The sequence below is a fragment of the Nuphar pumila genome, chromosome 16 (genome assembly GCF_984573655.1).
Source record: "Nuphar pumila chromosome 16, dmNupPumi1.hap1.1, whole genome shotgun sequence".
Lineage (NCBI taxonomy): Eukaryota > Viridiplantae > Streptophyta > Magnoliopsida > Nymphaeales > Nymphaeaceae > Nuphar > Nuphar pumila.
In genome coordinates, this window is record NC_143264.1 from 16,691,193 (window position 1) to 16,957,377 (window position 266,185).

The 266,185-nt window shown below is 37.2% G+C and overlaps 3 protein-coding genes and 1 pseudogene across 5 annotated transcripts; 2 read left to right on the forward strand and 2 right to left on the reverse strand.

Moving 5' to 3' along the window:
* Nucleotides 1–27,288: 27,288 nt before the first annotated feature.
* LOC149813029 (uncharacterized) lies at nt 27,289–99,128 on the reverse strand. 2 transcript variants are annotated; one of them, XM_089990763.1, is made up of 8 exons: nt 98,800–99,092; nt 98,510–98,603; nt 80,956–81,075; nt 80,817–80,865; nt 37,056–37,155; nt 36,860–36,921; nt 36,624–36,682; nt 27,289–27,493 (listed from the first exon to the last, which is right to left on the reverse strand). In XM_089990763.1, exons 1-8 carry the CDS (start codon nt 98,949–98,951, stop codon nt 27,434–27,436), a joined length of 696 nt encoding a protein of 231 aa, XP_089846889.1. In that variant the 5' UTR covers nt 98,952–99,092; the 3' UTR covers nt 27,289–27,433. The 2 variants fall into 2 exon arrangements, with proteins under 2 accessions (XP_089846889.1, XP_089846888.1); XM_089990762.1 differs by lacking the exon at nt 27,289–27,493 and adding an exon at nt 30,226–30,580 and having other exon boundaries at nt 98,800–99,128.
* A 7,908-nt stretch (nt 99,129–107,036) lies between these two features.
* LOC149813030 (rho GDP-dissociation inhibitor 1-like) lies at nt 107,037–127,401 on the forward strand (annotated as a pseudogene).
* A 14,804-nt stretch (nt 127,402–142,205) lies between these two features.
* LOC149813031 (uncharacterized) lies at nt 142,206–183,335 on the reverse strand. Of its 2 annotated transcripts, none has more exons than XM_089991501.1 (6): nt 182,749–183,335; nt 152,964–153,096; nt 152,710–152,881; nt 152,434–152,627; nt 142,672–142,808; nt 142,206–142,578 (listed from the first exon to the last, which is right to left on the reverse strand). In XM_089991501.1, exons 1-5 carry the CDS (start codon nt 183,156–183,158, stop codon nt 142,692–142,694), a joined length of 1,026 nt encoding a protein of 341 aa, XP_089847627.1. In that variant the 5' UTR covers nt 183,159–183,335; the 3' UTR covers nt 142,206–142,578; nt 142,672–142,691. The 2 variants fall into 2 exon arrangements, with proteins under 2 accessions (XP_089847627.1, XP_089847628.1); XM_089991502.1 differs by having other exon boundaries at nt 142,206–142,581.
* Nucleotides 183,336–217,983: 34,648 nt separating this feature from the next.
* LOC149813032 (uncharacterized) lies at nt 217,984–218,370 on the forward strand. The gene has a single exon (XM_089991054.1). It carries the CDS (start codon nt 217,984–217,986, stop codon nt 218,368–218,370), a length of 387 nt encoding a protein of 128 aa, XP_089847180.1.
* Nucleotides 218,371–266,185: the final 47,815 nt, after the last annotated feature.

The following is a 266,185-nucleotide window of genomic DNA, read 5'->3' on the forward strand; positions in this document are numbered from 1 at the left end:
TTACTAAACGCTGCCCAAACCCAAATTGAACTTGTTTTAACCTACCTGACCTAACCTAGACCTAGGTTCAAACTCATACCTACCTCTGGGCCCAGGAACATAGTATCTACATAGTACTACTTGGACGACATATGTGGGAAACATCAACTCAAGGGCCTTCAGGATCTCGTTGATGTTCCTCTAGGCCTTCACGATCATCCTTAGGCCTATGCCACACTAAGAAACATGGTTCTTAGTGGTCACACTCGCGACCTAAATTTCTTCTTTAATAAGAAGAAAGGAAGAAAAAAATTGGCACTCATCAATAACATTCACAAGAAAATCTATGAGAAAACTATTTGAGACATGATTTAATGAGGTCTTGCTTTGCATTTCATTATCTCATAATTTTATTGCTTCTTTTGGAACCATTTTCTGAAATTTATCGAGAAAAGCTTTATGTACATTGGGGTTATATTCCAAATATTTACAAACTTATCTCTTATTTTTAGGTCTTCTCTTTATATAATTTATGGTTTTTATTCCCTTTTAAACTTTTTCCTCTTTTTTCTTGAAAATTTATGACTTTTAGGGATTTTGCTTTCTTCATTTGTTTCCTTTTCAATAGCTATTTACAGGAAAGGGCCTCTATCCTGAATAGGACAATGAGAAAAGGTACTCCTTGGGGAGTACAAGCAGCAAGAATGCTTAGAGATGAGTAGCATAATCTCTCGCATGAAGTGGCAAGATCTTAGAAGACTTGGACACAAATGGACATAGGAAAGCATCCGAGCTTTCAACATAAAAGAACATGCTAAAGAACCTGAAGTAGTCAAGGTCATGGTTTAGCTTGGTGGGAAAATTATTTCCAAAGATATAAAACTTTGAGTGGACCCCATTGGGAAAATTAGAGACTTTTTGAAAGCCTTGTTCTTTAAAGAGAAATTTGTAAAGAAAAGATGTAATATATAGGATTTTTGTAGTTTTCAAAATTTTAGGCTTTTGGCAAAGAAATCAGTCTGACTTTTGAATCTTGAAACATTTCCAAAGCATCTTTTAATTCTTTTGGGGATCATTTGCAAGAATCATTGATCGAATGCCTTTCAGTTGAGGGCTTGATCAAAATAATTATTCAAAATTAGATCGCCTCAAACTTGTCCTTAGATTTCTTGAAAATTTCTTTCAAAATAGCAGAGTATATGCTTGGAGTGTATCTCTTTGCTTTATTCAAGATGGAATATCCTATCTTTTCTTTAGCATTGATTTCAAATTTAGACAAATTTTCTTTTTATTCTCTTTTTCAAGAATTATTTTGGATTAAAAATTTGCTCAATATCCTAAAATTTTAGTCTTTAATTTCCAATTTGAAGCTAAATATAATAAATTAATGATGCCCTAGTTAAAACCTTTAGAATCTTTAGTTGACTCAAGATTCCTTGAGATGAATAATTCTTTATATTCAAGAAATAAAAACATTTTTTCTTGTCGGCTTAAATTTGAAAGACTTTATTCTTACTTTTTCTATTACCTAAAATGCAAGAGCATTGTCATTCACTAACCAACCTTCCCTACATGCGAATACATAAACAGAGCTTAACCAACCACACTATATACCTGAAATATCAGAGTTGGTTTTCTCTTAGCACACAATATTCTAATCTAACCCTACCCTCATAGTGGCTTATCTAGGCTGAGACTTGGATTTTAAATCCAACCTTTACCCCATGATAGAACCTACTCGGGTTGGGTCTTGGCTGAAAGTGCTATAGGATCGATGCAACGAGCACTAGAGGGGGGGGGGGGGGGAGGGAATAGTGCTTTTAGTCTTCGTCTTTGAAATTTGAAGGAATTTGAATACTGCAAAGCAATTACACACAAAGAACACAAGAGATTTATCCTGATTCGGTCTTCCAGACCTACATCCAATCCCCAAGCAAAGCCCGCTCGAGATTTTCACTATCACACTTGTGTCACCACAAGATCAAACAGACCAAAACCAGTCCCACTTTCAGCTATAACCCTGCTGAAAGCAAACTTCTTCTTTAAACCAAGGAGACTGTCATTTACAGAAAAATTAAAATAACCAACTTATAATGAACCTATGAGCCTTTCTTATAAATGCAAATGGAGTAGAATGGGATTCTAAGGTTGTTGAAATACTCAACTCACAATTTTACTAACTCACAGAAAGAATTGGAATGAAAAACTAGAATAAAAATACTCAATCAGTGATAAAATGAATACTTGAATGAATAAGAGTGAAAAACAAAGAATTTGATGTTTCTCTCTATGATTTTGAGTGTAGATCTCATTCTTATTTATAGCTAAAGAATTTAAGATGTTGGTGGTACGAAGGGGTGTCAAACAAAGGTTTTTGAACAGTAAAAAATGTTTAAAAAATGAAAGAACGCAACTTTTGAAAGTTTCAGAAAATGGTTATATTTGTCGACTGAAATAGTTATTAGTTGACTAAAATCAAATATTAGAAGCCTGACTATTACCATCAGTCGACTACTATATCTAGCAAACAGTTTTAAATTCTGGATTTTGAAACTTAGTCGACTAAAGAAAAATTAGTCGACTTATGAAAATTATCAGTAGACTGAAAAAACTTTCAGTCGACTCTGCTAAATTTTTCAGAAATTGAACATTTTGTCCGGTCGACTAAGAAAACCTTCAGTCGATTGCTGTTAAACTTTCCAGAAATTAAACTCACGGGTCGGTCGACTAAGAGTCTATTGGTTGACTGATAAACCTGAAAATGTAGGTAAAAAACTTGCTAAAATGATTTTCGCCAAGGGTTCTTTTAGAAAAGTTTTTCTTAAGTATTTTTAGGTGAAATGCAAGTAAGATATGCAATCAAAGTAAGACTCTTACAAGAATCTAAGACTTTTAAAGAAATTTACATTTGCACACTTGTCTTCACAGATTCTTCAATGAATTCTTCAATTATTTTTATCTTTCTTCATTGACTTAGCTGAAACTCAGTTATTTCAGTTGTTCATCATCAAAATCTTGTACTTGAATTGTCGTGTACAACTTCCTTGTCTTAACATTGGCCTAACTGCACATTTCATGCCTTTTCATCCTTTTCAGTGCTTTGTTCACTTTGTGTGCTAATTCAATCCCTACCCTCATGACACCCATTTTTTTTAACCTACCTGAGTTGGGCCTTGGCCTATGTGCACCTCTCATGCCTCACCTTTTTGTACTTGGTGCATTAGTGTGCTCTCTAAGCTTAACCATGCATGATTTTTCTTTTTTTCCCCTCTTATTCTTCTCTTTATTTATTTATTTTTTATTTTTTCTGCACATTTCTTTCTTTTTCTTTTTCTTTTCTTCTCCAGTCTCTCTCTCTCTCTCTTTTTCTCTTTTTTTTATCCTCACATCCGATGCTTTCTTGGTTAAGCGTTCTTTAATCATTGTTTTATTCCTTCAATATATAGAATTATTCACTTGTGGGTTCCTTTGTGATTTAGTTTTCTAAGGTTTTACTCAAACTCCACTAACTTTGTTATTTGGAGTTTCTAAACCAGTCCGGTTAGGCTAAAACTCTTTGCCTCCTCAGTCCAGAATAATGCTGTTCATTCTAACTTCAAGAAAGATTGGCTAAATTTAAAAGCCATTGCTTTTTAGAACATGGTAGGATAGAACATCTTTGTAAAACTTGAGATCCATTTCAAAAGATTTTTTAAAAGAAGTATTCATGCCCCTAGTTTGGGAATGGATTTTTATGAAATTGATTGAGTCAGGGACCTCAAGACTTGTTTGATATCTATTTAAAGACCAAATCCAAAATTTTGAATGATCATTTAATCACGATTGACAAGCTTTTCAAGTCAATAACAATCTTTTAGCAAACCTTGCAAATGATTATTTTTTAAAATTTCAGGAGATTCTTTGGAAATTTGAAACAAAAGCCTTTTTGGAACTATAAATTTTTTAAGAATTAGACTTAGAAGTTTTTAGATGATTGATTACTTCAAAATTTCCCATTTTTTAGAACTTTTTTGGATAATTCTTTATTTTTGAGGAATTTTTGTCCTTTTTAATTTTTTTGGAATTTGCTGATGATATTGTTTTTATTGATGAGTCTAGAGCTGGGGTTAATGCTAAGTTAGAATTATGGAGACAGACATTGGAAGCAAGAGGTTTTAAGTTGAGTAAGAGTAAGACAGAATATATGGAATGTCGATTTAGTAAGCAACGAAGTAGTGATGGGAGTGTAGTGAAGCTTGGTGAGCAAGAAATACCGATGGATGATTGTTTCAAATATTTGAGATCTATCATTCAAAAGTATGGAGAAATTGATGGAGATGTAAATCATAGGATAAAGGTTGGGTGGATGAAATGGAAAAGTGCAACTGGAGTGTTGTGTGATCGTAGAATGACATTGCGGTTGAAGGGAAAGTTTTATAGGACGACTATTAGGCCCGCTTTACTATATGGTACAGAATGTTGGGATGCCAAGAGACATCATATTCAAAAAATGAGTGTAGCTGAGATGCGTATGCTTAGATGGATGTGTGGAAATACAATAAAAGATAAGATTCGGAACGAGGAGATACGTAAGAAGGTAGGCGTTGCACCCATTAAAAATAAGATGAGAGAGAATCGTTTACGGTGGTTTGGACATATTCGGCGAAGGCCTAATGATGCTCTAGTTAGAAGGATGGAGAAATTGGAAAATATATTAGTTAAAAGAGGTCGGGGTAGGCCTAGGAAGACATGGATGGAGATGATAGGAAAGGATATGAATGCTTTGAACCTCACCGAGGACATGGCATTGGATAGAAATGATTGGAGGAGAAGGATTCATGTGGAAGACCCAGAATGATTTTCTTTTTTGGTTCATATCGCCGACCCTAATTGTTTTGGAATGAAGGCGTAGTTGTTGTTGTTGTTGTTTCTAGATTTTTAAGTTTTTATTGAATCCCGGGTCAAAGGAGAAAGTGGAATCAATCGCACACCATGGTCTTTCATGACATTGGGTTTCCCATTCTAGGTGGAGACAATTTATTTGTTGTTCTTGTGTGCTTGGGTCTCTACACTCAAGGGCCCCAAGTCTGAATCCTGAAGGATCCATAGTTCCTCTTTTGGCAGAAGGATTTGCTTAATAGAGTTTGTTGTTTCTTTTTGTTTTGAGTTCTTCAACGAATTTTGTCAGTTTTTCTTCTCCCATGGGATTCTGAATACAATTCTCTTTCCGTCTTGTCCCAATAATTTTCCTAAGCATTAGCCTTCTTGTCCTGATAATTTTCTTAACCACTGAGTCTGTCATAGCACAAAGCCATTGTTTCTACGTTCATGCCTTTAATACTAAGCTCCAAAAATGGCAGGTGCCCCATTCTGACTGATAACATACACCCTTCTTCTTATGTACCTCTGATTTGGATTATAGTATTAGGAAATTTAGGCACTTTCCCCATGAAGCAGGATAAAGGACAATGGTTTAAGGCTTGAAAGACTACATTGGTAAAGCTCTCTAGCTCAGAAGTTCACAAGACATTTTAAAGCATTTCCCAAGGTTCAGGTGAGAATTTTATGAATTCCATGATAGACATGCTGCCCATGGTTCGAGTCTTTTGACAAGTATAATTTGGAGGGTCATTTGGTGGCAATACCTTGGATATGATATTAACACTTGGCTCAAACTCATTTTTCATGTTTTGGTCTTGTTTGGACCAACTATGTTTTTGGGATTTGGGTCCATCTGAGAATTATTTTGGCTTGAAATTCTGGATCTGCCTCAACTCCTGGGATGACCAGAATATTAGAGGAACAGACAATTAGATGAGCAGTAACTTCTATGGGAACCCATGACTTTTTCCTACATAGATTTCCCTCTTGATCAGAAATTTGGTTGGTAACATTGGACGTCCCTGACGAAGAAACATACATCCCTTAGGCCACACCAGCTTTGGATTTCTCTTGGAGACGACAATGGTGTTATTGAAGGGTAATCCTCAAGACAAGGTTTGTTCTCTGGGAAGAGGCTTTCTAGGAAAAATGATTCTTTTCTTATCAAAATAAAATTCTTGTGGCATTGGGCTTGAAATTTATTGGGAAAGATTATTGGCGCTTTAATTTGGAGAAGTTTCTAGAGAAATCTTATCTTGAATCATTCCTGAAAGGTCAATTGGGTATGTGGGAAAACTCACTAGGGAAGACTGGATGACTATATAGTTCTGAAAGTTTGAAGGTCTAAATGGCCAGGCCTCTTCAATTGTGACTACTATTGTTTTGGTTACTCTAATGATTGGGAAATGGATTCTGGTATATTCCAGGTGTTGATTTGAAGATGAGGGTTTATCAACACTTTTCAATACAATTTTCCCTTTCTCCAGATTATCTTGAACAATGCTACGAAATTTGCAGTATTTGCTTGGATCTCCACTTCACAATGGGTGGATCAAGCAGTGCAGACAATATCAAAATTCTGACTTCAATCATAATGTTCATGACAACTTCATAGGATTGAGCAATCTCTGTTTACTTCCTATCTCTTGGCCATGTGGAGTCATACTACTGTCTTGCCTGTGATCTTGTTTTCTTTGCTCAAGAGTTCTCTGAATTGTTGGCTTTTAATAGGGTTGATTTTGCCCTTGGTTTTTGGATTTTCAGTCTGTTGTTTTTGTTAATTCTCATCTCTACCAAACCCTTCTTTGATAAGTATTCCTTTGTATAGGCTCTTTTTAATGCCTATCTCAATCCATGCAGCTCTATGAATTAATTCTTCAAAATTGTTGGTTTGTACAATGCTAATTAATCTTTTCAATGATTGTGAGAAGTTATCTAAAATGATGGTTAACACATGAAAAGACGGCTCTGCCATTTGGGAACAATTGATCCAATGCGGTTGTAAGAAGTTATCTAAATTTCAAAGGATCCATATTTTGAATAAAGCTGACGTGAGATCTCTGCCTACAAGTTGAGTGTCTTTTCTTCTCCACCGAGAAAGGATAAATCTCACAAAGAACTTTGGCTCCCTTCAATCTAAGCTTCAGTGTGCAACACTTCATACCTTGTACGCGACTCCAATAAAACAATGACCTTGATTAGGGGTGGCAATCTTGTCGGGTTGGCGGGTCGACCCGACGGGTTGGCGGGTCAGCATACCTCAACCCGAACCCGACCCGTTTATTAAACGGGTCGGCTGTGGCAAACACGAACCCGACCCGTTTAATAAACGGGTAACCCGACACGACCCGCCAACCCATTTAATAAATGGGTTGGGTCGGGTAAACGGGTTCTCAGGTTCGCGGGTCAGGTTGACGGGTCGGGTTAATGGGTTGACGGGTCGGGTTGGCGGGTTGGCAGACGGGTTGGCGGGTTAGCTCTTAGGGTACCCAATTTTCCTTTCTTTCTTATATGATACTACCGTCAATTTAACTGATAAAGAATAATAGTTGGAGGAGCCCATTGGGCATTTTACAGTTGGAGAAGAAGACACAGCCCAGTGGGTATCCAAACACATCTTTTTGGATTAAGCATGATCCAGAATGAGACCAAGGGCTTCTACCTTCTGTTCAGTAACATGTCATCGTTGGAACTGCTAATAGTTTTCTCAAGGTCAGCCCCAGCATGGATGATGGTTGAGCTGTATGAATCCATTTTGTGTCATGGGCAAAACGTATTGCCTCTCATCTGTGTTGAACGTAGTTAATGCTAATGAATTGTTTTTTAGGAAAAAAATATGATAGAATTTACTATGAAATGCTCATGTTCAGGCAACCTAACCTTACCTGACCTGGTGACAATAGAGTAGTAGCACGGCGAAAAAGGTCATTAAACAATTTCTTCTTTGTACTCGCCAGGGATCAAAGTTGTAAAATCCTAAACTCCCAAGGAAATTTTTTTAATGGAACTTATTCATCCGGTTTATGGCAAACGAGGTCTATGCCCTTGTTTTTGGTTGGTTGGTTGGTTGGTGGAGAAGAGCTCTGTACTGCATTTTGAAATTGTTCCAAGGATTGAATGGCTAGAAAATCCTACACATGTAGATTCTGGTTATTCAACAGATGTTCACCAAATGGACCATCTATCTGAAAAACTAGTAAAACCTGATGTTCACCAAGTGGAAGAATGAACTAGTTCACGTAGTTTAAGGGTGGTGTATGTGTGCAAATATAAAAATAATCAACTTTAAAAATCTGTAAATTTATTATTAGAAAAATAATTAAATACAGCCTGTAGGCAGCATGCTATTAAAATACCTTGTTGTAGGATCTTTGCTATTAAATTTACTCATCAGCCTTCAAATCTCATTAAGCAATTTATCATCTAGCTAACTAATAAAACTCATTAGACTCATTCTATCTTTTCTCTTGGTTTTTGGTTTGTTTATTTCATTCAGCACTGCTTCTCTTGCATGCCAAGTCCATAGGATTGAACTAGATAACTATATAGTTATTTTTATTGGATCATTTTGTTCACATTTCTTCTATTCCTTTTGGTTTGAATCTCATAATTGCATCCATATGACTACTTGAAGCACAATTAGTTCTGAGCTGCTGTTTATTTAATGACACGTTCATCTGATGGTAAAAAGTTGTCGATTCACAAAAGGTTTTTTAAGAAACAGATTTTGACCACATTGCTTGTAAGTGGCCTAGGCTCTTTTTATATTTTTTTGTATTTTATTTTTTGTGTTTGTGTATTTTTTTTATATATTGTGGCTAGTCCAACTAGCCATTGGACCAGCTGTTGGCCCTTTTGTTATTTTGTGGTGAACTGGTGCATGTTAGTGGTGTAATTTTCTATTTTCTGGTTTGTTTGACAACACATTTTCGTATAATATCAAATCAATATCTCATTCAAATTCTGAAAATGATATTGTACAGGTTGAAATTGAAAGATTGCTGTGTTTGCTGGTCACGATCTTCAAGGTTGGTCATCGTGATACTTCTGCTGGCCAAAAGGTTGGTCTTATTGCTGCAAGGATTGGTCGTCTCAGGGGTTGCATCTGTAATGGTCTTTTTAAACATTATTAAGCCATTCAAATTATGGTAGGACGGCTGGCCTACACTTCTATTTGTAGCTTATAGAAAAGGACGACTATGAATGTCCCTATCAAGGCTTCCTATGACCAATCTTGTACCAAATTACTAAGCCATTCAAATTCAGATTGGTACTCCATCACACTGTCCATTTAGCAGATTTTTGAAAGAAAGACATTATGGTTAACATAGGTTGATGGCCTAAACTGCAACACTAGGGCATGTGAAAATGCATCCCAACTGGACCCTTTTAGGTTCGTTTCAAACCAATGGTACCAATCTTCCTCCAAATAGATGAAAACAATTGATACTTTCTTTGTTTTTGGGGTTTATATTACCTGAAAGTAATGTTCTACCTTGATAATCTAGCTAGTAGAATCCTTGTCATTGAATAAGGAAAATTTTAACCAGGGATGCTGCATATGATTGTTCTCTATTGAGTTTCCCGAGTGGGGGTCATGTTTTTTCGGCCCACGATAGTTGAACCCTCCAAAATTTTCAGAGGTTTGATTGTTCATGAACTCACACATCATGGCAATTAGATCAATCTTGCTATTAAGTTCATTCATTTTTTGTTGGGTTTCAGTCCTCAAGGAGTCCATAAGTTCCTAGGCTCCACAGGTCACCATTGCTTCATATTAAGCTGGTCAATCATAGGATAGGGTGTTGCTGTCAAGGATAAGTTGTCGATTCTGGGTAGGTGAGGTTTTATGTCAGGTAAAAGGATTGGTCTTGATGTGTGAGGTCTGAGGTAAGGTGCAGGTTTTTTGTTGGGATTTTTGAATGATTTTAGTGGTTGGAAATTAACTATACTATAAACGGAGGTTCGGTGACAGATTCATGATTCGTCAGTCAGAGTCAGGTAGGGTCTGGCATTTTGACTATATCTCAGGATTGGGATACTATTTGGGTTTGATTCATAATAGTAAGGTTATTTTCTCCTAAAATTTTAGATTTTTCAATGGAAGGATCGTTGGATGGCAGTGATCGGAAGTCGGGTTTGGAATCACAAGTATGTTATGATTTTTTACTGAATCTTTATCAAACATGGATCTAAATGCGTGGGACATTATAGACAAAGTGGTAAAATAATCTCTCAATTATAACTGAAATTATAATTGGTTTGATTTTTTGTTGTGTTGTTAAATGAGTTAAATGAGATTTGTCATATGCTTCAACTCGTGGGGGTAAAAATTGATTTGAAAAGATTTATAATAGATTTTTATATCTATCATGTTTGAAATTCAAAAGAGATCTTAATACTCATATTTTCTTTAAAAGGATAAATCTTTTTAAAAAAATCATTTTATGAGTTGTTAAAACCAATAATTATATAGTGATGAATTTGAGAATGATTTATATTAGGAAATTATATATCATTAAAAAAATGAGTTTTATATCTAAATTAGACAAACTTTAGGAATTATTGATTTCATGATATTTTCATGTTTGAGTGATGTGTTGATCATGAGTAACAACATGGATTACAATGTTTCTTCTCACCAAATTTTCTTGTTATGAGATTGATTTAAAATTTTAATGTATGGTGTTATAATTGTTTTATCATGCAGACCACAATCCATTCATATTGAAACGCTTTAAAGAAAAGTCTAATCTTTGATGTATGGTTTGATCCTAGTGTTGTCTTACACTAGAAGATATTGGTCACAACTAAAGTGTGTGGATATCGTTGAAAACTTTTATTTATTCTATGAGTTGAAACTAGACCAATCATATCTTAAGTTAGATAGACCTCATGATTAATAATCCAGGAAAATAAGTAGCATAAATGTTATTCTTGTTATGCCTTGAAGAATCTTAAAAATTTGAGATTATGAGACAAATTGTACTTAAAAGTATAATAATAAGAATGACAATTTTAATTCAATTTTATTGGATAAATGAGTGAATAAATTTTACTCTTGGATATCTAGATGTTCATCTTGAACATCTAAAGACATAGTGACAACCCACTCGATTGTATGAATTAAATTGGGGATACTAGTCTTTTCTAATATTAAAGTCACCTTTTATATGGTTCAATATAAAGGTGAAGAAAATAAACTTGAAAAATCTAGACTTATAAAGTCTTAAGCACATTTATGTGAATCATTACTTGAGCAAGAAGTAATTTGATTGATTATAGAAAGATCATGTAAAAAACTAGGGAGATCTATAAACGAAAGGCTTTTCACGAAAAATTATTAAAAATACATCTGAGTAAATAGGATTAAAACCCATTAAAGAAATTACTCATGATGGAAACCCAATTGAGTGAATCGAGTCGCCTGAGTTCTTGATTCAATGAGAAAAACAAGTCACATGAGTAATCGGGTGAGCACTACAATATAAATAAAGATAGAGAATATCTTCAAGTCACATTCTGATGTAAGTGCTCGAAAAATCTATGATATGTGAATGAGTCTTTTGGCTCTTAATGAGATTTATAGGCCAGATTGGCTAAAATGGTTTAAATAGATTTTCATTTTTGTCAAACTGAAGCGGTCTTAATTTCTGCAGACTTAACTCCCTATCCAAACGATGCAGACTTAGTTTCAGGTGAGCCCGATCCAGCTCCTAGGGTCCACAAGAAGCAAATGGATCTCCTGATTACCAATTCATATTCGTTATCTGAACTTCAAATAAAGTCATGCCACATCTTTCATGCAGCAGCATGTGGGATCCACCCTTGGTTGCCCCCCTCTAAGGAGTATTGATTGTAAGTGAGACTCACATGGGATGCCCTTTCTAGAAAGCTCTAAAGAAGGAATATGGGCCCCACCCTCTAGGCACCCCTAGGCTATTAAGCCTCTTCAATAAAATGTCGTGTATCCCTTTGAGGTCTCCTCTTTAGAAGCCCAAGTGGGTCTTGTAAGTTGAGCCCTCTTTATGTTGATTGGGTAGGTTTTACCTAAGTTGGAAATTAAGTTTATTTATGTAGATTTTAATATGCTTTGTTAGTTGTGAATTATTTTTATTAGCTTTGTTATTTGTAATTGTTTTTATTAGAGTTTTCTTGGCCTATATAAGGGACTCATTTTTATATTTTGAGGATATGAAAAATTAAATTAAAATTTGGCTTCCTCACTCTCTCCCTCTCAAGAACTCGCCCCCCTTGGGACGTTTTCTCTTTCTCTCTCTTCTACCCCTTGGACCATAGGCCCTCTTTCCTCCTTTCTTACTCCTTGTGAATCCATGCCCCCTGATTTATTTACCTTATCTTAGGGCTCCTCTCTATATTACTAAGGTGGTCCCAGCATCCAAAGGTCTGAAACTTACCTAAGTTCTAAGTAGAATCACACTCTACTTAGTACTCGTGTTGCACCAACCTTCATGAAGGACTCCATCTGCTCATGCCATGTATGTGGTTCCTAAGCATTCTTGACTCATCCCCAACCTTAGGACACTCTACCCAAAAATGTGTAAGTCTTTAGGACTTATTTTCCTAACCCAAAGCAAAAACAATATTCTGTTGTTGTGATTTCTTGAAAATCACCTAACTTAAAAATAACATATCTCCTAATACTTATTTAGTTTACACTTAAAAAATTAACCCCAAACACCCCTATGTGTCTTTAACCAACCCAAAAAAAAATCGGTTCTTAATTCTTCCCTGTTAAGGAGAATTAAATCCAACATCTAAGCATGTTATGCCCAAAACCCAGTCCTGAAACAAATCTGACCCAAACCTATGTCCTGACTTTGCCAAATTTTAGTTTTCAAATCAGACCGAATCATACTCTCAAATTTTACTTAAACCTTTTAAAATTTGTGCTTAACCTAACCTCATTTTATGTGATTTTTCTATTTTTATTTTGGGAAAATTTATTCATTCTCTTATGGTCTATCGAAACTGAATAGAATCTAGTTCCTAAACAAACCCAAAACTTTCTAGAATTTTATCTTTGCAACCTTAATTCTCCTAAATCTAAAATTTTAACACAATCTTTCTTGACTTGTCCTAAGTCACCTATTAATTTCTCAACATTTATTGTATTGTATTTTAGGATAACCCAATTTTTCTTTGAACCCTGCTTAAACCATACTTGAATCCGTTTAATAAACTTGACCTTGACTTGACCAAACCTAACCCAAGCCCACCTAAATCCTAAAAACTGAACCTAGGCTAATTGGAATGCATCAGAGACTCACCTATATGAGTGTGAAGGTGTGGGTCTCCTTCTATGAGATTGAGGTTGTCTCTATAACACTCATGAAGTAAGATACCACATAAGACCTTTAATAAATGCAACATTTATGATACATATAGTTACCTAAAATGAGTATGTGTGTGAAGAAACCTAAGAAGTCTACGTTAGGGACTAATATAAAGTTGCTAGCTATTTAGTTTTTGAAATTGTTTGAATCTTGTTCACACTAAGTATATGTTAAAACTGAAAGGTACCTTCATTTTTGCATATAACTTTCACGAACAGAACTAACTATATTTTGACCCACATGAGATATTGTTGTTATTTGACTCAAAATATACTTCTTTGGAACCAAGGGCTTTGACAAAATAACCATTTCTTTTGCCTGATTATTTGAGAAAGCTTTTTGAAAGGAAAAAACCTACTTTATGAAAATTGTTTAGTCTCGTATTGATCATCTTTGAAAAACTTCATAAGTTTAAAAGCGAAGTTGTGAATAACCCTACTACACCCGGGTTAAAACCTGGTGGAGCAACTGTCGCTTTTAAGAAAGTGCTTTGTTCCGCGTGCTTCCAAGCATTGGTCCCACAACAAGACAGAAAGTATCAAATTTTCAATAAGTATTCCCCACAACTTCTGACTATGATCATTGAGTTCTCGAAGAGTTTCTCGACGAAGGATCTCTTGCATTAGGGTGGCCACCCGATAGGCCATTCCTTCTCACGAACGTCTCCCCTTCCTCCAATTACCCCGAAAGCCTCAATGTATCAGTGTCGTCAAATGTTTAGTTTTATATGAATATTGGATAAAAATGTTTTTCTCTGAGGGACGAACTATGAGAGAGTAGGGGGTATAAGATGAACTTATTTGGCTGAGGCATGGCAGTACCAGAGTGATGAATATTGCCAATATTTTAAAAAAAAATTTGAAAATATCATGAGAAATTACTTGGCCACTTTCTCAGTAAATATCACCAGAAATTATTTTTCTGTTTTTTAAATGTTTTAAATTATTTATTATATGTTGTAAAAGTTAATTAAAAACTGGTGCTTTACATTTTTAATTCAAATTTTGCCATTTTTTGATAAAAACACAAGATATAAAAAAAAATCTCATGAGATTTTGGCATCTAATATTTACCTAAAAAACGGTTTCACTCTTGGACAGTATAACGTTAATTTACTTTTATAGTTGTTATTTGGTCATGCTACTATGCCCATCTTAACCTAGCTGAAAGGGATGGGTTAGAGATGCAACGGACAGGATCCAGTATACCACTTTTATGATTTTTTTACAATCTGGATCCGACTTCCTATGTATACATTTAATTGTTCCGGATCCAATCCGTTTGCATTCCTATGATGGATGTAACCGTGTAAGTCACATTGATTCAATCCAAACACACGGTTTTGGTTAAGCATAATGTACTCGTTGGGTATTAAACTATGGGTTCCTGTTTTTCTATGCAGAGAGATGACTCGTTTGAGCTGCAAAGCTTTCAAACAATGGGGCAATCTAAAACTGATGACATCATGCCTAGAAATCGATTTCTTTGGGCCGAAGGACCCGATTCGTTCTGCCCCGTTTTCTCTTTCTGCCCCGTTAGGCTTCTTCAAAAATCATAGTTTTTGGTATTTTTTCTCACATCTAACACCATAGATAGATTTTGTTTAATGGGAACTGGCTTTTGGAATCTGACCTGAATACACGTTTTTCAGTAATCCAAAAATCGTTGGTTATGAAGGCATCAATTTTTCTCGGCTCATAAAAATATATTTAGGTCCTAGGAATTAGGGGTGGCAATCGGGTAGGGTTGGCGGGTCAGCATACCTCAACCCGAACCCGACCCGTTTATTAAATGGGTCAGCTGTGGCAAACATGAACCCAACCCGTTTATTAAACGGGTAACCCGACACGACCCGCCAACCAGTTTATAAACGGGTTGGGTCGGGTAAACGGGTTAGCGGGCGGGTTGGCAATCTGTATGTGGACCCAAATCTGTATATATTAAGGTGGGATTACATTCTTTTTTATATGCTGATGAATAGGCATGCTTTATAAACAGCTAATTAAGCCCCCATGAGTTGGGGTGTCAAAGGGTAGGGTTTGGTTCGGACTCAGATGAAATCAGACTTGGATCAGATTTTCAGGTACGGTATCCGGTCCAACCTGGGTCTAATTAATTGGGTTCACTATAAGAAAAATCATACTCATAATAACAAAATGAACCAAACCCGGACCATACTTGGTAAAATCATATTTTTTTTTATCATTTTTACATTGAAAATTTGTGAGTCTTAATCACAAAATGCATGCCTTTGTAAGTCTTAAGTTTAGTGTTTAACCCCCCCCCCCCCCCCCCCATTTCCATCTTATATATTTAATGTCTTTTTTTTTTTACATGAGCTGGCTCGGACTCAGACTCCTCTGGCTTGGGCTCGGCTCGAGTAAACATGAGTCCAACAGTTTTCCGTCCCTTCAGCTCGTTTACCAAGAGAAAACTCTCACCGAGGTCGGGTCAGGTCAGGTCAGGCCAGGTCAGGTCAGGTCGCTTAATGAGGTAAAACCCCGAATGAAGACACAACCACCCTGCTTTATGTGCTTCATCCATGATAAAGTTAGGGATGGTAATGGATGGGGGGAAACTAGCCCCACCTCACCCAGTTTGGACTGGAGATGGAGGATATGAAACAGTGATGGAGGCGGGCATGGAGGTTAAAATCAAAACCCGGGCGGAGATGAACTTACGCTTTTTCCCGTCCCCGTCTTCAATCTCCGCCTTGCCCTGCCCCGCCCCGTCCTATATCCTTCTTTAGGGATGGCAGTGGATCTGAAAGCCAAAAAAACATAAGACAAATTAAAAAGAAGAAAACTCATGGGACCAAAAGTCGAATTATCCATGACACCTCTTTCCCTATCCATATACGATTGATCCGCACAATCAAATGGGCTCCTAGAAAACGTGTGAAGCAAGAAGCATGCAAGTGATAGAAAGGTAAATAAATTCTGTGATTTTTATTTAAAAGCCTAGTCACAAATGTGGTTCTTGGCATTGGAATATCTCAGGAGATTTTCAAAACTCTTGTTTTTATCTGAAAAATCTCTGGAAATTATTGGTCTTTTAAAAAAAATATTATAAATAAATATGTAATAAAAATATTATGAAAAACTGTGAACAAATACAAATATAAGTAGGTTATGGTACCTTAGCATAAAATCATAATATCAGGGAGAATGGTTTATATGATATTAATCTTAAAAGATAGAGGAAATGCTTTATATGGTATTAATGCTAAGAGTGAAAACAAAGGGACAAAAAGGAGGAGGGGAAACAACTGCCTCTCCCGCTTCTATTTAAGAGGCCCGTTCCCCGTCATGTTCAAATTTAAAATGGCTGTTCATGTCGAGACCTTTGTGATAAATATCGGGAAAATTTATAAAAAATCTCGTCATAATATCCTGAGAAATTGTTTGAAAGTTTAAAACGGTCATTTCTTGAGAGATTTTCAAACCGTGACAAATATCGCGATATTGATGTTTTTAGCAGATATTTATAGTGAAAACCCTGAGTTTTTTATTTTTAAATGTGTTTTATTTTATATTTTCTTAAAACAATTATTTTTTATATGTTTTAATTTGTTTTTTATTGCCAAGATTTTGCCAAAAAATGTAAGATTTATGAAATTTTTTAAAATCTCTCAAGTTTTTGACTGCCGATATTTTGCCGTTTTTAACTTTTGTCATTATGGTCGAGACGTGAAATGCAACCTTTGTTGAGGGCCTGTTTGGAATCTGTTAGCTGGGATGGGCGTTTATGCATTTGGTGATTCCGAGGTAAAATCTTGGTCAAACTACCTTGATGGACCCGTTTGGAATCTAGTAACTGGGATGGCGGTTATGCACTTGAGATAGGAAGTGAGGCCCTTTTTCTATTGTATTTGCACTAAAGAATGGATTTGGCAGCTGCCACTTCTTCAAATGCATACACACATGATTCCATCCCAGCTGCCAGATTCCAAACAGGCCGTTAGGCTCTGTTTGGAAATCAGTAGATGGCGATGTTGAAGTTGGTTCACATAGTTGCCATCACCACAAAGCATTTGGGTCCTCCCATCTCCCAAATCCAGCTAAGTTCGAGGAAGAATGTAGCTTTCAAATCCGTTGGCTGAGGCAGTCATGTCTTTTTACAATTAGGGTCTGATTAGCGTTGGGATGGGCATTTATGCATTTGGTGTTCCCAAGGCAAAATCTTGGTCAAATGCCCATGGTGGTACTGTTTGGAATCTCGTCGTTGGGATGGGCATTTATTCTTTTGGTGTTCCTGAGGTAAAATCTTGGTCGAACCTGTAAACACCCCAAATTTTTCTCATACATTTTCAGACACCCTCTTTCAGCAGATGCCAACCCCTGCAAGTCAGTGTAGGAGTCCAGTCCTAGGTCGATTCCAGTTTAAGTATCATTTTACCCCTTTTTACTTGAAAATTTACCATTTTACCCCTAAGTCACCTTAAATTCCGATCAGTCAGAGTCGATCAAGCTCATTCTTAAGTTCAGAATAGTTAGAATGTCAGTCATTTCTAGCTCACTTGAGCTCACGACGAGTCAATTTTGTTCATTTCTGACCATTTTGGCTAAAATTGGTTTATTTTCTCAGAAATGAGCTCAATTCCAGCTCGAATTGTAGTCAATTGTCTCTGAGTCAGTCAATTCCAGTCGACCCTATTCCTTTAAGTCTAGCTTGAGCTCAATAGGAGTTCAAGTGCTCCAGTTTCAGTTCAATTCTATTTTCCGCAGTCTAAAAGTCCATTTTAGTTGAAATTGAGCTAAATTCGGTCAGTTGAGTTAGTGTTTGAGCTCCAAAATTAGTTCAACTCAGTATTACTGACCTTTATTTTAGCTTAAACACAATGCAGTCTCATTACCCATTTCATTCCAGTGTTCATTTCTCACCATTTCTCTGAGAATTGTACCATTTCTCAGTCATTCAGTCTAGGAGTTTGTTTCAGTCACTGTCATCCTAGTTCACCTGAGTTCGAAAACCTTAGGATTCAGTTCAAACCTCGTTTCTAGTGTCACTCCTCACCCTGTAGGAGCAAAATTATTTCTCGGTCATTTTGTCCAAAATTTTATTTTTATCATTCCCCTAGTTGGTACAATCAATAATCCGAGCTTAGATTAGTTTCTTTCCTAAAAATTTTAGTTATATCCGAGACTCAATTCACATTTGGATCGGATCTAATGTCTAATCTAAATCCAATTCTCAATTTTCATCCTCAAACAGAAATGTTCAATTCTTTGTTTCTGTCAGGGGTTCAAAACTTCAAATCCCTCGCTTAGGGTTTATATTTCGTAATCATTTCATATCATTTTTTGTCATTTCACATCGTTTTATATTATTTCATCACATTGCATGTCATTTTCGAGATCCAACACTCTTGTTTTTCAAAATCTTCAATCCAGATTCGATGTTAAAACCTTTCTTTCGAAATCAATTTCAAAAACCTGGGTTTTAGATCGATATTTGCCATTTATCAACCACTAGGATCTTATATTCTAATATTTCAAAACATTTTCTTCAGAAAAGCGATCTTGATTCATTTTAAACTCAATTTTTAACTGATCTCAATTCTCGAATGGGACCCATCTAGGTGGTTTCGCTTCTGGATCACTACATTTATTTCTCAAATTTTAGTTATTTTAGAGTTTTAGTTGATTTAAGACTGTCTTTTCGCTTTTTTAAACCCTTTTCAAAATTTTATTTTGGTTTTAAATCAGAGGTAGCCTTACCCCTTGTCTATTTCTTACATTTTGATCAAAAATTTAGAGTTTCAATCGGACTAGGACTCTATCCTGGAGTTTCAATCAGATTAGGACTCTATCTTTCATTTTTATTTTTACTTGTTTTCAAGAAAATTCTTTAAAATTTTTCAAAAGAAACCAAAATTTTAGAGTTCCAGTGGGACTAGAATTCTATCCCAGAGTTTCAGTGGGATTAGGACTCTATCTTTCACTTCTATTTTTATCTATTTTCAAAAAAATCTTTCGAAAGAAGTCAAAATTTTAGAGTTTCAGTCGGACTAGGACTCTGTTCCAGAGTTTTAGTTGGATTAGGACTCTAATCATGACTTCATTTTTGAGAAAATCTTTCAAAAACTTCTTTATTTATCTTTCAAAAAATCAAATTTTAAAATTCTAGGACTTTATTTTAGAGTTTCAAAATTTTAGGACTCTACCCCAGAGTTTCAGTCGGTTCAGAACTCTACCCTGATTTCATTTTTTTACCTCTATTTTACTTATTTTTCGAAAACATACCCAATTCTTAGAGTTTGAGTTGATTCAAGACTTTATTCTAGAGTTTCAGTTGATTAGGACTCTAACCTTGATTTCGTCTTTTTATTTATTTTCACTAATCTCTAAGAGGATCTTTCAAAACCTCCTCGCTTATCTTTCAAAAACCCAAATTTCAAAGTTTCAAAATTTTAGGACTCTAGTTAGGAGTTTTAGTTAGTTCAGGACTCTAATTTTCTCAAATTTATTCTTCGCTTTTATTTTCATCTATTTTAAAAAATTCTTTTTTACCTTCATTCTAACATTTTTTAAAACTCAAATGTGGGCCCTACACACCTGGCTCCACATTATAGAGATTTTCAATTCATCTAAGACTCTAGTTGATTTAGAACTTTGATTTTTATCTTTTGTTTCAAAACCCTTTTGAAAACCTTGTTTTTAACCCCTTTATTTTCAAACTTTAAAACTTGTTTTCTGAAAAATCAAATGGGGTCCACAGTAGGTAACGTCACATTTGAAAGTGTTTAGGTTAGTTTAGATTTAGTCAGTGTTTTACTCAGGTTAAAATTTTGAAACAGTCAAAATTGATTTTTAAAAGTTCATTTTCACTTTAGTGTTTTAAACCTTATTTTTAACTTCTAAATTAAAAGTTTTAAAAATCAAATATGGGCCCACAGTAGGTGGCGCCACATTTGAGATTGTTTTAATTCAACTAGGACTCAATTAGGGTTAGTAGTTAGTGTTGTGTTAGGTTAGAATACCTCAAGAAAAATCCCCCCCCCCCCCCGTCATTATAATTAAAAAATTACAACTCTTAATTAAGAGTTTCAAAATTTCTATAAAAGAGGGTCATAGGAGGTCAACCCCCTCATTGTTTTCTCTCCTCCTTCTTGCTCCTTCTCTCTCCTCCAGCAATCTCTCTCTCTCCCAGCAGAACCTTCATTGGAGCAACCCTCAAGGTAAGACTTCTTCCATTATTTTATTAATTTTTATTGCATTATTTGATATTTTAGCCATTGTCGCCCCTCTTGATGAAGAATTTTAGCTTTATTTGTGTTCAAGAACCATGAAACAAATTCAAGAACATGATCTAGGGCTGTGTTAAAGTGATTTACACATTTTTAATCCGTTGAAATAACCTAGATCATTATTTTTTTATGTTTATGCCAAAGAAAAGACGAGATTTGATCCCTCTATACATCAAATCCTTATTTCAAAGGCCAAATCAAGTTTCCAATCGTGTTTTCCTTGATTTTTTTTATATATTTTATCATGCACATGTTTGTTTTACTTATTCAAGCATGAAATCGTGTTTCGTTATATTATTTATATGTTTTTTTTATGATTTTGCATGCCTAGATTAGGGTCATTCATGTGTTTTATCGGTAATACATGTACCTTGATTCTGGTCACACAAAAACAATATTATTTCATGTGTGTTTTTTTGTCAATAAAAACTGATTTTTTTAAGTTTGAATCATGAGTGTGTAAGTGACTTTAAATAAAAGATTCAGATTATTTTGATTTCTGTAACCTTGCTAAAAAAATCAGAAACCAAACTTTGATTTCTGCATCGTGAAAATGCATTATGGAATCAGGGACTGTTTGTCGATGTGATATCTCTCTTATCAAAGATTCGATTGATGATCCGTAAAAAGAAGTAGGTTTGTAAGCATGTCTAGTATATTATGTGAAATTTTTAGATTTTTATACAGTCATTTGCTATTTTTACTTTATCAAAAATTAGAATCTATTTCTCAGAGACCGTCATGCATAGTCTAAGCCCTCGGTGAACTTGGGCGGATTGTATCTCCCTAACCAGAGATCATTTTTATGTTTATGCCAAAGAAAAGACGAGATTTGATCCCTCTATGCATCAAATCCTTATTTCAAAGGCCAAATCAAGTTTCCAATCGTGTTTTCCTTGATTTTTTTTATATATTTTATCATGCACATGTTTGTTTTACTTATTCAAGCATGAAATCGTGTTTCGTTATATTATTTATATGTTTTTTTTATGATTTTGCATGCCTAGATTAGGGTCATTCATGTGTTTTATCGGTAATACATGTACCTTGATTCTGGTCACACAAAAACAATATTATTTCATGTGTGTTTTTTTGTCAATAAAAACTGATTTTTTTAAGTTTGAATCATGAGTGTGTAAGTGACTTTAAATAAAAGATTCAGATTATTTTGATTTCTGTAACCTTGCTAAAAAAATCAGAAACCAAACTTTGATTTCTGCATCGTGAAAATGCAATATGGAATCAAGGACTGTTTGTCGATGTGATATCTCTCTTATCAAAGATTCGATTGATGATCCGTAAAAAGAAGTAGGTTTGTAAGCATGTCTAGTATATTATGTGAAATTTTTAGATTTTTATACAGTCATTTGCTATTTTTACTTTATCAGAAATTAGAATCTATTTCTCAGAGACCGTCATGCATAGTCTAAGCCCTCGGTGAACTTGGGCGGATTGTATCTCCCTAACCAGAGATCATTTTTCTAATCCGTAAGATGTCATGGACTTATAAGCATGTCTAGTTTTAGTAGTGTAATTTTAATAATTTTTGAACTCTATCTGCTATTCATATTTAAACCTAAATTAGAACTGCCTTTTCTGAAACCGTTATGCATTCGCCGTAATCAAGCGCATATTGCCGGAATGATATCTTCCTAACCGTAGATTCTTTTTCCAATCTGTAAAAAAGATTATTTTTGTTTATATGTCTAGTTTATCCATGTAAAATGTTACACTTTTTAATTATTGTTTGCTACCCGATTCGGGTCTGACAGTGTGATAGCTACATGCCAATGGGCGAAAATTGCATATTTTTATGTTTTTATCCAATTTTTATATCAAAATAATGCCAAAAATTCTAATTTTGATTTAATTTTAAGGTCATTATAAGTGTCTATGTAAATTTTCATGAATTTTAGAATTCGTTTGATGCATTATTTGGTTAAATTGTGAAAATAGAAGGCCCACGAAGTTCTGATTTGATTAAAACATGGGCAAAAGTTGATATTTTCTTAATATTTCAAGTTTTTTATAAAACATTTCATATTTTTAGGGTTTGATCATTTTTATAATCATATTAGGGTGACCTTCACCTGATTTTGCATTCTTTTGAATTTGTTTGATCCCCAATTTAAGCTTTTTACAAAAATATTTTATGGGAAACCCTATTTTAAACCCTGTTTCACAATAAAGACCAATTTTTAAGGGTATTTTAGTTATTTTCTTAAAATTCTTAATTTCAAAGTTGTTTATTTTCATTATTTATTCAATTTTGTATTATCTTTTGTTATGTTTATTTTAGAGAAGCATGGAAAAATGCTTATATCCGGATAAATCCCTCAATTTTAGATATTGTTGAATAAATTCTAAAAAGTCGATATTTTTCCACTAACAAGTTTGCTAATTTTGCAGGGACACTCATGATTGTATTTTATTTATTTTCTTTTCTTTATTTCAATTCAATTATTGATGTAAAATATAATTAAACATTGAAATAAGAATTTACTTTTTCTGCTTAGAATAGGGTTGCATTGCATGTAGTTTTTTTTTTTAATAATGTTAATGAGTGATGATTCATGCATATTCAAATTCACAATAGTCTACACGAATGACACATGCACTCGCTTCTAAGAGGTTAACAAACTCGATTGAGTTTGTATTTGTGGTCATAGTTAGAATACGAACAATATCCAGATTTATCATCTTCTTTTAAGCCACAAACGGCCTACACTCTTAGGCCATTTTAAGAAATTATTGCATAATCTCAAATTTTTTTAAGTATTTTCTCATTTTAGAATCAAATGAACTATATTCAATATGTATTCGTGGCTATAGTCAAGAATATGTGGGGAATCTATTTCATCTAAATTCTATAAGGTACAAAAATCTCTTTTTCAAATGATTTTCTCTCAAATCCTTCAAAAAGTATTTTCTCAAAACTGCATTCATGCAAGTTAGTGTGTATCATAAAAAGAATTTCATAGGGCCACACGCCCATCCCTTTTTTCAATTCCATTTAAAAAAAAATTGATTTTCTCAGAGTTTCTAAAGAGCTTCTTCCTCAAAGTCAATTTTCTCAAAAATCCCTTTGTTTTTAGGCATTTTTCAAATATTTTTCTAAGTCTAGAACCACAATTTTTTAAGCTTCAATACTTTTCAATTTCAGAGAAATCAATTCTCTCAAAGTTATTTGAATTTTCTTAAAACATCAAAATTTCTTAAAAAACAATTCTCCTTTTCTTTAGAAATATTTTTCAAATGCAATTCATGATTTTCAAGGTGTCCTTTTCCAAGTATTTCTAATATTCGAAGCATACATCATGTTTTCAATAAAAAAAATTCAAAAATTCATAGCACATGCCCGATTCTTTATGCATTTAAGAATAAAACATTGATTTAGACAGTTGAGTAAAGCAAAGCACATGATTGATCATTGGTTCGATTACCCCAGGTTATGCCGCCAGGAACAGTTGAACCTCGTATCGACAGACAAGTCTCATTTCTTAGAATTTTTCTGCATTTTAAAACGATGTGAGTTATTTTCAAAATGTTTTTCAAATGTCAGTTTGACTTGCAAAAGTAAAATTTTGCAATGATAACAAAACCCCATGGTGGTACCTTTTGGAATCTTGGTGCTGGGGCAGGCGTGTATGCATTTCGTGTTCCCGAGGCAAAATCTTGGTCAAACGCCCATGCTGGTACCGTTTAGAATCTCGGTGCTAGAATGGGCGTTATGCATTTGGGATGGGAGGTGAGGCCCTTTCTCCTTTCCATTTACTCTAAAGGATGGATTTGGCAGCTGCCACTTCCTCAAATGCAAAAACTCCATGAACACCCATCCCATCTACCGATCCCAAACAAGCTCTTAAAAATATTTGTTTCTTTCTTCATGGTGCTCTTATGTGGAAGTTGGACAATTGAAATTAGAAAGAATATGTTTAATGAGTCAAAATCCTAAAAATTGTCGCCCAAACAGATGAAAGATTTGATAAATCCTGTAGCTTACCATTCTTAGACTTGAAAAATCCAGTATTTGGCATCTCAACACTAAATACAGGATTCCAAACAGAGCCTTATTAGCTTTTTCTATAAAGTAGGTTTTGTATTTCCTGACAAAAAACAGTGGGCCTTTTAATGCTCTTGCTTTTAATATTTTGTTTTGGTGCGTTGGAGCATTTTTGTTTGTCTAAATAAAAGTGTAATAAAATCGTAAGGTATTCAAGATAAGCGAGATTTTGAAAATATAAAAATTATTGGGATTATCAGGATTGTGATTATGTCGCCATGATATCGCAAGATTTTCAAAATCTTAGCTATATTTATGACTGTTTAGAAGCATTCTTTTAACTTTTAACTAAAGAAAGGTCATGTATATAGTTATTGCAATTCTTTTATTATTAAAGTAATAATTGTTTTATTTTTTATAAAAGAACTCATAAATTTTGAGAAGCCCCCAAAAAACGCCATTCTAAGTATTCTTAAAAGCTTTTGAAAGGTCGCTAATAGGTATTGCCATATGTGAGGGTCATTTGCAAGTAGGGGGGGGGGGGCAGGTCTCAAAATTCTGCCCTTCATCTTCTTCATCTCCATACGGGTTTTGATTTTAACCTTCATTCTCAATCCAAACAAGGTGAGGTAGGGTGGTGCCCCATTTTCTCTTTGGTCCAGTCATCCCTAAAGATATTTTAGTTATTTTATTAACGGAGATCGAAAGCGGAGTGGGCGAAGGAAAAGCATAAGTCCATCCCTACCTCATTCTCCGCATGAGTTTTGATTTTAACCTTGATCACCGCCTTTATCCCCATTTCATGTCCTCCATTCCCGACCCCATTTCATGTCCTCCATTCCCGATCCAAACGGGACGAAGCCCGTGTTCCCCTTGTCCACTGGCATCTCTGTTTGCAAGGAAACAAAATCAAACCTCATATGCTTTTGTTCTATTGTTTTTTAAGTTATGCCATTGGAACCGTACCCTTCAAACCCTGATGAGGAGATATGACCCAACACTTTGTATGTACCGAGTGACATAACATTTATGGACTATATTTTATTACTTGTGAATAATTTTAATTATTATTTTAAATATTTTAATAATAATATATTTTACATATTAAATTATAAAATAAAAATCGAATTAGAAAATTAAAAAGAGAGCAACTTTGTATCCTTCTCAACAAATTTAAATTTTTTTTATCTATCATCATTCTTCTCTCACAAGACAAACATCTCATTTTGCAAAGTCAACATTTATTTTTTTGCCAACCATGGCAAAACCTTCCTAAGGTAGTAGTCACATGTTGAAAGAGTGCATTTTATTCTAACATTTTGAAGTGTATTGTCTTTAAAAATCAAATAAAATAGAATGTTTCCGAGTATCATAATTCTGAAAAAAAAAAGTCTTACAAAACTCAGAGTGTCTTACTCGTGTCAAAGGCACAGTGTCTCTGTGACTTACATCACAATCGCGGGACATCAATGAATTGGATTTTATCTGATATCGGACCGAATTTGATTCCATTTAGTTTCATTTGGTAAGCCAAAACAATATTGGATTGTAATCAGAGGCAGATATCCCAATTGGTTTACATGTATATGATATGAGATTTTTTACCATCCAAATCTGAATCCGTTTAGCCAACATCTCATTAGTCGAATATGGATTTTATTGAGAAAAGTGTTTGTAATGCTTTGATTGGAGGGCTCGGCGCAGGCAAACAAAAAATTCTGCCACTCTTAACATAAGGATGGGAACCACATCAGGCCGCGGTCATGGCACCAAACCTATCCAATGTCCTAATCCCACACAAATATTTGTGCATTAAGCAGCTGATCACCCTTGATCTTGAGGACAGAGCCTGTCAGGTGTGGGATCCAAAATCTGATGGAGGGTGATGGGTGCCTAATGCACAATTTTTTGTGCAATCATATTGCACCCGATCACCCGTATCTCTCGAATTATGTTCTCCTTTATAGTGACCAGAGGTGAGGGGCAGAGGGTCAGTGGGGAGAGTTCCCTTCTCTCTTTCTTTTTTTAGTTTTTGGATCCTCCTGCTTCTCTAACCTTTTTTCTTCTTTCTTTTTTTCTTCTCTTTAATTTGTTTCAAAGGTGCATACTGCAACAAACGAGGTCGTGTAGTAAAGCTTGTGAGTTTTTTGGGTTTGGTTCTTGTTCTAGAATTTTTTGGGGGGTTGTAAATTTGATGGTGTTTTTGGTTGATGGGAGAATTGAATGTAAATATGAGAATAGTTGGTTTTAAGTTGAGCATGATAGTAATAATGAAATAGAGTTGTTTTTTTGCTTGATCATTTTTGCTCAGTTTTGATGAATTTTAAACATTCACGAATTTTCTTTTGTTGAATTGTTAAAAGATTTCAAAAGATTGAATTTTTTTTTAGTGGAGGGTTCATGCCAAGAAATTTTTTTTTTCTGTTATCAACTTGATTTCTTTTAGAAATTTGTTGCACCCCTAAAGAAATTGTATAATAGCATATTGTTTTTACAGTTTGATGAATTTAGAAACTTGTTGCATCACAAACTTTTTTTTTTTTTAATTTCCAAGATTTTGTTGGTAAATTATTTATTTTTTATTTTTCTAAAAAATTGCCAATAAAAAACTAAGAAAAATAAAAAAAGTTAAAAATCTTACCAGAAGTCATTTTATGTTTTTGAACATAAAATGTGATTTTGAATATATTTTTTTAAAACATTTTTAATCATTTTAAACATTTTTTAGTTTTTAGATCCATTCCAAGATTTTTTATTTTATTTTTTATGTAAAATGGTGGTTGAATCGGGAACTGTTCAAATTGTTCGTACATCAAACAACTGACATTTAGAACATAACATTTGACTATGATCCAAAGAAATGTTGAACTTGATACAACTGTTACTTAACAGAATCAATGTGTTATTAGTTTTTTTTGTTCATTTTGTCCAATTCTGAACAAATCATCAAACATACCTTAGAGACAAATTCTGTTCAGAAAAGGATTACCTCAGCAACCGGAGTCTTGTCAAAAATTGTTGTAACCACCTGACAACTTTCCTCACCTGTATCCATTGAAAATTCATAGATGAACCGCCTACAACCCAGTCACAAATATGGGCGAGATTTTGAATATCCCGCGAAAAGAACACGATATAAACATAAAACGAGATCATGACGACATTTTAAACGCGAGATATTCAAATTATCGCTGAAAATGAATATCTCACGTTTTTTTTCCAAGGTTGAAAGAAAAACAAAAACAAAAACAAAAAAAAACTGCCTAATGCAACGTAGCTTAGCTGCCATGCAAGTAGTAACTGTTGCAAGGCAGGTAGCAAATGGCATGCCGCATTGCTGACCACAGCGCATTTTACAAAAACTGTACAGCTCAACCACGTTTGATCCCCTGTCCAGCTGGATTTTGGACAGAAATCCTACTGGGAACAGTGGATCACCATCACGTGGATCCGGTGGTGATGCTGCCGGCGAGGTCCCGCTCTTCCCCCTTCTTCTTGGTCCTTTTTCTTCTTCGTTCTTTCCACTTCTTTTTCTTCTTTCCCCTTCTTCGTTCTTCTCCTTCGTCGTTCTTTCTCCCTTCTGCTAAGCAGATCGAGAATGAAAAGTCGTTTTATTATTTTGGCGAGTGTAAGGCAGGCCATTCCAGATGAGATTCAAGAGAGGCAGCAACGGTTCTCAAGATAGTAGAAGTCCGAGAGGCATCTTTCATTTTCTTTTCTTCATCTTTTTGTCTTTTTTTTTTCTAGATTGCAATGTGTACAAGTGGGGACTTACTAGCTTGCTTGCCCAACTTTAAATCTTGATTTTTATTTAAAATGTGGGTGCATGATATTGCACTTACTCGTTTTGTTAGTTTATAGTTTTGTTAGTTTAAATTTGGCTCTATCTTGCTGATGAAATTGTTTTTGACATGAAGATGAGCATATCCCCCCGCAAGTTAAATGTGAAATGAGCATATCCCTTGATTTTTTTTTTCTGTTTAAAAATTGGAATGCTCAAAGAATAATTTTGTATTTTTAGGATAATTTTAGAGTTTTGGATTTTTAGGAAAAATATAAAATGAGAAGCAGTTTGGATGAGGTGTATGTTGACCAAGATAATTGTGTTTTACTACTGGTTTTCCAATAAAAAATCAAGGCTGGAGGATGAAAGAATTGTAGTTAGCACCTATTTATCCCAAATATGTCCAATAACAAACTCTTAGATGAAGGAAAAGACCAAACTCTTTAACAAGTATGTTTTTTTATGTTTTGGTATTTGGATACAATTCAAGATTTTCATTTTGAGGTAAAAATTCATATTTGGGATAAAAAAAACCATGATTTTAGACATACCTTCATAATTAGATCCATATCCGAGTTAAAAATTCATAATAAATTTGTTAAAATATGTAAAATAGTGGGCGGATAAGGTCATACTATCCAAAACAAAGTAATCCAACCCATCATTCATGTCTGTCCAAGTTGTTTGCATATCGTCATCAAACAACAGATATTTTGAACACATCATCCAAGTATGGTCCAAACAAACATTAAACTTTGTACAATTGTTACAAAACTAAGAGAACCAATATTATATCACATTTTTTTGTTCATTTCATTCAATCTTCGACAAGCCATCAAAACAAGCCCTAGGAGGAGGCTATCCCCCTCCTCAACTCCCATCAATATGGGACTATTCCAAGTCCCTTTAAACGCAATATGCATGTATTGCTCGTGTATATTTGTAATTTCACCCGTTAAGCTTTTCTCTTTGATTGGATTTCATGTTGCCAAAAATATCACAACGAGATCTGTGACTATGGTAAATAACCTCCATAGCTGACGCCAAAACCTTCTTATGAACAAATTTACGTGTTGTAGAATTTTAAAAATCACCCTAAATATTCCATTGCTGAGAAATTCCTAAGAACAATATTTCAAATTTACATATTGTAGAATTTTAAAAATCATCCTAAATATTCCATTGCTGAGAAATTCCTAAGAACAATATTTGTGACAATGTTTGATGTTCTTTTTTTTTGTTTTATTAAAAATGTTCCCAAATTTTTAGTTAACTCACCAAATGCACAGGGATCCCTAAGTTGTCTATCAAAAGTTCTCAAATATCGATCTGTTTTCTCTTTCTAACCAGAAAGATTTCTATTTTTTTACATTAGCTAACATCGTTTGAAATTCAGTCAAAACTAATGAAATAAAGTTCAACTAACTAATTGTCATCATTTAATAGGTTAACCACTCAAGAAGAAAGATGATTAGGTTTCTTGGATTTAGAGGTGAATTTTATGTCAACTTAATTTGTAAATATAAACTTATGGTTATTTAAGAAAAGGTTATTATGTAACTGAAAAATGCATAGAAAGAACAAAAGAAAGGAACAACACTTGTTCTCCAAGTAGTTAGACTCTCTCTATCTCTATCTCTCCATAGTTAAAAACATGAAAATAACCTTAAGTCAAAATAATAGTAATATAGAACAGTAAAGTTTGAAACAGACTACCCCCACTTCAAGTGTGACATGAACAATACCAATGGATCATAAAGACCAAAGAACCCAAACCAGCCTCACAACCTCATTAGCCATCATCGTCATTTGAGTTCGATCTGCAAAGCCCGCATTATCATCATTCTAACGGTTTATGTGCAAATTATACAATGAAAGAGTAAAAATCACTATTCTGGGGCTTTTGCAGATCATAGTTCCATGGATAATAGATACAGAAGTTTTTAGCAAGAAATCAGGCCGCACTCGAACGTGGATTTCAATCAGCACATTCTGAATGATGATAAATCTCATGGGCCTCATCTGCCCAGATGGTTCAATCAGTTATTAGCTTTGTGGTACAAACACATCCAAGCAATATACAATACCATGATCCATTTAGCCACTCGAAAATGGTTTTGCAAAAACAGCTTGAATGTTTTCACGCATATATGTGAGTGTACATGTCTGGACATGTAAGTAGCAAAAAATAACATTACATCAAACTCCTAATAAGAACGTCATTAACAATGGCACCATATCAGCTATCCGACTATTTTTCGTAAAACAGCTTCAGCACGTTGCTCCATCTGGGGTAACACCCACTCATGCTGAACTATGTCGAGACTATCCTTTTCAGCACTCAAACTCTGGCACATAAGAGATCACAAAATATTACCCACCATTGGGAAGCAACAGAAACACTTCTATTGTTCACCTAACTTCCTCATGAAGTAAAAAGATCAGATTCTGAACTCCGGAATATTTGTATCATCTTAACGAATTACAGGGAATGGTGTGGTGTGTGGTAACATAAGATGCAGGTGAAGAACAATTGATGATTGATGGAAATCGTAACAAAACAAAAACTAAAACAAAGCAGTTCTAAGATTTTTGCAATGCCATCATACCTGTCAGCATCATGTCTGAAATTGAGAGTTTTAAGGCAATTATTTACATTGAGAGAGAGAGAGGAGCATGTAGCTCCTAAACAGTTTTATCTCCTAAAAGTCCTAAAGACTTCCAAAGAAATATTGTTACAGGTTTTTTCTTTCTTTCTCTTTTTGCTTAATCTAAACTAGTAGATGCAATTATCATTGTTTATTTACTAAAACCCATGACTTAGATCGAACTAATCTAATCAGAAAAATCAATTTTTCATTATCAAGCTCTAGTTCAATACAATCCATTGATTTTCTGATCAATCTAAAAACACTTCTAAACATGAAAAGTAGATCATATAAAGCATGTCATCTACTGTTATTGTCCATATGCCTTAAGTACATTATATGAGATACGTCTGCAAGTTCAAATTAAGCAACACTTGTGCATATGCCATAAGCCATTTAGGACAGTTTAGGGGATAAAACTATTTAGAATCTAACATGCTACTTTATATGTTTTTGAGAAGAGGTAAAACATTTTTTATGAAAGTAACCAAAGGAAGGCAATAATAAGTCGCTAAACAATTGAGCAAGAAGAAAGAAAACTATAATTGGCTGGTTCTAATAACCCCAATGTAACATAGGTCACTATTCGCCATTTTATCCCAGTACAAGCAAGTACCTCCCTTCAAACAGATTTATTAACGTTATTGACATGAAAACATGCTTCCTTAATAATCCAATTGTTCCTTTCAAGCCACAAGGACCACCACATTGAGAGCAGCCCCAGGGTTACCGGAAGCGCCCATGGGCTTGGGGAAGCACAAAATGTGGAGCTTCCAAAATGCATGGGGAAGCACCCATTTTGCTCGCTTCCCAATATTAGGATGCAAATGTTTTCCTTTTTTTGGGGTTTGGAGCCTTTAACAATTTTTTTTGCCCAATATTAGGAAAATTTGATTCTTATTCGCTTCCCACAAGAATCCTAGGTCGCTTCTCTCTTCGCTTACTAGGTCGCTTCTAATTCACTTCCGAGACGATTCTCGGTTCACTTCTAAGCCGTCTCGCACTTCCTGCTTCCTAAAATTTTAGAAGTGCTTCGGTTCCTGCTTATGCTTCCGCTTCCCAAATCGCTTCCCGCTTCCTCGACTGGCAACTCTGAGCAACTCCCATCTCCAAGTATATATATCCATTTTTCCCTTTTGCATAGTTGTCAAAGGCGCTAATCGGGCCTAGGCAGAAGATCCCCCAAGAGGACTAGTGAGGGCCTTAGACGGCACCGGTCAAGCCTAGGTGGGCCCAAAAAAATAAAAATAAAGAAAAGCATAAATATTACGATAAATAGTTAAATCTAATAACAATCATATGATTGTAACTATAAATGAAATGCGTAACAGTGTAACACATTGAATATAAAACACATATATATACATACATGTATATGTGTGTGTGGGTGAAAAATACAGGCATACATGTAAGGAACATAAATAAAACAGAAGGAAAAAAGGAAAAAGAGACAGAAAAACAAGAGGAAGAAGAAGAAAAGGACAAGAAAATAAGATGAAAATTAAGAAGAAAAAAGAAAAGGCGAAAGAGGAAGAAAAAGAAAAAGAAGAGGAAGAGGTAAAAAAAAAGTGAAGAAGGTGGAGGAGAAAAAGGAGGAAAAAAAAGAAAGAAAAAGAAAATGACAGAAGAAAAAAGAAAAGGCTAGCAGCAAGAGGAAGAAAAAAAAAAAGGGCAACCATGTCCCCGCAGCCTAGCCTGCCTAGGCGAGTACCACCGAAACCCATAAGCCTAGGTGATGGCCCTACCTACGCCTAGGCACTACTTTTGATAACTAAGCCCTTTTGCACTTCTTTTGTGCCAATTAAAAGATGTCGAGTACAACTTTCAATTAGACAAATTTCCACTTAAAACTTGGCCATGAGAATATGAGTGATTGTGCCCGCTGGTTTGTCGAGGTTCGTGTTAGATGAACCCGTGTTGGAACTAGAAGACGAACCAATCAGAAGATCCGAATCCACAACTGATGGGTACTCCAAACGTAGTAAGGCAGACGCAAAAGGATCGAACTTATTCCTCAATCTTAGAACTTGTGGGTGACATGTCCTAGGGTTTGAACCCTGGTTGACACGATGGGGAACAGACCAGAGGTTCCTTGTGACAAGTGAGGCAATCCTGGCAAGGAAAGGTCAAAATCGCAAAAACGAATAATCGAGTAATGCGGTTCGGGTTGAGTTGGGGGATCTTATATGGTTCTAGGTCCAAAACGTGTAAGACCTGGTATAAGGTCTCTAGGGAGATCTAGGGATATACAAGAGGTCCTGATACAATTATTAGGCAGAGAAGAAGGCTGAGTAGGTCAAGGGAACTCGATTTAGGCAAATCAGACAAATTGGGTATCTGGTAAGGTCGATTTTGGTTTTTAGGTTCCAAAAATTAAGGAGAAGTTGATCTAATGCTATGGAAGGATCCTAAGGATACCTTGGAGTTTTGTAGCAGGTTGGAATGATGTCTCCCACGTTCTGCAACTCTGATACACGATCTGCAATGCAGCAATGCCGACGGGATCGGCTGGAAGCAAGTCTACACGATCAAGATGCCAGGAAAACTTGGGCCTTCCTACATGGATGAACGACTAGCCCTTGGGGACATGGCCTTCACATAAATCAGAGGTAAGAGAGGGAGAAGAGAAAGAAAAGAGAGACAGAGAGAGAGGTAAGACAATGCATAAATTTCATTCCTCCATTCATTTCAAAATAGAACCCCAAGCCTTTATTTATAGAATTTGGCTTGGGTTTGAGTCCAGCTCCAATCCAAAATAGAAAATCTAACCTAAATTCCAAAACACCCTCTAACTGCCAAAACTATATCTTAACTGACAATCATAACTAGACTAGGAAGGAAGTCAATTAGCTTGACTGGGGGTCTCATTCTAAGCAAATCTTAATTACATAAATTAAATATCTAAAAGCAATAAATATAAAATAAAAACATGCCTGAGGCTGGACCTATGTGCCAAAATTTAGTAGGTAGGAGAGAGGGAAGGAATCATCTCATAATTAGGAAACTAGAGGAGAAGGGGGGATGCCCCCCCTATTTTGAAAAGTTGGGGGTATCCTCCATCTTTCTTTTACTTTATTTCCTTTCTCCTTCACATGGGGTGACCCCCACCATATTGACTTTGGCCTCCTCCTATGTAGCCACCTTTCTCCCTTTTTTCTCCTTCTCCTTGATGCCAAGTGTACTCACTCATAAGGAAAGTTACTCCCCTTGTACGAAGCTCTCCTTGGGTGCCATGTGTCCTTATTGTGGGACACATATCCTTCTCCCTTGCTTGAATAGCAAGAGGATATATGTCCTTTCACTTTTTTACCCCACTCAGCCCCGTAGGCTTCCACATCATCATACTGGACCCCATATAAACAGGAATGGCCCTCCATGGGGCATGAGGTGGAGTCTTGGATTTGGATCACGATTCTTGGAGCGTCTTTCACAATATGAATTGAATAATAAGTGCTGAGGACGACTCCTGGATTTTGACTCGTATAGACCTGACTCACTACTCCATAAATAAATGGATCACAAACTAATATCAAAACTCAATGTCATGTTACACTCGCTCCATGGAAGCAAAAACTCAAGACATCAAATCCTACTAAAATCAAAAGAACATCAAAATAAATTAGGGTTGATTTTGGACCGTAACAAATTGAAAGCTTGAACAAGACCACAAAATGTGCAAAGTGCTATCTTTCCATAGAACTAAGACTTGTTTCCAGCAAGTCGATGTTGTCCAAATCCACATAATAGAATTTATCTTCTATTTATTGAAAAAGCAATCTCCATGAAATAGAATTTATCTTTTATTTGTTAAAAAGCAATCAAGACAAAGGTTGTATGTATCGTACCGTATCACGTATCGTTACTATGAAGAAAATTGATACGATATGCACTAGTATCGCGATATGAATGTGTATTGTATTTGTATCATATATACAGTAAGATACAAACATGTATCATACTCTATTGTATGATACGGGGTGTATCATACAATATAGGGTCGGTGTAATTAAAAAGAGTAGAATTGTAATTTATTTATCTTTTTGTTTTAAAGACCTCTCGAGGGTCAACTCCCTCATTTGTGTAGAGGCCATTAGAGGGGTATCCACACACCCTACGAGTTGTGAGAGTGATTTGGGGGTTGATTTGTGTACAAGGGAGCTTTTTGTGGTTTTCTCTAGTAAAAGTGCATTTTCACCATTTTTTTACTCAAGACAGTAGATTAAGATAAAAAAAATCTCTATTATGAATAAAATTATAAACCCACCTTCCAAAAAAATTCTGCCCTGGGGGCACCTACCGCGAAGTTTGATCCGCGAAAATTAGGGATTTATATCAAGGTAAAAATCAAGCTCCACACACCAGCAAAGATAACATCAGATGATTTGGCATGACAATGAGGCACTCAAGTAATTAGTGAAAACCGATTGAAAATTGAGTGCAACTATTGTCATAATATTTTTATTTATGTAAATATGAAAGTATGAGTCTTGTGATATTTTATATTGTTCTTGTGAGATAGATGATGTTTGATTATGTCTTATGCAGCCTGTCACATGGGTGCGGGTGCGGCACTTTCAAAAAACTTGGGTGCGGGGGTGCGGCAAATATATATATATATATATATATATATATATATATATATATATATATATATATATATATATATATATATATATATATATATAAAGTCCAAAAGTTGGACATAAATGACCCTGGGTGCATTGACCACACCCAGGGTCAGGTTGATTGCATCGGGTGCCGCACCCGCACACGTGTCGCGTCGACGCGGTGCGGCACCTAGTTGGCAGAGTCGCTCTGACATAGTATACAGCTCATAGAGACATAAATGTTTCATATGTGATTTTATGGTTGTATTTTGTGCAATTCATCATTGTGATTTTTTTAAAAAATTTGCTATTTTTTTTATTTTTCATGATTTTTTTGAAATTTCTGGAATTTTTTTATTAAAATGTTATGATTTTTTACAATACAATACGCATCTTATTTTGGGCCAGACTGATACGGAAAACGATACAACGATACGATACAACCTTGGTTAAAACCATGCCTTGTCCACTGTAAAATTCCCCACCACCATTTGCCCATCAAAGCTTACTTCAGCTGAGAAACCCTATCGTTACCAGTCCACCAAATTCACTAGGTAGGGTACAAATTTAAGGGGAAGAGACCGAGGTAGACCCATTCCAAATAAATACTCATCAGCCTTGTGAAGTGACATCCTATATCCACATTGAGAGCAGCCCCCATGTCTAGGTATATATCCATTTTTCCCTTTTGCACTTCTTTGGGGCCAATTAAAAGATGTCAAATACAATTTTCAATTGGAAAAATCCCACTTAAAGTTTGAGCATGCATAATCTGAGTGATTGGAAGGCTGAGCAGGACACTGTGCAAAGTGCCAATTTTTTGGCAGCTTAAGAATGGAAAGCAAGTCGAGCATTTGACTACACAAGTAATCAGTATCAAAGAATTTAGGAGTACCAAACATATTTGTCTTGTTTAGGTAACATCAGTTCACTACATGGTCATAAAAGGCTCTCACTCACTAATAATCCCCATTCCGCACCACACCCTCCACACACACACCCAATTAGCAAATTGTCTCCTCTTCAAGGCGCCTAAACATATATTAGTAATAAATAACCTGAAAGAAGTTTGCTTGCACAAAAATAGTTTGTTGGATAAGGCAAAAAAGCAACAGAAAAGGGGAAAACAGAAATACCTTTGTTGGATCAAAACCAAACCCACTCATCTGCATCATCCGCTGTGTGTCATCGGTGGCTGAAATTCCAACAAAACAATTTTATTAGTAAAGAGAATCAATGACATAAATAATTTCTTGTTCATATTTCATACAAATCAAGAGAACATAAGATCCTTAGATATAATAAATTGGAGCTTCACTAATAGAAAACATAAAGAAATTATGTGGAAAGAAAATGATGGAACAATACTGACCATTTTCCTCTCCAAGAATGAGACTGAATAGACCTCGCAAACCAAAGAGGTTTAGAAAATACCTGAAAAAAAAGTGTAAAAGTAATGCATAAAAGATTATTGTTTCATGAGGCTGACCACTGAATGAAAATAGAGATATCTCCAATGATATTAATCCATTGGGGAAAAAAACCTGGGAAAACAGCAAACGCTTTACCATGAACGACTGCTGACATAGCTGACATCAACAGTGCTTAAGTCAATTCCATTCTGCAACATGGATCTGAACCTTTGAGTGAGTGGGAAGGGTATCTTGGCTGAAAAGAAATAGAACAGTGATCACTACAGTTGGAATCCCAATAGAAAGATATAATTCAACATGCTTAAGACCTAGCAAAAGGACTTTTTTTTTATCTTCCTAACAAAGCTTTCATTAAGGCAGCCACTGGAAAAAGCTTATAAGCTTCGTAGTCAAACAAGCAACTTATGAGTCTACCTAAGCACTGGACTGTGACTAGGCTGCAAGCCTCCTAGGCAACCTGACACCTATGTCACATGGGTGCGGGTGCGGGAGCGGGTGCGGGTGCGGGTGCGGGGATTCGGCACTTCCAAAAAACCCGGGTGCGGGAGTGCGGCAGGGGAAAAAATGTAAAAAAAATAAATTATATATATATATAATTTTGAAGTTTTAACAGTTTAACATTTAACAGTAAACATTGTCATAAACTCATAATATGATTCATCATGCATGCAGTATATCAACCTAAATATCAAATTATCAATCAAATAAGTAAAGCAATTACATAAATCGACCTAAATATCAATCAAATAAGTATTGCATAAAAGAACTAAATTACATACCAAAGTATATCCTGATGAAGTAATGGATGCTAATAATTTTCTGGGTAATAAACACCTTTTGTGGGTTTCAAGCCATTGTGGTCCTCGTGATCGCCTCTAGCCAAGAAGGTGGAGCCCTCGTGGGTTTAAATGAGCTATCGTAACATCACAATTGTGTGATTGAAAGCATTCACTATCCAGTTTAGTGATTGATATGTTTCAAATAATAGCTGCTGGATACAACTGGGCACCGCAGTCTGCTCCAACCCGAGCTGTTTACAGAGGAGGCTCAATTAAAATTATTTATGTTTTGGTGAATTTATAGTGCAATGTTGCATTATTTATGTGTGCTGCATTCATTCTTGGAGGCCTTCATTTACAGCTGACGATTGGTCCTGGTTGCCTGTGCCCAGCACATAAGGGCTGGATTTGGGATCACAATTTGGATCCCGAACCAGCAACATGCTTACAGGCCTACGCGTCGGCTCGTCGATGGTTGGAAGTCCAGTTTGGCCTTGACCAGTCCATAACTCTCTTCAACCGGCCTGTCAGGTCCTAGTCAAAGGTGGAGCCGTGCCATTCCAGATGCCCACCCATTTCCTGGGTCAGGCATTTCCACCGGCAATGGGCTTGGTCCAGATTTTAGGCTCAGCCCCTCCCCTGCCGACCCAACAAGAGACCGAGAGAGGGGGGGGGGGGGGGGTGCTCGGCCCCTCCCCAGCCGACCCAAGAAGAGAGTGAGAGACATACCTGCGAGCCGAGAGGAGTCTGGGAGGCGGAGCTGGGGGCGGCGATGCTGGGGGCGGCGACGCTGGGGGCGGCGATGGGAGAGCTCGAGCTCAGGGGGAGAGAGAGGAGAGATTAGGGCAAAAAAAAAAAATTGCCCTAATCCTCCTCCTTTTCATCGGGGGGAATTTTTTTTTTCGCCCAAAAATGTGGACAAAAATGACCCTGGGTGCGTTGACGGCACCCAGGGTCGTGTTGACCGCACCCGGTGCCGCACCCGCACGCGATCCCGCGTCGCGTCGACGCGGGTGCGGCATCTGTTTTGCCGAGTCCCTGTGACATAGTCTGACACTAGTCGACTGACACACCCTGATAGTCAACAACTAGGCAAGCTCTTTCCTTGTCATCAATTAGGGCTTTAAGATTGTTAAAGATAACCATAACAAGTTTGAACCCAAAGGCAATAAGAAGAAAGTTTAGGAGTAGATGACGTTATTCAAAAGCTACTATACTATTGCATACTACAAGCATTACAAATGTTCTAGAATGTCACAAAATTTACCAAAAACGAGCAAAAATATTCTAGGCTATTTAATAAACAAAACCAAATGGTTTTTACATGAAAATATGATGTATTTAAAAGGGGCGGCTACATTGAATCCTATATTTCGGTGCTGCTCTGCATCAACAGAAAATACATTTAGATCAACACCAAATTATAGATTTGACAGTATTTTATCATTTAAAATCATAACTTACCAAATGTGAATAGGATGAAAAGCAAATCTTGATGCAACAAGATGGATCTGCACCGTTTTAGTTTATACTGACCCACATGCATGCAAATCCCAAAAAATAAGTTGAAAACTTGAAATATATTAGAACTTTGTATCTGAAATAAAACACAATAATCAAAAGCTCAAGATGTAATTAAATAGTTATCTTTTTGTAAACAAAGCTTTGAAAAGTTTTTCCTAACTTTTGAAATTAATTTACATTCTTCCAACAAATCGTGACCATGAATAACTCGATCTTGACTCATGCCCACAATGTTCTACAGAAAGAATGTCATCATTTTTGTACCAATTTATTATTATAACAAGTTTTCTCTACCCAGCATCATAGGTGGCCAGCCAAATGAAGCCAAACTCACACCTATGAATCGAACAAGCTCTATGCATATCTATCAGTACAAGAGTTGAGCACAAACCATTGAACCACTAATTTCTGTATAGTATTTCAGACAGCATGGGTCAATAATGGGTCTGAATGTGCACTTAAGTCAAAAGTATGAAACAGATAATAATGGTCTGGTTGCCTTTCCCACACCCTGCTAATGAAACAGTTGGTTAATGGTTTCAAGTCAACAAGATCCCATGTGACGGCTACCACCAACCTGACCATGACCCATTTTAATGCAATAACCATTCGCCTACCTTACAAGATTGACTGATTTTAATTTCTTAGAGAAAGATTGTGATTTCAATAATTCTTCAAAATACGTCTCTAAGATCACACAGCCAGTGCAACGTCCCATACTGTGTCACAATAAGCTTCACCTATAAAAACAAGTGGGTGAAGTGTGTGTGTGAGTGTGTGTGTGTGTGTGTGTGTGTGTGTGTGTGTGTGTGTGGGGGGGGGGGGGGGGGGGGGGGGGGAAATAAACCACTAATGATCAGCGATATAAATCATGGAGTAATTAGCAGTATCTGCACTTGTTGTAGAGTGACAGAGGTGGAGGTCATTCATAAATGACACAGGAGTTGGAAAAAGTTAACAGCGCTGCCTTTCCATTAAAAGGTGAAGGTCACCTTTCTTTGAAAGCAAATCTAGTTCACCCTAGCATACAGCCCCTTATAAGAGTGGACCATCAAACTCTGTAGAGCCAGTGCTCAAACTCAGGATCAAGGTTGCTAAACTAGGAAGCGGGAGCGAGAAGGGAGGCATTTGAAAATGTATAGGAAGCTGAAAGTGAAGTATCAATTTAAAAGCAAAATAGGAATAACAAATTAAGCAATATGGTAACTGAATAGGAATCGCACAAAAAGCAAATAAAAATAAAATAAAATTGACTATTCTTATATTTCATGATTTTTTAGTAAAAGAATTAAATTTTTGTTAAAAGCTAACAATGATTGTTACCAATTTAGAGAAAGTACATGGGCGTGAGAGGAAATACATGAAAAACATGAGAAAAACATATAGGAAGCATAGACCATGTGTGTGAAGCATAGAAGAAAAGTGGGGGAATCAAGATTCCCATGAAGTTTTGGAAGCAAGGAGTATCGCGCTTTCGAATCGAGTTTCTGGGAAGCGCGCTTTTGAATCGAGTTTCTGGGAAGCGTGCTTCCCACCTACTTAAGAAGCTTCCATTACTCTGCTCAGGGTCAAATGCTTTCACTAACTGAAGGCAAAGAACTCAGAATATCATAAGGAAGTCCATCACTTTATGGAAGAATGGGAAGAGGGAGGTGCACAAGAGAAATAATCCTGCACGTTCTCGGCCTATCAAGCCACCAGCGGTGATAGACGAACTAATACATGGCTGGCAAGCAAAACCAAAAGGAAACAAGCAAAGGAAAACATAGGCAACACAAAGCAAGTGTAGATACGTAGTGTACACATAAACACATTGAAATAACGTGTACATGCATACTCCAGTAACTCAAATGAACATGCACAAGAATAAGTGATTAACATCAATTTCATTGACTTAATTAAATAAAAAAGGCATGAAAGACCACACCATTTTTTCTGGCTTGTTTGTGCATGGCAGGAACTTGTTTAAGCCTTATTTGCTTGTGTCCACTTCATCCATTCAGCAATAATCATACTAAAAATTTGATCGTTACATCAACTAAAATGTATACTACATCCAATGTATCTAAACTTATCACATTGGTCCACAACAAGGTCTTTTATCTTAAACATAACTTCACTAGCTTTCATACTAAACATGCACTCCATACACTCATTTTTGTTCCATCAACTCTTAAATCTTTATTCTCCAAAGTTCCCTCCCATAGATGTTCTTTGGTTGCATCTTGTTTATTCAAAATGGAAAATGCTATTTCATATGTGAAAATATAGACTATAGTACTTCTATAATATCACTTCATCTAGAACTTCCACAACAAGCATGCACTTAATGGAAATCCTTGACTTTAAGGGGCATGTTTTCCCTGTGACACTTGGATTTTTTTAAAATACTATGAATGTAAATCACAACACCATTCTCAAGGTTAGTGAAACATGAGAAAAGCACAAGTTGTGATTTGGATTGCCAGCTGTGATTGTTTTTGCCTTGAATCTTGTGAAAGTTGGTCACAAGATTCACCTTGTGACCAACAATCACAGCTTCCACTTTCTCAATCGTGGTTATTTTTCCGCATACTTCATTACATGGTATCATACCCATTCGGTTCCTAGAGGAAGAAGCGTGGTATTCTTTTTCACATATATTGTCTCTATCCTTCACTTTCTTTGGAGACATCATGAAATCCAAAATCGACGTATCTTTCAAGCTCAATGAAAAGAACTACATGATGTGGGCATCGGCAATAGAGAACCTCAAAGGTAAAAAACTTTGGGGTTATGTTATGGGTTCTATTCCGGAACCCAAATTGGAGCTCACCAAGATGAAAGGAGTTCATGAAAAAGCTCTTGAGGGAGAGGCTCGCCTCAAAGCCATTAAAGATCACCAAAAGTAAGTTGAAGATTGGGAAAGCAATCACGCCAAAATCCTTGCTTGGTTCATAAACAATGTTGAACTTAAGGTATGTGCTAATATAGCTAAATTTCGTCGACCCAATGAGGCTTGGTTCTTTATGAAGGGTATGTATACCCAAAAAGACCTTGCAAGAGCATATTTCTTGCAAGAAAAAATTAGAACCACCAAACAAGGTGATTCAAGTATACAAGATTATTATAATGCTTTAAATCCACTATGGGATGAGTTGGCTCTTTTAGAGCCAAATTGGTAGCTATGGAGAATATTGAACTAAGGCAAAAACAAATGGAACAAAATCGATTGTTTCAAATTTTTTTTGGGTTACGTCCCGAATTTGAGCAAGTGAGGTCATCACTCCTCCATAGATCTACTTTTCCACCAATAGAAGACGTCATTGCCAAAATCACACAAGAGGAAACTAGGCTTGGCATGAGTAAGAACATTGATGAAGTGCTTGCCGTATCCAAACTCGGCAATAATGTTAAAACCTATAAACCACCCTATCTTGGAAAACATGAAAACAATAGTGGAGGAAGAAAGATGATTATATGTCATCATTGCTATGAGTCGGGTCACATTAAACCTGCTTGTCCAAAGCTAAATAGAGCATTCAAGGCTAAGGTGGCATTACCAAAGAAGATGAGGGCAAGAGTGGCGACCTTAAAGAAACACTTAATATCTATGGCTCTACAACAAATTCTCAAAGCTACTTCTTCTGCATCGGGTGCGGCCATTGCGTCTACATCGTCACCCGGTACATATTCTTGGATTTTAGACTCTTGAGCATCCTTTCATATGACCCCACATGAAAATGCATTGACCGATTTATGCACCAATTCAAAAAGCTCGTGTGTTTTTATGGCCGATGGAACCTTTTTAAAAATCACAAGTATTGGAACACTTAATTCTAAAAATTCTCAAAACCTTTTTGTTCCAAAAGTAAGAGTTGTTCCAAAGTTAAATTTGAACCTTTTCTCAGTTTCCCAAATTGTCGACCAGGGATGTGAAATATCTTTCTCATCTGATGGTTGCTTTGTGCAGGATCTCCAGTCCAAGAAGCGGATTGGGTAAGGCCATAGGAAGGGGGACCTCTATTATATGGATCATCTAAACATTCCTACAAACTTTTTTTGTACTTATGTGTAAGATAAAAGCATGAAAAAAAATAAATTTTGTAAAGAAAAGGACAGTAATTGCAAAGATTGCATTTTTGGAAAAATGAAGTCTATTTCATTTCCAACTAGAACATTTCTTTCTACAAGACCTTTTGAATTGGTGCATTCGGATGTTTGAGGTGCATGTCCGATCATGTCTAAAGGTGGTTACTTATATTATGTCACTTTTATTGATGACTTTACTCGTTATGTTTGGATTTATTTCATCAATTATAAATCGGAAGTATTTTCCTTTTTTAAAGACTTTCATATGAAAATTCAAAATAAATTTCAAAGTAATATATCCATTCTTAGATCCGATTCCAGTGGAGAATATTTGTCTAATGAATTTCAAAATTATTTAAAACAAAATGGAATTTGTTATCAAAGATCATACCCTAGAACTCCACAACAAAATAGACTAGCGGAAAGAAAACATAGACATATTATAAAAACCGCTAGAACATTGTTTATTTCTATAAATATTCCAAAAAAAAAAATTGGGTCGAAGCCGTCTTAACTTCAACATACTTAATCAATCGAATGCCTTCTTCTAAATTAAAGAATGTTTCTCCTTATGAAAAGCTTTTTAAATTTTCTCCTGCCTTCGCATCTTTAGTTGTAAATGCTTTGTTATCTCACATAAGAGAGATAAGTTGTCTTCAAAGGCAATTGAATGTATTTTTTTAGGTTATGGGGAAAATAAAAAAGGCTATAGGTGTTTTGATTTCAAGAATAACAAACTATATGTTTCAAAAGATGTGACCTTTTTGGAAGATGAAAATGGATTTGAAAAGCTAGATAAACCAAATGAAATTGACTATATGTTCTTACATGATCTTATAGATGATATATGTGATGATTCTATGAATCGTCTTAAAAGTATAGATGATACTTGTGAAGTATTCAATATTGAGATATCATCACATAATGATGATACTAAGAATGAAATTATTCATATTTATACTCGAATAGAACAACGGCCTATTGCCTTGAAAATTTTTTCTCAACTTACTGAATCTTTAGAAGAAACCCCCCCGTTAGGCGATCTTTTAGAGAATTCGTTCCACCCAATAGGTTTGTGTCATATGAGTCTCTTGCGCCAAATTATCGGGCATGCCTAATAGCCTTACACTCATATTATGAACTCACTCATTATAATCAAGTCAAAACTCAAGCCCACTAGATTGAAGCAATGAAAGTAGAATTGGATGCTCTAAAAAAGGCTAATACTTGGGAAATAGTCAAGCTTCCTCCACATAAAAAACCTATTGGATGTCGCTGGGTCTTTAAGGTTAAAACCAAAAGCGATGGTCCTTAGAAAGATAAAAAGCCAGATTAGTAGCTAAAGGATATTCGCAAGAATATGGAATTGACTACGAGGAAACATTTGCTCATGTAGCTAGAATGACAAGTGTTAGAACGTTAATAGTTGTCGCATCAATAAAAAAAATGGTCAATATATCAATCGATGTGAAAAATGCATTCCTAAATGGAAATCTAAATGAAGAAGTATACCTGAACCCACCACCCGGAGTTATTGGACAAGGTCAAACTCTTAAACTTTTAAAAGCCTTATATGGTCTTAAACAAACTCCCAAGGGTTGGTATAATTGTATTAGTGATATCATGATTTAATTAAGATTTCGTTCATGTTATACTGACACTGCTTTGTTTGTCAAAAATGCAGGTGATAGTATTGTTATCTTATTACTTTATGTTGATGACATGATTATCATAGGAAATAATCAAATTAGTATTATTAATGTTAAAAATATGTTAAAAGATTGCTTTGACATGTCTGATTTAGGTTTCCTTAGATATTTTCTCGGCATTGAAGTTGCATATCCTCCCTAAGGATATATACAGTCACAGATGAAGCTTGCTGCAAATATATGTAATAAATGTGGAATTTCATATGATAAAAAGGTGGAAACTCCAGAAGTAATTAACGCAAAATTAAGGTTGGAGGATGGGGTTCTTCTAGAAGATCCTACACCCTACAGACAACTGATTGGATCTCTCACATATCTGACTATCACCAGACCAGATATCGCTCATGTTGTTCACTCTGCTAGCCAATTTCAGCATGCTCCTACAACTGTGCACATGAGTGTCGTGCTCGAGGTCGTTCGATACATCAAAAACACCATAACTAAAGGGCTATTTTTATCCTCATCTTCTTCTTTGGATTTACTTGCTTATACTAATGCAGATTTGGGAGCCTAATGATAGAATCTCAACTACCAGCTTCTCTGTTTTTCTAGAAGATTCCTTAATTGCTTAGAGATGTAATAAGCAACAAAAAGTCTCGCTATCCTCTACTGAAGCTGAATATCGGGCTATGACAACTACCACAATGAAACTTGGTTGACTTCGAACTCTTCTCAAAGACATGGGAGTTGACATTACAGAGGCTTCAAAGCTATGTTGTGACAACAAAAGTGCCATTTACATTGCCCATAATCAAACCTTCCATGAGCGCACCAAACATATGGAGATGGATTGCCACTATGTTCGTGATGAGTACCTACGAGGAATAATTACTATGCCATATGTTACATCAGAGTATCAGTTAGCGGATTTTTTCACTAAATCTCTTCTTGCTCCCCGCTTCACGTTTCTACTTGGCAAACTTTTGATCATCTCCCCGTAAAGTTTGAGGGAGGGTGTTAAAATATATATATATATATATATATATATATAACAGGGACTCGGCTAACTGAGTGCCGCACCCGCGTCAATGCGACGCAACGCGGGTGAGCGTGCGGGTGCGTTCAACGGGACCCTGGGTGCGCCACGCACCCAGGGTCATTTGTGTACAGTTTTTGAACAAAAAAAAACAAGGGTCGAGGGAGGGGAGGTGCTCAACACCACCCTCCCTGGCAGACCCAGATCCACAACGATGGCGGCTCTGGTCCACCGACCTGAGAACAGGAGGGTCGAGGGAGAAAGAGAAGAGAGAAGAAGACTCAGGGGAAGGGGGTTTACCTAAGAAGGCCTTGAAGGGCGCTGAAGTCGCCGACGGACAGGGTGCACGAGGGAGGGGGGTCGACTGTCGAAAAAATGTTGTGAGAGAGAGGGAGAAACGAGCGGTGGGGCTCGTCGGGGTTCCAGTGATTGAGGGAGCTCGAGAGGGAGGAGAGGGTAACAGAGAGAGGGAGAGGGACGAGCACAGGGAGGCGGGGGGTGGCTATCAGTCGGTGCTCCGGCGAGCCGTCGGCTGGAGGTCGGACGAAGACCAGGGCAGGCGGCGGAGGTGGGGAGGGTTTTCTCGAATGAGAAAACCCTAACCCCTCTGTTGCTTTATAAAAGCACGGGTGGGATATCCAGTTTGGTTCTGGGTCGGGTCGAGACCCAACCCTGGTTCAGACCCAACTCGGGTCCAACCCAAATTTTGTTTTTTAAATACTGGGTTTTTTTAAATCCTATATATATATATAATTTTTTATATTTTTGCCGCACCCCCACACCTAAGTTTTTTGAAAGTGTCGCACCCTCACCCATGTGACATATATATATATATATATATATATATATAAAATACCCGATAGGGGTATTATCATCTTTTCACATAGTTGTTTTAGCAAACAACTATTTCTTTTTCTTTTTTAATTTTCTTTTCTTTTTTATTTTTTTTTATTTTCTTGTCTCAAAAGCCGACCCCAATTGTTTTGGGATGAAGGCGTAGTTGTTGTTGTTGTTGTATTTTCTTGTCTCAAAATTCAACCCAATAGGGGCCCCACGTACAGCCGTTGGGGCCCCCCAACAGTCACATTCCCAACAACTCTGGGAGCCCCCTTTGGCTCTCCTTTTGAGATCCCTTTTGGGGTGTATAAATAGGGGTGAGACCCTTTGTATTCTTCATTCTTGAGAGCTCTCTCTCTTTCAACAAAGACTGTTTATTTTAGTTTGTGCCTTTCTCAAGGCTTGTTTATGTTGTCCCATAGTGGACTTGGCTATTATCTCTCTTGTGTATTGGACCATTGTTGGTCATTGTGAATGCTTTTTAGCATTCTTTATTTTTCTGCATACTTCATTACAATCTTAACCAAAAATGATTGTTTCTCATTATCATGAGCTTTCTTCTTATTGATGAGAATCATATATGATTTTACCCTAAGAACATGTTTGGTTGAGTCTCATGAGATTTGGACTCTCATGTAAATGAGAGAATGAATCTCATTAGCATTGGCCAAACAAACATCATGATACAGATAATTTCTAGACCTAGATCCACCAACCCAATCAAGGACCAGCTAGCCTGTGTGGGGCCCACCTAGGGGGCAACATCCCCTATTTTTGGTGCTTTGAAAATTCATGAAAATTGGTTAAAGCTATGCCTAAGAATAGTAGAAGGCTAGTCTAAGTGGATCAGCTATTTTTGGATGACAAAGTTCTATAATTAGACAAGCCAAAATTAGCCTATACAAGAGTAGCTTTGTCTAAGTAGGTTTATTCATTTTTAGCCTAAGTCTAAGTAGGTTTTATCTTGATTTATATTCTCATTTACTTATGTAAGAGGTGTAAATAGCTCTCTTGAGCCTATATATAGTAGGGGTGTCAACCGATCAGGTTTGGTTTGGACCCAAGTGGAACCAGACTTGGACCAGATTTTTTAGTATGGTATCAGGTCCAGACTTGGGTTCACTATAAGAAAAACCATTTCGGACCTGATAAGAACTGCATGAACCAAACCCGGACCATACCCAGTAAAACCATATTTTTTAGCGTTTTTATATTGAAAAATTGTAAGTCTTAATCGAAATTTGTGTAGGGTCCAGGTCTGATATAGAATTTCACAAACTATAATTGGGTCCATATATTAATCGGACCTTCGGGTATAGACCCGGGTCTTAATCAAGTCTCTTATTTGACACCATACCCAGACCCTATAGGGTTTGGTTCAGGTCGGGTTCAGGTAAATCAGGCCCGTTGACACGTCTAATATATAAGCTATGTAACCTCATTTTGAAAGGCAATGGAATGAATTGAAGTACTGACTCTCTCACACAAAGTCATCTCTCTCTAAGGGTGTCACTCTCTTTCTCTCTTCTTCTATCTCCTAGCTCATGCCTCTCTCTCTTCAATACTTCTATTCTTCTATACCTCTCTAAGTTCTTGATTATTATACCTCTGGTAGTTTGTGTGAAGCTAAATTGGAGCTTAGGTTGTTGCCCAACAAATGGCTAAAGTGGATCTAAAAGGAGCCCCAAGCTAGCAACATATGGGTATTCTAGTATGAGCCCGGCAAAAGTGAGAGGATCGAACCTAAGGTTCTTGACCTTATGAGGCTGGGATGGACGTATCAAGGAGTAATGACCCCTGTTGGACAAGATGGGGTAGAGGCCTAAGGATGACCGTGGTGTAGGATTTAGGTAGTTCTAGAAAAAAACTAAGAAAACAGAGAAATCGAGTAGGCAAAAAACGGTTCCGGGGGCTAATCGGGAAAGGGTTTCAATTCATATATGATATGAACTTAACCAAGGGCTTGTTAGACACCTAGGGACGTGTATCAGGGTTAGCATAGGTTGTTAGAGGTCAGGGATCACTAAAATAGGTCGTTGGGTGGTTGTGATGATCCAACAGTAAAAACTACACATTTTGTCGAATCGACAGGGTGCAGTTTTGGTATTTCGAATCCCGAACGTGGGTATGGTCTTACTAAGGCTGAGATCAGTTCTACGGGTTTTGTAACATGTCTAGGGAGGTCCTAAAGGGGTCAACATGTTCGTGTATGATCAAGGTATGTGCAAGAGATCAGAAGAGGCAAAATAGCCCACAGAACGGGACTGCACTGCTCTTTCGGATGCGGTTTTGGTATGGACGGCTTAGGCGGCCTTAGAAAAGGTTAGGGACCAGTCCTAGGTATGATAGAAATCTAGGGACTGGTATGAATACTTGAGACATGTATCCCTTGGGAAGATAGTAGACGCACTATCCTTTGGCTATAAAAGAAAGGCAACCTTATTTTGACTTGTGTAATATAAAGTACTCTTTCTCCTTCCCGTCCCACAAGGGAGCCGTGAAATCTTATCCTTCTTTTTTTTCTTCCCGTCCCGCAAGAGAGGCGTGAAATCTTATCCTTCTTTTTTTGTTATGACTATAGAGAAAGACAAAAAAGTGAGTGTGAAGTGAGTAGGCATGCTCTGAGGTCAGTCATTCATTCACATCAACCCTACACGCTATCCCGCAATGAATGAGTAGGGTATTGGGCTTAGGAGAAGTAGTAACTATCACCCTGACGGACAGATAGGTAGCGGGTTACTTGTTCTCAAGGTATGATGTTTGTGAAGGCGGTAGATGCTACATTAGAAGTGAAGGATGCAATTCAATTCTTCTAACTGGCGTTGATGATTGTCTTTTTTTGTCATCGAGGTTGGACAGGTGTAGTGCAGGTTCTCGCCGATAATGTTGAGAAAGGTTGATCAATAGAACTACGGTTGGCAGGGCTCTTACGTCGAATTCCAAAGTAGGGGTCACTCCACAACGAAGATACGAGTACGAAAAGGGCTTGGGCTTTTGAAAAAATTGAAAGACCACCCTAAGGAGGCCTGGTCTCACGTGTATCACAGAGAGAAAAGCGAGAAACATGAGGAAGGGGAGAGAGAGTCGTCTCGGGAGAGAGAGAAACTCGTCCAAAGAGAGGAGGACGACTAGAGAGAGGGAGAGAGAGAGAGAGAGCTTGAGAAACTTCAATATCTTATTCAACTCATAAAAGGAGAATCCCCAGATCTCTATTTATAGATGGAAGGCCTGAGATCTGTCACATGGGTACAGGTGCGGGGTGCGGCACTTTCAAAAAACTTGGGTGCGGCATATATATATAAAGTCCAAAAGTTGGACATAAATGACCTTGGGTGCGTTGACCACACCCAGGGTCAGACTGACCACATCGAGTGTTGCACCCGCATCGCGTCGACATGAGTGCGACACCTAGTTGGCTGAGTCATTGAGACATAGACTGAGATAGTATTTATTCAATCACCTAATCCATAAAGAACCATACTGAAAAATAAAGACTCAAAAAGGATTTCAGAGTCCTTCCTTTGATAGGACTCCTTCATTAATTGAAATTCCTAATTAATTAATTAGAGACTCTCATAGTTGTTATAGGCGCTAGGCGGAGCCTAAGAAGCGGACTAGGTGGTACCCCAAATAAAAAAATATAAAATGTGTAAACAAACTATAAAATTAATAAGAAATATGTATACAACATGAAATCAATCAACAATAAGCAATAGTCAAATAATAACATGTCGTCGAACACAAATAATATGTTGCACCTAAAAAATTACTATATCTAAAACTATAGATATGAATATATATTGTGTTGATACTTGCAAGAAACTACATAAAAAGGATTACAATGGTCACAACAATCACCAAGTTGATGTTAAAATATAGTGTATATATTTTTATATCTCACTGATATACGTATATTTATATATGTATATCAAGGGTATTTTGATCATTTTATAGCATGTAATATAATACAGTCCAATAGGGACTCTAGTGTCCTTTCTAGTTTTTTAGTTTTTATGTCAGTCATTGACTGTTGGAGAGGCAGTTCAACGACTGTTGGACTGCCTCCCTTTCATTGTATGTGAGGTTCACCACTCTATGTATCATATGCTTTTCTAAGAATATTGGTTGTTATAATAAAATCAGTTTTTTTACATTGTGCTCTTGTGGAATTTGTGTTTTTGTATATCTCTTTTATGAGATTGTTATCGGTCCATTGGAGACCATATTGTATTTGTGTATTTGTGTAGCCCTTCGTTGGCATTGTGATTGTGCACATCTTGTTTCATTTCATGGTATCAGAGCTTAGGGCTCTTGAAGTGTTGAAAGTTATCTTGGGATTGCTCTCTTTGTTGTGGTGCTCTTCAATCTTTAGTCTTCAAACGCAAGCCTTCCTCATTATGGGAGAAAGAGATTATGCCACCATCATCTCCTACAAGCTCAACGAAAACAACCATTTAATGTGGGCTACTGCAATGAAAAATCACATCAAAGGTAAAAAACTTTGGGGGTTTGTTAGTGAAATTGTTAATGAACCTCAACTTAAATTAACAAGAAGAAAAGAAGATCAAGTCAAAGCTCTATTCGAAGAAGAAAAAGAGAAAGCTTTGCAAGAAAACCAAAACAAGTTGGAGGATTGAAAAGTTAGCAACGCCCAAGTACTCTCATGGTTCATGAATAGCATGGAGTTCAAGATTGCCACCAACATCATCAAATTTAATTTTCATAAAGAGCACATTCATTCAAAAAGATATGGCCAAGATATATTATCTTCAAGACAAGGTCTGTAATACCAAACAAGTAGATAAAAGTGTAAGACTTTTATGGTATCTTATCTCCTATTTGAGATGAACTAGCTATGTTAGAACAAAAAATGAGAAGGCTTGGCTATTGAGATTAGAAAATTACAAGTTGAAAGAGAAAACCTTTTTTCTTTTCTATATGGTCTTCAACCGAAATTGGAGCAAGTTAGGTTCTTGTTTCATAGAACTTCGGCTCCTTCTATAAGGCTCTTGATCAAATTTGTCAAGAAGAAACAAGACTTGGAATGCACAAGTCTAATGACGAGGTTCTTGTCATATCAAGACCCCAAAATTTTGTAAAAACTTATAAACCACCTCACTTTGAAAGAAAATTCAATGAAGAAGGTCATAATGGGAAAGGATACAAGGGTAAAATTACTTGTTACCCATTGTAAAAAACCGGAGCATGTAAGACTGGATTGTCCCATGCTCGAAAAAGTGTCCGCCGTAAGTGAAGAACCTCAAGAATCAAAAAAATGAGGCAAGTTCAATGATTTAACAATTACCCAAATAGTGGAGGCCGTATCACAAATTCCAAAAGTCACTCCTTCTACATCTAGTGCCGCCATCTCCTCTTCTTCTCCTCCGGGTAAGTCTTCATGGATTTTGGATTCGAGAGCCTTTTTTCACATAATTCATAGTAAGCCATTATTATCTGATTGCAGTAATTCATATTTTTCATGTGTCAATTGTCGATGGTACTTCTTTGAAAGTTAAAAGTATAGGAAATCTCAACAATATTTAAAAAATATTTTGTTCCAAATGTGAGGGTTATTCCCAAATTAGATTTAAACATGTTTTTGGTATCTCAAGTTTTCGATTATGGGTGTAAAGTATTCTTCTCATCTAAGGCTTGTTGGGTGCAAGATCTTCAGTCGAGGAAGTTGATTGGGCAAGGCCATAGACAAATAGATTTTTACTATATGGATTCCTTATGTTTACCTAAAAACCCTTTTTGTAATCATATCAAAGAAATTAATTTAGATCTTTGGCATAAAAGATTAAGACACCCAAGTATATCCAAATTATCTTATTTTTCAATTTTGAAAAAAATTTATAAGGATAAAGAATTTGTATGTGAAGATTGTATACTTGAAAAAATGAATATGATGCCTTTTGGATCTAGAACTTCCTTGACTAATGAAATCTTTGAATTAGTTCATTCGGATGTATGGGGTGTAAAACCCGAGATTTTTATTAGAAAATATTTCAAATTATTCAAGTTGGGCCTAGATCCATATTTCGGATCTAGGACCCATAAAGGGGGTAATTAGGGTTATTTGGTTTAAATCTTGAATTAATAATAATAATAACACTAAATAAATAAAAAATTTAAGTTTTAAAATTTATCCGAGGATCCACAGTGGATCCATTTGGATCCACTTGTGGATCCATATTATTTTGGGGGTCGGGTTACGGGTCCCGGGTTCGGACCCGAGCCCCCCCCCCCATGTCAACCCTTTTAAGAGAAAAGGGCAACCCGATAAGGGTTGCCCGAAACTCCCGTAACAAAAGAGGAAAGGGGGGAAGGTGGGGTTACGCTGGGCGTAACCGACCTCCCCCCATCTCGGCGTGAACGGGGGGAGGGGTCTTGCCCGATAAGAGGGAGTGGAGAGGGGACCCTCTTCACTCAGCCTCGTCTCTCCCCCATCTCTCCCCGTCTCTCTCGCTCGCTCGGTGTGCACACGCCGGAGGAAAGAAGGTCGCCGGAGAGCTGCGACAGCCAGCAGCCATCAAAAGCCCTCCAGCGAGCTCCCTGTCACGACTGCAGCAAGGTGCAACCCCCAGCCGACCCTTCTCTTGCAGCCGATAGCCTCCGATCGCCGGAAATCTTCATTAAGGTACGGTTCTTCTTCGAACCTGGGTGAGGAATCGAACAGGGATTCGATTCCATACGTTGATTTGGGGGTTTTCCTGATAAACCCTAAATACCCAAATCAAATTGATTTGGGGGTTTTCTTAATATGCCCTAAATCTTGAAATCGGAACAGTTTGGGGGTCTTTCCTTCCCTTAATTAAGTCATTATCTGGAGAACAGTAATCGTATATGCTTATGAAAAAAAAAGGAATGTTGTTTCATGTTGTTGGCCACCAGTGCATTGGTAGGAGGCGACAGGCGCAGCCGACCCAGTCGGCTGGGTGCTGTTTTAGCAAGGTCCCAGCCGAACCAGTTGGCTGGGTGCTCTACTTCTTTTGGACCGGGCCATAGCAGGCCCAGCCGACCCAGTCGGCTGGGTGCTGGCCTGTGACTCGTATGATTAAAAAAAAAAAATATGTATGTTGTGTACGTTAAATCCATAGGGGCTGAGTTTATTTTTAATTTAGGTTGAAGGCTTAGATTAAGTTGCTGCATAAAAATTTGGGCATCACGAGCTCTTATGCAAGATTTGTTAGGGGTGCATTGTGCATGTTGTTCTATGAACATGAGGGAGTTTCAACAGTAGTACATGGTTTATGCATCCTATTGATTAGATCAAAGTGTGTTTTCTGTATTTCACAAGCTTATTCTTTTTCTTATATTGCGTAGTTTAAGTAACTGTTCCCTAGTGGTGTCCTGGAACAATTGCTTTTTGGCTATTACATTCATTTTAAAGGCTGAATCTACTATGCAAATGAAGTTTGCGTTTGACAGTATGAAGTCGATGTGTTTTAAATAGTTCTCTGTGCTTTTTAAAACTTAGCAGGATTAACTTTATTGTAATAATTTACTTATTATGGTAGATTGTCCTGAAGAAGTCCAACTTAGGTTGCCTTCTTGGGTTTTGACACTAGTATATCCTGAACCAGATATCCTTTAGTATAACTGGAACTCTGACCGGGAAAAATACCTGTTAGGTGCCCACCTTCCATGGGCTATTCTAGTGCTGAACAGAAAATAAAATCCCTGTTATAAAACTGAATGTGTGTGCGTGGGTTGTTTTGACGCAGAATTGGTGAGGGTAATCAGCTTGAATACGTGTTGGTATGCAGGCATTAAGCTAAATAAGGTGGTTAAAGTTAGCGTTATCCATAATACTGATTTCATTCATGCATAATAGCTGAAGACATTGCTTATGCTTGAGATTTTCTTTCTTATGTTCCTGCAGCATATGTACATAGCTGGTTTGGTTAATCAGATTTATCATTTAAATTATGAGTGAGTCCCTATGAATGTACCTGTAATCATGGATTCTGAAAAATCAAATTTGCTCATGATAGTCGGTTCTTATGTGTTTCCCACATGTTTTCCTTTTTGGTATAGATCCTCAGCGGTATGCGAACAAAATTTTGATGAAAGCTTATGTTGTGTCAGCATAATCAGTGGATTTGGTTGGACGACCCACTCCAGCTGATCCAGTCGGCTGGGATGGTTGACAGGCTCAGTCGATTGGACTGAATTGACTATTTAGTTAGGAGGATAGGGGTCCGAGATTAGTAAGCCCGACCACCTTCCCTAGCCTGTGCAGAAATTTACATTTTGCCCGGCGAATATGTAAAATGTTATATTAGCATCTCATTGTATTGTTTGTGCAATCATGAATGTGATGATAGATCGGTTATTGATATTTTTGTGAGCACGTATGCTTGATGAGAATGTGTAATGTATGACACACTCAAAAGAGGTGTGCATTGGTGAACACCCATATGTGATGTATGTAACACACACATATTGAAATTGCATATGAATGAATTATGACATGCATATGTTTGGGTTTATCATTTCATATGTGCATATGTTTTTAGCACTTTTTTTTGGCACTTTGGCTTAGTGTTATAAATAAAACACTACTTTTGTTTTGTGATGTGATGCATTGATGGCCTGGTTGAACCATTATCGGCCTGGAGAGCCGTGGGTTTGGTTTGCTTTCACATAGGTTTTAAATACATCACTTGAACCACATAAGATGGTTTGGCACTTTACTACACTGTTCTAGTGATTTGTACGGGCTGGAGTCCCGAATGGGTCCCTGCAAGGGAGGATGCGGGGTTTTCACTTTACTTTTGCATATGTGTTGCAAACTTAAAGAAATTAACTTAATAATAAATATAATAAATAAGAACAGTGTAATATACATTCTGGGACATCTCATCTGAAGTATGAGAATCCTAGTTATCCGGTTTTGGGGAGACTGTGAGGATACAAAAACTTTGTGTGCGTTGTTGCCCCTGAACCCGATATTGAGGTTCTTCTCCTGGCCACGGTTTTAGGGAGAGCCGCCACTTTACCCGAGAGTGGTGTGTTAGTCACAGCTGTAAGTTTATGGTACCAAGGAAGTGACACTTGTGGGCGTGAGGTGTCCCTTGTGTCCCGGACATTAGATGTGAAGGTCTAATGTTCCGATGGATGGTGCTGTTTCCTGATATCGGTCGAGGGCTAAGTTGGAACCCAGTAATAAAATACAAATTGTGTGTTAAGCTACCCTGGGAACCTACTTGACCTCGGGGTTTGTACCCGTTTGGTGTATCCGCGGGCCACGGTAATTAAAAAGAGGAACTTAAAGATGTGTGCATTTAATAGGGCATGCATATGGAAAGATGGAACTTAAATTGAAAGATAACAGAAGAAATCATGCATTGCACATAATCATGCATTTTTCTGTTATGCATTAGATCATGCATGTTTGGATCATTCTTGATATCATGACATCATTTGGTGGTAGCATACGCTTTACTTTGTGAAATCATGCTGAAAGGTTTGGTTATTTAGTTATTGATATGTGACATTGCTTTACTGTTCTTGACTGATAAGTATATGCAACTGTTGGTAGTTATAGATATTTGAATGCTGCAAAATTTATATATGTACTCAATCAAATCACTGCATGAAATCTTATTCATGTTCTTTCTCTCACCTGGTTTCTTTAGAAGTAGTTGTGCTCAGAATTTCGGTTCTGACACCCTACTTTGTTGGTTTTTCACAGGAAATGGTGAACAGTGAAGTTGGACATGCATCTGGGGATGGATGAGTTATACTTGGGCTTGTCAGCTTCAGTAGAGGACATAATGACTCTTTCTTTTGTCTTTTAGTTCTTTTAATTTCTGCAATTGTTACTTTACTTTCAATTGAAGAGAACCTTGTCTTTGAAATTTTCTTACTCATTAATAAAAGAGTTTTAGTTGGTTGATATGGATGATAATTGCAACGTCGTTTGTGGTGGATGGGCTATCCAATGGAAAGTGGAACTGTGAGGACCTCAGATCTCTGGGAAGTTTTCCGCAACTCTTAGAAAAAAAAAATATTCTGCATTTTTAAAAGGGTCTGGATTGGGGTCGTTACATGGGGTCCCGCTCTCGTTATGTCAAAAGGTGGTTATTCATATTATGTTACATTCAGAGATGATTTTAGTAAACATACTTGAATCTACTTTCTTAAATTCAAATCCGAAGTTTTTTCGTGCTTTAAAATTTTTCATAATCTTGTTAAAAAACAATTTAAAACAAATATTAAAATCTTCTGCTCCGACTCAAGGAAAGAGTTTCTTTTAAATGAATTTCAAACCTATCTAAAAACTCATGGTATTTTACACCAAAGATCTTGTCTTAGGAGCCCCCAACAAATGGTATTTCCAAAACAAAGCATTGTCATATTATTGAAACTATTGGGAACTTACTCATTTCAAAAGAAATTCCAAAAAAAAATTGGACCAAAGTCGCTCTCACTGCAGTATATTTAATAAATAGAATGCTTTCTCAAAATTTGGAATACAAATCTCCAATTGAAATTGTCTTTAAAATCTCTCCCGATTTGAAAAGATTAAGGGTCTTCAAATGTAAATGCTTTGTACCTTCTTAAAAAAGATAACAAACTCTCTCCTAAACCTATAAAATGTATTTTTCTTGGATATGCCAAAAAATCAAAAGGGCTATCGATGTTATGATAAAAAAATGATAAACTTTATGTCTCGAGAAATGTAACATTTCTTGAAAATGAAAATGTATTTGATCTTGAAAAACCTAAAGAAGAATCTGAGTATGCCTTCTTGTTTGATATGTTACCCAAGTCAAATAATGAAATTATTAATAATGATGATATTGATAATTTTGAGTCAAATAATGGACCAAGTGAAGAAAGAGAACCAACTCATAACCTTTTACAATATTTTGGAAGAGATAATGGGGAGCATCCATGTGCTTTTGAGAAGGATAGTCAACCAACAAATGTTGAAGAGACTAGTGTTAGAAGATCTGAACGAATACATGGGCCTCCAAATAGGTTTGCCTCCTATGAATCCTTCTCTCCAAACTATAGAACATGCATTCTAGCAATTCATTCATATGATGAATCATTTAACTATAAAAAAGCTAAAAACATAAAAGAATTGGTAGAAAATATGAAAATAGAATTAGATGCATTATACAAGGCTCATAATTAGGAAGTCCAACATCTTCCTAAGGGAAAGAAGACAATAGAATGTAGATGGATATTTAAAATCAAAACAAAGAGTGACGGGTTCCTAGAAAGATATAAAGGAAGATTAGTTGCAAAAGGATATTCACAGAAATATGGAATACATTATGAGGAAACAGTTGCCCCAGTAGCTCGCATGACTATAATTAGGACTCTAGTTGCACTAGCATCCATTAAAAAATTATTTATATATCAATTAGATGTTAACAATGCTTTCTTAAATGAAGAATTTTACATGGATCCTCCCCATGGTCTGACCATTGAAAATGGAATGATTCTTCATCTTCACAAAAAGCTTTATATGGGCTTAAATAAGCTCCTAAAGCATGATATGATCTGTTTAGTAGAACTGTGTTGAATCTTGGATTTAAATCCTTTTATACTGACACTGCTCTTTTTGTAAGATTTATGATATGATCATCACTGGGAATGATCAGAAAGAAATTAAAAAAATTAAGATTATGCTTAAGAAAGCTTTAGATACGACTGACCATGGTTTTTTGAAAAAAAAAATAGCAATTGAAGTAGCATACTCGCCAAGAGGGTACATTTTGTCTCAAATAAAGTTTACAGCTGATATTGTTGCACGTTCAAGAATCACAAACAAAAAATGTTGATACTCTTGAAGTGATAAATGCTAAAATGAGAGTTGAAGACGGAGTTTTATTGGATGATCCAACTCCTTATATGCAACTTTTCAGATCATTAATGTACTTATCTATCTATTACTAGGCCAGACATTTGCACAAGCAGTACATACTGCAAGTCAGTTTCAACATGCGCCTACACTAGTTCACATGAGTGTTGTGTTAAGAATAGTTCGATACTTCAAAAAAACTATATCTAAAGGGCTATTCTTATCATCTTCATCATCTTTAAATCTTATTGTACTGATTTTGACTGAAAATAGTCATCACTAACTGCAGGTTTTTGTGTTTGTAGGTGATTCGCCCATTTCATGGAGATGCAAAAAATAACAAAAAGTGTCTTTATCTTCCACGAAAGTTGAATATAAGGCAATGGCTACAACAACAACCAAGGATGCGTGGATGAGATCATTACTTTCAAATATGAGTGTTAATGCTTCAAAACCTTCAAAATTATGCTACGATAACAAAAGTGTCATATATATATAGCCAACAATCACACATTTCGTGAATAAACGAAACATATTGAGATGGATTGCCACTATGTTCGAAAAGAATACTTGAAAGAGACGATTACTTTACCATATATTCAGTCTGAGTTTCAAATTGCGGACTTCACCAAAGCTCCTCCTCTACAAAGATTTTTGTATCTTCTTAGCAAACTTTCAGTGATCTCACCGTAAGTTTGACGAGGAGTGTTAAAATATAGTGTATATATTTTTATATCTAACTAATATATGTATATTTATATAATATATGTATATCAAGGGTATTTTGGTCATTTTATGGCATATAATATAATACAGTCCAACAGGGACGCTAGTGTATTTTTTAGTTTTTTAGTTTTTTGTTTTTTATGTCAGTCAATATGACTTTCATTGTGTGTGAGGCTCTATAAATAGAGTAGAGTCTAACAACTCTATGTATAATATTGGTCGTTATAATAAAATCAGTTTTTCACATTGTGCTCTTGTGGAATTTGTGTTTTTGTATATCTATTTTATGAGATTGTTTTCGGTCCATTAGAGACCATATTGTATTTGTGCACTCGTGTAGCCCTTCATTGGCATTGTGATTGTGCACATCTTGTTTCATTTCAGTTGGCAGATCCAAGAGTGAATCAACTGCTCTATGCAACAGTTTTGCAGTAACGCAGAAAAGCTACTTTATAAAGGTGCCTATTGCATTGTACAAGAGATATCACTTGCAGATTTTGCTGTGGCCAAAATATGCCCAAGCAATGGCCTACATAGCACTTTCTCATAGATGCCGATGATAAGAGCGTAATTACACAGCTTCTACGATACATACAGCTAAATTTGAAGTGAACACTAGCACTAGCACCGCAAGCCGGTGAAAGTAAGCATTCTTGTCATCCAAAAAGACAGTACCAATTCTCATGTAATATATGCAGCAATATAAAATTAATTATCTAACTCACGAGTTACAACAGGAACATCAATATAAAATTCATAAAAATATCAAACTGGATTAATATGAAAATCATCACCAAATACAGAAACAAAAATGAAAGTGAAGAAATTAATAAATATTACGTTCTACAACGCATGGTACCTCATGGAGGTAAGATGAAGAAAGGAACAAAGAACACCGATCACTTAAAACCCAGATTAGAGCTATTGAAAAGCATGACATCAAATACTAAAAAGACTTAATCCAAAGTATTATATACAGATAGATAAGGTACGGTCAGAGTCAGAGAACTGCCCATGAGGAATCCCCATGGAATTCCTTGAAATCTTTTGGGGTTTTTTCAGAGAACCCGGGACAGAGAGAGAGAGAGGTACATGTACCTGTAGAGGCCTTCTTTCTTATTTCCCTAGCCTGCAAGAGAGGAGAGAGGAGACAGAAACTGACAACAATAAAAGGGGAAAAGGGGCCCCTTTTCCCCTTTTTATAAACGTTGACATTAGTCAACACAAAAAAAAATTACCGACCTAGGAGAAAATATAAGGCCCCACCGCCCAAACCGTATCGCCCAAGTGGTAGAGCTATGCCTAGGTGCCCGCTTTCACAACTAAGGAGACTCTTTAATTAATCATGAGGGACTTCTAGAGAGGAAGGGGCATCCCACCCTGCTCCTCCAATTAGAAACCCATTCAAGTGGGCCCTTCCGGGTGGCTCTCCTTAGTTCCGGTGAAGACAAGTATCAAGACTCTCCTCCTTCTGGTATGGACACGTGTTCCTTGATTTTTCCACGTGAGGAGGACACATCAGCTATCACATCGTCATAATAGACCCCACACACAAGCTGGAATTGCCACCTATAAGCATGAGGTAGCGTTTGGGATTTGGAGCGTGGATCCTAGGGGGTCTCTTGGAAAATCAAGTCGTATCAGTATCTCCACTGATCATGTGTGGAATGCTTTTTTAATTCTCTTGGCAAGGAAATCCATTTTCAAAGTGATTTGGTATCACTACCTAAAAGGCGAAGTAAAGCTAAGGTATTCATATGCATTCCTGGACTCTTGTCTAGTAGACTAGGCAAAATTCAAAGGGGAGGGGATGATACTTACTCAATGAATGACTTCTACTGGAGGTTAGAAGGGTGGTTCCACCAAGGATTGGTTCGGGTACGATAGAGGTTTAGGGAGTGGTATAAATACCTAAGACATGTTTGTAAGAAAGGTTGATCAGGAGAACCACGGTTGGCATGGTTCCTACGTCGAATTCCAAGGTAGGGTTCACTGTAATGAAGTATGTGAAAAGATAAAGAATGCTAAAAAGGCATTCATAATGTCCAACAATGGACAAATACACAAAGAGGATAATAGCCAAGTCCACCATGGGACAATACACAAGCTTTAAGAAAAGCACAAGCTAAAATATAAAATCTCTTTATTGAGAGAAAGAGAGCACTAAGGCTTAAAGAATACAAAGGGGTTCACCCCTATTTATACAAAAGGGACCCCCTCAAAAGAAGGGCCAAAAGAAAGACCAAAAGGGGGCTCCCATAGAGTCGTTGGGAGCCCCCAACAGTCACATTTGTGACCGTTGGGGGCCCCAACGTCTCTATGGAGGGGCCCCTTTTGGCGTGAAATGAAAAAAAATAAAAAATAAAAATAAAAATAACTAATCTATTTACATAGTTGTTTATTAAAACAACTATGTGAAAAGACTGAAATACCCCTATAGGGTATATATATATATATTTTATAGATATATATAGGTATATGTATGTATTTTAACACCCCCCCCCCTCAAACTTTATGGGAAGATGACCGAAAGTTTGCCAAGGAGAAACATGAAGCGTGAAGCAGGAAGGACTTTAGCGAAAAAATTCGCTACCTGATATTCTGATGTGACATATGACAATGTAACTGTTCCACGTAGATACTCATCACGAATATAGTGACAGTCCTTAAAAGAAGTCAAGTCATCATTCACGATTGGGTTTGGATCTTATCCAAACCCAATACGAGTTTCTTTAGATTCATATTTAAGCACATGCTCATTAATGGCATGTTGTAAATTTCACTTATTTTGTAATGGGTATTTTTGTACCCTAGTAATTGTAACAGGATATAGCTAATGAAAGGCAATACCGCAGCCCTATTAGGAATTTTGCAGCTCTCTCGTCTCTTTCCCATTCAGTGCTTGCTCTTGTGTATGAAACAAGGAACCACGATTTCTATCATGGTATCAGAGCCTCAGATCCAAACTTAAGGATCGTGATCTTCTTCCTTCATCCGGTAAAGCTTCTTCATTCTTCTTGTCTTCAAATCGTTTCTCTTGTCTTCAAATCAAAACCTTCAAAATAATGTGTTCCCTTCTTCTTATATAGTCCAACGTATTTTTCTTCCAAAAACTTGGATTTCTTCACGTTACCATATTTTTGTTTCTCTGTTTGCCCAATATCCTTCTTTTCATAGCTTAACTGTTCACGTTTCCTGTTTCTCTATTTTTCTTCATGTTACCATATTTCTGTTTCTCTGTTTCCCCAATATCCTTCTTTTCACTAATTTCACGTTTCTGTTTTTTTGTTTCTCTGTTTCCATATTTCACGTTTCCCTGTTGTCTTATTGTTGCACATGATCTTATATATTAACAGCACAAATAACCACGCAAGATCGGATTTACATCATTTGATCTTTGCGTGATTCCAAAGCTTGAATAGAATCACGTCAAATGCTTTTACAAGTTGACGGCACATTAGATTCAGATCTGGAAGTGATCCCAGAGGTCTGTCCTGATTAACTAATATCACATTAGTTAATCATTCTCTATATTCTTCTCTGTTTGCACTGCTTATTTATATTCCCTCATATCTTGAAATAAAACACGTTAATTTCAAAGTAACGTGCCTCTTTGATTAATTTTAATTTAGAACAGATTCCTACTGCATAGTTCTGGTTTTTTGCCTCGGTTTCACCATCCCAATAGTAAAAAAAAAGTGGGAGATGGCAGCAAAATTCTCTGATATTAAGTTTGTGTTTTGAATTTCATTAGAATTAAACCGCAATTGGGTCTTTGTCGTAAAGCCATTTTCTTCTTTCTTATCCCTTCTTATTTTTGGTTTTGATAGAATATGGACTCATTTCCTCACTCTCAGTCTTTCCTCAAACTTTCTTAGTCAACTCGTGTCTGAGAAACTAAACAATTTCAATTTTTGAACTTGGAAGCGACAAATCATACCCTTCATAAGAAGTCAGGATCTTTCTGGACGTCAGGATGGTTCTGTTCCTGTTCCTCCAGAGTTCATACCACAAGAAGAAAAGAATGGTGAGGGAGATCTTTCTATTACCTATGTCAAAAATCCAGAATACGTATCCTGGATGAAGCGAGATCAGGTGTTGGTTGCCTATATCACTTCTACATTATCACACGAAGTACTTGTGGCAATTCCAGATGACTGCTCCGCAGTGCAATTATGGCATCGATTGGTTCAGACATATTCTCAAGTTTCTCAGGCCAGAGCATTACTTTTGAAGAAAGAGTTTCAAATGTTGAGAAAGGACTCCATGACTATCATGGAGTACTTGAACAAAATGAAGACCATTACAGATCAGTTGGCCATCGTGGGATGCGCAGTTAGTGACAAAGATATGGTGCAGCAAACTTTGAGTGGGCTGGGATCGGATTATCATATGATGGTTACTTATTGTGTTTGTCAGATTTACCTACCTTTGAAGATCTTCGTGCCAAGCTTTTGCAGTATGAGATGACCTTAAAGGGATTTTTCTGAAAATACTCATCCTCAAGTTGGAAAACACAATGTTCTTGCCACAAGAGTTGCCTATGGGCAAGGACGTGGTAGATATGATTTTCGGGATAGAGGGAGTCAAGAAAGAAATGGACAAGGAAGTCGTGGGATATTACCTACACCTAATATTCCTCCTAATGGGCAAAGGCGAAGATCAATACCCACCTATTTTCTATGCAAGAAAAGGGGGCATATCAAAGCAAATTGTTGGTTTAATCCTCAAAATAGAGGCAAACAGCCAGAGACAAGCAAGGAGTCAGATAAATTAAAGAATAGTGACGAAGTCAAAGAGTTGTTACTATCTGCTCTAGCTGAATTGAACTTAAAACAAAATGATCAGGGCACTTGGTATGTCGATTCTAGTGCAGCCACTCATGTCACTGGTGATACTTGTAAGCTCCTAACTCGTTTTTCTTATGCTGGTAAAAATAGTAGTCACTGGAGATGGGTCTCACCATCGTATTTCTCACATTGGAAACTTTGTCATTCCTATGTTTACTTCTTCCCTTGCTCTTTTAAATGTCATTTATACTCCAAATATCAAGAAAAATAGTGTTCATGTCTCTAAGCTTATAGATGACATCAATGCTTTAATGGAGTTTACTCTTTTTTCTGTTTGTGTCAAAGACCGTCACACGAGGGAAACATTCGCTGAAGGAAAACGACAAAGAAATATGTACGTGTTCCAAGAGAATCCTTCCACCTTAAAGCTCACATCATCATCTTCTTTAGTTCCCTCTAAAAATGTTTTTAGTCTTTCTGAGTGTAATAAGCCAAATCTTTGGCATGGTTGTTTGGGTCATTGTAGTAGTCGTTTTATTGAAAAGATTGTTTCTAACAGTCTTATTCCCAAGTCAAGTCTAAGTTTAAATGTCGATGATAAGAAATATTCTAGTTGTCTTCAATATAAGAGTCATGTTCTTCTATTTCATTCTATTAATAAAAGAGCTTCAAAGCCATTTGAAATTATTATTTTTGATGTCTGGGGTCCGACTCTAGTTCCCTCCATGTCTGGCATCAGATATTATCTCATTTTTTATAGCTATTCTCGGTATACATGGATTTTCTTTATAAAATGTAAATCAGAAACATTCAAGTTATTTCAGAATTTTTATTCCTTTGTTCAAAATCAATTCTCTAATAATATCATTTGTTTCCAATGTGATGGAGGGGGAGAACTCTCCTCAAATGACTTTATTAAATTTCTCCAGACAAATGGAATACGTAGGCAGGTGTCTTGCCCTCATACACCTCAACAGAATGGGATTGCTGAACGAAAGCATCGTCATGTTATCGAGAGTGCCATGAGCATGATGCATAATAGTAACATTTCAGTTATCTTCTGGGCAGAGGCCTTTCATTCAGCCGCTCATATCATAAACTGATTGCCCATGAATATCTTGGAAAACAAATCACCCTACCTTTCCTTACATGGTGTTCATCCAAATTATCATGATTTGCGAGTATTCGGGTGTGTATGTTATGTTCATGTTGACAGTTCAATGCGACACAAGTTTCAGGATAAGGCCTTGAAGTGCAAATTTGTGGGGTATGCTGATGATTATAAATGGTACAGATGCTATGATCCCGTGAGCAAGTGTATCAAAATATCCAGGAATGTTGTATTTGATGAATTAAACTTTGATCACAAGGTTAACACCCTTCCTGAAATTGAAGTTTATCACCCCTAGTTGAACTTTGATATCTTCTCTAGTGTCGATGATGTTTGTCCTTCAAAATGTAATCAAAGAGATGAGGGAAACATGTCTGATGTTGTACAGAGGACTCAGGAAAGTGTCATTTCAGATCCACTCTTGCCTCTCGAAAGGTACAAAGGCATTGTTTACTCTCGACGTGAGAAGGGGATTCTTCCCAATTCTAATCAAGAGATGAATTCTTCTTCTGCTTTTGTTCCATCCTATGCTCCCAGAAGATCTACTGGACCCCGACATCCTATTGATAGATAGGTAAGTTACGAGAATTTCACTATGGATTTTTTACTCTTCTTAACCTCTTTAGGTAAGAAAGATCAGCCCACGACTTTATATCAAGCAGCAAATTCTAAGCGATGGATTGAAGCTATGAATGAAGAAATGGAGGCTTTTCATGAATGTGGCACTTGGGAGATTGTTCCCAGACCACATGATCGAAATGTAGTTGGGTCCAAGTGGGTGTATAAAATAAAGTATAAGTCGGATGGTAGTATTGAGTGATATAAGGCTAGGTTGGTTGTCAAGGGATTCACCCAAGAGCAAGGACAAGATTATGATGAGACCTTCAGTCCGGTTGTGAAAATGGGCATTATTAGAATCATACTATCCTTGGCTATTGAACATCAGTGTATTATCAGTCAACTGGATGTAAAAAATGCATTTCTACATGGAACTCTGAAGGAGGAAGTGTATATGGAACAGCCCACTGGGTATGCAGAAGGGAACTCCAAAGACTATGTGTGTCGATTAAAGAGAGTTATATATGGTTTGAAGCAAGCCTCTCGATCTTGGTTTGACAGTTTTTCTCTTGAAATAGAGAAATATAGTTTTAGTCGTTCTCTTCTTGATCATTCTCTTTTCATATTCAAATGTAAAGACACAGTTACCTTATTATTAATATATGTAGATGACATAATCATTACAGCTAACTCTAATGAACACATTGAGCAGGTCAAAGAACTCCTGAACCACAGGTTCAAGATGAAGGACCTTGGTAAACTACAATATTTTCTTGGAGTAGAAGTTGACAGAACTATTGAAGGCATGACACTTACCCAACATAAGTATACTATTGATGTTCTCAGCAAAGCAGGTATGAAAGATTGCAAGCCTCTAAGCACACAGTGTACTTCATCAGAAACTCAGTTCCCAAGATGGAGATTTATATGAGGATCCTACAGGATATCGCAGGATAGTGGGGATGCTTCAATATCTCACTTTTACTCACCCTGATATTGTCTATTCAGTCAATCAGGTGTCTCAGTTCATGCATGAACCGCATATTGGACATGTGAAAGTTGTTAAACGCATTCTCCGATATTTGAAGGAAACTATTGGGGATGGTCTTTTGTACAGGAAGAGTATGAATGAACATAACATGCATGAACTTCTTGTTTACACAGATGCAGACTGGGCAAGAGCTCTAGATGAGCGTAGGTCAGTCTCAGGATATTATGTTTTCGTTGGCCTAAATCTTGTCTCTTGGAGCAATAGAAAACAAAGGGTTATTGCCAGATTGAGCACAGAAGCTGAATATAGATCAATGGCAGCAGTAGCAGCTGAAGTAACATGGATTAAACATTTGTTGACAGTAGGAGAATCAATATATAAATGTATTCTCTTATGTGACAATCAAAGTGCCATCAACATGTCATTTAATCCTATCTACCACAGTCGTGCCAAGCATATTGAAATTGATCAACATTTTGTCAGACAGAAAGTTAAAGAAAAGGAAATTGAACTAGAATTTGTTCGGACTGTTGATCAAGTTGCTAACTTGTTTACCAAAGGACTTATTAAGGACAGATTTTGGATGTTGAAAGGCAAGTTGTTCATGGTTCAAAACCCTATACAACTTGAGGGAGGACGAAAAGAAGTCAAGTCATCATTCACGACTGGGTTTGGATCTTATCCAAACCCAATCCGAGTTTCTTTAGATTCATATTTAAGCACATGCTCATTAATGGCATGTTGTAAATTTCACTTATTGTGTAATGGGCATTTTTGTACCCTAGTAATTGTAACAAGATATAGCTAATGGAAAGGCAATACCGCAACCTTATTAGGAATTATGCAGCCCTCTCGTCTCTCTCCCATTCGGTGTTTGCTCTTGTGTATGAAACAAGGAACCACGATTTCTATCAAGTCCATCTCTATATGTTTGGTCCGCTCGTGGAATGTGTGATTGCTGGCAATATAAATGGCACTTTTGTTGTCACAACAAAGTTTTGAAGCACCAGAAATATCAACACCTATATCTTTAAGAAGACTTCGAAGCCAAACAAGTTCCATTGTAGTAGTTGTCATAGTCTGGTATTCAGCTTCAATAGAGGATAGTGAAACTTTTTGTTGTTTCTTGCATCTCCAAGCAATTAAGGAATCTCCTAAAAAAACACAGAAATCAGTAGTTGAGATTTTATCATTAGGGTTACCTCTCCAATCTGCATCAGTGTAAACAAGTAAATTTAATGAGGAAGACAAAAATAAGAATAACCCTTTAGTTATGGTGTTTTTGATATATCGGATGAGCCGGAGCACAACACCCATATGCACAGTTATACGAGCATGCTGAAATTGGCTAACAGAGTAAACAACATGAGCGATGTCAGGCCTGGTGATAGTTAGATATGTGAGAGATCCAATGAATTGTTTGTAGGGTATGGTATCTTCTAGAAGAACCCCATCATCCAACCTTAATTTAGCATTTATTACTTCTGGAGTCTCCACCTTTTTATCATCTGAAATGCCAGACTTAGTACATATTTATGCAGCAAGCTTTATCTGTGATAGAATATATCCTCGGGAAAAATATGCAACTTCAATGCCAAGGAAATATCTAAGATAACCTAAATCAGACATGTCAAAGCTATCTTTTAGCATATTTTTAACATTAACAATATTATCTTGATCATTTCCTGTGATAATCATGTCATCAACATAAAGTAATAAGATAACAATCTTAATACCTACACTTTTCACAAAAAGAGCAATGTCAGTATAACAGGAACGAAATCCCAATTTAATCATGATATCCCTAAATCGATCATACCAAGCATTTGGGGCTTGCTTAAGACCATATAAAGCTTTTAAAAGTTTAAGAGTTTGACCTTGTCCAATGTTAACTCCAGGTGGCGGATCCATATATACTTTTTCATTAAGATTTCCATTTAGAAATGCATTTTTGACATCGAGTTGATATATAGGCTATTTTTTTATTGATGCGACAACTATTAAGGTTTTAACACTTGTCATTCTGGCTACAAGAGCGAATGTTTCCTTGTAGTCAATTTCATATTCTTGCGAATATCCCTTAGTCACTAATCTGGCCTTATATCTTTCTAAGGATCCATCGCTTTTAGTTTTAACCTTAAAGACCCAACAACATCCAATAGATTTTTTATATGAAGATAATTTGACTATTTTCCAAGTATTGGCCTTTTATAAGGCATCTAGTTCTACTTTCATCACTTCAACCCAATGTGATATAGTTTTGGCTTGATTATAATGAGTGTGTTCATAATATGAATGTAGTGTTATCAGACAAGCCCGATAATTAGGTGTTAGTGACTCATACGACATAAACCTATTAGGTGGAATTGATTCTCTAGAAGATCTCCTAACAGAGGGTTCCTCTAAAGATTCAGTAAGTTGAAAAAAATTCTCCAAGACACTAATAGGCCTTTCTTGGTCTCATCGGGTATAAAATTAATATTGTCATTATTGATATCACCATTATATGGTGATATATCAATATTCGATACATCACAAGTATCCTTTATATTTTCCGGATGATTCATAGAATCATCACATATATCATCCATAAGATCATGTAAAAATATGTAGTCAATTTTATTTTGTTTCCTAAGTTTTCAAATCCATTCTCTTCTTCCAAAAAGGTTACATCTTTTGAAACTAATAGTTTGTCATTTTTGAAGTCAAAACATCTATAGCCTTTGTTTATTTTTCCCGTAGCCCAAAAAGATGCATTCAATCGCCTTTGGAGATAACTTATCTCTCTTATATAAGAGGACAAAGCATTTACAACTAAAGAGGCGAAGGAGATTGTAGTCGGGTGAGAATTTGAAAAGTTTTTCATATGGAGAGACATTCTTTAGTTTAGAAGAAGGTATTCTATTGATTAAATATGTGGTGGTCAAAACGGCTTCGGCCCAAAATCTTTTTAGAATAATTTTAGAGACAAGCAACGTTCTAGCGGTTTCGATAATATGCGTATGTTTTCTTTCCGCTAGTCTATTTTGTTGTGGAGTTCTAGGGCACGACTTTTGATGACAAATCCCATTTTGTTTTAAATAGTTTTGAAATTCGGTAGATAAATATTCTCCACTGAAATCGAATCTAATAATGGATATATTACTCTGAAATTGATTTTGTATTTTCATATGAAACTCTTTAAAGAAGGAAAACACTTCGGATTTATAACTAAGAAAATAAATCTAAACATATCTAGTAAAGTCATCGATGAAAGTGACATAGTAAGAGTAACCACCTTTAGACATGACCGGAGATGGACCCTAAACATTCGAGTGCACCAATTCAAAAGGTCTTGCAGAAAGAAATGTTCTAATTGAAAATGGAATAGACTTCATTTTTCCAAAAATGCAATCTTTGCAATTAATGTCTTTTTTTCTTACAAAATTTGGTTCCAAATGGAAAAAGATACATTTTAGAATAACTTAGATGTCCAAGTCTTTTATGTCAAGTTTCAATGCTTTTATCTTGGACATAAGTACAAAAAGAGTTTGTAGGAAGGTTTAGATGATCCACATAATAGAGGTCCTCCTTCCTATGGCCTTGCCCAATCCGCTTCCCGGACTGAAGATCTTGCACAAAGCAATCATTAGATAAGAAAGATATTTCACATCCATGGTCGGCAATTTGAAAAACCGAAAAAAGATTCAAATTAAGCTTTGGAACAACTCTCACTTTAGGAACAAAGAGATTTTGAGAATTTTGAGAGTTAAGTGTTTCAATACTTGTGGTTTTTAAAAAAATCCCATTGGCCGTAGAAACACATAAACTTTTTGAATTGGTGCATACATCGGTTAAAGCATTTTCATGAGGGATCATGTGAAAGGATGTTCCGGAATCTAGGATCCAAGAATACGTACCGGCTCATGATGTAGACGCAATGGTCGCACCCGATGTAGAGGAAGTGGCTTTGAGAATTTGTTGTAAAGCCATAGATATTTGACCAAGTGTTTCTTTGAGGTCTCCACTCTTGCCTTCATCTTCTTTGTTGGTAGTAGATTCTTCAAGCGAAGCTACCGTAGGCTGGAATGTTCCATTAAGCTTTGGGCAAGCGGGTTTGATGGAACTTGCTCATAACAATGATGACATATAATCATCTTTCTTCCTCCACTATTGTTTTCATGTTTTCCAAAATAGGGTGGTTTATAGGCTTTGACATTGTTGCCGGGTTTGGATACGGCAAGAACTTTATCAATGTTTTTACTCATTCCAAACCTAGTTTCCTCTTATGTGATTTCGGCTATGGCATCTTCTATTGGAGCAAAAATAGATGTATGGAGAAGTGATGACCTCACTTGCTCAAATTCGGGATGTAGTCCAAACAAAAATTGGAACAATCGGACTTGTTCCATTTGTTTTTGTCTTAGTTCGACATCCTCCATGGCCACACATTTTTGCTCTAAAAGAGCCAACTAATCCCATAGTGGGTTTAACGCACTATAATAATCTTGAATACTTAATCACCTTCGCCGACCCCAATTGTTTGGGATGAAGGCGTTGTTGTTGTTGTTGTATACTTGAATCACCTTGTTTGGTGGTTCTAATTTTTTCTTGCAAAAAGTATGATCTTGCAAGGTCTTTTTGGGTATACATACCCTTCATAAAGAACCAAGCCTCATTGGCTCGGTAAAATTTAGCTATATTTGCACATACCATGAGTTCAACATTGTTCATGAACCAAGCAAGGATCTTGGCGTGGTTGCTCTCCCAATCTTCAATTTTCTTTTGGTGATCTTCAATGACTTTGAGACGAGCATCCCCCTCAAGAGCTTTTTCATGACCTCCTTCCATCTTGGTGAGCTTCAATTGGGGTTCCGGAATAAAACCCATAACATAACCCCAAAGTCTCTTACCTTTGAGATTGGTCTCCATTGTCGACGTCCACATCATGTAGTTCTTTCCATTGAGCTTGAAGGATAGGTCGACTTTGGATTCCATGACGTCACCAAAAAAAAAGTGAAGGATAGAGACTATATGTGAAAATAAATATCACGCTTCTTCCTCTAAGAACCAAATGGCTCTGATACCATGTAATGAAGTATGCGGAAAGATAAAGAATGATAAAAAGGCATTCACAATGGACAAATACACAAAGTGGACAATACACACACAAGCTTTAAGAAAAGCACAAGCTAAAATATAAAATCTCTTTATTGAGAGAGAGAGCACTAAGGCTTAAAGAATACAAAGGGATTCACCCCTATTTATACAAAAGGATCCCCCTCAAAAGGAGGGCCAAAAGGGGGCTCCCATAGAGTCATTGGGAGCCCCCAACGTCTCTATGGAGAGGCCCCTTTTGGCGTGAAATGAAAAGAAATAAAAAAGAAAAAAAACTAATCTATTTACAAAGTTGTTTATTAAAACAACTATGTGAAAAGACTGAAATACCCCTATATGGTATTTTATATATATATATAGGTACATGTATGTATTTTAACATTCACTTCCCAGTGAAGATAGGAGTACAAAAAGAGCTTAGAACATTGGAAAATTGAAGGACCAGCCTAGGGAGGCATGGTCTCACCTAATCACAGAGAGGAGAGAGAGAAACATGAGGGAGGAGAGAAAGAAGAATGGGAGAGAGAAACTCATCCAAAAAGAGGAGAACGATGAGAGGGAGAGGGAAAGAGAGAGAAAGAGCTTGAGAAACTTCAATATTTTATTCAATTCATAAAAGGAGAACCCCCAGACCTCTATTTATAGATGGGAGGTCTGAGATAGAGTCTTTATTCAATCACCTAATCCATAAAGATAAAAACTAAAAAATGATTTCAGAGTCCTTCCTTTGATAGGAATCATTCACTAATTAGGATTCCTAATTAATTTAGAGAGTAATTAATTAAAGACTCATTAATTAATCATGAGAGACTTCTAGAGAGGGGGGACACCCACCCTGCTCCTCCAATTAGACAACCCCTCAAGTAGGCCCCGCCGGGTGGCTCTCCTTGGTTCTGGTGCAAACAAGTATCAAGACTCTCCTTCCTTCTAGTATGGACATGTGTTCCTTGAGTTTTTCACATGTGAGGAGGATACATCAGCTACCACATCATCATAATAGACCCTACACGCAAGCTGGAATTGCCCCCTATAAGCATGAGGTGATGTTTGGGGTTTAGAGCGTGGATCCTAGGGGGTCTTTTGGAAAATCAAGTCGTAACAGTATCTCCACTGATCATGTGTGGACCGAATGCTTTTTTAATTCTCTTGGCAAAGAAATCCATTTCCAAGTGATTTGGTATCACTGCCTAAAAGGCGAAGTGGAGCTAAGGTATTCATATGTGTTCCTACACTCTTGCCTAGTGAACTAGGCAAAATTCAAGGGAGAGGGGATGATATTGACTCAATGAACGACCTCTACTTAAGGTTAGAAGGGCTGGTTGAGGTCGGTTCCACCAAGGATTGATTTGGTAAGGTAGGGATCGTTGGTTCGTCTAACTGAGCCACACATGCACTAGGCTGGATCTTGGGCAACAATCTAAGCTCCACTTTAGCTTCATGCAACCTACTAGAAGTCTGATAATTAGGGACTTTGAGAGGTATAGAAGAGAGAGAGGGACATGAACTAGGAGAAAGAAGAAGAGAGAAAGAGAGAGACACCCTTAGAGAGAAGGGGTGAGATTTAGAGAGAGAGAGAGAGAGTCAAGACTTCAATTCATTTCATTGCCTTTCAAAATGAGGTTACATAGCCTATATATAGGCTCAAGCTATGTCACAGGGACTCGGCAAAACAGATGTCGCACCTGCGTCGACGCGACGCAACGCGGGTTCGCGTGCGAGTGCGGCACCAGGTGCGGTCAACACGACCCTGGGTGCGGTCAACGCACCCAGGGTCATTTTTGTCCATAATTTGGGCGTAAAAAAAATTCCCCCGATGAAAAGGAGGAGGATTAGGGCAAAAAAAAAATTTGCCCTAATCTCTCCTCTCTCTCCCCCGGAGCTCGAGCTCTCCCATCGCCGCCACAGCTCCGCCACCCCCAACGCCGCCGCCCCAGCTCCGCCTCCCAGACTCCTCTCGGCTCCTCCTTTCCTTTCGCAGGTATGTCTCTCACTCTCTTCTTGGGTCGGCTGGGGAGGGGCCGAGCACCCCCCCCCCCTCTCTCGGTCTCTTGTTGGGTCGGCAGGGGAGGGGCTGAGCCTCCCCTGCTGCCTCATTTTTCGGCACAGAAGGGGCCGAGCCCCTCCCCCATCTAGCTCTTTTTTTGGGTCGACAGGGGAGGGGCCGAGCCCCTCCCCTTTATGTTTTTCGTTTTTGGGTCGACAGGGGAGGGGCCGAGCCCCTCCCCTTTATGTTTTTCTTTTTTGGGTCAACAGGGGAGGGGTCGAGCCCCTCCCCTTTATGTTTTTCTTTTTTGGGTCGACAGGGGAGGGGCCGAGCCCCTCCCCCATCTTTTTTTTTTTGGGGGGGGGGGGGGTCGACAAGGGAGGGGTCGAGCCCCTCCCCCATCTTTTTTTTTTGGGTCGACAGGGGAGGGGCCGAGCCCCTCCCCCATCTGTTTTTTTTTTTTTCTTTGGGTCGACAGGGGAGGGGCCGAGCCCCTCCCCCATCTGTTTTTTTCTTTGGGTCGACAGGGGAGGGGTCGAGCCCCTCCCCCATCTGTTTGTTTTTTTCTTTGGGTCGACAGGGGAGGGGCCGAACCCCTCCCCCATCTATTTTTTTTTTTTGGGGGTCGACAGGGGAGGGGCCGAGCCCCTCCCCATCTGTTTTTTTCTTTGGGTCGACAGGGGAGGGGCCGAGCCCCATCTGTTTTTTTTCTTTGGGTCGACAGGGGAGGGACCAAGCCCCTCCCCAATCTGTTTTTTTTTTTGGGGGGGGGGGGGGTCGACAGGGGAGGGGCCGAGCCCCCCTCGCTCTCGCTCTCTTGTTGGGTTGGCAGGGGAGGGGTTGAGCCCCCCTTCTCCTTGTGTTTTCGAATTGATTTGAAAATTGTAATGTATTTTTTTTTGTGTTTTCAGGATGAAAATGATGGATAAAGGGAAAGGACTTGCGTCATCCTCAACCCAACATGTAAGTTCTGCTGCTAGTTTTGCTGATAGTTGCAGTGGGATTGATGATGTGGGGCCACTATGGATACATGTAGATAAACTTGCAAAAACTGGAGAAGGAGGTGGTGGAAACAAAAGATTTTGATGCAAGCTCTGCGAAAGAGATTTTGTTGGGTCTTACACAAGAGTGAAGGCTCATTTGTTGAAGATACCAGGACATGGCATTTCAGCTTGCAGAAAAGTTGATGAGGCAATGCGAAGGCAATACAAGAAAATACAAGAAGAATATGAGAAGAAAAAGGCAATGGCCGATTCTTCTGCAGTCAGTTTGCCATTTGCAAGCTACCAAGAAGATGCTGAAAAAAAAAAGAAGTCAATCTAAGAGGTAGAGGAACGATACAAGCAGCATTCAATACATATGGAAGAGAAGAATTGGATAGAAAAGTTGGGAGGTATTTTTATTCTGGTTCACTCTCATTTAATGAGGCTAGAAATCCTTATTGGAATGATTTACTAACAACCTTGGCAAATTGTAATTTGAGTGGTTATGTGCCTCCAAGTTCAGAAAAAATACAAACCACACTTCTTGCAGAAGAGAGGGCAAACGTGGAGAGGTTGCTAGAAATTAAAAAATATTCATGGGAGCAAAATGGAGTTTTCATTGTGTCTGATGGATGGACAGATATTCAAAGGCGTTCATTAATCAATTTCATTGCTTGTTCGCTTAGTGGCCCAATATTCTTGAAAGCAGTTGATGCATCTGGGGAATATAAAAATGCAGAGTATTTAAAGGGATTGTTTATAGAAGTGATAAAAGAAGTGGGTGATCAGAAAGTGGTACAAATCATTACAGACAACGCTCCGGTTTGTAAAAGTGCAACGTTGAGTTTGGAGAGTGAGTACCCTCATATTTTTTGGACTCCCTGTGTAGCACACAGCTTAAATCTAGCCCTAAAGAGCATATGCAGCCCCAAAGAAAAAGAAAATTCACAAGCATATGCTTTATGTTCATGGATTGAAGATTTAGAAAGAAATGTCAAAAGCATTAGGAATTTTGTTGTTAACCACCATCGTGCTAATGCTATATTTAATGGGCATTCTGATTTGAACATACTTAGGGTTAGACTCCTATACTGACCTACAGGGGTTGGCATCTGTGAGAGGGGGGGCGGGGTGTCTAAGAATAGATGAGAAAAAAATGGGGTGTTTACAGATGACCCTCTTTGCTACTAAGTCGATTGAAAGCCAAACTTAGTGGCAAAAGTACACCAAATTTGGGCTATAAAAATACCCCAGTTAGAAGAATGGGTATGAAAGAATTAATTCAGGTGAAAATGGTAGCTGTGGAATAGAGGATGAAGAAGATGATTCACCTCATCGGAATGAGGCTCAAGCTTGACCCTTATTTGAATGGGAAGAAGATACCTCGCGGAGGAGGCTCAGGTTTAACCCTTACCTGAATGGGGGGCTTAAATGGAGTCCTCGAGAGAAAATATTGAGGAAACCATGCTCAGGTTTGACCCTTACCTGAATGGGAGGCTAGAGTGGAGTTCTCGTGAGAAAAGATTGAGAAAACCATGAAAAATACCTCATAGGAAAAATGAGGGGCTGCAAAGAAGGCAATAAAGATATAGTTCTCTAAAAGTTTTGGAAACGGGAGTGATCTTGGACGCCTCATGACTGAGACTAAATGACTTTTAAAAAATGGCCTTTTTGCGAAAGATGATTCAGATTTAACCCTTATTCTGAAAGAGAAAAAATAACTCATGGAAGAACGAGGTTCAGGCTTGACCCTTACCTGAACAATTATGGACAAAATACCTCACAGAGTGAGGCTCAGATGTAACCCTTAACCTGAACGGGTATGGATAAAATACCTCACGAAGTGAGGCTCAGGTGTAACCCTTAACCTGAACGGGCATGGATAGAATACTTCACGAAGTGAATCTCAAGTGTAACCCTTAACCTGAATGGGTATGGATAACGAAATCCTTGAATGAAGAAACCTTGATGGAACCTTTGGATTTTGCACAATAAATCTGAGAGGGGTTTGCAAAAGGAAGAAAATGGGGTTCCCTAGATCTTGGTCATCTCATTGCTAGGACTAAATAGCTTTTAAGAGATGACCTTTTGCTGGAAAATATAAATGTTAGCTCGACCTCAAACCGAAAACAAAAAAATGAATTGTCTATGGTGATACAGTGGGGAACACAAGGAAGTGTGCGAATCTGAGAGCCCAGGCACTCAAATTAAAAAGAAGGGAAGGATCTTAAAAACTTCTGTTATCAAATCCTAAAGAGGAATAACAACGCTAGAATGTGTCAAAATGGACAACGAGCTCTTCGCTTCATGTCAGGATAGCCAAAAAATATTGCCAAAATGATGAAAATTGTAGTTGATTCAAAATAATTGAAATGTGAGCACATAAACACGTTTTGCGTCCATCATTGTGATGATGAAGAGGATTAAAAGAGTGAAGAATGCTTTGATTAACATGGTGACTGATGAAAATTGGACATTCTATCGTGTTGATGATGATATGAAGGCTCAAGAAATTAAGAAATTCATTTTTGATGATGAGTTTTGGGACAGAGTGGTATACTTCCTTCAATTTACGCAACCTATTTGGGAAATGTTAAGATAAGTTGATAAGGATGAGCCCATGCTTCACAGAGTTTATGAAATGTGGGACAATATGATTGAAAAAATACAAGCTATAGTTTTCATGCATGAAGAAAAAAATCCTGCATTGGATGATTCAGATTTTTTTAATCATATTCATTCAATTTTAGTCAAAAGATGAGATAAGAGCAACACTCCTTTGCATTGATGGCACATTCTCTTAATCCAAAATATTATGCAAATAAGTGGCGGGCTGGTGGTATTGGTCGTGTCCCTCCAAATTTAGACCCAGAGCTATCAAGACATAGAAATATGTGTATGACAAGACTTTTTCTAGAAGCATATCTTCTACATCAAGTCACACAAGAGTTTGGAAAATTTTCATCTTCGAGATTATATACACCGACATTATTCGCGAGAGAAGAAGATAATATAGATCCTATCACATGGTGGTCAACATTTGGATCAGAAACACCTCTTCTGCAACGTCTTGCATTAAGATTGCTATCGCAGCCTGTTAGTTCATCTTGTTGTGAAAGAAATTGGAGCATATATTCTCAAATCCACAACATGAAGAGAAACAAACTCACCAGCAAGCGTGCAGAGGATTTAGTATATGTTCATTCAAATCTTCGATTACTTTCGCGAAGCAATGATGAATACAGGTACTAATTTGCTCTCTTAGTTATTTGATTATTTCTTAGTTTTCATTTAAATATACTTGTATTGTATTTATTATTTTCAAATTGGGTTTATAATGCAGACAAGGAACATCCAAATTTGGGATGTAAACCCAGAAGAGTGTGACTTCGAGGGAGAACATGAATTTAGTTGAGCCCAGTATTCCTTCTAATGATGCATTTGATGATGAAGAAGAAAATTATTAGCATCCATTACTTCATCAAGATATACTTTGGTATGTAATTTAGTTCTTTTATGCAATACTTATTTGATTGATATTTAGGTCGATTTATGTAATTGCTTTACTTATTTGATTGATAATTTGATATTTAGGTTGATATACTGCATGCATGATGAATCATATTATGAGTTTATGACAATGTTTACTGTTAAATGTTAAACTGTTAAAACTTCAAAATTATATATATATATATATATATATAAAAATTTTTTTACATTTTTGCCCCTGCCGCACCCCCGCACCCGGGTTTTTTGGAAGTGCCGAATCCCCGCACCCGCACCCGCACCCATGTGACATAGGGCTCAAGAGGGCTATTTACACCTCTTCACAAGTTACAAAGACATAAGTAAATGAGAATCTAAATCAAGATAAAACCTACTTAGACTTAGGCTAAAAATGGATAAACCTACTTGAACTAAGCTATTCTTGGATAAGCTAATTTTGGCTTGTCTAATTCTAAAACTTTGATATCCAAAAATAGCCGATCCACTTGAACTAGCCTTCTAGTATTCTTAGGCATAGCTTTAATCCATTTCCATAAATTTTCAAAGCTCCAAAAATAGGGGATATCGCTTCCTAGGTGTGGCCCACCTAGGCCAGCTGGTCCTTGACTGAGTTGGTCGATCTGGGTCCAGAAATGATTCAGCCCAACCATTTTCCTTAGCCCAAGCAAAGAATGAACCTACCTAAGCTCAAGTGAGTTCATCCTAAATTCTGTAGAACACCAAAACCCGTCAGACTTCTAAAAATTGCCTAGCCCAAATCGTGAGGAATCTAGGTATGAAATTTGGACCCTAGGTTCTTCGGTGTGTCCTTAACCAGCCCTCCGAATTTCACTTTTTATTGAGCACCCAATATCGAGAACTGGATTTTTTAGTCCAGTCTGTCTGGACCTAAACCCAGCCTGTCTATGCACAGTCCCAATATTTCCCACGACTTCAAAAATCTGTAGCTTCATGTTCCTGAAGTCTTTGACCCTCAAATTTTGTCAGAACCTACCTTACGGTGTCTAGAATTAACTCCTGAAATTTCATAATTTTCTGCTGCACCGTTTGGGAGATCTGATTTTTCTCTCAAAACCTAATTGTCTTGTCTCCCACTTGTGTCTTTGACTCGAGCTATGTCTGAACCCAAGGCCCAAGCACGCATCACATCAGAAAATGGGTGGTGAGAAAGGCACTCTCATTTGCCTTTACAAATGAGAATTGCCTTCTTATTTAAATGAGAACCAGAATCATAAGGAGCCTCATGTTATCCTGATTCATATGATTCCAAATCAAATTTGATTTGAAATCACACGTAGTCTAGCAAACCAAACTTACCCTAAATTCTTTAATAAGTTGCCACAAACAAGGAAAAAGTTTTTGTCATTCATTTTCCCTGCAAGAAGGCAAATTTGTTCTTTTTCTTCACATGAAAACAACTACGTTCTTAGGTATTTTATTTACTTCTACAATGTTACCCACAAATCTCTTCCAAAGCTTCATAAATTTAGCATCACAAAAAGTTAAACCAAACATATTGGCCTCATCTTACCTAACAAAGTCTATGCCTCTATAAGGATATAATTGTCCACAATCATCTGTTTCTTCTCAACTATTTTATTGCAATTTTAGTTTTAGAAAATACTCACTCAGTCTATTATTCTTTGATTTGGTTCACTTGCTTAGTTTGCCTCGATAGCCTTGTTAACCTTCATCCTTAATAAAATTGGCATGGTTAAGCTCATTATTTTTTTCTCTCATGATTATGGCATGTTTGCAGGTTTTCTTTGATGCTTCTTTCAATTGATCAGATATAAAGTTTCTTATACATTGGTAGTAGTCTCATAACCGTTTTAGCTTCCTTTTTGTTATTTATCTATTGACATCAGATATGCTTCTTGTTCTCCCTTTTGAATATCTCTTGTTGATACATTTCCAAACTTTTTTGTTCCACCACCACCTGTTCTTGAATCTCAAATACAGCATCAACAATCTATTTATGTCACTCAAGTCTGCTCCCTCCCTCTAGCATATCTTGTACATCTAATAAGGGATTCACTTTCTTCCAAACAAATGGATAAGTCTTCTATAGGTTTCTCTTCTTCCTGATCTATTTTTTTGCATTTGAAGTTGTTTTTGTTTCTCTATCTTCTTTGAGCTTTCTTCCTTATATTCGTTAATTGAACTTCCCAAATGAGCCATTGAATATGCCCTGTATATACAATCAAATGGTGCTTATTTTTATTGATTTGACAATCCTATAGGATGCAATCAACTAGAATTAACTATTGGGGTTATACAGATGTTTTTAATCTGATCTCAATCGAAACGGCAAATGTAATAGGGTGTGTCTGTGTGTGTGAGTTTAAAGGCAAGGAACATCATTTGTCAATACATAAATGGAGAGACAAATCCGCTGCAAAAAAGCATAATCAGACTGAAAACATTACCTGCTACAAAACCAGAAAAAAAGAAGTTCACCCATGCAAAAGTAAGTGTCTGAAAGGGCAAAATGAAATATAAAGGTTAGAAATTTTTGAATGAAAAAGTCAAAAAGGTTACTTCTCTGTTAAAAGAAGATATAGATACCTGTGGTATGATCATTGAGAGGTTCTTCTTCATCATATCCATCGCCATGTTTGGATCTGAAAACATTTGAGCCTGTGGATTCTGTGCCTGCCCTTTGGGAACATAAAGCAACCCATTCTCCTGACAAATCTCATAATATATTAGCACAAGCGCATGCGCACACAGACACACATTACATCAATAAATAAGGCTAAAAGGACTCCAGGTATGCAGTTTTTGGATATATTTTCACTAATAGTATATAGGGAGATATGACACAAGAGTAAGTTGGAGTATCCTTGTGACATACCGTGTGTGTGTGTGTGTGTTGTGTGTGTGTGTGTGTGTGTTGTGTGTGTGTGTGTGTGTCATAGTTTCTTGAGATGCAAAGATTATTGCACTATTTAACAACAAACCAATAGTTGCAATTATTTTTCATACAGTTACTAGTTATCACAGGTTAAAAGCAAAGGCCCCCGTGACGTGCCCTGGTGTACCCCAACACCGGAACGGCCTTTCAAGCGCACAGTGAAAATCGAGTTAAACGTCGCTCATCAAGCATGCGGGCGCAATAGCACAAGCATGCACGCACACAATCACATAAAAAAATCGGAGAGGCAAAAGACCATAGAAGAAGGCAAGAAAGCAAAGACTTCTATTAGCAAGTTAACGAGTACATAGAGACCCCTAATTCACCTTGTACCCAGGGGTTATTAGGCCAAAGGCCATTACATCCACTTAAAGAAAGCAAAAGCGGTAACTACATCAAGCAACAAAAGTCAAAAGCTTGGCGGTCTGGAACACTCTCCACAAGTTGATGGTGCTTCCATATGTTGACTGCTTTCTCCCAAGTAGCTTCACCCTCTGGTAGACCTTCCCACTGCACCTGGTACTTCATCTCGCCAAGATAATTGTTGAAGTGGTTGAGGATGATTTCTGATTCTCTGTCTGAAATGATGGTTGTTGAAAGTGTGCATTGCAAGATCAGAGCACACTGAGACGTGCTACACTGTGGATCTCCATTTTTATGGAACAACTTCAGGTTGGACACATGGAAGAATGGATGCACCTGAAAGTTTGCTCGCAAATCCAACTTGTATGCCAAGTTCTCAACATGTTTCGTGATGGTGAAGGGGCCATCATATTTGCGAATGAGGCATCGGTTATGACCCCGAAAGATGACAATGCCCTCCGGGTAGAGCTTCACCAACACCTCATCTCCAACGCTAAACTCTGCAAGTCAAGGCTTCTCATCTGCCCATTCCTTCATGCACTTCGCTACTTTGTTCAAATATACCTTTGCCAACTCTGCCTAGTCCTGCCAATTTCTGACAAACCGGTATGCGTATGGCGCTTACCAACGTCCACATGCAGCAAAAGAGTGAGGAGTTTGCGGCTGCTGCCCTATTGAAACTTCAAACGGACGATAGTTGGAAGACTCACTCTTTTAGATATTGTAACAGAATTGGTCGACATCAAGCAAGTCCATCCAATCTCTCTAGTTGGCACTCACAAAGTGTCGAAGATACTCCTCCAATATGCCATTGATTCGCTTCGTCTATCCATCAGTCTGAGGATGAGAGTTGGTGCTAAAATGCAAATATTGAAAAGTGTTTTCTTTGGTTACGAGTCATGGATCTGAAGATCCAGACCCGTGACATTCACTTCTTCATTAATGGCATTATGTAATATTAGTTATTGTAATGAGGGTATTTTAGTACCCTAATTTTGTAATCACATGTTAATATAAAGGAATATACACAGCAACCGACCCTAACACATGAGGGCATCGGTTTCTCCCAACTTCTCTCTCCCTTTCTCTATCTCTCTCTCTGTTTTTCAGCTCTCACGCGTGGAAGGACCTGGAGATTCAAAATCTGACATGGTATCAAAGTCACGCTTCAGTTGAAACTGGAATCGATCTCAAAGGTACGTCTGATAGATCTATCCCTTCTCGATTTCCTCTTCTAAGTCAAGAAAATATTCTTCAGTCCCCTTATTTCATCTGATTTTTTGGTTCACGACTGACCCACCTTTGGTTTCCCCACATTCTTTTCTTCTCAATCAGACCTGATATCAATCAGATCTAACGATAATCAGATCTAACTTCTTCTTCCCACAGTTTTCTTTCTATCCCTTTTTATTTTTCTTTTACTTCAGTGGTGGCTGAACCTTGGTTTCCCCACAGTTTTCTTTCTGTCTCTTGAGTGACTCAACCCAAATCCCTAGTTGAAAATACCTTTTCTTCATCCCTACACTTTCCTCATTCTGTCACTAACATACCCAGTTTATCGCTCTTGATAGCAGCGTGATCTAATCACGCAGGGCTCTATTTTGATTCAGCTGCATCCTTGACCAAATCTGATCAAGTCGATACATTCTCATTGTGTCAATACATAGTAAGAATTCATATTCACATTGATTTTTTTGGGATTTTCATATCCGATATTCCATTTCATATACAAATCAGAAATCTGATTGACATTCAATTTCTGTTTCATATCAGTAATCTGAATTAGTTTCTGTAATCTGATAGCCATCGATCTGAATTAATTCCTGCAAAAAAAAAAAAAGGTTACAGAAACTGCAGGCGTAGGCAGATTGTGCTGAACACATTCTTAATTCTGTGAAACATGGATTTACTTCCTAGCCAGTCAGTTCTTTCTTCAAGTTTCCTCAGCCAACTCGTGTCTGAAAAATTAAATAATGGTAACTTCTTGACTTGGAAGAGGCAAATCATACCTTTCATTAGGAGTCAGGATCTTTCTGGACATCTGGATGGATCTATTTCAGTTCCTCCTGAGTTCATATCACGAGAAGAAAGGGACAGCAAAGGGGAATCTACTACCGTATATGTTAGAAATCCTGAATTTGTGGTTTGGATGAAAAGAGACCAAGCGCTTGTTGCTTATATTACATCAACATTGTCACAAGAGGTTCTTGTAGCCATTCCAGATGACTACACTGCCATGCAACTTTGGAACAGACTTGTTCAGACATACTCAGAGGTTTCTCAGGCCAGGATTATGTTTCTTAAAAGAGAATTTCAAATGTTAAGAAAGGAATATTTGAACAAAATGAAGGTTATCACAGATCAGTTAGCAGTTGTTGGAAGTACAGTTTCTGATAAAGATTTGGTACAGCAAACTCTCAGTGGATTGGGACACGACTATCATATGATTGTCACTTCCCTGTTATGTTTACCTGAGCTGCCCAACTTTGAAGATCTGCGCGCAAAATTGTTACAATATGAGATGAATCTAAAGGGATTTTCTGAAGAATCATCTATGCATACTGGGGCACAAGAAGTTCTTGCTACAGGGGTTACTTATGCACGAGGACGAGGAAGCTATGATATCAAGGGAAAGGGAGCACAAGGGAGAAGTGGTCATGGAGGTCGTGGATTATTGCCTACACCCAACTCATATACCAACCCACAAAGACAGAGGCCAATTCCTACCTGCTTTCTGTGTAATAAAAAGGGGCATATCAAAGCTAATTGCTGGTTCAATCCCCTAAATAAAGGAAAATCAACACAAACTGAAGCAAAAAGAGGCACAGACAGTACAAGGACCAACGGAGAAGTAAAAGAGTTGTTGTTGTCAGCCTTAGCAGAATTGAATCTGAAACAAAATGAGCAAGGGACTTGGTATGTGGACTCTGGCGCAGCGACTCACGTTACTGGTGATGCAGGTAAGCTCCTAAAACTTGTTCCTTACATTGGTAGAAGTAGTATAGTTACTGGAGATGGATCACACCACTCTGTCTCGCATATTGAAAACTCCATTATACCCTTGCCCGAATCTTCCATCAATCTTTCAAAGGTTCTTTATGCTCCTAATATCAAGAAAAACATCATTTTTAGTTTCTAAACTTGTTGATGATATCAAAGCCTCAGTTGAATTTACTCCCTTTTCTGTTCTTGTTAAGGATCTCTGCACGAAGGAGACGTTCGCTAGAGGGAAACGGCAAGGCAATATGTATGTTTTTCAAGATCCTTCAGCACATATTCGCTCTGCAGACCCAAACTTGAAGCTCCAATCATCGTTGTCTTTTGAAAATCCTACCTACGTTTTTAGTGTCTCTGAAATCAATAAGCCAAACCTTTGGCATGGTCGTCTAGGTCATTGGAGTAGTAGTTTCATTGAAAAGCTTGTTTCAAATAACCTCATTCCCAAGTCAAGTTTAGGAATAAATGTCAATGACAACAAATGTTCTAGTTATCTTTTATGTAAGAGTCATGTTTTACCATTTCATTCTATCAATAAAAGAGCTTCAAGACCTTTTGAGACTATCTGTTCTGATGTTTGGGGGCTTGCTCCAGTTGCTTCCATGTCTGGAACTAGATATTATCTTTTATTTGTTGACAGTTATTCTCGCTATTCTTGGATATTTTTCATGAAACATAAATCTGAGACTTTCAAGTTGTTCCGTAACTTCCATTCCTTTGTCAAAAACCAATTTTCTGAAAACATCCTAAGTTTTCAATGTGACGGAGGAGGTGAATTCTCTTTCATTGACTTTACTAACTTTTTTCAAAGTAACAGGATAAGGAAAAAGGTGTCTTGCCCACACACACCTCAGCAGAAAGGGATTGCTGAAAGGAAGCATCGCCATATTGTTGAGAGTGTGATGAGCATGATACATGACAGTAATCTTCTGATCACTTTATGGACAGAGACTTTTCATTCTGCAGTTCATGTGATAAATCGATTGCCCATGACTATTTTGGAAAACAAGTCTCCTTACTTGTCTCTTTTTGGTATACACCCCAACTACTATGATTTGCATGTGTTTGGTTGTTTATGCTATGTTCATGTTGACAGTTCAAGGAGACATTAGTTTCAGGACAAGGCTTTGAAGTGCAGGTTTGTGGGTTATGCTGATGACTATAAAGGGTACAGGTGCTATGATCCGGTGAGCAAGCGCATCAAAATATCAAGAAATGTCATCTTCGATGAATTGAATTTTGATTATCGATGTACTAGTTCTTCAGAATCAAAACCTAAAGTTGAGGCTTATTATCTTTGGTTGAATTATGAACTTCTCTCAGGAGCTAGTGATGCTTGCTCAAATTGCACTCAAAAGGATAAGAAACCTGTGTCTACTGATGGAATGATTGATCATGAAAATACAGACCCAACTTTGAATCCAGGAAGGTATAAAGGCCTTGTCTACACTCGACGAGAAAGAGAGTCACCCACCATAGTTGATTCAGACATGGACACATCCTCAACATCCAACATCGTTGATACTAGAAGATTCACACGTTCTCGCCATTCAATTGAAAGGTGGGTCAGTTATGAAAATTTCTCATTAGATTTTCAACTCTTTCTAATAGCCTTGAATAAAAAAGATGAACCCACAACGTTCTCTCAAGCATCAAATTCCAGAAGATGGATTGAAGCAATGAATGAGGAGATGGAAGCTCTACATGAATGTGGTACGTGGGATGTCGTATCAAGACCACCTGACAGAAACATTGTTGGTTCAAAATGGGTGTACAAAATAAAGTATAAACCAGATGGGATTATAGAGCGATACAAGGTGAGACTTGTAGCCAAAGGTTTTACACAGGAGCAAGGACAGGATTATGATGAAACTTTTAGTCCAGTGGTGAGGATGGGGACAATCAGAGTCATACTTTCTTTAGCTATTGAACACCAATGGACCATTAGCCAACTTGATGTGAATAATGTTTTTCTTCATGGAGATTTGAGAGAAGAAGTTTACATGGAACAACCCACTGGTTATGCAGAAGGTAATCCTACAAAATATGTCTGCAGACTAAAAAGGGCGATATATGGATTGAAGCAGGCATCTCGATCTTGGTTTGACAGCTTTTCTCTTGAAATACAAAAATATGGTTTTAAGAAATCTCTTCTTGACCACTCCTTATTTATATTTAAGAACCAAGACACAATTACTCTGTTGTTGATATATGTGGATGATATCATCATCACTGGCAATTCCAATGAGCACATTGAAGAAGTCAAACATCTCTTGAATCAGAGGTTCAAAATGAAGGACCTTGGCAAACTACGGTACTTTCTTGGAGTTGAAGTCGACAGTACCTCTGAAGAAATGACTCTCACTCAACATAAGTATACCATTGATGTTCTCAATAAAGCGGGTATGAAAGACTGCAAGCCCTTGAGCACTCCTAGCGTTCTTCATCAAAGGCTTAGCTCTCAAGACGGAGATCCATTTGATAATCCCACACAGTACCGTAGCATAATGGGTATGTTACAATACCTCACTTTTACTCGCCCTGATATAGTCTACTCGGTGAATCAAGTTTCTCAGTTTATGCATGCACCATGTGAAGGGCATATGGAAGCAGTTAAACGGATACTACGATATCTGAAGGGAACGGTTGGGGATGGTCTCATATATAAGCGAAAGACAAATGGGCAAAATGCACATGAGATCACTATTTATTCTGATGCGGACTGGGCGGGAGATCCAGATGAACGCAGATCAGTATCCGGCTATTGTGTATTTGTTGGGATGAATTTGGTTTCTTGGGGTAGTAAGAAACAAAAGGTTGTTGCCAGATCCAGTGCAGAGGCTGAATACAGGTCAATGGCAGCCGCCACTGCTGAGGCTACTTGGGTTAGACATCTACTGACAGAAGTCGGAGAATCGATATCTCGATCACTTCTTTTGTGTGACAACCAGAGTGCCATTAGTATGTCCTTTAATCCAATCCATCACAGTCGTGCCAAACATATTGAAATAGACCAGCATTTTGTGAGACAAAAGGTAAAAGAGAAAGAGATTGAGCCTGAATTTGTTCGAACTACAAATCAAGTGACGAATATATTTACAAAAGGATTGACAAAAGACAGATTTTGGACGTTAAAAGGCAAGTTGTTCATGATTCAAGATCATGCACAACTTGAGGGAGGGTGAAAAGAAGTGTTTTCTCTGGTTACGGGTCATGGATCTGAAGATCCAGACCCGTGACATCCACTTCTTTATTAATGGCATTATGTAATATTAGTTATTGTAATGAGGGTATTTTAGTACCCTAATTTTGTAATCACATGTTAATATAAAGGAATATACACAGCAGCCGACCCTGACACATGAGGGCATCGGTTTCTCCCAACTTCTCTCTCCCCCTTTCTCTATCTCTCTCTCAGTTTTTCAGCTCTCACGCGTGGAAGGACCTGGAGATTCAAAATCTGACAAATATATCCCCACTAATCAGAATACCTCATGCCAAAACTTCTCAGTGAAGCGAGCATCTCGATTACTGACAATGCTTTATGGGATTTTCCAATACTTCACCACATTCCGTACGAACAACTTTGTGGTGTCAGCAACTGAGCAGGTGACAAGGGCAGGCACGAAGATAACATACTTCAAGAAGTTGTCCACAACCACAAGAATTGAACTACACCCCCGTGCCTTTGTTACACTAAGAATAAAGTCTATGGTGATGCACTTCCACGGAAGGCTCAGCATAGGCAATGGCTCCAACAATCCTCTCGATCTCTGGTTTACAGTTTTGTCTTGTTGGCAGATTAAGCAAGTCCACACATACGCATCAAGTCCACACATACGCATCTACGTCATCTCACATCTGCAACCAATAATACGCACGCTCCAACAATGTCAATGTCCTCTACTCTCATGGGTGTCAAGCGTGTGTCATGGCACTCCTGCATCAGGCGTCTTCACAGAGTACCCCACTGCGGGATATACGGACGATTCTCAATGGTGCGAAGCAGATCATCTTCGAACCAAAATCTTTGGCTCTTTCCTTCCTTTGTCAACATGATAATCTATTGGGCCATAGGATCATTCTTCAATCCTTCTTGAACCTGCTTAAGAAGATCACTTGTCGGTTGGCTGGTGTTGTCTTCTCCTTCGTGCAGTGCTGCGACTTTTGCCTTCTGACTCAGGGCATCTGCAATGGCAGTGGTCCTGTCAAGCTTATACTCAAAGACCATGTCAAATTTCGCAAGGAATTCCTACCAACGAGCTTGCTTCGGACTCAACTTCTTCTGAGTCTGTAAATAACTTGTCATCACATTGTCAGTGCGCAAAATGAACTGCAACCCCAGGAGATAGTGTGTAAAACCCACGTTTTTCAAAAAAACTCAAACCCGAGTCGGATCCAGATTAGACCCGGATCCATAATACCCATTAGGGTTATACGAATGTGATGCAAGGGCAAGGGATTTTTAAACCCTCTGCGCCGCTTTTCCTCTTCCCTCTCGATTGAAAAGGGAAACCCTTTGAGGGTTTCCCGAATCTCTCCCCCCCCCCTCTGTACCCTTTTCTTCTTCCCTGTAGTGGCTCTGCCTTTGCCGTGTTTCCTCTTTAAAACCATCGCAAGGGGAGGGGAGGCCCGCACCTCGCAGCCTTTTCCTCTACCCTCGTTCTTGCTCCCTGCGTGCGGCAGCGGCAGCGACGCCAGCCGACGATGTCGGACCCCTTCCAGGTATGTCGTGTCTCTTTCTCTCTCTCTCTCTGTTTTTCTCTAGGTGTTGCCGGGAGGCCGGCGGCCATCCGCAGTGCCTCTCTTTCCTGTCTCCCTCTGTGCTCTCTTTGTATTGACAGGGGGTCGGTGGCCACCTGCCGTGTCTAGGGATGGCAGTGGACCGGGGCGGGGCGGGGGACAAGGTCTCCACCCCCGCCCCGTCTCTAAAATGTAACCTTCATCCCCGATCCACCCCCGTGACGGGGGAGACTTTGGACCTCCACCCCCGCCCCATCTCAACATTCTAATCCCCGCCCTGCCTCGTCCCCACCCCCGCCCCGCCCCGCCCCGCCCCGCCCCCGCCCCCTATAAGAAAATCATATAGTCATCACCATTCACAAGAATACCCACTTCATGCGATTACTGATAGTAGAATCATAGAAAATCCTCATAATGGGCAACCAAACAGTCACATTCCTCTAAATTTGATAGAAAAATAGACATTATTGATATATACGCAAAAATGATGACAAACACAAAGCATTATCCACTTACAATTCAAGTTTATGGAAAAAAAAAACAAGCCGATAAAATTTATATTCAGAACAGAAAATCAATAATGAAAACAGATCAATCATCTTCAATGGCAACCATAAAGGACCAAATTTGGGTTTCAAATATGACTACTGTTAGCATCAAAACAGCCCAAATGGTACTCCAATTTGAGAACCCATTAAACCATCAGAGAGAGAGAGAGAGAATACCAGAGATGGAATAACAACAATATGACAAAAAATCCAAGTCCTCCAGCAAGAAAGAGGGACTGCAATATGACAGCAAACCGAGATCAAGGCATTGAAGACGGTGAGGCGCTGTGAAAAACTCTCCTTCGTCACACGCGTGAGAGAGAGAGAGGCTTGGGGAGGCAGCGACAGAGATGGAAGGAGGGTGAGATGGCGTCGGCCAACGGTGGTCAGTGTCGACCAACGGTGGTCGGCGTCGGCCAACGGTGGTCGGCGTCGGCCAACGGTGGTCGGCGATGGCCCGGCTCCAACGATAATGCAGATGGGGAAGCCGGAAGGGAAAGAGGCGACGGCCCGACTCCAGGGTTAGGATTTAGGAACTTAGGGAGTTAGGGTTAGTAAACAAGTAAGAGAAAATATAAAGGGGATGGGGGCGGGGATGGGGTGGGGGCGGGGCGGGGATGGGGTGGGGGCGGGGCGGGGATGGGGTGGGGGCGGGGCGGGGCGGGGCCGGGATGAGGCGGGCGGGGCAGGAGAACGTGCCAGTCCATCCTCGCCTCCATCCCCGCACGGGGATGAATTTTAACCTTCATCCCCGCCTCCATCCCCGTTTCATGCCCTCCATCCCCGGTCCAAACGGGGCGAGGCGGGGCGGGGCCCCGCTTTCCCCCAATCCACTGCCATCCCTAGTCGTGTCTCCCTTTTTTCCTCTCTGTGTTCGTCGGGGGCCGGCCGGAGGCCCCTACCGTGCCTTCCCCCTTTTGCCTTTTTCCATTTGGGGCTTGTCGAGGTCGGTAGGTGGCCGGCGGCACCCCTGCCGCCCTTGCCACCTTTCCTGTGACCGTCAGGGGGGCACAGGTGGTCGATGGCCCTCCCCTGCCGACCTTTTCCCCTCTGTCCCGGCCAACAGGCAGGTGTGATACCCCTGCCTGATTTCCTTTTTTTCGGTGAAGCCAATGAGGGGGACCATGGTTTTTTATTAATCCTCGTGGCACGCAGTGCGCTACAGTTGTGACACCCCGTGTGTCGCTGCGGCACATGGTTCGCACGGTTGCGGTACTTGTGGTTGCGGTTGCGTGCACTTGATGCGCACAGCTGCGGCACAGTGCATAGCAGTGGCTGCGGCGACACATGTTGCTCTCTGTGACGGCAAATAGGGGCTCCGTTAATCCAGTAGGAGCAGTGGGTGCCCGTCACCCTGTTCTGGGGCGTTGCAAGTTCAAAACCCAATGGTGGGGTTGGATAGCAGGTCCGGGCTCACCTGGTGACCGAACCCGCACATGCAGCCTCCCTGTTCTCCTCTCTTCCTTTCTTTTAGTCTTTTTCCTGCTGTGATTTTCTCCCTATGTTCGGCAGACACCTCCGACAACCCCTGATTGAGTCATTCCTCGCCATCGGCATCCCTGTGCTTTTCCCTCCAAGCATCGAACTCTAAGGTACGAGTTCTTTCTTCTGATTCATGCGAGAAATCGAATATCGATTCGATTTCCATGCAATATTTAGTGCAAATCCATGGTTAAAGAGTGAATCTATGTGTTCACTCTAGATCACATGGATGAGGATCCATATATCCTCTTTTATATGGGTGTTTTCGGTCCTTTACATATAAAAATTTTGTGTATGGTTTTTTTTTTACAAAAACAGAGTTTTTATTTGGTGATAAAAGCATGATTTAGAGTTGCTTTCAATGATAACCGACTTCTGTGTATGTCTATTCTCAACACTAGAGACTTGGCTATGCAAACTTAGTTGTTAGCTGTTACTCTTTGTTTTGGGACTGGTAGGACCAAACTGTTTCAGGTCTGCAATGACGGGTACATTTAATTCATGTTCAAATCCTAAGGAGAATTAATAATAATATGTGGTTGGTTCTAATCATATATGGATCTGGGAATGGATAACCATTTGTCATCAGATTTGGGCAAGAATCATGAGTAACGTGATCCAATTACTTTTTCTTTTTGGGTGCAAGAAGGAAAAGAAAGTGGAGATTTGTTTGTTTTATACAGTAAAAGTTCTGATCAAATATGAGTTTAGAACTCGACGTAGCTGGATCCAGAATCAGACCCAACTTGATAAAACCAATACAATATTAGGTCACGCATGACGATAACCCATATCTGATATATTTGCAATCCTAGTAGAGACTCATATGGTAAATGAGTTTAAGTGTTGAGCAAACTCTACATCATGTGATTGTGTAACCACCATTCCTGCTGATATTTTTTCATTATTGCAAAAGTTATTCAAGGATTAGGATTTATCATTCTCCAAAGTCTTGATGTAATTATTGTTTCACACATTTGCAACCTTGTAATTAGAGATCATGACAAGCATTTCTTGATTATGCATAGATTTTCTTTGGTGGTTCAAGTACCAAGTACTAATCTAATCCGTTCCACTTGTTTGAGGGTTAGTGATTTGTTTTCTTGGGCTGAACAAAAATCAGTTTTGAGGGTTCAAGTTGGACTGAACCTCAAATAGGTTTTGAGGGTTCATGGTTGATTGAACCTAAATTTAGGTTTGGATTGATTAAGATCAAAGGGATCAGTTTGACAGGTTATCGATTGATCTTGACTGAACTAAGGGTTGGTTTGTGAACGGTTCACTTTGGATCTCAGACTATTTAAAAAAAAAATTGTTTCAGCCTATGCGATTGGGAGTCCCTTTCATAGTAAAAATTTATGAAATCTAGATTTAGATTTAAGGAAATCTAAGTTTTTAAAATCTGGTATTAGATTTGATTAAATCTAAGTTTATCTTGCTTAATTAAATCCGGTCTTAGATTTAATAAAATCAAAGTTTTTTCTTGATTAATTAAATATGGTTTTAGATTAAATAAAAATTTGAGTTTTTATTTAATTGGTTAAATATGAATTTAATTAAGTTCAAGATTTATTTAAATCTGAGATTTAAATTGAATGAATCTGGATTTTTGTCAAGCGATTTAAATATGAGATTTAAATTATAAATATGTATTTTTGTTAACACGATTTAAATATGGGATCTTGTCAAATGAATCTAAGTTTTTTCTTAAATAGGTAAAATCTAAGACCTTGAATGTAAATATGATAATTTTCTAGTTATGATTATAAAACCTGAATTACAGGTTGTGGATAAACCTCTAATTATTATTTTTAGAATGTGGTTGCATTTGGCGATGTTATGAACTTGGGTTTAGCCAGGGATGTGAATATGTGTCTTATTCATGTAAAACACATATTATGCTGAGTTAAAAATGTTAATACCTGGCTGTTTTCTTACGCATAAGTCTACATGGTATTGAAGTATGTGAATGGTTGCATGAGTGTTCACATTGTTATTTTCAGCGGGTATTAAAGGAAAGCATGCATGCAAATACTAAATGAAATCATGCATTTGACATGAATATGCAAATCAAATCAAAGACATGCTTATGAATATTTCCGTGGCATACACATGATACATGTTTGCATTTTTTAATGTGCATATAAATTTTCAAAAGATGTGGTGTGCATGTATTTTGGTTCTTGAGACGTCAAGATTTGGAATTATGTATATGCTTTGACTTGATGTGATGTGCTTAAGCATCATACTATATGAAGTTCGTTTCAAATGCATGTGCATACATGCATTGATGTGTGTTTCGCATGTACATAAATGCATGAGTTGTTCACTTGTCCCAATTGAGATGATTCATGAGTGAATGCATGTACGTGGAATGATTTCGTAAATGCACATGAATGGCGAACACATGCATATGAATGTGACATATCATGCACATGGTTAAATTGACATATATAAATATGCATTTTGAAGCATGTTGACATCATTGCATACATTGCAAGTTGTTATGGTTTTTGCGTATGATTCATCGATGGTCTAAATGAATCATCACAGGCCTGGAGAGCCTTGAGCTTTGGTTTACTCTTTCTTTAATTGTTTAAATGCATCGCAAAAATCACATTTATTTTTATTGCACTGTTTTATGTGTTTCCACGGGCGGAAGTCCCGTGATGGTTCTCGCAGGAGTAGATGCGAGCTTTTGCCTTGTTTCTGCATGCTAAATTGCAAAACTCAATAATTGGCTTTTAATGAAAAGATAATGAATAAAAACAGTATAATATACGTTCTGGGATTTCCCATCTGGAGAATAGGGATCCTAAAGATCCGGTCTTGGAGAGACTGTGAGGATACAAAAATCTGTGTGCTTTACTTTGACCCCTAAACCCGATATTGAGGTTCTTTCTCTTAACCACGATTTTAGGAAGAGTCTGTCACTTTACATGAGGATGATGTGTTCGACACAGCTGTTGTTTTTGTATACCAAGGAAGTGACACTTGTGGGCGTGAAGTGTCCCTAGTGTCCCCGATATTAGATGTGGAGGTATAATGTTCCGAAGGTGATTTGGTCGAGGGCTAAGTTTGGAACCCAGTAATAAAATACAAATTGTGTGTTAAGCTACCCTGGGAACCTAACTTGACCTCGGAGATTTTACTCGTTTTGTGTATCCGCGGGCAACGAAAATTAAAAAAAGAAACTTAAATTATATGCATTTAATAGGACATGCATATAGAAAAGGAAAACCTTAAGGAAAGATAATAAAGTGTTCATGCATTGCACATAAATCATGCATATTCTTGCTATGAATTAGAACATGTATATGTTATCTGTTCCCTTAATTGTTACATGTTGGTGGATACATGATGTTTAATCTCTAATGTTTTGCTTACTTAAATTGTGATATCTGTTATTACTTAAATAATTCTTCATGCTTAGAAATTGTTCTGTATTGCATGAATGCTTAAATTGAATTATGTAATTGTCATCATTGCATTCCTCTAAATTATTGCATAAAATCCTATCTGTATTCTTTACCTCACTTGTTTCATTAGAAGTACATGAGCTCAGGATTTCAGTTCTGACACCCTACTTCTATGATTTTTCGCAGCCGCAGGTGATCAGTGAAGCGACTGGTTTCTGTGAGGGTTACGAGTCACATTCTTGCTAGACGGTTCACAGAGAGACAGCGTGACTCAATTTTTCGTTATTTACTTTTATGTCATTTAAATAACTCTGATATGTCTCTTGCAATTATTGCTTAAACATTCTTTCTTTCAAATAAATGAATAAGCTCTATTGTGGTATTTGGCTATCCAATTGGAATTGGAACTGTGATGACCCTGGGTCTCTAGGAAGGTTTTTGCACTGAATAAAAAAAATTGTGTTTTCAAGAGGTATGAGTTGGGGTCGTTACATAGTGTCTCTACACGCGAAGGCATTGTTGTACACCATTATGTCGTCCAGGTAAACCATGATGAACTTGTCAAGATGCGGGTAAAATATCTTATTCATCAGTGTAGAGAAGGTCCCAGATGCATTCGTCAAGCCGAATGACAACAAGAAACTCAAACGACCCATAGTGTATTACACAGGTGGTCTTGGCTTCATCCCCTTCAGCAATTCTAACTTGCCAATAGTTTGATCACAGATCCAACTTCGAAAAGACACGAGCTTTATCCAACTGATCAAACAAGTCCGCGATCAAATAAAGCATATACTTGTTCTTCATAGTCAATTTGTTCAATACTCGGTAATCCACACACAAGCGCTTTGACCCGTCATGCTTCGCCTGGAATAGCATAGGCGCTATAAAGGGTGCTTTGGACTGTCAAATGATCTCGACTTCCAACATGCCATCTAATTGTTTCCGCAACTCCGCTAACTCGACAACCGCCATGCATTACGGTGCCATAGCAGGTGGCCACGCACCCAGCACCAGCTCAATCTCATGATCTATACCTCGCTTCGTGGAGGTAGCTTCCTTGGCAGCTCGACGGGCATAACATCACCGAACTCTTTCAGCCCTGGCGCTAAGGTCACTAGGACATCAGCAACACTCATGTTTTCATCAATCTCGTGAATCATCACGAGGAAGGTCTAATCCCCCCTCTCTTGAGACCCTTTTTTAACTGAAGCGCAAACATTAAGCGCTCGCAAGGCTTCACCACAAGCAGTGTGACAATCGTGCAAGGTTGTTTCTCATCCTCAAATCTGATAGCATTCAAATGAGGCATTGGCACAATCTTGTTGCTTCAAAGGAACTCCATCATTATGATGACCCTGAAATCATCCACTGACGCTACAGAAAATATGACATTTTCAGACCAGTTCAAGATTATCACTGGTGCATCGCGGATAACCCCATAAATAGGCTTGGCTTCGAAGTTGACCGCCTTCATCCGGCTCTCTTTCTTTTCTCATTGCAGCCCCAATCGCTCTGCCTCTTCAAGAGAAACGAAGTTGTGCGTGGTACACGGGTCAACCAATGCCTTGGTAAGTCACCTATTCAAAAGGACTTCTAAGTACATCAACTCTTTGCTCACGGGTGGTTCAGCAACCGGTGTCACCTTCACCACCACGTTCATCTCATTGTTTGAACAGTCGATATTCTGTGGAGACATGCCCAGCTTCAGCTTAGACAATGTTCGTAACTCTAGGCTTGTTGTTATCTTCATTCTCTTGACCATGATTCCTGTTGGGACAACAATTTTCCCAGAGATCACCGTGGTACATCTAACAATCCTGATAATGATAATTTTGCTCTCGATAGTTGTTATTTCTTTGTTCGTTGTTGTGTTGTCCCTCCTGTTGACCATGATTTTACCGGTTATCACCATGATGGTTCCCATTACCAGCATTGTTCCCTCCATCATTCGTTCGATTATCCCTTATATTATTATTACGATCATTTCTGAATTGTCTTCCTTGGAATATCGTATTGCGCCTATCAATTTCAGCGAGCTTCTCGAGAGCAACCAGTGTCGCAGCAAGAGTTTGAGGGTCTTGTCGATTGAGCTTTGTAGCTACTCACCCTACAGTCCGTGCATGAAGTGGATCAACAGGTCTGCATCACCTATGTCATCGATGTCTAGCATCAGTGAGGTGAATGCCTTGACATACTCATGAATTGACCCAGTTTGCCTCAGGACCAACATTTTATTGCAGACAATTCTACTCTTATTCATGGGCAAAAAGAAATCTTGCAGTTCTTTCTTGAGATCATCCAACGAATTTACCACAACATCAACACCTTTTCCAATACCCCCAGTCTCGAAGTACTGGTTCATCAAATAAATAAAGTTCTTGAGATCTCTCAAGTTTCAAGTGCCTTTGTACTTTGCAGGCTTAGGCAACTTAATACGCGGCCTATCCACATGTGTCGCTGCTCCACCAACTGTCGCTCTAACTGGTCATTCTTTCGTCGAACAACATCTAATTCAATAGCCAAGATGTTGAACCTTTCCGGCAAATTATCGAACTTCGTGTTAAGACTTCCCGTAGTCTTCGTATCTGGTAGCAAGATCTTCCACAGAATCCTCCAGTTCCTCTACTGTGGTCTTGATCTCTTGATCAAGCACCCCAAAAGCATTATTAGTATCATTAACCAACTTTTTCAGTTGGTCACGTTCTTTGTCAGCTCGACAACATCACGCACGAAATCTATCACACGATCATCAGACATGAAATCGTCTTTGCAAGTAACCTGGCTACCCGAAGGAATTTTCTTATGTTTCTTCGAAGGTATACTCAACGAAGAATGTTGAATCTTTGTCACAAGCTTCAACAAGGCCCGGGTACTTGTCATGGGCTAAAAGTGAAGGCCCCGTAATATGCCCCAGTCTACCCCAACACCGGAACAACCATTCAAGCGCACAGCAGAAATCAAGCTAAAGTGTGCAGGCGCAATAGCACAAACACGTGCACACACAATCACATAAAGAGAGTGGAGAGGCAAGAGAGCATAGAAGAAGGCAAGAAAGCATAGACTTCTATTATCAAGATACCGAGTACGGACGAACCTCAATTCTTAGGCCAAAGTCCATTACAGGCACTTAAAAAAAGCAAGAGAGATAACTACATCAAGCAACAAAAAGTAAAAAGCTTGGCAGTCCTAAAGACTAGCAGTCCTTCGACAAATCCACTTGTTGTTGTTGTCCTTGCTGCTATTATTGTTTGTTTGTTGTTGTTGCTACTACTACTACTGCAGCCACTACTACCACTACTAGAAACTTAGGGCACTGCAACGGTGCCAATAGTTCGGCAACTTGCATCATTAGATTAAGAGAACCATTATCGTCAACCTCTGCCCTACCAACCAAAACTAACAAAATGAGAATCAATACGTTCACCAAACACTTCTTCTCGAGCAACCAAGGAGGCAAAAATCCAAATTCAAGGGCCCAAAAATAATAGAAATACTAAATCAACACCAACTCACAAATCCCAATCCCAGTAATTCCGGATCACTTAACCACGCATCAAGGTCATGAAATCCAAAGATAAAAACATGAATACGCATCAAAATAGACAGAAAGATCCGAAATCCAAAAGGGAAAAAAAGGAATGGTTACCCACCTCGTTGGTGTAATAGGCCCTTCGAGCGCGAAATGAGCTCGCGGGGATGAAGTTCGCGGCCGCTCTCAGATTCCTCGCTCTAACAACTACCTGCCTGGAAAAACCACCCAAGCAGAGAAGGGTCGGAATTCGTATAAGAGAAAAGCAAATACGAGGAGCTTCGCTTCCGTCGTATGCAGCGTTTTTCAGACAGATGGGTTAGGAGAGGAAGATCGAAAACGAAGGAGGAAAAAACGACTGAATCAAATCGAATCGACGAAAACGAAGAAGGGTTGGAGGAGAAGGCGTACCCTTCCTTGACGATCTTGAGGTCGGGGGGCTGGGAGGAGCGAAGGAGCTTGGAGACGAAGTGGCGGAGGACGCCGATGAGGACCATGACAAGGGAGAGAGGGATGAGCACCCAATCTCTGATGGCCGTGTCCAGCACCAAGTCTTCCGCCATCACCTGCTTCGATCGATCGACCCTCTCCTTCCTCCTCTTCAACCTATTGTAAAGATTGTGCTGCTGCTTCCGCTGCTCTTGCTCCCGACCCTGCTCTTGATCCTGCTCTCCCCTCCTTTTGTTGGTTCCAAAGGAGAGCGTCTGACCGCACCGCACTTAGGTGAAACCGTGAAAGCCATCTCCTTCTTTGGTCCTCTTCATTTTTAGACCTTAGATTATAAAAAAAATCCCCTTTTATTTGAAAAAATTACATATGGCGGCCTAAGTTATATATAGATTTTGAATTTAATTGCTTGTACGGTCAAAAATTATCAATGAATTGCCAACATATTTACAAATTGCTCAAATAAGTGCTTTGATCTACTTCTAGGGCTATCAAGGGGTACCTGGCCCATCACAACTCTATTTACTTCTATCCAATGTTATCAAAATCAAACCGGAGGGTTGGTTCCTATTAGGAACCTACTTGGTGCGCCTAAGGCTAGCTAGGTGCATAGGTCTATGTTGGGCTGCTCATGCCTTAGGGTATGTGACCAAGTTTGTATGTTTGGGGGCTTTGGAGTCAAAGTTTTTTTGTGTTTTTTGTTTTTGTATGGTTGGCTCAAGTCCTTAGGTAGGAATTGTGTATACAAGAGTATATAGTCTCTTTATGGCCCTCTTTGGATTGATAGTGAAGAACCATCTTACGTTTAGCTTAGTCATCTCCCTCTCCTTCTGTCTTGCTCCTAATTGAGCCTTCATTGTTGGAGTTCACCTGGACCGAGTGTGAGTCGACACATATGTCAGCTCATAAGATCGGAGTCATGCCACACCAAGGAGCTCCCCATTAGGTTGAGCTTGCCTTTTGTGTGAACACCATTGTTGGTCAGTGCCTTAGCAGCCCCAAGGAAGGAGCTCAACTCACAAAGACGCGCACCACAACCCGAGAGGCCACCTCACAGCACCAGCCAACATCGGCCTTGGCACCAAGCGCCCCTGCTGTGCAAAGAGGCACACTGACTCCCTTGTGTGAGAATAGCCCGGCACATTAGAGTCACTAGCTGAGTGCCCCAAGCAACTCCCCTCAATGGAATTTGCATTGGTGGAGACCAGAGGCATCATATCAACCTAGGAGCGTCGAGCCAAGTGACTCGAATTGACTATAAGGGTTGGTGTCATCAGTGCACCAATTTGCCCCACCACATGCACTCGGTGCGCAGTCCAGGCCAATTGAACGACCTTTCTGCCACATCCGTGCATCTCGGGAGGGTGGTGTGTGTTCTCCCCGAAACATAAATTTGTGTGTTCCTGTGTGCACAGAGGAATATCTTGGGACCCATGATAATTCATATGCCAATGTTGCCCACGATGACTTTATAATAAAATAACATATAAAAAAGGTAGATATGCTTTTGACAGAAATGTCCTCCGATAAGATAGATATGCGTTGGATGAAAATGTCATCCCGCTCCCCGTAAATAGATTTGCATGTTTCACCTTTGTTTTTAGCTTGTGTTACAACACATGGTCGTCTTCTCGTTCCTGCCTGATGAGTTATGGAGCCTGATTCAAAGTTTTTGCCTTTGCGGGAAGGGGGGCTTGGGGCTCCCCCCGGAAGAATTGGGGGGGGGGGGGGGGGGGGCTTATGTTTGAGACTCGGTTTCTTATGGATAACTTGTTTAGGTTTAGGGTTGTCGCTCTTGCCTTGTATAAATTCTTTCTTTTCTTTCTCTCTTGTAACTGTTGAAAAGCGCAATAAGATTTCTCTCTGAGCGGCTATGGTTTTTTTAATCTCTCTCTGTTGAAAAAAGCGATTTACAGTAAAAATCAAATCAGAGAAAAGCGATTTATAGTAGAAATCAAATCAGAGAGTAGCGATTTACAGTAAAAATCAGATATAAGAGTAACGATTTATAGTAGAAATCAAATCAGAGATTAGCGATTTACAGTAAAAAACAGATATAAGAATAGCGATTTACAATAAAAACCAGATAAGAGAGTAGTGATTTACTATAGAAATCAAATCAAAGAGTAGCGATTTACAGTAGAAATCAAATCAAAGAGTAGCGATTTACAGAAGAAATCAGATCAGAGTGTAGCGATTTACAGTAGAAATCAAATCAGAGAATAGCGATTTACAGTAAAAATCTGATTTGTACTGTAAATCGCTATTCTCTGATTTGATTTCTATTGTAAATTGCTACTCTTTTATCTGATTTCTACTGCAAATTGTTACTCTCTGATTTGATTTCTACTATAAATCGTTACTCCCTGATCTGATTTCTACTATAAATCCTTGCTATCTGATTTGATTTCTACTGTAAATTGTTACTCTCTTATATGATTTATATTGTAAATTGCTACTATCTGATTTGATTTCTACTATAAATCGCTACTCTTTGATCTAATTTTTACTGTAAATCACTACTCTCTGATTTGATTTCTATTGTAAATCGTTACTCGCTTATCTGATTTCTATTATAAATTGTTACTCTCTTATCTGATTTATATTATAAATTGCTACTCTCTGATTTGATTTCTACTTTAAATCGCTACTCTCTTATCTGATTTCTACTGTAAATCGCTACTCTCTTATCTGATTTCTACTGTAAATCGCTACCCTCTGATTTGATTTCTACTGTAAATCATTACTTTCTTATCTAATTTCTATTATAAATTGTTACTCTAATCAGTTTGACGTTGCCATAATTATCTCTGTTGTAAATCGCTATTCTTTGTCTACTCAGTTCGATGTTTGCACCCTCGTATCATGATGAACAATAGACAAAATACTGATTTTTCTGATAGTTCAACTATTTCTCACGAAACAGACGATGACAAAGGGTGCTCCGGCGATAATAGACAATGACAATGGAAAAGGGTGCTTTGACGGCAGCAAACGACGACAAAGGGTACTCCAACGACAGCAGACGGCAACCAAGGGTGCTCCGACGGTAGCAGACGGCGACAAAGGGTGCTCCGACGACAACAGACGACAACAAAGGATGCTCCGGCGGCAACAGACGACGGCAAAGGGTGCATCGTCAATCGGAGCTCCTGTTACAGTAGATGGTGCATCACCAAAGGGTGATCCAGAACATTTAGGGTGACATATTGCGAGGAGCTCCTGTTAAAGCAGAGGAGTTTACTCCTTAGGGCAAAAATGATGATGATTTTAACCCTTTTTGGCAGGAGGATATTTGTGTCCTTTACTCAAAACATTGTTTTATGGCGCTAATGGCGGGAAAGGGTACTTAAGTCTTTGCAAACGCACCAGACTTCGATGCTAAGTGATGCTGACACACATGGGAAAATTAGCCCCACATACTTACATACGTGGCGCTCATTCAGACCCGAGAACACGCACCTACGTGTTCCGGAGGGGGAACATATAACCTGCTTCGGTGCATCTCCCCTCGGTGCAACCTCCTCCAAAAACTTTCAAATAATCTAAGGGAGGGATTAGAACCCCTTGTGTGCGGAAGATAAACCCTAAGATAGCATCCACCCATCGATTGCATTGTTATTGTACTCCCACACGGACAAACTTAAACCGAGCACATTCCACAGTTATTACAACCAATCTGCACATTATTAGTCTGTGGGGTCGAACTTGAATGACTCCAATACATTTTCCTAGCCGAGTGTCTGCGGTGCTGACAGATTCATTCACATTCACTCATAGGTCGATCTGCATCGAAAACAACCATGTTGTGGTACTATAGTAGGGCACCTCAGTTAGGCCAAATTTTTGCACCCTCTTCAGACTCTGTTCGAATTGGTTCAGAGCTTACACTTAAAGGGAGCCTCGAGCTAGCAACTGACAGGTACTCTAGTCTAAACTCGATGAAAGTGAGAGAATTGTGCCTCTAGTCTGAACCCGACGAAAGTGAGAGAATTGTGCCTGCAGTTCTTAGCCTTCTTAGGCTGGTTTGGATGTGTCTAGGGTGCAGGCCCTCAATAGATACAATAGCGTAGAGATCTAAAGGTAACTGTGGTGTAAGTTTTAGGTGGTTCTTGAAAAAGACCTAAAAAACATGAAAATTAGTTAGGCTAAAACAACTCCAGAAACTAATCGAGATAGGGTTTCAGTTCAGATCTGATATGGACTAAACAAAGAGCTTGCTGGACACTTAGGGATATGTGCCAAGATTAAAATAAACTGCTACAGGCCAAAGAACAGTAAAATAGGTGGTTAGGTGGCTGAAAAGGTCAACCAATAAAAACAAATTTTTTCGAGTTAATCAGGAAGATTCATTTTTAGTTTTAAGACTATGAAAAAGTAAGATAATGAAACCTAGGGTCTACTTATAGGTCTAGAAAATTAATATCAGAGGTTTAGAGGGCTGAGTATCTGAGTTAGGCTTCAAAGAGGGCGATACAGTAAAACCACAATTGCATAAGCTTCTAAATAGCTTTTTCAGGCAGTATAGTCTTTTTGGATCTCTGAAAGGAAATATGTGAAGGGCTTAGGCCCTTTGCACAACTGGATACACCACTACATTGTAGTGTTAGGTGAGATCAGAGAGAGAGAAGAGAGGAAGACATCAAGGAGATAGGGACGTCAGGGGGGGGGGGGGGGAGGGGGGGGGGGGGGAGGGGGGGGGGGGGAAGAGAGCGTTAGAGAAAAAAAGAGAGAAAGAAGAAGGGATGACTAGGGCTTAGAGAAAATTTCAATATTATTAATCAATGATCATATGGCTCCCCAAGACCTCCTTACATAGATGAAGATTAGGTTGAGTCTTACTTGCATAAAAAACCCAACTAAACTAAGACTCTTTCTTAGCCAATGACTCCTTACAAAAATAGACCAACTAAAAGACTAACTCATATTAAATTAACTAACTAATTATCACTAATTAACTTCTAAAACTAGAGGACATCACATTTCACTATCTAGTATGGTACGCCCCTTAGGTGGACCCCACTATACTGGTTGACCCCCATTAACCTCTGGAGGTGGCACTTGGATCTTGAATACTAGATTTGGATCTATTGCCATATTTTGAATCAAAACAGATTTGCCATGCTTCGATGTACCTTGTTCCCAAGGTCCAAATAGAAATCTCTTCTTTATATCCAACTCACATTCTCATGTACAATGTCTTTGCCCCCGCTGTCCCACTCTACAAGATGTTTCTGCATCATATGATGATACTTGAGAAGTCTTTTGGTCTTCAAAATACCAATGGGTTGGGGCTCTCGGTCCTCATCATGGGGAGCTTCCACTATTGCATGTGGCTCACTATAGAGCGACTTAAAGCATGACACATAGAACAGAGGGTGTATCCACACCTCACTAGGCAGGGCTAGGAAGTAGGCTACTTTCTATTGCAGCCGCTATCTGCAATCTCAAGATCTATGTCGTGGTACATCTTTATGGTTTGAGAGATACATAAAAAAACATGACAAAATGACTAAATCGAGTAGGAGCCGTTTGGACCTGGTAAGCGTTTTGGGTGTAGTTTTATTCCAGAACTGAAAGACTATGGTCCAGGGGTTCTAAGGATACCTAAGAAGATGTGTGAGGGTCTAAGATATAATCTAATCACAGGGAGAGGTTGTTGATGGTCAGGGTTTATCAGTTTAGGAAATTAAAGCATTTCAGGCACCTAGCAGGGCTATGATCTAATATTCATTTTTATGACCAGTCCAATTGTTGTCTTTTCTGCAACTATTTCAAACAATTAGTTGATTCTCCATACAGTTGTTCTTGAATAGCTAACATTGATTATGCTTTTAAGAATGATTAATCCTAACATCTTTACCATCATACCCCATCTTCTGAATTTTTCTTATTCCTTTTAAGAATGCTTAATCATAACATCTTCATAAGAATACTTAAAAATGATTCAATTGAATTTGTATCATTGGCAAGCAAGGACTTAGAGATGGTTGAGGTGATTCCCTGACTGCTAGATCAATAATTGAAATACTTTCAGCGTGAAGATGTCCAGATCATGCATGAGGCAGTGAGTTTGTGCATCCAACCCAAGCTAGCAATCGTCCACTCTCTATGTGCCCCATGGTTGAAAAAGGTATCGATGTCACCTATTTTTTTAAAGGCAAGCTGGGGTTAGGCAGACCCCTACCAATTATTATGCCACTGGGTTTTGAATCTGTAACATCCCACGATAAGGAGATGCGCACTGACAACTCCTACCAACAACGCAGCACCCCCGTTGGCATCAATGTCACCTATTGTTAATCTAAAGAAGACTCCTTAATTTGGGCAGGGCTGACCATGTCCTTGTATTGAATGAGACTCTTGAGGGTTTGTAACATCCCATTTCACATGTGAATGGTGATGAATTGTATATATAGGCACATTTTTTGTCTTCATAATTGTAATTTTTGTTCATTTTAACAGCATGGTATATAAATCAATGTTGACTCTATGTAACAAGAAGGCTTTTTTGACATGGATTAACACTTTTTTAAAATGAAATCAATTGTTGAAGTTTCTTGTTTATTAGTACTTGTGATTTCATTGCTTCTTGTTCTAAAATGATTGATTGGTAAAGGTTGTTGATAAAAAAAATTGAAGTTGAGAAAGAAATAATTTACCTGGATTCGTTGAAATCCTTTTTAGAAGTGTGGGGGATGTCGTATATGAGTCTCAATCCTTCACCTAACAGGAAAGATGGATCCAGACAAGTTTTTTGATCTCTGTAGCCCGAATTGCACCGTTAGGATGCTTGAATATGCAATAAAGATCAAAAGTGTATAAGTATATGTTCTAAAACAATAAAAATTGGAATGAAAGAACGAATTTAAGTGAACCATTTGGAAAATTACCTTTTTCAGACTTGAGGGTCCATTCAACTTTTAGGTTCTTCCTTGATTCTGACAACGCTCTTGAGTAGGGATAATAGTGATCGTAGCTCTGACAACACCTTGGTGCAAGTAGGAAAGCTCGAGAGAAGAGACTAGGGCTCGTTCTCTCTAGTGTTAGGGCTCAGACCGAGAAATTCTAGGTAATCAGGTCCTAGGAGCAAGCCTTTATTTATAGAGTTTTTATATGAGATATGGATCACTAGATTCTTGGATCTGGGTCTGGCCCAAATGGGTTCAAGCCCATCCCTAAATGGGGATAAGGTCTATCAGAAACAATCCTCATTTTTTAAAAACATGCCAAAGAGGGTGGGGCAATTAGGGATAAGATAGGGATAAGTCAAATAGCTTATCCACACATTCGGAGTAGTGGATGGCAAAAGGGTTTTGTCGTCCTGTGTGTGAAGTAGTGAATAACAAAAGGGTTTTGTCATTCGAAGACCAAACGACAAAGTCTTTTGTCATCCCCAAAGCTAGATGGGTGAAACAAGGATGGGATGACACTATGTTGTGTCATCCCTAGAATGTCATCCCTAGGGACATAAAGGGACATGACGAGTTGGACAAGACTAGACAGCAAAGACACTTTGTCGTCTCTAATATCGGATGACAAAACCTACTGGACAACAAACCTACCAAACGAAAAAATATATATGATGATAAACCCTAAAAATTAGGGATTTTGTTATATTTTAGGTATTTTTCACAATTTCGTGAGATTTTCCTAAAATTCTAAGGGTTATACTTGACTTTTTGGATTTTTCTTAAACTATGATAGGAAATGACTCAGTTTGTGGATTTTTGCTTTAGGACCTGAGAAAACACTTTTCAACAATGTTATCATTTAGGCATCTTGGAAAAATTGAGTGTCTACAAATGTCTCTCTTTATCATCAATCGATGTGATTCATTTTATGACAAAGAAATAGACACACCTAATTTTTGAAATATATGAGATTGTGCTAAATCTCGCCAAATAAGGTCAGGCCAGTTTAAAATTCACTGGGTTATGAGGACCATTTAGGTCTCGTTGAATGAGGTCAGACCAGTGTTTTTAGAGAAAAAAACTAAGTTGCTGAGACCGTGATTGGTCCCTTCGAACGAGGTTGGGCATGTTTAAAAACCACAAGGTTGTGAAGACCATTTTGGTCACAACAAACAAGGTCAGACCAGTATTTTTTTAGAGAAAACTGGGTTGTCGAGACCGTGCTTGATCGCCTCGAACAAGGCCAGGCCAGCATCCAAAAGAGGGAGTTGGACTGTCGAGACCGTTATGGGTCTCATCGAGCGAGGTCAGATCAGTTCGAGGACAACTGGATTGTCAAGACTGTTTAATATTCTTGATGAGCGAGGTTTATGCCAGTGCAGGGCCAACTAGATTGACAAGACCATTTGATGGTCTTACCGAGTGAGGTCAGTGCTAGTGCAGGGACAATTGGATTGCCAAGACCATTTGGTGGTCCCCCAGTCACACATTCCCTTTTTTAAGTATAGACATCAAAGAAAGCAAGCAAAAGAGTTAGAGAGCAAAGCGACCGAGCAACAAAAGAAAGCAAGCAAGCTAATCGTTGTTTTCTTCTTTCATTCTAGAGGTGCCAGTGTCAAAAGGAGAAAAAACTGAAATATGAAAATTGTTATGGGTATTGCCGAATGAGGTTGGGCCATTTTAGAAATTACTTTATTTGTAGTAGAGAGAGAAAATGTTGGGCTTTAGGCACGGATATCACAAGAGGAATGTGGCTCCCTTTCATGCCTTTTATGCACATTTTGGTTTTTGATATGTGAATGATTTTCTTTTTGAGAATTTGTGGGCGCAAGCACCAGAAGTCGTACACCTCTTGTGGGTTCATGGATAGGGTAGAGTTGCCCCCCTAAGGTCTTAGGGAGGAGATACCCTTCCTAAAATAATCAATTTAGATGTGAGACTTTCTGCCCCACTAAGAAGAGTCAGGCATACTTCGGTCATGTAGCATCGAAAAGATGACAAATCTTTCTATGTACTTCTTAGACTCAAGATCCCTATGACTAAACTCTTTGATGCATGTAATGAGCTTTTATGATATGCAGTGAGACTCATGTAATTATAATAGAGTGTGTAGCCTATGATAGCTATGAATGATTAATCATATAAGGTCACAAGTTTTTGTTCTTTCTTAAAAAAATAGAACCTTTCTAACAAATTGATTCCTACACTTAAGATTCCTATACTTTAGACTTTCATTTTTTCAGGCTGGTATCAAATAGCGACACTCAACTTCACTGGTATTTTTGTTCTCTAATTTAGCCTTAGTTTTTTTTTAAGTGACTAGGGATACGAGATTAAGTCTCAAAGCATTCCTGCTAGGTCTTATGGTCCCCACTAAGACTTGGACTTTGAACGATTAGGGCTTGACGATAACGCATTCAAGTGCACCTTTTGTCCCTAGGTAAGTTTTCTAGAGTCTTTGTTTTTAGCTTAGAAGGAGTTTATTCTTCACTTTTGTTATCCTTTGACCTGAGACATGGCAACCATGGGTCTCATGACTTCTCAGTAAAGGAGGGATGCCTCTAATTATCAAACCTATGTCTTCAAAGGCCATATAACCAGCACTTGCCACATTGCTATATGTCTAGAGGTAAGTATTGACTTTCTCTTAGCACATGCCTTTCTATCCTAACCTCTACCTCTAAGGCAGTCTCATGATCAGAGCTTGACACCTTGCCATATACTCGAAGTAGGCGTTAGCCTAAATGCACTACTTTTTTGTGCTTTGATTTTTTTTCATGTTTTTTCAATAATTTTCCTACTAAGATAAAAGAAAAAGACTCTTCATGGGGCCAACTTATGAAGCAGATTAGCATAAAAGGTATTCAACACTCAACCATTTTCTTGGAGAGTTGGTTGCCTAGGTGGGTTTCCAAGGGATCTACATTTATGCATAGATACTAATCATGTGCCCCTATAATTCATTCTTATATACTTATGGGCTAGAATTATTGGATTAAAATACCTTTGCTTTATTGTATCACTTTCTTATCTTTCTCTAAGACTTGGATGTTTTATGTGGTAGCCTCTTGGGTGCAGGGACATACTTGGGGGAAGAACCATTTTAAAGAGAGTTGGATCTATTTTGAGACAAGATACTCAACCTTTAATGATCTTTCAATGATATGCCTTACTTCATGGTGAAGCTCTATACTCCTCCTATGATTGTTGGAGTCAAGGTGAACTAGATTGTCATAACTATTTTGGGTCTTGTCGAATGAGGTCTAACCAGTTCAACAATAACTAAGATGTGAATACCATTTTGTGGTTTCGCCGAACAAGGTCAGGACAGTGTCTAGGACAAATGGGATATGAAGACCATTATGAGTCCCACCAAATGAGGTTGAGCCAGTGTCCAGAGCTAAATTGGGCTTTCAAGACTATTTGGGTCTTGTCGAAGAAGGTCAAGCTGATTTGGGATTTGTATGCTTGGTTGCTAGAGGTTCTTTGTTACTTAAGAGATTGGGACTTTGGATGGCTTTGCGATGCTCTATCCTTGGGTTTTAAATAGGTTCAGACTCTTTTAACATGCCCCCACATGATTTCGACAGAAAGACATTATTGAGAATGATCTGAAAACAAAATAAGAGTTTGACAAGAGCTTCCTTAACCTTATCAATAGGAATAGTATAATCCTCCAATAAAGAGGATAACTTATATCCTAAAAAGAGAGATCGTTTTGAATTTTCTTGGCTTTTCTTATTTTTTTTTAGATTTTAGAATATTTTAAATTTTTTGGATTTTCAAAATTGTCTCATTTTTTTGGGATTATTTACTTTTTGGATTTTTTATTTTTATTTTTTTAAAAAAGTATTTTACAGAATCCAAGATTTGAAAGCTTACCTGGGGTCATGGGATGATGACACATGTAGGAGGTATTTCCTCCTCCATACTATTGTGGTCATGCTCTGATTTGTTGTCGCCTTGTTTTGAGCATGCTGATTTTTTTCAGAATGAGATAGGAAAAGGACCAAATTGTTGTTTGTCCTTTGTGAGCCCAGACTGCGTTAATGCAAAGGAAGTGCTAATCTTGTATCCTCTGTTGTGATAAAACCCCATACTGAGCTAATGATGGTTGACCTCTTTCTGAAGTGATCCTTCAGGACCCATGAGAGTTTTTCTCTTTTGCTCATTTTTTGTTCAAGTCCTTTATGGCCTAGACCTTGGGTCCCTGTTTTTGTTACTGCTGGGAGAGGTTCTCTCATCTCCTGCTGGTTTTTTCTTAATCCCTCGAAAGGTTGGTAGCCCATGTGCAAAGCGATTCTCTATCCATTACCACATTTTTACACATGTTGATACATGGTGTGATTCTTGAGGTGAGAGTTATTCATCCTGCCTTTGTTCTTAAAAGCCTTGGGCCTTTTGGAGAGGCCTTTGACTGTCACTTGGCCCAAACTAGATGATACATATTCATGATTGAGATAGATGATTGGATTATTTCTTCCTTCAGCCGAATTGTTGGTACGTCAGTCTGCTCCTTAGATTTGGATAATAGAGACTGTACATGGAGGTCATCCTTCTCTGTGATGGATGTTAGGAGAGGGACCTTGATGTGATTGTTGTCTAGTAGGTTTAGATGAATCACACTTATCTAAAATGAGTCTCTTGAAATTTCTTGGTTCTTCCACAGAACATGTCTTATTTGTATTCTCGCCCCTCTTTGGTAGTAGACTTGGCGACCGGCAGATGGCTGATAAGTACTGACATTACTCAAGAAGGCTCGAAGAATGCATGCCATTGAGTTGGCGGGCGGTCCTTGCTCTATAGCCTTTTCTGAAAACCAATTCTCTTTCGTTTCACAAGCTTGGACCTCTTCTTCTATATTATAAATTAGGAAGGGCTCTTGAAAAATGCTTAGGTTATTGTTAACCTGGTTTTGTGGTTTTTCATCAATCAATAACTCTTCACTCTCGATGTAGTCCTATATGATGTGCTCGAGGACAACACATTCTTCAGTGTTATGGATTACCACCCTATGATATCGACAATATTCAGGCGGATATTTACCATTCATTTGTGGCGAATCCGACACTTCAGGTAACTTTATGAGGCCATCTTGCAATAGAAGATCAAGGACATATAATCAAGCTTGCTTAAACTTTGTGAATCTCTAGTCTCTGGTCTACTTGGGATTGCCCCCATATCCATTCTCATTTGAGTTTGCCTTCTTTGAGGTGGTTTTTTGCCCTCAGTTTCCTTTCTTGGGTCTGTCCTGAGGCTCTAACAACATTGACTTGACCATTGGACGAGTTCGACTTCCTGTATATGTTGTTGTCTTTGTTTTTCTTCAGGAACTCATCATATACTTCTATTTTAATGCCTACCTTAAAGGCGGTAGCCTTTTGATGAGTTCAACATAGATTTCGACCTAAGCCACACTAATCAGACTCCTCAGAGATTATGAAAAGTTGTTCATGACACTCATTAGAGCATGGGAGTTTGAGATCAGTTCTTTTATATGATTGGCCATGGACTGCCATTTGTTGATGAATTCGTGGGCACCTTCCTCTTTCTTCTACTTTAGGTCATAAAGCTGACTTATGGTGGGGAGGGCCTCCAAGTTAGTAAAAATAGTCTATGAACAGGTTCATGATCTATTTGAACTCCCTGGCCTGTTGGAGGTTCAGGGTGGCAAACCATTCTAGAGTCTCTCCCTCTAGACTCCTGAGGAACTAGTTGATCAGCCTCGTTGTATCAATATTTAGTTATGCTACCCATGAACAAGGCCATGTGAGTTCTTGGATCCCCCTTCTTATAGAACTTTAGAAACTTGGGGGGAGTATCATCATCATCATACCCCTCAGGCAAAAAATCCTCTACAAAGTACTTTTTTCTATCCAGATCCATGTATTTCATTTTGGCACTAAGGTTTCAGACCATGTCCTCTAGAGACTTGATTTTCTTGTCCAATTCTGAGGATATGGTATGAACCAGGTGACTCAACCAGGGTCTATGAATTTTTCTTTCCCTATCAGACACCTGAGACTCATTGTACTGGTTGTAGCCTTTATCAAAATTTGACTCTTGGTCTCTCTTATCTTTCTTATAGGCACATGCTCCTTCACATTTTGACTCATGGGATCTTCTAATCTTTCTATGGGCTCGAGTTTGCTCTTATTGTAGCCTCTTTTGAATATCTCTCATTTTCTCATCTATTCGCTCCATGTTCCGGCAGGCTTATGCTAGCATATCCCTTTCTTTGGATCGAGCTATGAAATGTGAGGTCCCAGGGGTTCATCTCCTAGTGGACTCGCCTGTACTAGAGCTATCTGTCTCGTAATCTGCATAGAGACTTTTATGAGACTGGTAAGAGTGTCTTTCTTCATACCAATCTTTGAAATGCGAGGTCCTTAGGATTCACCTTTTGGTAGATTCATCTGTGTTAGAATTACCCATCTCGTAACTTGCATGAGAGACTTTACGAGATCAATGAGGGTACCGATGTGAGTTGAACTCAGGAAACATTAGGGCATTTCTCCTTTTTTGGCCATTCATAGACTCATCAAGATTGTTAGTATGGATCCTCTCTTTTGAATCCTCGTCGAATATGATGTTTTGCATCGTATGGGCTGACATCTTGTATGTGGGATTATCCAGAGGTGGTTCCTCAGTGAAGGATTGAACTTGAAGTTTTCAGGTTTTTGATTGGGCATTCATTATACCCCAAGCAATTGTTCAGACAAGTCCAAACAAATAGTGATAGATTTTTAAAATCACTGGGTACCCTAATTGTCCTTGAAATCTGTAAGGTCTCTTCAGGTTCTACAAATCAGGGTTACCTTCTGGGTCTACATCGATATACCCAACCAAACAACTTAAAGGTACTAATATAGAGTATCCGGCTCTAATGATATCACCACCGATATACCCAAGCTAAAAACTTAAGAGTAATGGTGGGGGATCCGAAGATCCAAATAATAGGATAAGAGATTTTTCAAAAACCCCAAATAAATGAGAGGCTCTAACTTAAAAGATGAGGGGATAAAAAATAGAGAGAGTACAAAATGAATCAAGCAATGTCTCAATCAAGACCCTAACTTGTTGGAGGTGATATTTTCCTATTTTCTAAGTAACATGAATTTTCTCCACCAAAAGTATGTAAAATGTGAGAAACCCCAAGCCTAACATTTATGCATGCATCTAATGCAAAAAAACCTATACTTGAGATAAAACAACTAAAGAAAAGAAAAGAAAAGAAAAGAAACTAAACAAATTATCTATCAGAAGGAAGCAAAAGAAGACACCAGTGAGATCTACACCTTATTAGTATGAATGGTAGAGTCATCCAGACAACGAAAGCTACTGGACGACCATTGTGTCAGTCAAAAGAATTCTGGTTGTTGCTGCTGCAGACAAAGTGGATGACACTACTTACTAGACGATTGACCTTCTAAACTACAGAAGTCTGGCAGTGTAAACACCCCAAATTTTTCAGGTTCACTTCTGGACACCTCAAAAACTTTTTAAAAACTTTTTGAATTCTGATTTTAAAAACTTTTATTCATTGCACAAGGATTCACCTCAAACTACCTCTTGTATTCTCTTTCTAAAAGGGTGAAACTTCTGTGAGATAAGAAGAACAATTCAAGCTTTTTTCTGTTGGTCAACTAAAAGGAATAAAGGAAAGATCCTCGGTATGGCCGGCAGAGGAGAATTCAATGATGTTGAAAAGTCAGAAATAAATTGATATTGACTATAGCAATGAAACATTTTTAAAAGACAGTTCTTCTGGCAATAAGGCAGTGGAAATATCCTGTATGGTATAGAACCCACTCCATTTCTCCTAACATTCAAGCATAGTGAATTACCTGCAAAAGGGATCTCTCAAGTATCTCTAAGTTGAAGGATGATATGAGAGTTTTAGATCTTTATAGATAAAGAAGATTCAGATCATCACCAAGTTGAAGGCTGATGTGATGAACTTCCATTACAAAATGCTTGTTTTATGCTACAAGGAATAGATTTTTAACCAAGAAAGACACAACCTGTTTGTAAGAGGGGAATTCTCAATTGTCACCAAGTTGAAGGCCGACATGAGAGTCTAATCCTCGGAGACAATGAAGGCTTTGATCATCTTCAAGTTGAAGAAGGATGTGACGTGCTCTTCTAGGGAAGATTTGAAATATCTCCAAGTTGAAGGCTGATAGGCCGAACTTCCCGCCAAACCCCAAAAAGAGCTCAAATTTCGATTTTATGTGTCAAAAGAATGCAAAGGGATATGATGGATAAACCCCGTATATCAAACTGCCAAATTGCCAAGAATCGTCTTCACTTATATAAAATTCCTTGTTAATATCTTTTCATTGAGAACGATTCCTCTCTTTTTATACCAAGAAAATGGATAGATTCCTTGAAGAAATCCCATAGCAACAATTTGAATTTGATTTTTGATTTTTGATTCTATGAGTTAGTCTGATTGGAGGTAATACTCCAGGTAGACGAGGGAATATCTTTTGCACATACGTGCACATTTCCAACATTTTTTAATCAATTATAATTTTTGTGATATTGGAAAAATTTTCTGGCTATCCTGACATGAAGCGAGAGTTTGACTTCTTTTTGATGAATCCTTGTGCCTTTTTATCATCCCTCTTCAGGATTTAAAAACATGAGTTTTCAAAGTCCTTCCCTTCTTTTGGGTTTGAGCGCTCAAACTCTCAAATCTTACATATTCCCTATTTTCCTTCACTATCTTGCCGTAGACAGTTCCAACTCAGGTTTAAGGTTGAACCTGAATCTTCACAAAAGCTTATTTCAAAAGCTTATTTTGTCTAAGTCATGAGCCCCCCCTTACAAACTTCCCTTTTCAAAGCTTTAGGGACTCCATTTTTTCTTACCTTTTGCAACCTCTTTCAGATTTGGGGCAAAACCCAAAAGTACCATCACGGTTTCCTCACCCATTGTTATCAAAAGTTCTTTATTTTCAAGGATTTTGTTCTTTTCAAAGCCATTCAGGATAAGGGATTAAACCTGAACCTCATTAAATGAGGGATTTTCAAAATCAATTCTTCCATACTTAGTTCAAAATTTTTAACTGAGGCATTTTTGTCTTCAAAATTTGGCATGTTTTTCTTTGACACTAAGCCCGACTTTCAACCTGCTTAGTAGCAAAGAGGGGCATCTGTAAACACCCCAAAATTTTCAGGTTCACTTCTGGACACCCCCTTTCACAGATGTCAACTCTTTAGTATAGTGTAGGAGTCTAACCCCTGGTCTATTCCAGTTCAGGTGTCATTTTACCCCAATTTTGTTAGTAAAATTACCATTTTACCCCTAAGTCACCTTAGACCCTTGTCAGTTAGGCTTAGCGAAGTCCTGTTGTTTCTTCATTTAGGACCATTAATTTTTAGTATTTTTTTTGAAATTCTGATCTTACAGATGTGTTCAGCATGATTGATTTACTAGAAATTGACACTTGGATAATTTGATTTTGATGCATGAGTAGATTTTTATAAGGTTCAAAAATCAACTGTATATATTTTTTATAAAATTTTGAGGCTTTGATCAATTTCTTTTTTTCGTCCAAAATACTTGATCCAGGTGTCAATTCTTAGTAAATCAATCATGATAAATTAAAAAAATATATATACTAAAAAAAATCTTGGCATGTAGGGTTGTAAGTTTTGAATATGGTAGGTTTTTCTTTCTCTTGTTTGGGGAAGGTAATTAATCTTTTACCAAAGGGCAAGGAGAAAGAGTCAAAACATTCTCTTAAAATAGGTGGCTAACGTGGCGCATACTGGTTATTCAAACATGGGATAGTGACTCTCACGTCGCTCCTCCTCATCAACCTCTCTCTCTCTCTCTCGGGAAAACTAATTAACAAGAGGGTTGTAACCAAAACAGGATGGCATGTTATTTCTTCCATCAGGTGTTTTTTAAGGGAACAATCATTCTGGTATAGCTTGGTGGGTGTTGACAAAGGAGGATGTCCATGGTGGTAGGTGACGACTCACATTAGAACGAAATGGGTTTCAATGAGGAGAGAGAGAGAGTCATGAGAAGGAAAAAGGAGAACTTGGTGAGCACAGTGAGAAGCCGAAGAGGCAGGCGAGTGAGGCCTCATTCTGCGAGACAGAGGATGAAGAAAAGGAAGAAGGCAAAGATACCAATCAACTGGACTTAGGTCCTCAGTGTTCTCTCAAGGAACAGCTTGAGAAAGACAAGGTCTCTCTCTCTCTCTCTCTGCGTGGTTACTTTTGTTTAATGGTGTATATTGGTTAGGATGATGAGAGCTTAAGGAGATGGAAAGAACAACTCTTGGGAAGCGTAGATTTGGAGTTTGTTGGAGGTCTCTCTCTCTTGGTGCAGGTTGGCAAACTGCATGAGCCCAAATCATCTTTTCAAGCTTTCAAAATCGGATTTATTTGGGTTTCAATCCGCCAGTCGTCTGCACTGCCCATGTTGTTCACCGAGAAAGCCTTCACGCAGTCAGCAACGACACCATCTTCTGTTTTTGGTGGCCGCTCAAGCTTGTTCAGTGCTTCAATCGTTTTCCACTCCTCTCTGTCGCCATCATCGTCTTTAGTAGGTGCTCTCGTAGACAGTGGAAATCCTACCTCTGATGACTGCTCTTCTGGCGCTCCTTCCAGAGGTGCTTTGACTATGCATGGTGATGTTGGTGCTCCTCTCAGGAACCCATTTTTTTGGAATCCACTGTCCTTCATGTTCTCACGCAGGTGGTTTCTCGGTTCTCGATCTTTTCAGCCGCCAAGAGCCTCTTTGTTTGGCGCTATCGAGGCTTTTGGGAATTTGACCTATGATGATGACACTCATGACCAACAATCTGCCACCATCCCGTTTCCACATGCTCACACTTCCAATATCTCTACTGTCAAGGTCGTTGTGCCAGTATCAGCCGATGCCTCAGCCTGTGCTCCCGTTTTGCACGATTTTGCGACGGCTTCTAGAGACATGTGTGGTGCTTGTAAGCATCAATTTTTTGAGAACTCACAGTTCATCATTTTCCCATGTAGGCGTTTTGATGGCCTGGCAGTTCACGTTATGAGTTTCAATGCCTTATCCTATCGCGCTATCAACTGCATGGTGATCCGCTTGCAGGCTCCTTTCCTTCTACCTCCTGCGGAGTTCGTGTTTCGTCACCCTTCACATCTAGCAGTCAGTCAAGGTTTGTCTGCGGAGATGGTTACTTTTACCTCTGGAGACTCATCTCCTGGGGGTGCTGATCCTACAGTAGGGCAAAGCCATCTCTTTTTTACGCTGGGTATCGAAGTTAATGAAGCTGCTCGACTTCTCGATGCTTCTCTTTCCTCGCAACAACTGCTTTATATCTCGGGCGTCATGCTCGCATCTGTTGCTGCGGTCTCCAACCTTCTCCCTTCTTCTATGGCAACCCAATCTGGGGTCGTTCTTCATATGTTGACTCCTAGCTCGTTCCATCAATCAGGTGCTGGGGCCTGTTATGCCCGCCGAGGGCGTCGTTGCAACCCGCACCCCTCGGCCTCCCATGCTGGTGGTTCTCATCGGCGTTTAGGCAAAGCTCGCACCCCTCAGAGTTTTGCTGACTTTCAACTATGAAGGCTCTATGCTAGAATATCATAGGACTGAATTCTCCCGACAAGCGTCTGTTCCTGGCAAACTGGATTCGCCAGAAAAATCCAGATCTCATTGACATTGCGAAAGAAAAATGAAAAATGCCTGAAATTTGGAGAGGGTCAAACTTCTTCTTTAAGCTCGCAGTCTACTGCGCTGGTGGTATTCTTATTCTCGGAAAGCCTTCTATGGGTATCTCCCAAGTCAACAATGGTCTGTTCTCTCTTTCGATTGCTCTTTCCTTGAAAGCGGGAACCCATACAACGATGGTCACTATTGTTTATGGCCCCATCCATCCTCCCCTTCGACTAACGTTATGGTCTGATTTGAGTAGGATTATCGGTTCTTTTGGGAGTTGCACCTTTTTATGGGAGACTTTAACTGCTTGTTGTCTATTAATGACTCAAATCCTCCTATTTCTTCGACTGCCTCTATACGGGGTTTCCATGATTTTGTCGAACAACATCAGCTTTACTCTGTTCCTCCTACTGGCAAGTCTTTCTCGTGGTCGAATAGAAGGTTTTGCCTATGCTACAAGCTGCTCGACCGAGTGCTCATCTCCCCCGATTTGCTGAAGATCCTTCCCGACATCACTTGCTTCCTGCTTTCTCCTTTTGACTCGGACCGTAGCCAGGTTGTCACTCGTTGAGGGAAAGGTTTTACCTCTGCAAGGACTTTCATCTTTGAAAAGTGGTGGGTGGAGGAGCCAAACTTCGAATCTGTGGTCTATCGTTCGTGGAGCAAGCCTTCTACTGCGGTCAGGGCCACCGTCTGGTGCCATGAGAAGCTTTTCTGCCTCAATCGCGACATCAAAGCTTGACTTCTGAATCATAATATCAGTAAATTCTAGCGAATGGATGTCTGGGAGCAAGAGCTGTCAACCATTCATCATTCTATGTCTTTCCCGAACTCTCTTTCTGATTCGACTATTCAAAGCTTAAAGGCCAGATCCACTGAGCTTTCTTTGCTTCTGCAAACATGGCAGATCAAGGATGAAATTCGATGGAAACAACAGGCAAGGGTGTATTGGTGTGCGGCTGGTGACAACAATACTAGCTTCTTCCACTCCTACGCTTGGCACTGCCACAAGAGGAACGCTATTTTCTCTATCTCCATTGGGGGAGTTAGCTACTCCACTGACAATGTCTTTCTAGCGGTTTCTCACTATTTCAAGACCCTTTATATTACTCAGACCTTTGTCGATGACACTATTGACCCTCTTCTCGTATGAGCTATCGATCAATCTCAAGCCAGAGCTATGCAATCTAAGTTTGCTGACGCTGAAATCATTTCGGCTATCAATGGTCTTTCAGGATGGAAAGCTCCTAGCTATGATGGCTTTCTCATGGATTTCTTCTGTATCTTTTGGTCTTGCATTCAGCATGTCGTTATCAATGTCTTCGCTGAGTTCCATCGCAACTGTCGGCTGCCGGTGCACACACACTTAGCCATTGTCTCTCTCATCCCAAAGGACGTGGCGACCTCTGATATCTCGAGGTTCCTTTCGATTTCAGTTATAAGTGCGCTCTACCGCATTATTGCTAAGGTTTTGGCCAATAGGCTTAAAGTCGTCGTTGCTCAAATCTTCTCGGACTCCTAGTTCACTTTTATCCCCCACAGGCAGATTCGACACTAATTCATCTTGGCATCAGAAGTTCTTCACTCTTTGCATATCAGCGGCCAACCTTTCTTCTCTCTCATGTTTGACTTCCATAAAGCCTTTGACTCAGTTCATTGGCCTTTCTTATTCCACATGCTTACCAACTTCGGTATCGGTCGCCATTTCTCTCGATGGGTGCGCGAGCTGGTATCAAATGCTCACTCTTTGATTAAGCTCAACGGAGCAAGAGGTAGGCAGTTCAAGCTTGGGTGCGGTATTTGGCAAGGCTGCCCTCTCTCCCTTTTGTTATTTAACGCCATCTCCGAGGGTCTCATGGTGTTGTTCAAGAGGACAATGGAAAAGGCATAATCGATCACATCGGCATCCAAGAATTCCTTCATCATATTCTCACCTATGCTGACGACATGATCATTTTCGGCCACACTTCCGTGCAATAAATGCTGAGATTCAAGCTCATCCTTTAATTTTCCCTCTCTTTCGGGTTTATCCTTTAATGACAGTAAATGTTGCCTGTCCATGTTCAATGTCTCATCTTCTTTGCTGGCCGCCAAAAAATAGATTTTTAGCTGCGCAACTTCGGATTTACCTATTTTCTATCTGGGTCTCCCTTTACAAATAAAGCGCATCCTCTCAACCACTTAAACTGACACTATCCAAAAAGTCCAGACCAAAATTTCTTCCTGGCAGACTTCCTACCTTTTCATCGTCGGTCGACTTACCCTTATTAGGCACGTCTTGTCTTCTATCCCAAAAATTTTTATGTCCATATTTTTGATGCCAAAGGGTGTGGAGAAAAAGTTCTTCAGTTTGATGGCGGATTTTCTTTGGTCTGGTTGCCACATTCGAACTAAGCGTCACCTGGTTGGATGGAACTCGTTGGTGTTACCAAGGTGTATGGCTGGTCTGGAGATCTTTGCTCCCAGACTAAGGAGTATTGCTCTCATTATGAAGCAATGCTGGATGGCTCACCATCCAGGCAATCCGTGTGCTCCTCTGCTCCATGCTAAGTACGATTTTCTTGAGTCGGTCCATTATATCCGTTGTCTCTGTAGGTTTCATATCTCGCACTTGCGTCGCATGTGACTTAAGGCCATGTCTTTTGTCCTCATGCAAGATGGTGGTCCCGGTCCTGACGCACAGTTTTTGTAATGGGCAATTACGCCTAGCGGCGTTTTGTGCACCAAAACTCTGTATCAGTCTCTTCTTTCTCCTGGGGTTGATTGGCTTCCTAAGCGTCTTTATGGACGAATGGGCCAACTCTCCTCTCTCGGTTCTTAGCCTGGTTAATTTTACACGATAGAGTACATACGAACAACTTTCTTAAGAAGATGGGTTTTCAGTATCCGAGTAGGTGCGTCCTTTGCCAAGCGGCGGAAGAATCCACCTTCCATCTATTTTGGGCATGCTCAAACTTTGTAGATCTCTTTAAAAGTACGTAGAATCAGCCTGAAGTAATCGTGAGACAAGAATCCTTTGTGCTCGACCTTTTGTGGGGTCCACCGCAGGTTCGCAATTGCAAGCAATGGCAGTTGATATGGAGAACTTGGCTTCTTACTTCTTGGTGAGCTGTGTGGATGACTCGTAACAATGCGATCTTTCGTCAAATTTTGGTTGCTTTCAATAAGATCGTTCATTGCATCTTGGTTGATGTGTATGCAATTTTGCGCTTCTTATCCACCCCCTTCAGCCGCTTTCTCTTCCTCAAGACCCTGACTGATCTTTGTGTTCTCCTATTTTTTATGTTTTGCCTTCGTGCTTTTGGCCCTTTGTTTTGATTCTGTTGTTTTATCGTTTTCGCGGGCTCAACTTTTTGTTGATCCCCAACCGTAGTAATGTTGATGTTTCTTTCGGCTCTATCTCTCTCTGATTAGGTGATAGAACATGCTCGAGCCGATCACCGGTTGTTTTCATTTCTTTTCATTTTTTTTTCATTTCTGTTTTTTCAAAAAGAAATTTGTTACCTGTTTTCAAGAGCTTATGCTCATAGTGGCATGATATTTTAGTCTCGGCAAAATTTTCGAGAGGGAAATTCTTTCGAGATTCGAAAAATCTGTTTTACTTGGGAGCATTTTGGAAAAAATCACCTTGTATAACAATATATTAGAATATAACTAATGTAAAAATATAGCAAACATTCTTTATTGTGTTAATATCGCTACAGATAAATATATGATAGTTTCCAAATGTCACGAGACGTTCTCAAGTCAGGAGATATTTTGAAAATATCCTATTTTTTGGTACTACGTTAGCCTTTAAAAATAACATAATAACATCTCAATATTTCCGAAGTATAGACAATTTTGCGACATAGTGTGCGTGCTATGCACTAAAAATACAAAATTATGATTGCAATTAGAAAGGATATATATATATATATAGTGATTGGTAGCTGCACAATCTATAGGTGTGCAACTGCCAGTGGAGTTTTGCTGAGCGTCTGGCAAAAAACGCTGAAAACCGTAAAAAACATTCCAAAAAACTTTAGGGCTTGAAACTGCCACTAAAAATCTTTTTTTAAAATAGTGGGCCCATCCCCTAGCGGGCATTAGCGATACTTTAAAGTGTTGCTAAAGGTCTCAGTTAACCCCAATGGAACTAGGCCCTTTAGCGGCGCTTCAAAAGTGCACTAATGCTAAAAAATGCACAAAACCACATTTTTGTGCTGTTTTCACTAGCGTGCTGACCGTCCATCACACATGCAATTGACGGCCAGCATGATTCCACTGTAGCTGCACACCTAAGATAGTGCAGCTACCACTTTTTCTATATATATATATAGGGTTTATATTTGTTACAGTCGAGTTGGAATCTCATCATGCCTGTTGTGTTGACTAAATGCAACCTTATAGATATGTTTAACATGCTTGATTTAATAGAAATCAACTCATTGATCATGCTTTTTAAACGAAATAACATGTTTTTATGAGTAAAAAAATTTGGTACCTTAGTGGCTATTGATTTTTGGATAGACAGAAACACTTGTAAACCGATCAGATTCTAGCAATCCAAAAGCCAGTTCCCACTAAATAAAACATGTAGACCATATCTATAGTGTTATATGTGAGAAAAAACAAACAAACAAGGGGGTTTGGCCCATTTGCTAAGTCAATTGTACCTACAATCGACTGCAACAAATATTAACTCATATATATACAAATTAGGGATTATACTGCCCCTTTTTTTGTCAGGTCAAATTAGGACCCTCAAAAAATCATAGTTTTAGGTGATTTATACTATATCTGAACCATTAGATGTGTTTTTTATTATTTATTCAATAAAAAACATGTTTTTGATTAAGCATCTTTATGCTCAAATGTGTAATTTAAAGGGGCAAAAAACAATTCAGATTCTCTATAGTTGCACACCTAAGGATTGTGCACCTCTCTCTCTCTCTCTCTATATATATATATATATATATTAAGAAACAAAAACCACCTTTGGTGTGTAGCTAGAGTGGAATCATGCTGGCCATCTTCAGAGCTTGTGATGGATGGCCAACACGCAAAAACAATGCTAAAATGCTAAAAAAATGTGTGTTTTTATGTTTTTTATCATTAGAGATGCTTTTGAAACACGGCTAACGCCCCTAGGGGACACACGTGACATTTTAAAAAAGATTGTTAGCGGCATTTCAGAAACGGCCTTTTTGCATGGTTTTTTACGATTTTAAGCATTTTTTGAGGGGAAAAATGATGAGCGACCATCACACATGTGATGGACGCTCAGGGAAAATCCGCAGCTACCACTCACTATATATATATATATATATATATATATATAGAGAGAGAGAGAGAGAGAGAGAGAGAGACGCTAACTGTCCATCATGTGTGATGGACGGTCATTGTGAAAAAACATAAAAAATGCAGAACAAACATGAAAAGCGCAAAGACATCTTTTAAAGGTCCCAGTTCCGCTGAGACCTTTAGCAGCACTTTAAAACGCCGCTAAAATCTCATTTTAGAAATCCTGTGCATGCCTCGTAAGCCTTTATCGGCGCTTTGAGAGCACGCTTAAGTTTTTTTTTTAAGTAAAAAAGACATGTTTTTGCATGCTAACCATCGATCATGCACGCACGATGGACAGTCAATGCGATTGAACACCTATGAATTGAGAAGCTACCAATATATATATATATATATATATATATATATATATATATATATATATATATATATATATATATATATATATATCTCGAGAGAGAGAGAGAGAGACTCTGCCATACAAAATGCCACCGAAAGTGTGGACATGTACAGGTGAATTGGTTTGGGTACAAATCCAAGTACTTTATAAATGGGTTAGATTCCAAGTAGGTCCATTATTTGACTGGGTCTACTTGCTCAAGTTTTAAGTTGACCCAATTTAATTTTAGATCAAATTAGGGTCTGGGTATAGGTGAAAATATATACTGATATGGGTTAATGGAGTTGGGTATGTTCTCTAGCAATATAGTGTAACTGGATCTGGTTCTTGCACCCAGCCTTCAGGGGTTTCGAAAATTGCAACCAAACCAGATCCACTGTGATATAGGATAGCTTAAGGGTCTGGGTAACAATGAAAATATAGAACCTTACGGGTTAATGAGTTGGGACTCATATTGGGTCATGTACGAACAGTTTTAATTTGAGTAGCTACATTGTTTACAGGGTCTACAGTCAAACCCTTACAAATCCTAGTGCACCACCTATAAGACCCAACTTCCCCTCTCATTGGCATATTTTCTTGCAATTAAAATTCAATTTTTCAGACTATAAAAAAAGTTTCAACTTTTTCCTATAAGACACACATAAGTGAAATGTATCAGTTGAATGATATTTTTTTCATGATTTTTTTTTTCAAATAGTATTAAAAAAATGCTCTACTAACTTGGAATGGTTTCTAAATATTAGCCTTACCTTCAACAGCTAGCTGGTACCAGTAGACATTATTGTCTATGTCGATATTACCATACAAGGTTCATCATGTCTTCCACATACTGATCAAGAAAATAATGTAAAGTTTTGATCATTTTTTATAAACATGAAACTTTTTAGTATGCATGTTTATAAGTTGGAAAGGACGGGAGGAAACGATAGAGATATTATTGATAACGAGGAAGGCGTTATGTGGATAAGTTGAAATTTTTTGCATTTCATATTTGTTGAAAAACAATGGCAAAAATAATTCTATATGTATGATGTATAAAACATAAAAATAATAAAATCATAGGATAAAAATCCCTTAAGAATCTACTGATAAAAAAATATATACCATGATAGTATTGTGATATATTTATTTTATTTTTTAATTTTCAATCTTAGTTGACATCAAGGGAGATATCATAGAATATATTCAAATAAGGTATGAATATTAGGAAGTACTTGTGTAGGAGTCTCAAATGAAAACAGATCGTATTCTATGACATATGATACTTCGATCCTGTCCGTCCAATCAAATGCATGCATACCTTGTTCTCAAGTATTGCGATGCATTCAGTTGGATGGCTAAGATGGACTTATGATGTGCAATGTTGTAAGATATGATCCTTTTTTGACAAATATGCTACGAGGAGCTATCAAAAGGAACACAATAAAACATCTAAATCCTGCACCCCAAGAAAAAAAACTAAGACACCTTGCTGGGATATATAAACAGGTGGGATTCGGTTCAGACGTAAACATCAAATCCTACATAGCAGAACACTGTTTTAATCAGATTCAGATTTGGAAGTGGATTTCAAAGTAAAAGCTTCCAGGATTGTTCCAATATAAACTGGCATGCTGAAGTTTTATGGCAGACTGAAAACGGAAAAGAGCAACTCAGGTGGTCTACACTCAGTCTCTCGAGTGCATCTATTTTACATTGTGACAAATGCCAGGATGTTCTAGAAAACATTGCAAGAGAGAGAGAGAGAGAGAGAGAGAGAGAGAGAGAGAGAGAGAGAGAGAGAGAATTCCATTGGTTGGCTAGTTACAGGGAAGCATTTGTTATTGTGACATTCTATATAAAAGAGTTTTTGAGTTTTACAACAACAACAACAACTACTACAACTAAGCCTTCATCCCAAAACAATTGGGGTCGGCGATATGAACCAACAAAGAAAATCATTCTGGGCCTTCCACATGAATCCTTCTCCTCCAATCATTTCTATCAAATGCCATGTCCTCGGTGAGGTTCAAAGCATACATATCCTTTCCTATTATCTCCATCCAAGTCTTCCTAGGCCTACCCCAACCTCTTTTAACTAATATATTTTCCCATTTCTCCATCCTCCTAACTGGAGCATCATTAGGCCTTCGCAGAATATGTCCAAACCATCGTAAACGATTCTCTCTTATCTTATTTTCAATGGGTGCAACGCCTACCTTCTTACGTATCTTCTTGTTTCGAATATTATCTTTTATTGTATTTTCACACATCCATCTAAGCATACGCATATCAGCTACACTCATTTTTTGAATATGATGTCTCTTGGCAGCCCAACATTCCGTACCATATAGTAAAGCAGGCCTAATAGTCATCCTATAAAACTTTTTCTTCAACCGCAATGACATTCTACGATCGCACAACACTCCAGTTGCACTTTTCCATTTCATCCACCCAACCTTTATCCTATGATTTACATCTTCATCAATTTCTCCATACTTTTGAATGATAGATCCTAAATATTTGAAACAATTATCCACTGGTATTTCTTGCTCACCAAGCTTCACTACACTCTCATCACTACTTTGTTGCTTACTAAACCGACATTCCATATATTCTGTCTTATTCTTACTCAACTTAAAACCTCTTGCTTCCAATGTCTGTCTCTATAATTCTAACTTAGCATTAACCTCAGCTCTCGACTCATCAATCAAAATAATATCATCAGCAAACAATATACACCACGACACATTTTCTTGAATTGATCTCGTAAGCTTATCCATCACTATAGCAAATAGGAAAGGGCTTAAAGCAGTTTCTTGATGTAACCCAACCGTTATAGGAAAATTGATTGTCACCCCTCCACAAGTGCAGACATTGGTTACTACTCCTTCATACATATCCTTAATTATACTAATGTACTTGAGAGAAACACCTTTCTTCATCATTATCCATCAAAGAACATCCCTAGGTACTCTATCATATGCCTTCTCCAAATCAATAAAAACCATATGCAAATCTTTGTTCCTCTCTCTATTTCTCTCAATAAGTTGTCTAAGAAGATGTATAGCTTCCATAGTTGATCTTCCAGGCATAAAAGTTTTTGAGTTTTACCTTTGAACATTTCATACAAAAGGCTCTTTCGAAGTTTCTAGATCCGCTACGTTTTAGTGAGAGATCATGGTTATTTGAGAAATATTATATCTTGATTAGTACCTAAATGTGGTTTGGGATGCTTTTGCTGTTTCCGCTTCCTTGTAGAAAGTTTGGAACCAGAGGTGAGGATTTTGAGCCTTTCAATCTTGTTCCCTGGTAGACCTGAGATGGTTCTTCCCATTCTTTTGCCACCCAATTCAAGCGGCCCCTTGTTTGTTCTCAAAGGAGGATGCCACTAAAGCCTCAAGTTCTCATTCATGGTCAGCAATAATATTGTCTCTGGCCTCAAGTACACCAACACTGTCTGGAAAACTGGTGTTAAAGGTAACCCTATGTTTGAATTATCGTGTGTTTTTGGAGATGAAATGAAGAACCTTAATTGTGGTTTTATTTGGGGATGTAAATAGTTCAAATTCAGGTTGGGTATAGCCAATACCAGATCCTACTGATTGGATGTTGGATAAACAGATTTTCGATTCGGATTCAAATTTGGATGGTGAAAAGCTCATACTAAATCTGATTTTGTATATGTAACTGGATTCAGATATCCGTCAGTCAAATCTGTTTATCCATCGGATTTGGTAGCAAAAAATATCAAAACCATGTCTGCATCCAATTATAATCGAATATGGTTTTGACTAAACGGAATCTGATTCGATCAGATATCAGACAAAATCCAATCCATTGACATCTCTAGTATGATTCCTGCTTGCTCTTACACAAATGAGGTTTGTTCGATCCTGTTTGAAAGTTTAATGGTTAAAAATGAAATTTTAGTGGACAGTACAAAAGAGATGCTGGGAACTTTTAGTCCCCAGCAAGACCCTTACACTCACGAGATAGCAGAGGAGACGACACCGTCTGGCATGTTTGCTAGAGGAACATATTCGGCTAGATCAAAGGTGTGCAATTACTTGGCCTTCTCTTTGGTTCTTTGTTTCATTCAATTTTGCTTATATATTGCAGCACCCACATCGCCATCTAAAGATATAAAAGATTGGTTGGACAGCAGCAACATGGTCCTATGCCTTTCATCAATAACTGTATATACTAATGTTGTGATATAAAATGCCACAGATTGTAGATGATGACAACAAGTGCTATCTAGAGATCAACTACACGTTCGCTATCAAGAAAGACTGGCCAGCATACAGTTGATGATCAGGCAACTTGTGAGAATGCTTATTAACTTGTTTAGCACTATCTTATATATAAGATGTTCAGATCAACTTGCAAACTTAATCATTTTGTAACAGAAACCAGTTACACAAGTGACTCCGGCACCGCGCCTTCTACAGCAGCTTCTGATTAAATCGATCCCCAGTTCAGCAGCATAATGGACAGGAACTTTTTTTTTCAACAGAGAATGCTGGAGTTAGGCAGACCCCTACCAGTTATACAACTATATACCATTGAGATTCGAACTTGCAACATCCCAACACATGGTGACGTGCACTAACTGCTCCGCCCGGACAAGCAGAGCCCCCGTTGGTATAATGGACGGAACTTAATTATTCAATTTGGGTATTACAAGATCGTAACGGGTCAACATACACCAAGAAAACTTTGTTGGGAATTTGTGGCCTGTTCTTGTGGTTCTTATGGACGTGTGTTTATGGACGTGTGTTTATCTTGAGTCGATACATATCCTTTGCTTTCTATATGCACAAATGCACTATTTCATTTCTGATTATTGTTATGTTTCCCAGTATTCTTCATTTTGTTTCAGTGCTCTAATCCATATTGGTAATCTCTTTCTTTTAGGAAAATGATTGTGCAATTATTGGCCTTCTTTTTTAATTTATCATTTTGCGGCACTTCGTTATTGCAATCAACATGCGCTGCTCAACAGGAGATCTAATTAATACACACACTCTTTCCTTTTATATATATATATATATATATATATATATATATATATATATATATATATATATATATATATATATATATATATATATAGAGAGAGAGAGAGAGAGAGAGAGAGAGAGAGAGAGACCACCGAGGTGGTATCCCATGTGGTAAGCGTGGTCCTGGGTCAGGCTGAAGGCCGAGGATCGAATCCTTCCCCCACATGGGGTGGCTCCGCTTAACCCCAATATATATATAGTGATAAGTTGCTGCGCTACTTCGTGTGGAGTGCAGTTAAGCGTCCATCACACTGTTTTTCCTCAAAAAAAATGCTGAAAGTGTGAAAAAATTACGCAAAAGACTATTAGTGGCGGTTATCGACCACTGCTAAATTGCTTTTTTAAAATGTTTTCAGCTTTTTTCAGGAATTTTGCGTGCTGGCTGACCATCACACGTGATGATAGACAGCCAGCATCGTTCCAGCGTAACTGCACACCTAAGGGTTGTGCAGCTACCAATTTCACTCACTCTCTCTCTCTCTCTCTCTCTCTCTCTCTATATATATATATATATATATATATATATATATATATATATATATATATATATATATATAATATGTGCATTGGGTGTATCGTCGGTCAAGGGTCGGGCGCGCCCAACATGTTCGTTGCTTTTTTCTGTGATTTTGAGTTTTATCTGCTGTCACGACAGCCACCAAATCACGCATTTATGGTCATTGATCTTGCACAATCAGTAACGGAAAACTGTCAGAAAATACATGTCTGATGATACCCCTATATATATATAGGGTTAACATTGGCTACTAATAAAATTAAAGAACTAATGACTAGAAATCACTTTTTTCTTAATTTTTGTATGTGATCTACATGGTTTGTGTAATATGAAACTTGTTTTGAATCATGTGATTATGACAATTAATTAGGTTTTTAAAGGGATACAAAAATCAACGGCCCACGATGTGTCAAAATTTCATAACTCAAAAACGCACATTTTTACATCAAAAGAGCACAATCCAAGGCTTGATCCTTAGCAAACAAATCATGTTAAACATATCTATGTGGTTAGCAATATAACTTGCACATATGATTTCTAGCTCATTAGTTTGTACCTTCATTAGTAGCCAATATTAACCCACACACACACAAAAGGGGGTAATGTCGAACCTCCTTTCATCTAACGTGCCCAGAGCATGCCAAGTGTATGATAAAAAGACCTTTAGCAGTGACCATAGCTAAAGGTCTGAGTAGGAAAAAGAGATTTAGCTGCAGTCATGACCATCACTAAAACCCTTATTTCTTATGAACACACACATCGCATATCACATGCAAACAGCGATGCGCACACATCCGACGTAATGTCGAACTCTTTGTGAGTTCGACGTTACACCCTACTCTCTCTCTCTCCCTCTCTCTCTCTCTCTCTCTCTCTCTCTCTCTCTATATATATATATATATATATATATATATATATATATATATATATATATATATATATATATATATATAAAGTAGTGGGCAAGCAAATCATACATTGTTATTGGACAAACGGTCACTGCTAAACCTACACAAATCAGCTGAAGATGTTTTTTAGGACCTCAAAGTTTTTACCACTTGAGGCAGGTGGAACTGGGTTCACCTAGAAAGATGGATTGGTTGGGATACCGAGTCAGTCTGCGGATGGGTACTCTAAACGTATGCTTGTAATTTTTAATGGATCGAACCCGTTGGATGAAGGGCCTGTGACCTGTGGGTGAGGGTTTGTAGGACCTGTACCTTGTTGGATAGAGGCCTTAGGTTCTTCGTTTTGACCGTTTACGGTTTGGAAAAGGAATCGGTTAAACAACCTAATTAGGTAATCGCATAGTGGTGTGGTTTCGTGTTTTAATGTGAAACCAGATCAAACAGCTATGGGGGCTTGGTGACAAGTTTCATATGGGGTCTAGAGACATGGAGGAAGGTGTATAATAAGTCTCTGATCATAGGTTAGGCTGTAGGAAGACTTAGAAAGTCAGAACAGGCAAAACAAGCGTGTCGGGCTCACAAGGAGTGTGATTTTGATTTTTGGGGTTTCGAAAAGGCTCCAAGGCTTGAGTAAAGTCTTGGGTACGTTCAGATATCTACTTACCATTGATATCAAGGTTTGAGAAGTCATTTCCACATTCTAAAACTTAGACACAATAACTGCAATACTGCAATGTTGGATCTCATGGCAGGAAGCTAGATCGTCTGGTCTGGAAGCACCGAATGCTTGGGCTCTTCTGAGGGGGGTAAATGGCTAGTCCTTGGAGACCTGGTGGATTAGAAAAGATTAGACCGAGAGAGAGTGACTAGTAGAACCACAGTTGTATGACTCAAAGAGGAGAAGAGAGAGAGGGAGGCGCAGGAGGGCGACACAGAGTGAGAGGGAAATTAATTTTATTATTTTCATAAACCTCAAAATAGGTTTCCAAGCCACTTTATATAGTGAGTGAGCTTAGGTTGGATCCATATCCAATCCAAAATAGCAAATTCAACCCATATTCCGTGTACACCTTATAACTGCCAAAATAGAATAGGTTCTAACTGGCAGTCAGAATTAAACTAGGTAAGCAAGTCCTTAGCCAAATCTTAATTGTCATAATCTAATTACTAAAAACAACAATGCATAAAATGAAAATATCTTATGTTGGACCTATGTGACAAATTAGAAAATAAAAATTAGAAAAGAGAGGAAGATCACATCTCTCCAATTTGGAAATTAAGAGGTGCCCCCCTCTTTTCTTTTCTTTTCTTTCTTTCCTTTCTCCTTCACAAGGTAGCCCTCACTTGTTGATTTTGTGGCTCTTTTAATTTAGCCACTTTTCTTCTCTTTTTTTTCTCCTCTCTTGATATGTCAAGTGTCCTCATGTGTAGGAAAAGTTTCTCCCTTTATAGAGAATTCTCATTGTGTGCCATGTGCCCTCCCTCTTGGACCCATATCCTCTTTCCTTACTTGAATAGGAAAAGAACAAGTGTGTTTTGATTTTTCCACCATACCATCAACCTTATAGGCTTCCACATCGGCATATTGGATCCTACACAACCTGAAGTGGCTCCCTATTTGCTTGGTACTCATTCAAGCTGCCCCATTGCTTGATATTTTTGAGCTCTATATGATGACTCATCAATACTGTGGGCACAAACATCTCTATAATGTACTCAATAAACTCAACTCAAGAGGGCTTCCCGTGTACGAGCTCCAATAATTCATATCATGGAAGGGCACCACCTTTAAGGTGGGCAACCACTTTGGCAATGCGTACCTCTGAGGCACATTGTGACATGTGAATAAGTGCTTGAGTCTCAATACCCACTAATGCGCATTTTCAGCAGCAAAAGATAGTACTTCAAATCAAGGTTTTTTACCCATGCCCTGTGCATAGTTATGATACGACTCTATGAGAATCAAGTCATTCGGTCCTTCCATGCACCCACCAACAAAGACAAAGCTCTGGTTGCCTTGGTGTATTTAATGAGAGGTCCTCGATGTGATCTACCGCAATTGACTGCTCTATATGCTCCAAGTGGTTGTCTTGCTCCATGCTTGCTTGTCAATACTGAAAAAGTTCAGCTCGCATCAGTTCGTCAATCGCTCAAGCATGTTCAACAGGCTTGTGAATTTCTTCTGTCTTATCAAAGTTAGAGGGTGACAACTCTATTTGGATATGTTCGCTCTAATACCACTCTGTTAGACCCTATTAAAATTTAAGACTTGTGTTTCGAAAGAAGGCCTGAAAGGTAGGTTCAAATTTTCAATGAACAGGAATTGCAATTTAAGCTTGACAGACTCAAGAGGATTGAACCTGAGATTCTTGAATTGTGCGACTTGTGGTATACATGTCAGGGGTGAAAAACACTGCTTGACAAGGTGGGAAAGTGGTTTGAGGCTTTTTGTGGTTACTCATTAGGCAAAACAGTGAAAATATGGTGAAATAGCTAAATCGGGTAGGTGCGATTTAACTTAGCATTTTAGGTGCAATTTTAGTTTAGAAGTGAAAGGACCTAGTCCAGAGGTTCTAGGTCACCTAGGAATGGGTGTAAGGGTATGAGATATGTCCCAAACATAGGGAAAGGCCGCTGATGGTCAGATGTTATCGGTTTAGGAATCATCAATCGAAAGCTGTGAAAAAATAGGAGAGCTTATAAAAGCAAGTGGTTGGGATTGCCGACGAGAAAATAGTTGCTTCGCAGCACGACCCCTCTTTGATAAGGATGGAAACAATATAATCTCAATTTTTTTAGACCTTCACACTCTGCCTGTTTGCTCCTACAATAAATTGCCCCCTTTCGAACTGACATCTGTTATGGCATTTCTTCTTGTTGGATTGTGAGCGACATTGCTTAACTACTTCGATGGGGACTGCTACAATGTGGATAATAATATAATTCTTGGCCAGTTCAGAATCCTCCAAGTAGTACATTAGATTTGTTTGGTACTTCCCAAGGAGCGAGAACTACCATTTTAACCCTTCTCGAGGGATTCCATCCACAAACTCAAAGTTTATGGATGACCGATATTGCTCATCTTAATTATTAATTAGGCTATTGCATACTAAGTCAAGTAAACATATCATACTTTGAGAGAGACGAGCTTAAAGATCTAGAGGAAGATGTAGTGACTAGTTTACTTGGTGAGGTAACTGTTGGTTTGATGATCGGACGAACCCTAATCACCTCTCATGTGTCACGTAATGATGATTGGTTGTGAACCCGTAATTTGACTAGTATCCCAATGGCAACTCTTATTTGAAGACAAAACCCAAAGAAAAGAGAGTTTTTTACTCTAATCCAGTGTTTTCAGGTGGGGTGGTTCGCTTAAGAGCGACTCTCATTGGTTACCTTTTTCTATTTTGTTTGATAGTTGCTTATCGCTCGTACTCTCAGCAGTAGTCGACAATCATTCAGACTTGGTAAAGGTTGTCGTGGCACCTGTATTAGGGTAGAGGACTTATCACAATGCTCGCAAACTGATTTACGATGTATTCATCCCCTCCCATTTAGAAATGATAAGGAAGAATGAAAAAACAGAAGTGTTGTCATCTCAACCAGTTTCCCAAGGCACTTTAGGACAGTTCACTCAGCTACAATCTTTTTTATCTGGGCCTTCCTCAATGAGTGCTCTTCATGTCGTTGCCCAATGAAATTTGTCTGTCAAATCTTGGATAGCCTTCTTAGAGGTATCCATTCTTGCTCCCAAGCCATTACTAATCCAAAGACTCGATTTCCTCCACTCGAGCCTCTAAGCAGGTGACTGCTCCCTAACTCAGTTGTTTGCTTGCTTTTGTGTTTGCGCAACTATTGTCATAGTTATATGGGTTTTCACTTGCAGGAAAAAACTTTGAATTGGGAGGGCGATCCTCCCATCCATTCTTGTGGATAATTGTTCCCAAGGTAGAGATGCAACAGAGGTACTTTCTCTGTCTCCTGCCACAAGCCACCCAAGTGAGCTATCAAGGGATAAGAGTGCCCACCCCTTCTTGAACATGAGCACTATGGACTATCGAAGCAATGGGATTGGTGTGGTTGTCGATTTTGATGTTATTGGAATGAAGGAGTTTTTTTTCGTTGCACAAATGCCTCGATCACACCAGACTTGATTGCACTAGGCAATAATGAATACCTCTAGCGCATAACCCTCCTGGTTGCCAACTTAACCTTGTGCTTGACTTCACTATTTACTTAGGTAAACCATAAGTAGGTTGAAGAGAGCTCTAGCATGCCTTAGAGGACCGAACCCATGTATGTTGCAAAATTTCATCTTTGATTGACTTAGAGTTTCACCAACACTCTAACAAGATAATAAGCCTCATTAAAAAAACTTTCAGGTCTTTTGGGTACCCAACATGATGTGATTTTGGGTTTCAGAGCTTAGGAAATCAATGAAAGTTATTCTAGGGCTAAGAAAGGGCTATAGAGGTACTTTGTAGGTCTATAGCAGGATGATATGGAGTTATCCACATTCTAAAATTTGAACAAATGATCTGAATTGCAGATACACTACTCAGCTCACCAGGATAGCAAAAAGGCACAGCTCAGGACATTAGGGAAGCTCAAGCTCTTAAGAGGGGCTGGACATCCAGCTTTAGGCAGTCTGGTACGCTAATCATCAGAGAGGTCATGAGAGAGGAAAGAAAGTAGAGAGAGAAACCAGAAAGAGAGATGAGAGACAAGCATTAGAGAGAGAATCGTCCAGAGAGAGGGGAATGACTAGAGAGATGTTATGCAAAACTCATTTCATTAATTTATAAAAGGGAACCCTATATCATCTATTTATAGATGGGAGGCTTCAGATAGAGTCTCTATTCAATCAACCTATCCTAAGGCATAAAGAATCCCATTAAAAAATAAAAGACTGAATGATGACTCTAGAGTCCTTTCGACAAGACTCTTCATAAAAACAAATCAATTAAGGACTCTTTCATAATTAATTGACTATTTAATTAACTCTAATAAGCTTTTAGAACTGAGACACCCCTTAAGACTCTCTAGCATAGCACACCCCCAAGGTGAAACAAGTATGAATTATTTTATAGAAATTATCAAGGATTTTAATGATTTTTTATTCAGTTTTGGATTTTAATTTTGATTTGATGATTCAAAGATTTTTTTTTTGAATTTTCAAGGATTTTTTTTATGATTTATGTGCTTTTTATTTTGAAAGACATATTCTTGAATTTTTTAGATTTTTCTAAATATTTTTTATGATTTTCTCTGGATTTTTTTTTGGATTTTTTATTTTTCATTTTTATGGATTTTGTATGATAAATAAATTTTTATTGATGATTTCTAAATGTTTTTCCTTTGTATTTATGCTTTGGAACCATAAATAGAACGATGAAGTTGTTCAGAAAGAGATTTCTTAACTTTCTTGCAAATAATGAAATATTTCCAAGAGTTTTTTAAAACATTTTTGGTGGGACTTGAGGAGAGATTTCTTGAAGGCATGGGTGATTTTGAAAACCAAGGATTTTTGGAAAAACACTTTTGAATAAATCAGGGTTCTTTTGAGAATTTTAAGGCTTATGGAGAATTTTGTCAAGACAAACATTTTTCACAATTTATCTTGGCATGTACCTTTTGAGATTGCCTACGCTTGACTCGTTAGGGTGGATCCCTTTTGCCCCATGTATGCCTCCTTGCTCCATGGACAATTTTTTTTTTTCAAAACAAAAACCCTTGAAAGCAAGACAGAAAAACTTTGAAATTAATTAAATTGAAAAGATGCGTAAAGACAAAAGATTTTTTTTAATAAACTTGGTGCTTTTTCTTTGGAAATTTCCTCATCCTTATGGGAAACAATCAAGCTCATGCCCTCATTTTCATCGCACTTTCTTTTGGTCTTGATTTATGCCCTTTTTTTCATGGTTCGCTTTCATCGTATCATCAAATGCCTCAACCATCAAACAACTATCAGGCGCACACTTATGAAGTGTGTCCTCCCACTGTAAAACAAAACAAAAAACAAAAACAAAAACAAAAAAACTTTTAATGTGCATGAAAGCGCCAGTCGAGGCTTTAGTGGTGTGCAAAATCGGCTGCTAAAGCTTCCAAACCTTTAGTGGCTCTTTCAAACTTTTTATTCCAAGTAGAGGATTACTTGGATATTCAAAATGTGACACTTGAAGATCTTAGGATAAAGGTTGCAGCAACGTTATCGGATGGCGATGTTATCGCTTGGTGGAGTCAAAAGCGCAATGACATAGAGAGGGGTCAATGCGTGATAGACACCTTTGACGACTTTAAAATGAAGTTGCGCAACTATTTTATGCCAAGGAATACACAGAGGCAGGCGTATCAAATGGTTCGTGAGCTTAAACTGGTTAGTTGCAAGACTATGTCAGAACGTTCCAGATGCTCATGCTGGAAGTACCTAACATGCTAGAAGATGACAAGATCAACTGGTTCATTGTGGGACTTCAGTCATGGGCACAGTCTGAAGTGGAAATGAGCAACTCCCGCATTTTGAAAGATGCATATATGGCGGCTGAGTGCTTAGTTGATACTCAGTGCAAGCCTTTCACCCCATCAACCAAAGTCGGGAAGAAGCCTGACCACGGAGGCAAGAAGGATGAGAGACATGATGGCAAGGGTGAGGCGTCGACACGTTGTCAATCCGATAAGAAACAGAACTACCCAAAGTATAATAACAGTAACAAAAGTGCGGTTATGACATGTTGGTTCTATGGTGATAGGCATATCGTCAGGTAGTGCCCCAAGCACCTTGTGAAGGACGACAGGCAAGCCAATGCAACGCAGAAAGAATGCAATGATATTGAATGCAGTGACATTGAGGCTATGCAACCGCGGATGAGAGCCATGCGGTCGATCAACGAAGCTAGAAGTTGCGCAGTTGAGAACAAACAGGTTAGCAAAGAACTAATGTATATTGAAGTCATTACGAATGGAAAGTCTACTTCAGCTATGGTAGACTCCGAGGCTACACACAATTTTGTCTCGCGAGAAGAGGCAGAGCGGTTGGGCTTGAAGCTTAGGCCAAAGCAGAAGAACATCAAAACAGTAAACTCTGAGGCCAAGCCCATCCTTGGTGAAGCAAGAGATGTGGTCATCCAAGTGGGGAGTTGGGCCGACAAAGCCAACTTCTCTGTGGTTCCCCTGGACGATTTTAAGATGATTTTGGGTAGAAAGTTTCTGTGGAGCCAGAATGTTATGATGTTGCCAAAGTTTAACACGTTGACGATTATGAGGTCAAACATATCCCACACAGTGCAGTACCTTATGCAGAAAGGCAAGTCTTCAGTGTTATAGGTGATGCAGCTAAGAAAGGATGTCAAGCATGGAAAGCAGACATTCTTAGTTGTTGTGTGTGTAGAAGAAAGAAATTAAATGTATATATGAGCAAGTTTATTTTTTAATAAATGAATTAATGTATATATTTAAATTCCACTAGAGGGGGGTTAATAGTGTAATTTGTTGCATATCGATAATATAAAAAATAAGACAAATAGGCACAACACAATGAACATAGGATTTATACTGGTTCGGCCGAGTTATTAACCTACATCAAGTCCCCAAGTAAATCACTTGAGCCTTTCATTATAAAATTCGTGTTACGGGATAAATAGTACAACACCCTCTTCCTCAGAGGTCTACTTCTCTCAACAGAGAAGGAAAACATCTTCTTTTTCAGAGGTCTACTTCTCTCTACAGAGAAGGGAAACACCATCTTCTTCAGATGTCTACTTCTCCCAACAGAGAAGGGAAACAACAGAAAATAGAAAGTTACAACACTTTCCTATAGAACCTTCATAATGATATGCAGGATATGAATGCACGTTTGAAGATTCTCTCAGAATATTCTCTCTTTTAAAAATAGGCAGAATAATCTTTTAGGAGAACAAAATGTTCTTTTTCTCTTTTTCTTCAGACACACACTTGATTCTTTTGTCAGAGAGTTTTTCTTGTCTTTTTCTCTTTCTTTTTCTAAGCTCTTTTTCAGTGTGTCGAGTAAGAATATTTCTCTTTGAAAGCTCACATGTATATCTTTGAAATATTATTTTGTCTATATATATAGATCTTCAAGAATAGTTTTTGCTTTTTGAAATACTTTGAAATAATTATCCTTTTATGATGTGAGATGCCTAGTCATCTCAAAAACAACTTTTATGAGAAAAGATGTGTAATAGTGTGTGTACTATATTACTTTTTCAAAAATCGTCATTCCATAAATTAAATAATTCTTAAGTAATAAATGTTTGGTGTATTTAAATAATGATAGTTTCTTCAAGTCGTCATTTCTAAATTAAATGTTTTGAGGTACAATATACGATGGTGTATTTATAAATGAGATTTAATTTGTAATGTGTCATTCCTTAAATAAATGTTCTGTAGTAGATTAAACGTTGAAATATTTAGAAATGTAATTTATATTATAATTTGTCATTTCATTGTTTAAATACATCAAAATACAATAAATGCTTTGTGTAGTACTTATTTTACAAAAGGTCTTTTCTTGAGTAAATACTTTAAAGTGTCATAAATGCTTGAGTGTAGAAAGATGTCTTCAAATATAAGTCATCACTTCTTGAGTGAGTGTTTTTGAAATTGTATTTAATACTTTAAATAAAATAAATACAAATGGTCATTTCTTAAATAAATGTTTTGTTCAACAATAAATGTTTGTGTTATAAAAGTAGTATTCATTTTCTCAAATCGTTATTTCTCAAATGAAAGATTTGAAATACAAATGATTGAGTAATACTTAAATTGCAAATAGTCATTTCTCAAATAAATGCTTGTGTATTATGAACCAATACATCTTTTCACAATTTGTTATTTTTTACATAAATGCTTATGTATTATGAACCAAAATTTCTTACGCAAATGTTTGTATATTATGAACCAATGCATTTTGTCTTTTCTTACATAAATGCTTTTGAAATCATGAGCTTTTATATCTTGTCAAATTGTCTTTTTCATAAATGCTTTGAGAAATACAATGATTTGTTTCAAAAAGGTATTTTTGAAATAATATAATATACATAACGATTTTTTTATGAAAGCTTGTCTTTTTTTATATGAATGGCTTTGTATGATTTTAAAGCATATAGTCTAATATGAAATATGCATGCTTCTGAAGGTTCTGTTACATATGACTCTAAAAAAGAAAAAAGACATCTTGAAGTAGCTGATCATCTTGGATAGTCTTTAATGCATCTCTTTGGCTCATCAAGCTTTTTCTTCAATCCATGAGTATGATTGCATCAGGATGTTGTACTTGAATATAAAGCCTTCACTATCTTCAAGTGAAAGATCCTTGCATCAAATACACGTTAGATTCATAGCACATGATATCTAGTCATAATATAACATATTCAGTTTCATATATGAAAGTATATCATATTTATCATATCTCATGAAAGCATATCATTTTTATCATGTATCATATTATAGCATATCATATTTATCATGTATCATCAAAACATAGTTTCTCAACATATATAAGCATGTTCATTTTATAACCTAAGATATGTGATTTTAGACTCACAAAGAAATTGTTATGGATTTCAATCTAAGATATGTGATTTTGCGAATAAAAGGAATTTTGCGAACAAATATGTGAACAATGACGATTATGCTAATTTTATATGTTTTGCATCCCCTTTATAAACATAGAAAATTTGTATAACATTGAACTAAAATATTTAAAGAACAATGATGAAACTCATAATTTACATCCTTAAAGTTTGACAAATCATAAATTTTGACAAATCTAAACTCATTAAACAAGAAAAAATTAAACTATAAAAAATATCAAACTTTTAATTAGCTATATGTTTTGACTCAGTTAAACAATTCATAAAGTTTGACAATTCATAAATTAAAATATTAATCAATAGATAGTCCTCATAATTGCCTACAGTTCCACAACATCCGTCTTCATGGCATCTGTCTTTGTAGCCTCCATTATTTTTTGTTGCTGTCTTTTTTTTTGTTTTTTGCCTTAGAATTCTTTCTTATTTTCTTATACAATATAATTAAATGATTCATGCAGTTTGTGACATCATTTTGAAAAAAGATCATTAATAAATAACTAATATAGCTTACCTCTCATAAATATGACAAACAGTGACATATAAACACGTACCTTGATGAAGGGCAATCCCTATTTTTTCTCAAGTATCACATGTAAAAAAAGTTCAAATATATCACAATCGTAGTTGTAACATAAATATTCCAAGTCAACATGTACAGAACATTAATTGAATTATCAAATATATAAGCAAAGTAATTACTCGATTTCTTGTTCAGAAATGCCATTCACAAGTGAGACTATCCACTAGGTGTAATAGTGTAACACATCTACGCTGTAAAAAAATCAGCTTGCAACAAAACATTAAACCTACCAAATACAAGAGAGCAATAAGATCATGTTTCAATAAGTAATCTTAACTTCTTATATGCATAAGTTGTACTACGAATTAAATTATACAGCATGAACTCCTTCGCCTTTAGGTCAATCTCAAAGAACCTAGTGGTTGTTGTCTCAATTGACAGAAAATAAGACCTATAACATAGGTCAAATTTAAGGTTACTTTGAAAAATCAAACTTAAGTTTGTTACATAAGCAACATTGTCCAACCAATACCTTGTCAGTTTCAAACCAAACATAGGGCATGTTGTCATCAACATCAAAGCATACAACCTCATCTTCCTGCCTTTTAGTTGTGAGTATTTTTTTTAACCAGCCAATGTTTACAATTTAATTTTTGTTAGTCAATAATAAAATAGTAAAAACTTCAGTTTTCAAACTCATAATGAAATAAAGGGTAAGGTAAACGGTGAAATAAAGGGTAAGGTAAACGGTCCTTGACAGATTATCTACGCTTTTCATGCCTTCATTGCAGGCTTTTTTATATATGAAACATTCATATTACATTCATTTGTATACATACAAACATAACACAAGATGAAACGATCGTGCAAACCTAATACTTAGGTCACTTGCCATCAACGAATTTTCATAAAATTCATACCCTTTCAACTCATTTTGACATTCCTCGCCAACTTTTATAAATATCTCAGGCAACACAGTTGCTTCCTTGCTTGAGGCTGAGGATGGAGATTTGAATGACTTTTTGATATAATATTCTTTGTATGGTTTATAAGTATTCATTGCGAACTACCTAAGATATGCATAGAAGATATAAGACATCATTAATTGTCTTTGCAAAAACAAATACGCATTACACCAACACAGTCAACCATAACTTCATTACACCAACACAGTCAACCATAACATAAAAATACTAAAAATTAAATAAAATATAAGACAAGCAAACAACCACACACGAATATGCATGGGCCTAAATAAGCTCATTTATGCAAAAAAAAGAAAAAAGTTAAGAATGAAAATAAAAAATATATATATATATATATATATTGTTTGTATAAAACTCAACTTTCGACCTAATCGGGGTCGCATCCTCGTCAGAATGCAATGATGAAGTGCCACTAATAAATCACCAAAAAAACTGGCCAAAAATAGTTGCCAAAAAAGTTACCAATTTTTTTTGCAAAAAAATCAAGGAAGTTGGGAACCATAAATGAAACCCTAAAAAATACAAAAATAGCCTTATGGTGTAGAAAATCATTTTTTTATACCACAAAAAACTACAAACCTGAAGATCACATTCTATTTGCGATTTTACTAAGGTATTTGAGAAGTCATGATCATAAGGTTCGCAAAATTTGTTTTTGCAAGATTCGTGAAGACCACAAAAAAAAAATGTACAAACATACATTAAGGGTTAAAGAAAAGAGAAAAAAGGTTCACATTATTTTCCACTTTACTATAAAATATATGATTTTACCATGTTATGTGATTTTACAATCCACAAAGAAAACCGCATAAATAACATAATTTTTTGTGTTTCATGAAGTCCTAAAAAAATGTGCAGACCTCCTTTTATGTGAAAGTTTGTGATAGTTTCACACATGCAAAAGCTTAAAAGGTCCTAAAGAAGCTGGCTCTGTGATTTTGGTCATCGAGTGAATTTAGCAAATTGCAGTTTTTTAAAAAAACACATTTTTACCATATATAGTACAGTTAGAAGGATGGAAAAATGGGGAAATATATTAGTTAAAAGAGGTCGGGGTAGGTCTAGGAAGACTTGGATGGAGATGATAGGAAAGGATATGAACGCTTTGAACCTCACCGAGGACATGGCATTGGATAGAAATGATTGGAGGAGAAGGATTCATGTGGAAGACCCAGAATGATTTTCTTTTTTGGTTCATATCGCCGACCCCAATTGTTTTGGGATGAAGGCGTAGTTGCTATTGTTTGTTGTTGTTACAGTACAGTTATTTTCCATTTTTTTTCCTGTTTGCTAAAGCTTACTACCTTCACAACGTCATGCTTTGTTTAGAGAAGTAAAAACTCATACATCATGTCTAACCCAAATGAAAACAAAGTCCCTTATGTTAAAGATCCTACAGCGCTTACCTTTTAACCCTGAGCTTCAAAACCATGTTCACTTAGGGTTCACACGTGTGCACGAATGCACACACACACACACACAGAGGTTTGGGTTAGACGCAATCAAATAATGGCAAAATCAGAGGCTTGTATTAAGGTTAACAAAGAGTCAATGTTCTTACAATGATTAAAACCCGTCATGTCATTCCAATCTACCGAATTGTGCTGCTAGCACAGTTTGAGAAACACTCCTCTTAATGCCACATGTTAATCATACTATTGCATATAAATCAAACGCTTAAATTAATGGAGACTTAGCTGCTCACAAACTAAGTCCTTAGCTTAGAAATTCTTTGCAGGGGATTAGTCAAATGCCTGATTTGTGCAGATAAATAGGGCTAATTGACAAAAACAGAAAAGCACGAGCCTGCACATCAGTTAGGTGGTGAAACAAGGATCATCATTGAATTGCAACATGCAGCAAATCTGATGATATAGACCACCCTACTACATGGCAAAAGAAACTTATCAGATTTGATAAATGAAAAGGTTATGATAAAATCAAAAAAGAAAATTAAATCACTAAAGTTAACTAACCAGTTTGCGATCTGATCACATTATCGCTTCAAGAAATGGTGTGAAAGCAACTCTGGCAAGCTCCCAGCAGTAAATTTTTCACAAATAAAAAGTTCTCGAAGCCTATAATCACATATTATCACCGAGTTCAATGGATCCTGCAAATATAGATCACGAAACAGACTTACAAATAAAATGACAACACATTTTGCAACCACCACAGGCCAAAAGTAACTGCAATGAACTCCAGGCAGAGTAGCCCCTATATCACACGGACAATCCATTTTGGCTCAGTATCGTGTCCCTTTATATACTAGTCATATTGAAAACTTCATAAAAATGGTTGTATCCCCGTATCTGCAGCCGTGTCCATGTGAGATAGCTAATGGAATATTCAAAACTCATAAAAAAGGAAGTATGAAACACTAATCTAAGATGAAAGAAATACCATAACAGAGAAAACAGCTAAAACTTGAAAGATTTATAATTGATAAGCAAGTCAATGATGTAGACAAGATTGGAAACATAAGAATGGAGCAAAAAAACTCTAGGAATATTCATCCCATGCAAAGTCTCAAGCCAGAAAAGACATGCAGAAAAGGTTCTCATATAGGAATAAGCCTAGACATTCCATGTCGGATAATTGATGGCCTAGTTTAAACCCTCCCTTTGGCTACCATAGAATCAGTCGTAGTCATCCCTCAATTGATATAATAAAAGGTTGGATTGTATTTCTCACTTTTAAGGTAGAAGATGGTATTAAGATGCCAATACAAGAGATGGTAATTTTTAAAAAATAACAGAGCTTTTCTCTATGATAAGTCTTATTAGAGCAATAATCTTTTAGCAGCAAGATGTTCCACCTCTGTTTAGGCATCATCCACAAATAATGGGTAGCTTAAACCACTGCTCTTAAATTCATGAGTTTCCTCTATTTCTGAAGCTGAATCTACAAGTTCATTGCTGGCCTCTGGTTGGCTCCACAAAGCCTTTCTAAAATATGGATGCAGCCGCATTCTTCTCTCACAAAACGTTAAAAAAGGTAGCCACTACACTGCATGAAAATTTATGTAGCCAAAGAAAGTCCCAGTTTTAAGGCATAAGCAACTTTAGGACTACTCGTATTAATGGTGGATATCTTGCTAAGGAGCTATTGTTGACGTGGAATTTGATGGATTTACAGTCTTCAGTTACTACCTGCTATATTTCTCTTTAATCAATATAGCATCATTGTGTGCATCAATATAGCATCATTGTGTGCAAAAGGTATTCAAAAATGATTTTTTCTTCTAATACTGAATAAGTACGCATTTGCCTATCCAATTAAAAATATACAGAAGAGTAAGATACATATAATCAGCATCCTAAAAAAACTACGTCCATGGTTTTGTGATCAATTTTCAAAATCAGGCATCTAGGGCACGAATGAGAAGGGCATTATGATTAGCAGATCCTTTTTCTTGTGTGTGTACATATGTTTCATCATACATCATTTGCTTCATAACTGCAATTATTGAGTCTCCACTACATTTTTCCGTTTAGGAATGCCTACTGTGTACACCACATGCTATGATAACTTAAGAGTCTCCATTACATTTTTCATGAGAAATGTGGCCTTTCCATTTAGGAATCCTACTGTGTACACCACATGTTATGAGAAATTAAAGAGTATGACAATGTTTTCATACAGCTGTCACATGGACTCATCAAATAGGTCACCGCACCTGCATCCACGCAACGTGAATATGGGTGCAGCACCCAGTGCAGTCAATCAACCCTGGGTACGGGTTCCTCTTGGGATCTCATCGGTGAGGGGTTATGCATGGGTTGAATTAGGCACAGGTTAAGCCAACCCAAAACAGTTATAATCACTGCATTTTTTTTGAGAGGCGGGGGGGTTAACTTCTTGATGAATGCCCTCAACACTCTGGCTGAGACATTTAATACTCACATCCAGGCATAGATTGCTCACCCTGCACCATGTGCGAACCTAGCATTAGTCGAGACCCGACCCCTCACACTGGTGTAGACGTATGAGAAATTCTTAAAGTTGGATTCGCCAACTTTTTCTTAGAAGGCCGACCCTGAAGCCGCTGAGAGTTGCGTCGAGGAGATCGAAGGCGTCTTTCATGCTCTGCACATACCAGAAGACAAACAGATGGATTTTGGCACCTACCGTCTAAAGGATGATGCCAAGAAGTGGTGGGACATTGTGCGGAAGGTGAAGTACGCCACGATGGAGTCCATTCCCTCAGCTCGAGGAACTGCTACTGCATCGAGGAACATGTGTAAAACTCAATAATTTAAAATACAAATTGTGTGTTAAGCTACCACTGAGAACTACCTTGAACCTCAAGAATTTGGCCTGTTTTTTAGTATCTACGGCTTTTAAGAAAGTGAAAATTAAATTATGTGCATTAAATAGGAACATATAGGAAAAAATAATATTTATAATTGAACTTAAAAAGTTAGTCATGCATGTTGCATTGATTCATGCATCCCTAAATGCTTAATTTAGCATAAATGTGTTGATTGTTTTGTATGAACTGTTAATATATATATATATATATATATATATCTAATGTATTGCCCGATAGGGGCATTTTAGTATTTTTACATGTATTAATAGTTGTTTATTATAAACAACTTTTTTATTTTATTTTATTTTTTTCCTTTTTTTCTTTTCTTTTTTTTTTAACTTTGGGGCCCCACTTCTTGGAGTCATTGGGAGATCCCCAATGACTCTAAGAGTAGGGAGCTCCCAAGGGTCCCTCTCTCTCCCTTTTGTATATAAATAGGGGTGTTCCCCTTTTACATGTATCATTCCCAGAGTTGCCAGCGAGAAAGCAAGGCACTTTCAAAATTTTAGGAAGCGGAAAGCGTGGGATGACTTAAAAGCTCGGAATCGACCTAGGAAGCGACCCAAGAAGCGAGGGGGAAGCAAAAAAAGAGAAAAATAAAAATAAAAATAAAAATGAAAAAAAAAGAAACGAGGGGAAAGCGAGCTTCCCCAAAATGGAAAGTGTGATTCCCCTAAATTGGGAAGCATGCTTCCCATTTTTTTGGTGAGCTTCCCAGCACATTTCGGAAGCGTGACATTTTGTGCTTCCAAAATGCGCTTCAAAGAAGCACACTTCCCCACTCTCAAGGGCGCTTTCGATAACTCTGATCATTCTTTTTCTCACTTTTTCAATAATACTTATTTTTGTTAGCCTTTTGGCATTGTCCCTTAGTGGATTTGTGTGTGCACTTAAAGTGCTTGTCTATTCTCTATGTATTTGTCCATTATTGAACTTGTAAGTGTTTTGCACTATGTTATTCGTAATTTCGCTTACTTCATTACATGGTATCAGAGCCATTTGGGTTCTCTTGATCTTGGAAGCATTTCTTGTGGTGTTTGAAGATCGTGACAAATGTGCTATCACTTTCTTCGTCCCAATCTTTTTCTTATCGTCATGGAACATGAATCAAGAGTGGAGCTCTTCTTCAAACTTAATGGATCCAACTACTTGATGTGGGCATCGGCTACGAAAAATTGTCTTAGACGAAAGAAACTTTGGGGTTTTGCGACGGAAATCTCTCTTAAACCATCGTTGAAGCTCACCAAAGTTGAAGGAGGTGTTGAAAAAGCTCTCATTGAGGATGATTGTCTTAAAGTCATCAATGATCATCAAATAAAGGTAAAGGATTAGGAAAGTAACCATGCCAAAATTTTGTCATGGTTTATAAACAATGTTGACATAAAAATATGTGTCAACATTGCTAAATTTAGAAGAGTCAATGAAACTTGATTCTTTCTTAAGGATATGTATACCCGAAAAGATCTTGCTAGACAATATTTTTGTCAAGATAAAATTAGATCGACTAAGAAAGTGGACATGTGTGTTCGGGATTACTTTAGCATTTTGTCCCCTCTTTGGGATGAATTAACTCTTCATGAGCCTAAATGGGTGGCTCCCAAAGATATTGAAATAAGAATAGAGCAAATTGAGAATGAACACTTTTTTAATTCCATCATGGTCTAAGACCGGAATTTGAATAAGTGAGAGTGTCTCTCTTTTATAGGACAAAAGTTATGCCTATTGAATATGCTATTTTTGAGGTATGTCAAGAAGAAACCCGTCTTGGCATGACCCATAAGAATGATGATGTTTTGGCCGTTACTAGGTTGGGTTCTAATGTAAAAACCTATAAGCCACCCCACTTTGTAAAACCAAATAACTATGATAATGGGCCCAACTATAATAGTGGATATAGGAAGAGAGTCACTTGCCATCATTGTAATGAACCGTGATACATTAGACCGGTATGTCCTAAGCTTCTGTTGGAGAATTCACACCTAAAAAAGAAGAAGCACGCAAAAATGGAAGAGATATTAAAAACACGCTTAATCAAATATCAAAAGTACTTCAACAACTTCTCAAATCATCCTCCACTTCGGGTGCGGCCATTGCATCTTCCTCATCTCCTCCAGGTATGTGGATTCTTGATTTGGGTGCTTCCTTTCATATGACACCTCATAAGAATGTTCCTTCCAAAGTTTATACTAATCCGACTTCATCTTATCTTTCAACGACCAATGGAACTTCTTTAAAAATAGAAACTATTGGAACACTTGATTCAAAACATTCTCAAAAAAAAATTTGTTTCAAAAATAAAGGTGGTTCCAAAATTAAATTTAAATCTTTTTTCCGTCTCTCAAATTTTCGATCATAGTTGCAAAGTTTTTTTCTCACCTAAAGATTGCACCGTGCAGGATCTCTAGTCAGGGAAGTTGATTGGGCAAAGCCATAGGAGAGGCGATCTTTATTTTATGAATTTTTTGTCCCTTCCACCCAAGTCATTTTGTAATTTTGTACATGTCAAAAGTATTGATATTTGGCATAAGAGACTTGGTCACCCTAGCTTTTCGAAAATGTCTCTTTTCTTTTTTAAGAAATACATATAATGAAAAAGACATCTTGTAAAGATTGCATTTTTTAGAAAAATGAAAGCAATTCCCTTTCCTCAAAGAACTTTTGTTTCTACACGACCTTTTGAATTAGTACATTCGGATCTATGGGGTCCCTCACCTAACATATCAAAAGGAACTTACTCATATTATGTTATTTTTGTTAATGATTTTACTAGATACACATGGATTTATTTTCTAAATCATAAATCCGATGTGTTCTTTTTTTTTAAAGAATTTTATATAATGATTAAAAATCAATTCCTAAGCAACCCTTTTATTCTTAGATCGAATTTGGGAGGAGAATACATGTCTAATGATTTTCAAAATTACTTAAAACAAAATAGAATTTGTCATCAAAGGTCTTGTTCTAGAACTCCGAAACAAAATGGGTTAGTGGAAAGAAAGCATAGATATATAATAGAAACTATTAAGACTCTTTTAATTTTCAAGGATATTCCAAAAAAAATTTGGGCTGAAGCCGTTCTAACCTCAACTTACTTAATTAATAGAACTCCTTCATCATTATTAAACAATGTTTCTCCATTTGAAAAGCTTTTTAAAATGACTCCCGATTTTAAAAGACTAAGAATCATTGGTTATAGGTGTTATGTTCTTACTCATAAAAATGATAAACTATCCCCAAAAGCCATTGAATGTGTTTTCTTATGCTATGGAAAAAATAAAAAAGGATATCGATGTTTTGATCCAATAAAAAACAAACCTTATGTTTCAAAATACGTTACTTTTCTTGAAAATGAAAATAGGTTTGATAGCAAAGAACCAAGAGAAAAAATTGATTATTCATAGGGAAATCGATTCTCACTAAGGATTCAACCAATACATATATATGATCGACATAATACATATTTATATATATTTTCGTATTTAATTCCAGATTTTCCTTTTAACTCTAATATGTATACATCAAACCCGATTTACACTCTTTTCTTCTCATAAGAGTTAAAGAGAAACCCGTACCTTAGTTTAGAAACGAAAATAGGCCGAAAAAAATTGTCGGATGATGGGCGAAAATGACGGATCTAACTATTTTTCTCTCCTTTTCCTCTTTTTTCTTCTTCCTTCCTCTCTTTTTTTCTCTTTTTTTTCCCCACGAGTTCACTCTCTCCCTCTCTCTCAAGAAACACGAGTTTCTAGAGAGGGGAAAAACCAGCCCTTTTATAACCCATCTTCTAGAATTTTTTTATTCTTTCTTATTTTCTTTTTTTTTGTTTTATCTTATCTCTAAAGATTCCTCTAGAGGGTGATGCCCCACTCTATCTCTCTAACCACTCATTATCTCTTATTTTATTGTTTTTCTTTATATTATTTTAATTAGAGGTCCATCTAGAGGGTGATGGCCCCTCTAGAGGACCTATCTAAGTAGAGTTCTACTTCACGTAGAACTCCACCTTATACAATAAATAAATTTTTGAAATTTAATTAATTAATATATTGTATTAATTATTTAATATTTAATTATTAAATAATTAATTTAACAATATTCCAAAGGATGTCAGCCCCCACTGTAAGTCCTCTCATAGTGGAATTCTTTCTTAATTTAACCTTTAAATTGATTTTAAAGTTTTAAATTGGTTGTATTTGGATTTCAGGTTTGGATCTGAATCCAAGATCCAAATCCATATCCAAAATCTATATGGATCCCAACTTGGATCAAACGGATCCAATCCGATCTGATTCAATTCAGAAAAAGGTAAAAATAAAGGCGAGTCATTTTTAAAAAAACATAATTTTCGGGCCAACCATAACCCAATTTCAAAAAAATGAAATACCAATGTTCTCAGAATCACGAGACGCATCTAACAGTATACTTACCTGATTTTCGCCTCCGAATTTTGCCTGAATTTCGCTCGATTTTTTCTCAAATTTAAAGGTTAAAAACAAAAAGTTTCTCAAATATTATTCGTCTCAACTAGGTCTTGTCAGTGGAGCCTGGAACACGCCTAGACCCAACTAACGTCACCTACTTTTAGGGTTATTTTCCATGATTTTCATCATATTCATAAAATGCTTAGCCAAAATTTCGTATTATATGAGTTATGTGTGCACCTCAAATCATCTTATCAATCTGTAATTATCAAAGTTTATGTGTCGTGTTGACACCAGTCTTGGATCTGATTGATAGTTGATTGGCCTCTGAATCCATATATGCTTTTGTTGATTCAGAGATATTTGTTGGGGTGAGTTGTGTGCTCCTCGTTTTATGTTAGGTTAGATTGTCAACTTATGGTTTGGCTCTAACTAACAGTTGTTTGATCTCTAGATCTGAGTATGGTGTTTCACTCATTTGTTGTATGGTTTTTATTATTATGGATGCTTATAACTCTGTTTATCTGTGATGGCTATTTATTATTGAAACCATAGTATGTTGAAAGATTGTTAAAATTGATATTCTTATTGATGACATTAGTGTGTTTTCATTACAAGCCTTCTTACCTCGAGTGGTTTCTCCTTTTTATGTATCTTATCTAAGTGTTATTATATGTAGACAAGATATGTTTGTTCACACCATCATGTGTGTTTTTAGCCCTTTGCTGGCATTGAAATTATACTCTTGATCTAGTCGCTGATACACTTAATTTTTTAGTGTCATTATATGTAGACAAAAGGTATTTATTCACACCTTCGTGTGTGTTTTTAGCCCTTTGTTGGCATTGAGATTATACTTTTGATCTAGTCGTTGATACACTTGATTTTTTAGTGTCATTGTATGTAGACAAAATATGTGTATTCACACTTTCGTGTATGATTTTAGCTCATTGTTGGCATTATACTATTGATCTAGTCGTTGATACACTTGATTTTTTTTACTGTCATTATATGTAGACGAGAATTTTATTCACACCTTCGTGTGTAGTATTAGTCATTCGTTAGCATTATGCACTTGTTTTAGTCGTTGATACACTTGATATTTGAGGTTTGGAGGCCAAACTAGTGTGGTAATTTGCATGATTCATTCATTGTAATGAAAGAGATTTTTTAAAATCTCTTCATAATTTTTCCTAAACTCATTTGCTATTTTATAAGAAATTGTTGTTAAAATATTTTCATTATGCTTTAGTTGCATGAGTTATTCCATGATTGATTGTCTAGAATAATTTGTATAAGTTCAGGATTTTTCGAGGATATATTCATTAAAGAATATATTTTTTACTTGTTTGTGTTGCCCATTGTTGGCCCTTTGTGTTGTCCTATAGTGAACTTGTGCTTATATTACGTCTTTGTGCCTCTGAATTGTCCACTTTTGGACTTGTATGTGCTTTTGCACTTTGTTTTTGTAATTTCGCATATTTTATTATATGTTTTTCTAAGCATTTCATTAGTAAAATCTCGCATGTGTATGCTCATAGTGGTTATTGTGTGCATTTGATTGCTCTTAAGTGCTTGGGCACTTCTATTGTATCTATGTGAATCTTTATTGGGATTCCTTTATTTTTTGCTTATTTCCAAGCATGTGTTCTTGAAATATTGTTTATTGGTTATTGGTTCATATGTGACTTCTTCATTGGTTCTAAATTATTGCATGGTTCATTCATATATGCATTAGTTATTAGTTTAAATATTTCTTCTAATTGATCCATGCTTATTTATGCTTATTTATATCTTCCGTTGTGTAAAGATGATTTGTTATTAAGTTATTTATTCATAGTATTAATAATGATGAAAATCTATGATTGTTATATATTAATGTCTTTTGTGATAAATATATATATGTGCATGATTTTTATTGTTTGCATCTCTCTATTATGGTCGAGTTTGTCAATGACTATCATGTTTGTAGTTAATGACTATTCAAAATTCTTACTTTAAATACTTTTGAAAAATATTAAATTGCCTTATTTTGTAAGTATCTTATGTTTGTGTGTTTGGCCATCCTCTCTCCATAATATATATATATATATATAGAAGTCAAGTCAAACTAGCCTTGACTTTCTCCCAACGGTTGGAACTCTAGCTTGACTAACTCGCAATGGCTAGAATTCTAGCCGTTGGGAGCTCTTTCCCACATGTGAAATCTTTCCCTCTTTTTCACTTATTCTCTCCTTCTCTTCTCTACCTTTCTCTATAAATATGGGTGGGTGTATGCCTTTGTAAAAGTGAGAGTGATGAGTAGTATTAAGGTTGTGTATTATTTTTCTTTTAGTGCATTGTAATGATGCTTAAATGTAATTTTATTTTGTATTTCTTTTAATGTCCATTATGAATAAAATTATTTATTTACATTTTGATATGTGTCTTTTAATTCTTAAGTTTGTTGTTTAAATGCATAATGTTTTGAGTCTTGGAGATCATCATGGAGTGCATTGGAATTTGCACCATTTTTGTGACAGACTTATGAGTAATTTGTGGCACTCGTTTAACTTTTTCAGTTGTTCACCTGTTAATTGGTTGTTAGTTTTTACATGTTTACTTGTTAGTTCTTAGCTGTTCTTGTTTTCCTTATTATTAGCTGAATGATATGATTATTTGTTATATTGTTACTTAGTTGTCATTTGTTAGTTTATTTACTCAGTTATCTTGACGGTTTTAAGGTTTTTTTCCTAATCAATCACATACCAAGATGCCAAGCTTAAGATGGTACAGGTCATAATAGAGATGGAGTCAATCTACAAACAAGAAGAAAAGGGATCTTAAACCTATGAATAGGACAATCTCGATGTGCATGGATATTTGAATTTGATTCTTATGGTCAAGAGAATAAAAGACGTGACAGCAAGCATCTAACAGAAATTAACAAGGATAACTATAATTTTATATTGTCATCTAGCATTTAGAAAACAAACAAAAACTTCTGTGCACTGAAAACAAACCTCTAGGTGGTTCATCTGTATATAATTGCAAATTCTTTTCATAGCTTCTGATTGATGCATTTCCCTTTCTCCATTGCCAAAAAACTTACTAAGCGCATCAGATATTATAACAGAAGATGAACCAGCTCCAGCACCTTGAGCTGGAGACGCCAAGTTAGATGATTTCAGCCTTTTAGAATCTGGACCTGAATCCTCTGAAAGAGACAAGGCACATACATTTAGCAACTCATAAAGCTGCATCCTCTCTTTATTTTAATGATCAGACCCAACACATACTCGTTGGTTCAAGTGGCAAAATGTGCTTTGCCAAAAGCTTGTTCATTTTAAACATATCAGTGCAGTCTGTCTCAAATACCAGCCGTAATGCATCATTACATATGATCTTTCTCTTATTACTTGGATCTTGAAGATTGTTTTTTCGTATGTAGGCCCATAACTGCTTCACAATCTGAAAAACACAGGTCATTAGCATCTGTACAGTTGAAATAGCAAAAACAAAAGCATAGCCGAGATTTATATAATCAAAGAACCTGAGTTCGTGGCATTGAAGGCTCGCCAACAATAACCTGAAGTTCAGGAGAAACACCACAAAGTTTATTAAGACCACCAGGCCCACCTCTTCGTTTACCTCCAGCTGGAGTATTGTTTTGAACTTGAGCAGGACTACAAGTGAATCACATCAAAGATAAAAATCAACCATTCAAAACACAAGTCAAGCAGCGCTACAAGTGGATCACATCAAAGATTAAAAATAAACCATTCAAAATACAAGTCAAGCATGACATCTACAGCCAACGTAAAAGACAGGAAAAAGGCAGCAAAAAAGAAGATTTTCATGCAAATGGTAAATAAGATCTCTTTTGAATATATCATGAAAGAAACTTTTAAGGAATGCACTCATGGTCATCCCGTAGAAGTTGTATGTATTCACAAGTGAACTGTATCTAACATCAGACCAACCGACAATCAAAAACTCTGAATATCAAGCTGATGCTCAAAGTTTCAAACAAAAAATTATTTAAAAAGGTATGACGAAGAAAAGAAATTTAAAGACGAAAGGAAAATAGATCATTTTTTCCAAGTAGAAGAATACATAACTTTGAACAAGAATTTGTTAAATTTCCCTATATATAGTTTGTGCTTTTCATCTATTCCTTTCTTGACCTAAAACAGAATCTACATAGTTCCATTTACATATTTGTTTACTGCCTTCCTATCAATTAACCAGAAAAACAAAATAATACTTAAAAAGCCTTGAAGAGAATTGAACTTCTCTGGTTTGCATGATTGAAGCATGAAGAAACACATCCAAGAACTTGTTATCAAGCTCATACATCATATTTTCACGGTTCTCTTAAATATATTTTCACTCCTAGTGCCTTCAAGTGAAAATTCTTTCTCCCTGACACCATTAGAACTCTAGCCCCTTATAAGCTAGATCACAGTAAGTGGAAGCAGCACCAACAGCATTAAGCTCCATTTTAAATTTGAAGCAAGATGGGAGAAACATTTGCACCACAAGGAGGAATACTTAACAAAGATTATATTAATAAAGTTGTGACATCTCCAACATGACTTCTACTGTTCACAGTCAATTGAATGCTATGTCGTGCGGTCAAAATTTTTGGGTGCACAGTCAACCGCACCCAAACTCAAAACTGTCTGAAACTGGATCGGTCAGCGTTGACCGAATCCAATTTCAGAATTTCAAGTTAAAAAAAAAAACAAAGAAAAGAGGGGCAGGGGTCAGCCCCTCCTCCATAACTTCATTGCACCTTCAAGTATGTAACTCTTGTTAAAACTGCTTGGGTTGGCAGTTCTATCGTGAATACCGCGAAGGAGGAGTGGAGAAGAGAGGAGAGAGGAGAGAGGAGAGGAGAGGATTTCCTTGGAATCGGCAGCCACTTCTTTTTTGTGTGCTGCACTAAACATCATTAGTATAAAATAGGTTTACAATAATATTTTACAATGGCAAGATTGCCCCTAGTTAGTAATGTATAATACATTATAATGTAGCAACCACGTGAATCTATTCTATATGGATATGGATCCAGTACTGGATCCATATCCAATCTATATTCTAATATCCTCCCTCAAGTTGTGCATGGGATTGAACCATGTGCAACTTGTTCTTCAGATACCAAAAGCGGTTACTTGTGAAACCTTTTGTGAACATATCAGCAACTTGGTCTTCTGAAGGCACATAGACCGGTTCAATCTCTTTGTCTGCTATCTTTTGTCTGATGAAATGTTGGTCAATCTCAATATGTTTGGTCCGACCGTGATGAACAGGATTGAAAGCAATTTGTACAACACTTCTATTATCACACATGAGGGTTGAACTTGAGATACTCTCTCCCATTTCTGTAAGGAGATGCCTAACCCAGGTTACTTCTGTTGTGGTAGCTGCCATAGATCTATATTCTGCCTCCGTGCTAGACCTTGCCACAACTTTTTGTTTTCTGCTACTCCATGAGATAAGATTGCTTCCAATGAAAACACAATATCCTGAAACCGACCTTCTTTCATCTGGGTCTCCTGCCCAGTCTGCATCTGTATAGGCCAATATGTCATGTTTCGGTGTTGCCCATGAAGATTGAGCATATTTGAGTCCATCACCCACCGTGCCTTTTAGATATCGGAGAATACGCTTGACGGCATCCATATGACCATTCTTTGGTTTATGCATAAACTGAGATACTTGATTTACAGAATATACAATATCTGGTCTAGTAAAAGTAAGATACTGTAACATGCCCACTAAACTGCGATACTTGGTTGCATTAGGATACAACTCGCCATCACAAATGTTGAGTTTTTGATTGACAACACTGGGTGTAGGCACAGGTTTGCAATCTGTCATTCCTGTTTTGGCCAAAAGATCAAGAGTGTATTTGTGTTGAGTTAATGACATTTCTCCATCCTGTCTGTCCACCTCTACACCAAGAAAATACCTTAGCTTTCCAAGATCTTTCATCTTAAATCGCATACTCAGCAAAACTTTAATTTGTTGAATACGCTCTGGAGCATTACCAGTGACCACTATACCATCAACATATATAAGTAAGAAAACTACAGTGGTTCTATCCCTGTATATGAATAAAGAATGGTCTAGTTGGGAACGAATAAAACTGTGGTTCTGAATCTCTGAAGAGAAGCTTTCAAACCATGACCGGGAGGCTTGCTTTAAACCATACAATGCTCTGGTTAATTTACATACATATGCTTTTGGGTCTCCCTCTGCATAACCTTGAGGTTGCTCCATATAGACCTCTTCTTTTAAGTCCTCATGAAGAAATGCATTTTTGACATCAAGCTGACTAAGGCTCCACCCATGCTCAATGGCCAAGCCGAGGATAATGCGAATGGTTCCCATTTTCACTACTGGACTGAAGGTCTCATCGTAATCTTCACCATATTCTTGGGTGAACCCTTTGGCAACAAGACGTGCCTTGTATCATTCAATGCTCCCATCCGGTTTATATTTAATCTTATACACCCATTTTGAGCCAACAACATTTTTATCTGGGAGACGACCAACTATCTCCCATGTTCGACACTCATGAAGTGCCTCTATTTCCTCATTCATCGCCTCAATCCATTTGTCAGATTGAATAGCTTGACAAAATCCAAGCGGTTCTTCATGTTTTTCAACCTTGGATAGGAAAATCTGAAAATCCATAGATAAGTTATCGTAACTTACCCATTTTTCAATTGGATGCTTTATCCTGCTTGATTTTCTTGGTGCCTCCACATTATTGGGGAATGTCATGTGTTCTCCAACAGGTGCATCTGTTTGCGCTCTGGGTCTTCTGGTGTAGACATTCCCTTTGTATCTCTGACATTCTGTTTCCGACACCTTATCTGAAACCGTCTCATCATGTATGTTTTCAGGAGCCAAAGTGGTACATTCAGCAGCATGTGAGATAAGTTCAGCACTGAGCCATGGATTATACCAATTATCAGCCATATCACCATGTTCACGATCATAGTTGGCTTTATTTTCTGAAAAGCTATTTTCATCAAAGACAACATTTCTGAAAATTCTGATCTTCTTATTGATAGGGTCATAACACATGTACCCCTTGTGTTCATCTGCATAACCTACAAATTGGCATATAGAGGCTTTGTCCTGAAATTTGTTTCTCATGGATTTGTCAACATGTACATAACATGTGCATCCAAAAACTCGTAACTCATCATAATTAGGTTGTATACCAAAGAGAACATAATAGGGAGACTGATTTTCAAGGATAGGCATAGGAAGACGATTTATCACATGAGTGACAGTATGAAAAGCTTCTGTCCAAAGGTTGATGGGCAAATTACAACCATGCATCATACTCATTGCACTCTCCAGAATATGTTTGTGTTTACGTTCAGCAATTCCATTTTGTTGTGGAGTATACGGGCAAGAAACTCTACGATGTATCCCATTATCTTGGAGGAAGTCTAAAAACTCTTTGGAGGAATACTCACCACCTCCATCACATTGGAGAATTTGAATATTTTGGGAAAATTGATTTTTAACATAGGCATGAAAGTGACGAAAAATAAGAAAAACCTCTGATTTGTGTTTCATGAAGAATATCCAGGTAAAACGAGAGAAACTGTCAATAAAAGATACATAATATTTACTTCCAGAAGAAGAAGGATTGTGAGCTGGACCCCAAGCATCAGAACATATTATCTCAAAAGGAATAGAAGATCTTTTATTTATTTGATGAAAAGGAAGTACATGACTCTTGCAAACTTGACAACTGGAACACATTTTATTCTTTAATGAAAATGAAACAGACTCTGAAAGAAAACCATTGGACACTAACTTTTCAATAAAGACTTGACTACAATGACCAAGACGAGAATGCCAGAGATCTGGCTTATTACATTTGGATAAACTTAGGACGTTTTCAGAGACATGATCAGACTTGGGCTTCAAGACACTGGAGGCTGGATCTTCATTGAAGACATACATGTTTTCACGTCGCTCTCCTTTAGCGAACATCTCCTTCGTTTGAAGATCCTTGACAAAGACAGAAGTAGGAGTAAATTCCACAGATGAATTGGTAGAGTCAACAAGTTTAGATACAGAGACTGTTTTTCTTTATATTTGGTGCATGAACGACATCAGATAAAGAAATAGATGACTCAGACAAAGGAATAAGGACATTGCCTATGTTTTAAATAGGGTGGTGAGTCCCATCTTTAGTTACAATATTAGATTTTCCAGAATAGGGAACCAAAGTAGAGAATTTACCTGCATTGCCAGTAACATGAGTCGCTGCCCCGGAGTCAACATACCATATTCCATCATCATTCTGTTTCAAGTTCAAGTTGGCCATCGCAGATAAGAGAAGATCCTTAGCATCATCACTGACCCGAAAGGTACCTGCAGTTCCTGGTGTAGCAATATTTCTATTATTTTGCGCTCTGTTTCGATTTTGTGGGTTGAACCAACAGTTGGCTTTGATGTGACCCCGTTTATTACACTGATAGCATGTGGGAGCATTCCTTGAAAAACTAGTTGTGGAATTTGGTGTGGGTAGTAATCCGCGTCCACCTTGGATGGCAGTTCCGCTGCCTCTGCCACGTCCTCCTCGTGCTCGATCAACTATCATCCCTGTGGCAAGAACCTCATGCGTAGATGATTGTCCAGCTGAAGTATCAGACATGCTCTTCAGAGTCATTTCGTATTGAAGCAGTTTGACGCGTAATTCCTCAAAACTGAGTAATGTAGGTAAGCACAATAAGGAGGTCACAAGGACATGATATTCTGATCCCAAGGCATTCAATGTTTGTTGCACCTTTTCTTTATCTGATACTGAATATCCAACCATAGCTAACTGGTCCGTAATGCTTTTAACTTGATTTAAGAATTCAATAATGCTCATTGCCCCCTTTCTTAACATCTGAAATTCGCGTTTGAGAAACAGCACTTTAGCCTCTGATATCTCAGAATATGTCTGAGCTAAAACCTCCCACAAAACTTAAGATGTGCAATCATCAGGAATGGAAATCAATATCTCTTGAGATAATGTGGAAGTGATGTATGCAACAAGAGCCTGATCGCGCTTCATCCAAGAAACAAATGCAGGATTGCAAATAGTATTCGACAATCCTTCATCTTCTTTGGTTTCGATTATGATAAATTCTGGAGGTATAGGAGTAGATCCATCCAAGTGGCCTGAAAGGTCTTGACTACGAATAAAAGGAGCAATTTGCCTTTTCCAAGTCAGGTAGTTGTTGGTAGTCAATTTTTTCTGAAACTAGTTGTCCAAGGAAGTTGAAAGAAAGACCCGAATTGCCTGAAGTATCCATTGGTAGCTGGTTGACAACGAGAAGATACGGCTGAAGAGGTGACCTGTTTGAAACTCGACTGAAGAGGAGGAACTCGGTTGTTTGAAACTCGGTTGTTCTGAATATGAGAAACTCGGTTGTTCTGAAGAGGAGGAAGAGGAGACTCGGCTTGTCTATGAACTCGACTGAAAGTTAGGCACGGTAGGTCATGAAGTAGGCCTTTTCACGATCGCTGATGAGGGAAAAGATTCGGCCGAAGGCTTGGCAAATCCTTTCACGATCCCTGACGAATGCACTTTTATGCCCAGATTAATCGTTGCTCTGATACCATGTTAAAACTGCTTGGGTTGGCAGTTCTATCGTGAATACCGAGAAGGAGGAGTGGAGAAGAGAGGAGAGAGGAGAGAGGAGAGGGGATTTCCTTGGAATCGGCAGCCACTTCTTTTCTGTGTGCTGCACTAAACATCATTAGTATAAAATAGGTTTACAATAATATTTTACAATGACAAGATTGCCCCTGGTTAGTAATGTATAATACATTATAATGTAGCAACCACGTGAACCTATTCTATATGGATATGGATCCAGTACTGGATCCATATCCAATCTATATTCTAATAACTCTCTCCTCCTGCATCTCTTTTAGAGAGCCCCACCTTCAAGTACGTACCTCTCTCTCTCCATTTTTTCTCTTTCTCTTTCTCGCCTTCCTCTTGTTCCGCCTCCTCCTCCGCCCCATTTCTTCATCCTCCCTTTTGCTTCTCCTCTTTTTCTTCCCCCTCCTCCTCTTCTTCCTCGTCTGTTGCCTACACATCGAGGCTCTCTCTCTCTTAATCTCTCCTTTCTCTCCCCTTTTCCTTTTTTTTATTTTTTTACAGTTTTACAATACATGCAGACTCAGGTCTGATTCATATCAGATTGACCTGGATCTGTTTAGACTCAAGTCTGATTCAGACTTGGGTCAAAGCAACCCAGATCTGAATCGGACCTGAACCTATTTTGACCCAAGTCAGACTCAGTCTTCTGCCAAAGCAGACCTAGGTCTGAATTGAACCTGGGTCTGTTGGGTATGATTTGACTCAGTCGGATTCAGACCTGGGTCAAAGTAAACCCAGGTTTGAATAAATCTGGGTATACAGGGTCTGTCCGAGATTATATATATATATATATATATATATATATACCCTCCCGCACCTCCACACCCAAGTTTTTTTAAAGTGCCGCATCACCGCACCCGCACCTTTGTGACATAGATTGAATGCTGCAAGCTTCACATTTCACATTTCACATTTCTCACACCAACTCTAATCCCTCATCTACTATTATGTTTACATACACAGCTCAAATTATATTTTATGTGTCCTTTGATAGATCTTAAATCAATTTCAGCTATCATTCCATCATTCACAAATCATATGGGCTCAGCCAAAGAACATGTAATATCTGTTGTATCTGTCCAGCCAACTTCATCTTGTATTTCTCCCGCAACAACAGTCAATGCCCAATGGTACGAGAATACAATCACTAGGCATGCTTAAATACCATTCAAACTTAATAGGTAAGATCTGCCTGGTTCATTTGGTGGTTTTCACACATAGGGCAATGCAAATTGATGTTTAAAACTTTAAATATGTACTGAAAATTGCAAAAAGGTAACAGCCAAAACACATATTGCAGGAGCTAAAATTTTAGTCTTTTAGCATTGGAATAACTCAATCAGAGATATGTTTCTCAATAAACTAACCATGACATACATCATTGGGGTTCGATAACTTAATAACATAAGCATCTATAACTTTTTCACCAGATGGTAGGTCTATCAATAGTCTGTATTGAGATGTGATGGTTGGATCCACGACTGGGTCCATATCAGATCCAGATCCATTTTTTGAATTTGGATCTTGGATGGGATATGTATGCATTTTGGGTTCTCATAGGTGGGTTTTTTTCTTTCTTTATTGCACCTGATTGTTATGTATTTTTCTGTGTTATGCTGGGGGTTCTTTTGTACTTTGTCATATTAAAGGTTTTAATAGGAGTTACCACATGTTCCCACATTGGGAAATGTGCCCACATTGAGAAATGTGCCCACATTGAGAAATGTGCAGCAACAGCAGCAGCCATATTCTTTCTCCTCTTCCTTGTGCAGCTGATCTGAAATACAAAAGATACCAAAGTCTTTGATGGTATCAGAGCAACAGGTCAGTCGATGGGACTTGTTTGATGTATGTTGTAATAGATCTTGTGTTTGCCTTTATCCTCTTTCCTCCTCTTTTTCTCTATTTCTTTCTGTGTCCTTTTCTTATTCTTATTTTCTTGGGTTGATGTCTTTCTCATCTTGTAAAGGTTTCCTAGTCAGTTAAACCTGTCTCTCTTCTTGTCCTTTTCAGTCAATACCTCTGTTTTTCATCTCATAAAGAGTTTTCCTGGTCTCAAATTTCCCCTGGTTTTTCTTAGTCTCGTTATATGTGAATATTGCTAGTTTGGATATTCACATATACGTCTCTCTATTTCTGTTGCTTTGGGTTTATCAGATCTGAATGTTCTATATCAGATCTGGTTGAATCTGAGATCTCTTCTCCTTTAATCAGATCTGATAAATCTGATATTTTTTTACTTTCACATGTCACTTGCATTCTTTATTAACGTGAAGGCTGTTCATCACATTAAAAGAAGGCGAACCTAAAGAGATTAAGGTCTGGTGATATTCACAAAGGACCAGGGTTACCTGAAGCGTTATAGGACCCGGGGAAGCGTGCTTCGCAAAACGTGGCACTTAAGAGCCAAAAAATGTCAACACAACATAAAAAATATATCCTTTATTGCTCATAAATGCTTAAGGAAAACATTAACAAATGGGGACTTGAAGTATAATATTTATAGGCAGCTCCCAAGGAGTCATTGGGAGCTCCCAACAGTCATATTTATGATCGTTGGGAGCTTCCAACAACTTTATGGTCTCAATGGCCATAGAGCCCCTACACAAATACATAAATACAAAAAAAGGGAAAATAAAAGAAAAGACAAAAATGTCCCCAGTGGACAACAACTATTACAATGAGTGAAAAGATAAAAACACCCCTGGTGGGTATTACTTATTACATAAATATATATCTATATATATATATATATATATTAACACAAGCTTCTCAAATTAGTACAAGAGCAAGGCCGTCTTACCACATTGGCCATGAGAGATCCTATTTCAAAGTTGACTCTGGTTTTGATGTCAGCACATCTAAAAAACAAACTACAACCAAATAGTACATTGTAGTTTATATTACCATGTTCAGCAATTAAAGCACAAATAGAGAATGCACCTATTTATTTGCCTCTCTAAAACCCTATCGATTTTCCAATCTTTAATATGGATAACATCAAGAAAAAGAATATTTTTCTTATTAGACCGACCACCTGATTTGACCAATATCCTTGCTTTTTGTTCTATTAAGCCTGTACTTAGTTGTTAATGCATCGTTGCCAAGAAGATAAACAGAAACAAGAAGTCACATAGGAAGAACAAGCAAGAAGCCAGCTATAATTGATCAACATAATGCAGGAAATAATAAGCAACTAAAACATGTCTAAGAAGCAAACTAGAAATCCTTTTATACTTCAAGTTAATAATCATCCAAATTACATAATATGTGAAACTACCATTAGGATTCAAGGTTAACTAACTAACCTATCATCTAGAGAAAAAAAGTTAGCCCTTCGTAGGATTTGAATCCAACATCATTGCAAAGATATTATGAATCTATCCAAATCCAGCTATCTTATTCAGGAAGAATCTAAAAGATAATAATAACCTACACTAAGAGTCTGTTTAGTTCTATTTATATTTATTACTTACAAATGATAAAATATAATTAGTATTGTAATTTTTTGTAAAGAAACAGAAGCAATATATTAATGTTTGGATGATAAACCATTTAAAATAAATTTTGATTGTAACTTTGTGGAAAACAAAAAAGAAACATACTTTTGTTCATAGTGACATAGCCTCGACAAGGAATATGTGCATGTGCGTGGAGGGGTCTGCATTTGGGAAGAGCTGTGCAAAAATCTTTTAACCTTTTGAGAGAGGCCACAAGAAAGTAGTGGAGCGGAGCAGCGATAGGTGGGTCGTTTAGGGAAGGAGAGTAGGGACAGGAGCGGGTTGTCGATGATAAGAAAAAACTGGGTTCTTTTAAACGTAAAAGGAAAACAGCAACCCCATTTTGTGAAATGGAGGGTGGTTTTGTTTAATAAAGAATAAGTAAATCAAAGACACCCCAGCAGCCTTCAAATGTTTAAGATAAGTATAAATAGAAACCTAGCATTTATAAATACATCCATATACTATCTAATAGTATACTCATAGAACCTACAAAATTTTATTACTTTTCCTACTATACCAGTAGAATTGGAGTATAAAGAAAGTAGCAAACAGAAGTGCAAAAGCAAAAAAGGCCAAGAAAAATCATTGGCCACTAACACCATAATAGCTATTACATACCAAGAAAAAGAGAAAAGGAACCCTAGCATAATAGCAAGAAATGATCCACATATTCTTCTTACAATAAGAAGATGTTAAAATATGGTATGCGTATGGATCTGGATCCAGATCCATACACACGTTATGTTTTAACACATGCACAATGCCATTTCATTAATGGCATTCCTGTAAATTTTATGTTATCTCAGCTATTGTATTTTTTCCCTATTTATAAAGTTTAGGGCTGGGAGGTTGGGTTAACGTGCGCCGCCCCCAGCCATTGTGAATCTCCTTCCTCTCTCTCTCTCTCTTTTCTTATTTTCTGCAGTGAATGTTGAACCCCACACAGAATCTTATATGGTATCAGAGCTGCAGGTTGCGGAACCCTACCAGACGTGTGTTCAGCGAGATCTGAAGATTTCTGAAGGAACAGTTTTGATACACCTCTTCGTCCATTCTTCTTCCTTTCTTGGTAACTTCTGCACTCGTTCATTCTGATTACTCTCCTTTTCTGATTCTTAACGTCTGCAGCACTCGTTAAATGTGAAAACACGTCTGCAGTTTTCACAGTACTCGTTATCATCACAATTTGTCTCTCCTTTTCTGATTCTTATTCATTCTGATTCTTAACGTCTGCAGCATTCGTTAAATGTGAAAACACGTCTGCAGTTTTTCACAGTACTCGTTAAATGTGAAAACACGTCTGCAGTTTTCACATTTAACGCCTCTTCGACATCAACGATTGCAGTTTCCCTCTTTGATTGCAGTCTTCTTTTTTTATTGCAATCAAATCTACTGCAGTTTTTGAGTATTTTTTGTTGATTTATTTCCTCTTTGATTACAGAAGTTTTCTTTTCTATTATTGTTTCATGTTTTCTGTGCGACGCCTATAGGCAGGTTATAACAGTGTACAATCTCGACCCTAAAACAAAAAAAAGAGAGGGTTTTATTAGTATCACGGGTGCATCCCTTATTAAAGTTCTATTGATTGATTAAGTGATCTTCAATTTTCTTTTCTTTCTCTTCATTCGTCTTGTTCGTTTATTCGTTGTTCTATTGATATGGATTACTCTTCGTCATCCACCTTGTCCTTCGGTCCCTCTGCAAATTTCTTGAGTCAGCTTGTTACAGAAAAACTTACTCTAATTTTTTGACCTGGAAGAGACAAATACTTCCTTTTATACAGAGTCAGGATCTCGATGAACATCTGGAAGGTTTGGTTCCTATACCACCACGGTTTATTTTGTAGGAAACCACCAATGAGAAGGGTGACACCATTACTATTTCCTTTAAGAATCCAAAGTATACAGACTGGAGGAAGCGGGATCAATCTTTGGTTGCTTATATTACGTCAATACTATCTCAAGAAGTGTTGGTTACTCTTTCAGATGATTGCACTGCGGAGGATCTGTGGAATAAGTTGTCTCAGACATACTCTTAGATATTAGAAGCTCGAGTTATGTACTTAAAAAATGAATTTTAAAGTTTGAAGAAAGGCTCCATGTCAGTCATGGAATACATAAGCCGCTTGAAGAGTATTACTGACCAATTGGCGGTTATTGGAAGTGCTATTTCAGATAAAGATAAAGTTCAACAACTCCTCAATGGATTGGGCCCTGATTTTGACATGTTTACCACAGCTTTGTCATGCCTTCCTCACTTGCCTACCTTTGACGATCTTCAAGCGAAACTTCTCCAGCATGAGATGATTATGAAACAAAGAGCAGAAGGAAATGAATCAATCCGTTCTCATTCAGTTTTGGCCATGGACACTTCTGTCGGTTTTGGACGAAGAAATGGAGGGCATCAAGGAGGCAGAGGCCGCGGACGTTTTGGGCAGGGAGGTCGTGGTATTTTGCTTACACCTAATATTTCTGGTGTTTTTAATACAGGGAATCAGAGGAGAGTGCCCACTTGTTTCTTATGTAACAAAAGAGGACATGTGAAAGCTGATTGTTGGTTTAATCTACAAAATAGAGGAAAAATAAACAAAATTGAAAATAAGTCAGCTACTACTGTGGACACGAAAGCGCCACCTACAGATATGCAACAACTTTTGTTATCAGCATTGTCACAGATGACGATCAAGCAAAATGAACAAGGCGAGTGGTATGTTGATTCCGACGCTGCCACTCATGTTACGGGTAACGTCGGTAAGTTATCTCACTTATTGCCTTATTCTGAAAAATGTAGTATAGTTACGGGAGATGGAACTTATCACTCCATTAGTCATACTGGCAGTGCACATATCCCTATGTCAGAGTCCTCACTTCACTTGTCCAATGTTCTCCTTGCGCCTAATATTAAAAAGAACATTGTTTTTGTAGCTAAACTTGTTGACGATATGAATTCTTCCGTCGAATTTACTCCATCTTCTGTTTATGTTAAGGATCTACGAACGAAGGATACGTTCGCTAAGAGGGAGCGACAAGGAAACATGTACGTCTTCAAGGAGATTCCCTCAGTTGAAGTTGTCCAAGCATTCTTCAGTGTCTTCACCTTCAGAGTCTTTGTTTTTCCCTTCGTTGGAAGTTTTTAATTCATTTCATTGTAATAAGCCAGATATTTGGCACAGTCATTTGGGTCATTGTAGTCGGGGCTTCGTTGAAAGTCTTGTTTCTGATGGTCTTCTTCCAGAGTCTAGTTTATGTTCATTTTTAGATAATAATAAATGTTCCTCATGCGAACTCTGCAAAAGCCATGTTCTTCCATTTCATATTATCAATAAAAGGGCTTCAAAGCCGTTTGAGATTATTCGTTCCAATGTTTGGGGACCCGCACCTATTCCTTCTCTTTCCGGTAGTCGTTACTATGTTATCTTTATTGATTCTTATTCCCGTTATACTTGAATATATTTCTTGAAACATAAGCATGAAGTTTTTCAACTATTTCGGGAATTCCATTCGATGGTCAAAACAAAGTTTTCCTGTGATATTGTGCATTTACAATGTGATGGTGGTGGCGAGTATTCATCAAACGAGTTTATTGCCTTTCTTCGAGATAAAGGAATAAGTCGACTGGTTTCTTGCCCTCATACCCCTCAACAAAATGGGGTTGCGAAAAGGAAACGCAGGCATATTGTCGAGAGTGCGATGAGCATGTTACATGATAGCAATGTGCCCGTTAGTCTCTGGACAGAAGTTTTTCATACATCTGTTCATGTCATAAATCGTCTTCCTATGGCACTTCTAGATCAGCACTCTCCATATTATACTTTATTTGGGCAGCATCCCTCTTATGATGAGTTGCGTGTTTTTGGTTGTGTATTTTATGTACATATTGATTCATCTCTGCGAAATAAGTTTCAGGACAAGGCCGTTAAGTGCAGATTTGTTGGGTATGCGGATGAATACAAAGGCTATCGATGTTATGATCCTACTACAAAACGTATTAGGACCTCTAGGAATGTTGTTTTTGATGAACAAAATTTTCAAGTAAATGACTCTGAAGCGTTGCCATCTCGAGAAGTAGAGGTATATGATCCATGGATGAGCGCAGATCTTTTTGCTAATACAGGAGAAACATGTCAGGTGAATTGTCCTTCCTTTGGCTTGAGCAGGGGGGTGGATGACTCACAGATGCATGTTGAACCATCTCCAGTAAAACCAACCCTAGTAAAACGCTTCTCTGGACAGATATACACTAGACGGGACAAAAATATAAAGCAGAGGAATGTGGAAAGCATTTCTAATGATCCGGCTCAAAGGCCGTCAAGCATTAGGCATTCTATTCAACGATGGGTGAGTTATGAGACCTTCTCTCTTGATTTCCAGTTGTTTATGTCTCAGCTCACAAAACAGGATGAACCCACTTGTTTTAATCAAACTCTTCAATCTCGTCATTGGACTGAAGCTATGAATGAAGAAATGGAAGCACTTCATGAGTGCCAGACTTGGGAAATAGTACCTCGGCCAGAAGGAAAGAATGTAGTTGGCTCAAAATGGGTTTATAAAACAAAGTACAAGCCTGACGGAAGTATTGACAGATATAAAGCGCGACTTGTTGCTCGGGGATTCACACAACAATATGGTGAAGATTACGATGAAACTTTTAGTCCAGTAGTCAAAATGGGTACAATTCGTGTCATCATATCCCTAGCAATCGACCGAGGATGGAGGCTTAGCCAGATGGATGTTAAAAATGCATTCTTGCATGGAACTTTAAAGGAAGAAGTGTATATGGAGCAACCTCCTGGTTATGCCGAAAATGATCCTACTGCCTGGGTGTGCAAACTAAGGAAATCTCTGTATGGGTTGAAACAGGCGTCCTGTTCTTGGTTTGAAAGTTTCTCTATGCAAATTCAAAGCTATGGTTTTAGAAGATGCTTTCTGGACCACTCACTCTTCATTTACCAAAAGACAGGCATCGTTATACTTCTTCTTATATATGTTGATGACATTGTGATCACTGGGAGCTCAGATAATCATGTGCAAGACGTGAAACAGTTTTTAATGAAAACTTTCAAGATGAAAGATTTAGGGGAGTTGAGGTACTTTCTTGGTGTTAAAGTTGACAGGCAACAAGACACATTGACACTCATGCAACAAAAATACACTTTTGATCTTCTAGAAAGAGCCGGGATGACGAATTGCAAACCAGTCAGCACTCCGAGTGTATTACATCAAAGGCTGAGCTCTGAAGATGGTCATCTTTGTGTCAACCCAACAACGTATAGAAGTCTTGTGGGGATGCTGCAGTACTTGACCTTTACCAGACCTGATATAGTTTATGTTGTCAATCAGGTATCTCAGTTTATGCATGATCCAACGGAAGGTCATATGGAAGCTGTGAAGCGCATTCTACGATATTTAAAAGGAACTATAGGAGATGGTCTTGTTTATCGCAAGAACGATAACCTGCATAGAGGGCATGAACTCATCACTTATACAGACGCAGATTGGGCAGGGGATCCAGATGAGAGACGATCTGTCTCTGGATATTGTGTATATATTGGACACAATTTAGTGCCTTGGAGCAGCAGAAAACAAAAGGCAGTGGCACGGTCGAGTACAGAGGCTGAATACAGGTCGATGGCTGCAGGCACGGCAGACGCTACATGGATTAGACACTTATTGAGTGATCTTGGAGAGACAATTATTCGATCATTTCTTCTATGTGACAATCAAAGTGCAATAAACATTGCATGTAATCCTATTCAGCATAGTAGAACGAAGCACATTGAGATTGATCAACATTTTATACGACAGAAAGTCGAGATGAAGGAGATAGAACTACGTCATGTTCGAACAGAAGATCAAGTGGCAGACTTTTTTACCAAGGGGTTAACAGGACATCAATTTTGGCTATTGAAGAGCAAGTTGTATATGCTCCAAGACCACGTACAACTTGAGGGAGGGTGTTAAAATATGGTATGTGTATGGATCTGGATCCAGATCCATACGCACGTTATGTTTTAACACATGCACAATGCCATTTCATTAATGGCATTCCTGTAAATTTTATGTCATCTCAGCTATTGTATTTTTTCCCTATTTATAAAGTTTAGGGCTGGGAGGTTGGGTTAACGTGCGCCGCCCCCAGCCATTGTGAATCTCCCTCCTCTCTCTCTCTCTTTTCTTATTTTCTGCAGTGAAGGCTCAACCCCACGCAGAATCTTATAGAAGATAGCATCAAAAACTTTTTGCCTGACTTATTTTTCAAAAGAAGTTACTAAAAAGAACTTTAAGGCATAAAAGTACAAATCTTTTAGAATTCAGAAGACGGCATTGAAACAAAGTTAAAATTAGAAATTGTGGTTCCCTTTCCATATGGATCATCAAACGTGGAAGTATGTCTCCTTTTCTAACATAGGTACAACTTTATGTAAATTTCAGTGTACATGTACCATGAGACGTGCTTCTTAAATCCTAGGAAGCAAGCCTTGGCATGGTTGGCAAACCCGGCAATCTGACTCGGGAATCGCCCCAGTCGAATCGTATCGTCAGCTCACTGAGACACTGATTCAACCCAAATATGGTTTAACCAGGATCGGGTGTGAATCGGTCTGGAATTGTAATATTGCGTATTTTTCCATGATTTTTAAAATCAAAAAATATTATCTTTGAATTATATATCTATTAAATTGATAAAATCGTGGGAAAATATTTAAAAGAAAGGTGATGTCATCAGGGTCTCGGCATGGCTCAGAGCCCACTGACATGACCTAAATGAGTTAATTATAAGTTGTGAAATTTTTAGTTTTTAACCTTTAAATTCATGCAAAATTCAGTTTAAATTCAAGCAAAATTCAAGTATGACCACCGTTAAACCCGCCTTGGAATGTAGATTGTGTTGGCGACCTGTTTTTCCGAAATCGGATTACAGTTGGCCCGAAAAATGCAATTTTTCAAAAATGACCAGCCTCTATTTTTGACATTTTTCTGGATTGGATCGGATCCACTCTGTTTAATCCAAGTTAATATGGATATGGACCCAGTCCAGGATCCATATTGACTAGGATCTGATCCAGGTTGTATCCATATAGATTTGGATCTTGGATCCAGATCTAGATCTGAAATCCATCCATGGCCATTTTAAAACTTTAAAATCAACTTTTAAATAAAATTAGGATGAGGTAGATTTTTACCTAACTCTATCCCATAAAGCCTTCCAGAGGGGGGGCGACACCCTCTGAAATATTCTTTAGAATATTAATTAAAAAATAATTAAAATAAAAAGATAAAAATCTAGAAGATAGAGTAGAGTTTGTTAAAATATGTATATAAATAAATAAATATATATATATACATATATATATGTATAAGTATATATATACATACATATTTTATTTCTTTTTATTTTTTTCTGTACAACCAAAAACCCGATAGGGGTGTTTTGGTAAATCACCATGTATCTTTTTTCTTTTTTGTATTTTTCTCTTTTCTTTATTTTTACTTTTTTCTTTTCCTTTTTTGTTTTTTGTTTTTCATTATGAAGGACCATAAGGGGCCCCACCCATCTAGTCGTTGGGGCCCCAACAATCATATTTATGACCGTTGAGGCTCCCAACGACTAGAAGGGAGCCCCCCTTGTGGTCCCTCTTTTTAGCTCTCCTCCTCAATAAATAGAGGAGGCTCACGCTTGTATTTGTATGGGTTTTTCACCCACCTTCTCTCTTGAATAATATCAATCTTATGCCTTATAGGCACTTCACCCCTTAGTGGGTTAAGTATGCACTCTTAGTGCTTGTGTTCTTGGCTTCTTCAAAGTGTGTTTTACATTATTAGTGTTTCCGCCGTTTTCATTACATGGTATCAAAGCAAGGAAGATGATTGGGATTCTAAACAAGGAAGGTGATCGGGATTCTCTTCTTGTTGGTGTCTTGGGACGTGTGCCTCTCAATTTTTTTGAAGAAAAGAAGGTTATTTGGTACCTATGGAGAATGAATCTAAAGTGGAGCTCTCTTTTAAGCTCAATGGGTCCAATTACCTTATGTGGGCCTCCGCTATGGAAAATCATCTAAGAGGTAAGAAACTTTGGGGTTTTGTCATGGGAACTACTCCTGAACCCTCTCTTGTTCTCACTAAAATTGAAAGTGGGATTGAAAAAGCTTTAGATGGCGATGAGCGCATCAAAGCTATCAATGATCATTAATCCAAAATTGAGGATTGGGAAAGTAATCATGCCAAAATCTTGGCATGGTTTATGAACAATGTTGACCTCAAAAATTGTGCCAACATTGCTAAGTTTAGAAGAGCCAATGAAGCATGGTTTTTTCTTAAGGGTATGTATACGCAAAAGGATTTAGCTAGACAATTTTTTTGTCAAGAAAAAATTAGATCTACTAGACAAGCGGATATAAGTGTCCGTGACTACTTTAGTACTTTAACCCCCCTTTGGGATGAGCTTGTTTTTCTTGAGTCCAAGTGGGTAGCTTCGAAAGATGTTGAGATAAAAAGAAAACAAATTGAAAAGGAACATTTCTTCCAATTCCTCCACGGTCTTCGGCCGGAATTTGAACAAGTTAGGGCATCCCTTCTTCATAGAAGTAAAGCCAAACTCGTCTTGGCATAAGTATTAAGAGTGATGAAATTTTGGTCGTTACTAGGCCCGGATCAAATGTAAAAACATATATACCTCCCCACTTTAACAAAAATAATGGATATAGAAAGGGAGTGATTTATCACTATTGCAACGAACCGGGACATATCAAGCCGGTTTGCCCAAAGCTTAAAGGAAAAGTGGCCGCGTCTGGAGAAAATTTTCCAAAGAAGGAAAAACAAAGTGTCAAAGAAGGAGATATCAAAAAAACTCTTAACCATATTTCTGAAGTTCTCCAACATCTTCTCAAGACTTCTTCTCCTTCAACATTGAGAGTCGCCATCGCCTATTCTTCATCACCTCCAGGTACGTAAATACTAGACTCCGGTGCTTCTTTTCATATGACATCTCATAAAAACTATCTTTCTAATGTTTTTTCCGAACCCATATCTTCTTATGTTTCAACGGCTGATAGGACATCTTTAAAAATTGAAAGTGTTGGAACACTTGATTTTAAAACCTCTCAAAACTTTTTTGTTCCTAAAATAAAAGTCGTTCCAAAAATCAATCTAAATCTTTTTTCCGTTTCCCAAGTCACTGATCATGGATGTCAAGTATCTTTCTCACCTAAAGATTACACCGTGCAGGATCTCCAGTCAGGGAAGTTGATTGGGAAAGGCCATAGAAGGGGCGATCTTTATTTTATGGACTTTTTGACGCTTCCATCAAAGTCTTTTTGTAATCTTGTAAACGACAAAAGTAATGAAGTTTGGCATGAGAGACTTGGTCACCCAAATTTTGTAAAGATGTCTCTTTATTCTTTTTTGAACAATACTTGTAAAGTCAAACACATGACTTGTAAAGATTACATTTTTGGGAAATCTAAAGCTATTCCATTTCCTCAAAAAAGTTATGTCACCACTCGGCCTTTTGAACTTGTTCATTCCGATGTATGGGAAACTTCTCCTATTTTATCTAAAGGAGGCTTTTCATACTACGTGGTCTTTATTGATGATTTCACTCGATTTACATGGATTTACTTCTTAAGTCGCAAATCCGAAGTTTTCTCCTATTTTAAAGAATTTCATGCAATGGTTAAAAATCAATTTTTAGGAAACCTATCCATTCTTAGATCTAATTCTGGAGGCGAATATATGTCCAATGAATTTCAAATCTACTTGAAAGAAAATGGAATTTGTCATCAACGTTCTTGTCCAAACACTCCGCAACAAAATGGTCTTGCGGAAAGAAAGCATAGACACATAATAGAAACCACAAGAACTTTACTTGTTTCCAAGAATATTCCTAAATACTTTTGGGCCGAAGCGGTTCTAACCTCAACATATTTAATCAATAGAACCCCATCTTCCACTTTGAAAAATATTTCTCCATTTGAAAAACTTTATAACATGTCTCCCGACTACAAAAGACTAAGAATTTTTTGATGTAAATATTATGTCCTAACTCACAAAAACGATAAACTTTCCTCAAGGGCAATTGAATGCATTTTCTTAGGATATGGCAAAAAACAAAAAGGCTATCGATGTTTTGATCTATCAAATAACAAACTTTATATCTCAAAAGATGTTGCACCCATTGAAAATAAGATGCGAGAGAATCGTTTACGGTGGTTTGGACATATTCGGCGAAGGCCTAATGATGCTCCAGTTAGAAGGTTGGAGAAATGGGAAAATATATTAGTTAAAAGAGGTCGGGGTAGGCCTAGGAAGACTTGGATGGAGATGATAGGAAAGGATATGAATGCTTTGAACCTCACCGAGGACATGGCGTTGGATAGAAATGATTGGAGGAAAAGGATTCATGTGGAAGACCCAAAATGAATTTCTTTTTTGGTTCATATCGCTGACCCCAATTGTTTTGGGATGAAGGCATAGTTGTTGTTGTTGTTGTTGATATCTCAAAAGATGTTACTTAGAAAAAGAAAATGGTTTTTCGCATAAACTAAATGAACATGTTCATTATTCATTTTTGTTTGACTTATTGCCTCAAGAAAAAGATATAGATAATCATGTTAATATTGAACCTTGTGGGAATATATTGAACCTACGGTAAATGAGCAACATGACCTTCAAAACTTAAATGAAAATGTACCAAGTCACACACAAGTCTATTCTAGGAGAAATGAAAGTAATCCTCCTTGTGCTTTTGAGAAATTTTCTCAAAATGAGTCAATAGAAGAATCCTCTCAAAGACGATCAAATCGTATTTCTAAAATACCTAATAGATTTGTATCTTATGATTCTTTTTCTCCAAATTTTTGAGCTTGTTTATTAGCTAATTCATTCTTTTCATGAACCATCTCATTATAATGACACTAAGCAATATGCTTATTGGAATGAAGCAATGGAACTTCAACTTAATGCACTTAAAAGAGCACAAACATGGGAAATCATTGATCCCCCAAATAGCAAGAAACACATAGGGTGTAGATGGGTTTTCAAAGTGAAAACTAAAAGTGATGGTTCGTTAGAAAGATTTAAAGCTCGTTTAGTAGCCAAAGGATATGCCCAAGAATATGAGGTGGATTATGATGAGACATTTGCCCATGTTGCTCGCATGACTATTGTACGAGCACTTATTGCAATAGCATCTATTAAAAAATGGCCTATCTTTAAACTTGACGTTAAGAATGCCTTTTTAAATGGAAATTTGAGTGAAGAAGTTTATATGGAACCACCTCTGGGTATGAATTTAAATGGTAAGATTTTAAAATTAAAAAAGGCTTTATATGGACTTAAGCAAGCTCCTGAAGCTTGGTAATGACAAGTTTAGTAATGTATTAATCAATTTGGGATTTATTTATTGTTATACTGACACTGATCTTTTTGTTAAGAAAACAGGTGACCCCATTGTTATTTTACTTTTGTATGTTGACGATATGATCATCACTGAGAGTGACAAAAAGAGAGTAAATGATGTTAAGTCCATGTTAAAGAAAACTTTTGATATGTTTGACCTTGGATTTTTGAGATATTTTTTAGGTATTGAAGTAGCATACTCTTCCCGAGGATACGTTTTATCTCAAATGAAATTAGCAGCAGACATTTGTACCAAGTCAGGAGTATCCGATGAAAAGAAAGTTGAAACTCCTGAAGTTATCAATGCAAAACTGAGACTTGAAGATGGTGTTCTACTTGAGGATCCAACCCCCTATCGTCAATTAATTGAATCTCTTACTTACTTATCCATCACCCGTCCAGAGATAGCTCATGCGGTTCATGCTGTAAGCCAGTTTCAGCATGCACCTACTTCAGTTCACATGGCGGCCGTGATGCGAATTGTGCGATACATTAAAAATACCATCTCCAAAGGGCTTTTCTTATCCTCTTCCTCATCTCTTGAATTAACTGCTTTTACTGATATTGATTGGGGAGAAAATCCCAATGATCGTATTTCAACCATTGGTTTTTGCATCTTTTTAGGTGAATCTCTCATTTCGTGGAGATGCAAGCAGCAGCAAAATGTCTCACTATCATCCACTGAAGCCGAATATCGGGCCATGGTAATGACAACTATGAAAATCGTATGGCTTAGAAGTCTCCTCTGTGATATGGGTGTCCTCGTTTCTTCTTCCATCAAGTTGTCCTGTGATAACAAAAGTGCGATCTACATCGCAAGCAATCATACTTTTCACGAGCGGACCAAGCATATCGAAATGGACTGCCACTATGTTCGAGACGAATATCTCAGAGGAACTATCACATTACCATATGTTACTTCAGAATATCAGCTAGCTGACTTCTTCACCAAAGCGCTCTCAACTCCACGATTTATGTTTCTTCTTAGCAAACTTTTGGTCTTCTCCCCGTAAAGTTTGAGGAGGCGTGTTAAAATATGTATATATATATTATTTCTTTTTATTTTTTATATATTTTGTACAACCAAAAACCCGATAGAGGTGTTTTGGTAAATTACCATGTATCTTTTTTCTTTTTTGTATTTTTCTCTTTTCTTTCTTTTTACTTTTTTCTTTTCCTTTTTTGTTTTTCATTACGAAGGACCATAAGGGGCCCCACCCATCTAGTCGTTGGGGCCCAGCACTCATATTTATGACCGTTGGGGCTCCCAACGACTAGAAGGGAGCCCCCCTTGTGGTCCCTCTTTTTAGCTCTCCTCTTCTATAAATAGAGGAGGCTCACACTTGTATTTATATGGGTTTTTCACCCACCTTCTCTCTTGAATAATATCAATCTTATGCCTTATAGGCACTTCACCCCTTAGTGGGTTACGTATGCACTCTTAGTGCTTGTGTTCTTGGCTTCTTCAAAGTGTGTTTTGCATTATTAGTGTTTCCGCCTTTTTCATTACAGAGTTCTACGTGAAGTAGAACTCTACCCATAAGATAGATCTAGAGGGAACGTCACCCCCTTCTAAACTCATTCAATTAATATAAAAAGAAATACTTAGAGCCTCTCTCTAGAACTCGAGTTCTAAAGAGAGAGAAAGAGAGGTGAGAGAAAAATCAAGAAAGGGAAAATCGTGTGAGGCTTAGAGAAGAAAAAAAAGAAAGAAAGAAAAAAAGAAGAAAAACATATTTTCATACATCCATCGATTTTTTTTCTGAGTTCTTAACACTTTGATTTAAGGTACGTGTTTCTCTCTAATTTCTCACAGGAAGGAATACATATAAATTGATTTGGGCATAAGTTTTGGGGGAAAAAGGAAATCTGATTTCAAAATTATGTATATACACGTATTGTTGATTTTACATATATATATATATATGTGTGTGTGTGTGTGTGTTTTCATGCTTGACAATTTCCCTTGATCATGCCAATGAAAAAATATTTGTCGATTTTTCTCATGTTCATGCAAATCTGAATATATATATATATATATATATATATATATATATATATATTACAGGTTTGTCGATTCTAATAAATCTGAATATGTTTTGTGATTTAGATTTATAGATCACACATATGAATATTTTTTTTATGATTTAGATGTGTCGATCATGCATCTGAGTACTTATTTCTTTGATTCAGATTTAACGAGTTGTATACACTTGCATCTGAAAATATGCATCTGAATATGTTTTACTGTTTCAGACTTAACGAGTTGCATACACGTGCATCTGAAAATATATTCTTGATTTAGGTTGTCGAGTTTCATATGCATACAGCTGATTATATTTTACTGTTTCAAACTTAACGAGTTTAGCTCATACATCTGAATCTTTTGATTCAGATTTGTCGAGTTATGTACATAACCATGCATTTAAACCTTTTTTATTCAGATTTTGTGAGTTATGCACATAACCGTGCATTTGAATAGTATTTCTTTGATTCAGATTGGCCAAGTAGCATAACCGTACATTTGAAATTATATTCTTGATTCAAATTTGTTGATTTGCATATATATGCATCTGAAAATATATTCGTGATTCAGATTTGTCGAGTTGCATGTTTATACATCAGAATATTGTGTCTTGATTCAGAATGGTCGAGTACATGTTTATTTTATTTTGGTTCAGATCTGTCGAGTATATGTTTATTTTATTTTGAATTAGATCTGCCGAGATATATGCTCATGCATCCGCATATGTTTCTATGTTCAGTTTTATCGAGTTTAGCATATATATATATATATATATATATATATATATATATGCAGACCAACATGTATAGTTGTGTACATAGATCTAACTGACCCATATACATGATTATGATCATGTACATGGATCAGCCAGCATGTTGTCAATGAGTGTACACAAGTCTGGCCGACACATGTACATGTTTGTGAACAAGTACATGGATCAGCCAGCAGGTTGTTTTATATAAATATATATATATATATATATATATATATATATATATAAATCTTTGGTCTGGCCGGCCCATGTACATGTTCGTGAACATGTACACGGATCAGCCAACAAGGTTGGTATATGTTTGATTGTGGTCTGGCAGACCCACGTACATAATTTTGATCATGTTATGCATAGAATTGATCATGAATAGTGTGGCCTGCAAGCATCTACTCGCATGCGTATATGCTTGGCTTAATGTGCATTCATTTTGTGTGTTTTGAATGTGCATTGTGAACATGTTTAGAAACCGTATGTGTGTTGCATGTTTACTGAAATTTTATAATTTTACATAAATGACTTTTGATATGTGTTGGCGGTTAGATGTTAACCACCGCGGGCCGTGTAGGCCAAGCGCATGTGTTGCTCTAATTGTTGTTGAATTTATTTATGCATTGCAAAATTTATTTCTGAAAATTTATTGGTTTTTGAAATTTAATTATACTGTTAAATCCTGAAGGTCAGGACTCAAAATTTGTTAGTTTTGCATGTTGATTTGCAAAACGGTTCTTGTGTAAAGAACTTAAACTTTTATTTAAAAAGATAAAAGAAACCAATCAGTGTAATTAATTTCTTCCTTGATGTCCCTTCTGCAGTGTGAGAATCTTGCATGGCGGTCATGGAGGACTGTAAGGATATTAAAACTCCATGTGTGATTGTGCTCCTGAAGCCAATATGGTGGTTCACCTCATGGCCACAGTTTTAAGGAGATTCAGCCACTTTGCCTAGGAATTGTATTGTTGACTCAGTTGTAGTTATTGGTATACCAAGAAAGTGGCGTCAATGGATATTGATTTTCTTGATATCCCAGTATTATATGTCAATTTTTAATGCTTCGATGGATGGTGTTGATTTCTGATATCGGTCGAGGAACAAGCGAAGAACCCAGTAATAAAATACAAATTATGTGTTAAGCTACAACTACAAACCTAACTTGAACTTCGAGAATTTGTGCCTGTTTTGAGTATCCGCAGGTTTAAAGAAAAGTGAAAATTAAACTTGTGTGCATTTAATAGGAACATGCATGCAAAAACAACTCTGATAAATAACTTAATAAGTTATGCAGGCATGTGCATTAAATCATGCATATTTTACTGTGCAACATTAGTTTATGCATTCATGCTTATTTGGTTTCGCATGATATTTGTTTCTGCATGATAATTGATTGAATGCTTGAATGATGAAGTAGTTGTGGTAAGTTATTGTTTGTGATTCCTCTGAAATTTATGTATGAATTTGTTTATGTTATTTCCTTTACTGTTTAAATTTTTAGAAGAATTCGTAAGACTTAGGTTATTACATGTTTTCTTAAAACTGTTTTACAGGCACGGATGCTCAGTGATATCTCAGACTGGCTAACTGGAGGCTTCAAGAGTTGTGACTGGTGTTCTGGTTTCTGACATGATGGCTTGATTAGACATAGTCGATTTTTTATGTTCTTGAATCTTTTTGACTTTTTGATAAATAAATAAAGTTTGATTTATTTCTTCGGTTGATTCAATGCACGGTATAGTTTGTGGTTTGGTATGTTAAATATGTGATGCCCTGGATCCTTGGGTGAGTTTTCACAATTGTCTTAAAAAAGAAATCACTATTTTTATGAGGGTCGTTACAGAAATTGCCCGACTTGACGACGCAACGAGTCAGTCCTGAATCGTCCAACTCATAACTGAGATGGCATGTACCGATTTTGAAACAATTTTTAAACTGGTTCTATCGATAAAATTGGTTCTTAACATTATAAAAATGTTTTTTTATCGAGAAGGGTCTCTTCCTCTCCTCAAACCCTAGCACCAGCAGTGGGTGACCACCCGCGACTGCCATCCGTCGGCAGCTCTCTCTCTCTTTGAAGTGAGGCCCTCTTGTAGTCTCTTTGTTTTTCTTTACTTATTTTTACAGTTATACTTCTACCTGCGCAGCTTAATTATCCATTTCATTATTTCTCTTATGTGCATCTTGTTCTTTGATGCTTTGATTTAGTGAATTTGCTACTTGGAGTTTGATTATTTGCATTTGCATTGTAGAAAACATAGTGTTATATTCAATATTTAAAGTATTATGTAAAAAAAACACTTAAAAAATTTTAGGACCTAACCCGTCCGAGTCACCTGAGTCGACCCTCTGACCCGCGAGTCAAGGGTCGGGCAATCCTAGTTTGAGTCACAGATTTGCCAACTATGATTCTAACATCATTATTTGCAATCAAGAAAACTCTCATGTTGTACAAACAATTGTGTAATCTTGGTGCAACAAACTACACATTATACCACACCTACAAGCGCAGACAAACACACACACTAAGTCAAGATGGGTGTGTGGTTGCCATAAGAGAGAGAAAGGTACAAACAATGTGTTCTCACCGATTCATACATACATAAATATATATATATATATAGAGAGAGAGAGAGAGCTTTTCACAGGTCCATCATGTGCAACCAACTTGAAAAACCATAGTACAAACCTAGAGTAGGTGATGTATGTGTGAATACCAATAAAATAGGTTTAAACTTTTCAGCTCCACTCGTGCTAAATTCAGATTCCTTCATTTCCAATAGGATGCATACTTGTCGAATATCTCGATGGTTGCCAAATCAAAAGCACTATTCAAGGAACAAGCTTGCACATACAGCAGATTATGACCCAACAAAATTTATTTCATCTCTCCTTGATGTACTGTCATGTTCCATTGCCAAAAGACAATGTAATAGGGATCTAGCTCTTCACTTTAATCAAATAAGGTTAGGATATGCATAAGTGGTTCAAGTGTAGAACAGAACTAGACCAAGGTTTCTACAGTTGGATTTCCAATCCTTTGAGGTGAAGAAGAAAAATCGTTGACTCCTGCACAAATCACAAATATCTGAACAGATTATGCTATCATGTTGAACAAAACCATAGATATGTTTGCCTCTCAAATTCTATCTTGCGCGTCATCCAGATGTCCAGAAAGATCCTGACTTCTTATGAATGGGATGATTTGTCTCTTCCAGGTTAGAAAATTAGAATTGTTCAGTTTCTCATATATAAGTTGACTAAGGAAGTTGGAAGAAAGGCCAGATTGAGAAGAAGAAAATGAATCCATAGTCGATTGAAGGCGAAAACAAGATAGAATTAGAAACAAGAGAGAAGCAAAACAAGGAGTAAAAGACCATAAGGTTCACTTTAGATCCAATAAAATTCAGAACTGATATTTTAATTTCAGAGAACTCGACTGCCTTTTTTTTAATAAATATCTGCAAACCGAAGACAGAAACTTAGACTATGCAGTAAACTTCTCTGAATGAAGATCAACCAATAAGAAACACGTTATTTGAATGTAACGTGTTTTTCTTTTCGAAAAATGCAAAGAAGAAGAGAAGAAAAGGAATTCAAGAAGAAAGAGAATAATTTAGAGATAATATTAGCTAATCAAAAAACAAATCTGATATTTTATTCAGATTTGAATATGATCTGACGTTAATCTAAAGAAAATAGCGAAGGAACAAGATGGACGTGATATCAACTTATGAAATCACGCAAAAGATCAAATTTGATCTTGCGTGATTATAAAAAAAAATGTTGGGTGAGATCACGTCCAACAGTATGAAAAGAAGAACAAGAAAGATAAAGGGAGAGAGGAAAAATCCAAGATTCGGATTTTAGAAATAAGAAAACATGTTGGCTTAAATGAATTCAAAAAGAATAATAGAAGAATAGGTAAGATCTGATTGAGAGATACCTTAGAAGAAAATGCTAGTGAGGCTCATAAGAAGGATATGATCTTCAGAATTGGATCTTCTGCTCTGATACCATGTTAGAAAATGGTATTCTACCATTCAATCACAAGAAGAGGCATAGAAAGGAGAGAGACGCTGGTGGCTGCAGAAAAAAACCCAATTAGGGTTTGCGGTATTGGCTTCTCATTAAGTATATGTTGGTACAATTATTAGGGTGTGAAAATACCCATTACACAACAAGTTAAAATTACAATGTGTCATTAATGAACATGTGCTTAAATAAAACTAGAGTTGGGTCTGGATTTGAGATCCAAACCCAGTCGTGAATGACGAGACTTCTTTTCAGTTTCAACCTGTAGTCAAGGGAATGGAGCACCCATTGTCAGGTCAGCAAGTCACCCCACAAGAAAAGAAAAGTGCTAAAGTGCCCTGCTTCTGTGAAGTTCATTCAGACTGGACCCTGTAGAATGAATTGGATTTGCTGATATGCAATAAAGAATGCAACATAGCGCTTATCCCCAAGGAATCAGAATTTTATTCCTAATCTCACTTTTTGGCAGGATTCTCACAAAGACGCTTGTTATTTACTCCTTGGTTCAAATGTGATTCACCCCTCACATGAACTTAACCAAATAACTTGATCATTCTTTGTTTTATTATGGAAAATTAGACAGCTGATCATCATGATATCTTGAAAACACAGTTTCTCATGAATAATAATGTTGGAAGAGTTCCAAGTGGGTGCCAAGATCAACATCAGTGTCAAACATAATCTACATATTGTTTGTTATTATAGTGAGTCTTATCAATGAGATTTTCCATTTTCATGAAAACGTAATTTTTTTATGGCTATTGAAAATCTTACTAATTTATAGTAATAGCCCCTCATAGGTATCTCCTTCTGTATATGCTAACCTTTCCATCAACTCAATATCGTCCATCCTACAAGAATTCATGAATTGATATACAAGTTGCCAAGGTTACTTCAGGTCTCACAGAGTAAAAAGAAACTGCAGGGGTGGAGCACCAAGAACTTGTCCAAGCCTATGGGTTGCACAAAGAAAACAAAAGCAACGATTTTAGAACTGTTTAAATATGATTGGCGATCTCCACCTCTTACAGACCCAAATGAACCGAAGACCTAAATTGATTAAACATGATTCTGGTGGTCCAGCGCCTATTCCAATTGGATAGAAAAAAACTAAGCAACGTGTCACGGTCACAGAAGATATTAGAGCATGCCCTTCATATAGATATGCAGAATAGGGTGACTATTCAACCATGTAGGGACTCCATCCTTATTTCGTTTAGTAAGGCACATCGTGGGCCCCAAAATGTTGTCAATCCCCTGTTTCTTTGTAGAAGAATCTTGATGCAATTGAATTCCAATCCCATGAATCCTAAAACACCCCAAGGGAAACAGCCAGCAGGACCGACCTGACCTAGGTGATAATCGCATGATGAAACGCGTCCTTGTTAACAGAAGTAGCAATCATGGAATAAATTTGAGAAAAAAGTTATAAAGAATAGCAAAAAAAAGCAGGTGATGCAGGTAAGACTGTTAGGTTATTCTGAAACACAAGCACGCGCCCATACGAATACATGCAGTCCCAAAATTAAGAGCATTTCGCCAAGAAGATCCCATCTCTTCCCGACCCCTCCCAACCAATGAGGACGGGAAAACAAGTAATTCATTTCAACAGCAGTCATCCAAAAGGACGGAGGAAAAAGAGAAAAGCCAACAGCGAAAGCACTACACCCCTGCAATCCCCAAAACTCACATAGGCAATGGTTCTAAAGGATGCACATTCCTCCAATCTAACAAATCCTAAACCCTAACTGACAGCCGGTCGTGCAAAATTCGCAGATTTAACGTCCAAGAAAAAAGAGATACTAATGAAAAAGAAAAGTACAGCGAGCAACAAAGGAAGAAGAGAAAAGGGGCGAATAGACGTGAAAGGAAAGTGGCAATAGGGGGAACAGAAGATGAAGAAGAACAAGAAGAAAAAAACCTGTCTTTGGGCATCTCTGTGACGACGGAACACTGGGGGATGTCGGCCTTGACGGGACAAATGAAATTCGCCTTGAGATCGAAGGCGGGAATGTCGACAAGATCGTCGCAGTTCGGCGGGAACGGCGGGATGCCGACACCTGCGAGGGCGTGGGCATGGTGGAGGTGGTGGAACTGGTATTGGGGCTGGGGCTGGTGGGGGGTGGGGATGCACTTGGAGTGGACAATGAGGTCGATGTGGTCGCGGATGAAGGCCCGCTTGTGGGAGAGGTCGATCCCCAATTTGTGCTCGAGCTGCTGCCGGATGTCGCCGGAGGTCGTGACGGCGAAGTCAGCCTGCCGAAGCAGCGTCTCCAGCCCTGACATTATCTCCTCGTCGCTCACCATCATCGCCAATCGCTCCCACACCATGCAACGCAACAAGCCTGACCCTAATGGGATTGGAGAGAAATGGATCGCCCCCTCTCCTCCGGCCCTCCCACTGATCTCCCTTCTTTTCCCTCTCCCTCTTTTCCTCCCCTTTTCAAACCAACAAAATAAAGCCTTTTTTGTTTTTTCCTTCCCATTTTTCACACAACAAATACGTATCTTTCCTTTCGAGTCTCGACATGGTCTGCTCTTGCAAACCTAAGCCCTCCCACGCTTGCGCTTTCGTTGTGCAATGCAAAATATGTTTTGCAAGAGACCACTCTTGGGGCAAGTTTCTCTGTAAATTGATTATTGTTTCCTTCTAATTTTCTTGTTGGCGGGAGCGAAAATATGTTTTACGTCTACAAAACAACAACAAATACTCCTTCGTCCCCAAAACAACTGGGGTCGCAATGTGAACAAAAAAAAAATTTTTGGGTCTTCCACGTTAATCCTTCTCCTTCAATCATTTCTATCAAATGTCATATCCTAGATGTGATTCAAAGCATTCATATTCTTTCCTGCCATCTTCATCCAAGACTCTTTAGGCTTACTTCATCCAAGTCCCCTTAGGCTTACCTCGATCTTTTTTCACTAATATATTTTTTCATTTCTCTATCCTTCGAACTAGAGTATCATTAGGCATTTGCCGAATATGTCCAAACCACCGTAAATAATTCTCTCTCATCTTATTTTCAATGAATGCAACGCTGGCCTTCTTACGTACCTCCTCATTTCGAATCTTATCCTTTATTATATTTTCATACATCCATCTAAGCATATGCATCTCAGCTACACTCATTTTTTGAATATAATGTCTCTTGGCAGCCCAACTTTTCATACCATATAGTAAAACGGGCTTAATTGTCATCCTATAAAACTTTCCCTCCAACCGCAATGGCATTCTATGATCGCACAACACTCCAGTTACACTTTTCCATTTCATCCACCCAACATTTATCCTATGATTTACATCTCAATTAATTTCTCCATACTTTTGAATGATAGATCTCAAATATTTGAAACAGTCATCCACCGGTATTTCTTGTTCATCAAGCTTCACTACACTCCCATCACTGCTTCGTTACTTACTAAATTGACATTCCATATATTCTATCTTACTCTTACTCAACTTAAAATCTCTTGCTTCCAATGTTTGTCTTCACAATAGTGAAAATATGTTTTATGTCGCTCCCACCAATAAGAAAATATATTCATGTGTGGAATCCTTTCACAGGAGAGTGATGTAAATGGATTCTTTGTGTAAAATGCATGGTCAACCTCGAAAGAAGCCCTTGTTGACTGTGGGCTCTGCAGGAAAATAAGGTTGGCATGTTTGTTTTACTTGCACATAAAAATTGGGGTTTCAAATATAAACCCCCATTTTCATATGTAAAATGGGTGAAGCAAACAAAGCCTTAATTTTTTTTATATGCACGTTAATATGGAAAGCAGGGGATTTTACGAACATGAAAATTTTTACCATTATTTGTTAGCACAAATTTTTTGTTAGGAAAGTTTTAAAATATTAAATCTTGATGATTTTGTTTACTACCAAAAGTGTTTTGAAAAATGTTTAGTCTCATATCTAAGAGAGAAAAGTTTTTCAAGAGGTTTAAATAAAGAGTTTGTTATCTATTCTTTACTTTGGTAAGCCATGAGTCTTTAGGTGGATTGCAGACGTTATTGTGCATCGTGCAGCAACGGACGCGCCGTTCACGTCGTTCGCGCACATGCGCGTGCGCGTGTGCGCGCAAGGGCGCTTGAGACGCAATGTGGCGTTTTGATGGCGCACTTCGCACGCTCGCAGCGGTGCGAGGTGCAAATGTCCGTTTTGGATTTTCGGTTTTGAGATATTTGGTCGTTTGAAAGGTTTTAATAGCATTTATATTGCATGGTGACTGTTGAACGGTTTTGAAGGCCTTTGATTGACAGTCAAAGGTGGGTGACCGTTCAAGGACCTTTTTGTCCTATTTTCAAACCGTCTGGATTATGGCCATTAATCTCATTTATCTCAAAACGTTTTGGCCTTTCTCACAAGTCTATAAATCTCTTCCTTTTCCGTCTTTTGAAGAAAAAAAATTATGACTTTCCAGTTTTCTCCTTTCTTTCTTCTCAGTTTGGCTTGCAAAGTTCATGTGTGGAATATGTCATCTGTTCTTGCAAAGCAATGATTCTCTTGAGGTTCAAGCCTAGTTGTATCCTGGGAACTCAGTTGTAACAAAACCCTTTTTCGCATCTTCGGAATTTTCGGAGTGGGGCGATTGAAGTTCTAAAGATATCGATCTTAAGAACGTGTCTCTAGGCTTGAAATCCATTTTTCACAAGGTTGGTGTAACATTTTTCTTATGTTCATCTGGCAAAATCATACAAAAATATGTTTCTTCCTTTGGTTTTGAGAGTACATTGAAAAATTCCGACTTTTTCTCATTTCTTACACAATTTTCACAAATTTTCTTGCTTCCTAATCTTCTACAGTTAAGCTTTTTATGCGTTGTTTGTTTTACATGCCATCGAGTATCTTGTTTAATATTGAAACAGATGGAAAATGATGCTAATCGTCAGAGTTCGGATCATGTATCCAAGCAAATTCGAATCTGACATTCGTTAGAGTAAAGAACATCTGATTACTAATGATATTTGGATTAAGTTTAGAGTTTTTCATTAAAACCAAATCCAAATTCAAAGGTATCCAACTCATTATATGTAAAATATATACCCAATCGGCTATTTTGCCGTATCCTGATGTGTTTTCATCTAATTCGTGCATGTTTTTTGCTGTATCCTGATGTGTTTTCTTTGAAATATCTGCCTTAGAGTATGGACTATTGGTCATCATGCATTCCTTGTCTTTTGTATCCTTTAGTTTTGGTGGCATGTATATGTTCTCATTAGTTCATCTCATTGGTAAGAGCAATGATAGATGTTCCCTTGGCTTTGGCTGCATGTGTAGTGGTACAGGGATGTCAAAACGTCAATCCCCAAGTTTGTCAATACCTGCTCCATCTAGTTGAATGTTTCATTTTCATTTTTAACTAGACAACCTTTGTGTGCCAATGATATTCTTAGGGGTAGCTACCTAACCTGCCCCTCAGGTGTGGGTAACGAAAATGGACGTGAGTCTGAGTATATATATATATATATATATATATATATATATATATATATATATATAGAGAGAGAGAGAGAGAGAGAGAAGGGTATTATGTCTAACTGCAAAAAAATAGATTAATTCATTTATTCAAAAATGATCTTATTACATACAATCATTCATTTATTCTAAAATGAACCAACTCTTACATATATTCATTTATTTATTTAAAAATAAACATGCACATACATAGATTCATTTGTTTATTAAAAAATAAATATACTCACTCATAGCTCCTCAGGCACACTCGTTATTCCTCGATGACCTTAGCATAGTTATTGATAAGCTCAACTTGATTCCGCATAATGAAATTCTTTGCAACAAACATAGCCTTCAACGTGTGCTTTTCATCTTGCTCAAGAGTCAACTCTATAGTTGTTTCACTTGCAGTCATTCTGTGCTTTTGATTCATCGTCACACGTTCTTCCTCCTCATCAATGGCCCTCTTTTTTAAAGGACATCCTGCAAATTTTTTGGATTGAGTAGCTATATCCTCATCATCGTCGATAAGTACCATGGAGGACAAGCCGATGTCTTTGTCGCCATGGTTGCAGTCTTCAAGTTTAGAGAAGAGTAAGATGAGATAATCTTTTGTCCTATCGTTTATTGTCAATGGGACAATTTTGCTAATTACGCTAGAGTGATTGATTGTTGAACATAGCCAAATTGCCGGACCACTCAACTGGCCATTTGGCACTCAACTGGTCATTTGGCGTTCAACTTCATTCATGTTGTGCAAACAATGTCCGCCCTCGCGATGGAGTTTGCTTACACAACTATATCCTGATTTTCTTTCTCCTGCTCCACATATTAGTAGGGGTACAACTTTACCTAGGTAACGAATATTCATTCATGGTTAATCTTATATTGCATTACTTATAAAAAAATATGAAATATTATAAAAAATACCTATATTTGTTGTGGTCATTGATCACAATAAGTTTAAATAACAACCTTTGTCTATGTCAAATGCTCTTCGATTAGTCTCCTTTTCGTTGTTTGACCGACTCCATATTGCAATACGTGAAAATTCAGGGAGAGTGATATTTTAGAGGTCTTCCAATAGATATGTGCTCAAATATCCAAACCTGTAGGGATTCATACAAGGGCTAATAAATATTAATATATAGAATATTGCATAAAAAATATTAAATAATATTTTAGTTTAAATCAATAATTTAGGCACAAATGAAGGAATAACTACCTTCAATAACACCAACATATTGGTGATGTTCATTATTCCAATCATTATGTTACTCGAACTTGCAAAGAGGTGTGCAAGTGCGGTAGCTCCCCATGCAAATTGCTCAACGCAATTCAAGTCTTTCACTAATTTAATATACATACTATGGATCAACTTCTCACCAATATCATATGCCAAAGAAATAGAGAAAGAATGCTCTAAATTTCTTATCGAAGATATCACTGGTACTAAACTTTTTTTCAATACACAGTAGTTTCTCCTTTATTGTTCTCGCCCCGTTGGGGTCAAAGTGATTCCTCAACCATGATAACTTAAGTTTTTCTCCTAAGAACACATCATCTTTCTCTCCCAAATATATATCACATGTTTCTCAAATTTCTCCACTGATGTCCATTCACTGGCTCCCCATGACACTTAAATCTGGTGATTTGTGCTATTTTCTTCAACATGATAGTCATCTCAATATCTCTGAACTAGAATCTATTGGTTGCTATATTCAAGAATTGCATAATGCCTTTATGAGGGTGACTGATGTTTCATGGTGTGAATTCCAAGAACTTTTGAAAATGCATACAATCAAGCATGTCCTTCGCATCTTCTGATAAAGATAGAAACCATTGTTGTGCTTGGGACTAGTAGAATCAATGCATATGGCATGTACGATCACTCTCCTCACCTTGTGGTTCTTACAATATATATATATATATATATAATAATTTAATAAATATTTGAATATATAATAAAAAATGATTGCAAATATCTTAGAAACATTTAAATGACTAAAGTACATGTCAAGGCGCACCCGACCTTCTTCCTTGGTCCACACTAGGCTGGTTGGCTAGACCAAGTAGGCTAGGTGGGTCAGATATGCTAGGTTTAATCTAAATTTTTTGACATAGTAACAATGCTAGGAATTTAAAGTCTAGATATAAAATAGGTTGAGAAGGCTACCCCTATTTATAGGTTTAAAGCAAATATGAATGTGTTTCATTCATATCCAAGATCCAAAGAGAGATCTATGGCTAAAATCAAGAGGATTCAAACCAAGAGCTTAGATTGGATCTTAGGGAGGTGATTTAGGGGTAGGATCTTGGTTTTATGAGTGTCATTAAGTGAGGGAGACAACCTTGGCTGGCAAAAACACATAGAAATGTGTAGGGTGCAACTTTTTGAGGCTGCTGACATGAAATAACATGAGATGTTTCAAAAAGTTAAAATGACAAATGGGTCAAGATATAACGACAAATGAATTTGTCGTTATATCTTCACTAACGACAAATGACATCATGACCAAAAGGGGACATTTTGAAAAGAGATATAACAACACGTGTAACGACAATTCAAAAAGTAATAACGACAAATGAATTTATCGTTATAACTTTGAAACTAGTTTTGGCCATAACTTTTGATCTCAAAGTCGGTTTTACATGATTTTTGGCTCGTTCAAAAGCTAAAAACATCCTCTTTAACTTTTCTTTTAGTAAAAAAACATTGAAGAGGTAGTTTTAAAGGTCAAAAATTAGATTGAAACAAACTCTAATAGTGAGAATGGAGATTTTTGGTACAACAAATATCTTGGTCCAAAATTGAGTATCTACAACTCTTTTTGCTTGTTTTTTTTTGTGCTGATCATCCATCATACAAGTGCTACATGTGCACGATTGAGCAACTGCCAATATATATATTATGAAGCTTAAAATCACTTAAAATAAATTTTTAAAGAAAACAAGAGAGCTCATGATCGGCTCATCAAGCTCGGGCTCTGTTTGGTTTGTGACGAGCTCATGAGCCGAGCTCGAGCCGGGGTGTGCCCTTAACGAGCCGATTCCAAACAACCAAGCTCGGCTCTTTTACCAGCCCCACCCGTGACCCAGGAAGGGTTCTCACAAAAAAGGAAAAAGGCCAAAAAGATAGGCAGTCCCACTCCACAGTCGGTTGTGTGCCTTCTCGGTCAAGATTTGAAGGACAACAAAGAAAGGCCTTCCGGTTCTGTTGTCTGTCTTTTGTGGCATTAGAGAGTGTTTTTTACATAAAGATTTGGTCTTCTCTGTCGGTAAGGATAGCCAGATTTCTTCTTTTTCCTTTTTACATGTTATCAGAAGGCATCTTCATGCTATTCATAGTGCGGATGCAGTGGAAATTTACATTCCAGTTTCCCTGATGCTCTTGCTTTATGTTGGTGACATTTAGGGTGTGTTTGAATCAGGGGACACACCTGAGCAGGGACTGACCAGTCCCTGCACTGGTCCCATCCCATGTTTGATATGTAGGAACCAACCTGTTCGGCGGCGGCCACTTGGTTCCCCGCCCCTTTGTATTTAAGGTGGGCGGGAGAGAACCAATTAGTCGCAACCCCAGGGGTGCAACTCACAGGTCCTGGACAAACTTCACCTGGTGTGTCCAGTGAGTCAAATACCCTCTTAAATCAGAGAAGAATTACCTTGTAACTATGTTGTACTTTACAAGGTTGTTAAATGCGATGAGGCGAAGCGAGGCGTTGAGCCTGCGCTTCGCCTCTGAGGCGTACGCCTCTCACAACTGGACTGGAAGTGAAGCGGTGGGAGGGGAGGCAGTAGGAGAAGGACCACACACCCAGCTGGTACGGAAGCGAGGGGGGCGCGTCCGGTGGACGAAAAGACTGAGCAGTCAATGGCAAAGTTCGCCACCAGGGAACTGTGATGAGGGGCAATTTGTGCATCACAGCAACGCCTCAATACCTTGAGCGTGCGCCTCGCCTCTGAGGCGTACGCTTCAGGTAATGAGGCGTACACCTCTCACAACACTGGTACTTTACTACAAAATACATGTTTGTCCGTTTGAAAAGTACACATTTTTAGGTCATTTACAAGCAAGCACCAACATATCTTCGTGGCGAAATGTCCGACTCTTTTTTTTAGATTTTTCTTCTAATTTGATGCTAAGTTTCCTAAACCTCCATCAGAAACACTTGTTCATCTTCTTATACTTTTCCTTATACAAGTAAAGATCAGTGTTAATAATTGCTGAATTCTTATTCTTTTTTTTCCGCTTTCTTGAGGATGAATCTAGGGATCCCCAGCCAGTACACCAAAACCTTCTAGAGAGAGAGAGAGAGAGAGAGAGATGAACAATAATAGTCGACATATCAATGGAGAAGTTGGTCTTTTTTTTACTCTTTGGCCTGCGCAAAGTACACCAGAACCCTATAGATGGATTCAACATGGTTGTTTTAATAAAAATCGATTCTTGAATAATACTTTTTTGAATCACAAAATTTTGTATTTTGTCAACAGTTGATTTTAGAATTACCAAAAAAATCTTAAGCACAAATCAGATCCGCATCTATGAAGTCCAATTTGATAAAAAATAACCTGCATCATTGATATCCCAAAGAGTAGTAGTAAGATAGGGATGAGTGAAACCGGACTCCACTCACTTTTTATTTTTTTAAAGGCAAGCCGGGGTTGGTCTGACCCCACCAGTTATTATTCATTCGTACCACTGGAGTTTTGAACATGCAACGTTCCACTACTTGGTGCACTGACAGCTCCTACCAACTACGCTGAGCACAACAGATGGTCAAATGTTACAATAAAAGTATCTTAGAAAATAGAACTATCAGGCAAATCAGCAATACCACCCATCCCTTCGTCTTCCATCCCTTGTAGGAAATTCTCTCAAAGATGGGCAAAAGGATCCCCAGTACCTTCAACACAGGTCCAAAAACAAAGCAATTATGAGAGAGAGAGAGAGACAAACTAAGAATATCAACATTACGATGTTGAAACCGGCAAACAAAACACAAGAGAGAGAGAGACGAACTAAGAATATCAACATTACGACAGGTTCAACAAACGTTGAAACCGGCAAACAAAACAGATAGGAGAGAGAGAGAAAGAGAGAGAGAGGAACTAAGAACATCAACATTAACAGACGTTGAAACCGGCAAACAAAACACACGAGAGAGAGAGAGAAACTAAGAATATCAACATTACGACAGGTTCAACAGACGTTGAAACTGGCAAACAAAACAGATAGGAGAGAGAGAAAGAGAGAGAGAGAGGAACTAAGAACATCAACATTAACAGACGTTGAAACAGGCAAACAAAACACACAAAAGAGAGAGAGAGAGTACCAATCGGGTAAGTCCAAAACTGAAAAGAGGTTCCACGAACATTTCAACGTTCCTGCTCATTTTTAAACAAAACTCATCAAACATGAGAAACTAGAAAAGCAAAATGCACTACTCATTCTCATATAAGTGCTCACCCTGACCTGGAGGGGTTGGGATCAGGTGATACTTAAAATCTACCTCACAAGGCATGTCCATTCCACCAAAGAGCTCTGGTGATACAAAAATGCCCTCGAGAAGCCTAAAAGGACTCCCCATGTAGTGCTCCGTGCCACTATAATGAGAGTGGATATTGAAAAATTTACCATTGGTGGTGATTTTCAATATCACTTGATTCCAACTGGACCTGTAAATCCCCAATAATTAAAGAGGTTTGGGTCAGGGTGGTGACTTTCAGTATATATTAGATTTGTCCAAGATTGAAAAATCAATCCAAGATTGAAAAATCAACAGCTCACAATGTACCAAATTTTTAAAGCTCAAAAGAATAAATATTTACATTGAAAAATTATAAGTGTTGATTCATACTATTTTGGCCATGTTCAACTAGGGGTGTCAATGAGTTAGGTTTGGTTCTAACCCAGGTGAAACCAGACTTGGACCCGATTTTCGGGTATGGTATCGGGTCTAGACTCAGGTTTAATCAGGTCCACTATAAGAGAAACCATACTCTTACACGATAAGAACTACATGAACTAGAAACCGACCATACCCGATAAAATAATATTTGTTATCATTTTTATATTAAAAAATTGTGGGTCTTAATCGAAACTCGGGTCGGGCTTGGGTCTAGTATAAAATTTTGCAAACTATACTCGGATCCATGTATTAATCAGACCTTCGGGTCCAAACCCGGGTCTTAATTGGGTCCTCTTATTTATCACTATACCCGCACCCTATAGGATTTGGTCCGGGTTCAAGACATCTATGTGGTTAGATTTGGTCAAAACAAACTCCGCCCGTGAGTTCCTTACCCACGAGGGCAGCACACACACACACACACACACACACACACACACACACACACACACACACACACATATATATAAGAAAACCCGTAATGTCGGACGGGTTAAGCGTTGAATAATATTCGGTTGTTCGCCGCACGTCAAAAAAATGCATTTTTAGCGGTCATGACCGCTGCTAAAAACCCTATTCAGTGCAAAAAAAATATGCAGCTAATCACGGGTGCGATTAGTGGAGTAAAATTGTCTGATTATGCTGGACGAAAAAAGTATTCAACGATCTATCATAAAACACTCCAAAACTATAGGGCGGAATGAGAAATGGGGCCTATTATCTTCCATTCACACACACACACACACACACATATATATATATATTAGAGAGAGAGAGATTGGCAGTTGCTCACAATTTAGGTGCTAAATAGGTTTTTCTGCCCTTCCTGTGTTTTTTTTGCAGTTCTGACCCTATAAATGTGTTGGGCATGGTCAATTTACAAGGAATCCACACATGGATCATGTGTTTTCGATAAAAGAATTGATATTTGGAGCCTAAAAATTTTACAATGATTTTGGACCATTGATTTTTTGAACCTTATAAAAACTCACCTGTGTCAGAATCGAATGCTTCAAGAGCTGATCCCTATAAAATCAAGTACATAGATCACATCTGTACGGTTATAACTTATAAATAAAATAAAAAATGACTGAAAAACCCATTTAGCACCTAAAGTGTGAGCAGCTACCAATCACGCTATGCATGTAGTAATGATATAGTGCTATGCTCCCACCTAATAGAAGCTTTAGATTTTCCAATTTTTTGTTGATCAGACCCTATAAATATGATCTATAAGCATTAATTAGTAGAAAAAAAGTTTTGGATCATGTGATTATATCATACATGTAGGTTTTTTAAGACCTTTAAAAAATCAATGGCTCACAATGTATCAAAATTTTATGACTTAAAAAATCCTATTTTTATGTCCAAAAAACATGATCCAATGATTCCTATCAAATAAACTATGTTGAGTACTGATTAAGAAGATACAACCTACAACTATGATTTCTAGTAAGTGGGAGTAGGTGCTCTCCGAGCACCGTAGTATTATTCTATATACATATATGGAAGGGGACTGTCTAGCAGGAGAGTTCGGATATGTGTGCATTAAGCACCTGATTTCCCTCTATCAGGCCTTGGGCCCCACAACTGATAGGCCCTGAGACCTTTGTCACTACCTTAACAAGCAGAGGTGAGAGGGTGGTGTATGTTCCCCCCCGATGATTCACTGAATCCCACGTCTGTGTTCGGGGCTTTGAATGAGCACCACGTATACAAGCACATGGGGCTCGTATTCCCGTGTATGTTGACATAACTTTGCATCGAACTCCGGTGTTGTTGCAAAGACTTAAGTACCCTTTCTTGCTATTCTTCTCATAAAGTGATGGTTTGAGAAAATGATAAAAATGCCCTTCATTCAAAAAAGAAAAAACAAACAGTTCAAAAAAAGGACAAACATGTCCTCCATCCAGAAAGTCGAGGATGATGTTGACTCTTCAAAGTCTTCTTCTTCTTTCTCCGTAAAACACTGTAAAACCCTCTCTCTCTTTCTAGAGAAGAAATCAAGGGAGACAAAGAGTTCTCCCTGGAGAAGGCCATGAACATCAACCCTCTCACTCTCTCTCTCTTCTTTCTCTACTTCTGTGCACATCCAACAGACGATCCTACATTGCTCCATAAAACATCGACTGACCTGCACACTGATTGTAGCATCGTTCAACTTGAAGAGTTGATATGTATAGGAGAATACAAAGATGTTTCTTGGATTCATTGAAACCTGTTATTTCTTTTTCAATGTGCAGTTGGCTCTTATCATTTTCAGTTGCTTTTTAGATTGTACTTTCAATTCTGGTGTATTTTAAATCCATCGAATTGTATGTAATCGAAGCTCATTTCGATTTGAATTTTTTACTGCAACTTTATGCATATGTTTACATGCTCTCCACCAAAAATCAGATTATTCTGAGTTTGTTTGACCCACTTTAAAAATCGAGGTTCAGAACCTGTTATTTTGCACCGTCAGGATTTTAGCAGAACCAGGACCAACTTGCGGGAGTGATTTCTCCCTAACCAGAGATGATCTTTCCGATCCGTAAAAAGGGTTGTTTTCTAAATTGAATCTAGTTTGTTCATACTAAATTTCAGCGATTTATATGGTGTTTTTATATCAGTTTTGGGTAAAAAACCACAACCCTGTCACCCTGTGTCATTTTAACGGCTCAGATTTTGATCCATTTTGTCAGAATTTTATTTCCCTAATGAGAGATTATTTTTCAATTTCGTAAAACAGATTCTCTTTTTTTATGTGTCTAGTTCATCTCTGTAAATTTTCAGAATTTTTCATGATCAATTGTTTTTTTTTATTTAATACCAGAACCCTGTATCCGGATTTTGTAAATGTTCTAATTTTGCCCCCCCATATCATGACTGTTGTAGTCCTCCTTCAACAAATCGCTATTTAATTGACAATATTCTTCAGCAAATCATTGTTATGATTTTTTGGGGTCTCTAATGTGTCTCTACTACGATTTGTTGTGTTTTCGGGTCTCCAACGACCCCTACAATGATTTATAGTGTTGTCTGGTCTTTTAACAACGATTTGTAGTATTTTCAGGTATCCAACGACCCCTACAACGATTTATAGTGTTGTTCGGTCTTTTAACTACGATTTGTAGTATTTTTGGGTCTCCAACGACCCCTACAACGATTTATAGTATTGTCCAGTCTTTTAACTACGATTTATAGTATTTTCGGGTATCTAACGAGACCCACAGTGATTTATAGTGTTGTTGGACCTCGCTATAGCGATTTGTAGTGTTTTTCGCTAAACACTACAGCAATTTGCGATACAAATCGCTGTATATCGCTACCAAAATTATGACCAACTTGTCAGGGCCATATCTCCCTAACCAGAGATCGGATTTCAAATCCGTAAAATATGGTATCTTTGTTATGAAGTCTAGTTTATTCCTTTAAATTTTCAGCGTTTTCTATGGTCATTTGATGCCCTATTTGGATAAAAAACCAAACCCCAATCAGTTTGCCTTATTTGAATGACACAGTTTTTAGTTCATTTTGTAAGAGTTATATCTCCCTAACGGAAGATCATTTTCCAAATCCGTAAAAAGGGTTTTCTTCCTCTATGTGTCTAGTTTATATATGGAAAATTTCAAAACTTTCTATGCTTATTTGATATTTCAAACCTGTTAAAAACCGAGGCTGGTTACAAAATTTAAAATTCTGTAACAGGTTTATTTCCTGTTTGGAAACAGTGACTTCTCGAAGTCGCCATTTTCATACCAAAATTGATTTTTTAATTCTGTAAATTGGGTTGGTTTCTTGATTGAGTTAAGCAACTTCTCCTTCAAATTTAGAAAAAATCAGGTCTGTTTAGCCTCTGCAACATCCAGTTTACTGAAACCTATATGTTAAAATCTAATTTTTTATTTCTGAAATTAATGCTCTGATGTTTTGATTATAACTCTAGTTTTAAAAATGATTTTGATATTTTGTAAAAAAGGAGTGCTTCCTTGCTGAGCTGTGAGTCCATGAATTCATTTTAAGCTAAACTTCGATTGTTTAAGACTCCCATCTATTTAAAAATGATCTTTCAAATGTTTTCACAAAATCATGCATCATATAAGTTTATTTTGTTTAATTTTCTTTATCTCTGAGGCATGAAAGGCTAATTTTGGATGTATTCTTCAATTTTTCAATAATTGAGGAAAAATCCATAAAGGCCTACACTTATTTTTAACAAGTTTGCTCATTTTGCAGGATTTTCTATTTTTGTTATTTCTTTTTCAATTATTGTATCAATTCAAACATTGTAATAAATCAATTAATGAGACGTTTACTTTATGCTTAGATTAGAATGAATGAGCATGTAGTTTAATTTTTCAATTTTCATAATCAATATGTTGCATTTTTGTTTTCATTTTCAATAACACTATGGTGAAACACGAATGACACAAGCACCATTCTAATAAAAGGTGATTAAATCCTAAGTTGACGATACCAAATTTTGGGTCAAAAACCACAACCCTATCACCACAACAGGGTGACAAGTTGGTCTTCCGCAAATCGCTATAGCGATTTATAGTGTTTTTGAATCTCACTATAGCGATTTATAGTGTCTTCCGCAAATCGCTATAGCGATTTATAGTGTTATTCAGTAAGCAAATCGCTGTAAATCGCTCACCGAATTAGGACTAACTTGTTAAAATTTATAATTGTTTATACATATTTGATATTTTAAATTTGTTAAAATTCAGGACTGGTTACAGAATAATCTTATTTAACTATGATTAAACAAAATAGTTTCGGTTTTTTATATATTTGAAATATCAAATATATATATATATATATATATATAAAGTTATAAAAATTTCCAGTATAAACTAGACAAATAAAGCAAAAAAACACTTTTTACAGATTTGAAAAATGATCTCCCGTTAGAGAGATATGACTCTTGCAAAATTAACTAAAAACATGAGTAACTCAAACACTATAGAGTGTGATAGGGTCTTGGTTTTTGATCAAAAATAGGTATGAAATGACCATAACAATTACTGAAAATTGATAGAAATAAACTAGACTCAATAAGAAAGACACTGTTTTTTACGGATTTGAAATCCAATCTCCGGTTAGGGAGATACGCCCCCGACAAGTTGGTCTTGATTTAAATAGCGATTTACACATGACAACTATAGCGATTTGTAGTGTTAATTGCTATAGCCATCACGCGTAAATCACTATTTGAATTAAGACCAACCTGTCGGGGGCGTATCTCCCTAACCGGAGATCGGATTTCAAATCCGTAAAAAGCAGTGTCTTTCTTATTGAGTCTAGTTTATTCTTGTCAATTTTCAGCAATTTTTATGGTCATTTGTTTTCCCATTTTGATTAAAAACTAGACCCCTATTATTCTGCATTACTTAAGTTGCAAATATTTTTAGTTTATTTTGCGAGAGTCATATCTCCCCAATGAAATACCATTTTTCAAATCTGTAAAAAGGGTTTTCTTTTATTAGATGTCTAGTTTATATTTGGAAATTTGTATAATTGTTTATACATATTTGATATTTTAAATTTGTTAAAATTTAGGACTGGTTACAAATTAATCTTATTTAACCATGATTAAACAAAATAGTTTCGGTTTTTTATATAATTGAAATATCAAATAAATATACAAAGTTATAAAAATTTCCAGATCTAAACTAGACAAATGAAGCAAAAAAATCCTTTTTACAGATTTGAAAAATGATCTCCCGTTGGGAAGATATGACTCTTGCAAAATGAACTAAAAACATGAGTAACTCAAACGATATAGAGTGTGATGGGGTCTTGGTTTTTGACCAAAAATACGTATGAAATTACCATAAAAATTGCTGAAAGTTGTCAGAAATAAACTAGACTCAATAAAAAAGATACTGCTTTTTACAGATTTGAAATCCGATCTCCAGTTAGAGAGATACGCCCCCGATAAGTTGGTCTTGATTCAAATAGCGATTTACGCATGATGGCTATAACGATTAACACTACAAATCGCTATAGCCATCATGCGTAAATCGCTATTTGAATCAAGACCAACTTGTCAGGGGCGTATCTTTCTTACCGGAGATCGGATTTCAAATTCGTAAAAAACGGTGTCTTTCTTATTGAGTCTAGTTTATTACTGTCAATTTTAAGCAATTTTTATGGTCATTTCTTACTTATTTTTGATAAAAAACCAAGACCCTATCACACTTTATATCGTTTGAGTTACTCATGTTTTTAGTTCATTTTGCAAGAGTCATATCTCCCCAATGGAAGATCATTTTTCAAATCTATAAAAAGAGTTTTTTTGCTTCATTTGTCTAGTTTATATTTGGAAATTTTTATAACTTTATATTTTTATTTGATATTTCAAATATATAAAAAACCGAAACTATTTTGTTTAATCATGGTTAAATAAGATTAATTTGTAACCAGTTCTGAATTTTAACAAATTTAAAATATCAAATATGTATAAACAGTTATAAAAAAATAAAACCCTTTTTACAGATTTGGAAAATGATATTTCATTGAGGAGATATGACTCTCGCAAAATGAACTAAAAATATGTGCAATTTAAATAATGCAGAATAATAGGGGTCTGGTTTTTTAGTCAAAATGGGAAAACAAATGACCATAAAAATTGCTAAAAATTGACAAGAATAAACTAAACTCAATAAGAAAGACACCACTTTTTACGGATTTGAAATCCGATCTTCGGTTAGGGAGATACGCCCCCGACAAGTTGGTCTTGATTCAAATAGCGATTTACGCATGACGACTTAATGAATAACTCTACAAATCGCTATAGCCGTCACGCGTAAATCGCTATTTGAATCTGGACCAACTTGTCGGGAGCGTATCTCCCTAACCGGAGATCGGATTTCAAATCCGTAAAAAGCGGTGTCTTTCTTATTGAGTCTAGTTTATTCCTATGAATTTTTAGTAATTTTTATGGTAATTTTATACCTATTTTTGGTCGAAAACCAAGACCCTGACACACTCTATATCATTTGAGTTGCTCATGTTTTTAGTTCATTTTGCAAGAGTCATATCTCCCCAACGGGAGATCATTTTTCAAATCTATAAAAGGGTTTTTTTGCTTTATTTATCTAGTTTATATCTGAATTTTTTTATAACTTTATATATTTATTTGATATTTCAAATATATAAAAAACTGGAACTATTTTGTTTAATCATGGTTAAATAAGATTAATCTGTATCCAGTCCTGAATTTTAACAAATTTAAAATATCAAATATGTATAAACAGTTATAAAAAATTCCAAATATAAACTAGATACATAAAAAAAGAAAACCCTTTTTACAGATTTGTTAAATGATATTTCATTGGGGAGATATGACTCTCGCAAAATAAACTAAAAATATGTGCAACTTAAATAATGCAGAATAATAGGGGTGTACTTTTTAATTAAAATGGGAAAACAAATGACCATAAAAATTTCTAAAAATTGACAAGAATAAACTAGACTCAATAAGAAAGACACTGTTTTTTACGGATTTGAAATCCGATCTTCGGTTAGAGAGATATGCCCCCGACAAGTTGGTCCTAATTCAGGTAGCGATTTACGTCGTAAATCACACTGCGATTTACTGAAAATACTATAAGTCACAATAGCGATTTACACATAATGATTTACTAAAAAACACCACAAATCACTTTAGTGACTCATGAAATACACTACAAATGGCTATATGTAGTGTTATTCAGTAAGCCGTCACGCATAAATCGCTATTTAAATCAAGACCAACTTGTCGGGGGCGTATCTCTCTAACCAGAGATTGGATTTTCGATCCGTAAAAACCGACATCTTTGTTATTGAGTCTAGTTTATTTTTTTCAATTTTCACAAATTTTTATGGTCATTTTGTACCTGTTTTTGGTCAATAACCAGGACCCTGTCACACTCTATATCGTTTGAGTTACTCAGGTTTTTTGTTCATTTTGCAAGAGTCATATCTCCCCAACGGAAGATCATTTTTTAAATCTGAAAAAGGGTTTTTTTTCTTTACTTGGCTAGTTTATATTTGGAAATTTTTATAACTTTATAAACTCATTTGATATTTCAAATATGTTAAAAATCGAAACTGGTTACAGAATTTCAGGTTTTGTAACAGGTTCATTTCCTGAAATTGAACGGTAACTTTCAGAAGTCACCATCTTCAAACCAGAAAAAAATAGAAAAATCGTGAGAAAGGGTGTTACAAAAACCTTTACCAAGAAACAACCGAAGGAAACATGAGCACCATGATTAAACAAAACACTTTATTGCGCCGAGGGAAGCCCCCAAACCCCCCTCATGTAAGGGAAAAATCTCTGAATCAGGCTCCACAACTCATCAAGTTGAACCATGCTACAGTCAGTGTGCAGGTCAGTCGATGCTGGATGGAGCAATGTAGGATTGTCTGCTAGATGTGCACATAAGTAGAAAAAGAAGGGAGAGAGAGAGGGTTGATGTTCATGGCCTTCTCCAGGAGGGATTCCTTTCTCGGATAATCCTGCAGTGTATCAAGTTGAATGATGCTACCCATGCTAGGAAGAGCCCCCATACCCCCCTTCTGTAAGGGCAAAAACTATGCTACTCACACTGGGAGGAGCTAGCCCCCAAACCCCCCTCCTGTAAGGGAAAAAACTCCGAATCAGACTCCACATCTCATCAAATTGAATGATGCTACCCATGCTGTGAAGAGCCCCCAAACCCCCCTCTTGTAAGGGCAAAAACTATGCTACCCACGCTGGGAGGAACCCCCAAACCCCCTCCTGTAAGGGCAAATACTCTGAATCAGGTTCCACAACTCATCAAGTTGAATGATGCTACCCACGCTGGGAGGAACCCTCAGACCTCCCTTCTGTAAGGGTAAAAACTCTGAATCAGGCTCCACAACTCTTCAAGTTGAATGATGCTACCCACGCTGAGAGGAGCCCCCAAACCTCTCTTCTGTAAGGATAAAAACGATGAATCAGGATTCATAACTCATTTAGTTGAATGATGCTACCCACGCTGGGAGGAGCCCTCAAACCCTCCTCCTGTAAGGGTAAAAACTCTGAATCAGGCTCCACAACAGTCAATGTGCAGGTCAGTCGGTGCTTGATGGAGCAATGTAGGATATTCTGCTGGATGTGCACAAAAGTACAAAGAGAAGGAAGAGAGAGAGAGTGAGAGGGTTGATGTTCATGGCCTCCTCCAGGAGAGATTTCTTTCTCGGATAATCTTACAGTGCAGAGACTGGGTCTTAAATAATCATCTTCGGGGCACTTAAGTCTTTACAACCACTCCTTTTCTAGAATCGCCATTTTTTTTGGCACCAATGGAAGAAGAGGGTACTTAAGTCTTTGCAATCGCATCAAACTCCAACACTAATTAATGCTGACAAACATGGGGATACGAGACACACATGCTTACATACGTGGTGCTCTTTGGCCCCCCCGAACATGAGATGTAGCTAACTGCCCTGTTCACGGGGGGAACATATAACATGCTTCGAGCAGAGGTCCATTTTAGTTGTTAAAGGAAAAAAAGCGAGGTAACTATCGATTATTTATAAAAGAAGGCCCAATGTTTTGATTATTACATTTAGCCACATGCTTTTTTTGAATTGATTTCAAAATACCTGATAAAGTAACAAAATGATGTTTCTTATCAAATAACTCGATTATACGCTTCCTATGAAAAAAAACTCAATTATGCTCTTTTATTGAAGAAATCAATAAGGGTATTTTAACCATCTAGTCTGGAGTAAACAATGGCCAACTTACTGATTTTAGAACCAAACATGTCTTTGAAACATAAATAGAAAATGCAGTGGCTACAGGTAATACTCAAAACACCTACAAAATGCACACCTAGTTAGGTAGGTCGGCTTCATGCATTCAAGCTCAAGTGTACATCAAGGGTTTGGCATCGAGAGTGCATGTTCCTTGCGACAAGGCTAAAGTGATTTGAAGATCTTCCCGATGGCTAGAGGGGGGTACCCAGAGGTGTTGAGAAACTATATTTTTGATGACACACTGTCATATTTGATTTAATATGATATGATGATATGCCTTCTTGAAAAATGTTATATTATGACTAAATATGCTTTGCCATGTATCTAACGAGTATTTGATGCAAGGATATCTCATCATAAAGGGATGGAGACCTTCTGTTCAAGTACAACCGTGGTGCAATCATACTTCTTGAAGAAAAAGCTTGTTGAACCATGCGTTCTTAAAGATCATCTAAAGAGATCGACTTCCTCAAGATGAAGATTTTTTTCTTCTTTAAAGTCATATATAACAGAACCTTCAAAAGCATGCATATTGCATATTACATAAAAGTCACTCATTCCCAAAAGCTATATTTCATAAAAGTATACGATAGTTTCAAAAAGCACCTTTTTGAAAACCAATAATTGTACCTTCTTACAACCCTTTATGAAAAAGGTATTTTGACATGATAGATTAGCTCATGATTTCAAAAAGTAATAATTGTACCTTCTATCATGAACAAGACAACTTGAAAAGTAATGATTTTAAATAAGTAAGAAAAAGACAAAACATAGAAATCGGCTAGACAAAGAAAAACAAATATAATATGTTTTGAAAAGACTTTAGTTACCTTTTTACAAACTCAAGAATGTCAACTTACTTGAAGTCATCATTCTCTTTGTAAAACATTAAATACCTCTTCTAAAAATATTTTTAGAAATAACTAGTTTAATCCCACTCAAGAATGTCGACTTGCTTAAAGACTTCATCCTCTCTGTACACATTGAAAAGCACATCATAAAGCAATTCTTGATATGACTAGTTACAAATAAAGATCTCAAAGCATTTATTGTACTTACACTCATTTAAGTAAAGAAGTGACAATCTCTAAATAACATACTTAAGTACTACAAATCATTAATTAGAATAGAGACAAAACTACATAATGACTTACACATCCAACGTTCAATGTACTATTGTAAGAAAAAGACTTTTTACATAAACTATATAATACCTAAAATTTTACAATGACTAGTGTACCTCATATACTACTTTTATGGAAAGAAGACTTTTTCGAAAATCCATAAAGATGGTTTTCGAAATGACTTGACATCTCACATCCCAAAAAGACTATCATTTAAAAAAGGCAACGACTATTTTTTTAAAGCTATATAAACACAAACAAATTACTTATTTCACATGGACATGTGAGCTTACAACGAGAAAAAATCTTATTTGATATTTAAAAGAGAGCCTTGAAAAAGAAAAAGAAAAGAAAGAGAAAAAGTCAAGAATAGCTCTTTGACAAAGAGTATCTTCTGAGTGAAAAGAATAGAACATTCTGAGAATCCTTCATTCGTGTATTCATATCATTCTGAAGGTTCTATAAGAAGTATTGTAACTTTCTGTTATTCACTGTATTCCTTCTTTGTTGAAAGAAGTAGACCTCTCAGAAAGAGGGTGTTGTCCTTCTCTGTTGAGAGAAGAAGACCTCTGTGAAAGAGGGTGTGCCCCTTCTCTGTTGAGAGAAGAAGACCTCTGAGAAAGAGGGTGTTCCCCTTCTCTGTTGAGAGAAGAAGACCTCTGAGGAAGAGGATGTTGTACTATTTATCCGGTGACTCGGATGTTATAGTGGAAAGCTCAAGTGGTTTGCTTGGGGACTGGATGTAGGTCTGGGAATTGATCGAACCAGTATAAATTTTGTGCCTTGTGTTGTGCCTTATTGCATTCTGTTTTTATTTTATAGATCTTAATCATATTTTACTATTCACCCCCCCTCTAGTGGAATTTCAAGAGGTTTACACACAATGCGATTGGTGAAGTAGATCATCCCCAACTGACCTACATGGGTGATTAAAAAGGTTGTAATAACAAAAAATTGGGGCAGATCTTTGTAGTATTGATTACCAAAGGGCATGTTTGTTTTGGTCACAGGTGAGAAAATAGAAGATGTGATTATCTAATCAACTTTCACAAGATTCAAGGCAACAAACCTGCAAAAACAATCACACCTGGCAATCGCAATGACAACTTTTACTTTCCATGTTTCATTAACTTTGAGAAAGTATTGTGATTGTGATTTGCAATCACTGGATCCAAGAATCACAGGGCATTGCAAACATGCCATGAGAGTCATATGGTCTCAAATTAATGGATTTTAGCAAGAACAATTGAGCACAGGGTTATAGACAAAGCTATTCAGTTGGTAATATGTTGCATTTAGTCCAGTTGGTGACTTGGTTATATCGGTCCTAATGGCCTTTGGCACATAGTGCTTTCTTCGACCCAGATTGCATTAATCTTGCAACCAGTGCCGCAACGTCAGTCTAGATATTAGTTAGACAAATCATTGTACTCTAGTTACTAGAGTAAAAAGTGGGTCTAAGAACCAACGCATGAAACTTGAAGCAAGAAGCATGAGTTCAAGAAATGCTTAAAATTGTGAAGTTTGTAAAAAGCACAAAGGGAAGTGAATAAGGAACAACGTAGGGACCTGAGTTTGACATGACATAAAATTATATAAAAAAACTACGGCTTTTGCTTCAAAGAAATATTTTTTCTATTTTTATCGAAGATATTCCTTTATATGTAAATTTTTTATAATAAAAACACAAATTTTAAGAAATACGTTTCAAAAGACCACTGAAGTTCACTTTTATATCGATCCGAAGGAGGTCCTTTTATTTGTTCTTTTATTTTTTAAAGAAGCAAATTTCTTGGAACCATGAAATAAACTTGTAATTTCAATTTATTATGGTAGATTTAGCCAATTATGGGGAACCAATTAAAACTTGTAGTTTCAAGCAAGCTTTCCAAGGTTTTAACAAATGAAGAAAACTAGGAAACGAATATCAATGTAGCCAAGGGTATTCTTACTTGATGTATGCCTTCCCTTTCCAAGTTTGGCACGTATAGAATGCATACCCATTGCCAAAGGGTACGTGCTTCCCCTGCCATTCTGCAAATTAAGCACCTATTTCATAAGGAACAATATTGCTCTATACGTAACACAGCAAAACCACAGCACAAGTGTCCAAACTCAGACTAACCAAAGCGCCATTTGACTGCAACGTTCAATCCGTCGTGGAGCGTGGGCTCGATTATGAACTCTATAGGCCCCATGGAAATCATCAAAGCATTAAAGAATTCTATTACTTGCTGCAAAACCAAAACTATGCAAAATCATCAGAATATTGCTTAGCTATTACAAAGATCAACGACAATCTAATAGAGCTAACGTTTCCTATTTTTAATGCTCTAACAGTGTTATCAGTATTTATTGAATTCGTTCTTATCTAACAATGTAACATATACTGGATCAAATGACAGATGCATTTGCTGAGAAAGAGATGATCTTTTTCTGGATGAAATGAAATAGATATTTGATTCATGCACCAGAAAAAAGATATCCCAAAAAGTCATATAAAAGGCATGATTGGTTGCATTCAAATGTGATTTTGAATCTCATGAAAATGAGAGATTGAATCTCATTTTCACAGCGAACCAAACATGTGATTTGAAATCTCATGCAAATGAGAAACAAAATGTGATTTGAAACTCGTGATTCCAAATCACATGAAATATTTGATTTGAAATCATATGACTTCAAATCACATCATGTGATATTCCATCTCACATTAGATGCCACCAAACATTGTTCGAGGCTATAAAGCCAATAGGATCCTAACATTCAGCATATGAGGTCCAAGGATATAAGTTCATTATAGCCATCTAATTGATGCATCTGGAGGGCCAGGACTAGTCCACATCCAGATAATAATGTAGATTAATCCTAGCTGTTGGATGGCAGAAACCCGTGAAAAGATCAGGTGCAATATGATTGCACAAATATTTGTGCATTAAGCACCTGATCACCCTCCATCTTGAGGACAGAGTCTGTCAGTTGTGGGGCCCAAGGCCTGATGGAGGGCAATCAGGTGCTTAATGCACAAATTTTGTGCCATGTGATTGCACCCGATCCGAGCTCCAGAAACCCTCATCAGTACATGCACAAAAACATACTCTCGCACATAGAAACGTCCAACTTGATTAATTTTCATGGAGGTGTACCTTTTTCCCTTGGGAAGGGCTGGAGAAGAAGTTTGAGATGCATCTACACTCGTCTGCAATGATGTCCGACAATTCTCTAGGATTTCGATTCTTGATGGCATTGTACAGCCTAAGGACCGTTTCCATTGCCTTGTGACCTTCCACTTCATGATCTGGTTCCCCGTCCCCTGATTTTGAAGCTTTGGCTTTACGGGAAGAAGGCAACAACAGACCATCATGGTGGGCTGTAGGATGTTTGCGTCCAAAAATTAACTGTAAATGTGATGAGTGGAGGTAAGGAGAGCCAAATAAATCATGACCCAGTTGAAGCCTTTTCCTATGGAAGAATGTCTGTAGATCGAGTGGGCCACTAGCAACTCTCACTTTAGGGTAAGAGACAATGACACTCTGTCGAAGCATGCTAAAATATTGATTGTTTCCTCAACGACTCGAGGAAAGGAAGAGAGTGAACACCTTATGGAGATGATGGAAACTGCGACAGTTGATTTTCAGCAAAATTATGAAGGGAACTACTGCTAAAGTTGAAATCTGTGCCACAAGTTAGGCATCGTGTTCTTAGGAAAGCTTTTGTCCAAAGGTACGCGCTCTCAAATGTGAGCGTGCTGCAGAGGCAAGAATAGATGCGTTAAATATTGAAGATTTTACCAGGTCTTTCTGCTCCAAACTATGTGCCATGGCTATTTGACAGGCAATCACATGACAGCATTTCATGTTCTATGTAGCTGAGGGCCCCATGCAAAGATGTGTGATTAGCCAGTGTCACATAGCCATTGCACTTAGCAGATCCTTTGATCTCAATCCAAACTAGGGTTAAAATGTCACGGCAGTGCAGGGTTCGCTCGTAGAAATTCAGTCTAGGGTGCATAGTCAGTGAAATGTCACCATATCGGTGATATTTTCAAAGGCCAAGATTACCATAAAAAATGTGATATTTTCACAATATCATTTACTTATCAAATGTGATATCTTCAGCATCTTTGGTTGACAGCCGATGGAGGGTAGCCAGGTGTATCAGCACACTCAAAGTGTGCAATGTGATTGCACCTGATCTGCCATCGAGGGGCACGACGAGTTCATAAAACCTGGCAACGTTGAATGAGAAAACCCACACTTCCTAACGATGGAAAGTTGAAACATATCACAGAGCATATTTATGGGAAATTTTCAAATACCCCCAAACATTTGAGACTAATTCATGTGCATACCAAACGTCTCAGACTTTGAAAATGCCCACCAAAGTTTTTACTTAATAACCCCCAATTTAATTACTTCTAATTAATTCGATTATAATTTTTTAAAATGACCATGCCACCCATATGTCTTGCCACACGAGAATGCCTAGTTTTTAGAAAAGTTTCTTCTTTTTTTTTTCACTTATCACAAATCGTGAGTCTCTCTCCCAATGAAAGTCATACTCCTCTCTCTCCATCTTTGGTTTCTTTGCTGCTCTTATTCTTATTTCTGCTCGCATGGTAGGTTTTTTTTAATTGTATTCCTACTTTACCTATAGGGATTCTTTATTCATCTCTTCTTCTTACGAAGAATGATACTGTAAGACAAATATGATGCAATTTTTGAAATGCCCCAAAATTTATGTTATTCTCCTCATGTCCAAAATCGTAAATACGCAACTTTATTTTGACCTTTTTAACCCTCACTTATACAGAATTGGTGAAGTTCACACAATATATCGCTCTGCTCTTAGAGTAACACAAAATCCCACTTAAAAGGAGTTTCACATATTTTTTTTTGCAGACATCACGAAGGTCGCATAAAATTATGTGCGAACTTCATGTTAATCTTGAACATCAGAACCTCGCACATACCTGACAAAGTTTACACATATGTTACGAAGTTTACATAAAATTATGTGTGAACCTTGTGTTGATTTCAAACTTCGAAACATCGCACATACTTGATGAAGTTTGCATAAAATTATGTGCAAAACAATTTAGTACAAAAACTAAAACATCGCACCATAGGGCTCTTTTCGCATAATTTGTGAGGGTTCTTTGTGGTCCCCGACCAGTGTTCCCCAACTTGCTTCTCGATGGCGATTTTACATACCATATTTTTGGCAATTATTTCGGTTAGAATTCATCCTCAATTTTTTTGAATCATTCCAGCTGCAGTTCATCCTCAAAAATTTTTTGTACGTGTAAAATTTTTCAGCAACTTTAACGGTTGAACAAGTTTTTTTTGAAACACCAAATTTTTTATTTGTTTTGGAGATTCATATGCTTCTATTTTATCCTCTAGTTTTGTTGTTTATATATTGCAGACCTTGTATAATAAACATGGTATGTTGGGCACAATATTTGACTTTTTTTGTTATTTCCTTAACGATTTGATAATTTTTTTGTAGATATAATCATATAAACAACCCTATGTTGTATATATATTTGTGTTTTGTTGTTGTTATGAATCTTTTTTGTGTGTTTTCTTGTATTTTATTCAATAATTATCATTAAATTTACTGTTTAGGGTTTACTATATTTATGGTTATATATATTATGTATATGGATGTCCTTTTCTTGTATGCTAGTTTCTAAAGATAATGATATATGTTGTATGGTTGGTATAAGCAACTATCGTTGACCTCTAAAAAGGTTAAAATATACTACTATAGTATTGATCATCACCCTGCTTGGAGATCTATATTGTTCTCCAAAAACAGTAACTATAAGAAATTTATAGCTTTGATGTCTCTTTAAACCAAATATGCAAAAGAGTCAATTATCCTCCTGATGAAGTGCATTTAGATCATTCCGACACATGTGAGGAGCTGAAGAAAGATTCACCATTGAAGACCCACTACAGAAAGACATACTGTAACATACCTAAGTCCAAAATGACCCGTTCAGGCCAAAATTGGGTATAAGGGTATTTTTTATCTTTTTTATTTTTGGAGATTTTTTGTTATAAATATCTCTAAAATTTATTCAGTTAATCTATTTGCAAATGTAAGAATTTTTTGAAATACAAAAATATTTTTTTTTGTAGTAGAAACCGAATTTTACATATCATGATAGTTTTAGTACCCATTAGGATCTATTTTACATACTAGAGGGTGTATGGGCAACTTGGGTAAATTTTAATTTTTTTCATCCATGGATTTGGACTTTGATCTATTCAATCCACCCACACAAGTGAATCCTCCTCATTGTCTCCAAAATGGAGGCGACCGCTTTGAGTGTTCACATCACTAGCTTCTCAATAATTAAGAGGGAGGTGGCTTCTTAAATGAGCCACTCTCGACAACCTTACAAGCCTACCATTAGCCTAGATAGGAGGAGAAAAATACAAAAAAAATTGACTTGCCTTTAATTGGTTTTCAAGAAAGGTGGGCCTCTCATGAAAGCCAATAAGAGCAAAGGAGGGTCTTCTTCTCTCTTTAAAAGCTCTTCCAAAAATGTAAAGGGAAGTTTTTTGTGTACTTTTGAAAAAAATCTGTAAAGTGAAAATGAGACACCTTGAGGGTGAGTTTGAGTGAGGATTCTCGAGTGTGAGTGTTGTGCAACGTTGCTGCCATCAGCTTCAACGTACCCCTTCTCGGCGTCAAGCTTGAGGGTGATGTCTTGGAGTTGTTGAACGTGTTGGACGCCCTATCTTTTGTTGCCGAACCTATTGCTGAACGTGTTAGCCATCGTTGGAGCTGCGTGCTGAACTCTTTGGAGTTGCTGTGCAAAGTTGTTGAACTTCTGCTATGCAAAGTTGCTGCAAAACCTGCTGATGTGCAAAGTTGCTGCCATCACCTTCAATGTACCTCTTCTTGGCGTCAAGATTGAGGGTGACGTCTTGGAGTTGCTGAGCACACCTTGGAGTTGACCCAAAGCATGCTAATATGGACTGAACAACTGTCGGAGTTCAACGTGGCGTTGGATATGAATGCTTTGAACCTCACCGAGGACATGGCATTGGATAGAAATGAATGGAGGAGAAGGATTCATGTGGAAGACCCAGAATGATTTTCTTTGTTGGTTCATATCGCGGACCCCAATTGTTTTGGGATGAAGGCGTAGTTGTTGTTGTTGTTGTTGAATTTGCTATTTTGACGTGTATCATCTTTAGTTTTAATCATCCAAACTGAAAAATTTTGATAGCATTTTGTATAGTTGCTGCAAACTGATTTAATTTTTTATTGATAAGAGCAAATTTTTTTTATTGATTCTATCTTGTTGAATGCAAGAATTAAAATCTGGTTTAGTACTGGATTTGGTGTGTTATCGATTTTCTGGTCTTGAAGTCAAACTGATTTTTCTGTGAGATTCAGTTTGGGAGTCTTCAATTGAATACATGTCCTGTGCTAAACTGATTTCATATCAATTCGCACTAAATTGAATTTTAGTTTCACGCTAGAATGAATCCATGTCTGTCTTGCGTTAGTTGAAACTAAACTCTGTTTGATCTACTAAAATTTTCTGATAGCATTTTGTGTAGTTGCAAACTGATTTAATTTTTTATTAATAAGGACAATCTTTTTTATTGATTTTATCTTGGTGAATGCAAGAATTAAAATCTGGTTTAGGACTGGATTTGGTGTGTTATCCATTTTCTAGTGTAAAGTTCACAAAATTTCGGAAATCTTTTCTAGAAAATAATGAAGGATTATCCCAGAATATTTATGAGTAATTTATCGACACTTAATTATCGATGAGATTTTTGAATTTTTAGCAAGTTATTTAACAATTATGAGTTTTTAAACATCTTTGGATCTGAATCTCGATGGGAGATCCACGAGGACCGACCCCCATGAATCCCAGTTCTAAATATGCAATGGAGATGACTAGGATCCACTGGATCTCCTAGTTAAATAAGTTTGGATCAAGTTAGTGATCTGAATTTGTAAAACATTGTAAGAAGAACTCAGATCCATTTGCTGGACCCGGTCCAAGTTTACAATAATTTTGAGTTGGATCTCAAAAGAGATCCAAAATTCTCAAAACCTTAAAGATAAGTTTGATCTATTAGATGGATCCAACCTCAAAACAAGTTGGGTCCAAGACAAATCTGAATTGTTGTTATAAACAGGTCTAGAATCGGATCCAAATGAAGGAACCAACTTTAAAACAATTAAACTAATGTATATATATAATACATGAGATGTATATGAAAGAATGTCAAATTGGATCCAAGATTCAAATAAGACCCAAGATGGGTCTTATTTTGATATAACATAAGAATTGGATCCATTCGGACCCAACCCGATAAAACCTATTACTATAATATTTTAAAACACATTGAAATTGGATTGGATCCAAAATGGAACCAATCAAATCTCAATCCAAATCCGTATAGCTTGGATTGACATTTGTGAATGTGGTATTGGATTTAGATTGAATTTTAAATCCAAATCCGAATTACACAATATATATATAGTGGGTAATGGATTGAGTTGGGTCCGAATGGATTCAACCCAATCCAATGACCCAACACTTTTAACTGTTTTGGGTTTAGGTTGGATGCAACCCAAACACCCCAACCGACATCACGAGGGGTTATAAGAAACTGACCCCCCCCCCCCCTCTCTCTCTCTCTCTGCTCCTCCTCCGACGATCAGCCGCCGGAAGCGTCTCGGCCACCCACTTCCTTCGTCTGCTTCTCTCCGTTTAGCTGTTCACCAATGGGAGTAAGCTCCCTCCCCTTTCTTCTCCCTTTGTTTCCCTTGGACTGGCTGACGCCGCCCTTCATCGTCGCCCTCCTCTCCTCATTCTGTTCTCAAGGCTGCCCACAACAACCACGACAATAGCAACCCTGATGTTGTTGCCCGCCACTACCTCTGGCAGGGGGCAGGGCTAGAGCCCCCCTCACGGCTGTGCCTCTCCCTCCCTCTCTAGGTTTCCTGGCAGTAGTAGTAGCCTGCTGCTGCTGCCTCTCGGGCAGCTCAGCTAAAACCGAGCCCAGCCTAGTTAGGTCCAACCGAGCCCAGCCTAGTTAGGTCCAACCGAGCCCATACTACCCCCTCAGTCGAGCTGAGCTCGGCTAAAATCGATCCCAGCTCGATTTCTCCAAAACTGAGCCGGCTCGATCAACCTCCCCCCCCCCCCCTTTTGTTGCCTTTGCAGCCAAGCTGAGCTCGACTAAAACCGAGCCCAACTCGGTTCCCTCTAGCCAAGCCCAGCTCTGTTATATCCAAACCGAGACTAGACTTGGTTCACTCAAACCGAGCTCGGCTCAGTTAATGCTCCTTCTAGAACCAAAAGTATTGGCTCGGCTCGAGCTCAACTGAACCCGGTTTGGTTGAGCCATAGCCTAGCCACGCCCCTTGCTTTTCTTGGTTTAAGCCCAAGCCTAGCTCGACTTAAACTCAATTAACTCTACCAAACCACACTTTATTTTTAACCTGGCTCGAGCTCAACGAAATCAACTCGAGTTAGCCACAACATGCCTGGCTCAGTCTTGTCAACTCAAATCGGGTTCAGGTTTGACCTCGGCAATGTGATAGTTGCCTTTTCCACCAAAAAATGATTTTTAACTTCATTCTTTCTACAGTTTCGTGAAAATATTTTGAGTGCTTCAAATTCGCACAAACTACAAAATCCGTACCTCCAACAGGAATACCAAGGCAAGCAAGCTATCACTTACGCTCAGAATCGTCAAAAGAATAGACTTTCTCTGAGGTAGAGAAAAATATATGCGATGACGGTGGTTGTGTACTTCTAATTTATGTATTTATATTTACGTGATATATATATATATATATGATGCATGAAATATACATCATTTATATATATAATGCATGCGTTTATATGTATTTTCAAGGATAAAAACTCACGTTTATGTTGCTTTTGGTGTGAATGGGCTACAATTCGAATTTTGCTCGAATCAGAGTTAAAATGAAAAAAATAGAGCACTTTTAAGGTTTTAGAGCGATTCACGAGGCCATTCGGATCCAGATCCGATCCAAGAGCTTAAATCATGGATCATGGACTAGATCCATTCTTAAAATATCCACAAACTCATTTGATCCAAAGGGCAATCCATAAACTTTTGCAAAAACCCCCTCTCCATAATGCAATTAGGGAGCTAGTTGTAAATAGTGAATAGTCTAGCAATTAATTAGAAGCTAATTGCTTTAGGTAGTTTTTAGAATTATTAGATACTTAGGTAGTATAAATAGTTTTGAAAAACCCTAAGTCAACATTTTTTGGGTTTGGAAAATACGTCTCTCTCTCTGTCTCTCCCTCTTTCCCTCTTTCAACGATTCTATTTTCATTTCTTGTTCTACTTTTTCTTCTTTCATTTTTTTTTCTTTTGTGTGCTGTGTATTTTCTGATGGTGGTGTTGTTTTATTCTTACAGGTGTTGCAGCTTATGTGGGAGTCCTCCTCAGTTCGGTGTGCCGTCTACATCAACGAGGTTCGACTGTGCCTCTTTCCCGATCGGCCCTCTTCCTTCTCTTCAACCACGTCATCCTCCTCGAAACTCGGCTTCAAACACTTCCAGCAACTTGGAAGATACAACAAACCATTAAGAACGTGCTGGGCATGCTTTTCGAAACCCATAAAATACTCTTTCTCTCTCCAAATCGTCGGACGAGCCCCTTGAGTTGAGTCTTTCCACCCCTATTCTTATAGTTAAGCCAAGTCATAGTATGTCCGAATATGCATTTTCATTGGGATTTTTCGTAGGTGTTTGCTACAAAAGTTTTTCATGCTAGAATAGGGTCTGCTTTAGGGGTCTGATCAGATTCTTACACAACAAGAACCGATCGTGGTTCAAGTGGATGCATTAGATCGACCGGTTAGATCCGATTCGTCTTGGTGTAGCCGATTGAAATCGTGCATGTGAATTGGTATTTTTTTTGTTTTGTTTTAGAATATACATGGGTCATCATTCATTATGCTGCATATCATAAAGTCTGAGTTAGTAAATTAATTTAGGTCTGATCTTAGGAAGTTGATTGTTGAAAAGAGGTAATCTTGTTATTCAAAGCTTGAGAACAAAATATCTTGGCATTTCGTAAATTGCTAATTCAATTCGATTAAATTAAGGTAAAGGGGGGGGGGGAGATATTTCTTCAATGCACTAGCCTAGGGGAAGATCTCCTTTGCTAAGTTTAGTAAGTGATTTAAAATTTAAACCAACTTACTAAACTTGCATCTTATTTGGAATTAAATTGATTCTTTTCATTCTTTAATTGGATTAAGAGAAAACGTGTAGGCCTTATGGGTTGACAGTTTTCTTTTAAGACTATTTAATTGGAAGGTTAGCCCAACTTATTTAGATCACTTCCCTTTTTGGTTTAGATCTTTTGCATTTAGGAAGTTTACCAACATCTTATCATTTAGGTAATTTGAATTAATTTTCCCTTCTTTAGGAAGTAGCATTTAAATTACATTAGTTAGTTTCCTTACATATTTTAACCTATTGTTCTAGCAATTGATGACTTACTCTTCTAAACTAAGTAGTATTCTTTTCTTTCTTTAGTCATTTATTAATACCTTTTACCATTAGTACTTAGTTGGTCAATGGGGGGGATGTAATTGAGCACATGAACTACAACACTTCTCTTTCATAATTGGATGCTCACTCTTCAATCGATTCGATGGGTTTTTGTAAGTAGTTTTATTAATTCAATTCAAATTTGTTATATTAGTAATGTTGTTCAAGTAGAGTTAGATTCATGATTATTTAGTTGCAATTGCTATCATGGTTAGTTCCTTGTCTCACTTTAATTTAGTTTAGTGTCTAGTATAAGTGTTAGTTGAGTCACGATTGTGTTACTTTGCTTAATTCTAGAATTCATCTTAGTTAAGTCTTGTTCTAAAATAGAATTTAGATTGATCATTTTTTGTTAGTTGTTTCAGTCAATGAGTTGTAACTAAGAGTAATTAGATTTTTATCATTAACAAATAGTTAGAAAAGTAAATAAAGAATTTCTGCAGAAACCATGTTTTTCAGCAAACCTGAGCATAGCGTTCTATGTACTGTCTGAATGAATTTTGACTTGTGATTTTGGTATAGTGTGCATCAAGGTGTCTACTAGTCCCAACCCAAATTTCATTGAAATTGAAGTTGTTTTGGTCTGGTTTTTATTCAGATTTTCGAAACCAGTTTCTGTAGTATTCCTATTTATGACAAAGGGGCTGTTCTGTACTTCTAGTAGTGTTTCTATAGAATTCGATAGAGTTTTTGAATTTTGTAACTTGGGTCTGGTTTCAGAAGATTTCAAGAATATTTCAGCAAAATTTCAAGTTAATCCGACCCCAGTTACCCTCTCAAATCCATGGTTTTCTAAAGTCTGCTCAGGTTATCATCTCATGCTTAGTAATTAGGGTAGTTTAATTACTTTCTTGAGAATTAATTCTTGCTGAATAGTTCTGCTAATTTTCTGCATATTCTTAGTATAATGCAGGGTGTGTTTTATTAATTGGTGAGTTTGTTTTAGTTTGTTTATTGTTTAATTAATAACTGGATAGTTTAGATTATTGACAGGTCTTTCGGATGCATAGAAGAGAGCCTAAAAATGAAGATCGACAGTTTGCATTCCAAAGTGTTTCGAGATCCTGAAGCATAGTTTAGGATTGATTCTATTCTTGTCTTTGTTAGTTTTTTTTTATTACTCTTGTACCAATTGTAAATTCTATTATTGCTGAAATATTAATAAAGTGAGAAACCTTAGTTAACTATTGTTGCCTCTTCACGTTCCCTGTGGATTCGACCCATACTTGCCATGATTGTGGAAAGTCAGTTTTTAAATATTTGGTTGTCAATTTTCCAAACTTTTATTGAAAATATCTTTTTTTTTTAAATACCATTGCAAAAATACAACCAAATTTTGGCGTCGTTGTCGGGGAACGACAAAAGGCAAATAGTTCAATTTCTTGCTTTACTAATATCTGTGTAGTTAGTTTTCGACTTAGTTAGGTAGATTTAGGTTTAACATAGTAAGTACATATAGGTGCACTTTTATTTGCTTAGTGTAGTGTGATTGTTTATTTTTCTTTTTAGATTAGGTTCATGTCCATACATCTGGTCTTGGTACCAGTGTATGCAGGGGCAAAGGGCTTTAGGTAGACCATTATATCCCTTTGTCGACGACCCAGATAGAATTATTCATTCTCCTTGAAGTCCAAGAGAAATGGATGACGTGGAACCTCAGGCTCCTGAAGATCCTTTGAGAAAGTACTTCCTTCCTACAAAGTACACCCAGACGTTCTGCATTAAGAGACCTAATGTAGGGGCACCACATTATGAGATTAAGGAAAGTGTGATACAAATGCTTTCATCATTCTACGGCCTTAATCACGAGGATCCCTATAGGCATTTAGACAAGTTTCTTGAAATCTATTCTACAGTGAAGATACAGAATTTTGGGGATGATGAATTGAAGTTGACTCTATTTCCATTTTCATTTAAGGATAAATCCAAGTACTGGTTGAAATCCTTAGACACCATTGAGATAGAGTCATGGGATTAGTTGCAGAATAAGTTCTTGAAGAAATACTTCTCCATCGATAGGACCAATCAGTTTAGGTGAGCCATTACTATTTTTTCTGAACTAGATGGTGAGCAATTTCATGAAATCTGTGAAAGAATGAAGGATCTCCTTAAGGAATGTCCCCATCATCAGGTGTCGAAATGGCAACTGGTGCAAAGTTTTTACGATGGATTGTCTGACAGAAATCATCAGATGATCGATTCTTCATGCAGAGGGACATTTATGTTGAAGAGTGAGGATGAGGCATGGAGCTTATTTGATACTCTAGCAGAAAATTCTTTGCATCATGCTTCTACTTCTCATGCTCAGAAAGTCACACCCAACGGAGCAAAGCGGGGTGGTGTTTTAAAAATTGGTCCGACTGTTGAGCTGCAAAGCAAAGTGGATATGCTTTCTCAGAAGTTGGATCAACTTCTTGGGGGCCCATCCCAACCATATCAGGTGTGTGCCGGTCTGACATATGTTGTCATTGAGTGCCCTTCGGTAGCTCAATATTATGAATTTGTGCAAGAGCAAGTTCAGGCTGCTCAAGGAAATGCCAAACCCAAGAACAATCCATTTTCTTCTACATACAATCCTGGTTGGCGTAATCATCCTAACTTCTCATGAAAGAATCCTTAAGCTTCCACTCAGATCTCTCCCCCACAGCCAGCTCAGCCTCATTCTTTCACTCAAACATATCAGAGGCCAATCTACTCCCAAGATCCTTCTTATTTCTCTTTTACCCCTTAGGAGCCTGCACAACATACATCATTTGAGAAGAGGCTTCTCCAGACATTTCAGGAGGTGAAAACCTCTAATCAAAATGCCTTCGAGAAGTGCAATCAGATGCTAAACTCCCATACGCAATCCATTGCAAAATTGGAGACACAAATGGGACAATTAGCGGAGGCCTTGAATAGGAGACCAGAGGGTAGTTTGTCGAGTCAGACTGTCATAAATCCGAAGGGCAAGGAACAAATGTCGGGTGGCCTATACATGATAGATTCACAGCAACAGGCCAAAGCAGTTATGCATTCTACTTCGGCTCAATCATCTCCCCCAGATGAGGCTAAGGGTAGAGGTGAGTCTCCGTAGAAGGAGAAGGATCTACCGACATATATTCCCAAACCACCCTATCTGAAAGCCTTAGAATCTCCAGCGGACGTAGGAAAGCAATGGACCAAAATGTAGGACATGCTTGAGATCTTCAAGCATGTACAAATCAATTTACCATTGCTTGATGCCATTCAGTAGGTATTGGCTTATGCCAAATTCTTCAAGGAACTGTGTACTCAAAAGAGGAAATCTAGAAGAAAAGTTCCTACCATGGTCCTTTTGACTGAGCAGGTGAGTTCAGTGCTTCAGCATCAGACTCCACCAAAGCTCAAGGACTCTGGTGCCCCGATTATTTCCTGTGTCATAGGAAATATTCAGATAGAGCATGCATTGTTAGATCTTGGGGCAAGTGTGAATATCTTGCCAGGATATTTCTATGACTCATTTGGGCTAGGAGAAATGAAACTGACCCCGATGACACTTCAAATAGCAGATCGTTCCATCAAGGTGTCGAGAGGTATCCTTGACGATGTGCTAGTGAAAGTAGAGGACTTCTATTTTCCAGTCGATTTTATTATCCTAGATATGGAGGGTGTGGATAGTCAGCGCCAAACTCCGATCATTCTGGGCAGACCATTCTTGGCGTACATGCATTAATTGTAGAACCGGAGCTATGGACCTATCATTCGGCAACCAAAAAGTTAGGTTGAACATTTTTGATTCCTCTATGGGTCCAGCTAGAGATAAGAAGTGCTTCCACATTGATATTGTACAGGAGATAGTGGAGGCATATCCTGAGATGTATATGACAAGTGATTCCGTAGATTTGTATTATACCATAGGAGATAGTCATAGTGATAGTGTAGATGTGTCTTATGTAGCATCAGGTACCCATCCTTGGCGAGAGTATTTTGAACCTCTTCCACCACTTGCTGAGACCCCAGCCAAGCCGTCGATAGAGTCTCCCCCAAAACTTGAGTTGAAGCACCTCCTAGACTCACTCAAGTATGCTTATTTGGGAGACAAGGAGACATTACATGTGATCATCTCTGCACACCTCACTAAGGATCAGGAGTCTAGATTGATTAAGGTGTTACGAGAGCACAAGGCAACTATCGGCTGGGGAGTAGCGGATCTTAGAGGGATAGATCTTTCATTCTCCATGCACCAGATTCATTGTGATGAGGATTCCAAACTGGTGCAAGATATGCACAGAAAATTGAATCCCAACATGAAAGAAGTGGTGAAAAAGGAGGTGGTCAAGTGGTTAGATGCTGAGATAATCTACCCTATTTCAGATAGCCAGTGGGTCAGTCTGGTTCAGGTAGTGCCTAAAAAGTCTGGACTCATAGTTGTGAAGAATAAGAAAGGGGAGAATATTCCTATGAGGACCACTACAGGGACCACTACAGGGTAACAAGTGTGCATAGATTACAAGAAGTTGAATATTGCAACTCGGAAGGACCACTTTTTGTTGCCATTCATCAATCAAATTTTAGAAAGACTCGTCAGACAGAGCTACTACTGCTTCTTAGACGGATATTCTGGATATAATCAAGTAGATGTCCATCCTGATGATCAAGAGAAGACAACATTCACGTGTCCGTACGACACCTTTGCTTTCAGACGCATGCCATTCGAGTTATGTAATGCCCCAACAACATTTCAGCGGTGCGTGATGGCTATTTTCTCAGACATAGTGGATGATGTCATGGAGGTCTTTATGGACGATTTTTCTGTGTATGGCTCTTCATTTGAAGATTGTCTTCATAAACTTATGAGAGTACTCAATAGGTGTATGAAGACAAATCTCATGCTCAGTTGGGAAAAAAGTCACTTTATGGTCCAGGAGGGGATAGTTCTCAGGCACATTGTGTCTAGAAGAGGGATGGAGGTGGATAGAGCGAAGGTTGAGTCGATTTCATGATTGACTCCACCTACCACGGTGAGGCAGGTACATTCATTTTTGGGATATGCAGGATTTTATAGGCGGTTCATCGAAGATTTTAGCAAAATCTCTCGATCGCTTTGCGCTTTATTGTCCAAGGATCAACCCTTTGATTTTGATGCAGAGTGCATGAAGGCATTTGAGATTCTTAAAGATGCCTTGACTACTGCTCCGATTTTGAGATCTTTTGATTGGACGTTACCATTTGAGATTATGTGTGATGCGTTCGATTATGCCATGGGGGCCATTTTATGACGAATGATTGATAGAAAGCCCTATGTAATATACTACTCTAGCAGAACTCTGTCAGATGCTCAGATGAACTACATGACGAAAAAGAAGGAGTTGCTTGCTGTAGTATTCGCATTGGACAAGTTCAAGTCCTATCTTTTGGGGTTCAAGGTGGTTGTCTATTTTGATCATGCTGCATTGAAGTATATTCTTAGCAAGAAAGACACCAAGCCTAGACTCATGCGGTGGGTTTTGCTAATACAAGAGTTTGATTCTGAGATTCAAGACAAGAAAGGAAGCGAGAATGTAGTAGCAGACCATCTTTTCAGACTGGTCATAGATTCTACTGAGGATCAGAGACCGATCAATGACTCTTTCCCAGATGAGCAGATCATGGCAGTTGGGACATCACAGTTACCCTGGTTCGCTGATATTGTGAACTATCTGGTAACCAGGCATGTTCCTGCGTATTGGACCAAGAATGAGAGAGATTGATTTCTTGCGCAGGTAAGGCACTATTACTGGGATGAACCAGAGTTGTTCAAATATTGTGCGGATCAGATTGTTAGGAGGTGCATTCAGAGGAGGAGTATGAGTCCATTTTTCAGTTTTGTCATTCCCTAGCTTGTGGAGGTCATTTTAGTAGTAGGAAGACGACTGCAAAGGTTTCGCAGTCTGGATTTTATTGGCTGACACTCTACAAGCATGCACATGAGTAATATGGAAAATATCTTAGATGTCAGCAGACAGGAAACATGTCTAAGAGGGACATGATGCCCCTTGCTCCCGATCTTGATAGTCGAGATATTTGATGTTTGGGGCATAGATTTCATGGGTCCATTCCCGCCTTCATTAAAAAATGTCTATATTTTAGTGGCGGTTGACTATGTTTCAAAATGGGTCGAGGCTATGGCCACCAAGACCAATGATCATAGAATAGTGCTTAAGTTCATTAAGCACAATATTTTTAGTCGGTTTGGTGTGCCATGAGCTATGATTAGTGATGGTGGTAAGCATTTCAGGAATGTACAAGTTGCTTCTCTTCTAAGAAAATATTTTGTGCATCACAAGTTCACCACCCCCTATCATCCTCAGACCAGTGGACAAATAAAGGTTTCAAATAGAGAAATCAAGAGGATTTTAGAGAAGACAGTCCGGCCAGACCGCAGGGATTGGTCCCAGTGCTTGGATGATGCTTTATGGGCGTATAAGACTGCATTTAAGACCCCTATTGGCGTGTCACCATATTGATTAGTCTTTGGAAAAGCATGCCACCTCTCTATTGAGTTGGAACATAGGGCCTACTGAGCAATTAAAAAGTTCAATTTTGATATGACCCAGGTTGGCAGAGAGCATTCTTTACAACTCAATGAGCTATAAGAGCTTTGGAATGATGCATACGAGAATGCCAAGATATATAAGGCTCGCACTAAGGCATTTCATGATAAACATATTGTTAGGAAAGTGTTTGAGTCTGGGAAAAAAGTTTGGTTATTCAATTCTCGTCTACAGTTATTTCTAGGGAAATTAAAGTCACGATGGGATGGACCATACATGGTAATGGAAGTATTTTCGCATGAAGCAGTGACTTTGTTAGATTCGCATACCGGAGGCATATTCAAGGTCAATGGGCAGAGACTTAAGCCCTACATTTTTGATGTCTCACAGGATAGAGAATGCAAGGTCTGGGATCTCGCAAAGGAGTAGGATTCGAGCAGATGTTGTGTATCATATGTATATAGTAGGAATAGAATTTTATTTTATTTATTATTTGTTTTGAGTTTATTTTTACTTAGAATTTTTTTGTCATACAGGTATGCTTTACTATTTGACGTTTCAGTGTATGAGTTGCAGGTTACCCGACATAGGGAACTGCTACAAGAACATACCATTGGCCAGACCAACAGAAAACTATGCATTTGTATATGCATAGTGGTGGTGTGAAGTCAAGGCAATTTTCAGCTCAAGAGGCTCTGCACATAAACATGTATCTCTCTTTTCTCCCATATTTATTTTCTGTTCGATAGTGTGCATCTGCATTGCATGTTACATTTTTGTATGCCGCTAGGGACAATGTCATTCAATCATGGGGGAGGGCATTAGATGCATACTCAAATTTTTTTTCTGTTCAGGTAGCTAATTGATAAAAACTCATAAAATTAGGCCTTTAAGAAACAAGTTTTTTAGTAGATACGAATGTTTTTGACATAATCTGTCATTTTAAAAAATTTTAAGCCCATGTGATTTTTTTTTCTAAACTAATCTAGAAAGAGCGGTTATTTATGTGAATTTTAAAGAAAAGATCATATTTGAATGTTAAAGTATTTTGAATCACAAGTATAAGTATGTACAGTCTATTTTTAAATTACTAAGCAAATAAAAAACATAAAGAAATATGATCTTAAAAGAAAAGAACATAGATTTAGTTGTTGATGTCTTCGTAATCCCCAGTAGCTGAGCTTAGATACAAGTTGAAGTGTTTGAGTCTCATGACGAAAAAGATAACAAAGGCGATTGCTTCTATGTCTAGTCAATATCTGTGGCCTATTTGGTTCAAACGAGTAGAGCTTGAGGGGTGTTTACACTTGGTGCCCTAAAGCCATCTGATTTGGGAGCCACCGTCTTGAAACCCCGTTACATGGACTTCATAGAAAGTCTGATAGATATAGACATTGCACATGACTGGAAGAGGACTATACGTAAACTATGAAAATGAAAGGTCTAGTGACTCGAGCAATTAAGTCTGAGGGATACTCTGTATCTGGTGCCCTAAGGTCGTCTGGCCTGGGAGTCACTAACCTAAAGTTCGTTACACGGGTCATGAAAAATAGAAATTTGAAATAGTACTTAAGTGAAAATTGAAAAAAAGAAAAATATGGAAATTGAAAATCAAAAGAAAAAGAATAAGAGCTTAATGAAAAATTCATTGCTTAAAAATAATTGTGAAAAACTATGCAGAAAATATACAAGTGACGATAAATGAGCAATAACATGATAATACTTGATTTTCTGAGGAAAAAACATGGATGATTGCAAATTTTTAGAAAAGTGAAAGGAAAAAGTTTTTTACAGTGGAGTCCTGTAGATTCTAATTATGTCATGAGAATATAAATTATATGAAATACTTGCTTAAACTAATTTCTCAATTGCCTAATACTATTTGAAAAAGGATTTTCATTCATGCATGACATCAATGTTTGTGGGTAGCATCATTGCAAACCCTCACGAGACCTTACTCATCCAGTCGGGTAACCTAGGGTTTTAAGGGCTTGTTGCATAAGCTAAATGCAACCATGATTCCTACGAAAGTGAGTTAAGAGTTATATATTATTTGGTACATTGCATGCATTGTTTATTGTTAGTTCTTAGCATAATAGTTTTTCTTTAAATGATGCATGAAATGCACATCATTTTTACATATAACTCATGCATTTATATGTATTTTCAAGGATAAAAACTCATGTTTATGTTGCTTTAGTGTGAAGGGGCTACAACTCGAATCAGAGTTAAAATTAGCAAAATAGAGCACTTTAAAGGTTTTGGAGCGATTCACGAGGCCATTCGGATCCAAATTCAATCCAAGAGCTCAAATCATGGATCATGGACTAGATCTAATCTTAAAATATCCATAAACCCATTTGATCCAAAGTGCAATCCATAAACTTTTGTGAAAACCCCCATCTTCATAATGCAATTAGAGAGCTAGTTGTAAATAGTGAATAGTCTAGCAATTAATTAGAAACTAATTGATCTTTAGATATTTTTTAGAATTATTAGATACTTAGGTAGTATAAATAGTTTTGAAAAATCCTAAGTCAACATTTTTTGGGTTTGGAAAATACGTCTCTCCCTTTCTTTCTCTCTCTCTCTTTCCCTCTTTCAACGATTCTATTTTCATTTCTTCTCTTTCTTCTTCCATTTTTTTTCCTTTTGTGTGCTGTGTATTTTCTGGTGGTGTTGCTGTTTTATTCTTACAGGTGATGCAGCCTATGTGGGAGTCCTCCTCGGTTCGGTGTGCCATCTACATCAATGAGGATCAGCCATGCCTCTCCCCCGATCGACTTTCTTCCTTCTCTTCAACCACATCTTCCTCCTCGAAACTCAGCTTCAAACAGTTGCAACAACTTGAAAGATACAACAGACCATTAAGAACGTGTTGGGCGTGCTTTTCGGAACCCATAAACCACTCTTTCTCCCTCCAAATCGTCGGACGAGCCCCTTGAGGTGAGTCTTTCCACCCCCATTCTTGTAGTTAAGCCAAGTCATAGTTTGTCCGGATTTGCATTTTCATTGGGACTTTTCGTAGGTGTTTGCTACAAAAGTTTTTCATGCTAGAATAGGGTCTGCTTTAGGGGTCTGATCAGGTTCTTGCACAACAAGAACCGATCATAGTTCAAGTGGATGCATTAGATCGACCGGTTAGATCTGATTCGTCTTGGTGTAGCCGATTGAAACCGTGCATGTGAATTGATATTTTTTTTGTTTCGTTTTAGAAGGTCATCATTCATTAAGCATGCTGCATATCATAAAGTTTGAGTTAGTAAATTAATTTAGGTCTGATCTTAGGAAGTCGATTGTTGAAAAAGGGTAATCTTGTTATTCAAAGCTTGAGACCGGGCAATCTTGGCATTTCGTAAATTGCTAATTCAATTAAGGTAAGGGGGGGGGGGTGTAATTCTTCAATGCGCCAGCCTAGGGGAAGATCTCCTTTGCTAAGTTTAGTAAGTGATTTAAAATTTAAACCAACTTACTAAACTTGCATCTTATTTGGAATTAAATTGATTCTTTTCATTCTTTAATTGAATTAAGCGAAAACGTGTGGGCCTTATGGGCTGACGGTTTTCTTTTACGACCATTTAATTGGAAGGTTAGCTCAGCTTATTTAGATTACTTCCCTTTTTGGCCTAGATCTTTTGCATTTAGGAAGTTTACCAGCATCTTCTCATTTAGGTCATTTGAATTAATTTTCCCTTCTTTAATAAGTAGCATTTAAATTGCATTAGTTAGTTTCCTTACATATGCTCTTCTAAACTAAGTAGTATTCCTTTCTTTCTTTAGTCTTTTATTAATACCTTTTACCATTAGTACTTAGTTGGTCAATGGGGTTGTGTAATTGAGCACATGAACTACAACTCTTCTCTTTCATAATCGGATGCTCACTCTTCAATCGGTCCCATGGTTTTAGTAAGTAGTTTTATTAATTCAATTCAAATTTGTTATATTAGTAATATTGTTCAAGTAGAGTTAGATTCATGATCATTTAGTTGAAATTGCTGTCATGGTTAGCTCCTTGTCTCACGTTAATTTAGTTTAGTGTCTAGTATAAGTGTTAGTTGAGTCACTATTGTGTTACTTTGCTTAATTCTAGAATTCATCTTAGTTAAGTCTTGTTCTAAAATAGAATTTAGATTGATCATTTTTTGTTAGTTGTTTCAGTCAGTTTTTTGTAACTAAGAGTAATTAGATTTTTATCATTAACAAATAGTTAGAAAAGTAAATAAAGAATTTCTGTAGAAACCATGTTTTTTCAGCAAACCTAAGCATAGCGTTCTATGTACTGTCTGAACGAATTTTGACTTGTGATTTCAGTATAGTGTGCATCAGAGTGTCTATTAGTCCCAATCCAAATTTCATTGAATTTGTAGTTGGTTTGGTCTGGGTTTCATTCAGATTTCCGAAAACAGTTTCTGTAGTATTCCTGTTTTTGACAAAGGGGCAGTTTTGTACTTCCAGTAGCCTTTCTATAGAAATCAGTGGAGTTTTTGAATTTTGTAACTTGGGTCTGGTTTCAGAGGATTTCAAGAATATTTCAGCAAACTTTCAAGTTAATTCGACCCCATTGACCATCTCAAATCCATGGTTTTCTAAAGTCTGCCCCGGTTATCACCTCATGCTTGGTAATTAGGGTAGTTTAATTACTTTCTTGAGAATTAATTCTTGCTGAATAGTTCTGTTAAATTTCTGCATATTCTTAGTATAATACAGGGTGGGTTTCATTAATTGGTGAGTTTGTTTTAGTTCGATTATTGTTTAATTAATAATTGCATAGTTTAGATTATTGACAGGTCTTTTAGATGCATATAAGAGAGCCTAAAAATGAAGTTCGACAGTTAGCAGTCCGAAGTGTTTCGAGATCCTGGAGCATAGTTTAGGATTGATTCTATTCTTGTCTTTGTTAGTTTTTTTATTACTCTTGTACCAATTGTAAATTATGTTATTGTTGAAATATTAATAAGGTGAGAAATCTGAGCTAAATATTGTTGCCTCTTCACGTTCCCTGTGGATTCGACCTGTACTTGCGATGATTGTGGAAAGTCAGTTTTTAAATATTTGGTTATCGATTTTCCAAACTTTTATTGAAAACATCTTTTTTTTTAAAAATAGCATTGCAAAAATACAACCAATATATATATATATATATATATACAACTTATTTAAAGTATGTAGTTTTGTGTAATTCTGCTTTTTTATGATGACCTTTTAACAAACAATGTTTTATTATATGTGTATATATATACACAATTTAATTAGAATGCATAGTTTTGTGATACTCATGCTTTATTTAAACTATGCATGCATTTATTTAAAGTATGCAGTTTTGCATACTTTTGCTTTATTTATGATGGCCTTTTGGTAGACATTGCTTTATTATATGTCTAAATATTGACACATATATACACATAATTTAATTAGAGTACGTAGTTTTGTGGTACTAATGCTTTATTTAAATTACACATACATTTATTTAGAGTATGCAATTTGGCGTACTCCTGCTTTCTTTAAATTATGTGAGCATTTATTTAAAGTACGCAGTTTTGCATACTTCTTCTTTAATTCATTTTCAAAAGGCTTACATATGAGACTTTAAGTATGCATGCCCCCGATACTCTTGCAAAACAAACAAGAGATTTTCATCCATTCTCATGCAAGACTTTATGGTTGCATGCCTCTGATGTTTTACAAATTAAACAAGAGTTTTACGTCTATGTGAACATGATATTTGGCGACCGTATGCGCTGCTTAACCCACAAATAAAATAAGACTCTTGTGCTCGCATGCATAAAAGATCTTATGTCTACATGCATCAAACATCCTCCAATTATCAGATTTTTCTTCAAAACACTGTTTCTACGGGGTTCAAACTTTAAAAAGTTATTCGAAGGATAAGACTGTTATGATTCAAAAATATACAATTGAGTCTATTCTTTGGACAGAAAAATGTGAGACTTTGACTATGTAGATTTTAATCGCACTTATGTCAAGTCTTTTCAATTTGCATCTGGGAATAACATGGATTTGCCCCGACCAAAGGTTCAGAAAATCGTAAATTCTTGGATTCCCCTGATTGGTTTTCTTTCTAAAAACTGTGTTGATTATCATCACAATAGTACTATCAAGACATGTGAGACATGTCCGTACATCGATGAATGAGTTGAGGTTTATGACAAACCTTTTTGTGCAACAATGCACAACATTATGAAAAAAATCACATACAAATTCAGGGATCGAATTCACAGGCAAGGTGCTCAATTCGTTTTAAAAGACCAGAGAATGGAGAATGGGTTGCTTTAATAAATAAACTTGAGAGCCTACCCATAATGGGTAAATGATACCTATAAGCTACAAGTATGACATATACGAATACGTAATTTTTCTTAATAAAAGAAAACTTGATAAATCCATTCATTCTTGATTTCTATCAAGAAGGAGGATAGGAGGTACAAGCTCCGATGGAGAATGTTGTGAACAACTATGCCCCTCGAGTGAAAATGACTCGGTGTCCCTGGTCATCAGAGTTAGGGGTCAATGCTACCAATTATTATCCTAAGTGTTAGATCCCACATCTTCTGAAGAAGTTATGATGCATCCTCATTTATTTCTGCCTTTGAAAAATTCTCTCTCAGTTGCTATGTTATTTTCTTTCAATTAGACTCATCTAGTCATTCGAGTTATCAATTTACATAAAATAATACACTCTCGAATGGTCTCGGTTGTTTCTATGATTTCATCCTGTGAGTATCCACAGGTAGGTAAATATTGAAACAACGACATGATGCACACACTCTTATTCGAAAATGATATCTCACTTATACAAATTCGTGGATCATTCGGTTGTATGTGATATAATATTTCTTAACTATGATTAATACTTGTATTAGTTCTATACAATTGTGTAACCTTATTGTACCTATCTGGATTTTATGAGTCTGACCTATTTCATGGGATACTGAGTAGACTAGTACTTCAGGTGATGATGCGATAATATCAGGAATCTATTCTCTCTGTTGTTCGCTCTTGAGCATATTTTTGGCATTTTGTAAAAGAACTTTTGTATAAAACTATTTTTATCTAAATCCTTGATTTGAATGGTTGTGTGGAAATGCAGACCCAAATCCAAGACATTTGGAGACCCAATTCATTTGCTAGAAATTTTGCCTGTAACTTGCCTAGGGTTCGCTAACTTGGTCTTTTTGAACTATCATTTTAACTCTGAAAAGGGATTAACTACAATTTTTTTTTAAATTTTTCCTAAATTTCACAAGTTAGAAATTTTGGGGCGTTACATATGGTCTTGACGTCAAGTTGATTTTTCTGTGGGATTCAATTTGGACGTCTTCAATTAAATACATGTCTTGTGCTAAACTGATTTCATATCAGTTTGCACTAAATTAAAATTTTGTTTTAAGCTAGAATGAATCCATGCATGTCCTGTTTTAGTTGAAATTAAAATATGTTTGATCTTGTTTAAATGCAGAACATGTTCATCGTAATCAGATTTCAGTTAGTGACTGGTCTGCTGTGCATGAGTCCTTGCACTAAATATTTCTTGTTCTGTAGTGTGTTTGCTAAAATTCTATTTGAGTTGGAAATAATTAATGTTGTTAGAAATCTGATTGATTTTTTGTCTATTGTTTAAATTCTGTAGTTGAATCTGATTATTTTTTTGTGGTTTGAAATCTGGTGAGGATTTTGCTAAGTCAATTTAAATTTTGCTTGCTGAAATCCGTTAGCAACAGTCGATGCTTGATCCCTGTTAACGAGACTGAATCGATGTTAACAAACTCATAAACCAGAATAACATCATATACATGAACTATTGTTCTGAAATTGCATTTTTTATAGCAAATCCTTCTCTATTCTGCTAATTCGATTCTTACCTGGTTACGAATCTGGAACCAATCTGATTGTATGTTTCGAAAGATATATCTATATATATAGCTATATATATTAATATATATCTATATACATATATAGGCATTTATACATGTATTGATTTGAGGCTGAATATAATCACTTGTGACAACTTTATTAAATCAGATTGCGCTTAAAAATTGAATCGGGAATTTGATTTAGTTTGAGTCATAGTTGCTTTCACATACTAATCATACACTAGTAGAGCGTACGTGAACCGACCCCCATAGTTGGTTGCACTATCCTTTTCTCACATACTAGTTTCTAAAGATAAATTATATATTTTGTGTAAAACCGATAATTTTTAAGGATTATTAATAAATAAAGAATTCATTTTTTTTATCTCCACATTAGAAATGTGTTTGTAGCATTTCAATTTCATTTATTTATTTATTACATATTCATTTGTTCATTCAAGCCAATCAGGGTATAATTTGCATTTATAGAACTATTTTGGGCTATAAATCACAATTTATATATATTATATTTAAATATATTTTTGATGTAGTTTGTAAATTATTCGAGTGTATTTGTGTGTTATTTGGCTCTTGGTAATGATTTATAGAGTAATTTGCTATTTTTGGCTAGTCTTATTATAATTGACATTTTTTTGAGTTTTTGGTATTTGCGATCGCACACGAAGGGTTCGTTGTATTGCTTGGGTAGTGGTCTTTGCGGACTTCGAAACTCTTCAGTCTTTTGAGTTTTGATTCATTGTTCTTCACATTATTAAGGTAAGATACCTTAACTGAACTTATAGAGAGCATGCTTAGGCATTAATTGTGTAAGCATGATGTTGCACTGAAAATCTAAATGAATTGCAAGTACAAGTTATGCTCACACACTTCACTTAGTTGTGGATATCTAAGACTCTTGTGATTGTAGTTCGGAGATCATGCTTGTCATGATTGTAATTAGCAGAATAAGGAGTGTGTTTGTTGCAGGTACACCTATGTGTGGGTTTGAATGCTTGTACACTTATGAATGTATAATATGTACGTAATGTGTGTCATCATAATTTGGTTTGCGCATACTATGTTGCTTTGTGTGTTTGTATGAATTTGATACATGGTGCACATATAACTACTATGGATATGTATAAGTCGTGTTCGATGCATACTGTGAATGTTATATATAGTGTCTTGTCATATAATGGACTCATTTATTCTTGTATAGAAGAAAGCATACAAATGTTATAAATTGTTTTGAACTTATATGTCTTGTTTGCTTGAGAAATATATGCGTAGGATGTACGGTAAGATGGTTAATGAGATTTTGACCAACCCTTACATAATTATATCTAAGGTGATATATCGATTCATGTGGTGAAAAATGCATATGACTTTTATCGTGTGTGTAAATCTCAAACTACGTAGGAGTTATGTATGTTAAGGTTTAGTTGCTTCATATTATGGAATGTGCATGTTCACGTATGCATGCATAGAACTCATATTTTATTTACGCATGCTTCGAGGTTCAATTTACGAAGTGCAATATTCTTTGTGGTGATGATATGATGCATAGGATAATATGCTTATATATGATATAATTTAAATGCCACGTGAAATAAAATTATGAATGCATGCGATAAATGTTTAAGTTCAATAGTGAACTTTTGTTCATAAAGCCTTATTGGTTAAATGTGTGATTTTATAATTTTAATGCCATATGCAGGTAAAGTATGATGAGTAGTTTGAGCGAAGGGTTAGTCGAGCTGCATCCTCGAGGGTCCACTCTTACCTTGCGATCTTGGTATTCATGATCTTTTCGTTTTAAGTACTTGACCATCTAGAAACTGAAGTATTGTTTTCATACTCTGATTTGAAATAAAATTAAAACTCTTCATATTTCAGTCTTATATTGTACGTGATTTGAAATATGTATATCACGTACATTTTGATTTGATTGTTATCTTTAGTGTAACCACGCTCAAAGTCTTGACCATTTTTAAAAATCATTTCCGCATTATAAGATCTGATTTACTTATACTTATAAAAAAAATGGTCTCAAAATTTCAATATTTGAACTATAATTAAGGTTAAAATTTTTGAGGCGTTACAAATGGTATCAAAGCAGTTTGGTAACAGTGGCCACGAGATGCGAGTAAGACGACCGTCACAAGTAAGGTATTCGTTTCTAAATCCTATAGATGCACATATACGAAATGTGTCAATATTAAATGTGAAAGACCTGTATGATTTGTGATGTTTGAAATGTTATTGATGTTAACTTAAAAATATGCCTAAGACTCATATTTATTTTGTGATCTTTTCTTCGCCAGATGGTTTGGGTAAGAAGGGTCAATGACCTAATGAATACTCCCACATGTTTAAATGATTGTATAAATTTTGAAGATGATTTTTTTTAAGAGGGGTAGGATGTAAAACCCATAATTTTTAAGGATTATTAATAAATAAAGAACACTTTTTTTTTATCTCCAAATTAGAAATGTGTTTGTAGCTTTTGAATTTTATTTATTTATTTATTATATATTCATTTGTTCATTCAAGCCAATCAGGGTATAATTTGCATTTATAAAACTATTTTGGGCTATAAATCACTATTTATATATATATATTATATTTAAGTATATTTTTGATAGAGTTTGTAAATTATTCGAGTGTATTTGTGTGTTATTTGGCTCTTGGTAATGATTTATAGGGTAATTTGCTATTTTTGGCTAATCTTATTATAATTGACATTTTTTTAAGTTTTTGACATTTGCGATCGCACACGAAGGGTTCGTTGTATTGCTTGGGTAGTGGTCTTTGCGGACTTCGAAACTCTTCAGTCTTTTGAGTTTTGATTCATTGTTCTTCACATTATTAAGGTAAGATACCTTAACTGAACTTATAGAGAGCATGCTTAGGCATTAATTGTGTAAGAATGATGTTGCACTGAATATCTAAATGAATTGCAAATACAAGTTATGCTCACACACTTCACTTAGTTGTGGATATCTAAGACTCTTGTGATTGTAGTTCGGAGATCATGCTTGTCATGATTGTAGTTAGCAGAATAAGGAGTGTGTTTGTTGCAGGTACACTTATGTGTGGTTTTGAATGCTTGTACACTTATGAATGTATAATATGTACGCAATGTGTGTCATCATAATTTGGTTTGCGCATACTATATTGCTTTGTGTGTTTGTATGAATTTGATACATGGTGCACATATAACTACTATGAATATGTATAAGTCGTGTTCGATGCATACTGTGAATGTTATATATATTGTCTTGTCATATAATGGACTCATTTATTCTTGCATAGAAGAAAGCATACGAATGTTATAAATTGTTTTGAACTTGTATGTCTTGTTTGCTTGAGAAATATATGTGTATGATGTACGGTATATGCGTATGATGTACGGTAAGATGGTTAATGTGATTTTGACCACCCCTTACATAATTATATCTAAGGTGATATATCGATTCATGTGGTGAAAAATGCATATGACTTTTATCGTGTGTGTAAATCTCAAACTACATAGGAGTTATGTATGTTAAGGTTTAGTTGCTTCATATTATGGAATGTGCATATTCACGTATGCATGCATATAACTCATATTTTATTTATGCATGCTTCGAGGTTCAATTTACGAAGTGCAATGTTTTTTGTGGCGATAATATAATGCATAAGATAATATGCTTATATATGATATGATTTAAATGCCATGTGAAATGAAATTATGAATGCATGCGATAAATGTTTAAGTTCAATAGTGAATTTTGGTTCATGAAGTCTTATTGGTTAAATGTGTGATTTTATAATTTTAATGCCATATGAAGTGATCTATGATGTTATGCTTTGATTGTATACATGCTTATGCCCGTTTTGATGGCTATCGACCCTGAGAGTGGTCAATTATATTGATGCATGTATCACAATAGTTTTCACTGGATATGGTACTCGTTGAGGAACTGTTCCCAAAGGATTCTCTGTGAGGGTGTGCATGACCAGATCAGGTAATCCGGCTAGAGCGGTAAGTCTCTGTGAGGAAGTGCATTATCCAAGAGCGGGTAGCCCGCGAAGATGGTATATTCTTGTGAGGAAGTGCTTTGTCCAAGACCAGGCAGACCATTCATCTAGGGCGGTAACTCCTTGTGAGGTTTCCTATCTCTTATCGTTTTTATGAAAATTTTGGTAAAGACTCAAGCATGAAACCAAAACTCTTTTTGCATTCGAGGTACACAAGAGTTTTGGTGGATTAGTGTGTGTGTGTGCATTGCTTTGGTTGGTTTCTCCACAATTTTTGAACACCCGCACACCTCACCGTTGACACAAATGCATTTCCTTTTCGTTTCTTTGTTTTTGCTTTTTCTCATTTCGGTTTGCTCCTTGGAAGGGGTTGTGGTTGAAAAAGCTTTCATGGCTAGACTGGGTTCTCTCGCAACCCAACCCAACCATCTTTTTCTTCCTCTCCTTTCGGCTATCACAGTCTGTTAGAAGGGGCTGGGTTGCATGTGTTGCAGCAGTGACCCAGGCCGACCAAGTGATGGTCAGCCTGGGCCCACCTTCCCCCTTCTCCTTCTAGCCGCCTCGCTCATGGTCGAGCTACAGCAACACCCAGCCTGGGGCCTGCTGTAGCCCCTGTTGTCCTCAGCTCTATCAGGGTTGCCCTGGACCGAGCAGAGTTCGGTCATAAGACTCTCTGCCTTGCAGCCCTGCAAGAGCTAGCAACCGGGTGCTGGCTGCACCCGAAATGTTGGGCACCGGCTACAGACCCTCCAGCGCAGGCCTGTACCACCCCTCTCCTTCTTCCTTTGGTATGGCAGCCCATACCAGGGTCTGGACACCCCGGTCCAGACCACGACTCAAGGCCCGAGCACCCAGGCCACTCGTGTCTGCTACAACTGAACCGAGTTCAGTTCTGTTGAAGCAGCCGGGTATGTCAGCACCATACCCAGTCTGGACAACTAGTCCAGACCGTGCACATGGTTTGCGCACACCCTGTGCTGTCAGCACAGACCTGGACCAATTGTCCAGACCTGGGCTGTTGGCCCCGGTCGTGGATTATACCTGGATGGGTCACATCTAGGTTGCAGCACACTGACCTCAAACCAGCCCTGCAGTACTGGCCTTGCTGGCCATTCCAGCGCCTTCTGCTGCAATATCGCTGCAGCAGGGAGGTGGGCAGCGGTGGCAGCTTACTGCCCCACCTAGTCCACCCTCGTCGTAGCGGTCTTCGTGACCATTGCGAACCTTGTTGGCATTTTCCGACGTTCCTGCTGCATTGTCGCGGCAGTAGGGAGGCAGACAACAAGTGGCAGCTTGCTACCCACCTAGTTCACCCTTGTCGCAGTGGGTTTCGTGACCAATGTCGACCGTTGTTGTTGGTTGTACCACTCTTAGACCGCTGCAACCGTGCCTCATGGATTCACCTAGCTATTTTTTGCAAGCGCGACAATGTCGTTTTGGAAATGCTAACATATTTCTCATACATATGCAAATGTTCCAATTTGCATACATTGGCACTTGTGTACGTTGTGGACGCGATTTTGCAAGCAAATGGTCGTGCTACGCAATTTACCTATGTATGGTGTTTTGAATGCGATACGTTGGTGTTTTTACATGACATGTGTAAACGAAATAAATCCATATTGGTGTATGCACGTTGTGGCATGCTAGTTCGCTAAGTAAGAGCATGGCAAAGGCAAAGGATTTTCGAATGTCACATATATGCTAAATATGAAATTTTGCGATTCGAATGCGTAATTATCGCACATTGAGCACGTGCATAGATATTATTCGTTATTATGTGTTTAGTGTCAAAATCGCAAGAAAGTTGATAAAATTGCATGTCTAAGTCATGTATCGCATATTCAGCAACTCTCACATGCACATATTGGCATGTTGCAATATGGTTTGATATGATTTGCGAAATAATTACTGTTTCACATGCGAGACTTGTGCAAAAAAATATAAGATTGAATATGTGCATGCTTCGCACTCGCACTTGCACTTGGCACATCTTGACACTAAACTAGCTTTGTTTATTGTTTACATCAAGTGTCGTGTTTGGAATTGTGCACTACGATAGATCATGTTACCCTGGGCACTACACTGATGCATTATCGCACACTACGCACTTGATGTATCCTGACAAAGGGTTGGGAGGTTAACACCACGTAGGGTATTGGCGTGATTGCCAGTTGTGGTTGTGCGACTCCACCGGAGTCATGTTGGGCGAAGGTCCCATGTCCATGAGAGATCTCATGTACTGTGATACCCTAAAAATGAAAATGGTGTTAAAGATCGCCTTCACCGGCGATGTGCTCTCCTTTGACCATGTGAGGACGAGCACGTGAATGGGCAGACTAAGACCTTGTTTGCGTACCCCGCGGGGACCATGAGGCAAGTATATCTAAACATTTCGGAAGGAGGTGTGATTCACAAAATGGTTTACCTTAGAGAGGGTGGATGGTACAACCCTGAGTGACAAGTCGTTACTACGACATGTTTATAGGAGTTGAGGCGTCCTTTGACCTACAGACACTCAGAGTTAGGGAGATCGAGGTTACCTATTGAAGTACCTCCACTACTGCAGTAGTGAGGATTGCAATTCATTACCTATGCGTGGTTTCTCTCGGCTGCGAGCCACCCGCATGAGGTTTACTCAGTTTGTAGCATCTTCGGTTACCACATTAGAGATTGAATAACAGACGTCGGGTGCACGTCTCACAGAATGCAAGGTTCCTTCGCGTACCCGAATAAGTAATCAGAAGAACATAATTACTAACCAATCACAGATTGACTTGCCTTGCTAGTTATATTGTTTGGTTGTTTAGAGTAGTTTTACATACTTCTGTACTCGTGCTTTCTCGTAGTAGAAATGCAATAGATGTTGTACTTTGATTGCATGTTTCTAACTGTCTCATCTTGATGCACCTAGTTTGTATTGATACTTTTGCTAGCCTCGTACTTGTTACACGTTGCACATATATTTATGCTCACTCGCACATGTACTTTGGTTAAATATTTCTAATAGTGTCATCATGATAGTTATAGCTTGTTATTCGTAGTTTCTGAGCTATGTCATATATGTTTCTGGTTTCATGCTTTATGCTTCATGTCTTTACTTTAAAATGGTATTATATGGATGATTTATCTCACCAACTCGCAAGAGTACTGACCCCATTTTATGGGGATACAGGTGATGACTGCAGTTTGGTTTTTGGGAGACCCTTTTTATAAATGAGTTGATGTATCTTTGGGTCTCATTTTGTAATCAACTGTGGAATAAAATATTTCTTTTTGTTGTTCATTCTGTAACTCGCCCAAACTTTCCAACTGATTTTCTCCTTATGTTTTTTCGCTTGCCTAGTGTTTAAAAAAAAATCCTCTAAAAATCTAAGGATTTTACAAGTTGAGATTTTGGGGCGTTACATTTTGAGATCCAATTTTCACGATAAACCAATACTCATCAAAATTAAACATCCATTCTCATGCAAAAGATCATATTTATTAAATAACGCAATAATACAGGATTTAAAAATTGGGGGTGTTCCAACCACCCTACTTAGGGGCTACAAAAGCCAAAACTAACTAGGTTCAATGAATGTGTATGAGGCTTATCCTTAAAAGGAAGAGCCTCTTTAGCTAGACAATAGATAGTTCTTCTAGAGGTTTCTTAATGAGGAATTGGTGCATGAAATGTGCATAGGATGTTGGGATATAAAACCTAGGGCCTATCCCAACATTCAAGGTAGCATATGACAAAAACATTTTGCCATTTAATAGTAGACGACAAAAAGTTTTTGTCGTTCAGACTAAAAGGGTGCAAGACCAAAAGGATACAGCAAAAAGTTTTTGTCTTGGCAAAGAAAATTAGGGAAATGCTATTATTTTGGATATTGGTGGGCTCTTCTTAAAATGTTATTGGTTAAGCTGGACTCCTGAGATTTTTCCTAAGCTAAAGTGTGAAATGACCTAAGTTTTTTAGACTCTTGCCTCAAAACCTGATAAAACACTTTTTAAGACATTAGCACTTGGGCATCGTAAAACATTGGGTGTCTACATCAACATTACATAATATTTCTTTTATATTCTTTTGTATGAAAAAAGGCTGAAAATTGTTGGCCATCATTTTTGTTTTTGAGATTTGAAAACCCAAATTAATCTTAAGTTTTGAGGTTTTTGTCATCCAAACACCATTAAAAACAGGTTTGCCAAAAACCAAGTTGCAAAGCAAAACCAGGTTTTTAAGAAACCTGGTTTCACCTGTTGTCATCCAAACGCAACCTTAAGTGATACTTGTATCCCTTTTCTCATTTGTTTTAACCTTTTGACAGTTTTGTGAAAGAATTTGTGCTTTAAATGGAACTTTGTGAAAGAAGACGCGGTCATCTCGAAATTCATGAACAACTTTACCAGGAGGAATTTCCCATGTCATTCCATATATCTCAACAAAAACATGAAAATTGCATTAAAATTGTGCTAACTTCTGTATTTGATGGTTTTGTTTTTCTTTTTTTTGGGGTGTATATGCAAATCTTAAAAGATTATTAAGTTGTTGGTTCTTATAGTAGCACTTGACTACTATAATTCCATTGTTTTGGAAACTGAACAATGACCCATCTCCTTTAAAGAGAATAAAATTAAATATCATAAATTAGGAATATAAAAAAATACTAATTAAACCTGATAATGAAGTATAACATGTTTGTCCAGTGATAGGTAGGAGCGCAATCCATAGTGGAATGCTGGACACTCAGTGTTTGTCCCACAAAAAACGCTGAAACAACATCGAAATCGTGCAACAAGAGCCTTTCGGCCGTTCTGGACCGTCGCTAAAACATCTTGTTAAAAATGCTGGGTAAATCCCATGGAGCATTAGCGGCGGTCCAGAACCATCACTAAAGCCCAAAAATGCGTTTTTGAGGCGTTTTTGTGCTGGTTCACGGTGATGGCCATCCATTACGCGTGATGATGGATGACCAGCGTCATTGCTTTGTAGCTGCGCACCTAAGGATTGTACAACTACCAATTTATGCATGTTTGTCATTTAAAATTGCTACATAATTAAGAAAAATTCATGTGATTTATTATTGTTATTTTTTTTTATAACTAGGAAGCTCACAAGGATTGTGGGATAATTTGCCTCACCCTATAATAGTGAACTTTGAGAGAATAGACCAGCTCCTCAATGTTGCTCCATAATTAGTGTAGGTTTTCTTATTTTATTTTGGATAGTTCAAGAGAAAAAATCTCCCATCATCAACGTCATATTGGCTGCCTCTGGTTGGTAAAACCTTTGAGGTGCCTTTTGCCCTTGCGACCAGGGATGCCACTCATGGATTTCGAACTTGTAACGTCCCATCAACTTGGTAACATTTACAAGTGACCCATATCAGATGAGTGGAGCCCTTGTGGGCGCCTAGTGTTGGTTAGAGCGAGACTTCTAACATCCCCATGCTCGCCCCCTCACTAAGTAGGCAACCCACTGAGGGGTTGGCATATATTATTTTAATCAATACTACAAACGGTAAACCATATTATTATTATTATTATTGTTGTTGTTATTGCTACCAAAAATAGTAATAATACTTGAAAAATGTTTGCCCACTTATCAAGTCTTTACCAGTGCCCACGTACGTTACAGGGACACACCATGTGGGTGGGTGTCCCTAGTGACACGTTAGGACACGCTGACTTGGAGAGTGACATGTATGACCATTATTTTAATATTTTTCCAAATAAAATTATTTTCAGGTGATCTGCCACATCTTCACCGTCCATTGCTTCATCCCACAGGACCTCATGGGTCCTTGTGTTACATTGTGGACAGTGAGGATGCCAAATCACTTTTCTAAATGTGATTTGGCAGATCACTTGAGAGTGCATGCCTGAGTTAAGATGTGTTATTTTAGTTAAACGCCTTGATCACGGCAGGTGACGGATAGCGTCAAGTCTAGGTCGAAACTGTTCTGTATTCTCCTGGCGTTAGGATAATGACGAGGTCAAGAAAGAGTTGGAAATGGCCGAAATGATGGAGGAGTTGGGCATCGCAGGTAAGAGATTATTGGGGATCAGTGAGGAGGATAGAGGAAAAACATGGTGGTGTCGATCTCTTTAAAGAAAAGAGAAGAAAAAAAAGACACTAGCACACCCACACACACAGAGAGAGAGAGAGAGAGAGAGAGCTTCGAAGTGCAACAACTAAATAAGCAACAACTTTTTCGATCCATGCACCACAATTCCATCATTTTTTTTGGTTGCCTTTTGACACCCATCTTTACAGATAAATGACAAATCACACGATGATATAACGCATGCCGTCACGCACCATCAATTGGTTGATCTCGGAGGCTGTGATCCTGGCCGCCGCCTCGCCTCGCTCCGGCCAATGCTCATCGGCGAGTCCTCCTCCGCAAGAGATGAGCGACAGTGGCAGCCGGACGATCTCGTACAGGAGAGACTGCAACCTGCCGTTCCTCCCCTGCTGCTGCTGCCCCTCCAATTCCAGCAAGACGAGCGCCTCCTCGTCAGCGACGCGCCCGCCCCTCTTGAAGCGGCGGATGGCTCTCTTCAGCGACGTCACAAGGCTCCACATCTTGGCCCGACCGCGTTGTATATATATATCGTCGGAAGAACAGCTCGGTTGGTAGGGAGACCACAGGGGCCTTTACTCCATTTTGTTGTTGATGGATGGCCTTTTTGGTGTTTCAGACTCTTATCGCTCTCATTGATGGGAATGAGACAAAAGGAGAGAACATATATATGATAAAAGGTTTGTTGCACCCTGATGGAAAGTGTTTGATTGCAGCGACGGCCGTAATAGCCTACAATATTGGGTACATGCATGAGGGCAAAGAAATCACAAAGATATCTGAGCTTTGCTGCCGTTTATGGTATGCTACATGTAACTGACAACTAAATTTTATTTTTTGGATAATCCAAGGGAATACCCCAAACACGGACTGCACCGCGGTTGGTAAAGCCCTTTAAGGTACCTACCCACCGGGGGAATACACTCAGCTTCGACGTTGCAGCAAGACGCCCTTGGGTTTTGAACTTGTGACGTCTTGTCCACTTAGTAACATTCACAAGTCGCTCTACCAGATGAACGGAGCCCTTGTGGGCAATTGACATCTAAACTTAGTATATGCAACTTGACTTTGTCACAACGGATGGATGTGTTGGGATCGCACAGGGGTTAAAGGTTCCACTCGCTGCGCTTTCGCTTCCCGGTACGGGGTGTCAGCTTGAAACCTGATATGCTTCAGAAACAAGAACTGGTTCAACAAGTTGTCTGCCAAACCTACCTCAACTCGAAGCAGGTTATATGTTCTCCCTTGGAACACGCAGGTGCGTGTTCTCGGGTCTGAATGAGCGTTACGTATGTAAGCACGTGGGGCTCAATTCCCCGTGTGTGTTGGCATCACTTAGCATGTGCGTTTGCAAAGACTTAAGTACCCTTTCCGCCATTAGCACTATAAAATGATGTTTCGAGTAAAGAACAAAAATGTTCTCCTACCAAAAAGTGTTATGACAACAAAATCGTATATGACATTTTTAGAACTAGATTTTGATAATCAACAAGTGAATCAACTGCATTCAGCTAAGGCAATGAAGAAAGATGATAAGACTTGAAGAATTTAATGAAGAATCTTTGAAGACAAATGTGCAAATATAAATTTCATTAAATGTCTTAGATTCTTGTAAGAGCGTTACATAGAGTACATATTTCAATTGCATTTCATCTAAAAAATTTTAGAAAAACTTTTCTAAAAGAACCCTTCATGAAAATCGTTTTAGAAAACTCGTTACTTAATTTTTCATGTTTATTAGTCGACCAATAGACTTACCAGTCAACCAACTTTTTCATGCCAATTTTGAAAGCAAAATGTCAACTTTCTGATTAGTCAACTAATCGACCGAACAGAATGTTTGATTTCTGAAAAATTTAGCAGGAGTCGATTGAAGGTTTTCTTAGTCGACCAGACAAAATATTTGTTTTAAAAAAAATTTAGCAGGAGTCGACTGAAAGGTTTTTCAGTCCACTAATGATTTCATTAGTCGACCAACTTTTCTTTAGTCGACTAAGTTTCAAACTCTAGATTTTAAAACGGTTCTGTTAAACACAGTAGTCGACTGACGATAACTGTCAGTCTGCTAATATTTGATTTCAGTCGACTAACTACTGTTCCAGTCGACTAATATAGTTATTTTCCTGTAACTTTTAAAAGGTGTGTCTTTTCATTTTTCAAACAAATTGATCATTCAAAAGTAATTGTTTTGACACCCTTTCATTCTACCAACGTATGTAATCTTTCAACTATAAATAAAAAGGAATTCTACACTCAAAGACAAGAAATCTTTTTGAATTACAAAGATTGAATTCTTTGCTTTTCACTCCTATTCATTCAAGTATTCATTTTCTCACTCACTTGATATTTTCACTCCAGTTTTTCACTAAAATTCTTTTGTGAGATAGTGAATTCGTTAGCTAAGTATTTCAACAACCATAGAAGCCTATTTCACTCCATTTGCATTCATAAGAAAGGCCTATAGGTTGATTGTAAGTTACTTATATTTTTTTCTGTAAAAGAAAAAGACTCCTTGGTTTAAAGGAGTTGTTTGCTTTCAGTAGGGTTGTTACTGAAAGTGAGATCGGATTTGGTCTGTATGTTATTGTAGTGGCACAAGGTTGATAGTGGAAATCTCAAGCGAGTTTTGCTTGGGGACTAGATGTAGGTCAGGAAGACCGAACCAAGATAAATCTTGTGTTCTTTGTGTGATTGCTATGTGAATTTTAAAATCCTTCAAAATTCCAAAGATGATATTTAAAAGTACTATTCACCCCCTCTCTAGTGCTCGTTGCCTCGATTCTGCATCACTTTCATTTGGTATCAAAGCAGGTTTGCTATATCGTGATTTTATCATCATCTAGTATTACAATAACATCGTCTTCTCAGCACAAAGAAGGATGCTCTTCAGTTCGTCCTCCTCTCTTTGACAGAATGAATTATGACTATTGAAAAGTAAGAATGGCAATATTCTTACAATCTATGGATCTCAAAATTTGGAGAGTTGTTTCAGAAAAGTACCAAGCACCATCAACTGATTTCAACCTATGAACCGATGAAGCAAAGAAGACTAGTTCACTAAATGCCAAAGCTATGAATGCTCTATATTGTGTCATTGACAGGTAGAGTTCAATCGCATCTCTTAATGTTCTACAGCAAATGAAATTTGGCATACTCTTCTCGTTACTCATGAAGGTACGTCAAAGGTAAAGAAATCTAAGATTGCTTCTTTAGTTCACAAATTCACTACAAGAAAAATGCTAATTAGCGACGGAAATTTGCGACGGATTTTTTTTTATCGCAAATTTGCGACGGATCAGCGAGCGAAAACTATTTGTCGCTAACATTTGAAATATTTGCAAAATTAGCGATGAAAATATTTTCGTTGCTAAATCCGTCGCTAATTAGCGATAGATTAGCGACAAAATTTTTTCGTCACCAAAACACTAAAAAAATCGAAAATTAGGGACGAAATTAGCGAAGGAATTTTTACGTCCCTAATCCATCGCTAATTAGCGATAGATTAGGGACAAAAAATTCCCTCGATAATTCCGTCGCTAATTTTCGATTTAAACCATCCCGCCTGAGGCCGAAATTTTCCCTCCCCCCCCCCCATTCAAATTTTTTCCTCCCTCTGTTCCCCCCCCGTTCGATTTAAACAATCCCCACCTTCCTCTGATGACGCGCACCGACCTCTCGCACCACGGAGGTCGACCTTCTCAGGCACCTCTCGCACCACGCGCAGCTTCTGCAGCGATCCCTCCGTCCTCGTCTTGTCGTCCAGCCCGACGGCACCTCCATCCTCCATTCTCAAACACCTCTCAGTGGAGACTGCTCGGGCACCAACTGCACCTCCATCCTCTGCATCGTCGTCCAACCCGATGCCTCCTGCAAGTTCTCCCCCGTCAACCCTGGCTACGCCGCCTGCCTTGACTGCTCCTCCCGGCGGTGCCCCTTGGTAGTCTCCACCGCCTGTCCCGCCTCTCCCTCGCCGGATCCTGTCTCAACTACGACCCCTTATCCCGCCGTGACTGGCTCGCTGCGGAAGAGCGTCCCGACGCTGGAACGCGTTGGTTCTGTGCAAAAACAATTGCTCCCTGTCAGAGAACGCGCCTGCAGCGAGCAATTTTTTTTTAAATTTTTTTTTTAAAATTTAACGACGGATTAGCGATAGATATTATTCATCGCTAATTCAAAATAGCGAAGGACTCGCGATGGATCATATCCGTCGCTAATCCGTCGCAAATTAGCGACAGACATAGCGGTGGATAAGTTTTGGCACTACTTAGGATAGAAAAATTCACGATGAAAGTTATCTGTCGCTAATCCGACGCTAATCCATCACTAAACAGTTTAGCGACGGATTTAGGTCATCGCTAATCCACAAGTTTCTTGTAGTGATTTGAATATTTTAAAATAAAGCAAAATGAGTCTATATTGGACATGGTAACAAGAATGAACGATATTACTAACACTCTAAAATTCCTTAAAAAAGAATATTTACAAGTGGATTTAGTTAGAAAAATCTTAAGGTGTTTAACTCCTGAATGAGAAAAAAATACAATAATAGAGGAAGCAAATGATTTAAACACCCTTTCTCTTGAAGATTTGGTTGACAACTTAATGGCATATGAAGTCCAACTTTATGATAGACAAGAAGAAGAACCCATGAAAAATCTCTTGCTTTCAAGGGCACTTCTGACTCTGAAGATTCAAAAGAAGATGAAGATATTGCCCTCATCACTAGGCAATTCAAAAGGTTCATCAAAAAGAAAAAAATTCAAAGAAAGGTAAAGAAAACTGATTTTTCCAATCCTAATGAAGTCAATTGCTTTAACTGCAAAAAGGAGGACACATCAAGAAAGATTGTCATCTTCTCAAAATCAAGACTAAAAACCAATTCAAGAAGAAAAAGGCATTTCAATCAAGTTGGGATGAAAGTGATTCGTCCTCTGACGAAGAATCAAATGAAGAAGTTGCCAACATGTGCTTTGTAGCACAAGAAGACTCGGTAAGTCAATTTGATTATGATGACTTATTAGAAGCTTTTAATGATTTATATACTAGATTTAAGAGTCTAAGTTCTAAAAACAAAGAGTTAAAAACTGAAAATTTAACTCTTGACTCTAAAAACAAAGTGTTACTTCAAGAGATAGAAGATCTCAAGAAGGAAAACTCCTGTCAAGCATCTGAGATAAAAGAAATTGAAATTAGAACCAATGTTTTACAAGAAGAAATATCAAGTCTGAAAGAAAAATCAAATGATCTTCTTTCTATAGTGACTAAGTTCACTAATGACCAAGAAAATCTAGAAAGACTTATTAGTTCTCAAAGATGCTCGGTTAATAAAACCAGATTGGGATATAGTTTCTTTGATACTCAAAATAGACCAAATTATGTGGTAAAGAATCAAAGTCAAAATTCTCAATCATTAGTTCAAAGAACTCAATTTTCTAGTCATAATAAAAATGCATCTAATCATGGTACTTATAAAGCTTATAAGCCTAGATATGATTATTCTAGAAATGCTAAATCTTTTTATGACAAGAATATTTATTCTCAAAGGAAACCAAAATCCAAATAGATATAGGTTTGTAAGACTAACACTCATAGACCCAAAAATAAAAAAGGGTCAAATGCTTTATCTTCCAATTTTGTTGTAGGTACGTAAAATAAGGAGCAAGTGGATCTTGGACAACGGTTGTTTCAAACATATGTCTGGAAGGCCGAAGTTATTTTCCACCCTCCAAAGTAAGGATGGAGGAACCATCACCTTTAGTGACAATAACAAGGAAAAAGTAATCGGTATTTGTAACATTGATAATCTAAAATTTCCCTTGATAGAAAATGTTTTTTTAGTAGATGGTTTAATACATAATTTATTATCTATTAGTCAATTATGTGATAAAGGTTTTCTCGTTTCTTTTGAATATGATTTATGCTTAATTTCTAATTTTTGTTCTAAAAATATCATTTTTAAAGGTAAAAGAAGGAATAATGTATATGAACCTTATTTAGATGAGTTAGCCACTTTTAATGAAAAATGTCTTATCGCTTCAAATGAAATTCAATGGTTATGACACAAGAGACTTGAACATGTTAACTTTAAATTAATTTTTAAGTTATCCAAGAATGATCTTGTTAGAGGCCTACCTAGAATACCATATAAGAAGGATCACTTATGTGATGTTTGCCAAATGGGTAAACAAATCAAGACTATTTCAAAGCAAAAGATATAATTTCAACAAAGCGTCCTCTTGAACTTTTACATTTAGATCTATTTGGACCATCTAAAATTCAAACAATGGCATGATGACATGGAAAGGTATTCACCATGATTTAATGACACTTGTTGGAATGTTTGTGCATCATTGCTTTTTTTCATACTGACTAATGAAAACGAAGAAGAAGAGAAGTCTGTAAAAAGCGATGGCCGACAAATCCCCCTATGACGCCCACCAATGATCGAACCAGTCGTTTGATTTATAGTTATCTCCATGAAGTAGGAACGAACCCGGAAAAGTTTTCTATCTAACATAAGGCAGGAACAAGAAGGCGACCATGTGTTGTAACACAAGTTCAAAACAAAGGCGAAACGTGCAAATCTATTTACGGGGAACGGGAGGACATTTTCATCCAACACATATCTATCTTATGGGAGGACATTTTAGTCAAAAGCATATCTACCTTTTTATATGTTATTTTATTATAAAGTCATCATGGGCAACATTGGCATATGAATTATCACAAGTCCCAAGATATTCCTCTATACACACCAGAACACGCAAATTTGTGTTCCGGCGAGAACACACAACACCCTCTCACCGCAACTACCCTCGAAATCCCTTCATTCTTTTAATCATCACCGTCCATTAAACGAATGAGCCAACATGACATCATCATCAGTAGGCCAGCTACCAATCATTGATCGATTGAATGGACGATTAAAATAAAAAAAGCACCAAATTAATAACACCTTATGCTCTCTTAAAACCAAGGATGTCAAGGAAGGGCATTTTTTTTATTGATTTATGACCCAGAGAAAGTTTACCCGGGCATGGAGACATGAACATTGTCCCAGTATCCTAAAACTCTGAGGCAAGGACCCTCACCCCCAAGGCCTATGCTATGCAGCAACTTATACAAGGGGTAGCACCCACGGGAATTGAACCCTGACTGGTCGTATGACAGTTGAGGCCTACTCCATGCAACAACTTTTTCAAATCAGTTATAATGTGAACCCCTTTGGGGTTTTAGGAAGGGCATTTAATCGGTGCCAACTGCTGGTGATTTGCAAATCAGTTGCAATCATCCTCTATGTCATCCCTATCTTCATATCCCTTGAAGATCGACACTTAAATTAGTGAAATCTGACTTGTGTCTAGGGTTTTTTGACAATTCAAAAATCAATGGTTGACAAAACACAAGAAAAGTTGTTACGAAGCAAAATAAGAGTATTTTGTTGGTCAAGGTCAGATGATAGCATCATGACCTAGAAGAGTGCATCTGAGATCTTGAGAGCGATGTGTGAGAACATTATATTCGATTGTTTGGGCTTTTATGGGTATTTAGATCATGTTTAGATTTAAATGTGAATCCGTATAGGGGGGCATTGGTGTGGCTTGGACTGATGAGGAGGGTAGTTTGAGAATGAAAAGTGTGTAGGGTTTTTTCTTTGAAGGGTAGAATGGGTAGTTTGCATGAAAAGAAAACAAGGGCTACCACATGACAAACCACCCCTCTCCTTTCCTTGCCACCTCACCCCTTGCAATGATAGCCCACCATTTTCCCTCCTTTCCCCTTTTTCTCCTTTTTCACATCATCTAAACCCTCCCATCTTCTCTCATTTCACTTTTTCTCTCTCTCCTCACATGCCACTCACTCTCACTTTTCCCCTCTTCCCTCTTATCTCTCTACCACTCTCTTCTTACCTACTTCACTCCAACCGACCACTATTATGGTATCTTATATTTTTTGTGGGGCCATGCTTTTAGAGTGGTCTTTTTAGTTATTTTTTGAGAATTTTAGCTATCATAAAGTATGCAACCTATGATTTAGCTTTGATCTTAGCATGAGCATGTGCAGGGAAAATGATTTTGGTATGTATGTATGTATGCATGCATATGATTTTGGTATGTATGTATATATGCATTTTATTTATGGGATTTATATGATTAAATCATGAAAAAAAATTTTGTATGCATGCAAGTGATTTTGGTATGCATGCATGTCATTATGAGATTTATATGATTAAATCATGAAAAAAATAAATTTTATATGTATGTATGCATGCATGTGATTTTAGTATGTATGTATGCATGCATGTGATTTCAATATATATGTATGCATCCATGTCATTATGGGATTTGAATGATTAAATCATGATAAAATGATTTTTGTATATTGTATGCATACATGTCATTATGAGATTTGTATGATTAAATAATGATAAATAATTTTTGTATGCATGTGATTTTGGTATGTATGTACATGCTATTATGGGATTTGTATGATTAAATTATGATAAAATGATTTTTGTATGCATGTGTGCATGCCTGTGTTTTCTGTATCTATAGTATGCATACATATCATTTATGAGATTTATGTGATCAACTCATGATAAAATGTTTTTTTATGTATGTATGCATGCATGTGATTCAAGTATATATGTATGTATGCACATTATTATGAGATTTGGATGATTAAATCATGAAAAAATATTTTTTGTATGTATGTATGTATGCATGCATGTGATTTTCGTATGTATATATGCATGTGATTATGAGATTTGTATGATTAAATCATGAAAAAATAATTTTCTTATGAATGTGTGCATGCATGTGATTTCAGTATGTATACATGCATGCATGTCATTTATAAGATTTATATGATTAACTCATGATAAAATAAATTTTGCATGTATGTAGGCATGCATGTGTTTTTAGTATGTATGTATGCATGCCATTATGTTATTTATATGATTAAGTCATAAAAAACAATTTTTTTTATGTATGTATCCATGCATATGATTTTAGTATGTATGTATGCATGCATGTCATTATGAGATTTGTATGATTAAAATCACAATAAATAAATAAATTTTGTATGTATGTATTCATGCATATATGTGATTTCGGTATGTATGTATGCATGCATATCAATTATGGGATTCATATGATTAATTCATAATAAAATAATTTTTTTATGTATGTATGCATGTTATTATGGAATTTATATGATTAAATAATAAAAAAATGATTTTTTGTATGTACGTATGCATGCATGTGATTTTAGTATGTATGTATGCATGCATGTCATTATGGGGTTTATATGTTAAATCATGATAAAATAGTTTTTATATGTATGTATGTGTACATGCACATGATTTTGGTATATATGTATGCATGCATGTCATTTATGAGATTTGTATGATTAACTCATGATAAAATAATTTTTGTATGTATGTATGAATGCATGTCATAAGATTTATATGATTAAATCATGAAAAATAAATAAATTTTGTATGTATGTATTCATGCATATGATTTTGGTATGTATGTATGCATGCATAAATGTCATTATGGGATTTATATGATTAAATTGTGAAAGAATGATTTTTGTATGTATGTATGCATACATGTGATTATGATATTTGTATTATTAAACCATGATAAAATGATTTTTGTATGTATGCATGCATGCATGTAATTTTGGTTGAGCATGTAAGCATGTTTAATCTCAAATTTAAATTGGGCATATACATGTATTTTGTTTGATTCAAAAGTAGTCAAATATAAATTGAACCAGCTCTCTCTCTCTCTCTCTCTCTCTCTCTCTCTCTCTCTCTATATATATATATATATATATATATATATATATATATATATATATATATATATATATATATATATATGAACTAGTTTTGAATCGAGTTTACCTAGACCAAACCCTATATGGTCTGAGTATGGTGATAAATAAGAAGACCCGTTTAAGACCTGGTCAAAACCCGAAGGTCTGATTAATACATGGATCTAAGTATAGTTTATGAAATTTTATACCAGACTTAGGCCCAACCCGAGTTCCGACTAAGACTCACAAATTTTCAATGTAAAAATGATAAAAGAAAATATTATTTTACTGTGTATGATCCCGGTCTAGTTCATGTAATTCTTATCGGGTCCGAGTATGGTTTCTCTTATAGTAGACCCGGGTCTGGACAAAAAACCATACCCCAAAAATTTGGTTCAAGTGTGGTTCTACTTGGGTCCAAACCAAACCTGGTCCATTGAACCAGTTTTGTTGTATGAACCAGTTTTCTGCGTATGAATCAGTTTCTGTGTATGAACAAGTTTATGTGTGAACTGGTTTATGTAATAGAACTAGTTTTCTATTTTGCATAAACTGGTTTACTAATTTTATGATATTAATTTCATATTAAAAAAAATGGTTTGGTGTAAATCTTAGTGCGCACGCACGTACACACACACACACACACACACACACACATATATATATATATATATAGGTATTTAAATTTTTGTTTTGGTTAAATTTATTTATAAAAATAAAAATAAGATTTGAAACATGTATGTGTGATGTTTCTATGGTTCATAAAAATTCAGATTTTAAAAATGTGTATGCATGGGATTTTTATGGTTTATCTTAAATCAGATTTTATTTTGAGTTGTAAGTATGTATGAAATCATAGTATACAAGTTTGATGTTTTGTAGTTCATCTTTGAATTTTTTTTGTATGTATCCACTCATATTATTAAATCTGATATTTTAAGATCAGTTTTGAAATTTTTGATATATATATATATAGTATCACAGTATATAAATGAGACCTTTGGAATTTGAAATGCACGTCATAACATGTAATGTGATAGAGTTATGATCTGAATTCTTAAAGTACATGGAACTATATCATGTTAAATTGTGTTTCTCTATGATTCATAAAGAAGACCAATTTTATAGCATGTATCTCAACTGCATTATTACATGTTGATATTGAAAATTAGATTTTAGAATTATGATAATCTGCTTTAATGTTGTGGAACATGATGTAGTATCATATGGAACCTATAAATGAAATTTTGGTTATGACTCAATTAATTAAGGGTGAAGTCATAACACGATATTGTTCATGCTTACAACCAACTTTGAGAACCATGAATGGTAGATGTTATATAATATTTGGTGGCCGTGAGATTTGGCATATATATATATATATATATATATATATATATATATATATATATATATATATATATATATATTATGGAGGATGTTATATTATATATTTGGTGGCTTTGAGATCTTTTGGCATGGGAACAATGGTCTCATTTGTGCAAAGTAGCACATGTGATTTTATATGGTTTCATGCCTTATTTCATAATATAGGTGCATGGTATTATGCTTCTAAGCAATATTTGCCTATGGAATTTAATGCATTATATGAATTTTATTATGTAGGAAAAGCATTGTTGATAGGGTAATGTATCCTAAGTGCTTGACCTTGTTTTCGGGTGTGGACTTGAAGATACATGTAAGGTACGATGGCAATGCATATGAAAATGAAATAATAATAATGATAAGATCACACTTAATTAATTGCCATGCTATGAAAGATGAGGTAATTGCACTAATCTCGAGGATCTATTTGAAACAATTAACTAGCAGTTGGAGTGTCTCGTCGCTTTGTGTTTGAGGCCATCCACGACCCTTATGACTTAGGGGACATCTCATGAATCTGTGTTTCTTTAAGGTTCAAATGTGAACCATGTCCCTAGCCACGGGCATTAGGGGCAACTTTGTGGGATCTGCAGACGATTGACTTGCAAGTGAAAGCAGTCTCGTCGTTCTCATTCAGTTGTGAACTTGTTCTCTACCATGGAGGAGAGGGGACCATCCTATGGATCTGTTGGTTACTTTTGGATTGAGGACCCCATCCTTGACCATAGATATCAGGGGATCACCATGTGGATTTATGTTTTCTCCTCAGGTTTGAAAAACCCTGGTCTCCGACCACAGTGGCTTAGGAGACCACAACTTTGGCCAGTAGCTCAAATACTACACTACAATCTTTTAGGGAGAGGAAATCCTTTATGAAGGGTCACAAATTCTAGTGTCAGCTCTAGATGTCCAACCTGGGGTAAAATGAACAAGTGTGTCTGAATGAACACCTTGTGTGGCCCGAGGTACTCATAGTTAGCCATGAGGTTAGTGCCCGTTATGGTGAGTAATTGTAAGAGAAATCAAAGTTGTATAAACGCATTTCATTTAAAGCAACAATAATTCAATGAAAAGATTTAATAAAACACTCATGCATAAGGTAGATCATGTATAGAGTTGTGTCTTTCTTTGGAGAGTAATGTGATGGGTCGATTTTCTCCTCTGTTGATATACTTTTTTTGGAAGACTTTTGTGTGAGGAGGGTCGACCTTTGCAATGTGTATCAAGGATACACGTGATGGCAATGAGCCTATTCTTGAACAATTTGGTCCTTTTTCTTCTTGTGTCCCTAGCCTATGAGGCTTTCAAGTTTGACTTATGTGATTTTTGGCCTTGTGGGCCCAACTTACAGATAGTAATTGAGTTCGGTCTTTGGGGGACATTTTGAGACATGTTGTAGTCTCATCCTCTAAATTTTTTATGTTTTTCAGATGAGGCCTAGGCGGATTGACGAGGTGCACTAAGCTCATTAGATTTTGGATGATGGGTCTGGAGTTGCTTTAAGGTTTTTGGTTTTTGTGTATTGATTCATATCATAGCAAACTCTTTTGAGAATGATATTGAATGAATGAATCATGTTTTGTTAAAGTGATCCTAGAAATTCTTGTCTCTTAATTTTTATTATAAAAGACTTCTTCTATGTTTTACAAAAGAAACTGTAAATGTTTTTTGTTAAAGATTTATTAAGATATACAAAAAAAGGAAAGCAAATTTTGAGTTTTTGATCGCGACAACCCTTACTCAATCTTTATTTTTCAGTGGGAGTCTTTATGCTTTAGGATGGAGTGATTGGATACCGACTCTATCCCAAACCTTCCACATATAAATAGAGGTATGGGGTTCCCTCTTTATGCAGAATTGAATAAAGTAAAGTTCTCAAAAACTCTCTCTCTACTCTCTCAAACCTCTCTCACGACTTATTTGGTCCTCCCTGAATATCAGCATACCAGACCTCCAAGGGTTCGATGTCATCTCCTTTCATGAGCCTGAGCTCCCCAATGTCCCAGACCATGCATTTTTTGCTATCACAGTGAAGTGAGTGGCGTCTTTGCATTGCAAGTCATGTATTTGAGTTCTAGGACGTGAAGAACTACATCTCAGCCTGCTATAGACCTCCAAGGTACCCCTACTACACTTCTTTAACCTTAGAATAACTTTCATTGCTTTTCTAGACCCTGATACCCAAAAACTTTGTCTTGTCGGGTACCTAAAACACCTGAATTTTCTAAACCGATAATCCTTGACCATTAACAATCCTCTCCTTTGTTTAGATCATATCCCAAACCCTCACACACAACCTTAGATGACCCTAGAACCCCTAGATCAGGCCTTCTCAGTTCTAGACTGAAATTGCACCTGAAACACTTATCAGATTCAAACCACACTTACCTGATTTAGTCGTGTAACCTTGTTTCTAGTTTTTGCCCAATCTAGAACCACGAGAAACCTCAGACCTCTTCTCCATTATGTTCAGCAAGGTTTTGCACCCCTGGCACGTGTACCACATGTCCCACAATCCAAAAATCTCATATTTGATTCTCTTGAGTTTGCGAACTCAACCCAAAAAACACTCGCAAAGCGAAGCATCAGGGCATTATTGAAATAGGGAAAGAAACCAAAATTTGATCTCAAATTGTTCCATATACTAAAACAACAATTAGTTGTTGCCTTTTTGAAAACCAACATCTGTCAGAATTGCCCACAAGGGTCATTTATGATAGGAAAAAATAGGTCACTATAGGTAAAAGAGAAAGACTGCTTTAGGATAAACTAGATATGTGAGTTCGGCTGATGCTGGTTTGGATGCTTACCTAATCTTTTTCCATCGACCTCAGTTCAGTTAGCTCTTTGAGATTAAATGAACAAGTTGTTAGCGCTCTCCTCTCTGTTCTCTTCGATCTTAGAAACAAAATAATTCTCTTTTACTATTTTACTTCCCTATAGGGCCTACGATAGGTTTGTAAATTAGTAAATTTATAGTAAGGGACTTTCACAGCTTGATAACCATGTGTTACAAGTTGTGAAAATACCATTATCAATGATTATTGAGTTGATCCTCCATTCTCATCGCATTGTTCATCATGAGTACTGACAACGTTGCCGTGAGCTATTTTCAGACCCAACAGAAGCTAAGCCCTAAACAAGCTTGATGGCAAGAGTTCTTGGCCGAATTTGATATGGTCCTTGAATACAAGCCTGGGAGGACCAATTTGGTTGTCGATGCACTAAGCCGAAAGGCAAAGTTGGCTGCTTTACAAGCCGTAGACCCTGTGGTAGCTTATGTACAAAGCACTCTCCACGATTGGATCCATAATGGCATGAAGCACGACCTTGCTACCCAGAACCTTACTACCAGCAAGACTAGGAGATTTTGGCTAAGGGGCAGATTGCTTCTTGTGAAGGGTCAGTGCATCTTCATTCCGTAATGGGACTCACTACTGCGCAATTTGGTCAAAGAGTGCCATGATACCAAGTAGGTCGGTCACCTAAAACAACACGGGATCCATGCTCTTTTGGAAAGGGCCTACTATTGGCCCCAGATACAGAATGATGTTGAGAAATATGTTAGGACTTGCTTTGTCTACCAACAAGACAAGCCCAACCTTTTGAAACTGGGTGGGTAGTTAGAACCCCTGCCCGTCTCGGTCCATCCATGGAGAGTGTCTCCATGGACTTCATCATGGCCCTACCCAAGGTTGATGGGTATGATTCCATCATGGTGGTAGTCAACCAGTTTTCAGAGTATGTTGTCTTTATTACTGCACCACCCACCTATAGTGTTGATCATGTGGCCCAATGATTTGTTAAGAATGTGGTTAAATATTGGAGACTTCCAGAAACTATTGTCAATGACCGCAATCCTATATTCATGGGATGATTCTGGACAGAAGTGTTTTGCTTGTTGGGGTCAGAGTTACACTTCTCCACAAGCTTCCATCCCCAGACATGCGGGCATACCAAACAGATTAATGCCTTACTTGAGGAAGACCTATGACACTTCGTCAATGCTAACCAACATTATTGGGATGTTCCTTTGATTTGGAAAATCCCTTCCTTCCATTGTCCCAATCTGGGTGAAACTTCACTAAAATGGTAAAGGTTTGGGGCTCTGGAAAAAAGCTATGCTTAGCAGAATTTCTAGCCAACTAGGAAAACCTTTGTGGTGTGACTCAGCAAATCTTATGTTGCTCGCTATGTTCCCTCTACGCCCTGCTCTCAGCTATGAGCTACGCTTGTAGAAGCGAGTAGCAACAAATGTTAGTCATCGCTAACGCGCCCGTTTGTTTTAAAGCTTATTGAGATTGCTTGCCCAATGCAGTCTCCTTTAGGAGCCATAGCCCAACTATACTCATGAAATGCATATCATATTATCATAAATTCGTGCAATTATATGTGCTTTTATAGCTTAAGTACCTGTGTTTATGATGTTTTAGGTACGAAGGAGCTTCAGTTTGAATTTTATCCAAATCTGAGTTAAAACGAGAAAATTAGAGCCTTTTCAGGGAAATCAGATGTGTACTAATGTGAATTGGATCCAAATCTGATCCAAAACTGTGCATAAGAGATTTTAGATATGATCCAAACTCCATTTGTACCTAGATCTATAGATCCAAATTAGAAAATTTTCATGAAAGTCCTCTTGAAAGTGGCACCTAGGGTGTTTTTAGGAATTTTTAGAAAATTGCAGGTAGTATTTTAGAAATAGTTTTAATTAAGCCTTGTTTTGTAATTTTTAATGATTTTTTCTTTAAATAGGGACGTCCAACTCTGTAATAGGTGTCTTTGCCTAGGGTTTTACGCCACCCTCTCCAACCCCTTTCTTCCCTTTCTCTTCTTCTTCTTCTTCCTCTTCCTCTTCTTCTGTTTTTCCCCTTCTGCGATTTCTTTTCTTCTTCCTTTCCATTGTGGTTTTTGTCTTTTTTTCTTGTTTTAGATTTCGTATTTGCTGTAGGTACCCATGGCTGGAAGATTCAAACTCATATTTGGTGTGAACCACCATCTACCATCATGATCGGCGGCCGAGAAACTCTTCCCCTGCAACCAATTGATCTCTTTTCCTCTCCACCGATTCTCCCCCTTCGACGATTCAGTTTCTAACGTGATACAGCAAAAATGAAACTCCAACAACAAAAAGATGTTTGTAGTGTGATATCAGAGGTAAAAGTCTACTCTTTTCTACCTGCAAACTTGTCGGGCAGCCCTTGAGGTGCACCTTCATCCCCCTCTCTACTTTTTGGTTTTATTTTTATATATATTTTTAAAGAAATAGAGTCTTCGTCAGTTTTCCTTTGAGTTTAGGTTTAGGTTTTTTATATGTTGTGTTATTTGTCATGTAGAATCATATTCTAGGGTCTGATCATTTTCATGGCGGTGTTTTAGTCGAGTCTTGAGTCATCTAGGCCAAAAACCTAGCCGAACAGGCCCATCGACTAGAGTTGGATTTGTAAATCCTGTTTGTATCAATTAGTTTATTAGTTTATTTTCTGTATTCATGTTACTTAGACTAGTTTTAGTTAATCTTAGATCTGATTAGGTTATTTTTGAGTATTGATTCACGTTTTTCATTAAATAGAATTAGGTATTCAATGGTTTTGTCAAGTTTCTTGATATTTCATGCATAGCATTAATTTTCTGTTTAATCTAGTTATATCCAATTATTCTTTGCATTATTCTTGCATTAAAATTAGTATTAGTTAATATTAAGATTAGTTTAGTTAATTTAAATTAGATTCATAGTTCGGTATTTAGTGTAGATTAAATTTATTAAAAATTTAATGTTAGCCGATTAGGGTTTTTGAAGTCTTTTTAGTTCTGTTTAATATCAGTTAGTTAGAGCTAATTCTTATTTGTTTATTTTCGTTAATAGATTAAATATTTACTGATTAATTCAAGTTCTTTATTAGTTTTCAGCATATTAGTTAGCTTTTATTAATTTTAATTGTTGTTTATTCTGTCAATAGCTTAGAATAGACAATCGATAGTTAATAATTAGTTTTAGTTTTTATTCTAGCTGAATAGAATAATTGCTTTTATTTTCTTGATTAGTTAGTTAAGTTTGTATCTTAATTCCAGAATTTTAATTCCAACATTTGGTTAGAAAATAATCATTTTATTTGTTAATTATTGTTGCTTAATTAAGAAATTTAATTCTTAGCCGATTTAGCAAATTGTTAAATTATGTTTTAATTAGTGTTTTTAGTTCACGTTAAATTTAGTTTTAAGCTAATTAGATCAGTACTATTTTTTTTAACATCATTTGAAATTAGATTAGATTAATTAAAATTAGATTAGTTAGATTAGATTAATCAAATTAATTCCTTTTTTACTCGATATTATCAATTTTCTTTTAAATAGCATAGTTACTATTAGTTTTCTTTTATTGTGATTAGTTGTAGTTAATTCTAGATTTAATTAGTTTAGTTTAGATTTAGATTATTTGCTTTAGTTTTCTTTTAGTTTTTGTTTGAATCTTACATTTAGATTAAGTTAGGTAAATTAGCCGATTAGTATATATTTCTTTCTTTGTTCAATTATTGATTTTCTTTTAATTAAGCATAGTTCATAATAGTCTCTTTGATCGTAAATTATTGTAGGTAAATTTAGTTTTAATTCAGTAAATTAGTTTTAGTTTATTTACATTAGTTTTTAATTTCAATCTTGCATCAATTAAAATAGATTAGTTTTGTAATTAGGTAGTTATCAATTTTCTTGATTTTGATTAGTTATTATTTAATTTCAGATCAGTTTTAATTATATTAGATTTTACTTTCTTTAAAGTCTGATTAGCTTAGTTAGTTATTAGATTAATTAGATGTTAGTTTAGTTATTCATTTTATTCAAATAGATTCTTATTAGTTTTAAATATTGAATTTTGTATTCTTCGGTTAGTTTCTTTATGATAGTTTACCATAGATAATTAAATTCTCGTTAATTATTTGTTAGATTAGTTCAATTATTGTTCAGTTAGTTTCATGTAATGAGGTTGAGTAATGAGTTTCAGAGTTAGTTCTTGAATATTTAGATTATTCCTTATTAGTCGATGAATAGTTTAGTTTTTAGAATAATCAATAGATTTTGCTTTAATTCATAATTGTAGTTGTTTTTTAGTTTCGAATAATTAATCACATTCATTTTTATTATTTTTATTCCAGTTATTTGCTTTAATTAGTTAGATTTTAATTAGTTCTTTTATTTATTAATTATTCATTGTGATAACTGCTTTGTATAGAATAGAATAGATTATTCTTTTTATAGGTTTTTCTAGTCGAGCTACGAAACAAGGAGGGTGGGCTGAGGTGATCATATATATTCAAAGCTTCTTGGATCGTGCTAGAGAGTCCCGAGCATAGTTTGGAATTTTTACTGTTTTTGTTTTTATTTTATATTAGCATTGTAACCAAGAATAGTGTAATTTATTTTCTTTTTTGAGATATTAATAAAGTAAGTTCTTTGTGAATTGTGTTGCTTTAGTCTCATTCTCTGAGGAGATGATCCAACTTACTACTCTACAACGAGTGAAAGGACTGGTTTTAAAATTATCATTTGGTGTACAGTTCTTGTTTTTAAAATTATTGTTTTCAAAAATTGCATCAACTACCACTACCTGTGAAATGGAAGTAGGGCACTTTACACACCTCAAAATGAGTGAGATGATCCAAATAGTGTAGGGAAGTTCAGATACAATCATACCACCAGAGAGAAAAATCTTTCTAGGGGTTAGTGGCGGAGACCACTCTTCTAATAAATGATCTATCTATTGGCCGCTTTTCGAGCGAAGACCTCCTTGATCACCCAGCATGGCAATGCTCAATAATGAGATAATATGAGCTTTCCTCATGTCACTTTTGAACGTTTAGCTTGGACCCTCACCACATTATTTCGCATCACCTACCGCCTAGTCGCTTCACATCACATTCATCTCTGGAGGCATCTAGACCATCACTTGTGATTCATCAGTATGATTGGACTTTCGGGCTTACCATCATTGGTAAAGTATATTTTTGATTTATCATGAATGGACCCTCTCCCTCTTTGGTTATGGTTTGCCTTATAAGCCAACACATATAAAGTTATTGAAGCAATTATTGTCTCAACATATCAAACCAAGCTCTTAGAGCCTATTTTAGGCCATAAAGAGCTCGATTGAGCTTGCACACATTGTAACAAAATTTCTTGTCTTCAAATCCAACTGGTTGACTCTTACACTTCTTCCTTAAGATGACCATGTAAGAAGGCATTATTAATGTCTAGTTCGTGCATTACCTAACTTTGACTAATAGCAATAGACAGTATGGTCTAAATAATGACGAGTTTTATGACAGGATTAAAAGTCTCAAAATAATCATATCTTCTTGTTGATTATAAAACCCTTGGCTACCAACCGAGCTTTATATCTTGTTATTAACCCATCAATATATCACTTTGTACGATATATCCATTTTCAACCAACAATTTTGTGGGCATTATTAGGAGGAACAAGAGTCCATGTATTATTTTTTATCAAATAATCATGCTCACATTTTATAGATTATTTTTATTTTTTGTGATCTGCTCAAAAGAATTGGGTTCATTTTCCTCGACAAATTCACTTAGGAGACCCACTCCAAACGCATATCTTAAGGCTATAGAAGTTCTCAATTTTAGGGTGCCATCCTTGGATCTTGTTATCATGTGATGGGTTCGGTTAGACCGCAATAGAGGTTCTACCAGTTCATTTTCTTCACATAGAATGATTTAGGTTGACTCTTTTGGCTATGTGAGATTCGGTATTGGCTACTTGAGTTGACTCATTTTGGGCGATCATTTGGTCTAACATAGGAAGGGTGGAGACACACGGTTGATTGGTGAGGTTATTCACAAGTTCAACATTGCATATTCACAAAAGAAGTTTGCAAACTGGGTTGGACGTTTGGTTGATTAGACAAACAACTAGTCTTCTTTAACCAGTGTGACACTTCATCACTAGTGATTGATCTCTCGTACCAGCATACAAAAATTCTTTTTTTATTGAATATAACATGTCTAAAAATATAGAATCTTTTAGCAACATGATCAAAACATAGGTAACCTTTATAACTAAGGTCATATCTAATAAACACATGTGACTTGGACTTGAATAAGGATCCAACGGAGGACAACAAGTACACCTAAAAAAATTTATGTTATCATACACCAAACATTTTTTCCATTAATAATTCATAAGGAGTTTTTTCATTCAATTTTGTGCTTGGAAGACAATTTATAAGGTGTGTAGCATGTCTAAAAGCATCAATCTAAAAAGTTAAATTCAATGAAACACATGTAAGCATGTTAAAACCACATTAGTAACATGTATGTGCTTATGTTCTACAATATTATTCTGGTGAGGAGTATGTGGGCACATAAGATATCTTCGGATCCCATGCTTTTCAGGCATTATTAACAATCTCTCTTCCTCCATCACTATGAAATATTTTAATATTGTGGTTTATCTATTTTGACAAGAACCTTTAAATTTTGAAAACATGCCAACATGTCTGACGTTTTTTTCAAAGGAAATAGCCAACAAAATCTTGAAAAATCATCAACAATAAGCAAATAAAAATTGTACCCTTCTCTAGACGTGACAGGTGGTGGTCCCCAGATATTGGCATGAATCAGCTCTAGTGGAGTTTTAGCAATAGACTCAGATAACTTAAATAAAAGTTTACACATTTTGCTAACCAAGCAAGTGGAACAAAAATTTTAAAGTTTGACACCAAATAAACTCAAATAATTATTTTGTCTAAGTAAATCAAGAGTATTTTGACTAGGGTGCCCTAATCTAAGATGCCACTATTGAATAGAAGAGTCCACTTCTACCATAAATGCTTTTCCTCCATGAATTGATTTTTATTGGTCATACTTAGACACCTTCTCTACTCGGTCCTCTTTAGGGTATATTCCCTTTTTTTATCCTTAATATAGAAGACATTTAGGTGAAAATCAACATAACATTTATTATCTCTAGTCAACTTAGCTACATAAATCAAATTATACTTGATTTGAGGCACATGTAAAACATTTTTTAGAGCAAAGTTGTTTTCTTTTGAGTTTAGAGTCATATTACCAATGTTAGAGATTAGAAAATTAACTCTAATTTTTTACCATGATGTTGTATGTCTCTTGATATCTCCATGTGATGGGATGCTCATTGTTTGGGTACCAGTTAGGGTCATTGACAGAATTCAAGGCCATTGTTGTGAACACTTTTAGAATATCATAATACTGACGAGCAATATGATTCCTTCTACCACAATACTGACATATGACCTGGGTCTTATTTTGATTATGAGAGGTTGTCATTTTGATATCTCTCACTTTGAAAGGACCCATGACCCGGGTTTCGATTTCGACCATGGCATCTAAAAAATTGTCCACACCTCCTGTCTCTTTGAGTGAATAAGGAAGCATTGGTATTCCATTGGGTTGACTACGTTTTGGGGTAAGAATTTAAAGTCGCTTCTCTTGATTTAGAAGCATATCATAGACTTTAACAAATTCAAGGAGTTTTGGAAAAGTAGTGATTGTAGTCACAAAACTTTCATATTCATTGGGCAGGTCATTCAACGTATGCCGAACAAGAACACTATCAGATATTTCTTCTTCTATGGCACTTAGCGAATTGGCCAAAAAATTTAGTTTGTTCAAGTAATCTTCCATGCTTAACTCATCCTTCTTAATATTTTGCAAGTCCCTCTTAAGTTAAAGAATATGTAAATTTGATCGTGAGGCATAGGAATGTTCAAGAGCCACGAGTTGTGGGGATACGAATGGCCTAAGCCAACACTGACTCAGTGATGGTAGCCTTTATCCAACTTAAGGCTAAATGATTGGATAATTTCCAAATCACGAACTCATGATTAGGTATACTATTTTCTTTGACTACATACTGTGATGGGGCATCATGCGATCCATCAAAAAATTTGATGATATCATGACTATACATCACTGACTCTATTTGTGACAGCCATAGCAAATAATTGTTGTGGTCGAATTTTATAGACAATAAGCTGACAAAGGCATTCCATTGGATGCATGTACTTCGCAACAATGAAGGAGCGAAAGTTTGATTTGCCGTAAAATTAGAAACTATTAACCCGCCTTGTGCACTAACCCCAATAATACTTGAATATTCTACCAGCAAAACGTCCACCATGAATAGAAAAATGTGTTTCTCTGCTTAGGTACGTCTTCATTCTGATACCATGTTAGGATTTCTTCTCAGATCATTAGGGACAACAAAATCCTCACCACTCACACTACGAACACGGATTGAACACCACACACACAAATGCAAAAATTGATTTTAACGTGGTTTGGCTTAACGGTGCCTACATCCATGACCAATAGTCTCTCTCTCTCTCTCTCTCTCTCTCTCTCTCTCTCTCTGACCATGGTCAGGTGATCGTGCAATGGGGAGGAGGCTTTAGATCAGTTCATCGATTTTCTTTCAAGCCGTGGTGGTTAACTGAACCAGAGTTTCATTCAGTGGTTGAGGGGTCCTGGACTTCGAGGGTTCATGAAGACAGAGCTGCTATCTGATACCAAAAGGAGCTTTTGCGCCTAGCTAAGGATATTAAACTTTGGTTGCAAAGGCGGTCTGTGAGTAAGTTTCATGAGATGGTTGAATGGGAGGCAGAGATCTCATCATTGTTCACCCTATTATCTTCCACCGAAGGATTGTCGGACGAGCAGTTGAAGGGATTGCAAAGCAAACTTGTTGATCGGACAACGTTATTGAAACGTTGGAGGATAAAAGAGGAGTTAAAATGGAAGCAGCGTGCTCGGGTGAAATGGTTGGCGGCAGGGGATGAAAATACTCATTTTTTTCATTCATTTGCTTCTGATCGGTTTAGACAAAGTATCCTTCAATCGATCACAATTGACGGGGTGCACTTCTGTCCCATTTTCATAATGGGAGCCTTGTATCGTATAGTCGCAAAGGTCTTAGCATCATGACTAAAATTGGTGGCATCTAATTTATTTTATGATTTTTAGTTTGCTTTTATTCCAAATAGGAGAGTTCAACAAGCATATATATCGGTTTCAGAGGTCATTCATTCCATGCACGCAAGTCGTACTCCTTACTTCGTGTTGAAGCTTGAATTTAATAAAGCATATGATTCTATGTACTGGCTTTTTCTTTTGCAAGTGGTGAATCACATGGGATTCGATAGCCATTTTTCCAGATGGGTGTCAGAGCTCCTTACCAATGCACAAGCCATGGTGTCTATTAACGGGATAAAGGGGGAGCAGTTTTCATTGCAGCGCGGCATACAACAGGGATGCTCGTTATCTTCGCTTTTATTTAATACAGTGACAGAAGGACTTGCGGTGGTTCTTAGATGTGCGTATACAAGGGGCTTCGTACAATCATTGGATATCCAAGGTTTTTTGGGGCATATTATACAATATGCAGATGATATGCTAGTCTTCGGAAGGGCTTCACTGCAGCAGATGCTTCGCATAAAGCTTATTATCATGTTTTTTGCAGCTTTGTCCGGGCTGAAGCTCAATGAAAATAAGTATTCGGTCACGCTTCTGAATGGCGATCCGATCAATCAAAATGCGGTGAAAAAAATTTTCAATTGCGCTTTAGGGTTGTTGCCGATTAAGTACTTGGGGCTACCCCTACAAGTCAAGCCAATCTCTAAAACATCATGAGCACCAGTTGTTGACAAGGTGTGTCTTAAGCTCCAGTATTGGCGTGCTAGATATTTATCTTTTGCAGGCAAAATTACTTTAATCAGGCATGTTTTGTCAACAATTCTGGAATTCTTCATGTCGGTTTGTGTCATGCCAGTCAACGTTGAGCAACAGCTTAAGCGCATCCTGTCCAGCTTTTTGTGGGGTGGTGTAAATGGACCTTATAAGAAGCACTTTGTGGGATGGGACTTCATCGTTATGCCAAGGACTATGGCTGACGTAGAAATTTTTGCTTTGCGTAAAAGGAGTGTGGGCATTGGCTATGAAGCAGTGTTGGTTGGCTCATACTTCACAAGATGCATGTGCAAACTTCCTCCGACTGAAATATGGTCTAATCGATTCACTTGTTGTTCGTCGGGGGGCTCGTGCACCATATATATCACATTTGAGGAAAATGTGGTTTAGGGCATTGTGTTTGTTTCTTGACAGAGATTTGGACATGGGGGTAGACAGATCTTGGCTTCAATGGGTTGTCTCAATTGCGGGAGTTTTCCAAGTCCACAAGGTCTACCGTTCTCTTTTACCTCCAGGCCCGGGCTGGATCCCCAAACATGTTTTATGGGCAAAGGGACCACCTCCGAGGACCAAGGTATTGGCTTGGTTGATTCTTCATGATCGGATACAAACCCATAACAATATCAAGAGGATGGGGTTTTAGTTTCCCAGTTGGTGTGTGCTTTGTCGACAGGCTGAAGAAACCACACATCTTTTTTGTTCCTGTGAAGTGTTTCGGGAATTGTTTTCTAAAACTTGGAGGGTTCCATCAGTTGTTGTGCAGGAGGGCTGCTTTGCGTTAGATCTTATCCTCGGCCCGGCTATAATTAGACACGAAAAGAAGTGGAGGACTATTTGGAGAGTTTGGTTATTTACAGTGTGGTGGTTCATATGGATGGGCAGAAATGATGCTACTTTTCGGGATGTTCCGTTCAACCTTAACCTTTTGACTCATAGGGTCTTGGCTGCTATGTATGCTATCTTACGTATATATCTCAAAGACTTGCCTCTGCCTCCAACCGATCCTCATCTAGATGTCTGTGGTCCTTGATGAGTTTTCTGTTTTGTGTTCGGGTTTTTTTGTTTTTGTGTAAATGGTGTTTTCATGTTGTGCTGTTGTGTTTGTGCTTGTGGGACTCAACGCTTTGTTGAGTTTCACTTTTAAGTAATGTTGATCGCTTTTCGTCTCTCTCTCTCTCTCATGCTCCTTTAAGAGAGAGGAACTTGTATTTATAGGCATGGGGGTGGTACATATGAGAGGATTCCCAACCAACTTCAACTTCCTACGTTGGTTGGGACTCCCTTACAAGAGTTTTCATAAAATGTCTCGTTGTTACGTGGGGACTCCAACACGTTGGACTCTTCAACTTTATAATTCTTGAGTCCTTAAGTAGGATTTTCTTGGACTTATCACATGTAGGCTTCTTATAAAACGCGGACTCCTTGTTATGCGTAGGGTGTGAGGCTTGAGCCAGATGTGGACCCTATCACAGTTGACAGTCCAATTCCTTGGACACAGACGTGTTTGACACTTTCCATTTGCTAAGAAACTGTTGTTGGATCATGCATTTTCAATGAAAAAAATATAAATTTTTTATGCTGAATATTTAAGAAATTTCTGAGCCATTGATTTTCAAGCCTTGAAATTTCTACTTATGCATCATAATTGGATTATCAAAGAGTCGGTCCCTGTAGATCACATGTATGGCAAAATTTTAAATAAAAAACAAAAAAATCTCAGTTCATATTTCGGCTCACATATTTCCAATTAATATATCTTTATATATATATATATATAGCATAATCACAGATATCTGAGATATTTTCAAAATATTATGATATTATAGTTGTATTTTCAGCAAACAATCTTATAGGTAAAATATCACAATATTTTGAAAATATCATGATATTCTCGTGACAATATCATGATATTATCAATTATTGTTATTATTTTTTTATTTTCTATATTTTAAATGTGTTTTTGTTCTTTATTTTGCATTTTTTACTTATTTTTTTCATTATATATGTATTTTATTATTGTAAACATGATATTTTCTTACTTATTTTTGTTATTTTTATATTTTTTTAAGACCCAATTTTTTTCCAGATTTATCACCAAAGCCATAATATCATGAGAAATAGCCTCGTCGAGATATAGCCAATATCCATATTTGCGACTGATATATAGTTCGGAGAACTATTGTGTGAATTGCGATCTTCATAGATTTTTTGTACTTTTTTCTTAAATCTAACAGTAGGGATGCAATCTATTAAGGACTAGCTCTTGAATCATCTGATTATGATGCATAAAAAAGATTTTTTTAAGGCTTTAAAATCAATGGCTCATAACCGCCATAAATATTCAAGCATTCAAAAATTATATTTTGCCATTGGAAATACAAGATCCAACACTTTATTCCTACCAAATTTACCATGCCGAATACATCTATACGGTCGAATTTGAAAAAAAAGTGTTGTAAATGCCCATATTTCTAATTATCATATTTTAGTTCTCATATTTTAGTGAATATATATATATATATATAGGGTAATTGAAATATGTTTACTGGTATGAACAAGATCTTCATAGGTTTATTTTACTTTTTTCGAAAATTTCACCATATGGATGTGATTTAGACGCTTGAGTTTATAGAAACAAACTCTTGGGTCATCCAATTACGATGTATAATAAGGATCTTTTAAGGGCTGAAAATCAATAGCTTAAAATTTTTATAAATATTCAAGGATAAAAAATTGCATTTCTTGATTTGATTACTATGATCCAACAATTGATTCCTAGCAAATGGACCACGCCAAGGTTAGATTTGCAAAAAAAACTATAAAAATCTTGAATTTAGTTGGTAAACATATTTCAGATTTCATATATATATATATATATATATATATATATATATATATAGAGAGAGAGAGAGAGAGAGAGAGAGAGAGAGAGTTACTAAAATATGAGAACTAGCACTTTCAACACTTTTTTTGCCAATCCAACCATGTGAATGTGCTTGGCATGGTGAATTTGTTAGAAATCAACAATTTGATTGTGTATTTTGGATGAGAAAATGTGATTTTAAATGCTTGAATATTTATGATTATGAGCCATT

Excerpts from the sequence above, each read along its gene's own strand:
- LOC149813029 (XM_089990762.1), bottom strand. The coding sequence starts at position 98,951 with ATGGCGGAAGACTTGGTGCTGGACACGGCCATCAGAGATTGGGTGCTC. Across the intron at positions 36,683-36,859 it reads CATTCTTGGAGAGGAAAATG|CCACCGATGACACACAGCGG; the intron begins GTCAGTATTGTT and ends TTGGAATTTCAG. Across the intron at positions 30,581-36,623 it reads TTGGTTTTGATCCAACAAAG|AGTTTGAGTGCTGAAAAGGA; the intron begins GTATTTCTGTTT and ends CTTATGTGCCAG.
- LOC149813032 (XM_089991054.1), top strand. The coding sequence starts at position 217,984 with ATGGTCCTTTTGACTGAGCAGGTGAGTTCAGTGCTTCAGCATCAGACT.
- LOC149813031 (XM_089991501.1), bottom strand. The coding sequence starts at position 183,158 with ATGGTGTGGGAGCGATTGGCGATGATGGTGAGCGACGAGGAGATAATG. Across the intron at positions 153,097-182,748 it reads ACAGAGATGCCCAAAGACAG|TCCTGCTCAAGTTCAAAACA; the intron begins GTTTTTTTCTTC and ends ATTCACTTGTAG. Across the intron at positions 152,628-152,709 it reads TTTGCCACTTGAACCAACGA|AGGATTCAGGTCCAGATTCT; the intron begins GTATGTGTTGGG and ends TGTCTCTTTCAG.